General features: G+C 44.2%; 3 protein-coding genes and 1 long non-coding RNA gene across 7 annotated transcripts; 2 read left to right on the forward strand and 2 right to left on the reverse strand.

Annotated features, from left to right (window-relative positions):
* Positions 1-51,648: 51,648 nt before the first annotated feature.
* On the reverse strand, positions 51,649-53,040 carry LOC309372516. The gene is made up of 2 exons (XR_014169540.1): positions 52,404-53,040; positions 51,649-52,138 (listed from the first exon to the last, which is right to left on the reverse strand). It is a non-coding gene; the product is annotated as an uncharacterized lncRNA (long non-coding RNA).
* Positions 53,041-54,611: 1,571 nt separating this feature from the next.
* Positions 54,612-84,263, reverse strand: MDM4 (MDM4 regulator of p53). 2 transcript variants are annotated; one of them, XM_081916151.1, is made up of 11 exons: positions 84,109-84,263; positions 79,300-79,411; positions 77,310-77,384; positions 73,702-73,835; positions 71,737-71,792; positions 66,879-66,946; positions 66,110-66,203; positions 64,022-64,164; positions 63,167-63,313; positions 60,752-60,832; positions 54,612-58,701 (listed from the first exon to the last, which is right to left on the reverse strand). In XM_081916151.1, the coding sequence occupies exons 2-11, from the start codon at positions 79,372-79,374 to the stop codon at positions 58,168-58,170; spliced, it is 1,407 nt and encodes a 468-aa protein (XP_081772277.1). In that variant the 5' UTR covers positions 79,375-79,411; positions 84,109-84,263; the 3' UTR covers positions 54,612-58,167. The 2 variants fall into 2 exon arrangements, with proteins under 2 accessions (XP_081772277.1, XP_081772276.1); XM_081916150.1 differs by having other exon boundaries at positions 66,110-66,206.
* A 17,524-nt stretch (positions 84,264-101,787) lies between these two features.
* PIK3C2B (phosphatidylinositol-4-phosphate 3-kinase catalytic subunit type 2 beta) lies at positions 101,788-188,947 on the forward strand. 3 transcript variants are annotated; one of them, XM_081916271.1, is made up of 33 exons: positions 101,788-102,197; positions 126,498-127,519; positions 132,244-132,344; positions 134,321-134,475; positions 135,117-135,237; positions 143,983-144,094; positions 144,950-145,029; positions 145,695-145,758; positions 149,287-149,433; positions 150,403-150,436; positions 152,015-152,210; positions 155,601-155,723; positions 160,821-160,988; positions 161,894-162,005; positions 165,501-165,643; positions 170,646-170,834; positions 171,067-171,160; positions 172,392-172,486; positions 173,087-173,267; positions 174,841-174,948; positions 176,121-176,213; positions 176,970-177,099; positions 178,045-178,181; positions 179,000-179,169; positions 181,371-181,527; positions 182,676-182,785; positions 182,974-183,175; positions 183,353-183,477; positions 184,027-184,144; positions 184,920-185,001; positions 185,536-185,642; positions 185,759-185,887; positions 186,807-188,947. In XM_081916271.1, the coding sequence occupies exons 2-33, from the start codon at positions 126,596-126,598 to the stop codon at positions 186,993-186,995; spliced, it is 4,896 nt and encodes a 1,631-aa protein (XP_081772397.1). In that variant the 5' UTR covers positions 101,788-102,197; positions 126,498-126,595; the 3' UTR covers positions 186,996-188,947. The 3 variants fall into 3 exon arrangements, with proteins under 3 accessions (XP_081772397.1, XP_081772396.1, XP_081772398.1); XM_081916270.1 differs by having other exon boundaries at positions 101,788-102,121; XM_081916272.1 differs by lacking the exons at positions 101,788-102,197; positions 126,498-127,519 and adding an exon at positions 129,883-130,009.
* Positions 188,948-195,041: 6,094 nt separating this feature from the next.
* Positions 195,042-203,435, forward strand: PPP1R15B (protein phosphatase 1 regulatory subunit 15B). Its single transcript, XM_081914571.1, has 2 exons — positions 195,042-196,778; positions 200,611-203,435. Exons 1-2 carry the CDS (start codon positions 195,519-195,521, stop codon positions 200,800-200,802), a joined length of 1,452 nt encoding a protein of 483 aa, XP_081770697.1. The 5' UTR covers positions 195,042-195,518; the 3' UTR covers positions 200,803-203,435.
* Positions 203,436-205,375: the final 1,940 nt, after the last annotated feature.

Below are 205,375 nucleotides of genomic sequence, written 5' to 3' on the forward strand. Positions count from 1 at the left end.
GAAGCACCACTTTAGCTAATGGGGCCTCCTGCTGCCGCCGCACTGCCGCCATGCAATTTCTGTTCTCATCGTGAAGCAAAGTTCTTAACCTGAAGCACTATTTCTGGGTTAGCGGAGTCTGTAACCTGAAGCGTATGTAACCTGAAGCGTATGTAACCTGAGGTACCACTGTATAGTCAATAAGGCAATGACTATCCTCAACATTACTCAGGATAGAAACCTAATACATGGACGGTGGCTCAGTGGCAGAGCATCTGTTTGCAAGAAAATCATCCCAGGTTAAATCCCCAGCATCTCCAGGTATAGTTGGGGAAAGATTCCTGCCAGAAATCCTAGAGAGCTACTATCAGTCAGTGGAGACTGAGCTAGCTAGACCAATACTGAGCTAGATGGACCAATGGTCTGACTCGGTATAAGGCAGCTCCCTATGCTGCTGTGGCAGAGTCTTGATTTAAGGACCCTATGGAACTGAACTGCTCACACGTGTCCAATATACGATGGCAAAGCATAGTGGCCTGGCCACAGCACCCATCACTATTTGGATTCTTTCCGACAACCCAGTTCTGTGGTGACCTGAACCTATGGCAAGGTGGAAATGGCCATCAGAAGAACCCACCTTGAGAAAACACATATTTGTTCAAGGCCAGATGCTCAACACCAATGAATCCCTGGCAGGGAAGCGCAGAACTGTATTACATGACATTTTGTGTTGCCCTTTCAACATGCACCTTTCTAATCTGACAGAGCTAACTGCTGGTATTACCCTGGATTGTGAGGCCAATATCAATTGTAAAGTAGCTTTCCTTTTCCTCTCTTTAGCTATTCTCCTTCCAAAGAGAGCAGTGCTTCCCCCACCCCCTGAATGACTCAGACAAGAGAGAAGCTGCCTAATGGTAAAAGACAAGCATCTGGTTCAATGCAAGGACGGTCATCATAATAAGCTATTGTTGAAGCATCAACACAAAAATTAGAAAAGATGCCCAGCTGTGCAGCTGGGTTGGAGCAAAGTAGCGTAGCCTTGGAAACATTTCCTGAGTATAGGACTTCAGACACAGTTAGACAGGCAGCCTCTGGGCTAAGGCCTAATGAAAATAATGAACTGGCCTCCCTTCTCTAGGAAGAAAGCAACCCAAGCTCTGCCACTGCATTAGCTTTAAATACTCTTGCTCTTTTAGACTAGCCTTCCCCAACCTGGTGCCCACTAGATGTTTTGGACTCCCGTCAGCCCCAGACAACATAGCATTATCCAGAGAGTCACAGGTTTCCCACTCCAGCCACAGAGCATTACAATGGGCATACCAGGCAGGGGCTGGGCTCTTAAATGCTGACAGATGGACCAGTAATACTTCCTGGAGTCACAGCCCCCATGCACGTATCAAATAGCAAGCAATGGAGGAAAGTAGCTTGTAATAGCTCCACAGACGCATATCATACCCCCCAACATTTCTCCAATAAAAATAGGGACATCCTATTCCATAATAATTTTACTATTTATATCTCGCCCATCTGACTGGGTTGCCCCAGCTACTCTCAGTGGCTTCCAACATATGTAAAAACGTAATAAAACATTAAACATTTTTAAAACTTCCTTTCAGATGGCTCGAGGGTTGGAGAACTCCATAGCCTCCAACATTTCTCTGATGAAAATAGAGACATCCTAAGGAAAAGCGGGACATTCCAGGATCAAATCAGAAGCAGGGACAGCTTTTGAAAATCTGGGACTGTCCCTGGAAAGTAGAGACACTTGGAAGATCTGACAGAGCAGGTGTGGGTTTTTTCCAATGCAGTACAGAAACAAAAATTTGCAAGCTCAGCTATTCCATCCTTGAGGGCAGATTAAAAAAACAAACTATCTGAGGTTTCTCTTAACATGCATGTGTAGATAAACTGCAGATAAACTGCCACAATCCCAGTGGCTGGATGTTAGAAAGCAAGCAGACAGAAATAGCCTAATCTGGAATAAGGCAGCTCTATAGGTTCCTAAGTCACATCAGACAAAGGCAAAAGGAACTTCTCTGGATCCCTCCCACTTCCATATGGCCCTTTGGTATTTGTCTGAAGTGGCTCACAGGCTCGCCCATGCACCAGAGAGGCAGAAGAAGCCACAAATCAGTGAAGCTCCTATTAAAGTCAGCCTTGCCTTGCCTCCATGAATCACTACCTTGAAGGTGGCACCGTGATAACATCACTAATCAGGAGGGAATAGTCAGAGGATGAACTGTGCACTGTGAATTATAATGGCTGCAAAATTTTATAGGCCCTGCTTATTGGGACTTATGGGCCACTGTGTAGCTCGTGGCTGAATCCTGTGAATGGAGCAGTTGTGCGGCTCCACAAGGGGTATATTTTTGACTGCCAGGCATAAGTCACTTCCAGATGTTGTCTCATGAGAATGAAACAAAATGGCTCTCTCTAAGCTAGCCTCTCTCCATTTGCTTTATGTTCTTTTCAGAAGGCTGCCACTGGCTGGACAGATCCAGTAAGTGATGGTGCTAGAGGATGCCAGCACAATTGATGCCCACGAGGGTTGTAACCAGAGTAGGAGCCAATGGGCACACTGCCCCATTTGAGCACTGGTTTGCTCCAGCTCAGTGTGTGTGTGTGTGTGTGTGTGTGTGTGTGTGTATCTGGCATTAAAATAGAAATTACAGTTCGTAATTTCAATTTTAAAAGCCTCTTTTAAAGAAAATGCATAACTGGAACAAATCAGTGCTCAAGGCGGGGCAGTGCATCCATTGCTTGTTTTTAGAATAGGAACGTTTCTAGCTGGTGCCACTCAAAAGGGACCAGCATATCAAGCCCCACCAACGTGACTCAACACAGCTCTGCTTATCCAAAACATCCCCTGACTCAGAGTAGACCATTTCCAAATGAGCTATTGCCCTAACCATGCTTATCATCACCCTGGGGAAAGTGTGTCAGTAGGACAATGGGTAACGTGAGACTGTTTTTATTTATTCAAGAAAGGTGTGCATTATAAAAGTTAATGAAGGTTTTAAAAATGTTCTTATTAAGCTTATGACAAATTTATTTCATCCTTCCTGCAAGGAGACATTATTCATGGATCTCCCTCCATGTTATCCTCACAACAATCCCGAGGAGAGATAGTGACTGGCCTGAGATAACCCAGTGAGCTTTGTGGTTGAGTGGGGATTTTAACCTTGGTATCCCCACTCACACCCTGTCTTTGGCCCCATCTGCACTATGCATTTAAAGCAGTATCATACCACTCTAAACAGTCATGAATCTTGGAAATGATTGTTTGGCAAGGGTTCTGAGAATTCTTAGGAGACCTCCTAGTGCTGTCACAGAGCTCCAATTGATTGGTCTTTGCAAGATACATTTTCTGCCATTAGGGTTGCTACATGGTGCAGTTGTACAGAGCAGGAAGTGAAGAGAAAGGAAAGTGTGTCTAGGTAGCAGATTCCTGCATATTTTTGTGCCACAGGGATATCTGATCATGAGTGACTTCAAACAGCTATGCCACCTTCCGCTTTCTTAGAACCCTGGTTCAGCAGCACTGGAGTCCAGGAGGAGAGGGCTTTTAATTCATCACCCTTTCCTATGGAAATGCTTTTCAGCCTACTCACTTGCATGTTTATTCATTTATAGGATTTATAATCTGCTTTTTGGAAACCATGCTCCACAAAGCAGCTCACATATATAAATGACAAATCCAAGTCCAAGTACAATATAAAACCATTTTAAACCATTATTTTAAACCGTTTCATAACAACCCTAAAAGCCTAACCAGTGCAGAAGCAGAACTAAAATGTAGTAGAAGTAAAACTCAGATGGATCCTTCCATTACAACAGTCCTTGTTTATAGCCATTTCTTCTGATATGAAGCAACGAGGGCCTGGGGACTTTAATTGTTTCATCATAATCTGGGAGGAAAGTTGCCTGAAAGGGAACCATGGGCCACAGTCTGGAGAACCACTGGCACATCCCATGTATATTAAACAGATTCGGCACTGGCACAACATACCAAAAGTACACTCATATCAAAATTGAGCTGCAATGCTGAAACTGGTGGTGTGATAGGTTTCAGACTGTTATCCATAGAGGTAAAGTGGTACCTCAGGTTAAGAACTTAATTCGTTTTGGAGGTCCGTTCTTAACATGAAGCTGTTCTTAACCTGAAGCACCACTTTAGCTAATGGGGCCTCCTGCTGCCACCGCGCTGCCGGAGCATGATTTCTGTTCTCATCCTGAAGCAAAGTTCTTAACCTGAGGTACTATTTCTGGGTTAGCGGAGTCTGTAACCTGAAGCATCTTTAACCTGAAGCGTCTTTAACCCGAGGTACCACTGTAAATGAATGATTGTGACTGTTATTACACCCAGGGTGGGGGGGAAATCACACTCCGTTCAGGATTGTGAACTTAGCCATATGATTACAAGGGTCAAGTGAAATTCTATCACACAATCACAACCATCACCTGGAGTTACAATCATGGATCTATGGGTGCATTATACACAGCTTCTGAACAATAAAACGCACTTCATTGCAAGTTATCTGCACACCATGGTAAGTCCTAGAACCTGTTTTCAGAGCCGGCGCATGAGAGCTGTGGGGAACCGGTCCAGCTGTATCGGCTCATATAGTGAGGCATGCATATCCATTCTCTTCTGTTCAATCTGGATCTGTGTTTTGCATATTGCAAACATAAATACTGCAGCATGTACAACAATATGTCAAACTCCAGTTCTGGGCTGAATTCAGCACGTGGCTCAATATTTCCTTGCCATGGGCTGATGGAACTGGAAATTCAGTATGGTCAGAACTTTTGTCCACATCTGCAATGCACTGAAGTAGCCACACAGACACCTGCATCTTCCTCTGTTTTCTTGAAAAGACAAGAGGCTGTGAGTTTCCATGAAGTCCTGGTGTTGGGGGGCAAGTGGCTTTCATACTATTTTCCCAATCAAAAGCTTCTCCCCACACAGCTTTGGACCCCATGATGAGAAAGATACTGATACGTCCCGTCCCCCCACAGGATGAAAAGCAGCTGGGGGGGGAGAGGCTGAACAGAAAGAGAGATGGGAGGGGAAGAGTTAGGCAGCCACATCTTCCACGGGAATCTGCTTCTGGCAAAATAAAGAAAAAGTCAGAGAGAAATATATATGTGACTGCATATAATGCGTTGTTTGGACCCAAGAAACTATGAGGATATACTTAGTGAAGGCATCCCAAATATATGACTGCAATGGGGGGTGTTGAATGGGTAAATCAATTATTTGCTTGCCAACAGACATCACTTGCAGGAGCATTTCCAAAAAATACACTGTAGTTCAGCCACAGGTTAATGGGCCGAATGCAAGAATTATGGGTGAATTTCTCTACTTTGTGCTACACGGAAGATTAGAAAGCTCATGTTCACAATGCTTCCTTCTGACCTTAAAATCTATGAACATGATAAAGGGGAAAGTTTTATGCTGCAGTTAAGCCTTCCTGAGTAAATAACAGGAACATTAAGAAAAACAGATGGGATGAAGAAATGATCTATTTGGGAGACCAAAGAACGATTCCTCGGCTGATGGTTTCATTTGCAGTGTGAAAGTCTTGTTGAAAGCATGTATCCCTGCCCCACTTTAAGGTCTCATCTCCCTCTTGCAAACCAGAACTTCTGCTGCCACTGTCACTGCCGTTATCATTGTTTACATCTTACATTTGCTTGGGGAATAACAATCTAACACATCAGGCACCTCCATGGCACCTTCTGCTCTCTACCTTCCCACCCTCGTCCTTCTTAGTGTAAACAGCTTTGTGAGTTTCATGTGCAATTTATTAAATTCAGGAAAATCCAGCTGAGGGCATTGTGTGTCACACTCTATTTTAAGCACTTGATTTTATTTTATTCTTTTTTTAAAGGGGGGGGAGAAATTTACTGCTGAATCTTTCTTTGCAAGAGAATGGTTATTGTTTGGATTAATGGTAGCTTTCACAGCTGCAATCAAGGGAAGTTTGGCCGCTACCAGACTGCCCTGGGCTTTATGCAGACTCAAGAGTGTGCAGAAGGAAAGTTACTGATAGAAGACTCTGCTGAAGCTTAAAGGGGAAATCCAGGAGCCTGATCCAGCTAAATCCCATTAAAAGCAATGAGGCTCCCTTTACGCATGACCAAAACTCCACTTATTTCCATGGGACAAATGTTTCTTCCATTCATTTAGCTACGTATAATGAATGCACCCAGTGGAGCAGCATCATGATGGCAGGCTCTGGTCCTGATGTACATATCCGTATCATCAGGGCCGGCCCACCTATGAAGCAAGGTGGGGCGACCACTTCAGGAAGCAGGATCCACAGGGGCAGCAGATCTGGCCTCCAAGGAATGCACAGCCTGGTGGTGCTGCTGCAGTGACAACAACAACAGCTGCAGCACTCCTTGCAGGCTGGATCTGCTGTCTCCTAGGCACCCCACCTCCCCCTGTGCCACCTCTACAGCAGTCTCTTGGAAACAGAAAGCACAACTGGTCTCCTCCCACCCTTGTAGATCTTTAGTCTGTGGCCCTGCTCATCATGTGTCAACTCATAAAAGTATACCACATCAGCACAAGACAGATTCATTCCAATGGCTTTGGGGCCAGTAGAGCATTCGAAAGGACCAAGGTGTGCACATCATGGAAAGATCAAAATCATGTGGATGCTTTGGAATTTGTAGTGCAATTTTCGGCTTTCCAACAAGGGGAAGCAGCAACATAAAACTATGGGCAAGTTAACCCTTTTAATCCTAGCCCAGACATCACAGGCTCTGGTTCTGAGCTCGCAGCACTTAAATAAACAGGCATGTTATGAAATGTGTTCCAAACCAGTTGGACACAACACCCTTCCCAATAAGACTGAGGTCATTGGCTTCAGAGCACAACACATCCATCATAGGTCACCAAAGGGGTGCCCTTCAGATGCTGTTGAACTACAGCTCACATCAGCCTTGATCATGGGCTTTGCTGATTGGGGCTGATGTGAGCTGGAGTCCAAGAATTTATAGGGAGGGGGAGGCATCTTGTTGGCTGTCCCGTCCTAGGATTTGCACGCTACCATGTATGAAACATGCCTCAGCTCTATCCTAGTGTGCAACCAGAGCATAGTATGTAGATACAGAAACACTTTTTAATTTATCTCTTTAACTGTTAAACATTGATCATTAAAATAATCTCTTTGAATGCAAGAACAAAGAGACCATCAATTAAAAGAACACTAGTGATTTCAAGCAGGTAGCTTCCTATTAAATATATGCCTGTTGAGAGTACAAGGGGACAAAAAAGAAACAAATGAGTCATTTACTGAGCTATCAGATGGGAGGGGGGTCATAACTAACCTCCCCAAGAGCCCCGTGGTTCCAATTTGCAATGAACCATGTTCAGAATTGCAGGCCTCATCCATTGGCTTTATCATCTTTCAAATCTCATTAACTCATTTATCAAAACTCAGTATGTTCCTCATCAAGACTTACAGCAGGGTCACAGATCATAGCACGACGGGTGAGGGTGAAAAGAACTGAAGCTATATTTTAATGAAACAAAAGTTGGAAAAAAGATATATACCCGCACTTTGACTCATGCTGACCTTTTTTTGGTTTAATTAATTAATTTTAACTTTCTGGAGAAGTTTGGGGGCTGGTTACTTGGCAAGATCAGCAGGCGGCATGGAAGTTACTTAGGAACATAGAAAGGAATTTATACTCCCTTGCTCTGTTTATCCATATAACCCAGTATTTTCTATTATGACTGGCAGCCCTTTTTTCAGGATCTCATTACTTGGTGTTGGGCCCTTTTAATTGGAGATACCAGAGATTGAAAGTGGGACCTTTTTGCATGCAAAACATGTGCTCTATCCACCAAGGTGTCTAGAAGGAAACAGCTTCAGGAGCTACAGGTCAAGGTTTCACTGATATAAATTAACCAGCTCTTCCTACCATAGCTGTGTGTCTACCTCAAAGGCAAGAACTCAACCACTGGAGATGGATGAACCATTTGCTGAGTTCACCTGAGGAATTAGGCCAGATCTATGACTAGAGAAATGCAACCTACAACAGGGTGGGTAACCTGTTTCATCCTGAGAGCCACATTCCCTTCATGGCAATCTACAGAGGGCCACATGCCAGTGGGCGGGGCCACAAATGTAAATTTCACCTGTGCCCCCCATAGGCTAGATTCTGCACACACTCACATGCCCCATCCAACCTCCATCTAGGCAAGCAAGAGACATTTTTAAAGACACATTCTAGCCAGGCAGAAACACTTAGGAGGAAAACAAGGCCACTGAGGGGTGCAGCCTGTGAAGCTTTCTGGGGGCAGAGAGGCCCAGAGGGCTACATTTGGCCTGCAGGATTGTGGTTCTGCACCCCTGCACTGGAAGATGAAAGGTTGAAGATAAGAGAGAACAGACAGGCCTGTTTTGATGGTCACGTATTGTTGTGTAAAAGTCCAAATCTGGAGTTGACCAACAAGGAGTTATATAGGTTTTGCGGCCAATCAGGATGTAGTAGATCCTGCAACAAATTGGGGAGTGGGGCAGAATCAGGAGAGTCCCGCCCCTTCTGATTCTGCCAAGGCTGGTGACTCTGCCAGCCTTCTCACCATTCAAGGCCAATTCACACAGTCAGCTGAGACTGTAATACCTCTCAAACTCATTGCTTAATGTAAAAAAATAAATCAGCTGAAGATGAATTGCTCAAACCTGAAGTAATCAAATGCGTACTAATTAACATTAGAAATGAAACAAACCAAGTGTGAATTAATTCAAGTTCAAATGCAAAATCTGTAAGCAAAATCAAATGAACATCAAAAGCTCAATTATTTTCAAGTCTCGGGTCTTCTCTTCCCAGATCCTGCATTAGAAAATTGGTTCTCTCCATCTGTATAAACTCATGAGTATTATTCTAATTGGCCATGGGTAGTGCTCAACCACTGGGTGGCCTCAGGTAGGATATCTGGTTGGTTATTATGCCACTTCCTGTCCCAAATAGTGTTTACCTGCCTTTAACAACTCTATAGCAAGGAGAAGTGAAGGAGATACACTTTCTCCTATCACATCAAGAACCTAAGTAGCTGCCTTACACTGAGTCAGATCACTGGTATATTGTTGATGCTGGCTTCCAGCACCTCTCCAATGTTTCAGAAGGGAATCATTCTAGCCCTACCTGGAGAACCTTGGATCCTCTGCATGTAAACCACATTGTAGCAGTGGCAGGAGAAGCAGGAGATCCTGTGGCCCTCCAGATATTTATCTACTTGCACTGGGGTGCTTTCAAACTGCTAGGTTGGCAGGGGCTGGGACAGAGCAATGGGAGCTCACTCCATCATGGGGATTCAAACCACCAACCTTCTGATCAGCAAGCCCAAGAGGCTCACTGGTTTAGACCACAGCACCACCCGCATCCCCATCCCCATTTACCTTTTACCTGCTGAACTATAACTCCCATCATCCCTATTGAACACACTGGCTGGGGCCGATGGGAGTTGGAGTCCAGCAATATCTGGAGAGCCACAAGTTAGCCACCCCTGCTGTAGAATCTATAAGAAAGCTTCCTAAAGAAAACTGAAAGCTCCCCAGGCATGGTCACCATATGGAGGCACAGAGCTACACATTCTGCTAGCAAATGTGCAATTCCTAAACACACACCTGCCAGGTAAAGTCAATACAAAGGCAAGGAGGGGTATTTGGCTAGTAGAAGCAGCAGTCAGTTCTCCATGGGAAACGCCCCCTGCAGTAGCAACATGAGGAAAAGGGCTTCCCTTGGAAAATAATGCCCCGCGCTCAAAAGGAATGTTCCACACTCAAACGGGTCTAATACAACTCATGCTATTCTATTATAAGTATATTTTAAAAATTAAAGTAATAGTCATGTTTGAATCTGGACTCTCGGTAAGCCTAGCTTATTCTCTGCAGCTGCAACTTTGGCTTTGCTGTTTAAAGCCTTTGCACCAGGGTAATGCTTGGAATGCATGAATAATGTCCTGGAATTGCTGCTGTAACACTGCTGCCTAGGTTGGCTCAGCAGCCAGCAAATCCATCCCGAGTATTTATTTGCTGGCCCAGCAAGCCATAGGATCAGGTAGTAAAGCTCTGTAAACAAAATAAAGTAAAAACGGGTAGTGGAGAGAGCAGAGAATTTGAAGAAATGGTTTGGTTTTGTTTTTTACAAAAAGCCAATGTTGTCAGTTTCAAATGTGCATATATGCTTGTGTGTGCTCATGGAAACTAACTATTTTGTTTTTCGGTTTTGCTTGTCCAAGTTTACCCAAACTGGCCATAGTACGGACATTAATCCTTCCAGTACAGTGATTGTGGAGATTATTTCTATGGCTCTTCCTCTCTACCCCAGTCTTAATGTTTTATCAGTAGATGAGTTATGGTGCCTGGCCATGCTGTTACCATTTGAAATTATAGCCGCTACAGAAGACTGCAACATAGAATAGTACAAAACTAAAAGATTACAGCCTTGCTACAGTATGTTACAGCTTACAGAAGGGAAGCTTGAAATAGGAATGCCCAGGCGCCCTGATCCTTAAAAAGGTGTAGCTGCAACACAGAGTTGTACAGACAAGAGCAGAATGCACCTAGGTTGATGTAACAGCATTTGGTGCAAGATCAGCAGGGCACAAGGGATGGGGAACCTGTGGCTGACCACTGACCATGCTAGATGGGGCCAACAGAAGATGGGGTCCCACAAAACCTGTAAGGTGCTGCCCTATATGTTTAAAAGGTAAAGGACCCCCTGGACCATTAAGTCCAGTCAAAGGCGACTATGGGATTGCAGTGCTCATCTCACTTTCACACCAAGGGAGACGGCGTTTGTCCACAGACAGCTTCTGGGTCATGTGGCCAGCAAGACTAAACTGCTTCTGGCACAATGGAACACCATGATAGAAACTAGAGCGTGCTGAAATGCCATTTACCTTCCCGCCACAGCAATACCTTTTTATCTACGTGCAATGGCGTGCTTTCGAACTGCTAGGTTGGCAGGAGCTGGGACAGAGCAATGCAAGCTCACCCCATTGCCAACCTTCTGATCGGCAAGCCCAAGAGGCTCAGTGGTTTAGACCACAGCGCCACCCTATGTTTATCAGCTTGGGGGCCCCTGAATGGATATTTAACCTGACCCAGCAAGAATATTTTCCTTTCGTTTTTATCAGGAGTAGCCAGCATGGTTTCCTCTAAATGTTGTTTAACTCGATAACTCCCATCCGCCCCACCCAGCATGGCCAATAATTGGGGATGATGGGAATTGTAGCCCTGCAATATCTAGAGGGACCACTTAGACTAATCCTGCTCTTGTGGTTTCATTCTGCAAACTTAATTGGCAGGCATAGGGAGGTTTCTAAGACCAGACATCAATCATTTCCACTTGAAAGGTGGAGGTATAACCCATCTAGCAAAAAAAGCCAGAGAGAGAAATAAGAGTTGGCCAACAAATGGAGGGCATCCACAGTCAACCCTTACCATCCCTATGGACTGCTTCAAGCATGATGACTGACGAGTGTTCACTGCTGGATGCCATGGTGACAGGGAATAGCAGCCAATCCATCATCCACCCACTCAGCCAATATACTTGAGTAGCAATATATCAGTTACATGCACACATTGCATTGCATTGATTTGTACACATAAAGCATTTTATGTGTGCATGTAATACAAAGTAATAATGTGTGCCCCTCAGTAGTAGTAAAATGTGGCATCAAATCTCAATTATAGGCCAACTTCAGTCCTAATGGTTTTGGCATATGCATACTTGTCACTCTGCCGAAAGGCAGTGCTGGGAGTGCTACCTGAAACAGACATACAGCATTTGGAGATGGGAAACTTCCATGACATATGCCTGACCTTTTGCTAAACTCCATGGGATCAGTAATATCTGCAGTCAGAAGAAAAAGAGAATGAGATTCTTTCGGGGGGTGCGAGGATGCACATAAAGGAGTCTCCAAGTTATTCTGGCACTTTGAAAGGATGCAATTCCCCAGCCGAGAGTAAGAACATATGTCTGATGAGCACCTGTAGGTATCAGCACTGATGTAAAAGTCACTGTGTTCTCTCTTTCAGCTGATTGCAATGACCTTGAAACTGTACCGAGATGGGTAATGAAACCCCTGTGGCCTTGAGTTAAGATTCTGTCAGACTAGATCTAGGCGATGCCAACCCCCACCCCTAAAAGCCATCTTGCTTCTCCTCTAGCAGTAACTGTTCCCTTCTAGAGAGCGCTCTCTCTCTCTCTCTCTCTCTCTCTCTCTCTCTCTCTGTGTGTGTGTGTGTGTGTGAGAGAGAGAGAAATATACTCGGAATTTCATGCTCTTTATTCAGCTCATAGTAGCAATCAATGAAACTTTCCCCAAAATGTCTAGCTATATATACATTATTTACACAATGGGCCCTGCGTGACTGGCTAATTCCAGGCTGTTCCTGCAGGCCAATCAGGTTGCTGATTCATTTCCACCTGGAGCTGGATTGGGTGGCTCCTGCGGACCAATCAGACTGCTGCATTCTGGATCCTATTGTTCTAGGATTCAGCTCAGTACATAACACCCTGGCGCTCTCTCAAGCACACAAACAAGAACTAATCAAGTGTCCTGATATGCAGGGCAATCCATGCATAGAGAAGAACCTAGCAAAGGTGCAATCCAAGTAACTCTGTATGAGATGTCTTCCTGCCTGCATACCATTCTACCCAAATTGCAGGGTAGATAAATGCAAGTGAGCACAGGTGGTGAAAATGCTGCCAATTGGATGTATGCCACAGCGAACCCTGAACCACATGCTATTCCAAGCTCCTGGTATAGCTTAAAGTAGGATGCAAATTCTAACATATCTTTATTGTGGTATATAGTATCTGAGAGGCTACAACCATTTTTTTAATGACACTTCCTGGTTTTAAAAGGTATAAGGGCCCAGGTGGACCTACCTAAAAGCTGAGAAGGCTTTTGGCCTGCAAAAAAGGTTCTTGAGTAAGTCAGATACTCATCTGTGGGACCTGATAGTTAGCTACAGGGCTAACTGAAAAGTGAAAGACGGTTTCGTATATCTCACTGTATGCATATCCTCCCACATTTCTCTGATGAAAATAGGGACGTCCCATTCCATAATGATAATTTTACTATTTATATCCCACACATCTTACTGGGTTGCCCTTGCCACTCTGGGCAGCTTCCAACGTAATGAAAACATAATAAAACATTAAACATTAAAAAGAAAACTTCCCTATACGGGATTGCCTTCAGACGGCTCGGGGGTCGGATAATTCCATAACCTCCAACATTTCTCCAATGAAAATAGAGATAGCCTAAGGAAAAGTGGGACATTCTGGGGTCAAATCAGAAACTGGGATAGTTTCTCTAAATCAGGGACATCCCTGGAAAACAGGGACACTTGGAGGGTCTGCTGTATGCAGTAGGCATGCATTCAAGAAATGCCAAAGCTGGAGGTTTTTCCTATAGCATTGGTGTCACTTCAGTGTTTGGCAATATTTATATAAAAGCCAGTTTCTGAAACAAAAAGGGTGGCGGAGATAATGGCAATACCAAGGAACCTAACCTATAGCTAGAAATGCCCCACATTTCAATGTCGCTTAAAATATTTCAGCAGAAAAGGGGCCACGGGGGGGGGGGGATGAAGGTTCAAAATAAGCAAATATAAACAGATACACATTGGGGCAAAAACATCGCAACTTCACATATAAGAAAAGTTGGCTCATATTAAGAGCCAATGTGGTGAAGCGGCTAGCATGGATAAGGATTAGGAGGCCAAGCTTTAAATCCCTGCTCAGCCCTGAAATTCACTGGGTAACCATGGGCCAGTCACAGTCACTCAGCCTAACCTACCTCAAAGGATTGTTTGTAAAGATACAATGGGGAGGAAGTGAAATATGTTTGCTACCTTGACCTCTTTGGAGGAGAGATGGGCTATACATAGGATAGGATAGGATAGGATAGGATAGGATAGGATAGGATAGATAGATAGATGATAGATAGATAGATAGATAGATAGATAGATAGATAGATAGATAGATAGATAGACAGACAGACAGACAGACAGACAGACAGACAGACAGACAGACATAGATGATAGATAAATATAAAATATGGAAATAATTTTTCCAGGATGAGGTTGGTAGGGGGAAAGTTTTACTATCAGGCCGTGGCCATCTTGCCAGACACAAGTCTGCTAGTCTCTTACAACAGGCCCTGCCAGGTAAGATCATTCATGAGCGCAAGTTCAGTGTTTCTCCTCGCAGGCATTTTGCTTGGAGCCCTGCCGATTCCAATCAAGCGAAGCAGCGGCAGGAGCAGCATCCCTCATTTGCCAAGGACGGTCAGGAGACAGGAGGAGCAAGCAAAAGTTCTGTTGCAGAGAAATGCCTTCCAGGCAAAACATCCCGAGCCTCAGATTTCACCCTCCGCACCTCCCCTCTTGCTGTCTTGTAGCCTGTTGTCTGAAGGATGCAGGACTTTTATTATTAATCTTGTTGCTCCCATGCCATTCTAGGGCCATATTAAAACTTAATTAGGGGGGAAATCTATTTCTGATTTGCATACAGAGAAGGGCAGGATTTGGGTTGATGAGAAATTAATATTAATATGTGCTAACAATTGTGCGCCCAGCTCTGATGCACAATGCAGGAATTGGAGGAAAGCGGGCAGGCAGAGCAAGCCGTCCACCCACCCTCAAAACACCCCACCCACAACCACTCAGCTGGAGCATTTGAGAGAGCAGGACGAAGGCCCTTTGGAAAGAAAGGCAGACCTGAGCTGACAATCAGGGCTGTTTTCTGAGCAGCTTGCGGAGCTAATGGGGATGAGGGCAAGAGGGTCAGTCTGATATGCAGATCAGTTCCACTTAGAAGGGACAAACATCTAATTAAGGCACGTCAGTCTGTCTTCATGCAGCACAAGCACAGTCACTACCTTCCCCAGTTAAAGGGCTCCGTTTCTTTTACAAAACCCCACCATATCCTTTACAAACAGGGGCAGGTGTAATCGCCCAAAATCATCAAGCACTCACAGCATGGGGCACCTCTTAAGACAGCGCTCTCTCTCTCTCTCTCTCTCTCACACACACACACACACACACACACACTGCAAATGGTGATAACGTGCTGTAAAGGAAATGGGAGAAGCAAGCAACCAAATGCCAGCATCTTCTCTGTGAAATGCCTGGTCCACAGGGTGTTCCACGCTCACTGCTGCCTGGGATGGAGGTTAGTCTGACAAAGGTACACAAGAGCAATGCAGAATGGTATCATCATGATGCAGGAGAGAGATGTGCCTCTGTTATCAAGCAACAGCAATTCTATCAGGCTACATCAGAGGGGAAGATGGGACCACAGGGCTTCTCCATCCGCTCAGCTGAGAGTGCAGCCTTTGGCTTCTCCCGTCCTTGAATTCTTTCCATCCCAACTGGTCACTACAAGAACTCTGTAACAAATAATTACTGCCCGAGTTTCCTTTGTCCCTCTTCCCTCCCCCACCCATTTTCCCTTTGTGTCGTGACTTTTAGATTAGCCTAAGGGGAGGGACTATCTTATTGATATTTGTAAAACACTCTGAAAGCCTCTTTTTTCTTTTTGGGAAGAGCAGAGTAAATCGGCTGTCTCTGGAATGACTTCCCCTTGGAGATGCATCTAGCACTGACTTTGTTGGTTCATGAAGACATGCCTCTTTGCTCCAGTTTTTGGGTGGGGGTGAGAACTGTAATGAGCCGCTCAGTCTGAAGCTGCTGCTGGTTGATCTGGTGTAATTTGAAGATGTTTAATGATGTTTTCATTGCTATGTGACTGTTTTATTGACTTGCTGCTGTTTCGTTGTTGTATTCCCTTGTTGCATTCCCACTTTTGGACCAGTTGGTGAAAGGTGGGCTACAAATATAATGTATAAGTAACAAATACTAAGAACTCCAGCAGAACCTGGAAATTATATAAGCAGGAAGTAAGGCATGAACAGTCTCCCATGGTCACCTGACATCCTGTTTCAAGAGGCATCTCTTGCCCAGTTATGTATCCTAAATGGCTAGAGACACCAACAATGTCCTCCTTTGTCCAGCTGTTCTGGTGGTGTCCTGTGGCCAGGCTAGGGTGGAAGCCCAAGCAGTGGTTCAGCCAGGAGCTCAGGCCCAAGCAGAAAGCCCAACCATCTAAAACCAGAAGCAGATTCTGTTGCCAAGTTTTTCTACAGATGCTTTCTAAAGGCTGGGCGTTAACTCTGCCTTCTGCACAATAAGTATCAAATATTTAAGATCTCCCTCCGGTCTGGATCCTAGATATATTCTAGAATATCAATCTGGCAGAAACTTTTCTGGGTGTAGGGAGCGAGCGGTACTTGTATGAGATGGACACTTTGGGGGACCTGAGGTTTTAGAAGTGGCTGGTTGTGACATTTTGTACAAAGTCACACCTGTTGCAAAAACAGGGTCTCTCGTACAAGGAACAAAGTCAAAATGCCAAAAATGGAGTGGAAGGAAAAGGCAGCACAACATGCTCACATCAGGGGTTGCAGACACATCTGTTACACATTCCTATTCAATTATGCAGGATTCTTTGTCCTGCATTAATTTGTTTGGTGAATTATCCCCTGAATATTTCAGCTCATAGAGTCTAAAGACGAGGCAGGTGATTAATAAAACATGGCGGCATATATATCCCCTGAGCTCTTTGGAGCAACAGATGCAGCGTGTGACCAGTCCCATCAGTCCTTGGCCTGACCTGGTGCATAGCCCAGAACTGGATTTTAATCATTCATGATCTGCTAACACCAGCAAGCCTGTGGAGCTGATCCTGTCTCTGGAGGAAGGGGGTGTGATGCCAATGGACCTTTGCTGGGATAATGCATCATTCAGCACAGAATGCTGAGCTCAGTCGCAACAAAAGCTAGGTCAGGAGACAAGAGAGGTGTGCATATAGCAGAATGAAGTGCAGAGAACAGACTGTTCAAGGAGCATCTGCAACTCTAGAGCTAAGCCCAGTGTGGGGCTGGAAAGCTTCCAGAATAGGCTGCATCTTAGGCTCCACCAGCACTATTCATTTAAAGCAGCGTCATACCACTTTAAGCAGCCATGGCTTCCCCCAAAGAATCCTGGGCCGTGTGGTTTGTTAAGGGTGCTGAGAGTTGTTAGGATACTCTTATTCGCCTCCCAGAAAGACAGTTCCCATAGTTCACCCTCAAAGAGGGACAGACCTTCCAAATGTCCCTATTTTCCAGGGATGTCCCTGATTTAGAGAAAACATCCCGGTTTCTCGTTTGCTCTTGCAATGTCCCACTTTTCCTTAGGATGTCCCTATTTTCACTGGAGAAATGTTGGAGGGTATGGAGGGATTGATTGTTAAGCCACTCTGGGAACCGTAGTTCTAGGATCGGCCCACTCATTAGCTTCGGTGAGATAGTCACCTCAGGCAGCAGGCTGGGGACAGGTGGGAGGGGCGGCAGATCTAGACCCTCAAGCAGCAGATCACTTGACACCTTGTACACTTGTCACTTGCAGCCAGCGTCTGCTAATCTCTGGCTTCCAATTTTCTCCCCTGCTTATCTTTAGCGTGTCAGGGCTTCCCCAGACTGCCTCCAGTCGCCTCAGTTGGTGAATGAGGTGGTGGGAAAACACCATTTTCTGTTTTGCCTCAAGTGGTAAAATGTCTTGGACTAGCTCTGTGAGGGGAGTCTCCTGAGAACTCTGAGCACCCTTAACAAATGACACTGGCCAGGATTCTTGTGGGGAAGCCATGACTGTTTAGCGACATGATATTGCTTCAAATGTAGACAGGAGTCCTCATTCTTTGAGGGATAACCGAATTGACCAACTATGTGTCTAGAAGTTAGGACCTCTCTTCTTTCACACACACACACACACACACACACACACACACACACACCAAGCTGTGTTTTGGAACCACTCTCCCTGTAGTTTTAGAACACTTTCGGCTTACATCAAGAAACAAATCGAGGAGGACTGAGGAGTTCCACAGCCTGGGTGACTCCATCAACTCTTCCGTATGCTCCCACAAGCCACATCTCCGATGCAGATCGTATATGCAGGAGGACCACTTCAGCTACACCAATCAAGAGTAGGCAACACTAGGCTAGAAGAACCAGGTCATTATAAAGCCAACTTCGTAGGCCTTTCTGTGAACAGGAAGATTAAGTGAAAGGAAAATTCCAGCAGCTAAGCAAGTGGAAAGCATGGCATACTGCCGCCAAATCTGGGCCACTGCCTGAGAAGCTGAGGCCCTGAACAAACAGCTCCCAAACACCGGTGATATCCAGCCCAAATGCTAAACAGCTTTGATCTTTTACCAATCCTTTCTAAATCTTGAGCTGTGTCTTGTAAATCTTTAATTACAAGAAAATTGCAACCCTAACAGTGAACACACAAACTGTGTTGCTAAATATTTAAAATTGCTACAGCGACAGATCTGAAGGGATTAGGAAAAGATATATTGGAGTGACAGTTATTAAACACTAAATCCCAGTAAATGTTACAGAGCAGATAAATAATGCAGGCCCCTGACAGCCATTCCGACGCTGACAGACCAGAAGAGACATCTGCTCTGGGGGGCAATTGGGGGAGGGGGCTGCAGGGCTGCTTGATGACTGACACCTCCAGAAGCACAGGTTTGTGTTTGCTGGGAAGGAGGGAGGGAGGGATGAGGTTTGGCGGAATAAAAAGGAAAGGAAAATGGCAGGCTCTGGAGCAAAGTGCAACTGGGTAAACGGTAACATTTTACAGACTCAAAATGAGTGCTGAAATACTTGAGCACCCTGCCTCTGTAAATGTGTGAGTGCAGGTGGGGAGAAGGGAGAAGAGAGGAGCAGTAGGCATCTCAGTCGTGAAAACCAATTTCAGAATTCTCATTGGTCCAGAACCAATGCTGGAACCAATGGAGCTGCATTACCCCAGGTCAACTTTGTTCACCTAGGCCACTATTGTGTACTGCAAGTGTGGGAAACCTTTGGCCCTCCAGATGTTGCTGAACCGCAACTCCCACTATTCCTGGTCATTGACCATGCCCCAGCAAGCATTGACCATGCCCACACCTAGACTACTGTGGCTGACAACTGCTCTCCACAGCCTCCAATAGAGGATGTCCATGTCACCTGCAGCAACTGCACCAGGGACCATCTTCCTGCAAAACATACACTCTCCCACTGATGCATGGCCCCTCCCCATTCAGATATAATTAATGTTGCATCCTGCACATTAAAAATATTGCAAATTTTAAAAACAACAGTTGCAATCTTACTCATTATTATTAATTATATTTCTTATCTCCTACCCTTCTTCTCATGAGAGCCCAAGAGGGCTAACTACAAATGCAGAACATTAAAATCAAAGTAAAAGCACAGTAGGCAAGTCAACATTAAATTATACACATGCAAATGATGCCACTCTCATGATGCTCCAAAGGGTTTTTGAAAGCCTCGGAAGCTCATTAGCAGAGATCACTTTGGGTATATCAACACTGTGTGTGTGGTTGTGTGTACATTCTGCCACTTTAATTATTACATCTCCCCCCCCCAAAAAAAATATACCTGTAAATTGTAGTTTGGCCATGTTGAGAGATCTCTTTTAGAAGTCTCTAGCTCCTACCTTACCATTTACAAACACACACACACACACACACACACACACACACACACCAGCCCATAGTGGTCCTTTCTGCTTGAGTGAGGATTATTCCCATCGCTGGCAAATTACAACAAATGACCACTTATCACAGCATTGCATAAACACCATGGCAATTGCCACTTAACAAATGAATGGTCCTCTGTATCAAACCACTGAAAACATTTAAAATACCCTATATATTTCAAGACTCACTCTATTTTACATGTTGTTGTTTTTATAATCGTAAGTTTTAAAAGTTGTTTCAAAACATTTTAGTGTTTCTAACATTGTATTGTTGTAACCCACTGTCAGATGGCTGTTGTGGTTGCTCAAGAGTAACCAGGCAGGACTCCAACCTGTGTTTTACAGGCTTTATTTTGGTGCAAAATATTTACAGTGAAGAGCCCCAAAGCTCATGTCTGGCTCAATCGCTAGCAGAATCCGGGAGTGGTCTTTCTTTGGACCTCCCCCAACATAAGAGTTTCGTTACTCCCAACCTTCTCCTTCCCTCTTTGCACCTTAGGCTACTGCACAGGATGGGCGATGGCAAGGGCGTGTTTCCCTCCTGTCCAGCTTGCCCAGGAGCGGTGTTAAGGCTCCCACTAGCATCCTCTGGTCCTTGTACCTCTTCCCCACTTTAGGTGGGGCTTTCCTCCTCTCTGGAAGAGGAACTGCTTCACAAGATTTTCGGAGGCTCCCTGTAACACAACTGCCCTTCTATTTCTCACCTCTGAGCCGATGGTAGTTCCCTGACACCCACCCTGGGATCTTAGGGTGAAGGGCAATTAAATAGTGTCGTTACTGTTACTCAATCATCTGACTTTGTCTGGTGGCCCTAAATGGAATTTCAGAGAATTATACCAAGACAGAGTGCAATCAAACCATGGTTTCTTGAAAGCACATTTGATTCTAAAGGACATATCAAACCTCTAATGCATGAGTTCCACTTCAGACAAAAGTATGGGGATGGAGAAATGGTGCCCCTCCAGATTCTGTTGGACTCCCAGCTCCCATCATCTTTGAACATTTGCCTTGTTTGAGCCCAACAACACCCGAAATATCATGTATTCCCAATCCCTACTATTACAAGAAAAGAGAGGTAGCTATTACATCAGGGGTGGGGAACCTCCAGCACATAGGTCTAACCTGACATCATAGAGATATCAGGCAACTGAAAGATGGACAGCCCTGTCAAATTTGGCCTAACATGGTTCAAAGAGATAAGAAATTGGCACACCTTCCAGAAAAGGTTCCCCACCCTGCATTAGATTGTATATCTGATTTACAATATGGATAGTGGCAAGTCTCAGGGTTACCTATCAGCAGATTTCCTTTCTCCTGAGCAGAGTTCATTTTCCTTCCTGAGATAACACCGAAATTTAATATGCTACACAATGACTTAAGAGGCAATTTTCAGAGCAAGGAGCAATAAGGTATTTTCTCTCTACAGCTATGCCTGGCAACTACAGAGTCATCTTCCCACTGAAATCAGCCATGCTAAATCCGTTAACGTTTTAAAAATGGCAAATACAAAGTTGTGTGGGGGTTTTTTAAGGAAAGTTAGATGTTTCTCATTACTGGTCTTTAAACGCCGAGAAGCCTTGGGAGTCTTTGTGAAGTAGTCAACGGAGCTGTTACTGCGCTTCTGTCAAAGTTGGCATCAAGGGATGACAAAACATGTCAGGTTTAGAAGACTTTCCTTGTTGAAACTTAAAGACAAAATTAAATCAAATCCTCAGGAGCCTCTACCAACAATCCCTGCATAACAGGACTCTTGTTTAAGGAGTGTGCCATTCAATGGAATGTTAATTTAACCTCCTCCCCCAAATATCTAGTTATTAAACCCAGATTTGTGGATTGTAGCTAAGGTGTTGACTGGAGGAGAAGGTGGAGGCGGCAGACCACAGGAACAGAGTGCAGGTTAACAGTCGTTAGAAATATTTGGATTCAAATTAGTAGCTCAGTTTGAAGTCTTTTCCCTTTCTCCAAAAAATGTTTTGCTTAAAAGAAAAAGCATACACTTATGTGATTGTTCAACAAATATTGAACTATTCCAAAGCAAAATCATGAAATATATATGAGTGGACAATAAATCTTGCAAGAACAATTCAGAAAAAGGAGAGATATTGAATGGGCAATCGCAAAGAAACTCTGTAGAAAATGGTACAGAATGTTGCAACCTACCAATAAGAGACCTTGTTACATATTTTCCAAGTTGTTCTTGCGCCTGCCCTGTGGAAACGTCCTCCCATCAGATGTCAAGGAAATAAACAACTACAGTGGTACCTCGGGTTAAGAACTTAATTTGTTCTGGAGGTCCATTCTTAACCTGAAACTGTTCTTAACCTGAGGTACCACTTTAGCTAACGTGTTTTATTCTGTTTTTAATCTGTTGGGAGCCAGCCAGAGTGGCTGGGGAAACCCAGCTGGATGGCTGGGGCATAAATAATAATTTGTTGTTGTTGTTATTGCTATTGCTATAAGGACTGTGTTATTGTTATAAGGACTGTGGCAACAATCTGGCCAAATTCTGAACTGAATCAGACTGATTCAAGGTAGCACCAGCTTGGATCAAAGCAACTCCAGATCATGTTGAGTCCACCCAAAGCAAACTACGTATAAGAAAACTGCTCTGTCAGAAAGCCAAACAACCTGTTTCTGAAGTGTTGTGATTATTATATAGACAATACCGGGTTGTGAGAGTGTCAGCAGAATTCACTCATTGGCCATTCTAACTTCCAATCCAAGTCTAACACCTTACCCAGCCCTCAGAAAAAAGCTGACTTTAAAAGGTGGCTACCACTGAGCAACAGATCTGAAATGTGGCATGTTTAACCCCCTCTTGAAGTGCTACTGTGTCTCCAATTTTCATATACCTATTGTGAAAAAACAAAAAAGTTGTGGCTGTTATGGTTTCTTGATAGAAATGAATGGGAGTGCCAATGTTTCGGATTTCCAGATTTTAATTCAGATCTGCAGATCTGGATTGATCTGGGCCCCAATCCAAATCACAGAAATCAAATCAGAGGTGGCCTTGCACAACTCTAATGCTAACAGTGTGGAATGCAAGTAAGCTTTGGCTCTTGTACATGTCTTGTCTCAACCAGGGGAGTCCTCATTATAGGAAGGCTGGAAGGATCTGGCCTTAACCAAGTCCTAGATCTGGCTCCATCTGAGGGTGAGGAACCAGGATCTTGCAACAAGGGGCCACCCACACCCAGATGAGTTCAGCCTCTAATTTCAAGGCCCAACATGTGCCAAGTTCGAGGGTGGCAGCTTAAATACTAGGCAGAAACCAAGTCCATCAAGAGAAGTGCCTGACTGCAGGCAAGAACTCCAGGGGTAGAGGTCTCCTTGAGAGTAAATGTGGTTCCCACAGCTCCAGCTCAAAAGCCCTTGTGCTGGGCTGGAAGAGCTGCCTGAACAACATTTATGTACTAGTTTTGTGCCCTACCTGCTGTTGCATCACCTGCCTATGCAAACCTGACCACAGACTACTCTGACCTTGCCTCTTGCCTGAGCCTTATGGTGAACTCCGCTAGCTTGGACCCTGACCTTTGATTGGCCCTGGAAACCACTTTAGTTGCTGCTCTTTTGGTTTTGCCACTGGCAAGTTCCCTGTTTGCTTAGGAGCCAGATGAGAGCAGCTCTGATATTACTTTGGCCATGATCACATACTAGGAAACCTTATAAACCCGTCATTCTATTCTGTTTTAATAATTTCTTAACTGCCTTTCAGGACACATTGCCCTCACGAGGCAGCATACCAAAATACATTTAAAAACACATAAAACATCAGAAATACAATCCGCACAACAAATTACTGTTCACAACCGTCAATTAAAACCAGCAGCAGTTAAACACTTTCAAGCGCAGCATTTCAAAGGTAACAAAATAAAGAAATGTTTTTTGTTTAATTGACTTCAAATTCTCACCAATAAAATTAGTTCCAAACAACAAACAATAATTTTAAAAAGCTAAACACAGTAGCAGCTGCAACAAACAAACTGGTTATTAAAAACCCGAGTCCTTAAATGAAATCATTTATTTACCTGGCAGCTGAAAGACAACAAAGGCGGCACCAGGTACATAGGAAGATGAGCAAATTGCTTTCTACCCAACCAGACTATTGGTGCTTCTAGCTCAGCATTATTCACAATGACTGGCAGTGGCTCTGCCAACCCTACCAAGAGATACCCAAGATTGAACCGCAGACATTTCAAATGCAAAGTACAGGCTCTGTCACTGAGCTAGACCCCTTTCCGCCAGAGGTGTCTTTGGGGAGCATGTTCCACAACTGAGGCACCATCACCAAAAAGGCCCTGCCTCTGGTAAGTATCCACTTACAATCTGAAGGCAAAGCTGTAGGAAAGGAGAGCCAGGAACTCAGAGCTGAACCACAGCCAAGGAACTGAGCCAGGAGTCAAAGTCACATAACACATCAAGCAATGCTCAACCAAAACAGGAAGTCTTTTATAGTCCTTCCTATTTTGCAGGGCTTGGGCAGGGATGGGAAGATCAAACCAGAGTCTGAGAATACTTCACTGTTCCAACTACAGTTCTGTGGTTCACCATATGGGGCAGCCACACAGAGTTCAGAGATCTTGGCCCATTCCTGGCAATGGTGTCTGATCATAAGATGTGAAAAGTTTCATATAGGAACTAGTGGTCCTTCAGTAGCCCTGGTCCCAAAGCATATAGAACTTTATAGGTTAAAAGTCATCACATTGATTGTGCCTAAGGGGGGGGACCCTTTTAGGTATTGAAGATCTTGGAATACCAGTGAGATGGGTTCCAACAGGAAAATACTGTTCAGCAATATACCTGCTATATTTTGAACCAGTTGAATTTCCTACACAATCTCCAGCTCCAAGTCTCTGTACAATGTTTTACAATAACTGAATCTGGATGTTAACACAGCATGAAGAACCTCAGCCAGGAGACACCACAGCTTGCAGCACACCCTCCTAAGTGTCATAAGCTGGCAGGACAATGGGGAGGAAGAAGAGGATCCCAGCAAGGGTTGTAGTCGGGACTGGGACACACCAGGGCAAGCAGAAGATGGGGAAGGTGGCAGAGGATGGCGAGTGGATGGAGGTCAATGCACAGGAACCAGAGCAGCAGGACCCATCACCAGAGCCAGAGGGACCCCTGTCCCCACAAACACAGTGGGCTCTGGCGTGTAAAGAGCAGCAGGAGTAGAGCTCTAGGAGACTGAGGCAGGAGCTGGCCGGGTGAGGCTCACTAGCTCTGGGAGGAGGGATATGATTCCTCAGCTGGAGTAGGCTTGGAACAGGTGAGGGTCGCATGCCTCATCAAGCCCAGATGCTGCAATCAGCATGCAAAAGGGAAGCAGAGCTGAGGTGCTGTGTCTGCTCAACAGCCTATGTTGATGTACCTTAGCTTGGATGTGCCTGGACCTCTTAGCGGCTGTGCTTCGGGTTTCACTCTGGACTGTATCCTAACTGTTGGATTTCAGACTTGGCTACTTGGATTGACCTCTGGGCTGTGTTTCCTGACCTTTGGACTTTGTGTGGATGGACCCTCAGACTTTGAACTGTAGACTTCACATACTGACTTGGTGCCAGGTAAGCCAGAGGTTCAGGACACTAAGCTGGTAAAAGGACGCTTCTGAGCATCACAGAAAGGACCACTCTCCAAATGCCAACCTTGGTCCTTAGGAGAAATGCAACCCTTTTAGAACACATTGAGCACATTCTTCCAGGTTACTGGAACAACCTATCAACATCATCTCTGGGTTGCAAATTGCAATTTATTTGCCCACATCCAGCTCATTGCCCACCCTGGTCCCTTGCTCAGCATATACACTCCCAATCTTCAACCAAATGAAAAGGAGAACAGAGTCTCACCACCATATGGATGACATCTCATCATCTCAAATGCCTGGATTTATGATAGCAACTTCCAATCTAGGTACTGCAATAACATTAAGCACCAAGATATGCTTCGCTCACAGGTTTACAATGTACAAGCGACATGGGGGAAACCTGTAGAAAAGGAAAACGTGGAGCACTTCAAGCAGAACTTCTGACTGCGCTTTCAGGTAGGAATGTGTTTCAGTCAATAGAGTTCTACAAATTCCACGCTGGCATACTCTGTTCTATTGATAAATCAACTTGACTTGAAGCATCCAACTAGCTAAGGGGCACTGGTGCTGGAGCAGAAAGTCAGTTTGAGGGGAAGGACAGTATCGATGTAAAATCAATAAGGCATTGGCACATTCTGCTTTCCCAACAGCTTATTGCTCCCATGGCTGATTCTGAATCAAATGAAAAGAATGCCAATCTCTGAAAACACAGATCTTTGCCTCAGCTCCATTCTGCTTGGATTTGGGCACAAAATATCTTGTGAAATTACTATAAAGGTGAGTGCATAATTGCTGCACACACTTTTTTCCTTGTCTATCAGCAGGATTTCCTGTGTTAGATTTCTTTCCGCCTTGACCACCTTTCATTTAAAGTTAACTAGAGTTTTCCTACAGAATTCCCAGCTAACATTAAATATTCATTCATCCACTAAAGGCAAGTAGCAAAATAAGTTAATTATTCCTATCGGCCTGGCCTGCAGCCATGTGGACAGAGATGCAATAAGCAAAAATTAGTCCAGCTTCTCCCTTAATAAAAATAACAATTCCCGTCACCCCAAAAATTATGATTTAAATATGCCCATTATAAACACGAGGATAGAGATATCCACAAACAGGCTGGAGGGTTGGTGTGTGCATGCATAGAATCACAGAATTATACAGCTGGAACATAGCTGTCAACATTTCCCCTTTTTTAAGGGAAATTCCCTTATTCCGAATAGGATTCCTCAGAAGAAAAGGGAAAAGTTGATGGCTATGAGCTGGAAGGGACTCTGAAGGTCATCTGGCCCAACCCTGTGAAAAGCAGGAATCTCAGCTAAAGCACCCATGACAGATAGCCATCCAACCTCTGCTTTAAAACCTTCAGTGAAGGAGAGTCCACAACACAGCTTACTATCAGAAGTTCTTCCTGATGGTTAGCTGGAATCTCCTTTCTTGTAACTTGAAGCCATTGGTTTGGGCCCTACCCTCTGGAGCAGGAGAAAACATACATCCCTCAAAGTCCCATCACTCAAGGAGGAGCATGATGGTTATGCTCTGCCTCCAGAGCTGGAGGCAGTAATCCTTCTGAATACCAGTTGCTTGACAATGGCAAGACCTGCTGGATGCTGCCCCCTGCCTTGTCCGCCTCGCCACACACAAATAAGTTGCTCAGGAAAGTTTAGGAAATGGCAAGAGGAGCACAAGATGCAAAGCAAAGACCAATCTATCTGTGTGAGAGATCACTCTTTATATTTAAGATGTCTGTTTTCCTGTTTGGTCCAACTGAGTGCCTCAAGGAGGCTTTCAAATTTTATTGGCCTCCCTTTATTACATAAAGGTTGTTTTACAGTGTGATTTGTGTAACGGCAACTCTGTTAAGCTGTTTTCTCTCCCCCAATTTCATTGTTCATAGGAATTGCTTATCTGGGGAATTCTATTTATGCTCTTAGAATATTTTATTTGTCCTCAACTTTTGTGCAGGAACGTATCATTGTTATATTCTTGATGTATTTATACATCAGTGAGGAGAAAACCATGCACATCTACAGATGCACACAGGCCAACCCCCTTCTGTAAGGCTGGATGGCATAACTTAGGGAGTCCTTAATAGGCGATTACCTACTGAGTCTCTTCATGATATCCTTGAAGGAAAGAGTCTCTACAGGCTCTCTAAGTGGCTTAGTTCATTGCTGAATTGCACTTAGAACTAGAAAAGCAGTGTGTCAGAGCAGGACAGTAGCCTCAGGGTGTATGTTGGGGCTAGGTGCCTCCCTAGGGATATTCGGTGCTCTCTCCCTGAACTTTCAGCTTTCCTTTTCAAAAGCAAGTCTCTAGCCTTTTCAGTTGCAGAGATAAAAGGGAGAATGTGAGCTGGTAGTATTCTCTGCAACTGCTCACCAAGATGCAATGCACTTAAATTATAATAAATATGATGGGATATTCATACGATACTAAGTTGTTTTACATTGTTTTTAATATTGTGTTTTATTGTTGTAAACCACCCTGGGACCTTCGGGTGAAAGGCTGGTGGTAAATAAGTAATCTATGTGCTGTTCTGCAAGGATTCCTGGCCCCTTCATCACAAATGTCAAAAACATCTTAATTCACAATAAACAGATGCACTGAAAATGACTGTGTGGGTATCAAACTGGCATTTATGAATGTTGAAAACCAAGTTTCAGTTGGGTCTCTCACTGCTCATGGGAAATATCGCATTACAGTAGGTTTTATATCTTTCCTGCTCCACTTGAAAACAGGTATCAGGACCAAACTGATGCTGAAACGTGGAGTGGTGTCTCTTAAATGCACCTCCCTTAATTTTTATTCCAATATCTGAATCACATAGATGACAATATATTTTGGATTTTCTTCCCTTCAGAAATGGACTTGGAGGGTGAGCTGATATTCTAATTTGAAACACACAGCTGAATACGCCTACCCAGTTTCATTCCAATATCTCAATGTTCCAGGGAGAAATGACGGTAGAAACAAATGGAATATAGAACAGCTGAGTTAAACTACTGGCCTCTCTTTGCCTGGCCAATTAGATTTAGGTCAGACCAGTTGAAATAACTGAATGAAAGAACATAATGGAATGTATTCTGGGAGTGTGTGGAAGAATACAGCTTCATTGGCCAACAGGCTACAGCTGTTAAAACTGTTGTAGTTTCATCAGCCCCTTCTAATAAATGGGGGGGGGGGAGTATCCTATAGGGATCCATAAAAATCCCGGGTAACCAAAGGCCTGATTAAGACAATCGGCAGCCCCTATCCAATTGCTTGCAGCCCTGGGTCACAACACAGGTCACATGTGCCAACAATTGGCACAATGAAAACACTATAATTCCAGTGGCTACACATATAGTCCCAACACTGAGGTTTCCAGTTCATACTAGTACAAGACCTGATTTCTGGTCACCCATTTTTGCAAAACTGTTTTCACACATTAACAGCTCAGGTCGCATACCAGAAGGGTGGAAGCTGAGTATAATTGCCCCAATATATAAAAAGGGTGATAAGAAAAACCCTGCCAATTATAGACCCATTAGTTTGTTAGATGTAGCCTCTAAACCATATGCCATGCTCCTTCTTGGGAGGCTGGAAGAATGGGCAGATACAAATAAGGTGATATCTGAAGTCCAGGCAGGTTTCCAAAGAAGAAAATCCACATTGGACCAGTGCTTAAAAATACTTGTACAATTGGCACTATCACATGATCCATGCTGGCTCAAGACCTACTGACAGATTTACGAATTATTTCCTGCCCTTTATCTGGAGTTCCCAGGGCAATGTAATGACATTAAAACATAATTTACATAGCGTAATAATGATAATAAAGCAATCATAGGAAAAAAGCACATAATAATAGACCCCCGTCCCACTTTTAAAAGGCCACAGATTGTTTAATGGCCAGAGGTCTGCGTAAGTAAATAGGAATGTTTTTGCCTGGCACCTAAAGACATGTAATGATGGTGCCAGGCGAGCATCTCTGGGAAGGGCATTCCACAAATGAGGAGCTACTAAAGAAAAGACCCGTCCTCCTGTTTTCATTTGCCAAACCCCTTGGGGTGGGGGACCCAGAGAAGGGCCTCCGATGACAAATGCAGGGTCTGGGTCAGTTCACATTGGGAGAGGTGGTCATTGAGGTCCTGACCTGTATAACTTTGAATTTGGCACAGAAATTAATGGGCAGCCAATGCAGTCAGGCCAGGACCGACTTGGTCCTTGGGTTCTGCAGAATTCCTGTCTCTCAACTGGTTAATTCCTGGCACTTCTCAGCCTTATATTAAAATATCTAGGTTAGAAAGTCTGGTACCGTAGCATTTTCTTTCTATTCAATAGCCATCCTCCCCCCCTTCCCACCTGTGACCATCCTTCCAAAAAGCCCTCTCCTCCAGCGAATGGAGACATGTTCATTCCTAAGAATTGCAGTTTTTCTTTTGAAAAACACAGAACTCTTTGAGCCTTACTCAAGAACGACCCTTTTCAGCATAAAATGGCTGCTGAAGAAATTCTGCTTGGCACATAATAAGCTTCTGTGAAACTCATATATGGGAGCACAAATCTAGGCAGGCACTGAGCCCCTTGGTTCACATTTCCTCTACACCCACCATATACCTATATAGGAGCTGGGAGCTCTTAGTACCTTGTGAGCAATTGCTTAGCTCCTTGCAGAATGAGGCCCTTGCCCCATTCGTATCTGAATTATCGCTATGCCCTTTCAATTTGCTATCTAAGGATTTTAGAGGATAATGACCCTTGTTCAAGCTCTGGCTATATTTTCATTTACATTGGATGGAGGATACTCTTCTGAGCTTAAACGGACTCTTAGATGCACAAGAGGAGTTGGCAGCTTCAGCAGGGAGAACAAACCACAACTGCTCCCTGATGCTTATTCCCGGTGATAACGTCTCTTCCACACTCAAAAAGCCTACACGCACAAAATCTCATCTAATAATGCCAAGACATGCCCTTTGTTTGGCTTGATCATTGTCTTTGTTTACTTATCCAGGTCTTAGTGATTTGCACATTCCGAGAATATCCAAGTTGCTTATTCAGTTTGTATACTAAGCAGCACAGACTCAGGTACAGAATTTCACTTCCTGAAAATGTACGGTGTTCATCCCTTGAGGGGAGAGTGCAGTCATCAAGTGGTAGCTTGCACATGTGGATAAACCACCTTGCATCAAAACACCACAAACAGAACATTGAACTCATTGCATATTGCAAGGGGGGCCAACTTAGCACCTTCCAAATATTTTGAACTACAACTCCCATTATGCAGGGTGTGTCCTTTAAAAGAGGCTCCGTGGATACAAAGTACACATGTTCCATGGGGCCTCTTTTGAAAGACTCACCCTGTACTTGGCCACTGGCCATGCTGGCTGGGGCTAATGGGAATTGTGATCCAATATTGTCTAGGTGTACCAAGTTGGCTCCCTCTGGCATATTGCCTCCAACACAATCCTTCATACATTCAGCAGTGAGTCATCATATGGAGTGATATTTAAATACCTGCATGTGTGAAACAGGCAGCTTTTAAAAGAAAATAAATAAATAAAATAAATCCATCATTAAATAATGATGATGAATTCAGACACCCTTTTAAAAGGTCTGTAGAAATTTAGCTAAGACTCAAATTTAGAGGTAATGGCTACATCATTTTTTAAAAGAGAAAGAGTAACTTTGCCACATTAAAATGCACTATTTTCAAGGTTGCTGTTGTTTTAATTGTGTACGTTTGTTTATAAATGAAAAAGACAGGCTGATGAACACACACACAAAAAAAACATTAATGTTGATAGGATATCTAAGTAGCTTTTTATTTACAGATAGGTAGCCGTGTTGGTCTGCCATAGTCGAAACAAAATTTTTAAAAACTACTTCCAGTAGCACCTTAGAGACCAACTAAGTTTGTCGTTGGTATGAGCTTTCGTGTGCATGCACACTTCTTCAGATACACGTAAACAGAAATCACTAGACCTGGTCTGAATAGAGACATTGCATTCTTATCTCATTATACATGATAAAGCTATTTTTAGCAATCTCACCCCTTGCTTTTTCCTGTAAGACCAATTGCAGTCATTAACAGGCGTCAACAGGTTTACCACACCTATCAGCCAATCACCCATTCCCACCACTCTTCTGAGTAATACCCCTCCCCACCCTCTCACTATATATAAGGGTCTGGTGGCTTCCGTTTCAGTGTATCTGAAGAAGTGTGCATGCACACAAAAGCTCATACCAATGACAAACTTAGTTGGTCTCTAAGGTGCTACTGGAAGGAATTTTTTTAGCTTTTATATCTTTTGCTTTCCCTCTAAACAATAACAGTTCAAAACAAATAGCTTTATAAGCCTAACCAGTCTAGAAATTTCGGAGGAAGTGGTGGTGGGATTGAAGCAGGGAGAGATGTGGACAGGATTGCGGGGGGGGGGGAATAGAGAGGCTAAAGCACCCACTTCATTGGAAGGAAGTCCCACAATTCAGTGAGATATGCATGAATAAATATGCATAGCAAAGCGCTGTCAGTCAGGTCTTTGACGATGCTCTCATCAGACTATTCCCTTCAATGGTATGTGCTGGATAACTAGTGCAGTGCCTATTTAGTTATAAACAAGTTGCCAGTTGGGCTGCGTTGGTACCTAAGCCTCCAAATGAGTGCAAGTGATGTGAGCTTGGATGCTCCTGGTTGTGCATCTGCTTCACGATTCTCCTTCATCCTTTGAAGCAAATGAGGATGCCTGCAATTAAACATTAACTATGGCATTGCGGACACATTAGCTGGGCTGACAAATTTCAGAGGATGCACAGTCTTGCATTTATATGGCTGTGGGATTACTAATTCCTCCCTGTATTTACAGGGTTCAAGCCCTCCTCCTGCTTGCGCATCAGCATCTCACATCAAAGAAGCATATTTTCTATCTCATTTCAGCAGATGATTTGCGAGTCCCGCAGGGGTACCTTGTCAATTGGACTTTGCTGTATCGAGAACAAACTGGAGCTACCGCTCCCATCTGCAGATCCCTCCCTTGCTTATTAGCAAGTGCTGTGCATTAATATTTCCTAGATCCAGAACCTGAAAAGGGCCTCTTAAACTGGCATAGGAAAAGATAAGAGCAGTAGGCTGTGTTTCAAAACAGCCTAATCGTATTTAAACAGAGAGAAACCCACCGTTTGCTAAGAGAGGGGGTCTGGCTCTGATGAGCTTGAAGGGGCACTCTTTGCTAGGAGCAGATTAGGAGAACTTGCAAAAAGGAAGAGAGAACATCTGCTGCATGTGAGCTCTGTAAGCAAGATCATTAGCCTTCTCTTGGCTTCATTTGGCTAGAAGAATGACACTTGGAGAAGTAGATGTTGGGGCTTAAGGGAAGGCAAGGAAGCAGGTGTGGGAGCAGGGATACAGGATAAGATGCACCCAGTCTCCAATCCTGATCTGAAGAGAAGGTAAATTCTTTAAAAATAACCACTACCCACCAACACCAGGCTTCAGGATATTTAGCATTGTGTTTTTCCCCCAACTCTAGGGTCTTACTGCAACCATAGTTTACCAGATTTCAGCTCCAGAACTTGCTTTGAATTCCAGGGTTCAGCCCAGGAGCATATGTGATAATAATAATTAAAAAAACAAGAGGGCTTACAGGGGAAATAAGGAGGAGATGCTTATAACTCAGTGACAGAACACCTGTTTTGCATGCAGAAGGTTGCAGGTTCACTCCCCAGCATATCCAGTTAGGGGTAGGAATGTAGTAGCCTAACACTGCTAACGTTTTCAGTGCTTGCAAATTTTTGCATGCAACAAAAATCCGATGGAAAGTTGGGTGGGGAAAGAGATAATTGAGCAAGTAACTGTGACTGCTGCCCCCTCTCCTAGTTGCTATCGCTACACACATGCTCCAGGGTAAGTGAGCAAACAGGGAGGCGGTCACAGGGTTGAGGCAAAACAGGTATCACTTGCTCACTTGACCTGTCAGGTGAGAGGGTGAGCAACTGGCAACAGCTATGGCAGCAGCTCCCATACCACCTTCTCCTGGAACAAGTAGGTGGCAGTAAGAAAGTGGGTGCGATGTGGGAGGGGAAGCGCACTGCTGAGGCACTGAAGGTCCAGTAATGGGTGGTGTGGCATGGCAAGAAGACTTATTTGACCTCCCAACAGCTGTGTCGCTGCTTCCTGGAAAGGAAGGGAGTGAGGAGGTCGGCATGGTGCAAGCACATCAGCAGAGCAATTCCTGTGATCCTGCCAGTGTATTTGCACTGTACCAACCTTCCTGTTGCCACACCCGCTCCCCTCTGTAGGAGCAGCAACTCAGCTGTTGGGATGTCTGATAACAACAAATTAGCAACCTCACATCAGATTCCCAGAGAGGGACAAATTGTGCCCCAAGGTACTTTTGGCACTCGCTGCTGCTGCTGCTGCTGCTGCTGCTGCTGCTCTCTCTCTCTCTCTCTCTCTCTCTCTCACACACACACACACACACACACAACCCCTGCTGCTTTTGTTACTTTTATTATTCATTCATTCAATTGTGTCATCACCTTACACTAAAGGTAAATTGTATAAAAACAGCCAATGCACTTCAGTAACAATCATCTAGCTATAAGAAACATAAAAATAACACAATCAACAGAACCACAATAATCAAAACTACCTCCCCGACAGGATAAACACAATCACCATTAAAGCCAGTGGGACTAAAAAAAACCCCCGAGAGCAATAAAAACATTTTTTAAATTCCCCTAAGAGAAATAAGAAATGTCTTTGTCTGGTGCCAAAAATATGTTAATATGGTCACTAGGTGAGCCTTCTTAGAGAGAAGGCTCTTGGGGGAGGCTGACCGCTTCTCTCACATTTAACCTGTCTCCTTCGTTTTGCTGGAGATGGGGCATGCCACTTTCCCCAGTCCAAGACATCTCTGTATCAAAAAACCATTTTCAAACACAGGTGTAAGGAATCCTGGGCCCTCCAGATGCCGTCAAAGTACAACTTCCTTCAGCCCTAAAAAGCATGGCCAATGGCCAGGGATAGTCGGAGTTGTAATCTAGTGACATCTACAGGGATAACAATTAGCTCTCATAAAGATAAATCAACTGACTATTTAAAAGCATTGTTTCATCTAATGATGTGTGCTGTCAGGTTTAGGGTGGGAGCATGTGGCTTTCCAACATGGTTTCCAAGGCCAGTTGGGAGGCATGTTGGACCAAGTATGGCCCACAGGTCAGAAGTTCTCCACCTGATTCAATCCCAAACTCTGATCAGCCACCATGTTAAGATAAAGTCGTCGTAATAGCCCTATTCACTACAATCCAACAGCAGACCCTCAAGAGTATTATGATGGAATTTGACTAGCTTCCTTTCTGTGAGAACACTGCTGCCAAATTAAATTAGTGCAAACATCAAGATTCTTGAAATTGGAAGGCTCTACAACATTGCTCAGCACAGAATCTTCTAACCTAACACTCAGATTCTTGAGAACTGTATATTTTATATTTTTTATAAAACCCAGTTTTTACCAGAGGCAGACTGGTTTATCCCTTGGAGTTCTGATGAAAAGGTCCTGAATAAGGCAGGTAAAACATTACTGGAGATTGCCTTTAAGCATAACTTATACAACCTGCATGGCACTTACATGGATAGGTCAGGAGGTTTCTTTTCTTTTATCGGCCCTCGTGGTGCAAGTGTGATTGACCATATCCTGGTTTCTCCAACAACTTTGGAGAGGGCGCAGGGTCTCAGCACTTTTAATGGAACTGAGAGCGACCATCTTCCTAGAGCAATCTCACTAACTCCCCTCGAATCAGGAGGATTACAACATCTACATTGTGCAGTCTCTCCTCAAGCACCGGCCCCACGCAGGCGCAAATGGAACAGCGAGCTGGAGCTTAAAATTAAACAACACCTGCACTCTCCAGATGTATTGGCTCTGAGAGACCAGTGTCTTTTACCTAACTTCGATCCTTTTTTATTATATCAGCGGGTCTCAGGATCTCTTTTCCCATTTCTTATAATCACCAGGCCTCCCAAACAACATAACAAATCGGAGGTCTGGTTTGATAAAGACTGCCGGAAGCTAAGATCCCTGCTTAGGAAACAACAAAACAAGGTAAAACAGGAGAGGACTCTGTCATCTATGGTAAACTTCCACAGATGGCGCTCTTACTATAAAAACACCTTAAAACTCAAGAAATCCCTCTATAGGAAAGATCAATGGGAGGCACTTGACAAGGCGATTAAATCGCGAGACGATAGAAAATTTTGGGCAATAGTAGCACAGGGAGTCTCATCCAAAGGAAAAATTGTAAACAGCAGTATTCCACCTGATGTGTGGTATCAACACTTCTTCAAGCTATACACACCTTCAAATATCGCTAATTCGAGTCCGTCCCTCCCATTGAAGAATGATCATCTGGCTAGTTGGGATCCGGTTACGGAATCAGAGTGCCTACAGCTAATTAAAACTTTAAAAAATGGCAAAGCTCCTGGTGAGGACATGATCCCCCCTGAGGTTTTTAAATCAAATGCCCAATGGTGGGCCATCTTCTTGGCCAAACTTTTTACGGCAATAAACAACACATGTAAAATCCCAGCAAATTGGAAACTAAGTGTGGTAGCCCCTATCTACAAGAAGGGAGACATTCAAGATCCAGCAAACTACCGCCCTGTAAGCCTTTTGGACACTGCATACAAACTTTATACCCGGTACTTATTAAACAAGCTGGTAGATTGGGCGGACCATTCTAACCTGTTCAACCAGGAACAGGCAGGATTTAGAAAGGGCCACAATACGATAGGTCACTGTATGGTACTACAGACTCTGGTAGCTAAATATGCAAAAGCGTATAAGAGCAGACTCTTCGTGGCCTTCGTTGACTTGACATCTGCCTTTGACTCAATCTGTAGAGATAGACTATGGAAAAAATTATATGAAACGGATATTGACAGACGACTTTTAAAAATTCTCAGAGAGTTACACACTGATATTACAGTCAAAATCAGAACTGGGCCATCGGGAACTCTTACGGACTCACTGCCATTGGGGAAAGGGGTCAAACAGGGATGCCTGCTAGCCCCATTTCTTTTTAACTTTTATATAAACGACATTGTTCAGTACATGGCAAAGTACAAGTCATCGGCTCCAGCCCTTGAGGGTAAACGTCTGAATATGTTGCTATATGCCGATGACATGGCTTTAATGGCACTCACCCGAAGAGGCCTACGCAGCATGCTGGAGGGGATCGCAGCCTACTGTTCCCATAACTCACTAAAGATAAACTATGACAAAACAAAAATTGTGGTGTTCACTAGAGCTCGCCACACCTTTAGATGGTCTTTAGATGATAATGTGATTGAACAGTGCCCTTTTTTTAAATATCTGGGTGTCACATTCCAGGCTACATCTAGTTGGCTAGCCCACTTTAAGGCTGTAACCATCCTAACACGAAGAACAATTGGTGTCCTGCTTAGTTTCTTTCATACCCGGGGAGGACAATTGGTGATCCCAGCATTAAGAGCTTTTGTTGGGAAAGCTATTCCCCAAATGTTATATGGGATAGAACTCTGGGGGTGGAACCAGAGGCTGTTGGAACGGCTTGAAATTTTGCAAAATTATTATCTCAGGAGGATTCTAGGCCTTCCTCAAGGAACCCCAGCAGCTTTCTTGAGGGTGGAGGTTGGATTACCCTCTGTGTCTGCCAGGGCCCATTTAAGATTTCTACGATTTTACATCAACCTTGCAAATACCTCAAACACCTTATTAGCCAAACAAGCCTTTGTATCTCTTCAAAAGAACACCACTTGGCGTCAAAACCTATCTGAGATCCTGGTTAGATACACCCTACCGGAGCTTAATATCCTCAAACTGTGGAGCCCGGACAAAGTTCGGGAATGGATCCTGGAGAGAGACGCTCTATTAGATATCACAAAAATACAGAACCCAGGGTCCTCCCACTGGCTCCCCCGACTGAAAACAGTCAAAACCTGCGCCAATTACTTAGCGAATATCACCAATCCCACCCTTCGGAGAGCCTTCACCATGGCCCGTTTTCAAACCATTCCTACGGCCTATCTGTCAGGCAGATATGCAAAAATCCCAGTCGAGCAGCGTATATGTCCTTGTCATATGAGAACCAAGGAGGATCTCATACATTACATGTTGTATTGTCCCATCTATTCGGCCTTCAGGGATGCGATGTTACAAACTATTCCCAAATCAATAGTCAACCCTGAGGACCAAGTAAAGTTTTTACTGGTGGACGCTGATCCACGGATTTCTCACGTGGTAGCAGTCTTTGTGGTGAAGGCTATGAAAACTAGGGTACGGTTCCTGGATGAAACGGTGAGGTCCCTTCCATTGATCTCCTAACCTGTTGCTGTATCTTCTTTCCTGAACGGTGGGGGTTTCTGGGTAGTTTCCTTGCTGGGATAGCATGACATGAATTTTAGCTTACTTTTATAATTTTATTGTTTATCTTTTAATAATGTTTATGGTATTTTGTGTAAAGGCATGGACCTCACAAATTTAATAAACTTGTTCTTGTTCTTGTTCTATATTTTTTAAAGGACCAGCCTTCTAACCCTTAAGGCTATAACCCTTATGGCTAGCACTTGTGGCAGTGTAAATAAAAAACAAAACCATAAGGTGGTTTGCACAGGGATTTCACCATGGGGTGGAATAATAGTTTCCCTACACCACTTTATGGACCCATCCCACTAGAAAGGACCAGAGCTAGCTCTAGCAATATGCTCCAGTAGGCTATTGTGGTCAACAGGACCACAGTCAGGCCAGAAGCCACCCTAGAATGAATCCAAATAAATCAGTATCATCTAGAACAGTGGTTCCCAACCTTTTTTTTGGCCATACCCCACCTAAGTATCTCTAAAATCCTGATGCCCCTGTGACATCTAATTCTTATTATTCAAAAAGTGAACTCCTCTTATTATTCAAAAAGTGAACTCCTAGTGGAGGAAGCCTAAAAGGCCATTGTTAATAACTAATTCTCGAATTCCCCCCCCCAAAAAAAATCAAACTGCCCCCTGTGGGGCGTGTGCCTCACATTGGGAATCACATATCTAGAACTTCCTGGAGTTGAACCATAAACACATCCCTACAGCGCCTTGCCCAAGAATAGCAAATTCAACACTGGATGACAATTATATAAATCTGCCATGAATCAAGCCTGGTTTTCTTTAAAAGGGGTTATCACCACTTTCTTTAAGAAGAGCCCCACCATTCCTTAAGGAGACACTGACCACCTCCAAGGCCCAAGGTTTGATTGTCCAGATCTGGCTATTTTTACTTGTTGGGACAGAGAGTGAATCAGAGGCAAGTGATAGGCCTCAAACCTCCAAGCAGCTTGCCAACATACTCCTGCTGCACGGACTTAAAGGTTCAAGTGATGTGTGATTATTCAGAGATATGTATTTATGTGGGACTAAAGCCCACTGAATTCAATGGGATTTCTTTCCAAGCTGATATGGCTGCCCTTACCCACAGGTATAAAAAAGCTGAAGTCACACAATACCTACTATTAGGGCCAACATTCCCCAACTTGGTGTCTTCTATATGTTTTGGAGTACAACAGCATGGCTATGCTAGCTGGGGCTGATGGAAGTTGTAGTCAAAAACATCTGGAGGGCATCAGGTCGAGGAAGACTGCATTAGCCAGCGTCTGTCTTCTATAAGCACTCCTAGCACAGCACAGGGAGAGAGCCTCAGGTGGCCAGTTCAATGGAGCTTGATCATCTTGTCCCATTGGAATGACGCACATCTCAAATCAACATATATGCAGATGGCCAGACGTCTGTGCATCCAGCTTGGCTCACTGCACTCAAATTGTTAATTTGTAGCTGCTAAGGAAGCATCTCTGGAGACAGGTCCTATGGCCCCGGGGGGGGGGGGGAGGGGAGCTGGAAAGCAGAGACATTTGCAAATGTGAGATGAGCAACAGCCTATCTTGAGAGAGGTCATGAGCCGTCTGCTTTTCAGATCCCTATTTACCTACAGAACTGGAACGAGCATTTCCTGCAGACATGTGGGACAGCCTTCAGGTATTAATCCTTTTCTGATCAACCTGAAGGGCTTTAAATCAGGTGATGTGAATGCAGAGAGAGAGGGGGGGGAATATTTTACTTTCCCCTTCAGTGACTGAACAGGAATGGAAAGCTTTCGGCTGCTGCTGAAAATTTCCCTGGTTCTACTAGCATGAGAATCGCTGACTGCAACCCAAACCTGGAATTGCACAAGCCCAGGAACACAACGAAGCAACACAAGTAGCCCTGCTCTTGCAAAAATTACAGATAAATATCCAGTGTGTGATTGCCTTGATCCAAATCTGTTCATTTCTGCCACCATGATAAAGCACTGCCGGGATTGGTTTGTAATGATATAGGAAGGAAGGTCTAGGAAGCACGGCACAGACGTAATAGGGGTTCAGGTGAGATTCTGCAGTGCTCCAGAGGGAGAGTGCCCCTTGCATCACCACTATTCCCAGAGCCATTATAAGGTGGCAGAAACCTTGGCACCATGAATGCACATTGGCTTGAGCACTGTGCCTTGGCCAGTTATAGCAAAGAGAGGAGCAATGATTCCTAAGGTTGAAAAATGCCAGATAGGTTTTATCTTATTTTATAAATGTGCATTCATAGGAACATTGTAGTAAGTCAGACCATAGGTTCTTCTAGCTCAACGTTGTTGACACTGACGGATAGGGATCTCCAGAGTTTCCGGAAGGGAACATGGCCAGCCTTACATGGAGATGTTGGGGGTTGACCCTGGGACCTTCTGCATCCAAATCAGATGCCCTATCACCAAGCTAGGAGTCCTTCGCCAAAATCCATGTTCTCATCCCAACAGAGAAGTTGCATGTGAAATGTAATAGAAGAGTACAGTGATGTGCTACTATTAGAGGCAGTTATCACCAGCTTGGACGACTTAGAGGAATGGGTCAATTTATGGAGGATAAAGCTACCCATGGTTACTAGTCAGGCTATGCTCCTGCCTTCATGGTTAGAGGCATTAATGCTTCTGAATACGAGTTGCTGGAAGCTGCTGGTGGTGTGAACGCTCTTGTGCTCAGGTCCTCTTTTGTGGTTTCCCACAAGCATCTGGTTGGCAACTGTCACAACAGAATGATAGACTAGCTGGGCCACTGGCCTGATCCAGCAGCCTCATCTAATGTTTCTACAGACTATTATCTTTGGGTTATTGGCTGTGTCATAAGAAAGCTTTCACTCCCCACTGCATTTCCTCCACTACAAAGCAGCAAGTAGAAAAGCTACCATTCTAGTTCTTTTGTGCAGCAATTCAGTCTGTTAAAGATGTTAGTAACACCTTAGCAGTCAGCCACTGAGGACATTTCCACGCACGTTTCTCCTTATGGCAGACGAACAAAGAGAAGTAACCACACATTTGACAGGTCTACCCACTTTTCTGTTATGGGAGGCATGGGCAAAATCTGATTGAAATCTGCACAAAACTGCATGTGGCACTGGTGGTTACCAAGAAGTAAGGCCCACTGCTTCTTTCTCATGGAACTTAGCATGAGATAAAATGATAGCTGAACACTACTAATGTACAGCACAGGTATCATGACTACCACTTGATGTGCACAGAAACGACAGCCCTGTGCTCTAAAAGCAGTGGCGCAACCGCTGTGCCGTTGAAGGCACTAGAACAGCACTACTTTCAGGGCACTCAGAAGCTTTAACAATAGAGGTTGGGGCTCCACAAAATCAATAGCTTCTACAGTTCTCACAGATTAGAGGTCTGAATGTGTATTTGAGGAAGAAACCAGAGGCAGGAGCACTGGCAAGAAAATAGAAGTCTGTATGGCTAGAATCAGAATCCAAGTAAGGAGTGACAGATTGCAACCCACCCAGAGATTACTCCTTCAGCCTTGCTCATGCAGTTAGAGAAGTTGCCATCAGTATGCCTTCCTCTTCATGCCTGGCCCTCCAGCCCTGCTTACTGAAGTGAGGACAACTTTGGTTTTGCTCCACAGCAGAGAGGAGGAGGTTGTGTGAGGAAGCCCTGGATGGAAGCGGGCAACAGCAGCCTCTCCCATCACATATGCCAGAAATGGGGGACATCTGTCCCCAAACCCCACAAGATCTTGTCCTCCAATTCCCATCAGCCTCCAGTGGTCAAAGGTGATGGTGGTTGCAGTCCAACATTTGAAGGGTTGACAGATTCCCTGTCCCTAGCATGTGTTAAAGATACAGTACCAATATCTGGGTTAAAGCCCAGCTAAACTATATCTCGGGAAGCACAAGGGCTTGCTCACAGTATTTCAGGGAGGTGACTTAGACCGCTCAGGATCTGTGGTGCTTTGGGGCAGAGTGTTCTCTCCTGATCATCTTACACAAAGTTACTAAGAGGAATCTCTCATGCACAGAAGCGTAGCCAGGGGCAGTGCAGCTGGTGTCCCAACACTGGGTGCAAGATCCGTGGCAGGGGGTGCGCAAGGCTGGCCCCTGCCTTTTGTGTACATACTGCCTTGTGTAATGTATGTGTTTTAAGAGTTTGTGAGCGTTAGGACTGCCAACACAAGAGCGCCCTGCAAATTATTATTTTTGTTTGTTTATGCAAATAGCAATGGGGTAGGGGGTGCACAATATATTGTTTGCACCCAGGCACAGTTGTGGTTAGTTACAGAACTGTTCCTATAAGAAGCAGGCCTTCAGCCCCAAGGCTTAGAGAGCCTTTTTTGTGTTCGGAGAGTCTGGGACGTAGATAATGGTGGGTATGGCATGAATGGTAGAGAAAGGCGAGGAGCAGCAGCTTAGGATTTGGCAGTCCCAGATAAATTCTGTAGGGGAGGGTCTGTGCAAGAAAGATCAGGTCTAAGCACACTAGCTAAAAATAAATAAATTCCTATTTAATTGACCATGTTTCCAGTTAAACCTGGTTGTGGTTGGGCTGCAACTTTTCTCTTGAAAGGTGAGTGCTAGAAAAAGCCTAGAGTGTGTTTTCTTGAATGAGGAAATAACACACACCCCTCCCCAAGAGCCTGTGTGTTATGCATCCAGAATTCCAAATTTCCTGGACATGTTCAACTGCATCCTTCCTCGGTCTGTGCTATTAATTCAGCTGAGTGGCTCTGGGAGAAGTGTTTTCAGTTGCCATGGTAACAGGTCCATGCAAACTTGAATTTGGAGTATCACTGCCACCTACTGGTTATGTGCAGTAAATGGGCAGTTTTAGGTCAGTTTCTCAACCTGTGTACCTTATTATTGATCCCCATCTTATCTTACTGGTTTCTAAAATTGGGGGGGGGGAATGCTTTTTTAAAAAGTTGTTATGAATGTGTTCAAGAAATTCAATTAAAAATGAGCTATTTATTTTTTTAAATAATGGAGGGAAGCACATTGGAAGCTGCATTATTCAAATAACCTAGTGCCAAGGGTGAAGAAAGGTATTACGTCCTAGCAGAGGGGATAATATAATCCAGTGCATTAAAATCCCCAAACACAAGGAGCTCCAAAAGCCCTGATCAAACTGGGAGAGGGGCAATGAAAAAGCAAACGGCAGTCAACATATACGTCTACAAAACAATGTGCACCGCTGGTGTTTTAAATTGCCTACAACTCACCCAGGAAATATCTCTTGGTTATAACAGGAGAAAGCTGCAGCAGCGGCAAGGGCAAGCATTCAGTGCAGGGAATTCTTAAGAAAAGGACTGAACATGTTTAAAGTGAGTTTAGTGATCTTGTTGTACAAATACAGACATTCGACTGCAGTGGCGGCTGATGCCCATTAGGAATGCTGGGGCAGAAGGCAGGGAGCTCAGCAGTGAAGTACAGCCAGATCCAATGACAGGTGGAGTTTTGTCCTCATCTTTCTCCTTGCTGTGTTCTAGAAGGACAGCACTGAGACTGCGAAGGAGGAATCTGACACTGGTGTAATGGTTAGCTTGGCAGAGAAGGACCTGGGAAACTATTTGAATAGCCCTACATGTATAAAACTTAAGAGAAGATACAGAATAGCCCAACTAAAATAATCAGAAGGATACATCGTGTTTCCTGTGGTGAAAAAGGCTTCTCTTTGTTAAGGACAACTAAGCTGAATATAGGGACACGGGTGGTGCTGTGGTCTAAACCACTAAGCCTAGGGCTTGCCAATCAGAAGGTCGGTGGTTCGAATCCCCGCAAAGGGGTGAGATCCCATTGCTCGGTTCCTGCTCCTACCAACCTAGCAGTTCGAATACACATCAAAAAAGTGCAATTAGATAAATAGGTACTGCTCCAGCGGGAAGGTAAACGGCATTTCCGTGCACTGCTCTGGTTTCACCAGAAGCGACTTAGTCATGCTGGCCACATGACCTGGAAGAACAGTCTGCAGACAAATACCAGCTCCCTTGGCCAGTAAAGCCAGACGAATGCTGCAACCCCAGAGTCATTCGTGACTGGCCTTAACTGTCAGGGGTCCTTTACCTTTTTTAATCTGAATACGTAATTGGTGGTATTCAACTAATGTACCTAACTTGTGTAATCTTCATTCATTTCAATGGGTCTACTTTGAGTAAAACTTAGTTGAATGTCACCCAATATAAATATGGATTGTCTGGAATGTGCAAATAGAAGAAACCTGAGAAGCATGATTAGCCACGTCTTATATGATGGAAAGACCCAACTTTTAGCATCCAATAGCATTTTTCAGGAATTCAATCAGTACGAAACCTATCTTTCTGGAGAACGGTTTGAAGGGCCAAGCTCTACACAAATCTACTGCAATAAAAGGATTCAACTTCCCCTTCCATGCCACATTGTTTAGGGCTCCCTTGAGCCCAGGGGTGGTCAAATCTTGAACCTTTCTAGGAAAATGATGCAGTGCTTCCCAACCCAATGTATGAATGGCTACTTACCCATTTCCAGGAAGCTTACCTCTACCAATTCTCCATGGAGAGAGACTTGTGGCCCACTTTGCCTCCAAGTCACAGCTCCTTAGAGGGCTCCCTGCTGCATAACTTTGATATGTTTTAGTATTTTAACTTCTGTCTGTTTTAAAGTATGACTGCAATTTTTTCCTTGATTTTCTTGTTTTATGTTTTTGTTTATATCTTTTTGAAAACTGCTTTGAGGGTTGCTGTTGGGTTTTGGATTTTTTTACAACCAAGCATGTAATTTTTTAATGAAATAAGTAAAATAATTAAAACTGACATGCCTTTGAAACTATAGAGGAAATGACACTTTTTTACAAAAAAATATCCATTGTTTCCTATTCTCACTGTTGACAAGAAGCTCCCTGGTAGGTTGAATACACCTGGAAAACGATGGTATGTCACACTTCAAATGCTACATGACTGCTTTGCAGAGTTTCTCCAGGTAGTCCTTCAGACTCTATTAAGTTTAATGCATACAAACTTCACTATGAATATTTGGTTTAGGGTTGTTAGTTTCTTCAGCAAATACCCAGCATGCCTACATTCACGATAGCCTCACTGCTAAAGACTGCTCAATATTTTTAAAGCTTTTATGTTAGGTTCACTCTACCAGATCTGTCATAACAAAGCACCTGCAAAAAAAGAACTTCTAGAAAACAACCACCACACAAATACACCAATGCCCACCTGCTTAATCTTTAATTAAAAGAAGAGAACAGGCAAGGGTGAGAAGGAAAAGCAAGTAGTAAATATTTAATCTGGGCACGGTGATTACGTTAACAAGATCACTGGGGTTAGAGGAATGAGAAGTGGCACTTACTGAATGGTAAATCCCGACAAAGCCACCAAGGAGATAAATAAAATATCCCAATAAGGCAGGGATAAAAGTGATGCAGACACCCAAGGCATTGATTACCGTTAATGGGCAATAGATGCTGGGGAAAGCATTAGAGGGTTTTTTGATTCAAATGCTTAAAGGTGCAAAGCAGTTCCACGCAGGGATTAAAACCATGAAGATAAAGTGAGCAATATACATGTCTATCTGCGCACTAGGGCAGAAGTTCCAAATTGGGGGTCCGCAGCGCCCAGGAGGGTCTGAGGCAGCATTCCCATAACAAAAACTACCATAGAGATACCATTATTATTTTTTTCAAAAGTAGGGCATTTATTCTACATTCTACGTTTACTTATTGTTGGTGTTGCTGTGGCTGATTTTCACAAGGACACTTTGTCTTTATTTTGTTGCTTTAAATACTTAGTTTTATTTTAGGATGATATCTCTGAATTTAACACATTTTAAGCCACCTTGAACTGTTAGAAGATTGGGGCATAATGAACAAACAAATGGGGAGGGGGAGTGAATTTCACTCACCATTCTGAAATAACTGGCTGAAAATGCCCTTTCCCCATTTTCCCTCATTATTTTTAATTTTTTTCCAATGTAGCAAAAAAATTATCTGATGTTAAGGAAGTGGACCAATTTGTGCATCCCAATGAACTGAAAGCTGCTTACTTCCAGGTAAGCATGTTTCGGATTGTAGCCTTAGGGATCTCTGCAGTTGATCTGTGCAAACATTTACCTCAGAATCCAGTAACATTTTGGCCAACCATTAGTGAAACATGAGTACAATCAAGAGCTTTTAGACCAAAAAAATTCAACTGTATTAGCTTACTTGAGCAAATATTCAAATTCACAACCTTGGTGAACTTTATCTGAATGGCTTCAGAGTTGGAATATCTGGATTTAATTCCATGTGAATTCAATCATTTAAGCAGCCAAGTAATTAATGCAAGTAAGTCAACCTGCATTAATTTAATTTTAAAATTAATTGCCTTATTAATGAGAATACTAATAACATTAATTAAAATTAAAATTAAACAGTGGTAATTATGTTTTGTTTAAGCACAAGCTTTTAATGATAAATGATTAGCAAATCCTAAGTCTCATAATCACACTAAACACAATGCACATGTGATAATAGCCAGTATCACTTCTACATGGTAAGGACTTCTGGAAGTGAAAGTGCCTAATTATCCAAAATGTTTTCACATACTCACATCAAAAGCAATAAAAAGAGCTAGCCATTCTTTTTCCTTGACTTCTCTCAGGACCAAACAAACCCACCTGACCTCGCAAATCAGATTTTTTTGAGCACAGCTACAGACACGTCTAAACCCAGGAACACCTGTCAATGCTACTTGGCATGGTTGTCATAAGTACAGTGGTAGGCTAGGAGTAAGGAGACCCAGGTTCAAATCCTGACTCAGCTTTGAAGCAAAATAGTGGTGTTGCGGGGGGAACACTGTCTGGAGCTCCTTGCAGTGGCTATGGAACGGAACCACTGCATTCAGACCGTAAGCCAGGATGTAGAACTGGACCTTGAGACCTTATAGCAATCTCAGAGACAAAAGATGCATACATACATTGGCTGCCAGATGGTTTGCAGGCCCAATTTAAGGTGTTCAGCCTTGTGTTTAAAGCCTGGGGAGGGATCCCGTGATTATTGCTGAGAAGAGATGCTGAAAAGGAAGCTTCAGACAGGAAGGCTTAATGGAGACAACATTTCATCTATTCTGGTGGGAAGGGCCACAGATCAGGACTAGAGCATAGGTTTTGTGTGCAAAAGGCCCTCTGTTCAATCTGGCATTTCCAGGAAGGGATGGAAAAGCTTCATCTCAAGAAACCTGGAAAGCTGTTTCCACTCCACGTAGAACATGGTGCCCTGCAGATGTTGCTGGACAACAACTTCCATCATCCCTGACCAAGGGCTATACTGCCTAGGACTGATGGCCGCTGAAGTCCAACATCTGGAGGATCCCTCTGGCGCTGATCATACTGAGCTAAATGGGCCAGTGACATGGACTCAGTAGAAGGCAGATGCCCACACTCCACTTTACCCTCTGAGCAGTTCCTCTGCATCCCCGTTGGTATGAATCTACAAGGGCTCAGGCACCACAAGAGGGAAACCCCATGCTATTACAGCAGGAATAGGGAACCTGTGGCCCTCACAACCCATTAGCCATACTGGCTGTATCTGATGGGAGTTGGGGCCCTCCAGATGTTGTTGGACTCCAGGTCGCAGTGGGTGAGCTCTTACACCGCACCCTGTGGGAAGGGCAGAGGTAGGACTTGCGTGGGCCTTTCCCACCTAATTGTGGTCCAGCAGGAAAGGAAGCCCACACCTAGATAGCAGCTCCATGCCACATTTTGTGTACAGATAGCAAGATCCATGCCTGTGCACTTGTCTCCGATTAAGACCTCTTGCCAATGATAGATTAGTAAAGAGGAGGTTTGCAATAGGAAAGATTGCTCTAGATCAGTGTTTCCCAACCTTGGGCCTCCAGCTGTTTTTGAACTACAATTCCCATCATCCCTGACCACTGGTCTTGCTAGCTAGGGATGATGGGAGTTGTAGGCCAAAAACATCTGGAGGCACAAGGTTGGGAAACACTGCTCTAGATAGCCTGCCAGTTTCTTATTAGCATGTCACTGCAATAGTTCTCTATTCCTGTGTGATGGCTGTCCCTCTAGGCCTTTTGCTAACACAACAAGCAGTCGGTTTCTTAGGAATGTAACCTGAAGTATGTCCAGCTTTTGTCAACTGCTGTTTATTACTTGCAGGGATTTGGGATCTCTTCACAGGCCTTCATTAGGCAGAACAGCAGGCCTCTTGTACTGTAGATTTTACAGGAAATTCCAGAGCCAGCTAGCTAGCCCACATACAATAATCATCTACAAATACGGCAAGCTGCTTCAGTTCAAAAAGGGGAGATTCTGGTGACATCAGAAGCCATGGAAACAGACACAGGAGATACGGCATCAACATTAATCACAAAGCCATCAGTGTAGTTGACAGCTAGAAAGCAGGAAATAAAATGGAACATGGAAAAACTTCAAGAACACACATTACTCAGGCAGGCTCATCCCTCAAAGATTTCTATCACCAAACAAGTTCCCGCTGCCTCATTTGCAGTTTGTTCAGATTGGAAATGCGGAGGAGGAGGAGGCAGCCCAAGTTATAGAGAGTCCCTGTATTTCTCATCTCTTAGGACTTGCAGGGAGAATCTTCAACAGGGGGTTCAAAGGCAGAAGGGGCAGTTGGCACAACTGAGCTACCAAAATGCTGTGGAACTCCGGCACCTATAACCTCCAATAATCTGGCGTTACATATTTCAACATATGGGGAGCACCAGATTGGCTACCTCTTTGAGAGAGGGTAGTTGTTCTCCTTAAAACAGGACCGACAAGCATGGGGGGTTTTTTTGCAGTAATTTCTCCACCCTATCCAGTTGAACTGAAACATTGCATATTTACTTAACAGGATTTAAATACCACTTAATCATTAAGTAGTTTACATAAAATTCAATTAAAATACAGATGAAAATTACATGTTAGAAACCAGATGACCTAACTTTATCAAAGTGAAACCAGCAGTTTTTAAAGTACACATAATAAAATAAAATTATATGTCTTGTTAAGCTTGACTGAATGAAAGAAGTTTTTGGTGGGTGCTGAGAATTCAGCCAAAGTACATGCTATATATATATATATATATGCTTTCGTAGATTTCGTATATATATATTTCACCCTTGGTAGTAACTTTATTAGGGCAAAGGTTTAAGAAGCAGGAAGTTCCAGAGAGCAGGTATAGCTCACCAATGCATCTTAGCTCCTACTTCTCATACCGTTTTCCTTACCACCTCAGTCTTTAGAGTATGTACCTTTTATCAGTAAGTCTTCCAAAGCCAGGACTGCCCTCCTATATTTGCAGAGAGCTTGATACAGCAGGACCTTCCTGCATTTCTAGGGTACGTCAGCAACACCTTAAGCAACAATGGACATGAAGCTCCTCGGACAGATCTCTGCAGAGAATCCATTGCCACATGTTCTTCTTTACTGAATACCAAGCAAATGCACTGAAAGAATTGGAAAGCATTTCCTTGACAAGATATCCCGTCAAGTAGTCCGATGCCAAGGTGAACAATTCCATCACACTCTAATAAACTCTTCTATGTTTTAAAGAAAGACAGAAAGATACACTATGTCTACAAGGCAATCCAGGGTCAGGTGTCTGCTTTTCAGCCAGAAGCAGGTAAAAAGCTCTTCAGGCAAAGGTGCAAATTCACATAAATATATCCTCACTCTTTCTCACAGGCCTGACCCAGCCACCTGGAGTTTTGTAGGGGAGAGTGAGCTAGCCAGGTATTAATAGCGCAATTCAAAATGAATGCAATCAGGAAAGACAGCAAACTGCAAAGTTTTTCCCCAAAGCAAGTAAGCACTAGATGTACTAGGTCACCACAATAGGGGGGTGTAATCCAATGGCAATTTGCATTTCCAAGTAAAAATTACTTTGCAAGTAAGCATGAATTGGGTTGCACTGTAATTGTTTGAAAGCAAAAGGTAGGTAGTGAACCCAGCAGCGAGGAAAATAGGAAAGTTGTTAGCTTAGGAATAGGGAATCTGTGGTCCTCCAGATGGTGTCAAGACTCCCAACTCCCATCAGCCTCACTTGCCACAGCCAATGGTCAGGGAAAAGTATGCATGGTGGTTGTTGGCATTTGTCTGTCTCAATATACAATGGGGGCGTGTCTGAAATCAAACCTCTGCATTAGCAGCACCAAAGTAACCTCCCCCGGGTGCAAGACTGGGCAGCCTATATGGAGGTCCTGGGCAGCCTATATGGAGGTCCTGAGATGACAAGATCTCCCTCTCGGCCTCACTGATGTGGTCCAAAGGCAGGCAGAGCAATACATTTGACACCAACCTGGCTGAAGTTGATGGAAGGAGGTGTACAATGATCCATCTGTCTCAGGGATAACATCTGGAGGGCCACAGGTCTTTTATCTCCGCCTTAGCTAAATTTAACCAAAGTTCAACTGGCTAAGAGGTTTCAGAGAAATGCAAAATGGGTGGTTATCCATTTTGGAACTGGCCTTAAGTTGTAGAAATCTTGTTTCCTCACATTTATGGAAAATATTTCCTCTTGTAGTTCCCTCATTGCCATCTCTGCAAATCCAGGGAGGTTGTGGAACTCTCCTCGAGATTATTGTGGAGGTAAGGGGGATAGAGAGAAACTTCATCCAGACATGATATAGCAGTGTGAATTTGCAGATGTGGTGGAAAGAGATGGCGAGCCCTAGATGGAGGATGGGAGCTAGTCCTGGACTCGGCACCATCTGTGGAAGAACAAGTAATGGCTCAAGCTGCTGTACTAACCACAATCTTGCCTAGAAATTGGATTATTCACTAGCCACATTGAGTAATGAGCCCTACCTCTGAAAATATTTTCGAAACTTCCAATGAAGCAAAATGCTACTGGTAGGGGGAAAGGTGATTTGAGCACATGGAACCTATTCAGACACCAGTTGCCTGTGTGTTTTGTAGCCCAAATCAAAGAGTGGGTTCTGATCTTTTAAGAATTTGGGATCAAATTATTTGAAAGGCTGCTGCATCTGTACAAACCTACTTGGATATTAAGATCTGCTCCAGAGGCCTGGTTCATCCAGCTGTTATGCCTGCCATAAGGTCCATTCAGCTGGCAGGCATGAGGAACAGGGCCTTTTGTGCAATACCCTCCAGACTGTGAAACACCCCCACCCTCCAAGGTGTGCATGACCTCCACACAAGAATTTCAACTGGGTTTTAAAGACTAGGATTTTCAAGATGGAGCAATATAGAGAATATAGCCCAGACAGCTATTGCAAGGGAGCTGCATCAGTTTTTTGTTTTTTTAGCTGGCCTGTTTTAAGGAACTGTTGATGCTGCTGTATCTTAAAGGCTATTTTGTTGTTAAGAGCAGCCTTGAGTGGGCTATGCACCCAAAAGTAGCACATAGATTTTATAAGTACCGTAAATAATACATAGGATTAAACTTGTGTGTTCCCTCAACCATTAGTGAATCCAGGCACTCGCAATGCACTTCCAGTCTCTACCTGACAAGGAGAAGGAATATTGCTGCCACAATTCCAGGCCACTGAATAACAGCTTCTGTTCTTTATAAAACAAATACTTCTCTCATAGCATATTTGACTCCTGTGTGTGGTAAATTTATGCATAAATTTAAAATATGTACCTTGTAAGGCAGAAACTTTCAATGGAATTAGATTTTTCAGGCCTAACTATGTTTAACCCATTATGATACCAAGAGCTTAAAGGTTGTACTAAAACCCAATGGAACTAAAGTAAAAGTTATCTTGCCAATTTGCACTGAACCTGGCGTCAATGGTGATGCTATTCAAGCCAGTATATAACCCCTAATCTCATAAAAAATTATATGGCTGTACCATTTTTAAGACAAGGCATCACTTTGGTTAACTTTGCTGAATTTGATGTAGCAGACCACATTCTCATTCATGCACTAAAGTTCCCTAGCTAAGCTGAGAACTGTCTAAATGCTACAGAAGTTTGAGCAGGAGGTTCCTTCTTTGTAAGTAACTGATGCCATCTAGCTGCAGCTGAACAAAACTTCAGACATTTCTGTAGAGGAAGCCGCCTTTTTCCTTTTAAGTTGTGGGTAATATTTATTTCCTCTCTTACCATCTGAAGACGTTTATGACGGAGGTGGGGAAGCAAAAAAAATGCTCCAGGCTTAGTAACCTTGCATACAGATGTTATTATTTATTTCATAAAATTTATAACCCGCTTGATTGTAAAAAAAAACCTCAAAGTGTTTTACTAAAACATAAAACAAGAAAATCCAGAAAAATTTACAATCATACATTAAAATATATAAAATTAAAATACTAAAACAGATCTACCTCTCAACTCTCTAAGGATCAAGGTAACCTTGTCTGAACAATTGTGCTTTTATCAGGCCCCGAAAAGTGTACAGTGAAGGTACCTGCTTGATCTCAATAGGCAGGGAGTTCCAAATTGCACTAAACAACCGAGTTCATACAAATGGGGAATGGGTATTATGTGGCACCTGTAGTAGTGCCAACTTTTGAAACCAAGGACTGCGAAGCATTTGCATGTCAAAATGTTACACAGATTAACACATCTTCATTCAGAAGGGCAGGTCTAGGGGAGAAAATTCCAGTAAGCAAGTTTTAAACCTAACCCACAGTACCTCTAATGTTCCACCTTAATTATCATATCTTTCGCTCTGTAAGACGCACCAGACCACAAGACGCACCAAGTTTTTGGAGGAGGAAAACAAGAAAAAAAATATTCTGAATCTCAGAAGCCAGAACAGCAAGAGGGATCACTGCGCAGTGAAAGCAGCAATCCCTCTGGCTATTCTGGCTTCTGGGATAGCTGCACAGCCTGCATTCGCTCCATAAGACGCACACACATTTCCCCTTACTTTTTATGAGGGAAAAAGTGAGTCTTATAGAGCAAAAAATACAGTAATTGTATCTGCCTGCTCCTTAAAGTTGGTCAACATTTGTGTTTCAATTCTCACGGTTCTCCTGTGAAGCTAAGAGAAAACATTCAAGTTAGGAAGTCACTAGGAGATTTTATTTGTGTAAGAACGTCAACGGAACAGCACTGACAATTTAATTGGATACTAAAAGCATATCAATATAGTGCATTAAGAGCACTACATGTCTATCAGCCAGCTAGCAGGCAACAAGGACTTTCACTTTTCATTGAATTATATTCAAATAAAAATATAGCAAAAGTAAAGATTAGCTCATTTCCTTTTCTGGAATACGAATACATACATACAAATACAGTGGTGCCTCGCAAGACGAAAAGAATCCGTTCCGCAATTCTCTTCGTCTAGCGGTTTTTTCGTCTAGCGAAGCAAGCCCATTGACAGCTTAGCGGATTAGCGCTACAGCTGTCAAGCGGCTTCCAGCGATCAGCTGTTAAGCGGCTTATCAGCGGAACAGCTGATAAGCGGCTTAGCGGCTTAGGAAAAGGGCAAAAAAAGCGAAAGAAACCCGCAGGGGGACGCAAGATTTTTTTCGTCTTGCGAAGCAACCCCATAGGGGAATTCGTTTTACGAAGCGCCTCCAAAACGGAAAACCCTTTCGTCTAGCGGGTTTTTCGTCTTGCGAGGCGTTCGTCTTGCGGGGCACCACTGTAAAATGCTTCGACTACCTATGGAGCATTTTTGGCCAACTTCAACAACAGGGTTCCTCACCCACCTAGATAACTCTGCTCTGAGCTTCCTACCACTTGGAAAAACAAATGTTTTCAAAAGTCCTCAAACAACACTAAGGCAAACACTGGGTGCATCTTAAGTTTGCATTTAATTCGTATTTGTACAGTCAACCAAGAACACAAACAGAACACGAATGCTGTGTGCGATTTTTAAAAAACCAACTATTTTTAAAAATAAATTATGTGTCACATTGAAAAATTAACTAATTTGTTATCTATAGCCTACTTCAGTGCTACGAGTAGTCAAGCAGTAGTGTACGCAGACTAACACCTTTCTTTGGCTCTTACCGTTATCTCAAAACACACACCAATTATTAAGATAAGGATAAAAGAGAGGTTTAAGATAAGGATAAAAGAGAGGCTTCTGACCACTCTCCATTTGGCAGTTTGGGATTAAACTATGCTTATCTTGTCCCCATTGTTAAACTGCATTCCCACAAATGCTCATTCGCTTAGCAGCTGAAAATGGCTTGGACAGGATGCTTATTACATTTTAACCCCCCCCCCCAAAAAAAGCTCATGGTCCTCTCCTTCCTTTAGCATCACAACCACTCTTGACCATGGATTAATGGCAATTTGGATTGGTCCTTCTGATCATAGTCTAACACACTAATGGCTACACCACATCAGTTCTTATAAATGTCTTGCAATAAGAATTTTAAGGTTATATATATATATATATATATATATATATATATATATATATATATAAACAGTGTTCATAAATGTACCAAGCAAACATGTACATAAATATATAAATCACATGTCTAAAGCATCACAGGAAGACAGTCCTGAAACCATTTTAACTCTTCCAAACTGACCAAATGGAAGGAAAGAGGAAATGAAAAAAACCTTCCCATTGTCTCAGGAATTAAGTAATTACCATCTCAAAGGAATGGCCAGACTACCAGAAAAGGCAATCAGATAAGGCATTATCAGATAACCTGGCAGATAGGAAAAACAACAACATTCAAATTTCTGTTGTAGACCACCTTTTCTGTGATGTAGGTATGATGTTTGTGGGGGGTGGTCTTGGGCAATGCCCCTTCTGTGATGCATGTATGAAGGGGTGGTCTTGAGCTCCAGAGCAGGGGATTCCAAAATGGATATATAAGGCCTTGTGCGTCATTGTTCGAGGTCCTCCTCCTCCTCCATGTGAGGGGAGCACCATGTTGCAACAGTTTTAATAAAGATCAGGCTTACTAGCTGCTTTGCTTCTCAATATTCCCTGGTTGGCCTCTTATTTTCTCCTACCGATGGAGAACCTACAAAGGACTCTATAAGGGCTCTTGTGTACCCCACAAGGGAATAAGGGCAGATTTTGTTTACAACAGTCTACAGAATGTTACCCCAGAGAAAAACCTGTAAAAGTTCTCTTGTACCTACAAACATAAACATGCAATTCAGGTCATCACAGCCATTTCAAAATCACAGGAGACCAGTATTAGCTAGGATAGCAGAAGGCCCATTTATTTAATTTCAAACTGTAATTTCAGTCAGTGCAATAATGAAGTTCAGCATTGTTTAAAGATGAGATGCATTTGGCGCAACTAAATTCCAGAAGCTAAAAAGTCACAGGCCTTCCAGTACAGATAACAGTATTTCAGGGGTAACAGTGTTTGCTGAGATAGCTATTTTAGGTGCATTCTGCAGTGAGCATTTGCAGATCTGGCTGGAAGAAAAGGTGCTGCGGCATGCTAATCGTTTTATCTTGAAATTTAACCTCGTTGCTGCTCTGTGTCAACTTTGCATCAGAGATAAATATTAACATTTGAACAAAGCATCACATGACACATGTCTGATCAAAGAATAGGGTAGAATTGCATTTCACACACTAGCAATTTTTAATTTGAAACAAATGACAGAAAGTACAAAGCAGAGGCCCGAGTAAGCCTACAGAAACACCCCCACTTCCATTCTGCACCACATCTCTCCTCAGCCAGGAGAGGAGGGGATGAGAGGGAGAGAAGGTGGGAGACGGACCAGCCCAGGCTTTAAAACAGGTCAAGATGTTATGCTCAACATTTTGCTGCTACCAAACACACTTGAGTTATCTCAATCCTTCATCCCGCATTAATAAATGTTTTACTTTTAAATAAATTTTGCATTATCTCAACCATGAGCGAGGATGTGGAAATTCCCAAAGCAACATCATGACACAAAGAGAAGGTTGAGAACTCTGAGGCTATTATTTTCAGTGGTAGCCCCAGACTGAGGAGGACATCCTTCGGATCTCGGTATTTAGAAGTTTCTTGAAACAAGTAATTCTAAACTGTTTTGGTTTTAAAAGGTTTCACATGTGTATATATGCATACAATTTTAACAGTGATTTTGATTATCACAGAGAAAAGCAGGTTTTCATAGTGCTGTGATCAGGGAAATCCCTGGCACCCCTGCACGGGTGGCCCGGCTTCCCAATGACTCATGTGATGAGTTGGCAGAGAACAGATCTCCTCCTCCCCATCAGCTGTGTTTCAACCCTTCTTGACACTAGGGGTGAATCTGGGGAGCCAGGAGAGAGCAGGAATAGCAGAGCAAGAGCAGAAAGAGGAGACAGGAAAAACAAACAAAAGAAGAGCCAAGGAAAATGGCATTCCTGCCTTTTCTCTTTAGCCGCTGCCTGAAGCTGCTGGCAAGAGCAACCTGCAGTGGAGCTGGCAGGAAGATGAACCAGTCAGGGGGCTGCCCTATCCACCAGGTGTGCCCTCTCAAAAGTCTGACTTCCTGCCAGTGGGTGGTGACAACCCACACTCCTTCCTCCACTAAAGGAGAAACAAGCCCCTCCCTTCACCACCACCCACAATATTTATAAACAGCATCACTGTAATAGACAAAAACTCAGCAGTGGTACTTCAGACCCCCACTGCCAGGGGCGTTTTAAGGAAAATAGGTTTTTGCTTTTTGCTTCTTTCAAGCTTCCCCATTTGGGAAATATCAACCATAAGCAGCTTGCTGGTAGGTAAACACTGAAATAGCAGAAAAATTAAGAATCATCCATACAAATGTTTGCTAAACTCACACAAAAAGCCACCCACACCCCAAAAAGCTAAGGTGGTCAACCTATGCTGCCAAAACAAATTGTTAATGGCCATAGATGAAGAAAAAAGTTACAGCGGTTACAGGGCCAGTTAAACTGTATGCCCTCAGGGGATATCTTGGTCAAAGGGGGCTTAGAAGAGACCAGGAAGGGATTCTAGCAGACAACATGCCTGAGGGAGGTCAATGTCAGGTGCATCACCCAACCAGTACCATAAAGCTGCATTTGGAATTCTAAAGCAATAGGGCATTCACTATATATGCCAGTTTCAATATGCCAAAGAAAACATATGTCTGGGAACAATCCTGTAGCAATCCCAAAAGAATGGAGTAAATAGATGACAAGATGTATCTTATAGGCTTTAAAGTGCAAGATGCCTCATTAGAAGACTCACCAACACGAACCCTTAGAAGGAACAAAGGGTGCCAAAAGAGTTGAAGAATATTAGTTTCATATTCAGGACTATTTGAGTAGGCCTATCTTCAGGGTTCACAGAGCTATTTGCATTTAAACTACAGAGATGGGGAATCTGCAGCTTAACAGATGATGTTGGATGCCAACACCTATCAGTCCCAGCCAGAATGGTCAAGGACCAGGGATGATAGGAGTTTAAGTCCACAAACATATAGAGTTCCCAGAGGTCCTACTGTTATAAGGTCTGTTTCTGGCCAGCCCTGAATCTTCCTGAAAAGGTATCCCATACCCTTACATCAAAAGTGGGACAAGAAAAGAGTTAAGGAGCAATAATGAGGAAGTAGCAAGAGCAATGCCATGCTACAGAAGTTCAGAAGCAACTGCTGGGGAACAGGCAGATATAAAGGGGGAGGCAGAAGACCCTTCAAAGAACCCGATTCTCTCTCTCTTGTGGACCATTACTCCAGATATCTGCAATGGCAAGATCTTTGGCAAAATGACTGGTAGGGTTATGCTACACTGGATATACATTGGACATTGGATATCTACACTGAATATAGACAGGGCATTTATCTTTTCATCTAGTAATGTATGGGTTCGAAAAGAATGTCCATCATGGCTAAATAAAAACTTTTTTAAATTATATTTTATGATGGGCAACTATATTTGCCCTTATTAAATCTTTTTCAGCTTCTCAAAGGCTCTAGCCGGTCACTCTTGAAAAACTGACTGTCCAAAAACAATTTTTTTCAGATACTACATAAATTGTGGACTATTCTTAAAGCTACAAATAACTTAGAAAACTGAAAGAGGGTGTAAGCCAGCCTTCAAGCTGGTGCCTTCCAGATGTTTTCAATTGCAACAGTCATCAACCCAAGATCTAGAAGGCACTGGGTTCGTGAAGGCTGATTTAAGTGTTAGCTACATTATCATATTGTGAAGAGCCTACACCCAGAGAGGGACATGGAGCACCACCGCATTAACATTTCACAAAAGAGGGGCCATCATTAAGAATAGCCCCATGCACATAAACTCAAATTGAAGGTGCTTTATTCCCTAATTCTGAGGGGTGAGGATTGCACAGCTATATTTTCTAACAAGTATTCACACTAACCTTTGTGAATATTTCCAATACCACAACAAAAGTTATGCAAAGAGCAGGTATCTTAAATTGCACAGTAAGAGAAAAACACAGCTCAATACATAGCCACACAATAAGATTTCTGCACTTCAGAACTAGCACCATTCTGCACAAAAAATTGCTCATCTTACGGCTTTTACATAGGCAGCTGACATAGTTATAACAAAGAACCCTTAGCCAGTCAGTCTGATGACTGCATGCTAATTTCCAGGTTGTGTAGCCAAGAAATTTCACGGGTTTTCCACGTTTTGCTGCTAGCAGGGTTTGACGTATTTCTTTTTGGAGTTCACATTCCCCTCTCTGGTAAAAAAATATATATAAATATACTTCTAAATATAAATCTTTATCCTTTAGTTATAGTCCACTGAATGATGTTCCTTGCTCCGCAGCACCTGACAAGCGACGTTGCTATGCTATAAAGGTCCTGATCACCATCTGAATCTGTCTCTTACACACTGGGCAAGGTGACTGGCCCTTTTTTAACATTTTTGCACAAGTGAAACAAGCCACCAGGTGAGCTGTCCTTCCATGGACAATATTCCCGTTCCGTGGCCTCTTCTGACACATAATGCAAGGTTTCAGCAATTCTTTGCTACTCTCAAGGGACCATTTTTCTTTGTGCTTACCAAACTGCAACAAAGGCTCTTTTCCTGCAAGATCCAGAGAATCCACAGAGCTTCCAGGACGTAGGTTGGGTTTGATTTCTGATCTGCACAGGTCTTTGGACTGCATAAGTGGAGCAGATACTGTCCTTCGGCAGTCTGGGACATCTATCCCTTCTGTGTCCTCTTTGCTTTGCATTGTGGCAATGTTGGATGAAGAGAGAGAATGTGCTAACATGGGGCAGTCAGAGAACCAGTCTTTCCGCAAGGCCCAGCAGCGGAAACAGTACCGTTTAATGGGAGAGTTAAACTTCTTGCATTTTGTGCACTGCCAATAGTCCTGATGAAAGAAAGACAATCAAACCAATCACAGGTTTGTGCATTCACAATAAAGGCTTTCTTACAGTAGAAGCAGTAACCAGCTCCATCAATTCTGTTCTTAAGTCATGGATTAAGAGAATGGTTACTACCTACTCAAGAGTGTCCATAGGCACTCAGCACCCTCAGATACCCACCCTTAGTTTCCACCAAAAAAAAACTTTTTCAATTCTAACTTTTTTTTAAAGGTGTTTCTTTGGGGGGGGCTGTCTATGTTTAGCTCTCTCTGTGTTTGAGCAACACTTGTTTTGGTGAAATTGGTATTTTTTGTGTAACTATTTCTTAGATTTTCCAAAATGGTTGGGGACCATTGTAGCTGAACCCTCTAAATGAGATGTCCTTTTTGCTGAACCTCATCTTTATTGTGCCCCCTCCCATAATATCTTTGGAAGAACAAAGTCTCTACCCTGTTCTCTATATTGAATTTTCAATGTCTTATTCTAAATTCAAAAGTAGATAGGCTCCTTGAGTCAGTTAGAAGGATATTTCTCAGACTCTATAAATATATAAAATCTATTGAACCTACACAATTGATGGTGGCTTACTTGATTACCTCATATACCAAGGGCAATGGCTTTTTGAGTTTAGAGCTATAGTTCAGTTGTCTGGTGCCAGGGACAGTCCAATTTGTCAAACTGGCACAAACTCTAAACTATACTCAAGCAGCAGCAAAACTTGGTTCTGCATGCTATGAAGAACAGGATGACTACTACTTCCATCGCAATGCAAAACCAGAAAAAGGAAAAATTGAGCGGAGAATAATGAAATAAATTCTGTTGTCCACTGATAAGTACTGAGAAAGTGTCTTTGTGCTGGGATTAAAAGGGCAATTTCAGAAACTAACCAGAACACTGCCACAATGATAGAGATCATATCTCTTTCCTCCCTATAGACTTGATTCATTTGGAAGACTAGAAACCATGAAACCTCTGTGCTGATCCACTGAGTATCAAAATGCTCCCACAATGACACAGAACAGTGTAGTCATGTAGTGAGACAATATTCAACCGGCTCTGTAAAAATATCCCGATGGATATATTCCAGGCAGCGAAAGTTTATCTTTTTTGTCCCTTCTCCAAATGTGGACAGATCATGACCAAATGAGATAAGATGGGATGCAGACACACACTTCTTTTCACGTCTGCATCATTCATATGGAACATTGTAACATATGTAACTTTGCTTTAACTGTCAAGGAGTATAGGTGAAAGGGGCTGAAACCTCCTCCATTGTTCTAGCCAACTTTTCACTATTTCAGACTCACTCCCTGAATCACAGCAAGGAAGGGAAAGAATACCCGGAACAACATTCTCTGGGGAGGCAAGGGTGCCTTCACCAGCACACCTATTTTTACTGCTTAAGCAAGACACCCGTCTTTCCAAACCATACTAAAAGCATAGGCCCATGAATGATGGTCTACTTTGACCTTTAGTTATCAGTTTAGATATTTACTATTCTATAAGGGCCTCTAAAAACTCTATAGATGCTCTAAATCCCTCACTTCTCAGAAGATATGAATTGGTCACATATCAGTTTGTGTCACATATTAGTTTTCCTCAGCCACTTGCTAAAAACTGGCCTCTGAACACCTGAGCTGTAAGCTATGAGGTTAAAGTAATTTTCCATACAGGAAATAAAGTAGTTTTTTATACTGGTCATAAACATACCCATAACCAGCTATCGGAAGAATGGGAAAATTGTAAGAAGGCTGAAAGCCTGCAACTAAGCAGACTGCAACTGTTGAACCATGGAAACTATTGCGTTCAGTTTCCTTAGCTCAATCTTTGGATGATGACAAGCTGAATTACCTCCAGTTCACATGGTCCAATAAAACCTACAAATTGATTTGACACATCTGCCCTTTTAAACACAAAAGGGACAAAAAGATGCACTGTATTTTGTTGTTATGGATGCAATAAGGAACTTCAACTACCTGAATAGAAAAATCCCTCTAACTTCTGATACTCAACTTTGTAGCCAAATTAGGGCTATTAAGCCTCAAGTACATTTACCTTGGAGGGAGGATCTATGTCTGTGTCATCGTTTAAGGACTGTGAATCTTCAAAGTCATCAGATGATTCAGCTTCACTCACCTGCAAAAAGTACATAACAAAAAGGAACATGTATGGCCATAAATAAATGCACCCCCCCTAAATAAGAAAGCACTTCTTTACTGTCATTATTTGCATGCTGCACAACAACACAAATCTTGCAATATATAAAACAATTTGGATAAAAAGAAAGATGTAAAACTGTAAAATCAAAGCAGGTGTCAACACTGATGGCATTCCCCTATGACTGCCAGCAATTATGGTCAACTGATGCCTGTTTTGGCCTAACATTGCCTGCTACTTAATTCCTTCTGCTTCCAGAATTCCTTGCAGCCAGGGCCTACATTTAAATTTAAAATGTAGCAATATGGAAATATTCTTTAGTTTGGCAAGCAATAGGTTAAAAGCCCACTTGTGTGCTATTAGCACAAGCGCTCCTGCTAACACGTATGTTGAAAATGGATGTGGCCAGTAGCCTGTGTGGTGGCCCAGAATGGAACCCCCATGTAAGTTTAGACTCCCCTGTCTCCCACAGGGGAGCTGAAGAATGAATGTGGTTTGTCAAAAAGATTGAAAGCCACTGCACCAGATCATTGCAACACTTTTAGTGACTGTATTCTCCCCTCACAACCCCCATGTCATCACTGCTATCTAGAGGATGGGAATAAATTGTATCTCGCAAAAGATCACAAAGCAAGACCAGTGTCCCATGGCCAAAATGGTATGCATCAGCTGCTAGTCTATGATGGCTCCCAGATTCTGCCCATCTGTAAAACAGATTAAATAACGAGTATGTCAGTTGACTCACGTAATCATGCATTACTCTTGAGGGGGAAATCTGCAGGTTGTTTTTTATGCAAGTTGTTCTTGTCTTAAAAACTTGCTGAAAATCTAGACATGAATTCCTGCGAACTACTGAAATATGGAGAGCTTCTTGCCCATCTATTACCATGAAATGAATCACAGAGGGAACTGTCATCCAATGTAACAAGCCCATGACATTGCATGGAAACCTTTGCTAAAAAGAAAAATAAACCACTGTAAGTGCAAGCCATCAGATTACTAAAGATAATGGCAGAACTGGTGTGACAAAAGGTGTGTGAATCTGAAAGTATGATATGGTTTATCTCTGTAGATCATGGCCTAAGTATAAGATTGGCTTAACTATAATATGACACAAAAATCACCATGAACCAGGAAACAAGCCTGATCCCAATCACCTGCTGAAAGGCATTCAGGAATATCCTGAGTTCACGCACATCTGATCTAAAGAAGAGCACATGCAAATATATGGTTGCACAATGGTGAGGTGATTTAAAGGCAGATCACAGACAGATGCCTAGGTTCACATAAATCCTCACGATCACAAATCTTTCATCTTTTTGTTAAGCAAACAGGAACGGGATGGGCAAGGTGAGAAATAGGCAGGAAATCTGGAAGGGGTTATGGAAATTGTAAGAACCACTCATTTCACAGCCCCCTCCCCTCTCCACTGGCATGCATTGGCAAAAATGTATGAAAAAACCATTAGAGTCCAAGGCTAGTGGGCTCTCATAGCTCCAACAGGACAGAACTTATCCTGTACTCCGTAGGCCTCTGCATACTTCTGCTTTGCATTAATGACAGGTATACTTTCCTTCCCACCCTCCTTCTAGTGTTGGTTTATTGCAAAATTGTCATGTCCGTGCTTCTGTGGGCCTTTTAGAATAGTTAGGTATCTTTTACTCCTTCATTAGGGTGTTTATGTATTGTAATTTGCTACCCGCGTAGACTAACTTTGCTGTCTAAAGCAGTATATTTATATTTCCTGTGTGACTCCTATTTTCTATAATAAACTATGCTTTCTTTATTTCTTTGTAGGCATAAAATTAAGGGTTAACAACACATCCATAACAAACACATGTCATAACTCCAGCAAAACATCCTAAATCTCTCAGCAGGATGTATTTGATCATACATGAGTGCTGGTGGCACACATGTGAGTCTAGGAACACACTTGTAGAAAAAGTAGGAGGAGGAGGAGGAGGAGGAGGAGGAGGAGGAGGAGGAGGAGTTTAGATTTGATATCCCGCTTTATCATTACCTAAGGAGTCTCAAAGCGGCTAACATTCTCCTTTCCCTTCCTCCCCCACAACAAACACTCTGAGATGAGTGAGGCTGAGAGACTAGCCCAAGGTCACCCAGCAGCTGCACGTGGAGGAGCGGGGACACGAACCTGGTTCACCAGATTACGAGTCTACCACCCTTAACCACTACACCACTGGTTCTCATAACACTGGTTCTCTTTAGTGCTCTGATGGCTTACACTTCCAGCTTAACATCCATGGTCATTTGGTGGAACAAGCACCATTCAGTTCCTTTGCTCTCGGGACTTACAGTTTTGCTGCCATCTTTTTCTTCTTCACTGGGATGGTCACAGTCAATTGTTTTAGCTGGGATTGTAACACCAAACTGGTCTGAAGCAGCTTCATTGAGGAACCACAAGTCATCAGTGGTATCTGAAACAATGGTGGTGTCTACATCCTAGAGCAAAAAGAGAGACAAACATGGCATTTACTGATCTACGAAGACTTGTTCTCATTATATTCAATGATGCCTGAATAAAGCTACAATATATGATATTGCAAAATTCCTTCACCACTGAATCAGACATGGTGCCAGAACAACTTGGTAGAGCATCGTAAAAACATGCTCTCATGTTGCCACCCTTAGGAGGCATACACTCATCCAATACAACAGGACTTGACAGTGCTCTGGACACCTCTTGAGATTCAACTGCTGTAACAGTGGAGTCAAGGTCCTGGCAGATGCAAGCAATGTTATCCTTAAAATGATTTGTAAACCAGTCACAGCAAACTACCATTGACTGTCACCTCCTTCTGTCCAGACCGTAAAAGGCCCTGCACTACCTGGAAAAGCTCTGCTGGATGGCACAATGAGAATGTAATGGAAGCAGCAACGTATGCTTTCTTTGCTGTCTTCACTGTCACTACATAGGCTCGATGATGAGCCCTCAGCAGTGTTTGACAGCATTCAAATGAATGATTCAAAGTCTTTGCAGGTGCCATTTACCCTGCACTACTTTCACAAGTCATATTTTGCAAGGCATTTCTTTCCTGAAGTCTATCTATCATCAGCAAAGTCAAACTGTGGAGAGTCTCAACAGTAAAGAACGCTTGAGCTGGAAAGAGCCTATAAATATCTCAGGAATTAATACTGACCAACATTTACCTGATTCGTATGTATATCAGTTGAGCCATTACTTCTAGACTTGTAGTTGTTTCTCAGATTCCCTAAAAACCACCATGGAAGACCAGCTACATCCCACTCTTCAAGCACCAAATCCAGTGTGGGTTGTTCTTTTGAAAGGTTATCTATAGGAAACAACCAAAGTTCAGATTAAAATGTATTTATTATGAACTGACTGATAATCCTACGCATTGAGACACAGCTCACTCTCAAATTAATATCCTTCTGCCTGAAGTACTTTGGCAGGAGTAGCCAACATGGTTGTAGACACCAACTCCCATCAACCCCAGGGAGAATGAGCAATGGCTGATGTGAGTGCTAATCCCCAACATCAGGAGGGCACCATATCGGCTACACTTGCATGAAGAAATAAGGCAGAGCAAAGCATGTAGATACTCTCAAAACATAGAAAACTGCTCTATACCAAGTCATACCATTCCATCAAGTTTAATGTTGTTCATAATGACTGGCAGCTGATATCCAGGGCTTCAGACCATGAGTCTTTCCCTGCAGACCCACCTAGATATGCCAAGGCTTGAACCTGGGACATTCTACATGCAAAACAGATATTCTACTACTGAGCCACCCACCTTCCCCATGGAATAACTAAATGACTCCCCAGCAAGACTCTCTGCCATTCCTTAAAGATTATACCGATTGTAGGACCTTCAAGTTCACTTTTGCTCACATGCAGTACGAATTTTGACAAGGGGCTGTTGTTTCTGTAACCGTTTCCCACCTTAAATTCAACTAAAATCAAAGGACTCACAGACAAGAAGATCAGAGCGGGATGTTTTTAAACCATGTAACTCCAGCTACAAAAGCTGAGGCTGCTGTACATATTCTCGAGCTGGAGTATTGTTTAGGACAGAGGTTTTCAACCTTTTTGAGTCCATAGCTCCCTTGACCAACTACATTCTTTCTGCAGCACTCCTGTGGACCTCAGGAGCCCAGTTATGTCACCCCTTGCCTGCAAAGTTGGCAGCCTCTTACCCTTTTTCCAATACCCTCCCTTGTGGAGTGTTCCCTCAGCATCTTCTCCCTTCTCCTTGGGAGTCCTCTGGGCAGCTGTTGCTGCTGCTCTGGTCTTTGAGCTGTCCCCCCTGCCCCAAAGAGAGGTGCCTCCTCACACTGCTCCACATGGGCCTGGGACTTGTCTGTCTGTTCCCAACATCAAGGGCCGGTGGACTGGCTGACTGGGTTCCCACACCCGCTTGCTTACTCTGAGGTCATCTCAGCTCCTCGCAATCAGCACCCCAGGACCAGCCCCAGAGGCACCATTCGCCTGCGGAGCTTGTAGCCAGAGCTACTGGAATAAACAGATGTGCAAGCCTTTGGGAGGCAGAGACACAAGAGGACATCAGAAAAGCGAGGGAAGGAAAGAGGGACAGAGGCCAGTGTTGCCCGCACGGCACCCCACTGGTTGAAAACCACTGGTTTAGGAGGTTTCTTTGGGAGTTTTTGTTGGTGTTATATTTTTGTATCTTTTTTGTTAGATCTTATTATGACTTATGTGGAATTGTTCAATTTTGTCACATACCTTTTAATTTGTTTATTGTGTATGACTCCTTAATACTTATGTAAATCTTTTCATGTTGTAAGTCACCTTGGACATGGTTTTAACTACGGAAAGGCAGCATCCAAATAAAATGATGATGATGCATCATATCTGCCCCCAACCCTTGTCACAAGATTAAGCTCCTGCCATCCAAAGAAACTTTTAAATAAAAAGGCACATTGCCTACAGTGAGATGCCATCCCTATCTACCACTAGTCAATACTACTGACAGGACACACATTTCTACAAAATGCACAGAAGGACTCTAGTGAGGATAAAGAACCCACTTGTTACAACAGAGATGAACAGAGAACTGACTTACTCTTAGTGCTTGTTGACCAATGTGTAAAGTCTGAACCTGTGCATATGATCACATATAATGGAAGCAATACTGAGAATAGAGCCCAGATCCGAATATAATAAAGAACAGCAAAATCTTGGCCAAATGTAGAACAAAGGAACTCATCTTGCGGCAGTCATGGCTTTCATCAGCTTCAAAGACTTGTACTCACCTTCATCCTCCTTGAACGTATTCGAGACAGACAAGGCAGGTGTGTCAACTTCATTCTCTTTTCGCCCATAAGTGCAATTTCTGTCTGTGCTACTCTGCTTAAAGGAAGAAGGAGAGAGAGACTCATTAGCCCAACAGGTCTTAAAGAGACACAGGGATGTAACACTTCCTTTCTGAGTCACCAGTTGCAGAGCAACACCGAGGAGTTAAGAGTGTCAAGGTTTGAGCATACAAAGCAAAATTAACAAAGCATATTAACCAATCACGAATCTGGTAATATCAAGCAGCATTTCTACGTTATAAACCAGCGAAATAAATAAATAAAGCTGCTATCTACTAGCGACATCTAACTCCTTACCTCCATCACAAATCATATAACTCTTTCTCAAGCTGGCCTAAATGTATCCAACAATAGTACCAGAAAAAAAGACCTGCCTGGTATTAGAAGTGTTTAAAGAAGAACACTACTAAGTCACTCTAAATCACCCTCTGTTCAAAAAACCCCATCAAGGAATAGTGACAACAACACAAGCTGGTGTGACTGAGGACAGGAAGTGTTACACCCCAGTAAACATGTTCAGAGAATGGAACTCTGTTAGGTAGAGAACAGAGAATGGTCACTCTGTCCCTGGTCTGTGGACTCCCCAAAACTTCTGAGGAAGGCAGAAGCCCACCTGTCAAGAAATTCAAAAGTTCTAGCAGTCCACCGTGCACAGGTACAGAGAAGGGGCAACTCTGTACGACAAAAGAAACCACCCATCAGGGTTTACCTTCAGTTGTTCTTGACTTGGATTATTCGTGCTTTGATCCTTTGCGAGAGCAAGTCTCTGTGCAGCATCTAGACAGCAGGTAAAGAAAGAAAAAACCTTCCCTGGTAATAACCATTCTCACAACACACAGGGGTCCCTTGACAAGCAACCAACAAATAGGTTTGGCAGCTGTAGGGTTAGAAGTGTTAAAGATGAGGGCATATAGTCCTATCCATCAAAAACCCTGCTCATATTCCTACGCTATTCACACTTGAGGAATGGAATATGCACCTTCAAGCTCCTGACCCTTTAGCTGCTCATGTTCTGGCCTCCTACATGGCACTTTGTGCCACATCTTCCTAGCACTTTCAAGTGACAAACGGCTGTAAGCGCCTCAACATTAGAACAGCAAGTTTAATGGGAAATAGAAAAGGGGTTCTAGATCCCAGGCTCCAATTCTGTTTTCAAGCAACACAGAAGTGGCATGAAAACACCTTGCTCAAGATACATAAACCAGCTTATTAACCAACACATAGAAATGTACCAATGCCCATCCATTCATTACTTCTGCTAATGCTCAGCAAGGGAGACAGTTTAGTCCTTTCACTGCTACAAAGGAAGATCTGTTCCAGCAAGGCCTTCATCCTTGTGAGCAGGGTAGATAAAAATCAATTTTTTAAAAAAATGATGAATAAATCAGATTTTTTTATTCAAGTTGGATTTTTAAAAATAAAATGCTTTTGGAGGAAAAAGCTTTCCAAAGATAATCTTCTATTTAAGTTACATTATAGTCCAAATGCTATTATCCATCAGGAAATAAGGGCTTGTTTTTAATTATGTAGCATGAGGCTTTATATGCGATGTTTAACTTTTTTGGTAAATGAATTCCATTAATTCATTTCACAATGTCATGCTCTTCCAGAGGTTTCTGTAAGATTATTTGGGGCAGTTTTTCTAACGAGAAGTTATTATCACAGATGCTTGTTTTTGCAGTTCTCAAAAGTGTGAATTTGTGTCTGCAGAGATAACATGCCTTTTCTTCACAGGAAAAATGTTATAAAATAAGCATACCGAGTTGAGGGAAAATCCTTAATCCCATTGTTCCTTTGCAAATTTATATACACAGAATCAACCCCTTACCTCTTAAATGCTAAGTTCCAAGAGGTTCAATGAATAGATTGTTTGGAGTGGAATAGATCTGCACAAGTAGCTAAGTGTGAAGCAGTAAAAATGAAAGTGCAACCTTGTGAGTAGAATACTCAAGTCTTGGGATCTTTGCGTAATAATTGTGCAAGTCAGTTGCATGTCTGTGCAACTCAGACTTGAGACAAGTGCTGAAGGCACTTCAGGGCTGGCAACCTCTTCTCAATCCCACTGGGTTCCAACAACTGCACGAACACTTAACTGTACAGAATAGGCACCTGAATATAGAAGCAAATCCGGGGGGTGGGGGTGGAAATAGTAACTGGGACCTGTAAGTCCTTGGCGAGACCTTGAAGTGCTTGCCAGTCAACTTATAAGAGTTCACTGGTTCCAGGCCCTTCTTCCCAGGACTCGCCTGACATTGTCCAAGCAATAAAGTCTCTACTTGGAACGTCAGTCCTGCAGCAGGAATCCCTGAAATTCTCTGCTCCAGTCCTTGGTTCCCTTTTTCCAGCTTTCCACCAGCCTGTTTCTCCTCCGTCTGCTCTTTCTGCAAGCCTGTTCCAGCCTAGGCCTACCAACTGTCTCTCTCCTCCCCTCTAGAAAAAGGAAGGCCAGCCTATCCAAAGCCAGGGTTGCTGGGAGATATAGCCCCTATAAACAGTTAATTTATTAAACCTTACAATAATTTCATAATTATCTATGTATTCCTAAAAGTATAACCAAATCAGTAATTTTTGATATAACTGTAAAAACTACTCTGAACATTTATTATTCCAAAAATGAAATCTTCATCTGGTTGTAAATATTAAGATTATTTCAGCAAAAATGAGTCTGTCTGTTAAAAAATGATTTAAATCAAATCTGACTAGTGATTTAAATCATGATTTAAATTGATTTGGTTTAAATCAAATCCACCCTGCTTGTGAGCATTTACAGTAGTTTTCCAAAAATGGTCCAATAAACCAGAAACAGATAGGTTAGCAACAAATGAGGCTAACTGAAAAACTGCTCTCTAGACAGAGAATGATGATTCAGGGCCACTTCACAGGAATTCCATCTTTCAATACTGATATTTGCACTGACTTGAAATGTGCAAATCCACTCAAATCAATTAGCTGTAATTAGCCAATAACAAAATTGGAGGTATAAAACTATGGTTAGGAATTCTCATGCACTGAAATTCTATTGGGTATTTATTTGTGGCCGAAGTTGGAGTCAGAATGCCCAAAGTGCACAGATTGTTCAAGCCTTTAAATGCTTGTTAATTTGTTAATAATTTTCTTAATTTTTCAGGCCATCTCTTCTCTTCTGATTTTATTTGGTAGCGTCAATAGATTTCTGAAAGTTCACTTTTTCTATATTTTCCCCAATACCACTTTGTTGGGCTTCAAGAGTCACCCACTGAGTTCTTCTGAGCCACCCATTTGATTCTACAAACATCTCCAATGCAAGTAAACAAGATGCCCACTGAACTGAGGATGGCTTCAGAAGTCTCAGAGTGGTTTGTATATAATCCTGACTTTATTAAACTATGGTTTATTAAACCACGGTTTAGCATTATGTGTGAACTGTGCCCAGCAGCTTAACTGGCTTGCTTACTGCCAAGGAACCATACTTGGATTTGGATTTTTTAAAACTATAGCTTAGTGAGATACATGAACCCAGCACCCTTCCTTAACCATAATTTGGCCTCCCAGCCCAAGACACTCACCAAACTATAAAGGTGCAAGACAAGAGAACCTAGAAAACAAATCAAATTTTAGAGAAACAAACTATAGCTTAGCATTATCTGCAAACCAGGCCAAGCTATACTTTCTACTGTAGTAGAAGCCCACTTGTTTGCTCCTCAAAGGATTCTGTGGATCACTCAAGAACGTGCAAATGACTTCCAATAATGCGCAAATAAAGAACTATGCCACAATTAATCTTCATTAAAATTCCAAGAGAACATCATCAAAACACACCTTATGAATAAGAACCAAGCTGGATGTAAAACGTTATGAATGCAAACAAAAATGTGTATGTTATATAAACAGTGGGGAAGCCATAGGACTGTGAGAAGTGGGGAAACAAAGTTTAGTTTTCTCATTCTACCAAGGTTCTGAAGCTACTATTTTCATTTCATATGAAACTCCCAATTTTACCTGCCTGCAAATATGGCCAACTAGCACCACAAAAGTGATGAAGAAAAGTTCTGAAGCCTTAAATCACTGGATGTTGGAAATAGCTACTATCATGCACAATACAAGGGCCAGCTCTGCAAAGTCAGTTTTGTTTTTGGATCTTGCACCAGCACAACTCAAGGTGCATTCAGGCAATACTCCAATTCAACCTGAGGATATCCCCATGGTTGTCACCTAGGCGTGAATTACTATTACAAGAATGAACCATCAATAATTGTTTATCACAGGATTTGCTCGGGCTGAATTTAAATGACTAATGAAAAACTGGAGCACAACTATCAAGAGTGGAGAGGATCACCACAAAAATTGGTTTTCCTTCACATTTTATTTGTGTTTCTCATGATTTCTATGCTTGCCATTTCATACGAGGTGAATACAGCCACTACTTGCAGGATATAGTTTGCCAACTAACTGGAACAAATATTGTTAAGTAGCTACAGTGGTACCTTGGGTTCTCGAATTTAATGCATTCCGGGAGTCCATTCAACTCCCGAAACGGTTCGAAAACCAAGGCAAGACTTCCGATTGGCTGCAGGAGCTTCCTGCACTCAACCGGAAGTCATGGAAGCCGCATCGGACGTTTGTCTTCTGAAAAACGTTCGCAAACTGGAACACTCACTTCCGGGTTTGCAGCATTTGGGAGCCGATTTGTTCGTGAGCAAAGCCGTTCAACTACCAAGGTACGACTGTATTATGTTCTATCATGTTATTATTTCTTGCTTGTAAGCCACTTTTGGATTCATTTGAATGAAACACAGCATAGAAATAAAATAAATCAAATCATTTCCCCCCAAATGGCAGAGAGTAAGCAAATTGAGGACCTTGCCAAAAACGAGGGGGCATGGGAAGAGTTCCACAAGTAAATTTTTGTTAAGTTGCCAGACAAATAAAGATGAAAATTGTATTTGATACCCCACGTGTTCTGTTCAAAATATAAGAACTGGAAATAAACCAATGGTAGAGTATGCATCAGGTATGGGGAAACCTGTGGTCCTCATTGTTAGTGGGCCACAACTTCCATTTCACCAATCAATCATCATGCTAAATGGAGAAGATTGAACAAGAATCCAACAATAACTGGAGGGCCACAGGCTCATTTTTAAATCTCAATGATAGATAACCATTGGGATTCTATTCCCTGCTGACAAATTAAGCTAGTTCATCCATTTAGCAGAATCCAGAGAAAGATTTAGCCAGAGGAATGGATGGTATTTAAATACCATAAATAAAGGGTTAACCACAATGATTTCACTTGGACTGAAGGTTCTCTCAACTGTATTCACAGGGTTGTGTTTGACTATTACTCAGAACAGACCCACTGAAATAAATTAACTTAAGTTCAATCAGGAAAAAAAAAATCAGACAACCACCAACTGTATTTAACAATTTCATCATCCTAAGTCTTGAAATTATTGCCCAAAATGTGTCAGGGGTGTGAGAAGGCTGTGGTGTCTCAATACTTTCATCAGCAGACTTTACATGCTTTTACTTACCAAAATTAAATTTTATAAAGCAATGCATAAACTTGGCTAATATAAAATGAAACCTACCTGTAACAGTAACAGTAACAGAAGTCACATTCCGTTTCAGCATCTCATAAACTGGTCTGTGGAAAAGTATGTATTTTTAAAGTTAAGTTCATTCATAGGACAGATTGTAGTATTATCACAGTTATCAAACCTTCTCACCCTTCCACTTAATCTTTAAAGAAAGTAGAAAAAGCCAACACAGCCTGCAAATTTTCATAAGCCTAACTCATACAGTTGCCACCCTATCTAGAGTGCAAGCACAATTAAGTATCTCAAAGATTTTTAGGTTAACAATGCATTTTTCCCTTTAAAAGGAATCTAGCTGTGGTGGGCTGACAAGCAATTTCTAAAAGGGATCATCAGGAGAGTAGATTTTACTTGTCTTTAATTACTTATTGAGATGTATGGCCTTTCTTTGGACTCCAAGTTTGTTACGACTGTGAGATGACATCTTGTCACATGAAATCTCATATTTTAAAGCAGGATTTTTGTGATCACACTTCAGCATGTCTGTCCAAATGTGACCCCTGGTAGGACAAACTACCCTATCAGACTCCTCACCCTCAGTTTAACAGCATCACAAATATAAAATGGAGAAAAGTCTTTACAGCTCTGCGGCTCGTCTAGGTGCTCTGCCATAGTTTAAGGACACCATCGCCAGCTACCCTACGAAGAGAGCATTTGCCCATGCGGAGGTAACATGCCTGAAGACTTACCCCACTACACACAGGTTTGCCCCAGCTAGGAGGATGTAAGAGCACCTTTCTTCAAAGTTTTAAATATCCCAGTTGAGTGATCAATTGGGCATTTGATTAACTTTTTATTAGGGGACATGTGCCCCCATACCTCTGAGAAAGTGTCCTGTTTTGCCTTTAGAGTGGCCATTTTAAGAAGAAAAGTTTGTGGGGGTGAGAAGTTAAGTTCTTCAGGCAGCAAACTCTTATCGGAGAGAACATCTGGTTCTAATATTTATTTTAGTGGTATAGTGCATTTTGTTCTGCTTTTATTCTGTTTTACGTATTTTATCTTTTGTAATGGCCTTGGGTAGACAAAATAAATAACAAAAAATGCAGTATAGTTGGGAGGCTTGGTTAAGCCTGCATGCAAGGCTAGCATGTTGTCCCATTCCAGGCCTCAAGGTCTGACCTACATATGCAACATAGCCAGGTGGTGTTAAGTGGCAGCACGGAGCAGGTCATTAGGCAGAAGTCAGTTTTTGAATGACCACCTCTCCCCATTCTAAAAACTCCCTGCAAATAAAAATCAGCACGTAAGTTACAGAGCAAGGCTACAACTTCTCTCCCTGTCATGCTGGTTTTCTATTTGCTGTGCGGTTTTGTTTTAATATGGAGAAGAATTCGAAAGCAGCACTGCTGTATGTGACCAAAAGCAGCATAAGTCTATTTAATGAAGTGTCTTATGGCACCTTAAATACCAACACATTTATTGTGCCTTAAGCTTTCAGATACTAAAGTCTACTTCATCATATCCATGGCGTAACCCTCATCCGCAGCTACATATACAAATGTGATAAGGGTGGGGAAATCAGGTACAAAAAGTATACAAATAAGTGGCAATTAATTTATGGTGGAAAGTTTGTGAGACAAATATGATAACCATTTATAAGAGCAGTGGTAGGCAATAAAACAATCAATTAGGCACTGCTGAGTTAATCAACATCTGAAGTGTGAAAAATCCAATGACTCCATTCAATCCCAAATGAAGAGGCTTGAACTTCTGGATGATTTTTTATTTAGCTATTTCACACTGGAGTTCCCCCTTGAAAATCTTTTGTTCATGTATGGCCAAATACAGTAGATTTCAATTAGATGCTTGCCCCCCTAAAATACATTATGCTCAAAGGGGAAGGAGGGATCACTTGTGTCATGAGTTATCTATACCACCCAAGCTGAAGAGGGACCATAGATTAGAAAGTTGCTTTACACACAGGAAACTTATTCTATGTATGTTTTAAAGATTTCCTACCTTGGGTCATTCACAGAGAAGCTTTCACAACCTAGAAGATCCCCCAGCTGGTCTCCTCCACAATACACCATGTGCTGCTGTTTTTTGTCATATAGCTGCTTCTTTGAGATATACTCCCCAAGGTAATGTACAAGCTAGGCAAATTTAAAAAAGAAACTTAATAAGACATGCAACAAGAATTAAACCAGTAAGGATTGTTCTCTATTACAACTGTTTCAGCATTTGTTGAACATTTTCCTCTGTAAATAACCTCACACAACAACAACAACAACAACAACAATAATAATTTTTTATTTATATCCCGCCCTCCCCAGCCGAAGCCCGGCTCAGGGCAACTAACAACAATAAAACAGTACAACAGTACAACAGTACAACAGTACAACAGTACAACAGTACAACAGTACAACAGTACAACACAACACAACACTCTAAAACCATTCATTATAAAATTAGTGCTCCTATAAAATAGTGCTCCTAGTCAGTAAAAACACTGTTGTAATTTTATATGGCTCCCACCCATCTCATGAATTAAAGCTTATCATATCCTTTGAACCAATGTAGATACTGAGGGTTGGATTCAACTAATACAGGGAGCAAGCAGAATGAAGCACAAGAGCTTCCACAAGTGCAACAGGGCTCTCCCATCCTCTCCTGCCCCAATTCCACTCTAGATGGTCAGGAGAATCCCCATAATACTGGTGGGGAGGAGAGGGGGAATCACTCCATCTGGCAAGCAGGAATGCTTGTGCTAATGGGGCAATTGAGACAACAGACTTTTAATTCCTCTAATTTCAGTCCTTTATCTTTCAGCTACCCATGTGGCGTAAGAGGGTCATATATATATTTATATCAAGTGCTCCCCAACCTGCAGGTCGTGGCACACAAGTGGGCTGAGAATAATTACCACCTTGAACTGGGCCTGGAATCATAATGACAACTAACGTAACTGTTTTAAAATAGGGGTTCACAGAATCGGAGTTATATGAGCTCTAAACGGAACTCCACAATCCAGCTAAAATGGAACTCCCACACCCAACCGCGAAAAAATGTGCACATTTTTAAAACGGGAACATTTCTCTCTCCCCTTAGAAAGCAGTTTGCATTCAAAGCGCTGGAGAAAGCACTTCAGGGATAACTCTGCAAACCACTTAAGGCCTCAGCAACTGGGGGGGGGGGGGAATAGGAAAGACAGAATAAACAGACATGGGTAGTTTTTATAGTCCATATTCATTCCCTAATTAGAACCCCACTGGCTGGAGTTTGAATATATGGGGATCTCAAAGATGTCACAACTGTAGATCTGAACATTGATATCTGTTGACCTTAAATTGTCTGGAAATATAACCAGTCTAGAGCAGGACTGAGAAACCACTGATCCTTCTAGCATTGCTGGACTACAACGCCCATCATCCCTAACCACTGGCCATGCTGGCTGGGGCTGGTGAGAATCAGAGTCCAGCAACATCTTGAGGCTCAAAGGTTCACCATCCCTGGACAGCTTAACAGTGGTAAACAGAAAGTGGCACTAGTTATAATGCAGGAGACGGTAATATGTAAATGATACATATGCTCAATGTTTATTTTATTGTATTAGGTAGATTTTTAAAAGCTGGGAATTCTGTATTAAGCAGATGTAAAGTAGTTGTCATTATAACCATCAGAGAAGATTTTATATATATTCACAGTGTAATAAATGTTTGTTACAAATACCCTAACCTCCTTCTGAGAAGCTTAGGGCCACTTTCCCATGGGTGTCCCAAACACTGCTCAGATACACTGCATCCCTTCAGAAGCCAAACCATACTGTGGGCATTCAAGCACAGTAGCAGATTCAGCATCTAGGTCAAGTATTCCCAATCAGCTTCTTTAATTATTAAATTATCGTTGTTGTTAATAATAATAATATATTATTATATTATATATTATTATTATATTATTATATATTATTATTATACCTCACTCAACTAGCTGGGTTGCCCCTGACAATCTGGGTGGCTTTCAACACATATAAAAACATAATGAAATATCAAACATTAAAAACTTCCTGATACAGGGCTGCCTTCAGAAATAAGGGCAATAGACACAGAGCCCCACTGCTTGTGTGAGAGTTGCAAGTTTAAAATTAAGGCAGTGACCCTGCAATCAGATAATTCTTGAACTGCAAACCATATCCAACTGAAGTGGTGCAGCCACATACTAGTATATAACACACAAGTGGAGCCTATCCCTCATGTAATACATTAAGCATAAAAGCCTAGTCACCCCTCTCTGTCTCCAGCAAAAGGGAGGGGGGAGTCTCACCTAGAGAAGATAAATGCAAAATGAACAACTACTAGCAGCTTCCACCCACTGCTGGGGGACAAGCCCTTACTGCGCTAAATGTAGTCTGGTGTGGCAAATTAACATTTTAACACTAAAACCCCTTCCATTTAAAGTATTCAATTTGTTTTTTGCAAAAATATTAGAAGCTAAATAAGTTATTTAAATGCATAAGTGTTTAAAATAAGTCACGGAGCACTACAGGAATATCTGACACATTCCTAATGAAAAGCCACTGCATTTAATTCCTAGCTGACAGGATACCCGTGTAAATCACAGCTTGTGTCATTTTTCTAATCTTGTACACACTTTGCATTTTCATCTTAAAATAAATGATTTCACAGGGTGTCTTGGGTTTAGCTGACAAGACATTTCCAATGAAATGAGAGAAAATAAAAAATATAATTCAAAAACTTTCAAGCTTCAATTGGCAACAAGAAACATTTCTAACAGTCTCTCAGGATTACAACTAATGCAGTTTCCCTCCCACTCTTTATTACTGACCGATAGCCCTAAATCATTTTATAATAGCTATTCAACAATAAAAAAGCTGCTGCTCTTTTAGCATCTGCAACAGGCAGCTCAAAAAACCTTTTGATGAATAAAACACACACCCATGGCAATAAGGATGTGCCTATTTCACATGAAAGGTTCAGAAGTGCTGAGACCAAAATCTGCCCCTCCATATTTCAGCCTCCATGCTCAAACTAGGGGATGCGTTATTAAGAATAGTTATGGATAGTCTTTAGGGACACCCCCCTCCCCCAAAAAACCACTTTCACCAACACTGCTCACTCAGGTTATTGGGAAGAAGCAGAAACATTTCATTCTAGCAACTAAATTATCCGGAATAAACTTGCAAAATTACACACAGCAGCATATCAATCACCAGAAGGAAATCAAAAGGTAGCAGGTAACTGGAAATGTTAAGAGGACAGATGAAACAGCATCTGAAAGTGGCAAATGCTTGTGTCAAATAAACACTGACTACCAAAAAGAGGTAAATATTAGGGAGCATAAGACAGCAGATATAATTCAAAGACCATATGCACAGTCCTCATTTTGTGGAAGTTACCATTACACTTTCCTGTTTCAACAGCCTTAAATATGGTAAGTGAGAGGGGTTTTCCAATAGGGGTGAGCCCAAATGTGTTCGCAACTTCATTTGTTTGGGCTATGAAGTCAAAGGGGGCATTTCAGCAATATTAGGTGTGGTTGAAGAGTGGCACAGAAATACATAAAATAAGGCAACCATCAAAACTGTTTCCAATACAGAAGAGTGTACTCACCTCCTTTAGTGTGAAAGTTTCACCTTGAGCACCTGCAGCTCGCAGAATCTTCAAGAGTGGCGGTTTTGGTCGTAGCTATGTGATAAAGAGAGTTTTCTATAAGCCATGTTCCATAACTTGTGTGAGGTGACAGATTAAATGCTGCCCATAACTATCCCAGAACAGTAAACTAAATGCTTCATGCAAGCCTGAAACACACCACTGCAATGTCCCATTCCCACCAATGCACCTTTGAAACAAATAATTCTAAGGAGATGAAGTCACTACAAACAATGCATAACCTCAATGTAAATCATACATTTCACTTTACCAGAGAGAGAAAGAGAACGAGCATGAGAGGTAACAGCAACATACAAATCCCAAGTATCATAACACACATGTTGCTTCCCCACCCTCTCTCACTGCAGCAGTCATAATACCCAACTAGGGCCACAATTATGTTATATCAACTCCAAGTGAAACTTTATATGAGAGCTACTCAGGCAGCTTCATAAGGCTGAAACAATGAAATGCCTGAAGCATGAAGGCCCATTGGTCTGTATTAAACACCTCATTACCCTCTATATTCCCAATGCTAAAATGAGAGACAAAGGTGAAGTGTTGATATGTTCAGGCTAAGCGGGCAGAACAAGGGAGTTAGCAACCTAGAGTCATTCTAGACCAGTTTCAAAATTTCACGGGTCGTACCGACTCCCATTTTCTCACATGTCTGTGGAGTTATGCAGTTCTGTGTCACACGCTTTCCAAACAATACCCAGGCAGCAAATGCACTGCAAATTCAAAAATCTTTAACTCAGGATTTTGTTGGAAACTGTTTCCCAGCACTCTCACTACCAATTGAAAAGACCAACCATTTGGGGACTCCTGTGTTTTCCGAAATCAAGCCCAAGGGAAGCATCAAAACTGCATGTCTGCTTTTGAAACCGTTTGCGGGCAGCAGGACACAAATTAAACTCACTTAAAGTTCAGTGCTACAGTAATCTAACACAAGGCTCATATACACCCAAATAATTAAATCAGAGAATAGTTCCAAATTCCAACTTAAGGAGCCTCTGTCATATGGGTTGATTTCTTCATTTTAAGACACCCTGCCCTCTGCATTTCATTCTAACTCCAAAGAGGAACACCTGAACCACCTCAATGTATTTCACTTGGGACCCTAGGAACTCCAGCATAGCCAAATTGGATATAAAGATTAGATTATTCTCAGCTCCCTAGGATACTAAATTTGACAGCTAATATATGGCCATTAACTCAAATGTCTTTATTTAGTCAATATTTTCTCCCAGCAGTGAGAATAAACAAACATGCTTAATCATATTACCTGGGAACTATGATAGATAGTACCACTTCTAAATTAATATACTAGGGAACTAAATCCCAATGGAAAAGCCAGTTGTCATTAATGGCAAATAAAATAAGAAGTTGAACTCCTTCCTGCTTGATTAGCACCCACTGTTGACTGCACTTGTCTTTCCCACTTCCATCTATATTACTGCGTGTTACACCCCCTTTCCCAGCCACTTCTGGGTCGCCGTGATGCATGTGTGGTTGTGCATCAATTGGACATGTGTAAATCGGTCATTGCCTGTATTTATACATATATACAACCTGAGCCTACGATGGAGGGGTTCACAGCATTAACAACCAAAAATGGAATTGCTTCTTACATACCTGCAGTTTTGGATTCAAGCCAAATGAAACATGGCTCGCTCACTCTCTCTCTGCCTTTCCAGTCTGACCTTCTGCTTCAAATAATACAAATCTGACCTTTTGTCTTTCTAACAGACAGCTGAGGGAGGGTAGCCCACCCATTTGCCCTCTGACTGGAGCCACTCCCTTTGTTCCACTTAGGACCCATATTTAGCAGGCCTTTAGCAGGCTGGCCTGGCTATTCCAGCAATAGAATCCATGCTGGATCCAGGAATTAAAATGGGGCCCAGGCTTCAGTCAAACCCCTCCTCCCAAAAAACTCATAATAATAGGTTACCTGTTTGACTTGTTGAGGTGATGTTCTGCAGGCACTCTCTGGTGATAGATATTGTGTAGAGGTGGAAGATGACATTTTGGCAGTGAAGTAGCTGTCTGTCTTCAATACAAGCCTAAATCCAAAATAAGATTTACCAATTAGTCTGAAAGAAAGCACACACAAAACTATGCCAGAACAGATACTATTCAGAAGCCTTAGAAAACCATTTGGCACAAAATTAAATAATAGGATCCTAGGAGTACTTACATGTCTAACATTAAGCCCACTCTATTACTATTTTTTAAGTTTGGTTAACAACTTTAAAAAATCCAACACCTACTAGTCTAACATAAATTAGGCAATTATGAAGGAAATGCCTGCAACTCCTCATTTATTGCACCTTAACTAGATATTTTTCCTCTTCTTCTAGAGACTAGTGTCTGAAACAACTTCTTCGAAGTGCAGCCCCAAGCAATCTTTACTCTTCTGACCCTTTGAGCCCTAATATAACCAAGTCCCCTCTGGCATGTTGAGGCAAATCCCTAAAACAGTGACTGTTAGGATGAGTCACCTGAACACTAACAGCTGAGTCATTAAACTAGTACCCAATCATGGTTAACTTGGTCAGCAAGCAGGGCTGGGGCAAGCAACTGAATGTACTAGTGCTTAAAGCTAATGATATAATTACAGTTTATCCTATAAACTGAAAAGTTCCACAAGTGTTTACGAAAAATACAGTATGCTATATGCAGAGCTTTCAAATCAGCAAGCTTTATTTTGACTCAGTTCCAGCAAAGAAAGCATGAGATAGCAAAAATCCCTAAATCAGAATCCAGAATTATTTATTGTGGCACCATTTACAATAAACAGCCAGTTAAAATGGCAGCATCAGAGCTCTCTCCTATGGTATTTATTCTGAAGTAAATCATACTGAAGCATGTATGGACATGAGCTTTATTACAAATGTTGGGTTTGGTATGGATATTGCAACTTGTGGAGAGACTGTGATATCTAGAGGCTAAATGAGATGGCTACTAAATGATAAGCATGAGATCTCAGTAGATCTATGGATTGTGTATTATCAGATTTAAACAAATCAGACTGAAAAGTCGAACTGATTAAAAACCTATGCAACCTATGTATAGACACAAACTTAGTATGTATACATTAATTAATTAATTAAATAGAAAAAGGATTACATCCAAATTCCAATATTTCAGAATGAAATTAAGGGAAGACGTTTTACATGCACTGAATTGACAGCCTTGTTCTCTAATGTGGCAGTTTTCAAAATAACTATAAAACATGTACAGACCTGCATGTCCTAGTGGTGGGGTTTAAAATAACAGGCTAGGAATAATGGAAGTTCATGTCATGTTTCTTAACCTCTGACGGAATAAGTAAATCCCTCCAGCTGGATTTTCCATAGTAAAGAAGACTAATAGTAGGCTAAACCAGGTTTGGATCTTTGGATAACCTTGTAAATGATGGCTGGCAAAAAGTATGACATCTATGTATAACTATGACTTTCTCTTAGAGCTCACAACAGCACTTGAAGTTTAAGAATTCAGAAAATAGTTTTAAAACAGCTAAAAAATATATTTAGCTTAACAGAACATGATGGCCACAATTTATTTAAAACCATAAAACACTAGACACATGGACGTACTTCCCAATAAAATAGATGTTCATAAATGTTCCAAGCAAATGCATACTAATATGTAAACCACATGGCTGAAACCCACAGAAAACCATTTTCTCTCTCCCAAAATGACCCCAAATATTTCTCTGCAAGGTCAAAGGAAATGGGGGAAATCTCCCAAGTGTCTCTGTGCTCACAAATCCTGCCTTAAGGGTACATTTAATGTGTGAATAGGGTGAGCATTTGTCCTGGATTCAGGAATTAAGTAGTTATAATAACAGAAGAGTGGCCCAAACCCAGATAATGCAATCAGGTAAATGGCAGACAAGAGATAAACAACACACTCAGGATTCTGTTTTAGACCGCCCCCTGTGATGTCTGCATGATGTATTGGGGGAGGTGGTCCTGGGCTACACCTCTTCTGTGATGTATGTATGATGTTTCTGGGGGTGGTCTGGAGTTTGAGGGTCTATACAGTTCAAAGTCTATACAGTGGATGCTCGGGTTGCGAATGTGATCCGTGTGGGAGGTACGTCCGCAACCCGCAGCACCACGTCTGCGCATGCGCGGGTTGTGATTTGGCACTTCTGCGCATGCGCAACGTGCGAGCGTCGAAACCTGGAAGTAACCTGTTCCGGTACTTCCGGGTTTGGCACAGTGAGCAACCTGAAAACACACAACCCGAAGCGTCTGTAACCTGAGGTATGACTGTATAAGGGTGGACGCACCTTTGTTTTGAGTCCCTCCCCCCACCTCCTGTGGGGGGGGGAGCACACTGTTGCAACAGCTTTAATAAAGATCAGGCTGACTAGCTGCTTTGCTTCTCAATATTCTCTGGTTAGTCTCTGTTATTTTCTCCTACTGATAGAGAACCTACAAAAGGACTCTACATGGGCTCTTGGGTACCCCATAAGGGAAAAGAAGCAGTTTTTTCCTTATAACCGGTAGAATTTCCAGTACATACTAGTTGAATGACTCCGCTGTTCAAGTGACTCATCTGAACACATTCACTGTTTCAGGACTTGCCTGAGCATGTCCTAGGGGACTTGGTTTTCTTTGGGTTCAAAGGGTCAGAAGAGTAAAGATTACTTGGGACTTCACTTTGAAGAAGCTATTTCAGAGGAAAGATAAATACCCCATTAAGGTCTAATAAATGAGTTGCAGGCTTTTCATTCATAATAGCTTTATTTATACGTGACTGGTAAGTGTACCTGTAGGTTTTTTAAGTTGTCACCAACTGAAAAAAGAGTAATAAGGTGGTCTTAGTTTTGGTCATGTAAGTATCCCCTAGGATCTTATCACTTATTTTTGTGCCCAATGGTTGTAAATTGCCATGAGATTGTTGCAAGCTGGTACTATCAAGTATTGCAGGGGGTTAGGGTTGGACGAGATGACCCTTGGGATATCTTCTAATTCTACAAGCATTCATTTATGCCCTTTAAGATGACACAGAAAAATGTGAAGAAATACCATCACACATGCTATAACAGTCATCCAGAATTCTGAGATCACAGAAAATGATCAGTCCCCCGTGAACTGTTTGGGGACTTAAAATAAACAAGTGATGCAGTGAGAATGTGCCTGTTCAGGATACTACTTTCTATTTGCCTTCCACCCATCCCCAACAGTCAGTTAGTATTCTCTTGCAATGGAGGATGCCAAGAACTCACTGGGCTATTGAGTTTTCCAAACCTTAGGGTCCTTGTTTTCCTAAATATGGTTTTGTTTTTTTTTATTTCTGGGAACCTTGGGCATTCCCTCAAGCCTGGTAATATCTCCAGCTTGTGTATGGAAGGTGCCGTTTCGGTTATATAAAGACAGGCACTCCTAGAATTGAGATTGCCGCATGATGAGCATACATTGCTGTCTACTTATTGTTCACTTTCCAATGCATTACTAAACTCTTAAAAATCACTTCCTTGTTTCCAAACTTTACTTAAAATGGCTAGGCAGGACAACTAAGCAGCAAATGCCGGCTGTCATTCAGCAACTTTCATTTCAGTGTCTTACGTAAAAATGACGGGCGCACTGAATGATGTAAGGACCTGCGCACTCCCTTATTTTTAAACTTTCCCTCTAAAATATTTAACACGTTCTCCAACCATTTTTCCACGATGTCAGAGCCAGCTCCTGATTAGTTATAAACAAACTCAAAAAAAGTAATTTCAAAAGTTGCCTTGGAGGGGAGCAAAGAAAGCTACTTTAGACAAAGCCCTTAGTGATGGGGTGCTTACACAAAGCACAAGTGCATGCAAGTCAGAGGAAAGATACCCTTCCTTTTTTTTAAAAAAAAGGGCAATGTGCCTGAACTTGGCGAGTTTAATTATGAGAAACGTCAAAACGAGAGCTAAGCATGTGTGCAAATGCCAGTCCTTTAAAAAATATATACCTGCTTTCATTTTGCTTTTCAGACTAGTGAATGCTGTAATAATGATAACCCTCCGCTGTGTTCTCCCCTCCTTACACTAAGAAAAAGGCAGTCAAAAGTCCCAGAATACCCAGGTGCTATTGACACAGCAGGGACCTCCCCACTCCAAAGCCTAGCAAGCGGTGCCTTCTCCCATAGCCTGGAACTGGAGACTATGGAAGACAATCTTACTCGGCTAGGAGTGATCGCCAAAGAATAGGCCTTTTCCACGCCAAGGAAAACAGAGCGTCTCATAAATGCTTGGCGCAGCTTCTTCACGGCCCCCCTCGCAACACGCCACCTCCAACCTCCCAAGGCTAACATTTGAGCCCGCAATGACTCCAGGAGCCACAGTTGCAAACTGAGCAGGGAAGAAGAGGGAGAGGAGCAGCCTGCCTGCCCTTGCTTCCCTCCCCCCACCTCCGCTAGCAACCGTTCCCTACATTAGCGTGTAAAAACACGCCACTGTGGGCGCAAGTCGACGGACAGCGCTTTTTTACCACAAGGGCTTTTCTGTTCATCCCAGGTCAAGGGGGCTCTCGAAGCGGCCGGTCCAAAAAGTCGGCAACCCCCGTCCCCTCCGCTCCCCTCCCCGCGGTTTTCCCCCTCCTGCGCTTCCCCGCCTCAGCCCCGCCACGGACCCGCCTTTTCCCTAAAAGTTCCTTTCGCTGAGGGGGAACTTGGAGGGCCCCCCCACCTGTTCGGCATCCGGCCACCGTTCGCCCTCCTACGGAGAAGCAGCGAAGATCTCGGGCCCCTCACCGCCTCCTCCGGGACTCACCCTAAGGCCGCTCCACGACGCCCAGCAACTCCCGGCTAGTTACGGGGGGTGGGGCGGGGTGGGGAGGACGGGGCGCTTAAAACCCCCGGCGGCTCGTCGCCTCCATCTTAGCGAGGGCGGGAAGGCAGCAGGCCTCAGTTTCCGCCCAGCCTCTCAACATGGATACCCGCGCACTTCCGCCCAGGCCGCAGGGATAGGCCAGCGCCCACGTGCCTATGGCGGGACCAGCGACACGCGGGATCAGCTAACAGAGAGTCTCCCGCCAAGTCACGCACTACACCATAGAGGTTAATGGGAAACAAAGGCTAGAGCGGAATGGCGGGCGGGTAGAGTGGAAGCCACAGAGATAAGGAGAAGAGAGATGCTCACCTGCTAGAGGAGGTTCTACGGAGCTTGCTTCGTCGCACGAGGCGGGCTGTAATTGCTGCAGGTGATTGGCAGCAGCTGCCTCTCGTTCACACGCGGCCGAAACAGGTGTCCCCTGATTGGGGTGTTTCCCCCGCGCCCAATTCGGATCTTACTCCCAAGTGGGAAAATTGGGTTCAGTCTCTGAATCTTTAAAAGCGCGATATTATCTGTATGTAAACCAGTGGAGCACGAGGCTTCCGCACGGGAATATGCTCCGCGTTTAGTCTGGGAGGAGGCGATTTCAGTTAGACTGGCTTCTTCTGCACGGGAGACTTTGGACTGGGAATCCGGTGTAGTCTCAGCCCCACCTGACTTTGTTTAAAAAATTCACCCTGGGAAAGCTGGCTGGGAAGTCCAACCAGCTTCCAGAGTTCCCGGGAGGCTCCTCTGTCGGTTGGGAAGAAGCGGGAGATGCTAACTGAGTAATTCTGAGCAAGGCGGCTGCTAAGCCAGGTATTTATTAGAAATACTGCTGCAGCAGGGTCCCCACACACAACTCGCAGGAAGGAGAGACAACCTGAAGAAACAAAAAAAGGTTCCATTTATACCCGTTGATTTGGGCGGTCTGTAGGTGCGCACCTGGAAAATGTCAGGCCAGTGTCACCGAAAGGGAGGCACCACATGGAAAGTTTTTAACAGGTCATGAGTATATCAGTACATCCCAGGTGTTCCTTTGCAAAAAGATAACAGGAACAATAGTCTTACATTGTTCTACCATTCTTTCCCTTTACAGTGAAGAGATTTGCATGAGGTCTGACAGATCACCACTTCTTGTAACCTTCCCTCCCCACCTTTTCCCACACTGTGACATGAATGAAATAAACTTTGTGTGTAAACTTTATCATTGTTGCATTATTATTATTTTTCAGGTTATTTCAACAAGGAATTAAATGTTTCCCTTTTGAATTGGAGTATTGCTGGTTTTGCATAGCTGAACCTGTTTCCTAAACACGGTGGTACTGTTGAATTCCTTTAACAGTTACAGTCTAGATAAGCAACACCTAGCTTTCGGGGTTCATTTCAACGGGAAGCGTTTATGTACACAGGCCCTCTAAAATCATGTGAGATGAAGTTAACACTTTGCAATGTTAACAGCGGATTACATTGCAGAGTAAATTATTTAAATTAAATAAATTATCTAAGTAAATTATGTTTTAGCATCGCCCCTGCAGTTAGGGCCAGCCAGAGTGGGGTGTCAGGAGGCTCACTTCATCTGCAGCCTCAGTCTCAAAGGGAGCCTCAAAATTAGGCACTTGTTAATTTTTATTTGAAAAGTTTTGTAACTTCGAATTGGTGTAATTAAAAAAACTGCTTCTTTTCCCTTATGGGGTACCCAAGAGCCCATATAGAGTCCTATATAGAGTAGGTTCTCTATTGGTAGGAGAATATAACAGAGACCAACCAGAGCATATTGAGAAGCAAAGCAGCTAGTAAACCTGATCTTTATTAACTGTTGCAACAGGCTGCTCCCCTCACATGCAGGAGAGAGGAGGAGGACCTCGAACAATAGCGCACAAGCCTTATATATCCATTTTGAAATTCCCTCCCTGGAGTCCAAGAACACCCCCAGAAACATCATACATACCGTACATCACAGAACGGGTGTATCCCAAGACCACCCCCCAGATATAACGGTTATGGGCCCAGCGATCAAGGCCACAGACCCAGTGCCAGCAGAGGAAGGACTGAGGGCTGTTTTTGTCTCAGTTGGGGTCTCCTGAATTGGCAGTGTGAGGCAAGCCTCTTCAGAGACGGAAGGGAGAAAAGGTGTGAGGAGACAGACAGTGAGTAAAGCCTGTGCCTAAAAGTGAAAGTAGGCGAGCCAGACTGTTTGTGCAGCTGCCAAAGCAGCTAGCACAGAGCTTTGATTTATGACTGCTTCTGAGTGTTCCTGACTCCGTTTAATCTCTGGGACAGAGAATGAACAGGAGCGAATCTCAAGTCCCTGAGTTACACAGAGGAAATGATGCGGCAGGTCTTTGCTGAGAAGGTAGCCTTGATTTATGTGCTACAGAAGGGAGGACATACCCCGATGCTTATGAAGCTGGATTCGCGCAGCAGCAAGCTTTGCCAGGACAATAGCTGTATGTGGAACATCAGCTAATGGGGAAGGGAGCAGTTTCCCCCTATGCAGCATTGAAGTAGCAGACATGAACTTTGAGAAGATAGAATTCTTCTCATGCATTCCCTGTGAGTTTGGGAATGTGGGAGAGCAGTGATTTTGTTCCCGAAGCTACAAAAGCAGTTTGATGCTGTGTCTGATGCCAACAGCCAGAGTGTGAGGGTGTATATATATATAAAGTGGTGCACCCCAGATCCAGCTAAGACCCAGACCCAAGCTGCTATTATAAGAATTTTAAGGACTTAGATTGTATAATAAATGTTCATAAATGTACCAAGCAAACACGTACATAAATATATAAACCACATGTCTGGAGCAGCACAGGAATACAGTCCTGAAACCATTTTGGCTGACCAAATGTTTCTCTGCAAGGAGGGAAAATGTGAGGGAACCTTCCCCTTGTCTCAGGAATTAAGTGATTACCATCTCAAAGGAATGGCCAGACTACCATGAAAGGCAATCAGATAAGGCATTATCAGATAATCTGGCAGACAGGAGATAAACAAAGCACTCAGATTTCTGTTGTAAACCGCCTTTTCTGTGATGTAGGTATGATGTATCTGGGGGTGGCCCTGAGCTCCAGGGTAGGGAATTTCTAAATGTCTATATAAAGGGAGGCACACATTTGTTCTGGGTCCTCCTCTCTCCTGCGTGTGAGGGGAGCACCCTGCTGCAACACGTTAATAAAGTTCAGGCTTACTAGCTGCTTTGCTTCTCAATATTCTCTGGTTGGCCTCTGTTATTTTCTCCTACGGATGGAGAACCTACAAAGGACTTGCGTAACCCATAAGGGAACAAGAGCAGATTTTGTTTACAACACTGCAAAGGCGCATCAAGGGGGTAAAATATGTCGCACGCTTTTGAAATGGGCTCTAGCCCACAGCAGCTCATTAATGGCATAAGAAAATGTGTTCATGTTGTATGAGATGCCACAAGGCTGCCCCGTCCGCATTGCAAGCTTGCCACCAACAAACAATGAGACAGATCCATGCGGTGAGCAAAATAACCTTTGGGGCCCGAGCCGCTGGTTACTGCAAACGACTCAGGCGAAAGGAAGGTCTCTAACCCTGCCCAGTTTGACGGAGCGAGACTGGGGAGCAAGGGGGATTCGTTCACTTTTGCCCCGCACATGGCGGCTTCTCTCCAGATCCGGAAGTGGAGGCTCGCGTGGAACGTTGGCCTTCTGCGCGTCTCTTTGCCAACTGGGGAACCTTTTTTCTTTATGGGCTCCAAAGGAAGGGAAGGGGAAGCTTCGCCCGCTAGGAAAGCAAAACTAGGGGAGCTGCTGCAGCAGCAGTTCTTGCTTGCATCCTGTAAACCGAGGTCCCTAGGCTGCGCCTGCGCAAATACTGACTTATTTATTTGTTTTGCTCCCTGCCAAGCAGTGTGCATAGAATAACCCTGAGCCGCTGTGCAAATTAATATACCGTGTGCAGCTGTTTGTGGGTGTCTTTGTCAATGCAAAACTGATGCGTTGTTTCCTGAAACGGGGGTTGGCAGGCGGAAATGGGGGCAGGATTTATTTTACGGGGGAAATAACCAACCTCCGTTGCTCTGATTGGTTATCGCAGGGCAATGGGAATAATTAGCACATTGCGCGCTCTCCAGTACCTTTGCTTTCTCTAGCGCTGTAGTGGAGAAGCTCAGCACGGAGCCCGGATAGCTCAGTCGGTAGAGCATCAGACTTTTAATCTGAGGGTCCAGGGTTCAAGTCCCTGTTCGGGCGGATTCCGCTTTTTTTATTTTTAAAAAAGCTTCATTAAATTTTCTGTTTTGATGTTCTTACTACTTTCTGCAGTCCGATTTCCCTTGAATAGTCTTTTTCGCTGTGTTATGCTAGAGACTAGATGATGGCGAGAAGCTACTCTTCTAACGTGCATTAAAAAGAAAACCCCCGAGACATATTGCAAAGGAACCCTGTAACTTAATTTTTGCCATTAAAACCACCTTTTCGCAGTTTGATAGAATTTTTATTTGCCATTTTCTATTAAAAATCGTACTCGCCCGAACAGGGACTTGAACCCTGGACCCTCAGATTAAAAGTCTGATGCTCTACCGACTGAGCTATCCGGGCGCTCTACAAACTTTTGTTTCCACACTGTAGATGGTCTTTCTCGTTTATCCTGGCAACCTGTCTCTTTGTGGCTTGAGTACTGTATGTGCATCCTTTCTTCGTGTGTATAGTAGTACAGATTACTTGCTCGCCCCTTTTGTTAATTTCTTGCTGCAGTGATATTTCCTTCCTGCCTCGTTTTTTTTAAATCTCTGATTCTGCATGAGTAATGAAGGAAAGAGGAAAATGCATTGGAATAACCGGGCTTCAATTTATATACAGTACTTTAAAAAAGCGAGCATGCGGGGGTGAACCTTCTGCAAATAACAAGATCCTAGCAAAGTGTTCCCCCAACTTCAGTCCCCCATGCGACTGTTTAAACAAGCAAAGCACGTATCAAATCTCTGATATTCTTTAACACTGCAATTCTATACCTGACTACTTAGAAATAAATAAAACAATAAAATGAATGCAACGTGGCACTTCAATATTTCCAAAAGTGCAGCGGCCAACTGAAATATCTCGGCTCAGAAGGCAGAGGGGCTGAGCTCTTAGCTTTTGTTTTCCAACGCCTATCCTTGTTTTCAAAAGCTCTGTACATATTGTTAATCAGATCTTCTGAGTGCCATGCTTCTTATGCACCACAGTCAAAGCTGCACCTTCCAGGCACAAGACAGAGATTTCATAGAATAAGAAGGGAGCCTGAGGGTGATCGAGCCCAACTCCCTGCAATTCAAGAATCCTAACTACTGTATTTTTTGCTCTATAAGACTCACTTTTTCCCTCCTGAAAAGGGGAAATGTGTGTGCATCTTATGGAGCGAATGCAGGCTGCACAGCTATCACAGAAGCCAGAACAGCAAGAGGGATTGCTGCTTTCACTGCACAGCGATCCCTCTTGCTGTTCTGGCTTCTGAGATTCCGAATATTTTTGTTCTTGTTTTCCTCCTCCAAAAACTAGCTGCGTCTTGTGGTCTGGTGCGTCTTATAGAGCGAAAAATACGGTAGATCATCCACCCACCCTCTATGTATGGTGTTAACTAGTCCCTGATGGCAGGCTTGTCCACACTGAAGTTTAATGTGTGTTTCTTCTCCCATTCAATTTGCTTGGTCCGCATGACATTGCCCTCAAAAAACAACCATCTCTATGCTTCCTGTAAATCTGGGTTTACCTGGATTTTGCATGGATAAATTGAGGGAAATCACACCCTAGTCCCTCCACTTCAGGTTACAGATGAATTGTTTTTAGTGTGGATGCATAAGTCATCTGGCTGTGATTGTAACTATGTCTGGGGAGTTCTTGAACAGAAGTTCCTACACATTTGGACAAAAGCAGGAGACTGCAAACGTAAACAACATTAAAATAAAATTCTTCACCAGATAACATTGGACGTCAACCTAAAAAGTGTGTGCTGAGAATTTACCATTGCTTTCATTTCGTTTCCATTCCAGAATGCTAGTAAGGGTGCACTGGAAATTTAGCTATAGGTATACTGGTATATAGAGCCCACAGATTTGCACAAAACCAGAAAAAATGTGCTAGCAAATTTACAATTGCCTGTGTTTTTGCATACTTCATGGCCAAGGATATATATATATTTAAGCATGGTGTGTGTGCGGTTTTCTGTGCTCATGCCCTGTTGGTACTTAATTGGCATGATAGAATCAACAGATTAGAAGACACAAGGCAGTGACAAACGCAAAAAAGAACATCCACTGGTTTGAAGGGGACAGACCAATGCTGCTACTTACATACAGATTCAAATACATGTGGGTGTGAACGACTCTTATTTGAATGGGGGAAATGAAGGTTAACAAACAATGCTCAAAAGTAGACAAGCTGTTGCTGCATTTCTCCTGAAGGAACAGGTTCATAGTTCGGGGATTCTCCTGGATACATTACTGTCCCTCCAAGCGATATTGAGTGGGCAAGAATGAGGGAGAGGGCCTTTTCAGTGGTGGCCTCCTGTCTATGCAATGTTCTCCCCAGTGAGGCCAGCTTGGCATTGAACGTATCATTGGAGGTCATATTAAGACCTTTCTCTACTCCCAGACATTTAATGGTATCTGCCATGTTTCATAAACTACTTTTTTCTGTTGTGCATTATTGGCCAGCTGGTGGGTGGATATATTACAGCATAGTGGGGTGCTTTTAAAATATATTGTACTGTTCCTGTGTTGACTTTGTTGCAGGAATTTATGTATGGGTTGGGGGGGTTGCCCTTCCAGCAGATATCATGCACATGCACCCCACTACCAAAATCAGCACAATTACTTTTGTGACTTTTGTGATTTGTCCCCACAAAACACTTCATCACAGTTTCTTCCAATCTATTCAAAGGGCCTTTGCTGCACAATACCAAATGTAACAATTCACTGCGATATGTACTGTATCTATGTACTGGCTCACTGGGAAAACTTCAGAAATTTATATAGAAATGTGAGCTCAGCTACTCAGCAGCCCCACTTGCCTGAGTGATAATCCCTGGCATCTTGATACCTGAGTGCCAGACAGGAAGCCATTCCAGAAATAAGAAAACCAGATGAAGACAAAAGAGTGTGATTAACTTGACTGGGAAACAGGGAAATGTAAATATCTCTTTTGTTTCACTTGACGGGTGTTTGGCAAGGGGAGGAATGGGGCAGGGTCCAGGATGCTCAGATTACTGCCACCAGACCTCCCCTTTCATTGTGTAACCATGATGTATTAGTGATGTCGTTTTGGGGGTGTAACATGGGGGTTACTAAAAAGGTAAAGGTACCCCTGACCATTAGGTCCAGTCGCAGACGAACTCTGGGGTTGCGGCGCTCATCTTGCTCTATAGGCCGAGGGAGCCGGCATTTGTCCACAGACAGCTTCCAGGTCATGTGGCCAGCATGACTAAGCCGCTTCTGGTGAACCAGAGCAGCGCACAGAAATGCTGTTTACCTTCCCTCTGGAGCAGGTACCTACTTGCACTTGATGTGCTTTCAAACTGCTAGGTTAGTAGCTAATAAAAGTTTGGGTTCTCTTTTGTATGGGGCTTCCATCTTGTTTCACCTGGTGGCAGGTGGGAGTCCTGTCGCAACAGACTTCAATAAAGACCAAGCCTACTGGCTGCTGTTTTGCTCTGGTATTCCTGGCTGGTGTCCTTGTTTTTTGTGCAAGGGAGCCCTCAGATTTCTCTGTTAACAACTTGAGTTTAAAATTCTGTATTTATTTTTTTTATAAGCCACCTTTAGACTTTCTAGGTATAAGGCATCTGAGAAACACAATGGGACAAATTCCAAATTGCGCTCTTCCAATTGTTCCATCTGTGCGAGAAACTTGCCAGATGGAAATATCCCCCATACCCCCATACACCACATGCTGCTCTTGGGGTTCTCAGTCACAACCCCCCAAGGTTGATTTTAGGGCATGGGGAGGGAAGGGTGCGGGAATCCTATTGCATGAACAGTAGTCCTTGTGCAAAGATTCTGCTGACAGAGCTGGTTAGGTGAATCCCACTTAATTATTACAGCATATTTTTTGGCTTTCTGTTCTCAGATGACAGGAGTGCTTATCAGAAGCCTTGGATGGCACGGGATAACAGCAGTGATCGCTGTACAAATACAATGAAGGGACTAGCGCAGCTACCCCTCTGGAAAGAATACTGTTGTAGACTCTGCATTTCAGAGTTCAGGCTTAATCGTCACTTACTCTTACGTATTTGTTCGCTTTTCAGTGCATTGTTTGGTTCTTTCCACTAGGGGGCAGGTTTTACCAGCAGATTGTGTGGCTCTTAAGGGCAAGAGATTCAGGCAATCTGCTTGAAAGTAGAATTAGCACCGTCCGAAGAGGCACTACAGACAAGCAGACTTTCAGCATATGCTACTTACATTGCAGCAAATGTATAATATCGATTGCCTTACCCCACTTTGTTTTTTTTCTGCAGTGCCTGCATCACACATCAGCGTCACTCCGTTTTAGACATGCATAATATACTGCCTTTACATTAGCAGTTTAAAATTCATTGCCGATTTAGCAAAGCGTTTTTAGGCTTCCATGAGACATAGCTGCGGGTGGGTTAGAAGATCTGCAAGCATCAGTGACAAAAGAAGAGTGCAGATGATTCCAGGCTTCACAAGTCTTAAAATGGGCTATAGTCCACCGTTCCTCTTTCCATAAGACTTGTGAGTTGCACAAATGTGAAGCTCTAGGTCATGGGTAGGCAAACTAAGGCCCGGGGGCTGAATCCGGCCCAATCGCCTTCTCAATCCGGCCTCCAGATGGTCTGGGAATCAGTGTGTTTTTACATGAGTACAATGTGTGCTTTTATTTAAAATGCATCTCTGGGTTATTTGTGGGGCATAGGAATTCTTTTTTTTTTTTTTCAAAATATAGTCTGGCCCCCCACATGGTCTGAGGGACAGTGGACTGGCCCCCTGCTTTAGGCAAAGGAACTATGGAGTGACATTTCCTTAGCTGCAAAGGTGCATGATTTCAGTGGAGGAAACCCAATTTAAAGCATGGTATTTCATAAAAGGACAGGATAGATGCAGGCTAGATATGGCTAACCTGGAAGTGCACTGGATGGAGAATAGATGGGAGTGTCCTTAATGCTACTGAAATGACAAAAGTGTGAGGAACTGAAAGTAGATTGAGAAGCAGTGGAGGAAGTGCTGTGGCACCTGAGAGGCTGGCTGGCGGTGGCCTGCTCTTCCATAGCAATGGCCCACTTACTTTCAGATACAGTACAACGTAATATTAAAAGTGGAATCTGTATTTCATGCATTTGTGTACCAGGAGTTACTGGTAAATTCTGTAAATGCCTTGTGTTTAGTTGTTTAGTCGTGTCCGACGCTTCGTGACCCCATAGACCAGAGCATGCCAGGCACTTCTGTCTTCCACTGCCTCCCACAGTTTGGTCAGACTCATGCTGGTAGCTTCGAGAACACTGTCCAACCATCTCGTCCTCTGTCATCCCCTTCTCCTTGTGCCCTCCATCTTTCCCAACATCAGGGTCTTTTCCAGGGAGTCTTCTCTTCTCATGAGGTGGCCAAAGTATTGGAGCCTCAGCTTCACGATCTGTCCTTCCAGTGAGCACTCAGGGCTAATTTCCTTCAGAATGGATACGTTTGATCTTCTTGCAGTCCATGGGACTCTCAAGAGTCCCCTCCAGCACCATAATTCAAAAGCATAAATTCTTCGGCAATCAGCCTTCTTTATGGTCCAGCTCTCACTTCCATACATCACTACTGGAAAAACCATAGCATTAACTATACGGACCTTTGTTGGCAAGGTGACATTTGCAATTCACCAAAGCCAAGGTCCCAAGTACAGTGAGCGGGGAGTTTCCTACCTTCTCCCCCTTGTGGAACCTGTGTACTTATAACAGTCCCATGACAGGCAGAAATCCAACTGGTATAGCTTTCCCTCGTATAGAAAACTTTGGTAATGAAGTGGTATATAAATACCTTAAATGAAATGAATAAAAAGCTGCACTTGTTGAATTTCTGCTGCTGCGAGCACAGCCTCTCTAAGGAACGTCGGGAGAATGATTGCGTATGTTCTTGCACATCTGTGATCACTCAGAAATTGTTATTATTTTTTGAATTTATATACCGCCCTATACGCAGAGGTCTCAGGGCGGTTCACAGAACAAAATAAAAATATAAAACCACAAAATAAAATTAGTTTCAGCAATGAGCATGACTTCTAAGTATATCCTAAGTGTGGAGCCATTTACAATCGGAGGCCATATCCCATTTTGGGTAATTTTCTGAGGGCCACATGCCTCTGTTGGCAGGGACAAAACGGGGTGGAGCAGTGAATGTAGGAAGAGATATTATTGGAATTGAAGGACACATTCCAGCCAGGCAAAGACAAGTCTAGGAGGCTGTGAAGCAGGACCAGTGAGGAGTGGGCTTGGGTAGGGTCTAGAAACAGTTCTGACAGCCAGGTAGAGAGCCCTGGAAGGCTGCATTTGGCCCCTGTTCTAAGCCAGGATGTTGTTAGCTTTTTATCTGGCAGGGCTCCTGTGCTTCTGAGAGCTGCCTGACATCCAGAAATGCAGTAGGTAAAGTCTTCCAAGTGTGCAGGAGCAATGATAGGAAAAAGCTTCACCTGGCAAATGACTGCGTGGAGACTTTGCCGTGGTGTTTGCGTAGGAGTGCATGGGATAGTTTTGGTATTGCTTGTACTAAACTGCTACATTCCTTTTTTTTCCTTTCAGGTTTTGGAAGCTGAAACAAATCACCATATGAAACAGAATCCGAAAAGCCAGCAAAAGGACTAAATGAATTTTGCTGTTATCCCAGCCCTTAACACATGTACTGGAAGCAAAGATCATTCAGAGAATTTTTCCTCACCAAGTTGAGATAATGTGCACTCAGAATTACATGAACATGTATGTGTTCAGGATTTAGAGGGTGTGTGTGTGTGTTTGTGTGTATAAAAGCTGTGTTCCTCTCAGCTCTACATCAAAGAAAGAAAGAGGCTGGGACAATTATTATGGATGTGCATTACCATGCGCTAAATCACAGCCAGCCCATTTATTAGTTGTATCAGTGACAGCAACCTCAGCTGGCATGGCGTGAGATCAGCACAATAAATGGCCACTTAGTTACAAGCACACAGGGGCTCATTTTCTCTGTGTACGTTGACATTTTCATTTTAATTAATCCATTTCTGGGACATAATCCCAAGCTGACAAGCCAGAGGTAAAGACTGTCTCTTGGCAGAAGTATTTTTTTATTATTATTATATTTCTATTCTTTGCCTAACCCAAGGAGCCCAGGGCAAATTCACACTTCTCCCTCTCCCCAAACACCATTTTATCATCATAACAATCCTGAGGAGTAGGCTGGACTGAAAGAGTGTGACTGACCCACTGAGCTTTAGGGATGAATGGAGAACTGAAACCCAGCTTCCCTAAGTACAATGCTTGAAACACAGTATATTTGTTTTGTATTTTGTTTTGTTATTATTTTGCATTTCATTATTATAGAGTTTTGATTTTTCCTTGCTGTAAACTGACACTAGGGATGTTAACTGCAGACAACAGGGTATAAATTAGTTTTGTTGTTGTTAGGATTGTAGGAAGCTGCCCTATGTCAAATCACGCCATTGGTCCATCTAGCTCAGTATTACTTACACTGATTGGCTGCAGCTCTCCAGGGTTTGGGTAAAGGGTCTCTTCCAGCCCAACTTGGCCAGGAATTGAACAGAGGATGATGATAGTTGTTACACTGATAAAACATCTAAGATGACTTCTTCATTATTCATTTTCCAGTGTCCTTAACATTCTTAGAGCAACTCCAGTCATTCATTACAAATTGTCGAAATGTGATATTTAAGCCATTAGTCACAATAACCTTTACAATGTCCATAAGCCATTCACACTCTTCCATACTGGATTGGATCAAGAATGGCAACCAGCAGTGTCTCCACCCACATCATTTAGCCCAGACACTGAGGTCCAGGACCTTATGGTGGTTCCCTCACTGCGAGAAGTGAGGTTGCAGGGAACCAGGCAGAGGGCCTTCTCGGTAGCTGCGCCCGCCCTGTAGAATGCCCTCCCATCAGATGTCAAGAAAATAAACAACTATCTGACTTTTAGAAGACATCTGAAGGCAGCCCTGTTTAGGGAAGTTTTTAATATAGGGAAGTTTTGTTCTGTTTTTAGTCCTCTGTTGGGAGCCGCCCAATGGGCTCCCAGATGGGCAGGATATAAATAAAATAATAATAATAATAATAATAATAATAATAATAATAATAATAATAATATCAGTGACCCTCAAAGACCTTCCCTTCCCTACCACCCCATAATGTATCTTGACTGTGACCCAGATCAAAGTACAAATTCCTCTCATGATGATCAAGGGTTAGATATCGGTGGAGCTATTCCTTTGCCTCATACGCCCCATACACACTCCGATCTTTTGCTCTGAGGTTAATATTGTGGGGCTCAAAAATCCTGCTCTTTCATTTTCCTGACGATCTGCTTGCCCTTAAGCTTCGGATGAGGACACAAGTGAAGACTGCAAATGTAATCCTCTCAGTCGGGCTTGTTGAGAAATACGTCTTACAGAGTTCAGCAGAGGTGACCGCCCTAGGAAATGTCCATAGGATTGCGATCTAGGTAATTTTCCACACTAACCCTTTTTTCTGGTATTGACAGCATTGTTTGCTCACACATGAACCAGAAGCATCTATCCCAATCCTATGCACTCCCGTGTTTTGCCCATTCTTCTCCTGTTCTGGTGGTGGTGGTGCTTGGTTGTCAGTTTCCTCCCTTCCAAGTGCTAGACCATCATGGTTTATCAAACAAACAACACAAGAACAGTACAAGGCTTTCAGGTGTGAACTGACTGATGCTGTTGACTCAGCTGGTTCGCAGGCCTTACTTGTGATGCAGCTGGCGACAGTGTGGAACCCTGCCTACCTCCCTTGTTTGGCAGCCTCACCACCAGAGCCGTCTTTCCCATTGGTCTTAGTGGTTTGTTGCACCAGGGCGCTGGCCTCTCAGGGGCGCCCTAGCGAGTGGGGGGGGCTACTGCGTGGCTTTGCCAGCAGCCTCCCTCTTCCCTGCACGCCTGCCAGCTGTGCCACGCCAACTACAGTGGTACCTCAGGTTAAGTACTTAATTTGTTCTGGAGGTCCGTTCTTAACCTGAAACTGTTCTTAACCTGAAACACCACTTTAGCTAATGGGGCCTCCCGCTGCCGGAGCACGATTTCTGTTCTCATCCTGAAGCAAAGTTCTTAACCTGAGGTACTATTTATGGGTTAGTGGAGTCTGTAACCTGAAGCGTATGTAACCCGAGGTACCACTGTATATGGCTGGTGGGTGTGCAGCTTCCTTCCCAAGCCTCCACAGGAGGAGAGCAATCACCACAGAGGCTTAGGATGGAAGCTGCGCACAGCTTCCCTCTCAAGTCTCTGCATCTGCTAAAGACGGGGTTGTTATCCTTCTCCTGCTTCCTGGCGCGCAGCTTTCCTGGCTTGCCTTCTCAGGCGCCCCTATGCCAGAGAACATGTCCGCCAGCACGTTTTCCTTTTTTTAAAAAATAAATTTTTTATTAATTTTTCAAACACATAATAAAAAACAGACACATCACAAAACAAAAACAAACACAACATTGAACATATATCGACTTCCCCATACCTCCCTTTCGCTGCATCCTTATTCCAAAATTCTTTAGCAACCCTTTAGTCAGTTTATCTAATTAACTTCCTTTTCATTAATTTTCCTCAAATTTATTAGTTACAGCTGTATTTCTCTACTTCATACCCCTTGACATCCTAACACTCCTCAATTTTACAACAATTTTTAAGATATATTTTAAATTTCTTCCAGTCCTCTTCCACTGTCTCTTTCCCCTGGTCTCGGATTCTGCCGGTCATCTCTGCTAGTCCCATGAAGTCTGTCACCTTTGTCTGCCATTCTTCCAGAGTAGGTAGTTCTTGCATCTTCCAATACTTTGCCAGAAGAATTCTTGCTGCTGTGGTTGCATACATAAAAAAAATCCTATCCTTCTTTGGCACCATTTGGCCAACCATGCCCAGGAGGAAAGCCTCAGGTTTCTTAGGAAAGGTCCATTTAAGGACTTTCTTAATTTCATTATAGATCATTTCCCAAAAGGCTTTAATCTTTGGGCAGGTCCACCAAAGGTGGTAGAAAGTACCTTCAGTCTCATTACATTTCCAACATTTGTTATTGGGCAAATGGTAAATTTTTGCAAGCTTGACTGGGGTCATGTACCACCTGTAGATCATTTTCATTATGTTTTCTTTTAGGGCATTACATGCCGTGAACTTAACACCAGTGGTCCATAACTGTTCCCAGTCAGCAAACATAATATCATGACCGATATCCTGTGCCCATTTAATCATAGCTGATTTCACCGTTTCATCCTGTGTATTCCATTTCAACAGCAAGTTATACATCCTAGACACGCCAGCACGTTTTCCTGCTTGATTGCCGCTGCCAGGGATCGGGGCAGTGGGCGAGGCAGAGGACATTTTCCACTGCCCCCTCCCTTGTTTTGGAGTTGCCGGGGGGGGGGGGCGCCGGAGGGATCTTCGTACTATGGCACCGGATATGCTTAAGACGGCCCTGCTCACCACTGTCCCTTCCTCTGCTCTTCAGTGAAATTGACAAGATGGGGGTGTGATGTTACCATATGAGAGTGCTGGAGGTGAAATAGTTAAACAGGTTACCCTATCAGAACCGGGGGGGGGGTGGAGTCAGAGGGACTATAAAGCCAGCTCTGGGAGGGGCAAAGGGGTGTGTTTGTTGGGGAGTTCGTTGGGAGTTGGGTGGCTGGTTGGAGTGGGAGATAGTTGAGATACAGTTTGTGGATAGGTTGAGTTAGTGTAGCGAAATAGGCTGAGTCAGGAACAGTTACGGGCTAGGCAGACAAGTAAATATCTGAGAGGTGGTTTAGTGAGTGAGAGCAGGTAGCAAAAGTTATAGGTCTGGATGGGCACCCCATGAATGTAATTGACTGATACTGTTTATGAAACCACACACTTGTTAAACTGTAATAAATAAACAAAAGTTTCTGTTTCAATTTAATCCTGACTGGACTCAGTATTGTCCGAGGTAGGGCCTGGGTGGTGGCAGCGAGAAATAAAGTGGTGACACAGGGATCAATAGACAGTGAAACGTCCGAGAACCCTGTATGATTGCCACAGGGCGGGGAGCCTTTCCTGTTCTTTACCTCAAAAAAGAAAGAAAAAACTCTGATTGAGAACACACATGCACTTTGATGCAAATATAACCTAAAAGACCCCTATCCTTACAGTGATAAGGCAGGGAAAGGATGTGAATTATCAGAAAGGATGTGCCATGGGCAGAAGCAGGCAGAGATAGGCAAGTTAGTTCCCACCAAGGTTCTGCAAAGTAATGCCACTCTCCCCTGCACTGCCTATCTGGGGTTGCAACATTGCCTGCTTCTGTCCTTTTGCCCTTCCTTGTACATGAAAATAGTCATTTTTGTAATGCGTGGGGTTATGTTCTGCTGCTGTGCACAATCACCAAACAAAGTTAATGCTAATTTAGGGTTAGTTTCACATCAATAAACTTTCATTAATGCAAAACTAGCACTAACTCTGTTCTGTTCAGCGTGGCAGCTGCTGTCCTCTGGATGCCCCCCCTAAATTTCTCTAAAGGCCAGTTGCCTGAGAGCATGAGCTGGAGAGAGTGATGTTGCAGATGTGTCCTGGTTGTGGGCTTCCCATGGGTATTTGGTTGGCCACCGCCAGAACAGAAGGCCAGTTTACATAGGCATTTGGACGCATCCAGCAGAGCTCTTCATGTTCTTACCTCTTGTTTTGAGGAGACTTGGCCATTTCAGGACCAAAGGTCAACTCCTTTTATCCATTTAAAGCCTGTGATCGAAAGAAGGGAAGCAAATGAATCTCAACAGCAATATTTTTATTTGTTAAATTTGGTTGCTGAAATTAATAGGGTTATGGAACCAGAAGCAGATTTTTGTGTGTAATAGTAGGGCTTTTAAACTCGGGTACCAAAGAACATCATAAACCATTTGATGATGTCTGTTGCAAGGAGTAGGCTTATTACTGCATTATTTACTAGGTTTTGTTTGAAACATGTCAGTGTTGATAGTGCTCTAGCGCAAGTCACTCCCGTATCTGGGAAATGGCCAGCTTCATTCAACTCGGGTCTTGATGCAAACTAAAAAATCATCACCATTCTGATGAAGTGGTCTCAGGCCCACAAAAGCTTATGCCACAGTAAATATGTTTGTCTTCAGAGTACAATAGGGCTATCCCAACTACCTTCCAGAATTGTCATTTGGGGCCTCTCAATGTCTGTAAACATCTACCAGAAGCCTGTTTCGGAATCTTACTCTTCAAACTATTATAGGAAAAGGAAAATCTTCCATCCAACTTCTCGTTAACTAGGACCAATCATGTAATTACCATCAGCAAAAGGAAATACAACGGCCCAGTAATGAGAGGACTTGTTTAATGAGAATTGATTTGGATGTGTTGGCAAGGTTAGGCAATGCTGTGTTAAACAAATGTTACCTCTGACTTTCCAATCATTTTCCTTACTGCAAAATGTCCAAAGGTTTTTTGGTGGGTGGAGAAGTGGGCTTGTTTTGCAAGAGCTCCAAATCGACTTAAATTGTGCAACCTAAATTGAAGGTCCGTATAGTTAAAGCTATGGCTTTCCCAGGAGTGATGTGTGGAAGTGAGAGTTGGACCATAAAGAAGGCTGATTGCCAAAGAATTGATGCTTTTGAATCATGGTGCTGGAGGAGACACTTGAGTCCCATGGACTGCAAGAAGATCAAATGTATCCATTCTGAAGGAAATCAGCCCTGAGTGCTCACTGGAAGGACAGATCATGAAGCTGAGACTCCAATACTTTGGCCACCTCATGAGAAGAGAAGACTCCCTAGAAAAGACCCTGATGTTGGGAAAGATAGAGGGCACAAGGAGAAGGGGACAACAGAGGACGAGATGGTTGGATAGCGTTCTCGAAGCTACCAGCATGTGTTTGACTAAACTGCGGGAGGCAGTGGAAGACAGGAGTGCCTGGCGTGCTCTGGTCCATGGGGTCACGAAGCGTCGGACACGACTAAATGACTAAACAACAACAACATATGACTGAATCCCACCCCAAAACAGTGAAATTTTGAAGCAATGAGATGAAGTTGCCGTTTTCTTTTTAAATATTTTGAGCTGCTGCTGGTCTCCTCAACATGGCAACAGGACCTTCCACAAAACCCCTTGGATCGTTTCCCCAGCAGGAAACAGAAACAACCGTAATTTATTTTTGCATGCATGTATGCAAGAAATGCAGATATGGCGAGTCTTTGCCCGCTGCCTGGGGCCTGGCACCTTTCTTGGACTCGGAGACGAGCAGAGGAGCAAAGAACTTTGCCGTGTGAAATGCAAGGGGGCCTGTCGGTTCCCCCGCGCGCAATGCAGCATCAAACTCCAGCGGATGAGCTTCTGCAGAAAGGCGGACACGATCATATGCCTTCGGCTCCTCCACAAAAGTCCAGAAAGCAGCCGGAGCCCTTTTTAAAGCGCCAGGGTTCACGGCGGCCGTGCGCGAGGTCTCCAGGAGATGGCGCGCGCCTTTGCGGCGCCTCTCGTCTCCATTGTCTGGCTCGCTCGCATCGCCCGCCTCGCTTGGCTGTGCTGGGAATCTGCAGCTCGCCGCTTTCGCTCGCCAGCTCCCCTCCAAAGAAGAGACCCGTTCCCGGAGCTGCTGCTTGGATTTTAATGCCAGATGCACGAGGATTAGCAGATCGCCCCGAGGAGCTATCCTGGAATTACCACAGGAGGAGGCGGAGGAGGAGGAGGAAAGGGGGGAAAGGAAAAGGCATTGTGGAAGAGAGAGAGAGGAGAGGGAGGGAGGCGCGCAGGGAAAAGACCATCGCTTGGAAACGGCAGCAACAGACCAGGAAATCGCTGGGCAGACACCAGGTAAGCTGGGAGCAGGAGGAGGCGTTTGCGAAATGGACTTAGGGAGGCACCGGCAGAGAAGATGTGCGAGACGCAGGTTTGGAAACCAACCAGTTCTCCCCCTTCGCAACATGGAAATCGGGGAGGGAGGAAGCTTGTGCAGGGAAGCCGCTTCCACTGCAGTCCCAGCCTTGGATGCAGTGCAGCAGGCGCAGCAAGCAGGTTGCGCGCATGGAGGCTGAGCCTAGCTTGCAGAGGAATGCTCCTGGAGCGGGATCCTGCTCAGTTCCTCCGATAATCTCTCCCCCAGTTGCAGCGATCTCTCTCTCTTAAAAGCTAAAGCTGGCTTTACTTTAATCTTTCCCTTGGGGTTGGCCTTTCTCTCCCCACCCGTATAGCTGGAACCACATGTGCTCGGATCTCCTTGCAAATTCCTGCTCGCTTTGCGTTCCTCCCTCTTACAAAGCGACGAGCTTTTGGGCAAAGCAAAAAGCGGGGAGAACGGACCGCAAAAGGGGCGCGGTGCCGGAGGGTTGGTGGGGCGGGGGGGGGGGTCGTGTAAGAGGGATAAATCCAGTACCTCGGACATGGGCAGCAGAATCTCTCGTTCTGGGCAAACTTCCCCAAGCTGACGGGGCACGATGGATCTCTGACTTTTCTGAAAGTTGTAATACTACAATTCCTCTTCTTTCTCTTCCCCGCCCCCTAATAACTATCCGAGGAATGGACAAGAATTGCCCAAGCTTGAGCGAGAATACAAGGTTGGGCCTCTGTTCCGTTTATGTTGGTTGGTTTCTGCAAAATTCCTGGGATCAATAATAATAATAATCATCATCATCATCATCATCATCATCTATCCCTTGGGATAATCGATTCCAGGAGCCAGCAGCAATGTTAGCTCCCTTATTCCTTTGTCTAGTATTATAATTATGACTACTGTCTGTGTCATGAATATGTATTTTTAAAGCCTGGCTCATGCATTTAGGAAAACGTAAGGAGCTTACGATTCCCGTGTGTAGACTGCTTTATATGTAATTTATAGGGTTCTTACTATAATCCTGGTTAAAGTGATGAGCGGGGGAGCAGAATCCTTAATTAGAGGGTCATCCCTGTTTTTCTTTTTAGGAATGCGTGGAGGGGGAAAGAGCCACTGACCTACTAAGAAAAATAGCGTTGTCGGGATTTTTTTTAATCGGGCTTTGGGTTGTTTTTCCTTTGTGCCAACTGTGCTGTCAGTGTCCCTCCTCCGCCCAAGCAACATAAATGCTAAACATAAAATAAAAAGCAAATGATAAAACTGGATTTGGAAAAGTGGATGTGTTCAACCATTTGGTGGGAAAGACCATAACCTTGCACTGAAATGGGCAATAGTAGAAAGCCATTTCCTTTACTTGCGATAAAAAGGAATCCACAAGTTATAAAATTGCACACCAGTTGTAACTTTAGAAACCTTGGACAGTGAGACATGCTGCCTTCTCAGGTGCCAAACTGGAGCAATGTTTACATATGTGCTTCTTAGACTCTCCCTCCTTGTAGTGGCGATAGACAGGGATATGATCCCTTCACAGCAAAACAAGTTTGCTATGTGTTGATTTGATATTGGCTTAAAATGAATCAATGGCCACACTGCGATTGTGTTATAGTATGCCATATAGTTTCCTGCTTCGTAGGCTTTTTATGTCACAGGTACGCTTTCCTTTAAGCATAGATGTAATCCCACCAAATACAATGAGTCCATTCCTGACAGGGCTGTTGGAATAACTGGAAGCTTTGCTATTGATTTTCAGCAACCTTTAGAGAAAGCTAGTAGCGCTAGCATCCATGCATATATATATATATTCCATTTTAATGCCCACCAGCGGAGATTTATCTGCACTGAAATCTGATTGGCAAGGGAGGATGTCTAGCCCAGCTAGCAAGGCTGTCCTGGTCAGGGCTCATTAGCTGCATTACCATGGATTTGTGTGAAACAAAATACAGAGCGTGGTTGGGATCAGGCTGAACGTTTGCATTCGTTGTTCCCAGGAGGAAAGCTGAAATGCCTTCCAAGGCCAGGATAGCAATCATTAAAGCTCCATGCCTTTGCGGATTGACATGGAAAGATGTACAAAGTATACATTGCTGGCTCCCTAGAATGAAAACTGCTGCCAGTGTGTACAATAGTGAGCAAAAGGAACCAGTGGCCTGAAGGTGATGGAAAGTAGTTTTCTAAGTTCTTAAGAAATGAGCAGATCCAGAGTGCAGGGGGGCCACAGACCAGAGGAACAGACTCTTGCACCGGGGTGTTGTTTCAGGGGTTTTGTTGGGAAAGGGTTAGGGTCAGTATCTTTTTAGATTTCTGTGGAAAATGTTCAATTTGGTTGTTTACTTTTTGATGAGTTTTATTTATTGTTTATGACTACTTTTGTGATGTTTGTCATTATGCACATTTTTTTCATGTTGTAAGCCGCCTTGAGCATTTTAACTATGGAAAGGTGGCATACAAATAAAATGATTAATTAATAGAAGGATGATAAACCACTTATATTCTGCGTGGTGCAATGTAGGTAGCTGCTTTATATCAAGTCAGAATACTGATCCATCTCACGCAGTGTCGTCTGCACTAACTGGCAACGGTTCTCCAGGGTTTCAGGCAGAAGTCCTTTTTTCCAGCCTGACTGAAAGTCACCAGCAATTGAGTCTTCAAAGCTCTTCCACTGAGTTGTGTTCTGCTCATACTGCATTCGCGCTTTTGGGTACTTTGAGCGAGGGTTGTACCTCAAGGGTGGAGCACATGCAAAAGGTTCCAGGTTGAAACCCCATCCTCTCCTGGTTGGCCTAGGAAAGCTTGTCTGGAGCCCTTGGAGAACCCCTGGCAGTCAGTAGATAATACTGAGTTATACAGACTGGTGCTCTGGCTCTGTATGAGACAGATGCCCATGTGCTTAATCTGATGGCAGTGAAGGAGGCCCACAGCTGCTCCAGCTATAATTTGCCAAATAAGACCTACTTTAGATAATGTACGCAGGCAAATGCCATCCTTTCTTCCCCAGAGGAAAAGTGACTGCTTGTGGTGTTTCTAGTACCTGCTCTAGCATCCTGTGAATCAAAGTGGGGTGCTCAGCATGACACAAGGAATGGCAGAAATGGAACATGAGTGAAAGAATGAAGCTAAGGATTTCTTAGTAGGGTAGGGTGGGATGGAACCTATGACCTAATTTTCCTAATGTAGGATATTTCCTCAGAAATATTACCCAGACATGAATCTGACATTGGACTCAGCGTAGGCTCTGGGAGGCACTGCCTGAGGGACGTTGCAAAGATTTACAATTCACTCATTTATAAAAAGTCAGAGGGAAGAGAAGGCATATGAAAGGGTAAAGCCCTGCTTCTCATGTGACAGCTGATATTCCACCTCTCTCTCTCCCACCCCCTGGCCTTGGGTGTCCTTATTTTCACTAGGCCTTATTCCCTGCAGCCTGAAAGTATGTTTATGGCTGAATCAGGACCTGTGTTTGCAAAACACAGGAGTGTGTCACTTTAGGGCAGGACTTGACAACCCAGCCTTCTAGTGATTCAGAAAGTGTGTTGAGAGAGACTATGTGAAAGGTGCGTAACCTCCTGTCGTCTTGCTGCATTACCTCTCAAGGAAACTTACTTTGGCTCCATCATGCTGCCTGTTATGAATGTCATGCATTTAGGTCAGCCTTTTCCCTAACCTGTGGTGCCTCCGGATGTTCCAGGCCACAACTCCCATAATCCCCAACCACTGACCATGCTGGATGTGATTGATGGGAGCTGTAGTCTAAAACATCTAGAGGGCACCCAATTGGGGAAGGCAGGTTTAGGTGATGGTTGGAAGGATATGCCTGCGCTGATGCAGCCAAGGAAGGCTACGCCAAGAGAAGATGGGCATTCCAGTTAGGATGTTGCCTTGGATTTGGATCCAACTCACACAACTGTGACTTTGCACACAACAACTACAACTCGGGGACGCGGGTGGCGCTGTGGTCTAAACCACTGAGCCTCTTGGGCTTGCCGATCGGAAGGTCAGCAATTCGAATCTCCGCGACGGGGTGAGCTCCCGTTGTTCTGTCCCAGCTCTTGCCAACCTAGCAGTTTGAAAGCACGTCAAAGTGCAAGTAGATAAATAGATACCACTCCAGCAGGAAGGTAAACGGCATTTCTGTGTGCTGCTCTGGTTTTGCCAGAAGCAGCTTAGTCATGCTGACCACATGACCCAGAAAAACTGTCTGCGGACAAACGTCGGCTCCCTCAGCCAGTAAAGTGAGATGAGCACCACAACCCCAGAATCGTTCGCGACTGGACTTAACTGTCAGGGATCCTTTACCTTTGCCTTTTACTACAGCTCAGTACTATCTAAAACTTCCCATGAGGTCAGGGACAATCTGTTAGATGGTGGCCATGATCCTATACAGAAATCCAGTGACTCAGCATCCAGAGAGAGACTTGGGAATGGGAACTGAAGCACCGAAGTCCCTTAATTTCTGCAGGAACATGATGTCTTAAATATCAGAAGTGTTTGAACATCTTAACGCAAAAGCCCTCCAGCAGTTATCAGAGAAACTGGGATACAGTGCTGCTGTTAGCCATGCCCTGATGCAGTCACACCTCCTCTAGGTTATAACAGGTAACATTTACATGTATTCAAATGTGCCTGTTCTTTTGCCTCTTGATAGTTAAGAACCAGATTTTCAGGATTGTGCAGAAGGTGGAACATATGTACTCAGCTGGGGAAAATGCTTGTCATTTCAGTGTGTATAATTTTGTACAAAACCAGAGTTTGGTGGTCATTGCCAAGCAGCTGGGTGCCTAATCTTGGACTCCTCTGCAAACCTGCCCCCTTTTCTGTCTTTGTCCCAGAGGTGCAGCTGCATGCGTCTGCGGCATGTGCATTGATATGCACAGCTGGTCAGTTCTGCAGAACTGAAACTTCTGCATCGGAAACAAAAGGTTGTGCTGAATTTGACTGTTAGGCGTGGCTTCAGGAAGTGCCGCACCAGGTAGCATAGTTGCAGAGAGATAGCTGTGCAGAGCAGCAAACCTTGCAGGGATATTTGCTTAGCTCAACGCTACTGACATAGATGAGTCAACGTCCGTCACACCTCAGAACTTCCAGGCCTGGTGGCGATACTTGCCAGTTGCACAGAGCAGGCAGGTTTCAAAGCAAATGGAAACTGCACAGTATGTGGGAAATTATGCAGTAGATGCTGGCAAGATGTGTACCTTTGTTAGGTATCTGTTCTGCTTTCTACAGGCATGTAAGACTGAAAGGGTGCAACGTGGGGGTGGGAGCGAGCCGTCTAGAGCCATCCCCATCATGCTAATGAAACTGAGCATGAGGCTTAGCCAGGCCTTGCTCCTTAAATATAGTATAACTTTACCCTGACAGATGTGCAAAAACAACTTCGTCAGAAATACAGTCCTATCAATAACCCCTCACTTTCCCTTTTTAAAGGTTCGGTGTGCTCACTTTAAAGCCCTTTCTAGGTAGAAATCAGGCATTCCGTGGATGTCACATAATAATAATAATAATAATAATAATAATAATAATAATAATAATTATTTCTACCCCACCTATCTGGCTGGGTTTCCCCAGCCACTCTGGGCAGCTTCCAACAAAAATTAAAAAATACATTAAAACATCAGTCATTAAAAACTTCCCTGAACAGGGCTGCCTTAAGATGTCTCCTGAATGTCAGGTAGTTGTTTATCGCTTTGACATCTGCTGGAAGGACGTTCCACAGGGTGGGCGCCACTACCGAGAAGGCCCTCTGCCTGGTTCCCTGTAGCTTTGCTTCTCACAATGAGGGAACCGCCAGAAGGCCCTCGGCGCTGGACCTCAGCGTCCGGGCAGAATGATGGGGGTGGAGACGCTCCTTCAGGTATACTGGACCGAGGCCGTTTTCAAGTGGAGCAGGAAAGATATAAAACCTACTGTAATGCGATATTTCCCATGAGCAGTGAGAGACCCAAGATGCTCCTTCAGGTATACTGGGCCAAGGCCGTTTAAGGCTTTAAAGGTCAGCACCAGCACTTTGAATTGTGCTCGGAAACGTACTGGGAGCCAATGTAGGTCTTTCAAGACCTGTGTTATGTGGTCTCGGGGGCCGCCTCCCATCACCAGTCTAGCTGCCGCATTCTGGATTAGTTGCAGTTTCCGGTCCACGTTCAAAGTTAGCCCCACATAGAGCGCGTTGCAGTAGTCCAAGCGGGAGATAACTAGAGCATGCACAACTCTGTCGAGACAGTCCGTGGGCAGGTAGGGTCTCAGCCTGTGTACATGTAAACAGATGGCATAATATTTTGTTGGGAGCTGCCCAGAGTGGCTGGGGCAACTCAGTCAGATGGGCAGCATATACATAATAATAAATAATGAAATTATGGAGTCAGACTGTAGGGCACCGCACCATGGTAAGAAAAGAAAACTATATATTTCACAACTATGACCAGTTCTGTTCAATTAAGGGAAATATCACTGAAGCACAGCACCAAGACGGGGTCGAAATGACATTTCTCCTCCTTTTAGTAAATTACACCTGTTCATCTGATAGGTATATACTGGGGGATGATGTGTTCAGAGAATTCAGGCAGCTGCATAGGATCATCTGGTTATAAAGTGAAGAGGAAAGACCAGTGATATGAACCTCCATTCATGCTATTAAACATGATCAATCTAATGCCTTAGTTACAACCCAGTTTTGGCCTTTGTGGAGATAAAGGAGCACAATAGTTCAGTTTAAGGACCAGCGAATCGGTGGCCATATATGATGATGCCAATAGTTCATGATATCCTTCCTCCTGATTGCCTCCTGGCAATGCTGGTGATCCATTTATTTATTTATTGCATTTACATCCTACCTTTTTCTCCAAGGAGTTCAAAGTGGCATACATGCTTCTCCCACTTCTCATTTGATCCCTACAGCAACCTTGTCAGGTTGGTTGGGCTGAGAGGCCATGACTGGCCCAAGGTTACAGAGTGAGTTTTATCATGGCTAATTGGGAATTTGAATCCTGTTCTACCAGGTCCTAGTCTGACACTCTAACCACTATGCCATGCTGGTTCTCAAGGAGGAAAAGAAGAGCATATACTACACAGCACACAAGCTCTACTTCTTTGGTTTGCATGCCATATCCACAGGGCCGTCTTAAGCATATCTGGTGCCGTGGTGCAAAGATCCCTCCACACACCCCCCCCGTTTCCTAGAGTTATCGACCTTTTTAAGGGGGGGGACCCCCAAAGTTGTTGACCTTTTTTAGGAAAGGTTCCCCATAGTTGTTGGCCTTTTTTTTTTTTTAGGGAGCTGACACCACACTTACACAAAATAGAAGAAAATCTAATGAAGTCCTCAGTTCCAAAGCCAGACTCGTTCAAGACTCAGCAGTTCTTCTAATTCATCCTCATGATTCAAATCACCACATATCAAAAAGTTAAAGCAATCACCAGTTTGTTCTTCTTTAAATAAAGACACAGAGAATGAAGTTCCTGGCCAATTTGTGTTTTAAGTACAAAGCTGACGTTTTCAAATATTGTGGGTGGGTGGATGTAAAGCAGTGACATCCTGAACCTAAAAAGGACCGAAAACTTGGGCCACAAAAGCTGCATCTCTAACTGCACTCACCTGAGAGTAAGCCCTGCTGAATCTAATAGGATCTTAAGACCCGCCCCCGTCTTTAAAGGATTTTTTGTTGGTGTGTGTTTGTTTTTAACCACTAACTGCATGGAGAGCACACTCTCGAATCCAAACTTACCTCCAAACTGAGCCCTAATGGTAGTGCGCCCCCCAGCTTCCCCCTCCCACTGCCCCAAATCTGAATGAATCCGTCCTCCACCTTTTTCCTCAACGGAAGGGGCAGGGGGTGATGTTCTTGGCACCCCTCCTCCTCCTTCCCACCCCCTGATCTGGGCAGCTCGAGGCTCGCTTGCCACGTGGGCTTCCTCAGCAGTCCCGCTACTGCCGCGGTGCGGACAGGAGGAAGAGGGGCGCCATGTAGCTTTGCGCACCGCTGACGCTGCCTCCTCTCCCAGGCAGGAAGCGAGAGACCGCGGCTGGCCGTAGGAAGACCTGCTGCCACTGCCACCCAGCATGCCCTTGCAGCTGTTACTGGTCAGTCCCGGACTCCCACTGCTAGGCGCCCCTGATGGGTGGGTGCTGTGCCGCAGGGCGCCACTAACCTAATGGGTAAGATGGCCCTGCATATTCAGATACCCTGCGCATGCATATTTTTTTCTGCAGCCTGTTCCTCAGCATAGCAGCAAATGGAAAGAATTCCTCATAACACCTACACACCCTCCAACTGTTGTTCTGGTACAAGTGAAAACACACACAATGTTTTACACAGTATCCAGAAGGACAGCCATGGGGAGGCTTGCAGCAGCGAAAGGGCAAACAGTGCCAATTCCTGCTGGAGACTTGCTGGTGCATTGTGGCAAGAGCAGATTTGGTGGGCAGCAGCCTGCACCAGGTCCATGAAGGAGATGTATTGTTTTACACAAATCTTAGTAATGGAGTAGAAAGCAAAAAAAGGTATGACCTAATCATGGAGGGGGGGGGACTATTTGGGGATTGGATGTGGCCCAGACTGGATGTAGCTGAACATTTTTATCCAAACAGTAAAGTAATGATAGGTTGGCCACTTAGGCATTGCCCAAAAGGAGGAATTGCCTTACCAAAAACAGGGCAAAAGATGGCACAGAGTTGCACAGAATGCACTAAGGCAGTGTTCTCCAAACTTGGGTCTCCAAGCTGCTTTTCCACTACAGTTCCCATCAGCCCTGACCACTGGTCCTGCTAGCTAGGGATGACGGGAGTTGTACTGCAGAACAGCTGGAAACCCTGCACTGAGGTATGATCATAGGCATGCATATTTATGCATGAAATAATTGCTATTATTTAAATATATCTTACCATAGTGAGGAGGAGGGTGACCTGCAGGCCTGCTCAGTCAGCTGACTAGGTGCTCCCTGTTGATGGGCAACTGCTCTGCCTTCATATGGATTTTTTTAAAAAACTGGATGTGAGCTAGATTTCCCATCAAACATAGACAGGCTTTGAGTGGAGAATTGTTCTTTTTAAAGTAGGACACGTGGCCACTCTGGGCTGAGAGCTAATTCTCGCAATTAGCTTTATCCACGACTCACATATGGAAAACAGCAGGCAGGAGATGTTAAGTGGCCTTTTCCAAATCTATTGTGGAATAAGGGAACTCAAACCTGCAGTGGAGCTTGAACCCAGGACCTGTGGAGTTCAGCCTGTGTGCTGCTACTGAGTCTCCTGTGCTGCCAGTAGACCAGAGAAAAGCTTGTGAAAAGGCTTGACCTTTATAAACACCAGGAAGAACTTGCTGATGGTAAGAGCTGTTTGACAGTGGACTCTCCTTCCTTGGAGGTTTTTAAGCAGAGGTTGGATGGCTGTCTGTCATGTATGATCTAGTTCAGATTCCTGCATTTCAGGGGGTTGGACTAGATGACCCCTGGGGTATCTTCCAGTTCTACAGCTCTGTGATTCTAGGAGCTTTTTTGAGACAGGGGTCTGCCTCTTTGGCCTGAGCAGCAGAGGGACACGTCCCAGATCTGTGCAGCCTCATTTGCATATTATGTAAATTGCTTGCTAATTATGCAAATCAAGCATCTTAATTGGGTACGTTCTACCAATTGCTTTGTGTTTGCTCCTGGCTCGAAACTTCCACAAAATTTGGGGGGAAGAGATCGGGCCGCATGCTCATGCCAGGAGAGAAGAGTGGCCTTTCTCATCTGTTCCGCCTGCCTTTCTTCTCTGAGTCTAAGAGTGCAGCAAAGGCAAATTCTTCTGAATGGGCTGCAGCTTAAAAGCTCTGCACATGCCAATGAGGACCAGAATAATGCGGTATTTCTGCAGTGAAATGCTGCACTGAAACTGCAGCAGGTACATCCGGAAGGGGCATGAAGTAACCGCCCCATTGGACTGTATGGCTGCTGGAACCAAATGGCCCATGAGAAACAAGCCAAATTTATCAAGACAATTCAGCTGCCTCATTTCACTTCCTGGGTGAAATGAACCTGACTTAGTTAAGCTCTTGATATAGTTGGAATTAAGTCATATCATGACTGAAGTGGCCAATTGATTTCAACTTACTCAGTCTAGATGTAATGTTTTCCTGGAGCTGTGAGGGACTGGAAATTTGCACTTGCAAGGTGAGCAGCTAGGTTTTCTGGGGAACCATGTCTACCCTGGTCTGAAATCAGTGAGTTATTTCAGAATCGGGCCAAGCTATAGGCCTCAGCTGGCCGGTGAACAAATTAACAAGAAAGCAGGGAAGGTCAGAGGTCAAAACTAGCCTACCTTGCAATTAATTCCAGGACTTTGGTAGGCCCAGAGCAATTTGGGGGCAGGGTTGCTGTGCCTGGAGCATGAGGAGGGGGTTGGTTCACAGAGTGGTGAGCCAGGATTTTTGAGACGCTGCTTCTGACCTTGCTGTCTCACATCATCATTTGAATCGGAAGCCTGATAGTTTTGCCAAGCTGATGTGCTTCCATCTACAATAAGGGTGAGTCGTAGCTAGATTGCAAGCCCCTGGCTGAACCTCTGACCTTGTTGGGCCAAGCATGCCTGACTTTCTCATTGCTTAGCAAGTAGCTACCCTGCAAGAGGAGTCACATGTACTGTCTCCCAGTCTTGTTTCTGGGCCCAGTTCAAAGTGTGTCCCCCCCCATTGTACCTTTCCACATCTTGAGATATTCTTCAGGGGACCTCCTCTAAATGCCTCTGCCAAGTGAAGTTAGGCAGATGTTTATCATAGGGTGGGTATTCTTGGTGGTAGCACCCCAGGGAAGCTGGCCGGGCACCTTCTTGAAGCTCGTTTTGGCCCCAGGTGAAAGCTTTACTTCATTCTCCCAAACTCTATAAAATTGCAGTTTTAATGTTTGGAAACACTTTATATGCTATGTATATTCCTCTCCCTGGTTGAAAATATCTATGCTGCAAAATGTTAATTTATGAGAGTCTGTTTTATCATTATATTTCTGACAATGCTAGTGAGTAGCCTTATAAATGTGTAAGCGGAAATAAAATTGAATGGAGGACTCAAGTTGAACAATGGTAGGAATGGAGAAAGGGCTCCATTAGGGTTTTTTTTTTAAAAAAAAAAAGGTGGGGGGGTGTAGGAATGAGAGGATTTCACAATTATGTTGAAATTACAAACAGCCATGGAGTGCTGGTTTTGATTGGAACAGTGCTTACCCACCAAAATTTTTCCAATGAAAATAGGGACATTTATAATTATAATATAATAATTTTTACCTCGCCCATCTGACTGAGTTGCCCCAGCTACTCTGGGTGGCTTCCAACATATATAAAAACATAATTAAACATTAAAAATGTCCCTATACAGTGGGGAGAGACTTAATTCCTTCACCTGTGCCATTTTCCCCAAAGTAAATTGTGTTCTTAGCTCTACTTGGGGTTGGCGGAAGGTACCTAACTGTATCATACCTTACAAGGGACTCCTGAGTTCAGGAGATGAGTGCTAAAAATGCATCACATTCTTTCCTTGGAACTTCTTAAGCAGACGTTGGATGGTCATTTGTCATGGATACTTCAGTAGAGATTCCTGCATTGCAGAGGGTTGGTCTGGAAGACCCTCAGTCTCTTCCAGCTCAACAGTTTTGTGATTCTATTCTTCTAGCCAATTAGAAAAAATGAACAAACCACAAAATAGCTCTTCTTCATTTTCAGTTACACGTTATTCTTAATACAGTGGTGCCTCTGGTTACGTACTTAATTCGTTCCAGAGGTTTGTTCTTAACCTGAAACTGTTCTTAACCTGAAGCACTACTTTAGCTAATGGGGCCTCCCGCTGCCGCTGCACGATTTCTGTTCTCATCCTGAAGCAAAGTTCTTAACTCGAGGTACTATTTCTGGGTTAGCGGAATCAGTAACCTGAAATTATGTAACCTGATGTACCACTGTAGTGAGTTCCCACCATGGCTAGAATGCTGAAAGGTAAGAAAATGACTTATTCCCTATGAGTCAGGAAAAAGCATGCATGTTTTCCCAAATATCTCTGTCACTCTTTTCTTCTACATTTTTAATATGAAAATTAAGAATTGGGGCCAATCAGTGTCCTCAACAAGTGGGGAACCCTTTGTCCACAGGCTTATTTAGGCACACGAGGTCTTCCCATTTGGCCCACAAAGTTGTTTCTGCCAAGCCACACCCACCTGACCTACAGCTGACCTCTCATGATGTTGGGTGAGGATCGGGTAGCAGTGGGGCTTGCACAAAAGGGGCTTTGCAGCCCTTACAAACCATCTGATTGGTGGTGCCTGCAAAGCCTCTTGGAGGCTTTAAGCACAAGGCATTCTGCACGCACCTACAAGGCACGCTTAGAACCTGGGCAAAATCTGCCTATCAGCAGGATAACTCTCTTTAACTTGCTTCTCCCCCAACCATTGCTTGCCTTTCTTCCCCATCCCACCGGACCTTCCTTTGCTCTGCTCAGCCCTTGAACCAGCAGCAGCCACTGACACAGATCCTGAGTTCCCTGTAGAGAGGGGCAGAAGAATGCAGGCAGAAAGCCTGTGTGGTGATCTGGGAAGTGAGGGAAGAGTTAATGGAAGAATTGCAATAGAAGCTGCAAAAGCTGGCACTTTTTACCTTCCAATTCCCTCTTCTCCCCATTATTGGAGGAAGCAAAACTACAGCTGTCTCCTCTTTGCAGGCATAACCTTCATCTCTCCTGTTTGGATAACCTTGGGTGTGCTCTGTTTCGATGACCTTGGGAGCATGATGCCCTTCCAGACGGGTCAAACATTAGCAACTGCCTCTGAATTACCGTTTTTCTGCACATCACACCGGGAACCTCAGTGCCCCCCTCTCTTCAGGGCAAGGAATCTCTGCTACATCCCCCCACCCCGTCCCCCGCTCCCCAGCTCAGCTGCCAGCAAAGCCATCTTCACACACTGCAGTGCTTGCTGCCTAATTTGGGGGGGGGGGAGGGTGGCGGGCTCTGCTCTGAATTCCCACGGACTTTAGCACAATCTTTCTGCTTGACTTCCCTTGTCTGTCCCCAGAGCTGAGCAGGTGGTGCTCAGCTGCTGCAAACACAAGAGCACGGGCCGCAGGCTGTTCGCATTTGGGCTGGCGCGAGCCCTAAAGTGTGCAGACGCACATGTCCCTCGTACCAGATGGGTTGCCTTCCCCACCCCTCCAGCTCTCCTTTCATGTTCCGCCTCTTTGCGCGAGGTTTCCTGCAGTTGTAAGCAGAAAGCTGGGAGGGCAAGGTTAGCTGGGATGCTTCCCTTTCTGATTTTGCTGCTCTTTCTGGGTGTGCTAGTCCTTTCTCTGCACCTGTCCAGTACCCTCCTATAATCCAAAGCAAAATATGTGATTAATGCATTGCTTGTAACAGAGCAGATGGAGCTAGTAAGGTTTTTAATCAAGACCTGATGGAAAAGAGAAGGTGGCAAATCGACTGTTTTCTCTGTTGCGGGACTAACGCTCTGTATAGCGTGGGGTAAGAAGCCTTTTCATAGGAGGACTGCATTCCTTTCTGTGTAACCTGCCAAGGGCAGTACGGTGCAAACGTGGGCAGAGCAGCAAATGCAAATTTTCCCTTTGGACCAACAGTTCAGTTTCTGCACACCCACCCATGCCCACCTCTCTGTGGCAGATTTGAGAAGTTTCTAAGAGAGAATCTAGTACAGGGGTTGGCAGTTTTCTTAAGCTGCGGGCCAGTCCACTGTCCCTCAGACCTTGTGGCAGTCCAGAGAAGCGTCACGGGGGGGGGGGCTGGAAGAAGAGGTGAGGGGGGCAAGTAGTCCTCCTCCCCAGCCCCAGCCCCAGTCCCAGCTGCTGTGCTTACCTTCCCAGGGGCTGGCTCTGGAGAGGGGCTGCTTAAAATGGCGCTCAGCCAGCTCAGTGCAGTCCTATTCCTCCTCTAGGCAGGGCAGGGAGAAGCCAGGAGGAGGGAGGGAGGAGGCACTGCTTGTCGGTGGGGGGGATGGAATGGTGCAGAGAGAAAAAAGGCACATCCCTAATGAACAGAATCCCCACGCCATTCCACGGACAGTCTGCAGTCCGGATCCTGAAGGCAATTGGACCCGATCCGGCTTGCGGGCCTTGGTTTGCCGACCCCTGATCTAGTACATCTGGAGGTGGCCTAAAAAGCTTTTGAAACGGATGTGTAAGCAAGAAGAAGGCGTGGCTTTTGATTTGGCAGTGTCTCCTGGTTCAGGGGGCCTGGCTAACAAAGAAATGGGATTGAATTTTGAACGGTACTAAGAATGTGGGCATCTGCATAATGCCAGGCCACAAATCTAGAACTTTGAAAAAACTGTCGGCCACCTGCGTGGAGGATGGCACACTGATGCGCTGTCATAGGAAGTGGCCTTATACAGAGTCAGACCATTGGTCCACTCAACTTGGTATTGCGTATTTTGCTGGCAGGAGCTGGTGGGAATTGTTGAAAACAACTGGAGGGCAGCAGGTTGGCCAAAGCTGGTCTACTTGAACAGTTACAGAGTCTCAGGTAGAAGTCTTTCCAGTTACCTGCTACTGAATCCTTTAAACTGGCAATGCAGGGTTGCATACAATCGATGTGTTGTACCACTGAGTTCCCATTGCTCCCTGAAACTTTACAGGGGATAATCTGTGGCCTCAGTTCATATAGGGATCTTGACATCTGCAGAGTTCTGTGCACAAGCTCTAAAGGGATTGCTCGTGTCTCATATCATTGACTGTCCACTGTATGGGCACCTTGAAGCAGTACAGCAAATGGCTTTCAACTTCCAGCTCTTGGCCATTGTCCCACCCCACTTTCTTTCTTGTTTCCTGTTTTCCCTGTTTGGTTGTTTCTGTAACTCGCTGATTACAGAGGGCAAATCCAGGTCTGCCAGCGACTCTGCCAAATCTGACTCCCCAACCAAGACGTACAAGGCTGTGTTTGTTGCATTCACATTTTTAATTTTGTAGTTGGGCCTTTGTACGCTTAAACTATATTGGGAGGCACTGTTGCTGCAACTGCCTGTGACACATAGAATTGTAGAGTTGGAAGGGACCCTGAGGTTCATCTAGTCCCATACAGAGATTGAACCTACAACCTTGGTATTATCAGCACCATGCTAACCGACTGAGCTATCACATGATCTGCTATGGAGAGGCATATCTCAGCAATGAATTACCATTACTGTATCTGTATTTCAACTATACCAAGTGTGACTGGCAAATTGACAAACTCTACTCCAAGGTTTGTTTGTGTTTATTGTTCTTCTGCAGGAAAACCAAGAAAACACATTTTAAAAAACAACAGTAGCAGCAACTTGGGAGAATCCCTAAAAAGGTTTCCTGCAAAAGATCCGCAGTCACAAGGGCAGCAGCTCTAATTTGTTTTGCTTTGGAAGGACCTTCAAAGTCTTGTCTGTTCCTTTGTAGCTCTGTTCAACAGGCTGTAAACAAAGATACTAGCCCAAACCAGACACTGCGGTTGCTTGTAATATGCTTTCCCCCTCCATGAGAAGTGTTGTGTTGCACTTTGCTATCATACCACATTGACAGGTACCATAACTGGGAATGCAGTTAAGCTTAAGTTGAAAGAATTTGAATAAGTTGTACTAATGCACACACACATGCACAAATACAAATTTCTTTGTTAACCTTTGGCATACTTCTTCCCAGCTTCAGCATCAAATAACTAGATTTTTATTCTAAGCAATGAAGCTGCTTAGTTACTGAGAGTGTGCTAAGGCATCAATATTACCTACTCAACTTGCCTCGTGCACTCTAGGTCAACAAACACTCTGAGATTTAAGATATGTTCCTGCCTGTCCAGTGATCAGTTGGAGCCCTGCTCAGTCTTTCCTAACTAAATTTTCTGAGTGTTCTATAGATGTTTCCTGGCCATCTTCAATTTCACAACAACATAGATTGGAAACATTTTTAGGTTGAAATTTGGATTCTCAGGAAACAAGTCTGCAGCATATTCTGTATATAATATTGAGTGGAATGCATATACATTTGAGATCACTCAAATGTCAGGCAGTTTTAAACGAAATAAAATACAAAAGTCTGGTAATCTTGTGCTCATTCTCCATTCTTTGGAGAATGGGGTCTTCTCAGAAAAGGGGCATCCCTTGCCTTTTTTGTGAAAGACAGATCTGTGAAATGCTGTAAAACAGAAGACCAGCCCAGTGCAATTCTTTAAAAGAAGCACATCACCAGTTCATTTCTTGGCACAAGGCAAGCAGGTCTAGAAGATGTCAGGGGGATAATAATACTGTTAATTTGTAAGGAAGCAAAACGTGTTTGTCTTGGCTCTTCATTTTTTAAGGATTGAATCTGCCTACTTTATTAATAGTATCCCATGAGGGTTTCCAGCTGGAATATCCAGCAGGATCCTTATCTAACTCACTTCAATTGGAAGGGAAATGAGTCTTATTAGCAAGGGAAGAACAGACAACAATGAGAGAAGTCCTTAAAAAAAAAAGTCTTCTGGACTCTCATCTTATTTACCAGCAAAGGCCTGTGGCTGGCTGCTCTATGAGATTGTAGGTACAATTTTATATACTTTTTAATTTCAAACATTTCTAAGCTGTGTGCAATCATCTCTAGGTGGTGCAAGGTAAGAAAATACTTCTTTAGTTTCTGGGTCGTTTCGCACGATGCTTGTAGAAGCTGCAGCTCTTCCTATAGGGAGACCTACCACAGAGAACAGGAGTCAGTTGGCACCCAGGAGCAGCTGGCATCTTGCCACAGCTTTATCAAGCAGATAAGCACAGAGGTAGAATGCTAGGCCTATGCAGGGAGAGTCATCAGATAAACCCGTAATAAGAGGCTGCTGCAATTGAAGGCTGAAGGGCAGCCAAAAAGCCACCACACTGGCCTTTCATGTGGTTTCTCATTCGCCTTTGATCCTCCTCGGTTGCCCACACACACACAATGCTTACTCCCTTCCTCAGGACTCAAATCTCTGTTCTCTTAAAGAGAGCAGATATTTCTCCCACCACACACTGTCAGATTGGGCTGCAGTTTTTGTCTTCCTTGTGCTTCTCAGGAGATGCATGAATGAAATCTGTTCCTTTCTGGTGCCTGTACTGATTGGCAGTGGCCCTGTGAGGTCTCAGGCCTGAACCGGAGGTGCCCAAGGACTGAACTTGGGACTATGTTCATACAAACCATATGCTCTGTTACTTCAAAGGTGGAGATTTGGTACCGATTTGCACGTGTAGAAATTTAGAATCATAGAATTGTACAGCTGGAAGGAACCCCAAGGGTCATCTAGTCATCTAGTCCAGCCGCCTGCACAGGCAGGGAAAAAGGCAATTCTTCAGATATTCCAGCTTCAAGCCATAAAGGGCTTTAAAGGTCAAATCCAGCACTAATAGTTGTTGTGGTTTGTTACTTTATTTATAACCCATTCTGGGTGGCTTACAATGAGAGGTGGAGGCTCACTGCTTTGCTGATAACATGTCAGAAAGTATGCTTTTTAGTGACATGGTAGCTCTATGCATGTTAGAAAATAACTGGGAATTATCCCTTTGGACATGCACCTATATAGGCCTGGGTTGAAGTGCCTCCCCTTATAGAAATACTACGACTTGCTGCAGATGCATCTTTGGCTGTTCCTGATCCAGATGGTGCACCTTACTTGAGTTGTCGTTAATCTGCCTACTGAAAGTTTGCATGGAGCAGGGACAGGGAACCCTCCTTATCACTGGCATAGATGACATTCCAAGATGAGCCGGGAAGATGAGCAGCTATTGTTGCTGGCATTTGTCTGTCTCAGTAGACAGTGGAGGAGTATGACTTTGGGAGTGAAGTCAAACTGTTGGAAGGCTGCAGCCCTGGCTGTGTCTGTAGAGACATGTTTTGTTGCAGCTGGGGCAGATGAAGGTGTCCAGATGTAATGCTGCAGATGCGCCATAGTGTTTCCTTTCTCTGTACTCCTCCCTGGTCACAGCTGTGGATGCACAACCTGACTGTCTGGCCCCAGGCGTTGCAGTCACCCCGAAGGAGGAGATGCAGTGAGTTACCTATCTTCCATTTAGCATCTTCCATTTAGCATTTGCTCTGTAAGCTTCCGTTTATTAGAAGAAGAGTTGGGAGTAGCAAAGGGAGAGTTAACTCATAGCAGACATGCTGTATGTCATGCCTCTTCCTCGCTAGGAGCCATAGGAGCACAAAGGGGACCCAATGCATAGAACAAAATCATGTTGTGCGGATGCCTGATTATCGTCTTCCAAAGCAACTACTCGATTCCAAACTTAAAAATGGAAAGGGTACTGCTGGTGGTCAACAAAAAGACTTGTCTCAAGGCAAATTTTTAAAAATGTAGTATAAACACCAACAATTGGGAAACACTTGCCTGTGAGCGCTCCAGTTGGAGAACAGCCTTTACCAAAGGTGTCATGGGCTTTGAAAACACTTGAACTCAGGACGCAAGGGAGAAACGTGCTAAGAGGAAGGCCCGCTTGGCAAATTCACACCATGATCAACTCCGCCCGGAAACCAATGTCCCCACTGTGGAAGGACATGTGGATCCAGAATTGGCTTTCACAGTCACTTACAGTCTCATTGTTAAAACTGTGTTTATGGAAGACAATCTTACTCGGCTGCAAGTGATTGCCAAAGAAGAAGAGGAGGAAGAGCCAATAAAACATTTGAGGGGGCTGGGACACACATACTCCCAAAGTTGACGAGCATTGCCATTCAAATGGTGTGCATGCACCATGTCTTGTGATCGATTATGTAGGGTGGTGCTTGCCTGCCCCCCCCCATGTTAATCATGTTGGCATCCCTGCTAGGAACAAGCAGAGCTGCCTTATAGTCAGACCATTCATCTGTCTATCTCACTATTATCTTCCACTGACTGCCAGCAGCTCTCCATGCTTTCGGACAATGAGGTTTCCCCAGCCTTACCTGGAGATTCCAGGGATTAAATCTGGGACCTTTTGCATGCAAAGGATGTGCCTTACCACTGGGCTACAGCCCCCACTCTGTTTCCACACTCTGTTTGTTTCAGCATTCACATATGTTCAGAACTCAGACACACCCAGTAACAGCTCTCTCTTCACATGCTCTTTTGGAGAGGGCAACACGAGTGAAGCAGTCAAGGTCAGGCTTGGCAGACCCTCTGCAGCGACAAAAGCACAAGAATGCTGCCGAATCATCAGGACAGAAGCCGTTAAGCAGGAAGTGCTGCGTCTTGCCTTCTTTTGTCTTTCCTTTTGCAGATGGTGCTCACATGCACATCATGGCTCACAAGATTTCTTCTCTCAGCCCTACTGATTACTGCAGTGACTTTGATAAAGCCTCTTTCTGCTGTTCTAGTGACATCCAGTAGCTGTTAGGAGAAATAGCTGCAGCTTCATGGATGGAGCATGGGAAATAGCTGGTTCTAGGAGTTAAGGGTTGATTTGTGTACAGCCTTAAAAGGGGGGGGGGACCTAATGCAAGCACAATAGCTTTCTGCATTTAAGGTGCAGCCCAGATGATCAGGACTGGGATAAGGATCTGTGTTCAAATCCCAGCTAAGTCATGGAGCTTCTGGGGTCACTGTGCTTGACCCAGTTGCTTTCTTTCAGCTTAACGTAACACAGGGTTGCGATGAAGGAAATTACCTTATTTCATTTCTTTCTTCAGCCCAATATTGTCTCTGCCGATTTCCAGGTTTTATTAAAATTGGGAGACAGTGGTTTACCACAGCCCAAGGTTGCAAATCATGGTTTGATCGTGGTTGCAAACTGCTAGGATTGTGGCCAGAGCTTAAATGTTTGGACATAACAAGTAAGTATGGCTTAGCAAGTCTTGGAAGTATTGCATTAAGTCACGAGATCAGGGGTGAGGAGCCACAACCAACAACCATGGTTATTATGGAATGAAGATTATTACATCTGAACTGATTCTAAAAGTGGTATCTGCAGATATTTTATGTCTTATTAACTGGTTTTCACAGCAGAGTTGTAATAGTAATAGCTGTAAATTGTTACCCTCCAATCAAAATGTTTGATGAAGATGTGTGCAGCGAGGTTGATTATTATTAAGTATTCATAATACAGAGTTACAATGGTACCTAAACTTAAATGGTGCATGAACAATGGTACGTAAACCCAAGAGAGAGGGATGAAGGATTCAATGGGCCTCATAGGCACAACTCCCTTTTTAAGTATCCGACAAGGGGCTGGAACATAATGGACAGGATATGCTCTTATTGAAATCATTTCTTGCCTTTGCTGTGCCCATTTTCTACACAAACAACATTTTTGGTCCACAATGATTTGGCATCCCTCAGTAAAATCAGATTGTCCTGTGGGTGGAAGCAACCTGCCAAGAGTTGCTTGCAAGTTGTCACTATTGGGAGGGAAAATGCACTCAGGAAAATATCACCCTGTACTAATTTTTCTTCTTTGGTGCTTTTCACTTGAATACTTGCTGCTGCTGTTTATTTTCTTGCTGTTGCTGCTTATTTAACCCTAAGCATGTTCTTAAAACCTATCAGTTTTACTGCTTTGAAATTGGCATGCGATTGCACAACTTTGCTGTTAGTATCGTAGTATTTGGAAGCAACGTCTTAAATTTGGTGCCATATATTTCTATGTGCGTAGGTCAGGCTGCAACACAGCCATGAGTTCTGAGTCCAGCCCACCAGCTGAAGACCAGTAGTTTAGAGTGGAGGGGAGGAGACCTGTCCAGAAGTTGCTGACTTCCATCTCCCGTAATCCCTGGCCACTGGCCAAGCCGAATGGGCAGATGGAGTCCCACAATATATGGATGGCCACAGGTTCACCACCCCTGGTCTAAAGCAACCCATTTGATAATCTCTGAAGATGTAAGGTTTGGTATTGGTCGGACATTGAGAAGCGAATCATTCCAAACCCATTGTATCATGGACTCCTCACTGACTTTTCTAGAGAGAGGGTTCCTGATCTCACTCTTCCTTGCTGACCAGGCCATGTAGTTTATTGAGGACGTCGGAACGCTTCGTATCTGGCTTTGTCATGTTTCTCACTAGTTTTATTATCTGTTGCTATTATTTTGCGCTGCATTGTTTGTTGTGGTGAATCATGAGCTGTTAGTTTGTGGCCGTTTTGCTGCCTAAGAACAGTGTTCACATCATGTCGAGTGCTTCCATGCAAATTGCAGCAAGCTGCTTTGATCAGCCAGAGTATTATTAATTAAGGGCCTGGAGCGCCACAGTTTGATAGGATGCAGTGAGGAGACGAAGGAGGTTGCTGTCTCACTGATGCCAGTAAAAATAGGGCACCTCTTCAGATCCCCTGCTGGGTTTCCAGTGAAGTGCTTTAAAGTCATGCTTCAACATATTTGCCTTAGTGTAAAGGAAGAACGCCAGCAGATCATCACGGAATAATACCTTTTCTCACTTTCAGACACCATTTATTTATGCTTTATTGCAGTTTTAACATGCCTTTTCTCCAGAGACTTACAATCCCCTCCACTTTGCCCTGATGACAGTCCTGTTTGCAGTGTGCAGGATTAGCCCAAGGCAGCTGCTCACTCTGTCTGATGGTAGGACTGGTCCTGGGTAACTGAAGTTAAGAGAAGCTTCCTGGTCATTTTGTTTGATTTCTGCAAGGAAGCATTTGACATAAAGATCTTTATTGTATTTTTTAATGGAAGTGATCTCTCTGATACATAGTTCTGATTATAGACGGTCAGAAGCAGGTTATGGAGTGGAGTGCCTTTGAAAAAGTTATGTTGACCTGCTTTGTTTGCTAGCAACAAAATTCATAACCATACCCCTCTTTTTAGTGATGGAGCTAAATTAAACAGCAAAAAGTTGCAAGGTTTTTTTTTCTGAGCTCCTAGCAGATCTACAGGTGTTGGGTTAAAAAAAATAATCCAGTCAAAGAATACAATAGTGTGGTGAAGTGGTTAGAGTGGTGGATTGGGATCTGGGAGGTCTAGGTACAAATCCACATGCAGACATGAAGCTCACTGAGTATTCTTGGGAAGTCACTATCTCCTGGACAGGGGCAACCTTCTGAATGTTGCTGGACTACAGCTCCCTGACCACTGATCATGTTGGCTAGGGCTGATAGGAGTTCAAGAGCATCTGGAGGCCAACACATTGGCTACACCTATCTCAGACTGACCTACTTCATAGGATTGTTGCAAAGATTAAAATAGTAGGATCTACTACTAAAATAGTAGGATCTTTGAATTTGTTCATCAGCCTGAGACCAGTTGTGCTGGTAGATTAGATTAAAGTTGCTAATGACCCACTGTTGTGGTCTATATAAACACAGAGCCAAGTATGCTCCATTGTACAGTGGTACCTCGAGTTACAAACGCCTCAGGTTACTAGCGCTTCAGGTTACAAACTCCGCTAACCTGGAAGAGTTACCTCGAGTTGAGAACTTTGTCCCAGGATGAGAACCAAAATCATGTGCCAGTGTCGCAGCGACAGCAAGAGGCCCCATTCGGCAAAAGCACGCCTCTAGTTAAGAACCGTTTCAGGTTAAGAACGGACCTCCGGAACGAATTAAGTTCGTAACTAGAGGTACCACTGTATTGCAAAACTGTTGGGCAGGCCCCCTTTTATAGGAATGCAGAGCCTCTGCAGTGCTGCATGAACCTCCTGAGGCTGTTCTGCTCTTTGTGATCTTTTCCTGCACCCAAGATAGAGATTATTCTTCCTCTGAGCAGCCTTATGTGGCCTAGCCGGAGCAGATCTCAGGACCTCTACTCCAGGAAGTGGAATTCCAGGGTAGGTGATCAGCTGGCTGAGTGAGATCTGGCCGCCACTGAGAACTCTGTGGTTGCTGTGGTTTGCATGGTTTGGGGCTGGGGCCAATAAGACAAGTGGTGTGTTTATTTGGTTTTTCTCCTCTTCTTTCTACACTTGAGTCATGAGAGGAAGAGAATCAAAAGGACTATGTTGTGCATGTCCCAACAGCTCTTTGTGTGATCTGCTCTTTTCAGGTAGCAGGCTGCTTTGACCTCTGATAAAGGTTATGCGTAGTCCAGTCACTTGCCTATTTACTTAGAAGTGATTAAAATTGAGTTCAGTAGGGCTAGGTGAAATAGATTGCCAAAAGAGGACAAAAGTGGACACGGATTTGAATGAAATTTGCCTAGGGTAATTTATTTGTAATTATTCAGAAATAATTACTGTACTTTTAAATATCTCGCCATGGCGAGGAAGACTGTGACCAGGTGACCTCTGCATTTGCTCAGTCTGTGCTCTCTAGGTGTTAACTGTTGGTGGATAATAGTATTCTATCACTTCTTTATCCTCCTTAAACCAGATTTGGATCTGTCTGAACTGTAGCGTCCTATGGGCTTTCACTGTCTGAGAACATCTTGCAACAGCTATGGCTAATTCAAAGAAGCATCAGGACAACAACTTCAGTTATCCTATTTACTGGTACACAATACTTCAACACTCAGCAGGGCAACTAGGACTTGCTAGGCAGGTGAAACTAAGGTTCCCACTGAACTATGGAGGGAACCACATTGAGAAAGGAGAGGGGAGTTTCTAGGACAAGCCACACTCGCTATGCAGATGGCCCTTCAAGCGTAGGATGTCTTCAAATAGAGGACTGCCCTGTTCCCTCTGTGAGGTAGGACACATGGCCTACCTCGCAGTAAGGTTTACTCCCAAGTAAGTATGTATAGGAGCACACCCTTAGCTTTTACAGCATCAAAGTGTGTCAAGAATATAGTGGAAAACTAATGGAGTGTAACAGCAGGCATACTGCATACTCATGAAGCCCTTTAATATCCAAATACTGGAGTTTTAGCTGATTTAAGCTCTGCAGATGTGGCATGGCATGCATCTCCTTTGCCATCGACCTCTCCCCTTTTCCATCCTTCTGTCAATCTTTAACTTCTTCTCTTGCCTCCAAACAACGCTGCATTGTTCAATTACGGAAGAGGCGCTATACTTTTTGCATAGTATCTGGCTCTAAATGAGTCACATCATCTGTAGAATATGGTCTAAAGAAAATAAGGGTGTTCTTGACAATATGAGGAAATTGATCAGAAGGCTTCTGGGCTTCCTTATCCTCGATAGAAAACAACTATCTTATTCTGGTCTCATCACTAATCCCACAGTTGGCTTCAAGAAAGTCATGTGAATGCTCTGAAGTAAATTTCAGCCGGAATTTTCTGGAACTCAGTTCCCGCACCTCTCAGGTGGGTGCCATTGTCATTATGAGAGAACGAGGGGGTGTTCATGGTGAGTTCAGGCACCTGTTTCTCTAGAAAATAGTTAATTTAGTTACTCTTGTTGAGTGCACCTCATATACTTTTCATCAGAAACTGGCAGAAGATATGTCCTCCTGAGGGGCAGATAAGCACTAAGAGACTCAGCTTCACTTGAGGACTCCTGTCCCCCCAAAAGTGCATGTCAACCAAAACTCTCACTAAAGCTGACTTCCTTTTGGTTTCTTCACTTGTAGGTGACTGGTGGCACAGCATGACTTTCTTCCTAAGCCCTGAACTGAGCACCCAATAGTCACTGGATTCAGTGGCTTCCCCCCTGCCCCCCTTACAAGAGATGTCTGGAACTAGAGGCAATGGAGAGCACTGGAAGTCCTTGGAGTCCGTGGGGATCAGCCACAAGGAGCTGGCTCTTGCGGAAGCCCTGCAGATGGAGTATGATGCTTTGTCCCGCCTGAGGCAGGATAAGGAGGAGAGCCAGGCGAAGCAGAATACTGACCAACCTCTCATTTCCTGGGATGATCCAATTCTGGATTACAACAAGCCTGCTGTAAGGAATGACTGCCACAATATCAAGGTCATGAGAGGCCTCTCTGGCTCAGACTCTACCCTGAACTACAATGACCTCTCTGGCCAGGAGGTTTCGAGAGCTTTTGGGACCAACAACTCTACCTCATCCAGTCTGCTGCCTGAGCCAGAGAGCCAGCCTTGGTTGAAGGGACCTCTCTCCAGCGACTACTTGTACATCTTTGACAGCACGGGGGGTGACTTCCTCACTGACCCCCCCAATAGTACACCCCACCAGAACAGCAGTAGCGGCAGCTCCCCTAAGAAGCTTTCTCCTCCCCCATTGCCCCCTCGCATTGCCATCTGGAATGCCTCTGAAGTGAACCAAGCTTCCTTGAAAGGCTCCCAACCCAATGATATCAACATGTTCTCCTCAACCCACGAGAGGGCTGATGGAAAATTGCTAGGCCGTAGAATCTCGGAAGAGGACCCGTACAGCACAGTGGACTACGATGGCATCAACGACGCCATCACCCGGCTCAACCTCAAGTCCACTTACGACACCGACCTTCTGAGGGATGCCCCGTGGAGCTGGAAGGAAGGCAGAAGCATTTTTGAGAAAGAAAGCAGCGGGAAGCCGGTTGCTCGCAGCAAGACTATGCCTCCTCAGGTACCTCCCAGGACCTATGTCTCCAGGTCTGGTGGACGGAAGAATTCTGGACCCAACAAGAACCGGAGGATATCAGCAGATCCGGTAAGGCCATTTTTATGTAAGCGGAATGATGTATGCCTAAGGAGCCTGAGTGGTGTGGCAGAGGGATGCACATAATGTACCCTGCCTTTGTTTTCAGATGCAGTGTGTATCATTACAGGAGTCAAATTATTTGGTACATTTCCTAGCATTCACCAAAACCAAACTCTTAGTCCTTAGTAGAAGTTTTTTATTCCTCCAAAGATTATTTGTAGCTACATCTCAGAAAAAGTGGCATCTCAATGGATATAACTGTTTTCTATGCTAAGTTAAGCCATCAGAAAATGGTTAGGGAATGCCTGCCATAAGGCTACCTAATCTGCTTTCCCCTCTCCTTTCCCCCACACATATTATGATACAATTGTTGAAGGATATCGTGGAAGCTTTTGTACGTACAACTATAGGTGCAAAGGCCACCACCCAAGGATGTATGCATTCTTCAGTGTGGACATTTGGGTGGAGGGTCAACTGAAATGTTGTTTAAGCCCAACTAAGTACAACCAAGTGTTTTAAAAGGAATCGAAAAGGGACAGAGACAATGTTTGCATGTTTTGAGTGACGGTTTGTGAACCTATCCATGATACAGTGAAAATCAGCTTTTGATTTCTAGGCATTTGAATTTGACAGCATTTGAAATGTATGAATCCTTACTAAAATATCACATGCAAGGGTCTTTAATATTGCTGTGGGATGCTTAAAATGTTTCTGTCCACCAATAGCCATAGCTGTCAACTTTTCCCTTTTCTTGCGAGGAATCCTATTCGGAATAAGGGATTTTCCCTTAAAAAAGGGAAACGTTGACAGCTATGCCAATAGCAGCTCTTTTCTGTGGGAGGCAAGAGGTTAATTCTTGCTCTGTGTGTGCTACACTTCCAATTCTGATCACCCCGACTGCTTCCTTTTTTAAAAGAGCAACAAGCTCAAGCCCTCCCAAACATACTGAATAGGTTTAACATAGTTTGTTTGCTTAGATTTCAAGTCCTCGTGCAGCTGTATCCTGTGTGGCTCATAGGCATACAGTTTCACAGTAATCCAGTCCCACCATGCTCCTGGTTCTCTACCCTTAGTATCTGCTTAACATATGGAAACAACAGATCTCTTCTCCATTTCCCCAGTTTATGAAGACAGGACCTTGGAGGACAGCTATTGCTTCATCAGTGAGGCAGCTCAGACTGGGAGCTTACATAGGAGCTGGAGGCTCCACCCCTTCCTGGCTCTCTGCCAGGCCCTGATTCAAGCAGTTGCTGTCATATGCTTCTGAGTCTTTTTGAGTCAAAGTATAGCTAGTTGGACATTTCAGCAGCAGTTGGTACTGAAGGTCCTGCTTTTCTAAGCCATTTCTTCTGTTTTTAGGAAGTAGGGGTGCGCTGGGAGGCAGAAGAAATCTAGTCAGTCTGTGAGGGTTCCCCCCCCCCTCCATTTCTCATTTTTCCAATCTTAAGTTCAGTTTGCATCAGTTTGCCTTTTTAAAAGTCCTCATGAAAATATGCTGTTGTGCTAGTAGGCTCTTGACCTACCTTGCAAACTTTTGCAAGCAATTTCCCCTAATATAATTCATTTTATACTATTTTCAGTAAAATGTTTGCTCTTATGCATGAGTCCTCTAATATGCACTGACTTTTCAGGATCCCTGGCAGTATGGAGGTCTGCTGAAGGGCCCTGCTCCCCTTTCTCCTCCTCTAGGAAGACCATGGGTTGCACTCATCACCCAGTCCCACAACGTTAGGTCTCTTCTCTGTGGGGGAACCACTCTCCGTTTGTCCATTTTACACGAAAATGCTGAACTGAAAGGCAAAGCTCCTGTGGAAGTGCACAGAAACAGCTGCCTAGGATGCTTCTGGAATAACAGATTCTGAACTTGTTTCCTGTTCCTCATCCTGACTTAAATGTCACCATGGGAATTCATTGTCCCACTTGTATGTTGCCTCTACTGAAGCTTGCTGGCACACATCAGCTGCCTTGAAAGGGCTGTCTACATCTGTTGTGCTATTTATATGATCCACACAACAGCAGTCAAAGGGAAAGGCAGCGTCCAGTAAAAACTTTTTCCAAAAGACGTGAGTCCATCCTGGCTGTTAGAGCTCCTGTTTCCCAGAAGCTACAGCTTCTGAAATGTCACATGGTCCTCAGGCCAATTGTTTCCTGTTAGTAAGCAAGGATTGGATAGAGTATTTGCATCTTCACTTACCTTCCCAATCCTTTTTTTAAGGATCCTAAGAAGAATCGCATAGCAATGATTTTATAGAAGGAATCCTTTGCTGTAAAAGATTCTTGGAAACAGGGGCTATCCATGGGGATATCCTTTCCTCGCTGCTTCTGGGATTGTGAATGGGTCTAAGGCGTATTTTTAGACGTAAGAGTAGATGACAAATACCTCTGGCATCTGAAGGCTATAAATACAAGCAAGCTCTCCACCGTCACTAAACTTCATGGGACCAACTCTCCCTGTACGCTCAGTGAAAAATGTTGTCAGAAGCTGCTGGCAGAGGTTATGTAAGTCGTTCTCTGCTTTTGCTGTGCAAGAAACTAATTATAAAGGAGCATTAAAAGTGTCTTTAGTGTCTGTTGTGTTCTGTCCTTTTCTCTCTCTTTTTTCTCCCTCTCTCCCCCTGTTCCTCTAACTATTTGGTGGGTTAATTGCTCTGACAGTGGGACCTTTGTTTGCTTTGAAGGAGTGAATTGAGGCTCTGAGACCATGCGTGCACTCTGGCCTGGCATTCAGAGTGTTTCTGTCCTTGCTCCTTATCCTACTGTAACATTTGGGAAGGAGGCACTGGAAACAAAAAGAAATGTTTTTGAGAATTCTCCCTCTTCTGAAAATAAAAACTTAACAACAACTATCTCGCCTGTGTGATGACAATGATGATAATTTTTAAATTTTTAATTTTAAATGGCATCTGCTTCTGCCAGGGCTGGTGCATAATAATATCAGCACCATCCCAGCAGAGCTACAGATCTTTGAGAGAGATTGCATAAGAAATAACCCAAATGCATATGCAGGGGGTATGAATCTATGTGCATGCAGTCTTCCACTACTTTCTTTCCAGAGCAGAAACTTTAGCAAAGTTTAGTTTGGGTGGAGGATCCTTGGTATAAAAACTGAGTCTTTACAAACAAATACATTCCTGTTTTTCTTGGAAAAACCACTGATGAATGCACTGTTCTACAAAGACTTTCCTTTCTATGGGGTCATTGATTAAATTCTGGCCAGTTTTCTTTTAGGCTGTGGAATGCTATTTAGTTCCTTTTTGCCATATGATAACTGTTTGTTTACATTATGTTTGTACATCTCTTTGGAAACGTTTTTAGAAAAGTGATTTAGAAATATTTGAAATAAATCATATAAATATAAATATGGTGCAGATCAGGCTGTGGACCAGTGTAGGCTGCTGGATGTGTACCTACAGCTATCCTCAGAACTGCTAGGTTACGAATCTGCTTTATGGTATGTTCAAGCACTGAAGTTAGATCATATCAGTTCATCCGGCATTCAAGATATGTTCTGCTTTCTTTTTCTTCATTTCTTTTTTTTTTTTAAGGCAGGCAATAAATCCAAAGCTATTTGCAGCAGTTATGAGTTCTGCATTGGCTGAAAAGAGTGCAGCTGTTGTCCTCATATCAATAACTGATATTAATCATTGAATTAATAGCTGTAAGCCAAAGCAAGAACCTCCGCAATACAGTGAGCTGGATAGATCTGCAGCATAAGCTCAATGCACAACTTAACCCACATTTATCAGAGCACTACAAAGCTGCCAAGGCTGTTAGGGTTAAGGTGGGTTGAATTGAAAGGAAGTCATGTGGCGAAGAAACACTCTCTCACACTTCTTCATCATGTGCAGACATCTGTCTTTTCTACTCAACCATTTTTTTGGTATCCTAATTTTGTGAGTAGAGAAGATGAGAAAGAAATTTGATTCAGTTCACATTTAAAGGCAGACTTAGAAAATTCACACTTTTCGAAACAATATTCAAACTGAAACACAGCCATCCTTCAAAACTCAGTTTTCAGAATTTTGCAGTGCTGCTCTATGGCCAAGCAATGCATACAAAAATACATAATATTAGGCCAAAATATGCATATAAATGCATATATTCATGAAAGTTACATGTGCGTTAGGGGAAACTGTTTGCAAAAAATGTATTTGTCAGAACAGTGTACAAAAATGTGTTGGTTGGAAGAAATTCATATTAATATGCTGATGAATTTTCAGGTTATGTTTTGTTTTTGCAAAAAATTGCAAAGTGCTGCATAAATGTGGAGAACTGAATTTAAGATTGGAAAAAATGAGAAACAGAGAATAAAAAACTGACAGATTTGCCCAGTTGACAGTGTAGATTGGTGTACCTTCTCCATGAATTGACCCTAAGCACAGATTATATGAACCAATAGCACTTCCTCTTGCACAAGAGGAGCAGAGACTTTTCTCCAGCTGTAGCCCCCCACCCACCCCCAGGCTACATCCCTCATCATTCCTGAGGGTCGCTGACCATCAGTCAGGAGTGGCTTGGGTGAGATGAGGAATAAAGTCTGCAGCATGGAGGAAGAATGAAGACCCTGTTCAAAGAGGAAACTTAACTTGTGCTGATTAGGATACAATCCTGTATACTGAATTATGGAAATAAAATAAATCTGAGATTGGGCAGTGTACAAGTTGGAGGTGGATAGTAGAAACTATATTTCACTGAGAGTATTGTCTCTATTTCCATTTCTTGTTTGGTATCAGACCACTTCTCAACATTATCCTGTGGCCAATGGCTATGAGCTGTTTGAGGTTTCTGAGGAGAAGGATGAAGAGGTTGCTGCTTTCTGCCATATGCTGGATGTGTAAGTACAGGCAACTCCCCCTTTGTGTGGGGGTTGCTTTGTGGGTTTTTGTGTGCGTTGGCATAAGCCCACCCCGCTCCATTCTGCCCCCTTCCATGGTGAATGTGTATTGAATGGGCACAAAATTGTCACCACCTGTACCAGTCTAGGACTCATCAAAGCACCCTACTAAGGGGATCCTTTGGCTGCAGTCCTCCTTGGAACCTAAGTATCTACAAGGGAGCCCTGCATCAAAATAGCAGAGTGCTGCTATTCAGAATTCCACCCAGTCCATTCCAGCACTGCCCCACAGTCGGTCAGCGTTCTGTGCCCATTGAGCATGCTCAGTCTTTATTGGGTTGCCTTTGCTTCCCATCCCCTCCAAGGGGGCTCCATAAGGACCAGAACTTACAGAACTGTGGTTGTGGCCAGTATCTGTAAGTGATAAAATGTTCCATTGTCAAGTGCTCCTGTTATAGCTGGCCAGCCATACTCTACTGCATTCCATTCCCTCTTCCACCTAGTTTTCCATTATCCCCACCAAACAGTCAGCATTCCTTGGCTACTGAAAATACTCTGAACTCATTGGGGTTTTTTTTGAGGATCTTCCCCTGTGGGGCTCCCCTACCCCCAATTTCCCAAACCTTGACATTTCTCTTGGAGCCTGCCAGTACCTCCCTCTTTTGCATGGATAGCATCTCCTTGGCTACCTCACCTCTGAACATCGGAAATAAAAGGAATTAAGATAAGCAATGGCCTAACTGCCTCAAACAATTAATTACTGCTGTTGATTAATCCTCAGCGACTGGGGAAAAAATCCTCTTTGTCCCTAGAGTTTTTGTTGCACTTTGTTTAAGCAATGGCTCCAGTGGAAAGAATCTAAACCTGCAGTTGATTGGATGAGGATGAACCTATTTGGGATTATAATTCCTGGCATGGCTTGCGATAATGCAGCAGCAACAGAAGGCAGAGGAGGCATTCCTCCCATGCTTTGGAAGTAAAGGTAGTGGGGAATGTCATAAGGCCAACGACATGGATTGCACACATAGCTCAAACCAGCACAGAGTTTCAGTCTGTTGGTCTGGCTAAGAGTTACCCTGTTATTAGAGAAAACAGAAGTCAATTTTTCTGACATATGGCCAGTGTGATCCTTTCTCTCTCTCCATTTTCTTTCTCCAAGTAGCACATCTTAAAAAGATTCAGTGTTCTTCAGATGTACATACATGATATTTTCCTTTCCCATTCATTCTTTTGTAGTCTATTTCAGCATGTCTAGAGTTAGATGAAGTCTAGGTTAGTGACAATCAACGCATCAACTATCTGGGCCTCTGCACTACTTGAGATCATTAGCGGTCAGTGTGGTGGGGCAGCACTGGGAAGCTGCCCTTCCAACATGGGCATTGCTACAACTTACCTGGATGGGGCAGGGTGGCAGATAGGTAAGGGCTGTGTGGGTGCCCCTGCCAGTACATCTGCGCAACACCAACCTCACTACCACCCTGCCCATTCAGGGCACAGGTGTAGCAATGCCAATGTCAGGGAGGCAGCTTCCTAGTTAAGCCCTATACAACTACTGCTTGGGATATGTTATCATGTTGGAGGGCAAACAAACCTGAGTTTAATTCATTGTTGAAGCACAAATTAATCTCTAGGCCATATGCTCTTTCATACTCACTCCATTTGATTGACCCCACAAGGTAGTTATGAAATTCAAGATCCTTTAAGGCAGGAATCTTAGATTTGGTGTTAGCTTAGCCAAATATTTCAGAAGATCAAATCAGTTATCTGAGTAAATGGGAAATTGAGAATCTCAGTAGCATAATACATTGGTATAAATTTTAACAGGGGTCAAAGATGAGATCAAGTGCAAAGACCTTTGACAGTGTCCCCTTATTTAAAAAAGAATAAGGGAAAAGATGAGATCCTATCAGATGCCACAAGGAATGGGCATTCAGTGGTAATGGAAACTAATTGTACCCATCTCATTTTGCCCACAGACTTAGATCTGGCTACAGTACCAAGGACTATTCTCTTACTGGTTTTGTCTGGAGTGCTGTCAACCTCAGTCGTGAACACCTTGGCCATGGAGTCAGCTTGAAAGTGACTGTGGTTTACGATAGCCTGCAGGAGCCTCTCACTTTTACTTGTGACTGTAAGTTTTGCTGGTTTGAACTGGGGTGCACTTTCCGCTTGTATCAACAGAACAAATGTTCCCAAACTGTGGTCTGTGGACCACTGGTGGTCCATAAGCTCCATTCATATAGTCCACAGAAAGATGCTGGAACAGGCCAGAATATATGTATTTGATCTTACTCTTAATTTTTTTTTTTTTTTTGGATGACAGAAACGGGGGCCAAATAGACCAGGGTTATATTATCAATGAGGCTAACAAGGGCTTGTCATCTTTTATTTTTAAGTAATCCAAGGAGAACCCCAGCAATTTTCAAGTGGTTCCTGGGGGCAGGAATTTTTGAGAACCGTTTCAGTATATACCGTGACAGGTATATTATATTCTTCTTTTCAGGGCAATGAAGTGAGCTGCGCTAGAAGTTAATACCACAGAAGTCTCTTCTAGACCTAGGTTGGGAGTGTCTGGATGGTTTTCTGGTGACATTTTGTATTGCTGTGAAGGGAACAGAAATATAATCAGGTTCTGGGAGAATTGTGGAGTCTGTGATGCCAGAGGGAGTCTACTGGACTTAGGAGGGAAAGGCCCAGGATGGCAAATTCCAGGGAATGTTGTCTTGAGACTCATCATGCTGTGATTGTTCTCTCCCCCCCCCCCCCCGGCAGGCTCCTCCACCGTGGACTTGCTCATCTATCAGACTTTGTGCTACACTCATGATGACTTGTGTGATATCGATGTGGATGACTTCGTTCTCAAACTGTGTGGCCTTGAGGAATTCCTGCAAAAGTGAGTCAGTGGGCAATGCTTGTCCAAAAAAGTTTAGGCTGCCAGCTTATACTCACTCACTTTGTAGTAAGCCCCATTAAATTCAATTAACATCCGAGTAGACATATAGAGGCTTGTGCTGTAAAGACTTCCTGCCTGGTTTTTCCTTTTTCTTTGCCTCCACTAGTGCATTCTAAATCTTGTGCTCTCATGGTGTGCTGCAGAAATGGTTTAGAGACCCTGATGTCTTGTGGGGTGTGGGATGCTACCTATGGAGTGCTGCCCTAACAATCACAATTCTTTACCTTTCGGGACCACACCGGTTTGCAAGCTTGGCACATATCTTGAATGGTAGTGGTCGCTTGTGCTGTGTGGCAGTGCTTCCCTACTCCAACACTGGTGTCACTGCCAGATACCAGGTGGAGGAGGGATGAGGTGGCAGTGAGGTCAGCCTGGTGCAAATGTACTGGTTGAGCCAATCCAGTGCTACTGCTGGTGCATTTGCACCTCACAAACCTCATCCCTCTTCCTTCTAGTAAGTTGCAACAATGCTAGTGATGGGAGATCGGGTAAGTGCTGTTGCCCCATTGACCACTATTGTTCTTTAACCCTCTTACATAGTGTGTTTTATAGATCCTCCCTCTGATCGTCAAAGATTACCCCACCCCATCTCACAGAATGTTGTGTTAGGCCGTTCCATAGACTTTTCCCATCACTGAAGACTGAAGGGCCACTTGGGGATAGAAATCTCTTTAAATAAATAAGCAGAGAAATAGAAATCTGGCTTAGTTACTGCCATGTTTGTCAGGATGGCATCAGTCACAATTTCACAGCCTCCATTTGGGATACTTCTGTGACTTCACCCATTTGCTGCGTACACAGTTTCCACTAGTTTAATCATCGCTTGGCATATAACATCCGCTTCTCCCCAAAGCAGGGTGATGTGAAGTCTGAATTATTTTAGCACCTGTTAGGAACATAGTTAGGACTATGTGATGTATTTTACTTCCTTATTTTTTAAATCATTGAGCGATTCCTGCCAAGACACCCCAGCGGAAGCCTTGGGCTGTGGAAAGATATTGCTAAACCTCAATGACTGTGTTGAGATTCATGATCCATGGAAGAGTCACTTCATGAATTAGGAAGGTGCTAAGTATCCCTCTTTAAGATGACTGTCATGCTTAGTAAGTTGATAGATGAGTCAAATAAGTTGCATTTCTTTAAGGTATTTGTCTTCAGCTTGTTCTATGAAGCTGTGTACGGTGATGGACTGACTTAGTGCTTTTTAGACTGACTGGGCTCCTGTAGTTCTCTTCCAGTTCTAGCTGCCAAATGGAGGATGTGCATTGCTTTCACCCTGAACCCCAACACAACAGAAACCTTACGGAATGGTCATAAATGAAGCAGATAGAATGTGCTGGAGACTAATGCATTCCTTGATGTCATCATCAAGCAGACATAGCTGGAAACTGGGCATTTAAAAGGCAAAGATGGTTTACTGCTATACTTCTGTCTCCAACTGCTTCCGCAAGACAGTGGACAATTGGTGTACTTTGTGATGTGGAACTGTAGACTGAGAGCTGTTGTATCCCTTCCATACGTGGTTCTGCTTTGAGCAAGCTGCACAGTGGAGCACATATCTCCTTCCCACATTTGCTGCCTTTGAAAAAGAGTCCCATCTTTGGGGCTCTTTTTTGCTTCTCTTTGGTACTGAGTGGTGTGGTTAGATGAAATCTCCTCTGGGGGAATAATGAAGATACCATCTGCTTTCAGCAGAAAATCAATAAACTTTGCCTATGGGTTGGCTGTCCTCCACCCGGGAGCTAGCACTCTAAGCTCTGGGCAGATGGTTTAGACCACCCGACCTGCCCTCCTTGACCATAGTGTGCTGCACTTCCACCAAACAAATTACTCATTTATGTATGGAGGCATTGAGAGTGGCTTTGTCGTTTTGATCTTAAGAGCTTGTGGTCCAGTTACAGCGACTGGGAATGCAAGTTGGCAAGTGCAAACTGATTATTACTGGGACTAGCTTGTTAGTGAACAGACTTAAAAACCACAGAGCCCTCTGCGGACAACCATTCTCTCTCTCTCTCTCTCTCTCTCTCTCTCTCTCTCTCTCTCTCTCTCTCTCTGTGTGTGTGTGTGAGAGAGAGAGAGAGAGAGAGAGAGAGAGAGAGAGAGAGAGAGAGAGAGAGAGAGAGAAGGGTGTGTGTGCAAGGGAGAGCTCAAGCACTGAAAGCCAGATCAAGGGAACAAATATCCCAGATTTCATTATTTATGTATGGAACACTATGAAAGTTTTTGTAAGTCTTGAGGCTATTTTGTGCTCTTGTGGAGCCCTGGCAGTGAGCAAAGTGACCTAATCCATGGTTTAACTTTCTCTGCATTGATGAATGACAGTAAGAGAGAGTGAGTGTGTGTCTAAACGGCTCAGAGATCTAAGTATATCACTTTTGGCACCACAAGATCTCTTAGCACTTTCGAGCATGCACTGTCTGCGTAGCAAATCTCTTGTGACTGCAATGGAGTCCAGGGATGGCTGTCTGTCGGAAGAACTCAGCCAACCACTACAGGGGGGAGTTGGGAAACAATGTCCCAGGCTGAAGCCCATAGAACCAGTAGGAGCTATTGAAATATTTCTTCTTAGTCCTTGCAATGCTTTCTTATTTTTAAACGGCCACATTGCCACCAGCAGAGAAATCTCTTTTCTTTTTATGTAACATGCCTTAACTAAAAGCAGAAACAAGAAATTTGTATCAGATGAGAAGAAGCTACACTGCCAACCTAGAACCCACAGGCGCCGAGAGTTTTTCCCCCTTTTAAGTTGCTTTTTTTCCTTGCAGAGGCATCTGGCACCGTATTTATGGAAAGCAAAAGGCCTGTTCATGAATTACAGTCTATATCATAAGTGCAAGCTAGCAAGGCATCTGGTGGTTGCACAGGCTGCAGAGGGGTGGCCATCTCCTTGCTGTTCAAATAATGGTTTGGTGATTAATGAGCTGGACTGGGATTGTAGACAACTCTGTTTGAATCCAGCCACTAATTAAAATGGCTATTGGGTCCTGCACATAATGCTTCCTGGCCACCCCTCCCTCCCATAGTGACCTTACTCATATTTGTGTACTCTCCTGCACATCTGGGTCCCTGATTTGTTCTCATGGGTTGCACCCTGCCTGGAGGCCGTTTTCGTAGTCCCAGGTGTCTGTAGCTTCCCAGCTTGTAAACAAGTAATAGTGAGATGTAGCCACGGCAGTAGAAGCAACAAATTCTGGCTCCCGATCCCTGTGGGAAACCCTTCTGTTAGGGCTCAAAGACCGTGTGCAGAAGGCAAACAAACTCTCTTAAGGTCCTTAAGGCAGCTTTCTTCAACATGTGGGAGTTCAGGCCGCTTTTAAGACCTGGAGGGCTGAAATTCCCCTCAGGGCCATGGTACAAGGGCCATGCTGCCTGTAGCACTTGAGAACAGGGTGAGTTTTGTTGGTGTGTAGCAGGCCCTGTTCAGTCCCCTTGCTCTCCTAGAAAGACAGCCTTGTAGAACTATACAGTGGTACTTCGGGTTAAGTACTTAATTCATTCCGGAGCTCTGTACTTAACCTGAAACTGTTCTTAACCTGAAGCACCACTTTAGCTAATGGGGCCTCCCGCGCCGCCGGAGCATGATTTCTGTTCTCATCCTGAAGCAAAGTTCTTAACCTGAGGTACTATTTCTGGGTTAGCAGAGTCTGTAACCTGAAGCATATGTAACCCGAGGTACCACTGTATTCCATGTGCGCTGCCTCATGGCTTCTGTCAATGAAGAAGGAATGCCGCGCCCTCTGAGATTTAAAACTTACGCTTCGTAACATGGGGGCACTATTTTATTGTATCCGTTTGGGAAGCTTAGCACAATAATCGTGATATGAATAAAACTGGTGGCTTTTACGGGCCTGCAAAATCTCTGCCCGAGCTCAAAAATGCAGGCATTCCCTGTGCAAATTGGCACGCAGGCTGCGTGCGCCCCCTTTTCCGCACGTAGATTGAAATGAAATGAGCTGACCCTTCTCTCCGCCTGTGTTGTACGCCTGCCTTCTTGGCAGGACACAAAGTGCCGGATGCAGACAGCAGAAATGCTCCTTGCTTGACCTTCCATCCGGATGGAAATCTCTCTAATGAGCTAGTGTGCAAATGCCCTGCTCTGCTGCAGCAGCGCCTTCAAAAGATATTTAGAAATCTCCACTTTTTTGCAATCGAGCTTCCCGTCTTCCCCAAACAAGCCTCCCCAAACCCCTTCATTGTTTGGGTAGCAGGATTCTTCGCTTCTTGAAGACAGAGAGGTGTTTTGGGTTTTTTTGGCAGGCCTACCTTCAGTTCTTTTCACACCACCAGATAGAAACTGGAGGAGGATGAAGTGAGGGCGTCATCTTTGGACAGCTGCCCTGCACCCCCTTTTCCAGCCCTCCTCTAGTGAGGGACGCTGGTTGGCCACCAGTGAAATTGTCCAGAAAAGCCCTGCTGTGACACTACCTCACAACAGTGTTATTTGAGCAATTAAAAATGGGAGCCATTTGGCGCTTTCTGGAAGAGTGCAGCTACCGTCCTCCTCTAGCAATGGTGAGCCTGCCTTTCTTTCACTGTGTTGGAGCCAAAATAAATAGCAAGGGAAGGAAAAGCTCCTGCTATGTGGTGGTTGGGGACTCACGCCAGCATGAAGGGACATTAGGGGGTCACAGGCCAAGGTCCTTCACACCTGGAGTTCATTTATTTAATTTATTTCATCAAATTTATGCACTGCTTGATTGTAAAACGAAAACCTCAACAACATTCCTCTTCAACCAGGCCTTTGGCTGCTTAATATTCTACGGCCTTTTAAACGTGTTTGGGGGGAGGGTATTCTTGTTTTTTTAAAACTATTTATTTTGTGCTTCTATCCTGCATTTTTATCTTGCAAGCTGCCCGGAGATCTTCAGATGAAGGGTGGTATAAACAAAACAAAATTAAAAATATACAAAGCAATGAAATCAAGAACAATTGATAACTGTACTTTGAAACATGAAAAAGCTGGCCGTGAGATCCTGTTTGACAGTGCTAGGCAAGCTGTTAGCAACTAAAAGGCAATCTATAAAGCAGAAAGGGACATTGCACAGGCTTTCCACATTCTGTCCATCTTGGTGCAAACGGCCAAATTATTTTATTCTTGCATGTGACAATCTCTGAAATAGACAAAGTGCTGTTACCAGTGCACAGTTGAAATGGTTTTAGTAACCAGTCCAATTGTTACATTGGGAATATATGGCAAAAAGAGGAAGGCTTTGTTTCCTGCAGTAATGTTATAAACTGGCGGCCCCTCCTTCCAGACAGCTTCCCCTAGGACAACTTTGCTGCAGTTTCAGCTTGATGCACTGCAACAATTTTGTTGCTTCTTTTGCTGACTTGGCAGTTAGCTAGCAAATTGCTTTTATTCTCAAACCACATGCGCTTGGGGCATGTACCATTTTTTGGATTTGCTGAAGGCAGTCTAAGAAATAAAAGCGAAAGAATTCTGGTTATCTTTTGTATTTTTAAATGTTCTTATTTGGAATTCCATAATGATTTTATGAAGTTCAAAAAAATAGTACAGCACTAGAATGGGGGGGAATTTGTTAGGTTTTTGTCCAGGCGATATCACATGAACAAATCCCAGTCTCTGTAATAATTTTCCCATGAACATTTTAATTTGTTTGAGCGATAAAACCTTTTGAGCACTGCGTTTCAGTTCTAAAGGAGAGATTTTGAAGCACCGGATAGCATGTTAGAAAACTAGTGACAGCTTTTATTTAAACATTTTGTACATGTCAGCTAAAAGGCAGGATAGATGTGGAAATGGAGGATGTGTCTGCTCCCACAAATTGATTTAATGGTCATTTAAATCCTAGAATGCTGTCCAAATCCAATAGAATTCAATGGGATTTGGGGTTGAGATACACGTGTCTCCTTCAAGAAGAGACTGTTGATTTCTGTTTGTTGTGAGGATGAGCTCTTAGGCTTTGTGTTGAGTTTGTTCGTTTACCCCTTTCCCCCCCAAAATCCTGGTATGTTTATCTGTTTAAATATATATAAATTCCCTCCCTGTCCCCGCATAGAAGGCAATCTTAAAAATAAAGGAACTCAAAGCATGGATCAGGGTGAGTGGGAAGAGTAGCTTCTTGAGTCTTGCAGTGGCTTGTGAATCAGCACTCAGCACAGTCCGGCAAGGAGACAGGAGGTTGCCTAAATCCCACATAGACTAGCAGGCAGCATTCTGCATAGCTGATGCCTCCTGGAAACAAACAAACAAACAAACAAACAAACAAAAAGTTGCAGAAGTTTGTACAGTCATACCTTGGGTTGAATGTGCTTTGGGATGGGCGTGTTCGAGTTGCGCTCCGTGGCAACCCAGAAGTAACGGAGCGTGTTACTTCCGGGTTTCACCACTTGTGCATGCGCAGACGCTCAAAATGACGTCACATACATGCGCAGAAGCGGCGAAAAGCAATGCGTGCGTGCGCAGGCGTGCCATCGCTGGTTACGTTTGCTTCTAGATGCAAACGGGGCTCCGAAACGGATCCAGTTCGCATCTAGAGGTACCACTGAACATCTATCTCAGAATGTCTGTATCCGCCTCTGCCTTTAACTAAGCTCTAATCTGCACGATTGAAGGTGAGGGGTTTTCGCAAACAACAGTCTCCTGTTTCCCTTGGCTTTTGACACAAGTGCCCTTCTGTAGACAAAAGCTAACATTTTTATTTTTATTTTTACATCTCACTGTATGCATTTGATACTGGCTCTCATATATATAAAACAACCATTCCTGGTGCATGCCAAATACTTAAAGAAGTTCTGGAACTTCATGTAGCTCAAACTCGAGAGGTCAGGCAAACTTACCTGTGGTTACTCCTTGCCCGACATGCCCAGACTTGAGACCAGATACCAGGCAGGGACGTTGAATGGAGTGGGTGGGGAGAGTCTGCCTACAGGAGACACACGGAAATAAATCTTCCATAAAATATACAGATCCTTCTTTTCATAAAATATACAGATCCTTCTTGAGAATAGAAGCGGCAGAAATTTAATCTGCCAGCCAGGCAGAGAGGCTTCTCCTGTGGGACAAACACTTTAAATTGCACAAGCACAAACAGTGATAGATGCTCCTTTTAATTGAAGATATACACATATTTTCAAGCACGTAGGAACATAGGCAGACCATTGGTCCACCTAGCTCTAGATCTTTTACACTGACCACCAGCGGCTCTCCAGCATTTCGGACAAGGACCATTCCCAGCCCTACCTGGAATTAAACTTGAGAGCTTCTGCACGCAAGGCGGATGCTCTACCACTGAGCTGTGGCCCTTTCCCCAGAGTCTGAAGCAGGCCAGGCAGTCCATCTAGCCAGTATCTTACTGGCAGCAGCTCTTCAGGGGTCTTGCCCCATCACCTGCTACCTGATTCTTTTCTAACTGCAGATGCCAGGGACTGGACTTGGGACTATCTGCAGGCAAATCCTGTGATGTAACACCAAGCTGTGGTCCCTCCCAAGGCCTCTTGCCCTTCTGTTAGCTCTTGTCACTTCCTTCTCACTCCCTGAGTTGATCAGGGAATATATGAGAACCACATCCCACATTTGCCCACAAACTGCAATTACACTTTCTTTCCCCTTTTGCTAAAATGATAGAACAGCTGGGGGTGGGGATGTGTGGCAGGACAGGAGGGGCAGCAGAGCAAGCCACTGAGAGCAGCAGCAGGAGGCCCTCCAGGCCCGATCCAAATTAAATGTTTTCAGGAATTCCCTATCTGCTTAGGGGCAGGTGTTACAAGCCAACCTGAATAAGAATGCCTTGTGGCACTTCCTGAAAATGAATGCAAAATCTTCCTTTTGTGACCCTACTCTCTTTTTTTTGGCTATCTCCTTTTTCCAGCTGTTGAGGTCTGAGCTGCTTCATTATTATTACTCTACTTTTCTTTCTTCCCTTTAAAAACACACACTCCCCCCCCCCTTCCCTCTCTCCTGTCTCTGCAAACTGGCTTTCTTGTGTGATGGCAGCTATGCCTAGTCTAGGCCAGGATGCAGGCTTGACATAGATAAGAATTGACCCTTTCCTCTGGCAGGTGAAAGGACCAGCTTCCTTTCTGTCACTGGCCTTCCAGCGTGGCTTTGCTGCTTCTGTGGGCACGTTTCATTAGAATCGCAGGCAGGCTCCAGGGCTTTATGTTACAGATTTGGGTTTGCAAAGATGCATGTGGGTCTTAAGTAGACCATACTGAGAGGTCATGAGTTACAAGGAGGTTGCAGGACAGTTAGAAATAGCCAGGTGTTCAAGAGGTGATTTGGCTAATCTTCCTCCCAAAGATTCTCCACTTCAATACATTTTTATCATTGTTGCAGTTCAGGGTTAAACATTTTTTAGAATTCACCTGATGTACATATTATATTTAATCTTTCATTCTTTGTCATTCCTGAAGCTTTCGAGTTTTCTTTTGGACATTCTTGAATGTTGCAATTTTTTACACTGGGTGGGGGAAAGTATATACATTTAATTGAAGCCTATTTATGGGATTTGTAGACCTCTGATTCTCAGAGAGCAAAACTGAAGTATATAAATATTACTCGACACACCCAGTGTCTTCAAGCCAAAGCAGTTGCAGAGTTAGGATATATTAGGTGCTGGAAGCTCCAAGTAATCTGCTCTTTCCTGCCTGGTTTATCCTCCATACAGCACAGAGGGGAAAGCCGTTTAGTTACAATTTATTGATGTGTTTGCATCCTTCCAGCAAACATCCACTGGGAAGTCATGAATACATCCAGCACTGCAGGAAGTTTGACATTGATATCCGGCTGCAGCTGATGAAGAGGAAGGCTGTGCGCACTGACTTGGCTAGGACAGTAAGTATTTGCTTGCCAGTGAGCAGCAGAACTGTGTGATGTCTCTGCCATTGCTAGTACAGATGGAATATGTGCTCTATTTTGCCTAAGGTTGCAGGTCCAATGGTGGCATCTAGAGCACTGTCTGTTCCATCCATACTGGATCTGTTTGGATTATTGCAGCTTAAGGATGCGGTCAGGCAACCACCTGCCTCCTTGACCCTTGCCCATCTTGGATTCTTGGAGCTAGCTCTAGGGGGTTGAGTGGGTGGGTCCCAGGAATGATTGATGCCTCACTGGAGAAGGGGGAAGCACCATCTGCCTTGAAGGAGGCAGTGTTGCTCCTCCTCCTTAAAAGGACCCCCCTGTACCCAGAAGTGTTAAATCTCTGAAAGGCCCTCTCCTTCCATGTAACACTCGGGTTTTAAAAGTGGGTGGAACCGGAAGGGGGGTGGTCTGGGAGAGGGGATTCTCTTTGGCAGCCCCTAAGTTGCAAAAACCCCTCCCCACAGAGGTGCGTCAGGCATCTTCACTGTTCAGCTTTCAGCAAATACTGAAGAGGTACCTATTAATTCTGGTTTTTGACACCTGAATTGTATATTTTTAAGACCTGTGCTATTTTTGTGATTGCAAGTTGTTTTGAACTGTTTCCCCCCTGAGATCCTGGGTGGATGATGGGTAATAAATAAATAAATAATAATAATGCTAAGCCAGCCCATGGCTTAACTGCAGCAAGACCAGCGGAGGAGCGCAGTAACCATGATTTTGCTCCAGGAACCTGCACGTTTCCTCATTCACACTAAGCCATGGTTTTCCTTAGCGTTACATGCAAACGGAGTCAAGATGCATGTGAGTAATTAACCTTCACTTTTGCAGGTGAACGATGACCAGAGTCCTTCCACGCTCAACCACTATGTTCACCTCCAGGAAAGGCCAATCAAGCAGACCATCACCAGGTAAAGATGAAAGGAGAATCTCCGGGTCACGGGTTCAAGCCCCACGTTGGGCAAAAGATTCCTGCATTGCAGGTGGTTGGACTAGATGACCCTCGTGGTCCCTTCCAACTCTGCAATTCTATGATTTTATGGAGTGGCGGCAGCAGCATACTTCGGGTGGCCTATGTAAAGCCAGTGCTTTTTTTAAGGGGTACTCAAGGGTACACAGTACCGGCACCTCTTTTTGTTGTTAAAAAGTGTGGCACTTACTGTAACAACTTCATGGTGAGTACTGGCACCTATTTTTCTAGGAAAAAAGCACTGTGCCCCCCCAAAAAACCCACCAAAGTGAAGCAAAAATAGACCCAATGTTGGAGTTCTTAATTTAGGTCTTCCATATTGAACTCCCTCCATCCTCTTGGGAGAGAGGGCCCTGGCTTAATGGTAGAGCATGGCTTACATGCAGAAGGTCCCAGATTGAAGCCAAGCATCTCCAGGTAGAAATGGGAAAGTCTTCCGTCTGAGAATCTCGGGAGACACTGCCAGTTTCTGAACTAGATGGACCAATGGCTTTGGGCTGTTGCTTAAGAACTCTCCTTGACAGAGATCCGTTTCCTCCATACGTACCAGCCGTGACTTGCTTCCTTTCTCTATGCCAAGCTGTCTCTTGTTGTTTCTTCCAATAGGCAGGCCTTGAGTCTCCTCTTCGATACCTTCCACAACGAGGTCGATGCATTCCTAGCCGTGGAGGTGAGAGGATAGCATTGGGGTTAATGTTGTGGCTAAACATACATTGAACTATGCATATGGCTTTGGTGTGCTGCAAACGCCTCTGTGTTGGTGAATATTATTAGATGTAACCATTACACCTTTGGCATCTTCAAGCTATGAAATCCATCCATAAGGAAGCTTATGATAGGGAACCCAGTAACCCTCAACCACTTTCCCTGAGACACCCTGATCGCCAGTCTTCCCATCACTTTCCTCCTAGCTCGAACCATTGCCCCATGTTCTTTGAGCTACATCTCCAGTTCCTGGTCTTCTTCGGCAGCAGCAAGATAAGAAGCACGTAGCTTTGCACTTGCTTTCCCTGCACCCACTTTGGTATAAAACCCACCATATTGTTTGGCAATGAACAGTAGCGGCTGGTGGGGCAGAATAGACCCAGCTGTGTTGCGGAGCTGGCTTTCCAAAGGCTCCTGCCACTGCCTGTTAACAAGAGGGAGGCTTGGCATGGTGTGGGCACAGCAGTGGAGCCAATCTGATGTTTCTGGCACTGTGCCCACACTTTGCCAAGCTCCCTGCCACCATACCCCTCTCCCTCTTGGTAAGTGGCAGGGGCATATGGCGTAGGGAAGCCAGATCAGCATTGCTGCCCTGCTGGTCACTACTGCAATATAGCACCTGGTATGGACATCACAGGTACGTTTGAAGATGCCAGATATAACAGACCATTGTATGATAGTATTTGTGAAAACACAGGCTAGGGTTAAATGACAATGCAAGTATTTTTCGACGCTGCAGTTTCCTCCAGGCCCTTCCCATTTCAGTATGTTGCTCACATTGTTTCATTTCCTGCTTCAAGCTGATAAGGTGCTAGTTTGTTTTTTTACTGTTTTCGCTAGAGTGACGTTTGCTTTATAAAATAAATGCCCTGAACCTTGCTTCTCCCATCTCGTCTGACAGTCCACTGCTTGCTTGCTTCTCTTCCTCATTCCAGTCTTGAATCCTTCATGAGAGTCAAATTTCCCAACGTAAGGTGAGGGCTGCCAGCCACAAGTGTGCTTGGGACTACAGCCAAGAGGCGGATCTGCATAGCAGCCTTTGCTATCAGTGCAGAAAACAAACAGGGTGTAGTGAAGTGATCCCCAGGTTCTAATCTTGAAATTGTCAGCAGCTTTTAACAGCAAGTTCCTATCTACTGTTTGTTTCAGTTTCCCTTCCCTTGCGATAAATACAGTCAAAAACATACTTGTGAAGGTAGACAAAAAAGAAACCCAAGACGTTGTGAAGGTTAAATTTATCATGACGGTAAAGGGATTCATATAGGGGTTTCTTTCCCTATTTTGAAACCTCTACGTTATCGAGCACTTAATGTAGAGGTTAGAAGGTGTGTTTTAGATCTTGGGAGTAGTGAATTTAGCGAAAGGAGAGGGGGTAAGCAGGAGACTTTGACAACCTTCTAAATTGCCAACACTGAGGTTGCCAGCACTTTATAATTCCAAAAAATTATCAGGGATAGTGGATTCAAGTCCTAGTTTAGCTTTGTGAACTGAGCTGAGAGTGCAGGAATGATAATATATTCAACTGAGCAGCTAGAATTGCCTTTAGACATCTCTCTTGTGTGATTTTCCGGTCCTTGCTAGTGATGAAGGTGAAGGGCTTTTTAGCAAACTGACTGGAACAAGAACTAGTTTGGTCCCTATCTGTGAAAGCACCCTCTTGCAGTCAGATCGCCATGACTGGGGGCAGAAAGTATGTGTGAGAGAGAGTGAGTGTGAGAAAGAAACCATTCTCCTCCTTTCAAGAGGTGAGTCATAACAAAGCTATTTAGGAAATCTCAGCTGAATGAAATGTAGTTCACTAGTATGTAATCTTGAGGTGTGTGATGGATCCTGAAAATAACACATCTGAGAAATGAACAAGTTACTTGATCCTGTGGTTTTTGAGCAGGGAAAAGGAAACGCTTTCTAGGTTCCAGTAGCTAGATTACTACGCTCTGGAGATTTTGCTCCCCCTGCATGGTCCTACATTATTTCTCCCTTTCTGCACATTTGTATGGAAATGTATCTCTGTGTATGTACTACCTGCAGCAGGGGTCGGCAAGGTTTATCTTGCCTGGGCCAGATCGGTCCTGCGGAGATCCCTTTGTGGGCCGGACTGTGCACCTGCCTGCCCGTGATTTCTGGTGCCAGCGCAGACGCGATTTCTGGTGCCGCGGAAGCGAGTCCTCGCACTGCGCTGCGCTGGTTTAGCGTAGCGCATGAGCAGGCAGCTCAGTTCGGGGGCAGCTCGTGGGCCAGTCAAATGACCTCCGCGGGCTGCTTCCGGCCCATGGGCCTTAGGTTGGTGACCCCTGAACTACAGTGTCAGAGGCTGAATACCAATTGCTGGGCATAATAAGGGTTGCTGCTGTCTCACATCCTGCTTGCGAGCTTCCCATTGGTATTTGTTTGGTCACTGTGACAACAGGATGCTGATCCAGCCGGGCTCCTCTTTCTGGCCCTAACCCCACTATTCCACAAACTTTTGCTAGAGCATTTGTCAGCATGGCATCCTTCCAAATGAAAAAAAAAAGTTATGTGCAACGAAGCTGGAAAACTGTAGGTCCATTCTTCTACATCCTCTGTAGTGCTGACTGTTGACTCTTTTGCCCCTGCAAACCATATACTGCAGAGTCTTATCAATCCAATGGATTATAGAGCTTCATGTGCAACAAGCAACAGTGCCCCTTAGTGGCACTTCTACCTATTTGTTCCGAGGTTCCCAGGCTGAAATTACCGTATATTGTTGGAAGGAGCTGGTAATATCAAATGGCTTCATGGGTTCCAGGAAACTTGGTGTTGACATTAGGACAGTAGTTCCATCAAAGCAGGACTTTGGAATGGAATTCCAAGGTCCTATTACTTGCACCAGTGCATTAGGACATGCTTGAACACAACAAAGTAGCTGCTTTATTTCTCCAAAACCTATTATGTTGAAAGCCAATATTAAGACGCAGAGCTGGTGGCCACGATAGGGAAATGATGATGATAAAGACCCATTTGTCTTCCACTTTTATGACGTTGGTTGAGTTTGGGGTAAAAGGAGTAGAAACAAGCTCTTTTGTGCTTTGTTGAGCAGCTCTCTAAGATCTGCTGGAGTTCGTAGGCTCCTTTTTATGTTCTCTTTGGTCAAACTCACACAAGGTGCTGGGATTTTACTGCAGAATAATCACCCAGTTTATGTCCAGGGAAGCCAGATTTAGTGATAAGGCAGTTAAGGAAGAGGTAGATAAATGAAGTAAATTTATGGTGGGGTTACTACTCTCATTCACCCTAGATCAGGGGCGGGGTACCTGTGCCCTCCAGATGTAGGGCTCCAACACCCATCACATCCAGCAAGCATGGCCAGTGGTCAGGGGTGATGGAAGTTGTAGTCTAGCAACAGTTTGAGGGCTGCTGATTCCCACCCCATGCCCTAGAAGCTGGCTATACGCACAACTCTTTGAGGTGACACATTGTGTTTTGCTCTATGTGCTGTTGCCTTGAGACATGAGACTTTCAATTCTTCATCCAGGGAGACGTCCAAGTGAAGGCAGAACGAGTGATCCAGTCTGTCATGGCCATTTGCAATGCTCTGGCTGCTGTGGAGTCCCAGGAGATCACAGCAGCCCTGAATCAACTGCCACCCTGTCCATCTCGCATGCAGCCCAAAATCCAGAAGGTAAGAAGCAGGAGCTGGTGTCAGGAAGCAGCAATATTTAATCTGAGTGCCTAAGCTAAATATGAGAGAAAGAGGAGAGTAGAATTATTTTAGCAGACTCTTCCATTTTCTAAAAAGACGTAGCTAAGAAAGAACAAAAAGTGCCCTTGTGACAACTTAGTTTTCACACTTGACACTAAAAAGCACATTTGAGATTCTCTTTTTTGCCATATGTGAATACTGTTAAGGCAAGATAGCTGTGGACAAAAATTCAGGTGTGAATTCTAGCCAGTGTAAAGTTTTTGCATTCACACTGTGCACTGACTTTGAGCACACTTGATTTAGCCTTGTGTGTTAATTTGACCTTGGACAGTTTTGTTGCTGATAACCTTGCTGCGTCCAATATGGAGTGCATATTTTAAAATGCCCTCTTTCAGTACATTCTTGGGAGCTAGATCTGCCTTAAGTGCCATTGGCTGGTGCTTTCCGTTGCAGCAAAAGGTAGAGCTTTTTCTGCAGTGGATCAGCTATTTGGAACTCCCTAGGTCCTTTGTTCTTTGCGTTTAGGGAACATTCAGAGACTTTTCCCTTTTCAGAAAGCTTTTTAATTACGTGGATGGATTTTCAATCAGTTTCATTTATTTATTTTTAAAAAATGGTTCTTGAATGTCCCTTTGTTTTAATGGGCTTTGTGTGTATCTTCTGGAATTTTATTTTATTGGCGGCTTTTAAAATGTTTTTGATCGTAAGTCCATTTTTTAGCTTCTGGACAGAAGCAAGGAACACACATTTTACAATAAAGCAATAAAGTGGTTAGAATTTTCCCCAAACCTGGGAAAACGTAGCTGCTATTCCCACAGTTGGATAGCTTGAATTGCTGGGAATGGAAACACATTGACATATGTTATATAAAGTGTTTGCTCAGAGTTGCTTACATTTCAGTCTGATTTTCATAAAATATTTCTCTTCTGGTTTCTCTTTCCTGAGCAGGATCCAAAGGTTTTGGCCATGAGGGAAAACAGAGGTAATAATTTCTCTTCTCCTGTAGTTGCTATTGAATTCTGAAGGCTTTTTACTGTCCACTGCCTCCCAAGTGCACTTTTCCAATTATTGTATACTGTTATTTATTGAACAAATTATCATCATCATTAGCCTTTTGAATCTTCAGCTTAGACATCTTGAGTCCCTAGAGTTGCTATTCCATTAACCAGACTTTTCAGAGCAGGGTGGTTTCCTAGTAATAATGAAAATTCAGACCTTTTTTCAAAAATATTGAAGCCCCAACTACACTAAAGACCTTGAGGGATTGTGCTTCGGGGTCAAAGTAAACATAATGTGGGAGATCCCTGAACAGGAACCTCTGCAATGATATAAAAAAAAGTTGAAAGGAGGTGTAGAACCCTTTAGACCATGAGAGACATCCTTCCAGGCCATTTTACCAATGGAAAGTGATCCTCACCCACCCACTGACAAGCTACTGCTTGCAACACAAGGCAAAACCATACATTTGGCTATAAGTTTTGATAGAATACAGATAATTGAACAAATTTTGTTGCATTGCATTCTTCATTAAATTATCTTTCCACTGGTATATAATTTTATGGCATTACTCCAAAAGAAAGTGGTGTTACAAGCCATCAAACCTTGGAAATACACTTTTCCCAAAATGTTTCCACAGTTTTGGCCACTAGTGTAGAGACCTGTATGTTTTGGCCTGTGTGGCAAATGGTAGCTTTTGAGTTTTGTCCCGAGAAGAGGAAAGGGGCTTGTATCTGTAGACGACCCCCAAGATCTTTCCAAATCTGAAATTCTATTATCTGTGCTTGTCTTCTCGTATATCCCTATCTTAATGGAGACGAAGGAAATTCAGGAGTAAAGGAATACACTTTAGGATAGAAGTGAGATTAAGTAATTTGTATAGGAGCTACAAAGTGATGCATGCTGACTTCATCTGCAGTGCCTGTAGCCCTGCCAGTTGTACACCTGAGCTTTATAAATGTTTGTTTATCATCGTTTATATACATGTATGTATAATTTATAGTTTATTGTTTAGATTTGTACTTCAGTCTAAATGCATTATTAAGGTGGCATAAAGTAAAAAAATAAAAAATGAAATGAAATGTCACAAACACATATACACCAATATTTATTTGCCAAGTTAATCCAAATTCTGCTGCTAGAAAAACCAATTTCAGTAACCTGTATAAATTATGGTAATTAAGCAGCCTTTTAAAAAAAGCAAATCTCTTGCCAGTGTAGCTGCAAAGGGAGTCATGGATGGATGGATGGATGCATGCAGTCATGTAGAAGCCTGTGGGTAGGTTGAGCAGGATTTTATGATGACCAGGAGGCAGGGCGTCAATGCCTTGCAATTATTATATTATATTATATTTTTATTTATTTATTTATTTATTTATTTATTTATTTATTTATTTATACATACATACATACATACATACCCCACCCATCTGGCTGGGTTTCCTCAGCCACTCTGGGCAGCTCCCAACAGAACACTAATAGCTGCTTGCTCACTTCATATTTGCTCTGTGGGGGCATATTTGTGAGGTTTCAAAGTGCTTCTGTCAATTCCCCCCCCCCCCAGAGAAAGTTGTGGAAGCTTTGACGGCCTCCATCTTGGATCTGGTGGGGCTCTACTGCAACACATTCAATGCCGACTTCCAGACCGCGATTCATGGGAACCGAAAACATTGCCTCTCCCAAGAGGCCCGGCTTCTCTCCTGCCCCCTCTCCTTCACCGTCTATGCCACTCACCGCATACCCATAACCTGGGCAGCAAGGTAAGCAGCGGCGTCTTTTCTCTGGCACCAGGGAAGGACCATCTGACACTTTGAGTTAGATCTTGGGATCACGTGTGTGTACATATATAGCAGCCATAGTGGGGGCATTGTACGTATTTGGATCAGGACTGTAGAGCTGTGCAAAGGTGCAACTCCATTTTCCTGATTTATACACAGATATCCCTGAAGTTTCTGCTTCCACAGCACACAGGTGGTTATTATCCAATGGAGCACCTCTGAACTAGTTGTGTCACCCTGGTCAGAAACACATATCGACCTGGCAGGTTCACAGTAAGCCAAGCTATGATGGGACAGTGCAATCTGTTGGCTCCTAGGGAGGAAATTTCGGCTGTTTTGCTCTTCCATAGTCCTTTTCACTCAGTAGGCGTGGCAGCTAAACCAAGGTTTGGCTTAGTGTGTCATTGGAACCTGAGATTCTGATTAAGCTTTACAGCACGTGGTTAAGGGGGAGAGAGCTTTAACTATGACAACACACTAAACCAAACCTTGGCTTAGCTGCTGAGCTAAAAAGACAAGCAAAGAGCAAAGCAACTGTCCCGTCCTCCATGGGAGCTCACACATTCATCCTAAGTCATGGTTTGGGCTCAGCATTACGTGTGAACACAACCATGCTGTTTATCTTAACCATTTCGTGACTTCCTGGTTATATTCCAGATTCCGTTTGGCTGCCCGAGGTCACCATCAGTGGGGAGAAATTGTTTCAACCTTTACTGGCTAAATGAAGCCAATTTGCCATTTAAATCCAAGTTGCCGTAAAAGCAGCTTCATGGATTCAGTGTCGCATATTCCCGGCCCCTTGCTCCCCCAATTCTGACAAGTCCTTAGAAATCAGGCTGGTAGGGGGATTTAAGCAAACACAACATTTTGTACTCAACGCATTTCCCCTCGGAAGAATGAGGCTGACTAGCTGAGGTCAGAAGACTAGAGGAAAGCTTGCCTATAAGGGAGTTGGCTGATCTGACTCTTGTTCAGGGCTGTTTTTGGAGGCTCCCTGGAATGCTCTGGGAGAATCCTTTGGTCTCGGCACCCCGCCTCCCTGGCTCGGTCCTACAGACAGTGACAGATGGCTGCTTCTCAGCCTGGGCTCTTGCCCCTTCAGCCAATGACTGAGTGGAAGGGAATCGCTTAATGGATATAGGGACAATAGGAAGTCTGGGCAGGGAGGGGACATTCCTTTGTCAGCAGCCTTTTGCTTGTGTGTTTGTGTTTCTCTAAAGGCATGGAGGCAGTGCCTGGGAGCTGCCCCTTGGTAATCCACATCCCCAGCAGCAGACACATGCAAGTGGGGTGAGGGGGAGGGTTTGGGTTGGGGAAGTGATGGCAACATTAGCCGCCGCCCCTCCAGGGACCTCTTGCCTTTGTACCATCCTTAATGTATTCCAATGAGTGACTCTGAACAAAGGCAGTAGCCTGGGAAATCCAGGCCTGTCTTGACCTTCGTTGCCCCGCAGCCCTCCCTGCATCATCGCTTGGCACCTGTCACATGGCCGGTCCTTCTGACAAGAGCGCCATGTGATGGCATTCTCCGTGGCGTATGTCAATCCAGCTGGCTGGGAAGGAAGTTGGGAGAGTGTCTCTGAAAAGAGCACAGCCTGAGGAAAAGACTCTAGGCTTGGCTTGTTGGGGTGTGTGTGTGTGTGTGTGTGTGTGTGTGTGTGTGACAACTGCCACCTTCTAGCCCCCTCTCCCTCAGTCAACAGCTGGAAATGGATTGAGGTCTGCCATTGAGTAGCCAGAAGGGTTTCTGCTCAAATTTGGGTCTGGTTTGTGGGAGTTAAGTCAGGGTTAAGAAACCGTCTGATTTGAAATTGCAGCCCTGTCTGCGACCTTGGAGGATAGGCTGTTGATGGCTACTAACCACAGTAGCTGTTTTCTACCTCTGCTGTCAGAGGCTGTGGGGCTCTGAATACCAGATGCTGGAAATTGTAGGTGGAGAGAGTGCTGCTGCAATTGGGTCCTGTTTGCAGACTTCCCTTGGGCTTCTGGTTGACCACTGTGAGAACAGGATGCTAAGCGAGGTAGGCCTCTGGCCTGGTCCAGCAAGCTTTTCTTATGACCAGAGTTTTAAGAAGAGCATGGTTGGCACAACCCTCTTTTCATAGCCCTATGCTTGTTGCTTGTTGTCACGGGGAAGGGGCGCCAAGAATCAGTCTGTGGACGCAGGGCATTGACTCTAAGCTTGTAAATGTATAGGTGTATAGAAATCTAATGATTTCTGCTGTGGCAAAAACATAGTTAGAAGAGGAAGTTATTAATTAGCCATTGTTTTATTTTAGTATTTTAACATTTTAATGACTGTTCTTTTTGAAGGTGGAAAACACAAAAAATAATTCAACCATTTCACTCAAGCATCTTAGTAAGCTATGTAAGTGAAGCTGGCAGTATTTTGAACAGTGGGTTAAAATACCAGCATTTTTGCCTTGTGCCTGTCTGCTGGGCATATTTTATATCTGTGCAATGCAGCAAGAACAAGAATATTTCTGGCATGTGGGAAATAAGCATGACACTCGGTAATGTACATGTTGACTATTGTTTTATAACATGTGATGTTATAAAAGGTCCTTGCCCCAAGTGGCATACAATCTAGAAAGCAACGCCAGAATAACAGCAGAGGAAGGAAAGGGGAGTGGAGGTAAACAGGGGAAAGAACAGTATTGCAGTTGCAATACTGAATAGGGTATTGAGGATTCAAGGATTGCATCAAGGAGGTTCGTGGGAAAATGTATTTATTTTTTGAATATCCTCCAAGGCTCTTTCCAACCCCAAGCCTCAAAGGTGGTTAACTGTAGACTGAAACACAAACATAAAATGTCCTGTAAAAATACTGCTGAAACAAACAAAGCAGCACAGATTGTAACCCTGTCCCAGTCTCTCTCCATCTCCCCAGCCCCTCAAAACTGAGCTGAAATAAAAGACCTAGCAAGGCTTCTGGCCTTGATGAGTCTCAAGGGGCAGTCGAGAAGTTTTGTAGTTGGGGGTCATCTACTGAGTCAGGATGCCTCTAATCGAATGGACAAGATTTGTGCCTATCAACCAGACTTGAACCATCTGGGGTTTGCCTGCCATTCATTCATTCTCCTTTGTGTGAGGGCTGTGGGGGAGCCAGGGAGGACTAGGTGGGGCTGTTCCAAGCTTCAGATTAAAACAGATTCTCACCAGTGACTCAGCTGCTGAGTTTGAAATAAATCAAGTCAAAGTATTTATTTCATGGGTTCCTCCTGTTTGCTATTCGACTGCAGCTAAGAATTGTAGCAGGCTGCTTCCTCCCAGCCCCTGCCTCCAGTCTTTCGGAGATCAAGGCCTTTTCTTTCTGCTCTGCGAGATAACAAAAATTTACCCATCTCTCCCCGCCTTTTTTTTTTTTTACAGCTATGAAGATTTCTATCTCTCCTGCTCACTCAGCCATGGTGGCAAAGAGCTCTGCAGCCCCTTGCAAACCCGAAAAGCTCATGTGTACAAGTACCTCTTCCATCTCATCATCTGGGACCAGCAGTAAGGCACCTCCCCACCTGCCCTTCCCTGTCTGTGTTGAGAAGGGTATAAAGGAAAGGGTGGGAAAGCGGCTGGGGAAGGGCGATCTCATGTACTTTTAATGCAAATTGATAAGGGAGGTGGATGAGAAATAATTCTCCTCTGTTTCTAGCTACATAGCTTTGCAGGCAAAAAGTCCCAGTTTCAATCTACAGAGTGAAGAAGCCATGTAGGGTGAAGGGGGTTCTTAATCTATTGCTACTTTTAATTTCTCTGCTCTACATCAGCCTACCCTACCCCACAAGGCTTCAAGCCCTATGGTAAAGGTAAAGGGACCCCTGACCATTAGGTCCAGTCGTGACTGACTCTGGGGTTGTGGCGCTCATCTCGCTTTATTGGCCGAAGGAGCTGGCGTACAGCTTCCAGGTCATGTGGCCAGCATGACTAAGCCGCTTCTGGCGAACCAGAGCAACACACGGAAACATCGTTTACCTTCCCGCCAGAAGGTATTTATCTACTTGCACTTTGACGTGCTTTCAAACTGCTAGGCTGGCAGGAGCAGGGACCGAGCAACGGGAGCTCACCCCATTGTGGGGATTCGAACCACCAACCTTCTGATCAGCAAGTCCTAGGCTCTGTGGTTTAACCCACAGCACCACCCAAGTCCCTCAAGCCCTATGAGGAAGACATAATATGTGTGTGTGTTTGAATGGAGTGAGGTATGGCCCACAGGTCCCCCATCCCTGCTGTAAAGCAACACGTGTATTATAAATTAGTAATGTAAAACAGTGATCCCTAAAAAGCATGCAGCAGCTATCAGCAGTAAAGCAGGGCTACCACTCTGTGTGGTGGTGTATGTGTAGTTTGGCCTTCCCATCTTACAGTGCTGGTTTTCCAAGGTGCATCTCCTGGCAAGCGCCGTAATGTCTGCAGAGGAGAGATGCAGGTCCGTAAGGCAACAAAGGGACAAGCGACAGGCACATGCCAGGGAACTAGGACTGCCTGTGGCTTTTGGCGCATGTCCACTGGGTCTCGATCTTCACGGGGGCTTCCTGGGGAGACAGATAGTGGGCAAGCAGCCAGCTCGTCTGCTGTGTAAAGCGTGACTCGGTCCCTCGCTGCTTTTGTGACTCCACAGAATCGGCCCCGCATGCCTGGGCAATTCCCTCCCACAGGCAGAAGTCTGAATCTGAGAACATGGCAAAATAACTTCCGATGGGTGTAGGATTGCAGAGGAGTAGGAGCGGGTGTCATCTCCCAAGACCTCGTTGCTATACACTGTGCAGTTGCTGAAGGGGAAGGGAACTTGATCCTAAAATAGCCTGGGCAGCAGGAAGGCTGCTGGCCATCCCCCGCTCTCCACTGAGGTCCAGTAACATTTGACGTTTTTTCTAGGCCAGCAAGAGGAGATGGGGGTGGAGGTGGGAAATAGATAATTTTAGAAGCTGCCTGTCCTGCAGAAGGACGCACAGTGAAGCTACATGGAGAGCGTTGCCTCAGCTCTGCTCAGTGTGAGTGCTTTATTCAGTGGATGAGCCCCAGGATGGGAACAGCCCAAATGAGGAGCCTGCCATGTAGCAGTTTTCCTGCTGGCCCTTAGCTGCACAAAGGGCTTTCAGGCATGTGCAGCACCCTTGGACTGCCTCTGGGCGGGTATCAGGCCGCGCTGATCTGGCACACTCCCCAGCTTTGCTAACACTACAGGATCGACTCAGGGGACTGGCTGGTGGTCCTTCCTGTTAAGATGGCTGAATAGAAAGGGGAAACCCCCTTGGACAAGGTTAGTGCTCATGTGCCTCCCCCAGCTCCTCCCAGGAAAGCTCCAGATGGAAATGGGTGATGCAGGGCGGTTGCACTCCCTCTTGCAACCGGAGACGTCCTCTCACAGCTTCCTCCAAAGCCGGCCTCACTGTATCTCCAAAGCCTGCTTTTTAAAAAACAGAAACCCCCACAGCACAACCCTGGAGCATATGAAATGTTTAATAAAGCATTTCTGAACACATGCAGTGTGTCATTTCCTCAGCATTTAGTAATGAGCATGTCAATTATTTGAGGGGAAGCCTTTTGGAAAGAAGGTGTTTTCCTAATCTTTATACAGCACTGAAAAAACCTTGGGTGTTTTATTAAGAGTAGTGGTAGTTGTGGGTGATTAATGTATGACTTCCAAATATGCTTGAGCCCCAATATCACTCATTTCCAAGAGTGGCAAGCCTGTGTGGTTCATTAGCCAGATGTTGGATTTTTTAAGCTGGGTCACTTTGCTTCAACTCCCTGTTCAGCCATGGACTTCACCGCGTAATCCTAATCAAGTTACTGCCTGTAAAGCTAAAATAGTGATTTGTGAGGACTAATAAGGGAGCCTTCACTGTAAAGGTCCTGCCCTTTATGATGAGCTAGAACAACCTCCTTCAACTTGGTGTCTCTCTTCGAGGTGAGTCTGGTGGCACTTATGTTCCAAAACATCTGGAGGGCATCAGGTTGGGGAAGGCTGAACTAGAATATCAGGGTGCAGGAGTGTGAAGGAAGGTAAGTACATTTGTTTCAAGGACTCTTGGGAAGCAGCTTTTAATCTCTGTATCCAGACAGTGGCCTGAAGTTATGAATTTTAGGAATCTATAACATATACCTGCCAACTCAGGTATCTATCCTTGGTCATAGATATATGTATCAGTATATTTAAGATGTGGCATCTCCTTCATTAGAGTCTCTTAAGCAGAGGCTTGGTGGCCACTTATCCAAGATGTGTAGGAGCTGATTTCCAGCATCAACAGTGGGTTGAAGTGGATCACCTGAGAGGGAGCCCTTTCAACTTTGATTATATGCAATGTCTAGGGAGGAACGTCTGCACCCTAACACTGAACATGTTTGTAGTGTCATGGTGTGTAGTTCTTATCCAGTGGGATGCGGGTGGCACTGTGGGCTAAACCACTGAGCCACTTGGGCTTGCCAATCGCAAGATTGGCAGTTCAAATCCCCGCAATGAGGTGAGCTCCCGTTGCTCTGTCCCAGCTCCTGCCAGCCTAGCAGCTCGAAAGCACACCAGTACAAGTAGATAAATAGGTACCGCTCCGACGGGAAGGTAAATGGTGTTTCCGTGCTCTCTGGCTTCCGTCACGGTGTCCTGTTGTGCCAGAAGCAGTTTAGTCATGCTGGCCACATGACCCGGAAAGCTGTCTGTGGACAAATGCCGACTCCCTCGACCTGAAAGCGAGATGAGTGTCGCACCCCATAGTTACCTTTGACTGGACTTAACTGTCCAGGGGTCCTTTACCTTTTTACCTTTTAGTTCCTGTCCTTTCACTGAACTGCTGCTTCTCATAGATCCCTGATCACCACTTTGTAATTTTTCCGTCTGTATCTCTGATCTTCAAGAAGGGAGGTCTTCGGCTCTGCTTATCTTTCCCCTTTTCCCTTTGTTCCGATGAGAAGGACCAGCCTACTTCTTTCTCCTGCCAGGAGTGACTTGAGCCAGAAGCTTATGTGTCATGCAGTGCATTTTTTTTTTAATTTCCATTGCTGCATAGCAGGGGTTCAGACGCTGAGCGTTAGAGCAGTGATAGTCTTTCAACATGACCTATTTCTCCTTTGGCTGCAGCTACAGTCTGAAGCTTCTCCAGAGGAATAATAATAATATGAGCTTGGGTGGTGGTTGTGCTGTGTATGTCCTGGACGTGTATCCTACTTTCCTTCCTTGCTGCATTTTTGTGGGGAGAAATGAAATGCAGAAATACAACACATATAGGCTAAGCCACACAACTGGAGAAAAGTTAGAGATGGATGAGAAAAGAGCAGGAGGAGGATTTGTTAACAGCCGAAGCCTGTAGGGCAAGCTGGGCAGTTTGAGCAGGTCTTCTGCAAAGTGGTGGGTCCCCTCCTATGCCATTGGGTGCCCTGATGGTTAAAAGGGGGCTTAGGGCACCAGTGAGCCCTTCTGAGGCACTGGGGTTTGCCCAACCAGATGAGGACCCCACATGCTGATACTCAGCCTCCTATAGGACATGGAATCATAGAATTGCAGAGTTGGAAGGGACCCTAAGGGTCATCTAATCCAACACCCTGCAATGCAGGAATCTTTTGCCCAACGTGGGGCTCGAAGCCCCGACCCTGAGATTAAGAGTCTCTTCTGACTGAGCTATACTGCAGATTTAAAGCAGGCTTAATAGTAATTTTCTTTCTCCAGGCAATCCTGGGATATTTCCGCACCCTCCCCAAACAATATCCCTTGAGATGCAGCTTGTTGGACATAACGTTCATTGAAATCCAGTTGTTTGGTGTCTTAAAACTGTGCTTCATTGTTCCCACATTCCCACTCTTGACTGCCTCAGAGCCTTGAGGTGTTGCTTATCTTTGAAACCCAGACAGAGAAAACGAATGTTGATGGCGGCACACTAGGCCCGGTGTCCCTATAGCTGTAGGATTAAGGCAGTAGAAACAGGTTTCCTTCTGGAAAAGAGATAACAAAATGACAGATTTACACAAGTCGCGCTCTCTTTGTATCTTTCATTTATGTACGGTATGTGTGAGTCTGCATGCACACACACATGGATCCAATTCTGAGCAGTGATTTATTGTGTTTGCCATACATCTGGATGCTTTGCATTTTTATTTTTATTTTTTGCAATTGGGCCTTGAATGCAAATGCAAGCGAGGGAAAGGAGGAAAGAAGCACTGGCTCAAAACTGGCTGAAGTGCACAACCTTCTTACAGGGTGAAACAAGGTCTTATGTGGCCGAATCTTAGCAAGTGCTGGATTTATTCCAGGAATACACTGATTCAGCCGCTGATGTTTGGCACTGTCTTTCAGTGTCTGCTCAGAACCAGTCAAATGGAAACCACCATCACTTACCTCACAGCAAATGGCATAATTCCACCACCCCCTCCTCAAAGACTTTGCGTACTAACCATGCAGCAGCACAGCCTTCTCCAGCCTGATGCCCTACAGATGTTTTGGGGCTGCAACTCCCAGTAGCCCCAGCAAGTACATGTGCAATACATCTGGAAGGTACCAAGTTGTTGAAGGCTACGCTGTAGTGTAAGTTATTTTATTAGATAGTTGCTTCTTCGAGGGAAATGGATGTTAAGCTGTCGTTCTTGCTCATTGGCTTCTACTTCTTCCAGAATCTGCTTCCCGGTCCAAGTGAATCGCCTCCCGCGAGAGACTCTCCTGACAGCCACGCTCTATGCCATTCCAATCCCGCCTCCCGGGAGTTCCTCCGAGACCAACAAGCAGCGCCGTGTCCCAGAGGTTTTGGGCTGGGTCACCACACCGCTCTTCAACTTCCGGCAGTACGTGTGCCTGCTTCTGTGTGGGAGAGTAGCTCGGGAGAGAATAAGCAGTGTAGCTTTCCGGGACATCTGTTTGGGATGCATTCCAAAGGGGCAGGCTGTGTCAGCCTGTTAGATCAAATGCAAAAGAAGAGTCTTTTGTCAACTAGAGGCGGCTTCATCAGTTGCATGAAGCCTTGTCCTCAGCTGACAAGGGACATATGCACACATATCCAGATATGCTGGTGCAAGTGGGGGAAATGGCACATGGTGAGGCCAAAATGGTGCAAACGTCCCTGAACTGCAACAGGCACAGTCTGCCATTACTGAGCAAGGCATGAGTTGATCACAGTCGTCATCTAACAGCAGCAGTAGCTTCCTAGTCAGTCGTCCTAGTCAATTTCTGTTTTGTCCCACATGTGTAGTGTAGTGGGAGAGGAAACCCTGGTCTTGATTAAGTCTTCAGTGAATAGAATCAGATTTGCAGACCATAAGTGACCCAGGGGATTGAATAGAGTTGTGGGCTATTACATGCTTGGTGCTTAAGGTCACTCTGTTCCTAATAGCCCCTTTTAAGAAAAAGGCAACTGCTCAGGAAAGCAGGCCAGTGAAAGGGTCTTGAGTGATCATGTGAGCAAGATCATATAGTGGCTAGAGAAAGAGAAATTCAGGAGCTGACCCTCCCTAATTTGTAGAGAGAGGTCCTAAGAGGAGCAATTCAGGGTTCGTCAGTCCCACCATCTTCTTCCAGATAGCTAAGGAATGGAGTGTGGTAACAGAAAACAACCCCAATATTCTGTGGGGTGATTTGCTTTGATAATTGTTTTTTTGTTGGCACTGCTTTTGCTAACTGGGTCTTCTTAACTACTACTAGAGCCTGAATCTGGTGCTAATGTCTGTTTTCTTCTGCGTGTGCATCCGTGCAGGGTCCTGACCTGTGGACGGAAGCTCCTGGGTTTGTGGCCAGCAACTCAAGACCCGTCTAGTGCCAGGTCAAGTGCTCCCAACTTCAACCAGCCTGACAGTGTTATTCTGCAGGTGAGTCTCTTCCTTGGGCTGTGTCACCACACACAGACAACCCTAATGTACTTTGTGGCTCTTATTGTTTTCCTCTTGAGAGTGGGGATCCAGCACTGGTCTCTGAAAGGTTTAGCTTAAGCTCTTATTCCACTATGTGCTGAACTTAGTATCAGGATAGGGCTGTATTGATTTATGCACCTATCCAAGCAATGGAAAAATAATTGGGGCTAGTATTAGTCCCAATTAGTATTAGTCCCAATCCACTGAGAGTGGCACAATATCGAGAGTGGCACATAAAAGATTGAGAAGGGGCATAGACTCAGTACATAGGGGTAGGAGTAGTGCCAGGAATCTCACTGTTTTCTGAACAGGGGGAGACAGGTACTCCACCATTGGAAAAGCTGTTTTTAAGGCGATGGCATTGCAGGAGATTGCTATGGGGAGTCAGTAGGCTTGCTGGTATAAGTTTTTAATGTTTGATATTTTATTGTGTTTTTAATATTCTGTTGGGAGCCACCCAGAGTGGCTGGGGAAACCCAGCCAGATGGGCGGGGTATAATTATTATTATTATTATTATTATTATTACTTCTCTGTTGAAGGGAGGGTTCATGTACTGAAGCACTACAGCAATGGCACCTCAGCCTTATATATTTAAAAGCACATATAATCCTTTGAAAAAAATCATAAAACGGTACAAACATGAAGGAAGAAGGTACATCTTATTAGCTGTGGTGTAATGGCCACTTCAAGTCACAGTCGTTAGTTGCTACGAGGGGGATAAATGACACTTTCTCACTAGCCAAGGCTGGTTGGTGGTGGAATAAATGGCATTTTCCTAACAGCTACTGTGAATGACATTGGATTCCTTGCTACAACTACTTATTTGTTGCATATTCATTCATTGTACAAATATTTGAAGTAAATTATAAACTGGGCAATTCTGTGATAAGACAATTCTCTGAAAAGGCTTGGTTGATCTGGTAAAAATTGGGATAGGGAGAACTTTTCTCCGAATAAGCCTAGTGCTTGGATGTATGAGATTGTCTTCTACTAAATTCTAACCCCAAAATTATTATGCCAGTCTTTAAGGTGCTACAGGACTTTTTGTTGTAAAGGGAAAAGTGACTGAAAGGTGACTTATGGAGGCCTGATTTTGCATAGGCTGTAGTCCTAACAATGTCTACTCAGAAGTAAGTTCAATTGAATTCAGTGGGGCTTAAGATTGCAACCTGATACTGCCATTTTGGGAAGCTCTTTCTCTCTGGGCCTTGGCACCCTGAAAATCCTTGAGCTAAGGAGTTGCAGTAGATTTGTGACCCAAAGCACTTGCCTAGTCCCAACACAAGCATAGCATTCTCTATTTTTCTTTCTTTCTTGGATTCATCTATTATATCTGTCTCTCCTCTGGCTTCAATGTCTCTCCCCCCCCCCTCCTTTTTGCTCATTTCTGTCTTCTTTTCCCCTCCCCTCCCCTGCACTTGCTAATATCCTTTTGGCTTTGAAGCTAGATGGCAGGACCCCAAGCCTGCTGCTTAGGGTGTGGACAGAAGGAATGGAGGGAGAGGCCGGTGCCGATGAAGTGGAGATTTGGCAGTGGGAGGAGGTGGGGAGCTGGATCCAGCTGGGCTGGGTCTGGAGAGGTTCTCCCCTGGGTCATATCGTGTGCACTATCCTCCTTCCCTGCTGATTTTAAGCGAGCAGAAGGATTATTACTAAGCATTCAAACCAGGCCCTGCTGGAGCTTCAATTACTTCCCTTCCCTAGCCTCCCTTCCCTTCTGTTGCAGTTCTCCGACCTGCTTGTATGGGACTGATTTCTTTGGCACGCAACCAAACGACTGGTTTTTCTTTTCCAAAGCCACTTACAAACCCATCGAGTTTTGTTTATTTATTCATTTTAAACTCAAGCTGTTGCCGGTAATCCCCTAAACGCTGCTGCTGCTGCTGCTGCTGCTAAGGACCATTGAATAAATGATGCACATTGCCGGTGGCGCCATTGCATCCCATCCCATCGTGGCTTTTCCAGTCCAAAGCTGGGTGTGGTTGCGACTTTCTAAGGCTCAAGAAAGACTGAGCTCATTTTCCATCTTTTCTTTTGAAAGATTTCAAGGATATGTCCTGTTAAACTCATCCATGGCTCCAAACCTTGATACACTATAGGCTTATGTAGGGCTTCCCCAAGCAATTTGGAGGTCAGCAAATTGCTGCCACTCTAAAGCATGGACAGTGAGTATCTAATTCAAGAAGGGGTCGGACCGCAACTCCTATCCTCCCTGGCTACACTGGCTGGGTCTGATGGGAGTTGCAGTCCTGCACTACATGGAGAGTACAGACTCCTCACTTCCAGTCTAATGCCTGTGCTGTCTGCCTAAAAGAAGCCAGGGATGCATGCCTTGTGGTGGCTCTTGGTGTCTCATGGATCCAAAAGAAGGAAGGTCAAACGAAAGGACCAGCTCTGTGCATTTGGGTGTTTAATTCAGAGCCAAATCTGATCATTCCACTCAGAGTCCAGATTGGTCTGGGCACACCAGTATTCAGCTGATTTTGGAAGTTTCGGGATGGTGTGGTGAGTCACAACCTGAGCACATGGTGTTTGATGGAACAGCCAGATGATTCAGTATTTGCCACTTCCCCAGTGACCTAGATGTGGCCAGGCTAAAGGGGTGTGTGATTTGGCCTTAAACCCCTGTCAGTTCCGCTTCCTGATCTGTTCTTTGGCCGCCTTGCCCAGAAAGTATCCCCATGAAACTTAGTTTCACATCACCCTCGCAGCTTTTCTACAGCCCAATACACATTTGGACCTCTTTGTTGCAGGAACATTGTTTAGAGCTAAGAGGAAAACCTGCTAAAGCATCCCAGTGGAAAAGAAAGCATGTGAGAATTGAAACAGCCAAGAGGGTGGTCTGGAATTCAATATGGGCATCAGCTGCCCAAGTGGCAATGCATGGTGCTTTTACATGGCTGCCACTATCAAGTAGTGCCCCAGAAGAACAGGGCTCCAGTATTCACTAGGTGGCAAGGTACAGTCACTTGTACAGTGTACCCTGTGACTTGGGGGAATGTGCAGGTCTGCATACACATTACACCCTGCAAAAGGGTGAATGCATGGCCCCCACAGTAGTTCTGAATGGTGTGTGTGGGCAGAAAAATGGAAAGAGAAAACATACTGCTTTCATTACAATAAAAATATGACTACACAAATGTCTTCATAATTTCTTGGCTGGTTGGTAGGTCTGTCCATTCCACAGATGTGTGTGTGGGATGGATCTGGGACTGCAGTGTGACTCATTATTGTGTCTGCTTTTCCTACTTCTGTGCAATGTGTCATATTCTGTGTGATGTCTGCCTGGTACCCAGGCACATGAATAATAGGATGCTCAGGTGTAGAACTCCTTTTTAGGCTACTTCCATGTGCTGGTAGTGGGATAAAGCATCCCTGGTATCAGTCTGCCCTTTCAGGGTGGCAGTAAGTATGTGCTTAAAAGGCCGTTCTTGTCTCCCTACCTTTTGCAGATTGACTTCCCCAGTTCAGCATTTGAAGTCAAGTTTACCAGTCCACCGGCAGCCGATTTCAGTCCCCAATACAACTTCAACAGCCTCTTTGAGGGAGACCAGCGGAAGCTGAAGGAGGTGATGCAGAAGGAATCGCTTTATTGGTGAGAGGATTGAGAGTGTGCTTGGGCGCACTGTTGTATCAGGGGAGAGATTCTTGGTCACTGACACTTTTTGATGGCCCTGAGTTGAACATCTCGGAGGGGTAATAGGCAGGGGTCCCTTCAGATATTTGCTGGACTATGATTCCCATCATCCCTGACCATTGGCCATGCTGGCTGGGGCTGATGGGAGTTGGAGTCCAACAACATCTAGAGGGCCAAAGCTCTTCCCCATCCTTGGTTTAAGGGGTGAACTGGTTCCTACCAGGCTGGTCCCCTCTGCTTCTACTCCCCCCGTTTAATATGATCGCTCTTGCTGCCACATACATTATGCTCCCTCCCTCTTTCTGTGGGTTCTGTCTCGCATATTGTCTAGGCTTCCTATCTCCAGTGCTTGCCCCTCTCTCTTTCCATCACTTTCTGAGGCCAGCGCTCAAAGTACTTTCTACATAGTCTGCTCTGTGATCATGCCCAGGCACCCAAACTTGTTCAGCATATGTTTCTCTGCTAGCAATGTACTTTCATGACTACTGACCGCCTTGCTGGGTACTGAGACTATCATCTAAATAAATCTGTTTCCTCCATAAATAGTCTCCAACTGACAGAGGTGGTTTCGATCTAAACACAAATAAGAATAGAAGGGAATCTAACACTAATAGGCAATCATCTCAGAGTCTTCCTTGTTCCTATTAAACTTGATGAAAAGATTGTGGCGAAAGGTCTACAGATTAATGTTCAAGGAAATACTGTAGATAAGGAAGGATTTTGAAATACTTCCATTATAGCCTTGAACAAGTTATTTGGTTTCTAGTTTATAATTGCTCAATGAGGGGCAGCCTGCCCCCACAGTTTATTCCATTTTTTAAAAGTTTTGTTTAATTGACCCTGAAAATGGCCCCATGAGACATTTTACAGCACTATAAAATGTACAGTTAAAAACCAGGTAGCATTGAAACACAAGTAGAAAACAGCTATAAAACTGGAGGCCGGATCCACAGTAATGCTGTTCTCACCCTGGGAATCTCCATGGCTAAAACCTTAGATGACTTGGAATATGAGTGGCAAAACTCAAATGCCACAAGAGCCAGTAAGGACTGCTGTCAGACTGTACCCGCTTGATATGTTATTAACAACATTAACGCTGATTGCTTCCATAATTGATCCCTTTAGTGTTTCTTTCCTGTAATTAGCCTGAAGTAGAATTAAAGCAGAGATTCCATACAAGCACTTAATAAACTAGCACAATATAATCTAGCAATGTTCTTCTCTTTGGCCCAGATTCTCCTATAATGGGCTGAGCCTGCATGCAGGGAGTTCTTAATTAAAGACACATGGGCTTTAAGAGCCTCAATAGCACTTAGTCCACCCAGGACAGGCTGCTATGGTAATTGCATTTAAATTAGCCAAAATAGTCATAGGTCAGGTTTGCAAAACACTGAGGGACACTGAAATGCAGCAGATGGACAATGACATTGTCTGAACGTGCCATAAAAAGTGAACAAAGGAGGGCAATTTCAGAAAGAAAGTCTTAATATGAAAGCAAGCGCTGCTCTTAACTCTTAAAGTACAGTGGTACCTTGGTTGTCGAACTTAATCCATTCTGGGAGCCAAAACATCCGAGTACCAAGGCGTTCGACATTAAAATAGGGGGAAGTTTTGATTTTCACCTTCTACCCGGTGCCTTCACTGGCATCATTTGGGTGCCAGGTAAAGACCTACCTCTTTTCCCAGGCCTTTGATGGAGTTAATTGATTTTGTTGTTGGTGTGCATCTAACACTTGCTGTTGGAGTGGGAGGGCTGTTTTCTGAATGAGAAATTGTTCATGTTTATATGATTCTTCTTTAAGTATGGTATAGTATATATGAGTGTAAATCTTAAGTACTTGATTAATTTATATACCACTTGGATGCAAAAGTGGCCAATATATTGTAATTTGCTTGGATAACTTTTTGGGTAACAAGCAGCTAATAAGCCCAGATAGAGCTGTAGTGTTTTTCTTTGAAGGTTTTTCTTCTGGGTGGTTGGGGTCATCGCCTTCAATTTATTGGCTACCTCCAATCCTGCTCTTTGTCCTGAACATATTAGTATATAAATAGGTCCAATGTCAGGCTGCCCTCGCCCTTTCCCCTCCTTTGGCTGAAAGCAAGAAAGCTTTCTGCAGCATTTTCTCGGTGCTTGGTAGGGGCAGACCATCCCTTCCTGGCATTGTACAGTAGGTTGTGCCACTTCCCTTCCTGTCTGCTCTGGGTCACAGCTGCGGTGGGAAGTTCTCATGTGCTTTTCACTCTCCTTCATTTTTGTTCTGGCCTGAGTGAGTGAATGTATTTCCTGGAGGTGGCTTAAGGAAACCTGTGGGAATGGAACTAGCCCTATTATGCGAGTGCCTTGGCCATATTGCTTTGCCAGCATCCGGACATTCAGCCCCTCCCTGTTATTCCTCTAGCACTGTGGCTGGGCTGATCTTGATGGCCCTGGATCCTAGCTTTGGCCTCTCACAAAACCAACCCTGGTCTCCCTCCAATTCTTCTGTGTGATTCAGTTTTCCTCTCACTGCCTTGCCAAGACAGCTCAGAGGCACTGTCAGTCCCTGGGAAATGGCTTTCAATGCAAAAGCTCAACACTGGAACACACCAAGTCATTAGTAACTGGCGCAATGGGTGCTCACCACTAAGCAGCCACTCCAACAGATTTGGGATTGGGCATGTGGCTTCCAGGCCCCTTGTTTAACTCTACTCTTGTCTCTCCAAGCTATTCTATTTTCTTTGGCCTTCTGTTCTTTCCCCCCTCCCCCCTATACTGCAACTTCTCCCTGTTCTATTCCAGTTCAGGACACCTCCAGTTGCTCCTCAAATCTTGGCCTTTTACCTTCCCTGAACACAGGGCTCCAAATCTCTCTTCTCTCCACCACTTACTCTTTTGCAGTCCTGAACTGCATGGACAAGTCCTGCTCAGTCCCCCCCCCCACCTCTCTTTAAGACTTGACTGCCTTAAAAGATCTCTTTCATACCCCTCACTTTTGACCTTTTCCCTCTGAGCTGCCCCCATGAGCTGCATTGACCTTCAACATGGAAATACCCCTGAGGCACCGAACAAAATCAGTGCTAGCTAATTTTCTAGCTGGAGCCTGAGCCACAGAGGGGCAAGCATCATTTCCAGGGCTCAGCCGTAGAATCATAGAACTCTACAGTTGGAGGGAATCACAGCTAAAGAATCCCTGACATGCGGCCACCCAACTTCTGTTTCGAAACCTCCAATGAAGTAGAGTCCACCATCATTGGCGGTAGACCATTCCACTGTCAAAACAGCTCTCACCATCAGAAAGTTCTTCCTAAAGTTTTGTCATAATCTTCTTCCTTGTAAGTTGAATCCATTGGTTCAAGTCCTACCCTCCAAAGCAGAAAACAAGCTTGCTCCATCATCCATGTGACAGCTCTTCAGATATTTGAAGATGGCTGCTGTATCAACTCTCAGTCTTCTCTTCTCCAGGCTAAGCATACCCAGCTTCCTCAGCCATTCCTTGCAATGCTTGCTTTCCAGACCCTTTATCATCCTGGTCACCCTCCTCTGCACACATTCCAGCCCATAATCCCTGTTTTCAGTGTAGGGCTTCACTTTGAAATGTGTAAAGAAATAGTGTCTCATCATTGTCTGTTATTAGCTCATTGCCAATCATCTGTGGTTGGCCAGGGTTGGTTGGTAGGCAGAACATCTGGATCAGAGAATGTGCTTTCTGTCGCATTACCTCATTTTCTCAAAATTAAGCACTACTAAGTTCATTCTTTCCTTTAGTTATTGCCAGACTGTTGTGCTATCAAGTCTAGGTGTTTTTTTTTTAAGATAGCATCATAGTTTTTCAGGAATTTTTAACCCCCTCCTCCCTAAAATTCAGCTTCATGTTGAATCATCAGTGCTTTGGTGGGGAGAAATAATAATAATAATAATTTTTTATTTATACCCCGCCCTCCCCAGCCAAGGCCGGGCTCAGAGCGGCTTACAAGCAATAATAAAAACAAGATGAATGATTACAACTTAAAAACAAAAATAAAATACAACATTAAAATAATGGAACATTAAAATATTAAAATGTAGCCTCATCGCAGGAGGAGAAGGAAAAGAAAGGGGGAAAAAAGAGAGGGAGGGAATCAAATTGGCTCCAAGCCAAAGGCCAGGCGGAACAACTCTGTCTTACAGGCCCTGCGGAAAGAAATCAGATCCTGCAGGGCCCTGGTCTCATGAGGCAGAGCGTTCCACCAGGCCGGAGATGCAGGTGGAACCAGAAAGGATGCAGGTGGAACCTCAAGCAAGAGCAGAGGTATTTCACTGCGTCTGGATGACACAGTGCTCCTCTTCCTGAGGGCTTTTGCGTTCATCACGGGCCGCAACTTCCTTTCCTCCTTTAGCTCTTGCGGCAGGAGAACCTTTGACCCCATTAGACTGGGGATGGAATTGCTTCAAGTCACCCCATTAGCCACCTGATCCCATCTTCCCCATGGAGAGAAATGGATTGACTGGTAATTGAAGCACGCAGCCCTGTTCTGTTTGAGATGAAGCAGTGTGTGGTTGTCTTTCTGTGGTTTTGCTGCTCTCTGGTGGAGTCCCAAAGCAACATCAGTTTGGTGGTGGTGAGGAGACACAGAACAGCCAAGGTTCAGTCTGTGTTCCTGTGAACAAACAGTATATGATCAAATGGCACGAGGCTCTTCTCTAGCAGTCCTACATGAGAATGGGCTGTTCTCTCCCTCTCTCATGCAAACACACTGCACAGAAATATATTTCCAGTGGCCTCCTCATTCTTCTTGTGCCTTTATTCTGCGTCAAATGTGCCTAAGGTTCCCTTAAAAGCACAAGTGCCTTTCTAGATCAGGTCAAAGAAAGGCTCATAGTGTCTGTTCCAGCATCGGGTTTCCAGAATCAGCCAGTTTGGGTGCTTCTGGAAATTTTGCAAGTGCCATAGCTAATAGCCCTTGTGTCCCCAGACTGATCTTAAGACTTCTCTTGTCCCAGGCTAACAGATGCCGACCGGAAGCGGCTGTGGGAGAAGCGTTATTACTGCCACTCTCAGCCAGGCTCCCTTCCTCTGCTGCTGGCCAGTGCCCCGAGCTGGGAGTGGGCCTGCTTGCCTGACATCTATGCCCTGCTGAAGCAATGGACTCACATGAATCACCAAGATGCTCTTGGGCTGCTGCATGCAGCGTAAGTCCTCTTCCTAGATTTGCGGTTTTTATTGTATTTTGTGAAGGTGGTTTTATGCATTTGGGGGAGGTTCGTTTTATTGTCCATTTGTCTTATTGTTGTCTGTTGCTTTGAAGGTTCTTTTTGGGGAGAGAAAGAGGGGAACTGTTAAGTTTTATACATAATGAAAGGTGGCTATCAACATGGAGGTGGAGTTGTCCTCTAGTGAAAATCTCCTGATATGTCGCTGCAGGTTCCCAGATCAGGAGGTGAGGAGGACAGCTGTGCAGTGGATTGATTCCATATCTGATGCTGAGCTACTGGATTATTTGCCCCAGCTGGTACAGGTAAGTCCCATGTGTTACCTGAGAAATATTTCCATTCCATTTGGGAGCACACATGCCAGTGGCTTGTGTGCTTAGACAGCATTGTATCTCGGGAGGCAGCTACCATGGCAGAGGGCTTAGTTCTTTGGAAGCTCAGAACCTGAGCAGCAAAACCCTAAAGCAGTTTTTCTCCAAATGGTTGGAATTTCAGAAGCCTTTGTAAAATGGCCAGTTTCTGATACCCTAAGGATAGGTTGCTAGGCTTCAGTTCACCTGTACTAAAGTTAATGGAGCATTCAGAATTAAAGCAGGATGGTACTGATAGAAGAACTCTTAAACAGCAAATCCTTCCAGTAGGACTTCAGGCTGCTGTCATAGGCCACGTTCTTCAGTTTGTTATCTTGTATTCTACAGTTAATTAGAAATAGTTTTTGTTCTCACAATGAGCAGTGTTTAGATTTGTCTTGGGAGGACTGTTTCAAAATCTTAACAATCTGCCTTGATGAATTCCTACTAAAAAACAAAATAAAACTCCAGTGTAATAATTTTGTTTCTCGTCTTTGCTGCCTGGAATGTGGAGAAATATTTTTTTTCCTGTCTTTTGGTGAATGCTTGTACTGAGGTTGTCAAGGTTTGCCTATATTTTCTAGGTTAATTTACCTCAAGTATTTTCACAATTGCAGTGTTGAGCGGAACTATCACTACTATGTTTGTTTTTGTTTCTTTTTAACGAAGGGGCAACATTTTACTCTTCTACCATACTTTCAATGTCCCAATATGTGTTCTCATAAAAATGGTTATGTTTTCAACACCTGTGTGACAGAGAAAATAAATAAATAAATAAATAAATAAATAAATAAATAAATAAAGTCAGTCTTGCAGTGTAAGAGGTAACATAGTAATAGTACTACATTAATTGATTTTTGGGAGATTTTTTGGGTGCTTTCCAAGCTGCAGAGCCAAAAGGAAAAAAGCACATGTTTTTCCTCAAACAGGATACACAAAAGGGATGGTGGTGGAAGCTGTTTCTCCACCCCGGGACAGGGCCTTTTCTGTGGTAGTGCATTGGTTGGGGGTCCTCCTTCCTACAGAACAAAAGGCCAACAAAATTCTGAATTCTCTACGTTATTTATGACTCACGTGCATCTTGATTGAGTCTCCTTTAGTTGTATACCAGCTTGTGAGGGCTATGCCCCCAAGGGCAGACTGTTACAGAATCTGTAATAGTCCAGTCTGTTCTTTCCTCTCCCAGGCTCTGAAATATGAATGCTACCTGGACAGTCCCTTGGTGCGGTTTCTTATGAAGCGAGCCGTCTGTGACCTGAGGATAACTCACTATTTTTTCTGGTAATGTTGGTGGATGTGCTGTTGGCATAGTGAATGATTTAGAAACAAGGGGGTGTGTGTGTGTTTTAAAAAAGAAAAAGAGAATCTGAAGTTATGATCATCAAGTTTGAATCTTTCTAGCAGACGCTAGAAAATGTTCAGAACATTATGCTTCCATTCACTGTTACCAGCCTTTGAAGAAATGATTTCTTTCCTAAGAATTGCTTACCATTACACCATTGTTCAGAACTGGATTTCTATGCTTTCATTTCTTTCTTTCTTTTAATTAAATCAAGCTCTTTTTAAAATTAAATCAAGTTTCTAGTCCTCATGAGGGAGCGGTTTCAGCAGTCCGAGAACCTTAGCCCCCTCTGTTTTATGTTGCATTATTCTGGCTACCTTTAACTTATATTTTCAATTTTTGTAGATGGGGGGGATCCCCTTTTTTAAAAACAAGATATTTGGTTTTAATCAGGAAAACGTGGTCTGTCTCCTAAGTTGACTTGGTCTGTCCAGGAGACAGGAAAAAGACTTTGCTTAGCTGTGCTTGTTTTGGTGTGGATGGATGGGTCTTTCACATGAACCCCACTGCTTCTGGTGACAGTGTCTCCATGTCTCTAGGCTGTTGAAAGATGGTCTTAAGGATTCTCAATTCAGCATCCGTTACCAGTATCTGCTGGCAGCTCTGCTGTGCTGCTGTGGCAAGGGCCTGAGAGAGGAGTTTGACCGCCAGTGCTGGCTGGTGAACACCCTGGCTAAGCTGGCTCAGCAGGTTCGTGAAGCTGCTCCTTCATCGCGACAGGTATGTGTGCTTGCAAGCACCTCATGTCTCCCATGAGTGTGTGATGGGGAAGGAAGGATGAAGCAGCAAAGCTCTAGGAGACTATTCACCAACCTGGTTCCCTCCCAAATGTTCTGGACTACAGCTCCCATCAGCCAGTGCAGACTGGAACTGATGGGCTTTGGGCCACAATATGTCTGGAGGGCACCTGGTTGGTGAGGCCTGCTGTAGGAACCGTCTAAAGTCTATTTTGTTTGAGAATGCAAAGGGAATGCAATAAATAATTGCCAGATTGCCAGCCTCTCTTAGCACAAAGCAGGGGCCTGGGCTAAAATTCAGCCATTACAGTTTTCAGCTTCTTCCATAATTGGCTTTTGAGGTTCACCTTAAGATTGCCCTGTTCTGTAGCTTGACTCTACGGCACGTGAACTAACACCTAAGGTTGTGTCAACAATAATCAAACTCAAAGTAGACCCACTGAATTTAATGGACATGGTTAATTTAGGTCCACTAATCTCAATGACTGGGATGCGGGTGGCGCTGTGGTCTAAACCACAGAGCCTCGGGCTTGCCGATCAGAAGGTCGGCGGTTCAAATCCCTGCGACGGGATGAACTCCCGTTGTTCGGTCCCAGCTCCTGTCCACCTAGCAGTTCAAAAGCATGTCAAAGTGCAAGTAGATAAATAGGTACCGCTCTGGTGGAAAGGTAAACGGCATTTCCGTGTGCTGCTCTGGTTCACTAGAAGTGGCTTAGTTATGCTGGCCACATGACCAGGAAGCTGTCTACAGAGAAACGCCGGCTCCCTCGCCTATAGAGCAAGATGAGCGCACAACCCCAGAGTTATCTGCAACTGGACCTAACAGTACCTTTACCTTTACCTTTTTTAAATCTCAGTGAGTCTACTCTGAGTTGGATACAACCTTTAGCTCCCAAGCTCTTCCCCTCCCACCTCCGATGTCATCTTCGTGCCAGATTAAGCTGCAAATTCTTTAATAATAATAATAATTTTATTATTTATACCCCGCCCACCTGGCTGGGTTTCCCCAGTCACTCTGGACTGCTTACAGAAAATATTAAACATAGTAAAGTATCAAACATTAAAAACTTCCCAATACAGGGCTGCCATCAGATTTCTTCTAAAAGGCTTAACAATGGGGGTGGAGACGCTCCTTCAGGTACACTCAGCCAAGGCCATTTAAGGCTTTAAAGATCAGCACCAACACTTTGAATTGTGCTTGGAAATGCTCTGGGAGTGTTTACAAACCTAAATCCTGGAAGCAGAAGGTACTCCTTGAACCTGGAAAAAGTAGTTGCGTATTTGAACATGGCACCTCATTTGCAAACTTTTAGGCAAAAATTGCTTTAACTGCACAATTGAATGTGGAATTTGGGTGGTTCTTGGCTCAGCATTGGCAGAGGGGTGTTGGAACAGCATGTAAACATTATGTCATGAATGGGCTCGTGCAGCAACCTGTTTTGGGATGGGTACCAAACCCAGACCTGCTGCATAAGACAGGTGCCTGGGGCAGACAGCAGATCACATAGCCTGGTACTTTCTGCTGAACAACTTTGTGCTTGTGTTTTTTCCTTCAGGCCATCCTTCGTGAGGGGCTGGAGGATGTAAAGCAGTTCTTCAACGTTAATGGCTCCTGCCGCCTCCCGCTCAGCCCCAGCCTGCTGGTGAAGGGGATTGTGCCCAGGGTATGTCTCTGACTGCGGGTACCACTGTTTCTGGTGTGCTGTAGCTTCCTTCCTCTAAGTTCAGGCATCTTGGATACTTTGAGCTTCCTGAAGATGCCCAGGCTTGGCTTCACCGTTTGCATTGGCAAGATTTGAAAGTAGCTGCTTCCTCTCTGTTGCAAAGCAAGCTGCTCCTGGGGATAGGAATGATTGGCTTCCAGCCATTAGCATCCGTACCACTTAACTTTTCAGTTTCAATTAATTTCTGTCAAATCCTCTTTTAAAGCCATCTAAGTCGGTGTTCATCACCGCCCCTTGTAGGAGTGAGTTCCATAGTTTAATACACTACATGAATAAGCACTTTCTTTTATCTGTCCTGGGTCTGTACATTAATACTGCACATTAATTAGGGCATCATCAAAAGACCAAGGGGAAGAAAACCCTGGTACAGTGGTGCCTTGGTTTACAACCATAATCAGTTTCAGAGGTCCATTTGTAAACCAAGGTTGTAAACCAAGGCGCGCTTTCGCCAATGGGGCCTCTAAAAAAAGTTTGCAAACCGGGACACGCACTTCTGGGTTTGACGTGTTTGTAATCCAAAGTGTATGCAAACCAGACTGTTTGCAAACCAAGGTACCACTGTATCTGGGATGAGCTGGAATCCTTATCTTGGGGGAGATAAAACATATTTCTGGCATGATCCTAGGCCAGGGGTCCCCAAACTAAGGCCTACGGGCCGGATAAGACCTGCGGTGACCTCCGCTGCCGCCCCCGCTCTTACCGGCGCTGCGCTGCGTGGCTGCCCACTTCTGGGACAGAGGAGCACTGGAAATAGCTTGTGTGCATGCACAAGCATTATTTGCACATGTGCAAGCGTTGTTTCCGGGTCGCAGGAGGCCTGTGTACATGCACACAAGCTATTTCTGGTGCTCCTCCAACCCGGATGTGCGCCAGAAATAGAGTGTGCGCACACATATGGGCATGCGCTTCCCCACCCTCCGGCCCACCGCACGATCGGTGCTGGAGACACCGGCCCGAGACGTGGTGAGTTTGCTGACCCCTGTCCTAGGCCTTTGTTCTCTGAGAGTCCTTCTGTTGATGCTAGGGGACACCCACTTCTCATGCAGCTAGGGTGAGAAAAGCACTGGCCATTCTGACCACTTGCTCCCCCATCTCACTCTCTTTGACTGCAGGACTGTTCCTATTTCAACTCCAATGCGGTTCCTCTGAAGCTCTCCTTCCTGAATGTTGACCCTCTTGGGGAGAATATCCGTGTCATTTTTAAGGTGAGCCGTGATGTTTCTTACTTGGTTATGGCTACAGTTTTTCTTTGCCCAGATGCTTCTGAACAAATCCCTGATCTAGGGATTCTAGTGTTGCTTGATATGGTGTTCAAGCAATATATTGTAAGTTCTTCTTGTGCCTTCTAAGATCCATCAGATTATTATTATTTTTTAAAAAAAACGTGATTAGAGGTTTTTAGTCTGTGGCAAGCAGGCTTGAAAAATAAACTATGCACCCATGAAATAAAAGCATTAATGGGCTCCATTTTCACTGGCTAGGAATTTCAGTGTGCGTTTCTGGTTGTGTATTTGCAAGGTTAAGCAGGCTTCAGCTCTACTACCCACAGCAGGTTGGCAGTAAAGCCATAGCCTCAGGCAAAGGACATTTTATAAGGCCTGCATGCATGTTGCTGACTTTGGGACTTCAAAGTGAATAATCACCTAACATCAGGTGATTGACAGGTGGACCAAATTTGGCCTGCAGGCCTAGGACCTGACCCCAGGAGCCAGAAAGGTTCTCCACACTTCATCAAGCTGTTCTCTTAACCTCTAGCCTCCTTTCCCCATTCCCCCTGAACCTGCCTGCCAAACTGTAGTCCTCCAGGGTCTGGAATATCAGGAACCAACTGTCTTTCCAAATAGCTTCAGAACCTCTGGGAATCCACACCATTGCTTCTCCACACTTAAATAAAAGGTTTTGGAAGCAGGGATTTGATTTCCAGTACTGCCTCTTGCCTTGCGCTGTTTCTCTCTCCATAGTGCGGAGATGACCTCCGGCAGGACATGCTAACATTGCAGATGATCCGCATAATGAACAAGATCTGGGTGCAAGAAGATCTGGACATGCGCATGGTCATATTCCGCTGTTTTTCTACTGGTCGAGGTCGAGGTAAGTTTTCATCCAAGTACAAAATGAAACTTTTTCGGTTCCTCTTCCTCAGCTGCACTCACGTTGTTTTTAGGCTGGTGTGAGGTTCTTGGAGAAATCTGTTGGAGCAGTGCTTTCAGGACTGGGATAGATACCCAAGGTTCTATATCACTTCTCTGAATGAAGGCCAAGAACTTTTTTTAAAAGTCTCTAATTTGTCTTCCTACAGTAAATAGCCAGAAAACCTGCTTTTCCTCTGGTAATCAAAGTCAAGTGCCCTTGAAACATATGGACCTCCAGTTGTTGGACTACAATTTCCATCACCCTGACTGTTGGCTGTGTGCCCCAGAGCTGATGGGAGTTGCAGTCCAGCAACCCTTTGAGGGACCGAGGTTCCTCTGCCCTGCTCTAAAATATAGCCTATTTTTAGTCATTGCAGCCACTACCATACATTTGTCATGGTCATTTCAAAAATCAAGTATGTAAATAGCCCCCACAACATTCTCTAGTAAAAGAATTGTTGCCGATGACAGAAACATTGTTTATCCATAATGGCATCTTTTGAGGCTTGCTGTGCATGTGTCTCTAACATTCTAGAGAGATTGTGGGTAGGTAGTCCAACCTGGACCTTGGAAGAACCATAGAGTTCCCTTCTTGTCCATTGAAGGTAGTGGTTGCTTCTCTGAACATTAGAATCCAGGATGGAGAACCAGGAGCCCTCCAGATAATGTTGGACATCAGCTTTGTCAGCTCCAGCCAGCATTGGTCAGGGTGATGAGAACTTCCCATACCCGTTCTAAATGTAGGCTGAATTTTACATGCAAGAGGAAGATGATTCAACATTTTACAGTAAAAAAAAAAAAAAAGACCAGTCCAAGTTGGGTTCTTTGTTGCTTATGTGTGTTAGATGGGGGAAGGAAAGAGGCCCTTGTTGCCCATCTTGTAGTCATTTGCTGTGTTTCACAGGGATGGTAGAGATGATTCCTAACGCAGAGACCCTACGAAAGATCCAGGTGGAGCATGGGGTGACAGGCTCCTTCAAGGATCGTCCCCTGGCAGACTGGCTGCAGAAGCACAACCCCAAAGAGGATGAATACGAGAAGGTGAAGAGAGCGAGAATAACATTTGGTTTAGGTTAAAAAGCCAGGCCACTCCAAGTCATGATCAAAGACTGTGCTAACGTCAAACCCATTGTGCCCTCTTTTGAGTCTAATGGTTTTAATAATTCCATTGCAGTTTGACCTCACTCCCAAAGGCACACTCCTCCATTGTCTCCCGAGACAGACGAATGCCAACCCCAATAAGCAAAGTGGAAGCATTGCAATGTGGACTTGTGGGTGTGCACCTGACTTTTCTTGCAGGCCCACATTTTTCTTTGTTCTGTAGCAAAACGTTGGATTGGAGAGATGCCACCTTGGTTTTATTTATTTAAAATTTGAGCAGTTTTAAACATCTGGACACAAGGGAGATCACAAACACAACACCAGGAAGCTAAACTGCACTGTAAATAAGCCAAGCAAGCATTTTAATCTTAAAATATTGTGTAAACATTAATGTTTTCACTTGTTATTCAGAATGTATGAAATATGGCTTGGGGGCGGGGAGCTTTTCCATTGTACTGAAAAAGCCTGGCTACAAGTTCTGACTTCAAACAAAGACAGCACAGGAGAATGCCAGCTGTAAATACAACTAAGGGTAGGTTACCTCAAGGTGCCTTTCTGACATCTCAAGTTCCCAGGGTGTTCTAGAAAACAGGCTAGTATACATTAAATATATAGGCAGGTAATATAATATTCCCAGATGACCCTAAATGCAGGAACCTTTTTCAAAAAAATTCCCTCCAGCATTTTGTCTGGCCTTACTGCTTTCCTGTGCAGCTCTTCACATTACTGTGTTAATAACATCCATCTTCATCTGCCAGGCAGTGGAGAACTTCATCTACTCATGCGCTGGCTGCTGTGTAGCTACTTACGTGCTGGGAATCTGTGATCGGCACAACGACAACATCATGCTCAAGACCACAGGGCACATGTTCCACATTGACTTTGGCCGATTTCTGGGCCATGCTCAGATGTTTGGCAACATCAAGAGGTGAGCACTCTAAGCAAACTAAAGAGGCTGTGTGTGCGTGGCTGATTGAATTATCGGTGCTGGGGGGCGGGCATGTATGTTATTTTTGGAAACGAAGGTGGAGCTAAACTAGTACGTAGTTTAGCTTCACCATGAAACTAATGGTTTCAGTTTTTCACATTAGTTTCACATAGAAATATTTTTGCAAATTGATGTATTTCTGGAACTCCTGTGTGCAAGGCTGGAAGGAAAGGATGAACTGAGAGATCTGTGAAAGACATGCCAGCTCTGAACAAAGGAAACATTAATTCAGCGGCTGCAACAATCATATGGGGCTTCTTTGTCCAATCTGCCTGAAAACTGGCAGTTCTGCTGCCCTGGAGTGGTAGTAGAAGCCCTGCACTTTCCACAACGTTTGCATGGAAAACAGAATTTGTTACAAGGAGGAGAAATGTAGCTGTTTCTCTCATTTAAACCAATAGGAAGCTTTGTAGGATACGTCTTTTATAAAATTGCTTATAAAATGTAGTTCCTGTTTAGTGCAGCACCTGAAAATGCCATGCCATTTGGATGGAAAATATCATGGTCATTAGCAGCAAGCTGGGTCTCCACTGCAAAAACTCAAATGAAACTCGAATGTGAAACAAAATTGATGCAAACGAAAAGAAAGTGAAACTAAATAGGGTAGATTTTAAATACTTAAGACATTTCAAGTGCACGCTTCTGGCCGGTGTTAAGGAATGAGCCCTAGAGTTGCAGGACTCGCAGAAGTGGGCTAAGATGAGGAAGGCACATGTCTTGACAGTTAACTCTTTGTTGACAAGAAAAGCACGTACAGCAAGCTTCCACAGTGTTCCGGATACACACACAGACACACGTTTCTAGCCTCTAGGCAGCTGCCCACAGGTCTAGGCCCTGTGGAGCAGTTACAGCAACAGGGAGACCCCGCCTGCCCCTGCTGGCTTATATACCCTCTCATGACAGCTTGCATGCCCACAATCTGAGACTTCTCTTGTCTGGAAATTGTCACTGCTCTTCCCTTTTCAAGACCCTCTTGGGTCTAGGAGGCAGTGGGGCAGGGCAAGGTGGGGAGTCTATTGACCTGTTTGTCAGCTGAACAGCCTCTTCCACCTTACCCTGCGTATGTTCCTCCATCTTGGACTGCCCTGACTCTCCCTCCTCCCCTGGCTCCTGCCTTGGGGGCAACGTGAAACCCCATAAATCACTGGTCCCCTCTTCTGGGTCACTCTCCTGGTCCCTTGCCTCCACCCCACAACCTTTGGAGTCTTGCCAGCTTCCTGTTTGCATGGATAAACTAAAGTCTACATTGTAGCAGGGACGCGGGTGGCGCTGTGGGTTAAACCACAGAGCCTAGGACTTGCTGATCAGAAGGTTGGTGGTTCGAATCCCTATGACGGGGTGAGCTCCCGTTGCTTGGTTCCTGCTCCTGCCAACCTAGCAGTTCGAAAGCACGTCAAAGTGCAAGTAGATAAATAGGTACCGCTCCGGTGGGAAGGTAAACGGCATTTCCGTGCGCTGCTCTGGGTCGCCAGAAGCAGCTTAGTCATGCTGGCTACATGACCCGGAAGCCAATAAAGCAAGATGAGCGCCGCAACCCCAGGGTTGGCCACAACTGGACCTAATGGTCAGGGGTCCCTTTACCTTTACCTTTACATTGTAGCAATAGCTAATTAATATTGATGTGGGTGGGTATACATTGTTGGTACCCGATACAAGTTCTTATCTGCCACGCATATTTTGCTGGGCACCATATTACATGCTTTATCTGGAAAGGGAATCTGACAATTTGGCTTACAAATGTTGGACTTGAAGTTCCAAACTTTTTACTAAAGATTTTATTTGATAAAAAAGCTTCTATTTTCCACCCCTTAAGCATCATATTTTCCAGCCTGTTTCAAAATGTTCTTGGTGAGGCAGGTTGCCGGTGGAATGTGGCTTATCGGTTTCCACATTGTGATGCCCTTGTTCAGTGAATGCAAAACCCATTATCTGTCAAATGCGTTCAAGCTTTTTCCTGCTGTTGATACCAAGCATGTGGCTTTTGTTCCAAAGTCCTTCAGAATAATGTGTTGTGTGTGGATCTAATGGGATCTAGCACTCTCTGGGTCAACTAAGGTATGTTCAGAAATGAAAGCATAGTGACTCTTTTGTCCCTGGGATTAGCCACATCACTGTGGCATTTGCACATTTCTTCCGTACAGGGACCGAGCTCCATTTGTCTTCACATCAGACATGGCTTATGTCATCAACGGCGGTGACAAGCCCTCCAGCCGCTTCCATGACTTTGTAGATCTCTGCTGCCAGGCCTACAACCTGATCCGCAAACATACCCATCTCTTCCTCAACCTTTTGGGCCTGGTGAGACACCCAGTTTCTACTTTCCTGCCGCCTCTGCTCTCCAGTAGCAGTGCATTTGTCCACACAGTGCATCATGGTTATTACTGAAAAGACTTTCAGCTGTTCTTTGCAGGAGCTTGAAGGGTTTGCATAGGGAGACAGAGACAATGGTGACCATCAGACTTGACCTGAGGAGTAAAGAACTGCCTTCTCTCTTCCAAGCCTGCAGTTCCCCCATGACAGAACCTTCTCAGTCTATATCCAGACCTTCTTTATATCCAAACCAGGGAAAGGGTATAAGTTTTTTTGTGGTTTTTTTGGAGGATTTGATATCCTGCTTTATCACTACCGTAAGGAGTCTCAAAGCTGCTAACAATCTCCTTTCCCTTCCTCCCCCACAACAAACACTCTGTGAGGTGAGTGGGGCTGAGAGACTTCAGAGAAGTGTGACTAGCCCAAGGTCACCCAGCAAGTATTTGTCTGTGTAAGAGCAAAAATCACTTGGCAGATGCAGCACACAAACATGTAGGCTCTCAGATAGGAACTTGTTGCTGCTTCGCTGCTCCATGGATGAGGAGCTGCATGTGCCTACAGTCAAGCTGAGCTAAGGTTTGACTTAGTATGTTGTATGAACCAGACCAATGTCTGGATTCACACATAAAAGTAAACCCATAGTTAAGATCAGCAAGCTAACAACAAACTCCGGCTTACTTTCACTGACAAGTCATTGTTTATTTGCCGCTCTCACTGCCCTGCATGTGTGGTTTTGTCAGCTTATAGTGAAATAAAAAATGTCCACTTTTTTTACATCAAAAACAACCAGTTCTAGTAAAAAATAAGTAATAATTGTAGTGCTTCCCCCTCCCCTCCAACTGCTGGGATAAGGACACAAGCCGAGCATCAACCACGAAAGCCTGTCTCCAACTATTGAATTGCCAAAGACTGCTTTTTGTTCCTGAGACTGCAGCAGACATTGCTTGCAGATATGCACCATTACTAGAAGGGTTGGGAACTTGCCTTTCCTGTGTTTTGAAAGAAAGCTGAGGGTTTTGGGAAATCCAGTTAGCATGTGGCACATTCCAGAATCCATGAAATCCCCACAGCTCATGTCTGGAGTGTTTGCATTTCTTTCTTTTCTGGTGCTAATCCGTGGCCTCTTTGGTGCCCAGATGCTGTCGTGTGGGATCCCTGAGCTTTCTGACCTTGAAGACCTAAAGTATGTTTATGATGCATTGAGACCACAGGACTCTGAGGCAGATGCCACCACCTATTTCACCAGGTAAGGGGAATCCTGATGGCTGGGAAGGGAAGCCAGGAGCCATCTCGGTGTGCCAAGCTACTCCCACAGAGAAATCTTCGTTCTCAGTGTCCTCTCTGAAAGGTCTGTTGTAGTCTTTGAAAATGCAGGGGGTAGACCAGTCAATTCTATGTCAACCCACAAACCAGATGTTTTATCCTCTTGTGCAGGTTGATAGAGTCCAGCCTTGGCAGTGTTGCCACGAAGCTCAACTTCTTCATTCACAATCTGGCGCAGATGAAGTTTGCAGGCTCCGACTCCCGACCGGTGCTCTCCTTTGCCCCCCGTGTTCACACGATCAAGACGTCCAGCCGGATCCTTGATGTCTTCCTCTGCCGTCACGAAAAAGTCTTCAATCCCAGCAAGGGCTTTGTGAGTCCCTGCCACAGGCATTTTGGTGCAGCAGGTGGTCAGTGTGGTGGAGGCAGTGTTAGGGAAGCTAGCATATGGCTGCGCCAAAGCACAAGAGCAAGTTGTGCTGCATGCTGGAGCAGCATCTCCAGAAGGTGCTGCTGAACCATAAGGACTGCTTCCCTCTCTGCCTTGCAGATATACATTGTGAAGGTGAAGCGAGAGAACCCCTCCGAAGTCACCTACATCCAGCGTACCTTTGAAGAGTTCCAGGAACTGCACAACAAGATGCGCCTCATCTTCCCCTCTTCGCATCTCCCCAGGTTAGTCCCCTTTGGTTTACAAACTCCTTTTTTCTTTTGACACTCTACTCTGCACACCCTCTGTAAGAATCGCAAACCTTTGAAGACTAGTTTTGTATTCATTTCCCGGAAACTTGCTTATGCTCCCCTGATTTTGTGCACTCAAATTATGTTTTCTCCTTGGGAAGTCTCAGCGCTTGGATTTTGTTCACATTTAGGATCTAACCAAAATAATCTCTTTCACCAGATTGGCTAGTGATCCAGTGGGTGTGATACAGCAGACTATCTTCTCAAAATTATATGTGTGCTTAATTGTTTGTGTGTGAATGGTCCTCATCACATGATGTTAACCAAAAGTTTCGTTTCTGAAACACTCCAAATGGATCCGTCTGACAGCCGCTATCCATGTGACATGAAGAAATCCTTTAAAAAATTATTTGTGTGTACTGTTGCAGCCGGGAGCAAAGAAATTTGGCAGACCTTCTTCAGTTGAGATTTTGCTTTTCATTGATAGATGGGGCCCAACACCTAACTGTTTCTTTACCCTCCCACCCTCCCCAAATTGTCCAGCTTTCCTAGCAGGTTTGTGATTGGACGCTCACGAGGAGAAGCAGTGGCTGAGAGGAGGAGAGAAGAACTGAATGGCTACATCTGGCATCTGATCCATGCAGCTCCTGAGGTGGCCGAGGTAAATAGGCAGGAGCGAGGTAGTATTAGCTAAGACCTTTAGGATGAACTGCAGGCAGACACAGCAGTGTAGAATAGTTTAATCTAAGTGCTTCTGCAGAAGCCTGACCCTGGAATTATTCCACACTTTTTGCCATTCCTCTTTAGCAAGCTTTGTTAATACATACGGAAGCTTTGGATAGCATTCCCTGTCCTTGCCTACATGTAAATCAAGGGACCTTCTTTAACCACTGCTGGAGAACACTCAGCACATAGGAGGCAAGAGAACTTGCTTGGTAAGTATCGTATCAAAAACTGAGCTGAGAGTAAGGAATATCAAGGGTGTGTTCTGATGGCCTCTGGGTGTGCAAACTGGTTTACCTGTTACATTTTCTGGTTCTCCCATCTATATAACTGAGGTTATGTGCTACTGTAGTATTAAGATTCATAACCAGACATAGGCAAACTCGGCCCTCCAGATGTTTTTGGCCTACAACTCCCATGATCCCTAGCTAACAGGACCAGTGGCCAGGGATGATGGGAATTGTAGTCCCAAATCATCTGGAGGGCTGAGTTTGCCTATGCCTGCTCATAACCATTCTAAGCAAGTAAGGAACTGCAGGAGTCTTCATAGCTAACGGCCTAAGAAATAATTATTTATTTATGAAAGTAAGTTATTATGTGAATTGAAGCAACATGCCCAACCAAGCTTCTCTTTTCATGTCAGAGGGCATATCAAAAGTAGGTGACTTGCTACTGGAGTAAAACTGTGGCCTGATGGTGTGCTTCTCTTGCAGTGTGACCTGGTGTACACATTTTTCCACCCCCTCCCAAGGGACGAAGTTGCTGCAGGCACCAATCCAGCACCCAAACTGCCTGGTAAATATCTGTAGGACACAAGCAGCAGGACTTATCTGCTTCAACACTCTGGCTCTGCATGCTGGCCAGTACTGAGGGAGGGCAATGCTCTCATGCAGCTGCCTTGGAGTGAAGTCGATCATAGCCACAGCTTCATTCTTTGGCAAATAAAATGAAAGTGCTGGGCACATGGAAAGGATCTGCCTATTCAGTAGAGGCTGGAAGTTTGTGTCAGGACCTGACTGGACGCTCAGAATGGTGCTGTAAGACTGGTCATTAAACTATGTTATGCAGGTATAGGGTAGTGCAGAGGAGAGATGTTGTATTAATTAAAACAGTATAATGCGCAACAGAGGCATAATGTACTGATTTTGATTTTATTGTTTTTGTTTGTATTTTTTATTTTAAAAAATAATAGTAAGTTTTCCAGAGGATGGCCTTTATGGAAAGGCGCTAACGCCTGTTTACTGTGGGTGTAGTGCCTTTCCTCTCTTTTTTTGCCAGTAGACATGGTAGTTTTCCATGCCAACACTGCTCCCTGTTCCTTATTCCTAGATGCATCATGGTCCCAACCTGTTGGAAAACTGGGTGGGGAGGTGAAGCTGTCTGTTTCTTACAAGAACAACAAGCTGTTTATCATGGTGATGCATATCCGAGGCCTGGTAAGTGCTGAACTGTGTCTGTGTCCCAGTGGCAGCCACTGGCCAAACTTTTCAAATCTCTGCAGCCTGATGTGGCACAAACAACTGATGACTGGGCTTGACTTTCTCTCTTCCAGCAGCCTATTCAAGATGGCAGTGATCCCGACCCGTATGTTAAGATCTACCTTCTGCCTGATCCCCAGAAAACCACCAAGAGGAAAACGAAAGTCGCTAGAAAAACATGCAACCCTACTTACAACGAAATGGTATGCTGCCGCACACCTTGTCTTTACAGGCTAAAGCAGGGGTGGGTGGGAAACCTCCGACCCACAGTTGCTATCAAACAATTAAGTAGCTATGAAAACCAACATTCTTTCGTGAAAGACCCAGCTGCTAAAAAAAAAAAGTCCAGACATATTTTGAGTTAATGTATTGCAGGGTAGGGGACAGTATGAACTGATTCTCTATTATACATCTCTTGGAAATCTATTAATGTTGCTATGGAGTGGCAGCATGGACAATTTATTACAATATAGCCTTACAATAGAAAGCGGGGGTGGGGTGGTTGGCTTGAGAGCCACCTTCGCCCTTGGCCAATCCTCTGGCGGAAGCATGCCAGCAGGGGATGTGGACATCCCATGCACTCAGTTGTGTGAATTCACACATGCAGGTTAGGGAGGGGGTGGTTTGCTTCCCCATCAGGGCATTGGGGTGGGCAGAGAGATTTAAACCACCTACATTAGCACTGTCTACTTTTAATCCCCCCCTTGCCATTGCTGTCAAATTTGGGGGTCTTGGGGAGGTCAGAATTTACTTGGGGCCAGGCCATGCTCCTGGACCAGGGATTAAACACCCCTCCTTTATTTAAAATTCCTATCAAGACTGCTGTCATAGTTGAATTTATTCAAGCTTAAAGACTTGGTATTGTACGTGTGTGTATTTATCATTTTCCATTTTCTCTGACAGATTTCTACCCTAGGTCTAAATGCTAGAAAAAAATATATACTAGATGGGCGTCTTCATTAAGATACATACCTATTACTGAAGAATACACAGAATTACTATAGTCTGGCCTTCTGCTATAGAGGCCAGAGACTGCTGTTCTAGGCAACTACTTCTTCCACCTTTCTAAGGAGAGTGTGAGTGAGTCTTAGCTCATGTCCTGAAACTTCCTGTATCTTTCAGCTTGTCTATGATGGGATTCCTAAAGGAGACCTCCACCAGCGGGAACTTCATCTGAGTGTCCTGAGTGAAGAGGGGTTTTGGGAGAACATCCTCCTTGGGGAGGTCATTATCCGACTGCGGGACCTGGATCTGACACAAGAGAAGATGGGCTGGTTTGAACTGGGCTCTAGGAGTCACGGGACCATGTGAAGAGGAGCAGCAAGGCAGTCGCTGTGTCTTTGGAACCACTCTGGCCCCATGGGAGTCCCTGGGAATTGGTGCATGTTCCAGGAGTTCTATCCTGGTGTATCTGACAGGATTTAGTTTCCTGCAAATAAGGACGGACGGATGTTAAGTTTCTCTGCAAATGAAGGGTTAATTTCCTGTGGAGAGTGAGCATTTTGGGGTGGAGTCATGATAGGAAATTCATTTATGACTTAAAATGGCTGCCATAGACTTTCCTTTTTATACATTTTCCTTGTGTCAAGGGAGCAATGACTTATGGGGGGCGAAATAATAGGGGGCACCCCCCTCTTTGGGATATTTTAATTTTTTAAGAAAATTAACAAATGATTTCAGTCCAGATGGGACATAGGAGCACATGCTGAGAAGCTTTTCTAGGCAGGATATATCATCAGTGAGATTCTTGCTGGACTTCCTCAAAAGTTGTTGTTGTTTGTTGTTGTTTTAAGTAAATAAAGGAATGTGTGCATAAGAACTTGAGGGGCGGGAGGGGAAATGTTTGGGGTGGATATAAATGGTAGATGAAATCCTTATCTCTGGGACAGGAGCTGGTGTGGTCCAACTCAAGCCATCTTGGAGAATTTGCTTCCAAAGGAGAGCTATGTAATGTATATATGTGAAGAGCTTACAGTTCTCGATTTCCTGCTTGGAGATGTAACCTAAAAGGCATGCTCTCTTGGACTAACATTTAGACTTGTCTTAGGAGGCAAAAGGCAACCATATTCCTCTTGATTCTAAACACCTACTAAGGCCTTGGGCATAGCAGCTATCTGAAGAGCTGTGTGATATTTCCACCTTACTTCCTTGCTTGACTGAACTGAATTGCCTTTTGCACATGTTCATCTGGCCAGTCTGAGGAGCTGGAACTGATTAGATACAGTTACGCTGCATCTTGGAATCAGAGTGATTTTCCTGGTCTCGCTTCTCCCAGGCTGTGACTTTGGAAAATGGGTTCCTTGAATTAGCCAAACCGCCTCTGTGACAGTTTCCTGTGTACGGCCATTTCTTTCCTGTTGCCTAAAACCAGATTACATTAGCAAATACTTAAAGCCTTTTCAGGATTCTCATCTTCAGTGTCACCGCAGGCTCTTCTTCTGAGCTAGTGGGTGGGAGGCAAAGGAAAAGGCAAACTAGCTGGAAACCCGGTTAAAAGGTTACCTGGCATTTTGCCACTGAGCACCCATGACTTATTGAAACCTTTGCATACACCCACTGCCCTGCAATGCCTTTTGTAGGCCAGGTGGCCATGAGCTGTTCCTTTGTAGCCTTTCCTTTGAGAAGTAAACCTGTGTAAAATAAAAAAATAGAAAGGTGGGGAGGGGGAATAGCCAGCTTTTAAACCTTTGTCTCTTTGCAATTATATAAAGACCAGAATGTGTGTTGTTGGATCGTTTTTCTCTTTCTTTTAAGAATCATTCTTAAAGGATGCCCTGTTTGCGGGTTGCCATTTGCCTCCTTGAATGAAAAAGAGAGCACTTCAAAATGGAGGGGAAGATGTTTCCCATCTCAGACAGGAGCCTTGCACCATTGGGCCTAGCCCTCTCCCTCAGAGCTCATCATCTTCTAGCTAGCCTGAGCTGTTTGTTTACAGCAGGGACTCCTGTACAGATGAAACGTTTCTCAGGTTCAAGAACAAAAAAATAAAATATTGTATCTGAGAGGTATAAGCCAAGTTTTTTTAACCGTTCTCTAGATCAAGGTTTGCCTGAAACTTGGATTTTTAAAAATCTGCACAAGTGCAAGTGGATTTCAGAGTCAGATAAGCAGCTACGTGAGACAACCTTGGCCTGCTCATGTCACCTGTTCTGTAGGAAACGAGGGAGAGACGGCGTCTCACAGATCCCTGGATCCTTCCTCTGTTGTAAAATGGTGGCATTATTTGAAGTAAATAAATAAAAGGAAATGGAATTCAGTAGAAACTGTGTCGTCTCATCCTTTGCAGCGTTAGCGTTATAAAGCAAGCATGGACTTTTTCAAAGAGATGCAGCATCATTAACCCCAAATAGATTTTGGTAAGTTGATGCTTGGCCAGGATGCTGCATTTGGGCTGGCTAGAAAAGTAATGACTGAGCAGCTCAGAGAAGGCATTTGACCTTTAGTTTCCCATACTCAATGTTTGAAAACAAGTTACCATTAGCCACAGCCAGTATGGCCACTGGTCAAGGGCAATGGGAGTTGTAGTCCTATAATATGGAAGGCACCAGGTTGATCAGTCCTTCCCACTTGGTCTACCTTTGTCCGTAATCCTGTTCACAGTGTATTTTGGGAGAGGAGATAATACGCAGGATCTGCAAGAACAGGTTGGCTTCTGCGTCTTTGCTCTCTTAATTCAACCATTTATTTGGATTCAAAACATTTGCAGGCTTTAACACCAACCTGAAATGTGGTCCCATTGTCTGACGTACCTGGGAAACAGTATCTCTGTGTGCCTAAATATTGACAGGATGACCAATCACCCTTCTTCCCCTGGACAGTGAGAAGCCTGTCAATAGAGGGCCCATCAGTATTTGTACATGTTGCAGTATCAAATCAAATTATGTAGGAGGCTTAAAGAGAAAGGAGACTATAAAGCTAATTGCATCCTATGTAATATAGTGCAAAGACACTAGAAGCATCCATAGTTACCACTGCTTGCACATTCATGCCACAAGGCTGTTGCAATAGCCGTGCAATCTGTTACCGATGCTATGTTACTAGGTAGTTAAGATAATACATACTTTAATAGGCTTGGGTATTGAATCAGTCATAATCACCGCAGCACATTCCTACAATGCCTAATTAGCAAGAGTGCATACATTTAAAGTACTGTGGAGTGTGTATGATGCCACAGTGACACGTCAGCCATAGGTACAAAGGGCAGGTGCTGTGAAGTGACTGAGCTTGATGGAATCTGGAGAAACATAGCCATAGACAGTGGCTGTTAGAAACCATGCCACTTGGATGTAGTTAGAAAATAATACACAGAGATTTCATGCTGGGAAGAGGGGGCCAGAATCACTTGAGTTTCCAGATTCCAAATGGAAGGAAACCTGTGCTGAGAGTGGTTGTGTAGTAAGGATGCAGTTTCATCTATTCCCCCTTCTGTGCAGTTATTAAAGGCAGGCCACCACAAAATGCCCCTCAACGCAATTTTTATTCACACATTTGTCCAAATGTTCATGCTGTCTTTTTGTAGCCTGGGCAGCTTACGAAGAAAAGGTTAATGGAAAAGCCCCAGAATCGCATCTCCAAAAGCAAAAATTCATGGGTAAGCAGAAAATAAAAAGATTGCCCAGCATTATTCAAAAGCCAGTTGCTCTCCACAATAAAAATAAATTGCATTCTTTTTTGAATTAGATAAGAATTAGATTGGAAGAGCTCTGCATCTTCTATTGAGAGGATATTCCAGAGTCTGAGGGAAACTGCTAAAGGTCCTATAATCTGTGTGTTCTTTTGATGAAAGTACTTGAGGTAGGACCTCACCCAGTGACTGCAATTGTCATAGGAACGTAGGCAGCTGTCTTATACCAGGTCAGACCTTGGGTGCATCTCGTTCAATACTGTCTATGCTGACAGAAATAGGGAGGGTCCTAAAAACAGACATCTCATTGCTCACGGCCAGGTTTAAAAGAGTACATCTTCTACATTTGTCAGAAACTTAGGTTGCCAGGCACACTTCTGTGGGGAGAGAGTTCCACAATCTAGAGGGTACCGCAGAGAATACCCTTTCCTGGCCCACCCCTCCTCTACTGAGGGCAGCAGAACTACCAATAGGGCAAGGGTCAGTAGGTGAGGAGGTGGTCTTTGAATTACCAGGGACCTAAGTCCTTTAGGGCTTTAAACACTAACGTGAACACCTTGAACTGGGCCTAAAAACAAAGTGGCAACCAATGCAACTGTTTTAAAACAGGTTATGTGAGATCTAAACAGAACCCCAGCCAGTAATATGGCTGCTGCAATTTAAGTTTCCGAGTCGTCTTCAAGGGCAGCGCCAGTCAGAGTCCATTGATATAATGCAGTTTGGAAGTTAACAGAGCATGACATACAGCGGCCATATCTGTCCAGAGGGAACTGTAACTAGAAAAAGTAGCCACTGAGGAAACCTAAGTCTCCAGTGGCAGTGTTTGATCCAGGATCAGGCTGCAGAACATTCCCAAGCCATTGATCATTTGTACATAGGTACTAAATAGGTTCACATTAAGAAGAGTGAGATTATCATTGCCTAACATTAAAGATGGCTCATACACCCCAGGTAGTGTGGTTGCTGACCTTGAGCCAGACATCCTGGAGAGTGAAGTCAAATGGGCCTTAGAAAGCACTGCAAATAACAAGGCCAGTGGAAGTGATGGTATTCCAGCTGAACTACTTAAAATTTTAAAAGATGATGCTGTTAAGGTGCTACACTCAGTATGCCAGCAAGTTTGGAAAACTCAGCAGTGGCCAGAGGATTGGAGAAGATCAGTCTACATCCCAATCCCAAAGAAGGGCAGTGCCAAAGAATGCTCCAACTATCGCACAATTGCACTCATTTCACACGCTAGCAAGGTTATGCTTAAAATTCTACAAGGAAGGCTCAAGCAGTATGTGGACCGAGAACTCCCAGAAGTGCAAGCTGGATTTAGAAGAGGCAGAGGAACCAGAGACCAAATTGCAAACATGCGCTGGATTATGGAGAAAGCTAGAGAGTTCCAGAAAGACATCTACTTCTGCTTCATTGGCTATGCAAAAGCCTTTGACTGTGTCGACCACAGTGGCTAACCAGATGCCAATAGGAAGTCCGCACATCAGACACATGCTTACAGTTCTTAATAGCCTCCTTTGTGGTAGGTTGAGTAGCAACTAAATCATAGAACTGTGAAGTTGGAAAGGACTCACCAGTCCAACCCCTTGCAATGCAGGAATCAAAATACTGATAAATTTGGCACAATTTAGATGTCACTTTATTTCTGAGTGAACTGGAGGCAGCCATCCAGTGTGAGAATAAGCAGAACTTGAACCCATGGCCTTCAGAGATGCTGCCAAGCTCCTTAACCACTGGACCACTTGGCCACGGAGAAAAATATTTTCTTACCTAAATCCTAGATTGTAAAAACAACCCTGGATTATCTCCAAGCCTCTCTAGTAGCATCCTTTTTTTGGGAAAGGCTTCTGTTCGTTTGGTGGTTGGGTGCATGTTAGGCAGAAAATCAACTGGTGTAGCATTTATTGGCATGAAGATGGAATAATTGGGAATGTTGCACCTGTTGAATTTTTGCCTGTTGTAGATTCCCTGGCAGAAAATAAATAACAGAGGCAACTGTAATGTAGTTTCATGTAAATTAGCTCCCTAAAAAAGACGTGTGTGTTAAAACCATGTCAATAACAGAATCAAATTTTGTCATTCTGTTCCTTCAAATACTTCGGATCACAGTCACAAGTTAGTAGGCAATGGCTATGTGTTGTTACCATATGATCTGTATAAGCAGGATGCCTGTAACATTAAAGTAATTGGATTACTAATGACCTACGTGAGTTTCAAACCTGCACACGTGCCACAACTTTTTAAAACTGGTTAATTATGTCATATGACAATATGACTTAGGCTTAAAAGAAAGCACTTGGCTGATCACTTCATCTGGGATAACTCAGTATAGTGTGGTTAACAAAATGTTTTGCAGCAACCATGAGGAAATATGGTTCAAGACAGTTTTTATAATGCAACCTATGCATGTCAACTCAAAAGGAAGGCCCACTGAATTCAATAGGACTTAACTTATGAGTAGACAATTTTAGGATTGCACTGTTACCAAATCTCCAGTGCATGATAAATTTTAATATTTATATTTGAAGCACTGTCGGAATGGTACATCTGCCTGGATTATTTTATGTTATTTTTAAAGAAGGGGAGGCAGAAGCATTGCATCTCCTCTTAAATCTGCTGCTGAAGCAATTGCCTCCTGGTAAAGCCAGCCTTGCAAGGGTGCACTGTTGGTTAGCATTGCATGGATATATGTGCAAGTATATGTGCCTCAATCTTCCGAATGGAAACACAACCCTGGGTAAGTGCCTGGAACCCCTGGAATCTTGCACTGCTTGTGGAGCTTGGGTTGGCGTGTAACAGAATCTTATGAATTAACTTCCAAGGGAGGGCAGAGCTGGAGGTAAAAGTAGGTGTGGCGAGAGGTAAAAAGCAGGCAAAGCAATGGATGTGACCCTTATCTTTATACAGTAGGCTGCAGCCCATATATGCAAATATCAGAGATTTCTACACACACACCTTCATCGAAGCAAGGAAGGGATACTATGTATGACAGGGGTTGGCAAGGTTCTGCCTTCCTGGGCCGGTCAAGTCCCGCAGAGATCTCTCCGTGGGCTGGATCGTGCATGGTGTGATTTCCGGCGCCTGGGCATGTGCAGGCGCGGTTTCCGGCATCTGCTCATGCGCAGATGCGATTTTTGGTGCCGCGGGAGCGAGTCCCCATGCTGCGCTGGTTTAGCGCAGCGCACAGGGACTTGCCAAGCAGGCCGCTCAGTTCGTGGGCAGTTCATGGGCCGGTTAAACTGCCCCCATGGGCCCCTTGCAGCCCATGGGCCACAGGTTGCCAACCCCTGATGTATGGTTATGTGGAAGTATGGCTGATTTGCACAGATGACAGCCTTAAAAGGCTTGTACCCTTCTTAAATATGACCTGCTGCAGGTGACCTCAGCACACCTCCCAAGAACCAGTTACAGTGGTACCTCGGGTTAAGTGCTTAATTCGTTCCGGAGGTCCATTCTTAACCTGAAGCACCACTTCCTGCTGCTGCCGCACCTCCAGAGCACAATTTCTGTTCTCATCCTGAAGCAAAGTTCTTAACCCGAGGTACTATTTCTAGGTTAGCGGAGTCTGTAATCTGAAGCGTATGTAACCTGCAGCGTATGTAACCTGAGGTACCACTGTATTAGCAATAGGCACCAAGGGAAGGCTGTTTCCTTCACCTCCTGCTTGTGAGCTTCTCAAATGCAAACTAGTGGAAACAGAATGCTGTATTGGAAGGACCTTTAGTCTAGCGCATCATAGTAGTTTTTATGCTCCTTAGCGCTGCAACAAGGTCATCTTATCTCTATTAGCTCCTCTTGCGTAACTGACCTTTGGCGGGGTAGCTACCCGTATGTTATCATTGTTTGCAGAGCAGCCTTATCTTTGTGCTGCCCTTAAGTGTACTTTTCTACATTTTTTTGTTTCGCTTTGACTTCTTTCTGCTGTTCATACAGAGATGGGGGAAGCCTGGCTAGACACAGGCAGTTCACCACCAGTTGTTAGCAGACAGAGCTTCCTAAGTAAGATGTTTTGAAATCTGGGGAACAAGTTGGACATAAACCAAACATTGCAGTTAGGGGGACCAAATGCAAAAGAGGACAGAGGCTTTGCAGCTGTGACAACTGTGTAGAAGGAATTTTAGCAGGGGCAGCTTGTCTTCTGTATCTGGCCACCCTTGCAGTGTGGGGTGCTCCTATTGATAATACCCACAAGCCAAGATACTCTACATCATCCCACCTCATATTTTCCATCCCAGTCCCAGCATTGCATTGGGCTGGTTTTATGTACTTCTGAAAACCTTGGGGTTTTGAGGCCTGCTGATACCTTAGACCTTGTGTGTGGATGGTACCGTTTCTGGCTACAGAAGGCACCATCCCTGGAGAACAAGTTTGCTATGAACATATAAGGCAGCCTTCCACGAGCTGTTGTCCTCCATATATTTTGGACTACAACTTCCATCAGCCCCGGCCAGCATGGCTGACGTTTAGGGAATGACATGGTTTGTAGTGCAGAAACATCTGGAGGGCCCCGGGTTGGAGAAGGCTGCTAAATAGTATGATTTCTGAGGTAAGTAACTGGGAGGTGTTTCCTCTTCCTCCTTGATCTTCATTTCTTTTGAATGGAACTTTGCTAATAAGCTGCACCTCAACAGGTATGAAGCGCCTTTAAAAAACAAAAACGTTGCAGGATGTTTCTATAACCCTCTAATAATTTAGAAGAGCAACCGGCTGATGCAATCGCCCGCCTGCGCCAGCGCTCAGTCACCAAAGTGCGCTCTCTCGCTCTCCCTCGAGGGAGGCGGGGTCGCGAGTGTGCAGGGAACCAATCGCGAGCCGCCGACTGCTATCTAGCTTCCCCGGATGTTACTCGAAGCGCCACCCGGCCTTTAATCTTCCCTTTTCAGGTGACAAGAAGAGACGCTTTTTTCGCTTCCGCGCTTGCTGAGGGGGGCTGCGTGTGCGCCTGCGCTCGGTAAAGGAGGGGTCTTCCCGCCCAGCGGCCTAACTGCTGCGCCCTTCTCTCGCCGCCATCTTGTTCCTCTCGCTTCAAACCAGGGACTCCTATCCAGCCCCGAAGCGGCCGCCGGTCTCCGCCGGGACGGAACATGGCGTGGCCCAAGCCGGGGAGAAGCCACCGCCGCGTCCTCAGCCATCCCCGAAAGGCCGCCGGAGCGGCCGGGCGACGCGGGGCTGAAGCGCTGAGGTGAACAGCCCTGGGCGCACCCGTCACCATGGAGCCGAGCAGGGAGCGGGAGCAGGCGGCCCCTCGCCTCGGCGCTCGCCCGACCGCCTTGCCGCCGCAGCCGGAGGCCGACGCCCCGTTCTCGCTGCTGCGGCTCTTCTCGCAGCTGCTGCAGCGCCTCGTGCCGGGCCAGGCCGCTCCGCTCTTCTGGCTCCAGTCCGAGGCCCACGCCACAGGGCTGCCGCCGCTGATCGCCGTCCAGCACCAGCTGCGCCTGGTCGCCTCCTCCTCCACCACCTACGTGCTCGGCGCTGCAGACAAGGGCTCGCTGCCGGGCCCTCTCAGCGCTGCTTGGGAGGAGCTGCCCGAGCCCCGCTCCGCGCTCTCCAAGCTCCCCGAGATCCTCCAGCAGGTGCATCTGCGCGGGAGCAAGGCCGGGCTCGGCGCGCAGGACCCCGACGGCGGCTACTATAGCTTGGAGGTAGAGCAGCAGCAGCAGCCGGACTCCTGGGCCCCGAGAGACTCGTTGCCTGCAGATGAGCGTGAGGAGGAAGCTCAGGAGCACCCAGGCTCCGGGGATGCCTGCGGGCGTCCTGGTGCGGGGGATCCGTGCGGGGAGGAGGGTCTTTCCGAGGCCCCGTCGGACTCGGACATAGAGCAAGATATCCCTGCGGTGACTAGGCCTGCGTGTCCTAACAAACTGATCGATTACATCCTAGGGGGTGCTTGCAGCGGGGAGGAGAGCGATGGGGAGGAAGAAGGCTCGGGCAGTGAAGGGGATGAAGACGACGACGACGACGGGTTTGACAGCGAAGGCTCCCTATCCGAATCCGATGCCGCCAGCCAGGATGGGGAAAACATTCACTTGTGGAACTCCTTTTGTAGCCTAGATCCTTACGATCCTCGGAATTTCACAGCAGCTGTTCGAACTGCTGGGAACACACCCGAGGAAGCGCCTCCTGTTGAGTCAGAGGAGGTAGAGGATACTTCCTCGTGGACTGAAAGCTCCTGGGAGGAAGATGAGTGGGAGTCCAGCAGCGTGGATGAATCGGAAAACTTGAAATTATGGAACTCTTTCTGTAACGCAGAGGATCCTTACAACCCTTTCAATTTCAAGGCACAGTTTCAGACTGCAGAAAAGAAAAGGAAAAGTGGCTTGAAAGGACCGACAGGGACAGGCCTTGGACCCTCTCAATGTAGCATCTTACTTAGCTGTCAAGTGCACCTGATCGATAAGAGAGACACTGAGGTTACGGAAAATGTGAAGCATGGTGTCCTTTCTAGAGGAAAGTGTAAGAAGAAGAAAAAGGTATGTTTTACATTGTCTTATTATGTAAGCAGGAGGTGCCATTTAAATATATATGTGTATCCTTCCTGATTGACCTGTAGAGTGGCTTACCATAGAGCTAAACATATGGCTGTAGGGGGTTGTACTAGATAACCCTCAGGGTCCCTTCCAGCTCTACAATACTATGATTCTATACCAAAGTAAGTTCTGGGAGGCCTACAATGGTAATAGGGAAACTGGCCTTCCATATGTTTTGGACTACAACTCTCCTCAGCCCCAACCAGCTTGGCTAGAAGTCAGGGATGATGGAATGGTAGTTGAATGACATCTGTAGAGGTGCAAGTTCCCCATTACTGAACTATGACCTAAATTACTAAAGTTATGGTGTCACAATGTGGTAATTCCTGGCATAGCTGACTTGTTCTTTCTACTTCTTTGAAATTATTGTTCCTAAAATAGTACACTTTTTTTTTTTTGCCCAGGACTGAGCTTAAAATAGAGTATCAAGTTGGGTATCCCAAATTGGCTATCATGGGGCCAGGATAAATTTCCATAGAACTGCTTTGTAGATTAATTAATCCTGTGGCTGGAATAAGAATGTAAAATGCCTTGCAAGAATTTGTCTTTATCTTCCACTTGCAGCACACATTGTGAAATCACATTTGGGAGCACTGTATGTATTGGGGAATGGGATACACGTTATACCATGTTTCTTAGACGAATGGAGATTTCCTCCAAAGCTAGCATTGCACCAACAATGCAAGTTAGTACTAAAATTACAAAGCTGCACATGAAGGGGTTAAATTTGTTTCAAAGTGATTTATGCTTACTTGTCTTACTATTTCCACTTCTGTACTTGTCTTGCATTTCAGAACTTCCCTTCCCTTCATTGCATTGTATCATATTGTAAATTCTGTAAGAATGGGGTGTTGACTCTTGGGTGACAGGCTCCATGTGACTTGCAGGAGTTGTGCACCCTCTACTTTCGGTCACAATTCAGCCACTCTGTTTTATCCTAGACTCCATTCTCTCCCTGCCTTCCCTTGATAAATCCCATTGATTTATGTAAAACAAAGCTAGAAATGCTTTGTAGTAGTGCAAGTGTGGGCCTCCTTGTGCACCAGTCTGTTCTTTCAAGCCTCCAGTCTGTTTGGGGCTAACAATGATTAGCTGCCATGGCTTTCTGAGGAATTTAATATAATTACTTGACTCATGCTTTGTTTGCTTAATGTTGTTCTGTCACACCTAACTTTCCTAGGAGAATGCTGTAGCGCAAAATTATTATTAATCATCGTGGATACTTCAGCTTAGCACTGTTCAATGTAGAAACCTGAGAAAGGAGAACTCTTCTGTGACACATTAGAATGCAGTATCCATCTGTGTAGTCATGTTTGAAACAGTCTGTTTTGCTGTAGTTATTTGTGCTGCTCAGCAAAATAACTAGTAGGTGCATGTAATTGCAGCAGAATAAACACTTTCAGGGTCTTCAGAACTGACAAATGCATTGTGTGTTTTTAAATCAGGAAACTTACTCTATTTAGGAATAGGGCAAGTGGCCTTAAGCTAGGACAAGCTGGAACTTTCCATTCATTTAGTTGTGTTGCTATTTGTTTATGCATTCCCCATGATGTATTACCTTAAAATTCATTGTACAGTTACAACAAAATCAAGCTAATTATCACAAAACTTCTGTTGTTTTCTTTATTTAAAAGGGAGTATTTATAATTAGATCAAAATTCTATTCTGGGCAATGGCTATAACTTTTAGTTTTTAATCTTTCTTTTTCTCCAAATAGCTCCAGTGCATGGTTCCTTCTAATTTATATTATATATTATTTATATTATCCTGTATGATAGGTTACACACAGAGAGAGCGATCAACCCAGTCTTCCCAGGCCTAGTTTTGGAGCCTACACTTGTTTTTTTCTGACTCCTGTTATAATGCGAGGGGGTTGGACTAGGTGAAGGATGTTGGACTGGGTGAAGACATCTCTTCAGCTAACCCTCCTGGCATGGCGCTCCTTGTTTCACCCACCTTCAGCATCTCTGCCAGTGGTGACATGCAGAAAGCCCCAAAATGGCATTCTGGCTACAGAGAGGGGTTGAAGGGCATGACAGCATTTGACTGATTTAGGTGTGAATGCAACACCAGCTTGTCATAACAGCTTGTCTGCCCTTTCCACTTCTGTTCTGAGCCAAGGTTGGGATTGCCTTGCCCAGCTGAACTTTGATATTAAGGATTGCAATACAGTTAGGAACTAAGGGATGTTTAGCAAAAAAATATGCATAATAATTCATGGTGTCTAGATATACATGGATTACCTTTCTGTTAACCAAACAGAATTTCAGAAATCCCTGGAGTGTTGAAATTACACATTTTAACTCAACCTTCCCTGTAAATCGCTCACAGTGACTTCTCTCAAAACAAATTCAACCCCCTTGTGTATTTCTTTCTAGTGACACAGTAAACGAACAAGGATCTGTGTGCAATATATACCTTAATGTTACATGACCTGGTAATGGTGCCCTGGAGGATACCATGGAATGATGTAAATGGCAAGAAAGCATAAAGCAGAGGCAGAAGCTGATGTAACTATCTAGGATTCTTGTGTCTCACTTTTTGAATGAAGATTATTATAAACTTTAAGGGACCTGATATTATAAAATATGTATGGGTGTGTATTACATGCTCTAATCTTGACAGATTAAGGAATTCAAGTATTAAATTCATAATTTCTAGCTGTAAAATTGCCTAAGTAATAGCTGATTAAGACTGCTTAACAAGCAGTGTTTGCAGTGCTGTTTAAAGAGAAGGGGGAAAGGGCAAGCAGCCATGTTAGTCCTTAGAGAGAAATCCACAAGTAACACTAGGGTAATAACATTATTAGGTCTAGTTAAATGGTCACAGTAAAGTAAAAACCTTTCAGATTAATACAAAATATTTATCAGAATGGGAAGAAAAAGACATTGCTTAGCAAGATGAAAAAGCCCTAGTCTGCACAGCAGTTCATAATAATAGACTGATTCCTTTGATGTATCTTGGACAGCCATACACAGTGGTACCTCTGTTTAAGAACAGCCCTGTTTACAAACTATTTGGTATAAAAACTCCGTAAAACCGGAAGTAGTGTTCCCCTTAGTGAACTTTACCTTGGTTTACGAACAGAAGCCGAACAGTGGAAGGGCACCAGCGACGGGAGGCCTCATTAGGGAAAGCGTGCCTTGGTTTAAGAATGGCTTTGGTTTAAGAATGGACTTCTGAAATAGATTAAGTTCGTAAACCGAGGTACCACTGTAGTCGTAAATGTTTTTAATAAATGGTCTCTTCTGACACAGTTGATTCATACTGGCCTTGGAAGGAGACCAACATTCGAGATTGGTTCTGTGTGTTCGTCTATAGTGCTGTGAGTGCATTTTTGTCAAGCTGGGGAAAGATTTCATAACACATCAGAATTTAAATGTGAGCTTTGCTGACTTCCATCATATGACGTCTGGAAACTTCCTTCATAACTATCTGCAAGTTGGGTAGGTGTGGCTTGGCCAAAATGGCCTTGTGGATCAAATGGAAAGGCCCGGCAAGCTTAATTAAAACAGCAGGCCAGCGGTTCAGTATTGTTCATGGCTGCTACCTATTGTGCCCCTTAACCCACAAGCACTGATCTCTTTAATACACATGAAAATGAATAAAATGTATTGCACAAATGTCACAGTTTAGTCCTCTCACCTAGGTGATAAATACTTGGTAACTGCATATTTATGTTTTTCCTTTACTGTGCTTTAAAAACAAATGTAGAATTAAAATAGATGCTATTTAAATGCAAGTTGATTATTTGATCTAACTTTGTCTCACGTAGGTGACCTTCCTTGAAGAAGTTACTGAGTATTATGTGAGCAATGAGGAAGATCGGAAAGGACCCTGGGAAGAATTTGCACGTGATGGGTGCCGGTTCCATAAACGAATTCAAGAAACTGAGGCTGCTATTGGATATTGCTTAACAATGGAGCACAGGCAGCGAATATTTAATAGACTCCAGGAAATGTTGTGAAATTATGTTTTCTAGCACCTTAATAAAGTATAAAAATAAAAGGGTAATGCATTTTAATGACACATGAGCTTCTTATTAAAATGGCAGCTGCCTACATGATGTAAAAGTTGGGGGGCAGTAGTAATTTAATGCTGCATCTCAGTACTCTGCAACAGATAATGCTGTATGTGTATGGATGCAGGCTCCATTTGGTATCATCAGGCATGATTAGTGCATAACTGTTCCCTTCTAAAGCCAAGTGTATCTGCTTTGGCAGAAGCCAATCCAGAGATGCTTCTCTCTGCATGTGCAAAGAGTGCTCTCTCACATATAAGACAGACAAATGTATGAGTGTGGATTTTTTGCACTTTTTAAAAGGGAAAATATTTTGAAGTATATTTATTGGGTTTGGAACCCATCAATGCAGTTCTGATTTAAAGTTTGCATATTGCAGTCTATTCATTTTTATTTAGAGCTTGTGTATAATAGAAATTGCAAATCTTATAATAGTACAGTGGTACCTCGGGTTGCAGACGTTTCAGGTTACGTGAATTCGGGTTGCGCACCATGCCGAATCCGGAAGTACCGGAACGGGTTACTTCCGGTTTTCGGCACTCACAAATGCACAAAAGCACTGAATTGCAACTCATGTGTGCGCAGACGCGGCGCTGTGGGTTGCGAACGTGCCTCCCACACAGATCACGTTCGCAACCCGAGGTTCCACTGTATATCATTCTTGAATCAAACATTACCCATCCTATATGTATGTATTTCTCATACAGTCTCTAATGTTCAAAAAGACAAGAATGATACATGTTTGTTACATCTTTAGTTTTAAAGTATTTGCTTGTTCCAAGTCATTTGCAATAATCTGCCTCTCAAACTGTACCATACTTGTCTCATATGATCAACAACCTGAATTTAGGCTGCTGAAAGAAGGTAACTGTAGTGTCACTCTTAAGAATGGATTGCTTAAATTCTAAGACAGTTCTGCTTATACTTCTTGGACAGTGCCCAGCTAACACATCCTGTTAGTGCAAGGAATTCTGCTTATATAATAGGATTTCCCCCCTCCTCCCCCACCTGCACCTAATGCCATCCCCAAATTACTCTGGAGGGTTGGGGGAACCCCAAAACAGATTTAGGGGGCAGTATCATTGGCACAAGTGGAAATTCTTACACTGATGGGACTGTGCATTCTTTTGGCTACAACCCCAATTCATACAGGCACCTATAATCAGCTGAGCACTGTGGAAAGAATAAGCAAGATGTTAATTTGATTAGTGTCTGCTCTAGTACACAGATATATCTACACTCATAGTAAATAGGATTTAGTCGTTAACAATTTGTAATTCCCATCAGCTATGTTTACAAAAATCAGTATTAATGCAATTGTTCACAATAGCATCATAACTGGTTGCAAGTCTAATTCAGCAGCTATTTCTTAATGCATTCATGTGATTTGGGATGCATCACGTTATGTAGCTATTGGTCAAAAATTCTGTTTGTGTTACCAAGAGTTGGATGCTTGTTTGTATTACAAACAATGACTTCATGGCCTAGATAAAATAGCTCAGAGTCCAGAGATTTTGGAGTAAAGTTCAGTATGCTACTCTTAATAGTACAACTAAAAATAGTGCTCTGTTCCTTCTGATTTAAAGCCACACAAACATTAATTTGAACCATTTTGCCCTATTTATACCCTGAACTTTTTCAGTTGTAAATTCTAATTGGATAAGCAGTTTTCTTTACAAAAATAAATCAATACAATACACATGGAGGGAGGTGTTTCTGATACAGAGATGTTTCTGATTTTTTATAGCTTTCATTCACAGTATGCTTCATTTTAGACAATGCTTATTTTGAAGTGGTATTTTTTAAGCAGGTTGAGTTGTCAGCAATGGCCTGCTGTAGAATTTCATTAATCAATCTGGATCTGTGCTATGACTGCAATCCTGTATACATTTCCCTGGGACTAAGTAAAATCTGAACTCTGGATTAGGCTAAATGAGGAGGGGCAAGGGAATCTTTCTCTTTTAAGGGCTGCATTCATTTGGAGGCAATATGAGAATAGATGCTAGTAATATGTGTAGCCTCCCCCTTTTCTCTAGCAAAGTGCATCTCCCATCTTCCTGTGTTCAGCTCATTACAAAGTGGCAGGGTCATCTTTCTATAGATTAATGATTACACTGAAAATAGAAAATCTTCCCACTTTGATACTATTTTAATTACTGTTTTTTACTAGTCACCTGCAGAATACTGGGTAGAAAGGAGATTCTGGTTCTCAATTTGAAGCCATAAAAACAGGACAGCAGACTTCCTGAAATAGAATTAGTCCATTCTCTTTCTTTAGAAACATTTAATGGTGCTAAATGTGGCAATGAAGTATGTCTTTCAGCTCGTTTTTTTCCTGAACAGCAAGTCATGAAAACCCACTACTTCTAAAACTTTAAATCAAAACCGTAATTGATCAGAATTTTATTTTTATATTGTTTTAGGAAGGCAAAGTTAAGAGCCAGATAACCTTTCACTTTATACAGATTTAAGTGAATTTGATTGTATCTCATTGGGATTTTATATTTAAAGTTATATTTCTGTATATAATAAAACAATTTCCAACTAATCTGTAAAAGTAATAAATACTTTGCAAGCTACTTTCCTGTTGTCTGGACTATTGATATATAGCTCCTGTAATGGAAGAATGGGGGCAACTGGTGGTTTCAGAGCTGTGCAGTATTACTGCCATTGCCTGTGGAAAAACACTTATATACTATACAATATTTTGTATAAAAATTAGTATTTGGGAATCAGCACAACAGCTTATTTAGTATTAAACAAATGCTGGTTGATAATGAGTGTGTTATTAAGATTGGTTCCGTTCCCTCCCTCCCTCCCACCAATTGATTGGTTGTGTGGGACCTTCAGCTAGGGCTTGCTTTCCCTGGGCATATATCCCAACTGCTCAGATGGCTTTAACATGGATAAGTGGGATAAAAATGTGTCCTGTCCTCTATGACTCTCTTCCTAGGCATGCCACTTCCAATACCATGTTGTTTACTTTTCTCCTCTCCACTAACCTGCCCATCTCTGATCATATCAAAGAAGAAGCAGTTCAGTCTCCTTGTGGCAGTCATGTTGTGAGCACTGCCTCTGAAGAGGTGGGGAAAACAATGAATCTGCTAGTTAAGCCAAATGAAATGCTACAAAATGTGCCAATAACTCTTAAAAGTCCTCTAGAAGGCATGTTAAACTTAGAACCAGTTTAGTACAGTGGTCCAAGTGTCAAGACTAGGAGCTTGAGCAGAGTTCCAATCCCCACTTGGTCAGGAAGCTCACTGGGCAACCTTGAGCTAGGCACTGCCTCTCAGCCTAACCTACCTCACTGGGATTGTTGTGAGGATAAAAGGAGAGGGGTGGGGGGTGGGAGATGCATGTATGCCTTGAGCTACTTAGAGGAAAGGTTGAGACAAGATGACCCTTAGGGTCCCTTCCAACTGGACAGTTCTATGATTCTATAATATAGAAGGAGCTTTAAATTGACCAAAGTAGCAGAACTGAGATCAGCAAAAAGTCTGAGGTTTAGGAAATTGTTTCTATGTAGAAATGGGCTGATTTTGGAGTAATTCACACTATGTGTGTGTGTAATGTGTGAATTACACACTTGGATTTGTAGGAGCATATTTGTCATGATATCCAGAATAGGTTGCTGAGTGTACACTGATGGCAGACTCAGGTTTGCTACGATGTAGTAATAATAATAATAATAATAATACCGGTAATTTATACCCAGCCACTCTGGGCAGCTTCCAACAAAATATTAAAATACAATAGTGCGTCAAACATTAAAAGCTTACCTAAGCAGAACTGCCTTCAGATGTCTTCTAAAAGTCTGGTAGTTATTTTTCTCTTTGACATCTGGTGGGAGGGCGTTCCACAGGGCAGGTGCCACTACTGAGAAGGCCCTCTGCCTGGTTCCCTGTAACTTGGCTTCTTTCAGTGAGAGAACCGCCAGAAGGCCCTTGGCGCTGGACCAGTGTCCAGGCAGAACGATGGGGATGGAGACGCTCCTTCAGGTGTACTGGGCCAAGGCCGTTTAAGGTTTTAAAGGTCTGCACCAACACTTTGAATTGTGCTCGGAAACATACTGGGAGCCAATGTAGGTCTTTCAAGACCGGTGTTATGCAGTCTTGGCAGCTGCTCCCAGTCACAAGTCTAGCTGCTGCATTCTGGATTAGTTGTAGTTGTAATGTGTGAAATGGCCCAAGATGCTGAAAAACTGGAATGGCAGAATATGGGGACCAAGGAAGGGAAAAGGTTAATCCAATCTATGTTCATCACAAGCCTTCATAAAGCATGATCTCAAGGGAATAAAAACACCATGTACACACAGAGCACTGTAAGGCTGAAAGCTAGATTCGGTGAGGTTTGTGTATCTAAGGGTGAAAATGACTATGTCCACAAGGTGGCAATAGCCACCTTTTAGTTACAAAATCCAGTGCTGATGCTCTCCCTAGAGAGGTTCACCTGGTGCCTTCAGGTGTCAGGTGAAAATGTTCCTCTTCAGGAAGGCCTTTAGCTGATTACCATCTAATAC

This window comes from Podarcis melisellensis, assembly GCF_964234715.1.
Source record: "Podarcis melisellensis genome assembly, chromosome: 6".
Taxonomy (NCBI): domain Eukaryota; kingdom Metazoa; phylum Chordata; class Lepidosauria; order Squamata; family Lacertidae; genus Podarcis; species Podarcis melisellensis.

Bases quoted from the DNA above. Each gene is read 5' to 3' on its own strand.
- MDM4 (XM_081916150.1), bottom strand. From the start codon at position 79,374: ATGTCATCTTCCACCTCTACACAATATCTATCACCAGAGAGTGCCTGC. The intron at 77,385-79,299 runs GTAACCTATTAT...TTTATCACATAG, and splicing joins CACCTCAACAAGTCAAACAG to CTACGACCAAAACCGCCACT. The intron at 66,207-66,878 runs GTAAACCCTGAT...TCTTCCTTTAAG, and splicing joins CAAGTCAAGAACAACTGAAG to CAGAGTAGCACAGACAGAAA.
- PIK3C2B (XM_081916271.1), top strand. From the start codon at position 126,596: ATGTCTGGAACTAGAGGCAATGGAGAGCACTGGAAGTCCTTGGAGTCC. The intron at 149,434-150,402 runs GTAAGAAGCAGG...TTTCCTGAGCAG, and splicing joins TGCAGCCCAAAATCCAGAAG to GATCCAAAGGTTTTGGCCAT. The intron at 162,006-165,500 runs GTGAGTCTCTTC...TACCTTTTGCAG, and splicing joins CTGACAGTGTTATTCTGCAG to ATTGACTTCCCCAGTTCAGC.
- PPP1R15B (XM_081914571.1), top strand. From the start codon at position 195,519: ATGGAGCCGAGCAGGGAGCGGGAGCAGGCGGCCCCTCGCCTCGGCGCT. The intron at 196,779-200,610 runs GTATGTTTTACA...TGTCTCACGTAG, and splicing joins AGTGTAAGAAGAAGAAAAAG to GTGACCTTCCTTGAAGAAGT.